The 288,358-nt window shown below is 37.8% G+C and overlaps 5 protein-coding genes and 3 long non-coding RNA genes across 12 annotated transcripts in view; 5 read left to right on the top strand and 3 right to left on the bottom strand.

The window, feature by feature from the left end:
* The window catches only part of sugct (succinyl-CoA:glutarate-CoA transferase), a 154,727-nt gene extending 48,047 nt beyond the window's left edge, over nt 1-106,680 (bottom strand). For both annotated transcript variants that reach the window (XM_065294740.2, XM_065294742.2), the window contains exons 1-12: nt 106,550-106,680; nt 105,999-106,050; nt 105,821-105,894; nt 105,399-105,484; nt 105,263-105,313; nt 104,898-105,018; nt 83,878-83,969; nt 82,699-82,842; nt 71,370-71,465; nt 50,230-50,301; nt 49,964-50,061; nt 49,008-49,110 (exon numbers count right to left, since the gene is read on the bottom strand). In XM_065294740.2, coding sequence (XP_065150812.2) covers nt 49,008-49,110; nt 49,964-50,061; nt 50,230-50,301; nt 71,370-71,465; nt 82,699-82,842; nt 83,878-83,969; nt 104,898-105,018; nt 105,263-105,313; nt 105,399-105,484; nt 105,821-105,894; nt 105,999-106,050; nt 106,550-106,667 — 1,107 coding nt within the window. In that variant the 5' untranslated portion in view covers nt 106,668-106,680. The remainder of the gene's footprint in view (nt 1-49,007; nt 49,111-49,963; nt 50,062-50,229; nt 50,302-71,369; nt 71,466-82,698; nt 82,843-83,877; nt 83,970-104,897; nt 105,019-105,262; nt 105,314-105,398; nt 105,485-105,820; nt 105,895-105,998; nt 106,051-106,549) is intronic.
* LOC141281403 (uncharacterized) lies at nt 21,070-22,486 on the top strand. Its single transcript, XR_012335687.1, has 2 exons — nt 21,070-21,859; nt 22,183-22,486. It is a non-coding gene; the product is annotated as an uncharacterized lncRNA (long non-coding RNA).
* Nucleotides 96,371-100,298, top strand: LOC141281379 (uncharacterized). Its single transcript, XR_012335673.1, has 4 exons — nt 96,371-96,558; nt 98,116-98,193; nt 99,048-99,125; nt 99,560-100,298. It is a non-coding gene; the product is annotated as an uncharacterized lncRNA (long non-coding RNA).
* A 1,067-nt stretch (nt 106,681-107,747) lies between the features above and the next one.
* gyg1b (glycogenin 1b) lies at nt 107,748-121,231 on the top strand. Of its 2 annotated transcripts, none has more exons than XM_065294739.2 (7): nt 107,748-107,904; nt 108,748-108,883; nt 110,047-110,221; nt 111,096-111,258; nt 115,943-116,069; nt 118,387-118,600; nt 118,936-121,231. In XM_065294739.2, exons 1-7 carry the CDS (start codon nt 107,898-107,900, stop codon nt 119,059-119,061), a joined length of 948 nt encoding a protein of 315 aa, XP_065150811.2. In that variant the 5' UTR covers nt 107,748-107,897; the 3' UTR covers nt 119,062-121,231. The 2 variants fall into 2 exon arrangements, with proteins under 2 accessions (XP_065150811.2, XP_065150810.2); XM_065294738.2 differs by having other exon boundaries at nt 118,933-121,231.
* Nucleotides 121,232-122,148: 917 nt separating this feature from the next.
* Nucleotides 122,149-127,862, top strand: bdh1 (3-hydroxybutyrate dehydrogenase, type 1). The gene is made up of 5 exons (XM_065294737.2): nt 122,149-122,409; nt 122,918-123,028; nt 123,293-123,428; nt 123,513-123,665; nt 125,387-127,862. Exons 1-5 carry the CDS (start codon nt 122,197-122,199, stop codon nt 125,851-125,853), a joined length of 1,080 nt encoding a protein of 359 aa, XP_065150809.2. The 5' UTR covers nt 122,149-122,196; the 3' UTR covers nt 125,854-127,862.
* Nucleotides 127,863-131,256: 3,394 nt separating this feature from the next.
* nck1b (NCK adaptor protein 1b) lies at nt 131,257-243,317 on the bottom strand. 3 transcript variants are annotated; one of them, XM_065294735.2, is made up of 5 exons: nt 243,144-243,317; nt 210,496-210,547; nt 196,205-196,448; nt 137,390-138,108; nt 131,257-135,318 (listed from the first exon to the last, which is right to left on the bottom strand). In XM_065294735.2, the coding sequence occupies exons 3-5, from the start codon at nt 196,428-196,430 to the stop codon at nt 135,118-135,120; spliced, it is 1,146 nt and encodes a 381-aa protein (XP_065150807.2). In that variant the 5' UTR covers nt 196,431-196,448; nt 210,496-210,547; nt 243,144-243,317; the 3' UTR covers nt 131,257-135,117. The 3 variants fall into 3 exon arrangements, with proteins under 3 accessions (XP_065150807.2, XP_065150806.2, XP_065150808.2); XM_065294734.2 differs by lacking the exon at nt 210,496-210,547; XM_065294736.2 differs by lacking the exons at nt 196,205-196,448; nt 210,496-210,547; nt 243,144-243,317 and adding an exon at nt 152,721-152,886.
* Nucleotides 243,318-251,470: 8,153 nt separating this feature from the next.
* Nucleotides 251,471-260,795, bottom strand: slc35g2b (solute carrier family 35 member G2b). Its single transcript, XM_065295013.2, has 2 exons — nt 260,535-260,795; nt 251,471-252,955 (listed from the first exon to the last, which is right to left on the bottom strand). The coding sequence occupies exon 2, from the start codon at nt 252,933-252,935 to the stop codon at nt 251,694-251,696; it is 1,242 nt and encodes a 413-aa protein (XP_065151085.1). The 5' UTR covers nt 252,936-252,955; nt 260,535-260,795; the 3' UTR covers nt 251,471-251,693.
* Nucleotides 254,474-258,361, top strand: LOC141281410 (uncharacterized). The gene is made up of 5 exons (XR_012335700.1): nt 254,474-255,176; nt 255,751-255,798; nt 256,460-256,527; nt 257,432-257,548; nt 258,217-258,361. It is a non-coding gene; the product is annotated as an uncharacterized lncRNA (long non-coding RNA).
* Nucleotides 260,796-288,358: the final 27,563 nt, after the last annotated feature.

Below are 288,358 nucleotides of genomic sequence, written 5' to 3'. Positions count from 1 at the left end.
CATTCAAGGGTGATATAGCACCACTATAGCACAAGATATGGTTCTACATAGCACAATATGGTTTGTGCTACACATGTACTACATAGGTGACGCAATGATGTGACATTAATTATTTTTTGTCTGTATGGTTCAATTAAATGTAAAAGTGTTAAAATTTAAAAATGAATTTGCAAATATTTTTTTCTTTTTTGAGGACCAAGTCAAAAATTTCTGGTTTGATTTCATTTTAAAAGAATATTTGGGGGATAATTGCAAAAATGTCAATGTGGTGTAAACAGTCTGTGTCAATTGGTGTAACTAGTATTTTTAAATGAAAATATAAATATTAATACATAAATATATTCATAAATGTATTCAATTCAATGTCAATGTGGTGTAACTGGTCTGTGTCAATTGGTGTAACTAGTATTTTTTTATGAAAATATAAATATTAATAAATAAATATATTCATAAATATATTAAAATTAAGGTCAATGTGGTGTAACCAGTCTGTGTCAATTGGCGTAACTAGTATTTTTTTATGAAAATATAAATATTAATAAATAAATATATTCATAAATATATTCAATTCAATGTCAATGTGGTGTAACTGGTCTGTGTCAATTGGTGTAACTAGTATTTTTTTATGAAAATATAAATATTAATAAATAAATATATTAATAAATATATTAAAATGAAGGTGAATGTGGTGTAACCAGTCTGTGTCAATTGGTGTAACTAGAATTTTTTTTATGAAAATATAAATATAAATAAATAAATATATTCATAAATATGTTCAATTCAAGGTCAACGTAGTGCAGCCGGTCTGTGTCAATTGGTGTAACTAGTATTTTTAAATGAAAATATAAATGTTCATAAATTAATAAATAAATATATTCATAAATATATTAAATTCAATGTCAATGTGGTGTAACCGATCTGTGTCAACTGGTGTAACTAGTATTTTTTTAAATGAAAATATAAATATTCATAAATTCATAAATAAATATATTTATAAATATATTAAATTCAATGTCAATGTGGTGTAACCACTGATCTATATAAATGACTGGATTGCGCATGACGTCACACTTGTGAAGCCACCGCGCCGCCATGTTGGTATACCCAAACATTCTATTAAATCAATGGACGTTATCAGATTTGAATGATAAAACATCACTTTACTCGTCTTCGTTTTTATATGTGAAGTTACCCTGTACATTATTACAACACAAACGTCCAAAGCATGTAAATAGTTATTTACTGAAAGTTGTACATTTTGTGTTTTAATCAGTTATTATACATTCATCTTTATTACAGATTCAGATCAGCAGACAGACCGCAGCATATTTAGTATTAATGACAATAAACGTGCTCTTTCTGAAATCTAAATAAATAATCATGCTTTGTACCGTATGTGCATGCAATAATTTGCTAGTTTTGTAATTATGTTATCTAAACTTTAAAGTTACCTAAACTTATTTAGAAAAATAACACTGACCGTCACAGTGTAGCTGAATGTCAAAAAAAAACTTTATTTATACCCGTGTCATTAACAAATACAACAGACACACTCACCTTAACGTTTTTTTATAAATCCATTATCCTGCCCGATAAAAACATAAACATTGCAAATAACACCAGAATTAACAAATAATTAACGTACACATATCCTAAAAATTAACCTTGTGTAACTGATACGCTGTAAAGGGGGTACATTTTGATCATGATTTTGAATGGTAGTCAATGACGCTCTCTGCCGGTTGGGTATACCAAGATGACGCCTCGAACTCTGCGCTGGCTTCACCTCACGCAGTCACGTCAAGCGTTCTATGTGCAATCCAGTCATTTATATAGATCAGTGGGTGTAACCGATCTGAGTCAACTTGTGTTACTAGTATTTTTAAATGAAAATTTAAATGTTCATAAATTAATAAATAAATATATTCATAAATATATTAAATTCAATGTCAATGTGGTGTAACTGATCTGTGTCAACTGGTGTAACTATTTTTTTTAATGAAAATATAAATATTCATACATTCATAAATAAATATATTCATAAATATATTAAATTCAATGTCAATGAGGTGTAACCGGTCTGTCTCAATTGGTGTAACTATTTTTTTTATGAAAATATAAATATTAATAAATAAATATATTCATAAATATATTCAAAAAATGTGGTATAAAATATAATCATCTAGTTTAGTGATTTTTTTATACATACATGTTTACATCATTTGTTAAACATTATATAGAAAACAGAGCTGTTTTCAGCATATGTCAGAATAAATATAACAAAAACGCATTAAAATTTACATTTAGAAATAACTAATAAAATATAATTTTAAAATATATTTTTTTTAAGATTACGCAACCCTGGAGAACCCACGGGGTCAATAAATGGGTTTTTGGATTTTCCTGGGTTCTCCAGGGTTAAATGCCATCAAGGTGGATAAAATACTTTATATTTCTCATTCTTTAACACAATTACAGTTACACCATTCGACAGGTCTTGTTTCTGGAGGCTTTGCAAATATGGCGGCACAGTGATGCGACTTCCTTTAAAGGGATAGTTCGGCCAAAAATGATATTAAACCCATGATTTACTCACCCCCAAGCTGTCTGAGTTGCATATGTCCATCGTTTTTCAGACAAACACATTTTTGGATATTTTAGAAAATGTTTTAGATCTTTCAGTCGATTAAATGTAACGTTACGGTGTCCACCCATAGTCCACGACCTTCAAGTCCAAAAAAAGTGCGTCCATCCTTCACAAATTAAATCCAAACGGCTCCAGGATGATAAACAAAGGTCTTCTGAGGGTAACCCGCGCGGTGTTGTTGTAGAAATATCCATATTTAAAACTTTATTAACGTAATTAACTACCTTCCGGTAGCGCCGCCATCTTAGTCCCGTCCGCATTCAGGATAAGAGTTTATGCAGCCTACGGAGGCTACTCTGCTGCTGCTCTGTGCCCCCGCCCTCCGAATTTGTCATACGTCACTAAGAAAAGTGCGTACACTACGCTAATACTCTCTCCTGAATACAGAGGAGTCTAAGATGGTGGCGCTACCGGAAGGTATTTATTGATTTTGGACTTGAAGGTCGTGGACTATGGGTGGACCCCGTAACATTACATTTAATCAACTGAAAATTTTCTAAAATATCCGAAAATGTGTTTGTCTAAAAACGATGGACATATGCAACTCAGACAGATTGGGGGTGAGTAAATCATGGGTTTAATATCATTTTTGGCCGAACTATCCCTTTAAAAGGACTATCAGAAAGCATCAGATCTGGTTGATCTGCTGTAAGTGTGCCAATCCAATGTAATCTGCAATGCAGATTAGAGTTGTGTTAGTAGTACTGACATGCAGCCAAGACTCATGTATCTCCAAAACCCTAAAATGTGTTTGTTTATGTTTGAGACAGTGAGTGAAAGAACAAAATGAGATAGAACACAGCGCACAGTAGGCGACAATCTGTGCAGCCTGTAATTATTTCAGAGAGGCTTTCAATCAAACATCCAATTAAATGCTGGGATTCTCGTTTCCAACTAGGACGTGTTCCAGGATCAGCATCTTTTTTTTGATACGAACAACATTCCCATTCAGAAATAGCTCTAACCCTAAAATGTTTAACCTTAACCCTAACTCTAAAATATGATTGGTTGATTGTGGTTCCAGGACAAACTAGGACAGGTCCTACTTGGCAAAATCAAGATAAGCACTATGCACCACCCATGTAAAATTCACCCATGGGCAACAGTGGAATGAAGCCTCATTCTACAAATGCCACACAGAAATGTCTAAAATATAAACGATATGGCCCAATGTTTAGTTTTTCTTATTATAATCCTCAATTCCAAGCTCTGGTATTTATTATTAACTTTAGTATGTGTTGACACCTAAAAGTCTGTTGTAGTTTCAAGAACAGCAAACGAAAAAGACAGGCGAGAAGGTAAAAAAAGGTAGGAGACGGTGTCTGTTCTTATTTAATGGGGAGAAGCCGTTGTGTCTCATTAAGAAGGAAGGAATATTATTTATGCTGACATTACGAGACAGTAGAAAGTTAAATATGGTGTACTTCATAACTTGACCCGGGAGTAAAGTATGTTCATAGTGTATGACACTTCGAGCAAGCAGTAAAAGCTAAATTTATGATAGAGTGTTGGAGGAGACAATAAAGGCCTGAATGAAAAACTTGCACTTAACATTATCGTAACTTTATTTATGGTTGTGAATGTTTCTCAAACCAGAACACATATTGTTTGTCCAAAGCCAAATCCGGTGGAACAAATCTACTCATGGTCAAATGTGTTAAACAGACCTGAGAGTACCATTCTCTTATTGGGAACAGAAAACATGTGGTTAAATTTACCAAGTTACTGCTATGAATAAAAAATGAGAGCAGAAGAAATATTTATAAAGTCGGTACACCAAAGCTCAAAAATACAAGAGGGCTTCAGGTCTGACAAAGAGTCTGTGTGCTTGATTCCATTATTAGGGCCCGAGCATGAGGAGCAGGCCAGAATGAGTGGGTGCAAAGCCCTATTGTTATAACAGTATATGGACTGCACACATTTCACCTTTTTGTAAAAAAATCAATTTTTCATTTCCTACATGCTAGAGATTAAGACATCAATATGAATTACCCAAGACATCCTTTCATCACTGCTGACTTTTCATAAAGTTCATATTTACCAAAAGCTATGAATTAGTTTAATTGTCATGTAGTGTAATGCCAAAAAAACTGTAACTATATAGTTGTAAGCTAATTGAGATGTGATTACTGTGATTAAGTACGTAAGAGACATGGCACAGTGGGTAGGGTATGTACTGTACTTTGACTCATATTGTACGAACTGTGCTCATTGGGACACAAGTTTAAATCCAATCCCATTCCCACCTCTATCTATTCTTTATTCTCTAATAATCCAAAGGAAAAGGGAAAAAATGCAATACAAATGACTGAAAGAGGATTATTGTACATTTTCATTTGATTATATTATTTGATTTACCAGGTTACAGTAATCAGACTTTACATGACACGGGGGCTGTTTACGTGTAAACGACGATGACATTTTGGGAAACGGTTTTCAAAGTGCAATTTTTTTGAAAACAACATATTGCCGTCTCTGTGTAAACAAAAAAACGCAAATCTGATACAACAGTGACAGTGTGCGCATGTGTCAATTCACTCTTTAGGCATGCAAGAGTATAACCAAAACAACAATAGCATGTTTGTACCAGACTGTAAAAAAAGATGGACGACGCCCGTTTGCTCTCTTCCATTGGTGAAAAGTGAAGCGGCCAGTGTCACGATACGACGCTGACATCCTGGGTCTTGAGTCTGCGCAGTAACAATTTCGGGACCAATCCTGCGCAGGAGTGAGCAGGAAGTAAAGCCGCAAAATCAAGGCCCCGCCCTCACTCTCGCAGAATGCTCATATCAGAGCTATCAATCATGATGTCACACCACCGTTTCTAAAGCATTAAATAACTAAAAACAAACTTATTTTAAAAACAAACATCAGCGTGATAAAAACTACAATAAATGACAGAAACCAGCTTCGGAAAAGATATTTGAAGAGTAATAAAATTGTTTAGTTGGTCTCAAATCCCATTGAATAACATAGGGGAGGCGGGGTTTATGACCTATACTGGGACCAGTCACTGGGGGGCAATCGAGACGTTATGGCTTCACTTTTCAGGGCTTGTGCGGCACACTTGGTTTGTACTAACAACAAAATACACTGCACTACAATACAAGACATAAAACTGACACAATACAAATGTGTACTGTTCAAGAAACTGCGTTTTTTAAAGCAATACTGCAGCCAAAATCAAATCTGAGATACTTATGCCCATCATCTTTCAGACGAACACTTTTGGAGTTATTTTAGTAAATCTTCTTGCTTTTCCAAGCTTTATAACAGTATATAACAGGGAAGAGGGAACAAGTCTGACTTTGAAGCCCAAAAAAGTATCCACACGCCTCTTTCGTGAATCTTCTGAGTTTGCACTTTTTGGGGGGTTTGAAGTCAGAAGTTGGTTTCTGATCCTTGTTTTCTACCATTATAAAGTTTGGAAGAGCAAGGATATTTACTAAAATAACTCCAAATGTGTTCGTCTGAAAGATGTTGGACATTTGTATCTTGGATTTCTTGAGGGTGAGTACATCATGCGGTAATTTTGATATTTGGCTGAAGTATCCCTTTAACACTTTTCCAACAAACTTTTCAAAATGTTGCCACTTTCCCAGATAGCAAAAAATATACGCAGGACTTCAGTTTGCCGCCAGCCCTAAGCTGTCGGCTATAGGTGCGTCCTGCTGGCGGGGATGAAACGTTTGCCGCCGAATACGTCACTCCCCTTTCTTGCGATTTGCCCGACTGCTTAATTTATGCAAAAGCGGCTGCCGCCGGCGGTCCGCTGTCAGACCTGTTTGCGATTACGCCCTTATGACGCTTACTGCCTCCAGAGCACCGCCGGTGGTCCGCCGACTCATTGCTATCTGGGTTATAGTCCAGGGTTACTGGGGAAAATCTGTTTGTGTCAGCATCTACTGGCTTTACACATTATTATATATGATATTTTCAGGAGTAATATTTATATATTACTTCTGAAAAGTGTGCACAATCATCTGCCAGAAGAAACATGTAGGCCGGACAGAGCGGACAGTTCCAATTCTCTAAACGAAACCTGTTTTCCCCTCACAATTATTCTTTTATAACCACATGAACCACCTCTCTGTGTAGAAGTGGGACAATCTTGCATTTCAAACAACATTGTGTGACAAGCCACGACATGCCACTTCCAAAAAAGAACAGACGTACCCAATCGAAAATCTAATATTCAAACAAAATTACTTCACTCGGGCTATAATCACTTGAGACATATTGTGTAACGTCAGCCTAGACAAGAAGTCTTGCCACCATTTCAATGAGGACACCTTAGGGTTGTAATATTGATACTTCTGTGAACAAATCCATATGCAAAATGTGATGTTTGAAGTTCTGATTTGATGTCAGATTACATTTCACTTTTCTACAAAAATGACAGTTCGGATGGGGTCACACAATGACTGCATTACATTTGCAACGATTCTGAAAAATGATGTTATGAGATGATAGAAGATATTAAGCTTTTAACATGTCCTTTTTGAGAACTGGTTTGTCAGGTTCAAGTCAGGCGGTGATGAAATATTTTTGCTGTAAATCCAGCAACCCAGACACTAACGTAGGCTCGCATACATACAGCATGCTGCACTTTGGAAAAGGTGGGAAAGTCTGTTTGAGAGGCTGGCGAAACGGCAAACCGTGGAGGTGAGCTAAGGACAGAGGTCTGACCCAGATACAGGGGAATGTCAAGCTTTCCTGCAGCTCCCCGACTGGTCACAGCTCAATAAATGTGCAGTCCACTGAAAACAACAGATGATGGTATACTGGTTGGTCCATTTTGTGTTACATGTACCAATAAATGTCCATACTGATACTATTGATCTATAGCAATCGGTTATGAGTGCTGAGCAGCAATACAGATATTAGCTCATACTATAGATGTGTTTTATCAAAAATACAGCATGCCTGTCAACGAATCAGCATCCCAAAACAAGCATTTAAACCACCAAGTATTTAGTAGATGCACCTTTGGCAGACACTCAAGTCTTGACTCTCTATAGGGATTGGTCTCTATCAGCTTTTCTACATCTGGTCACTGCAAATTTTCTGTTCAAACTTAGTCAGGTTTCAAGGAGATATACAGCCATTTTCAAGTCCAACCATACTCCAGGGGCCTCATTTATGGCGCTTTTCCATTGCATGGTACCCCACGGTTTGGTTTGGGTCAGGTCGGGTCACCTCACCTCACCTCACTTTGGCGTGCTTAGCTTTTCCATCGAGTTTAGTATCACTTCGCAGTGGGAGGGATTATAGGCGTGTCGTTATATTTGCGCTGCCTACTGCTGTGACATCATACAAGTGAGATCGCCGTTGTACATTCCCATACATTCATTTAACGTTATTTCTCAGGCCACCACAAAATTAAAATTGGTCACCACAAATAGATGTTTGCACATCGCGTTTATTACTATCTCTGTCTCACATGACAGTTTCTGTACAAACACTCGTGACGTACGCATCACGACTGTGCCACTACAAATTGCAAGTCTGGAAGAAAAACTGGTATGGTGTTCCTGATTCTCAACCTGTGGATGTTTTTTATCGCTAAAAGGGAGTTTGGGAACTTAAAGGTGCAGTGTGTAAATGTTTGCGGCATCTAGTGGTGAGATTGCGCATTGCAACCAACGGCTCAGTCCACTGCTCACCCCTCGCTTTTGAAACGCATAGAGAAGCTATATTAGCCACACCGGAGGGCTTAAGGGCTTCTGGCGGCACAAAATGGCAACTTCCATGTAAGGCAGGGGTGGAGAACCCTGGTCCTGGAGGGCCACTGTCCTGCAGAGTTTAGTTGCAACCCCAATTAACACACCTAAAAAATCTAATTAAAGTCTTCAGGATTACTTGGAAATTAAATTCAGGTGTGTTTGGTTAGGGCTGGAACTAAACTCTGCAGGACAGTGGCCATCGAGGACCCAGGGTTCCCCACTCCTGATGTAAGGGGACCCTCGGTGTGTGCAGATAAAAACATCTCATTCTAAGGTAACAAAAACATAACAGTTCATTATGAAAGGTCTTTATGCACCCCTGATCATATCGTTTTGTATAATATTTTGCATTTATGTCAAGAGATCCTTCTAAAAATTATACACTGCACCTTTAAAGCAAAGCACAGAAGACAACATGTTTGCCTGAGACAGCGCAAGCTAGCACGAAGGCAAAGCTAATCTTTTACATTATTGTGATGACGTTGGTAGTGACGATTCTCTCAGACCAATCAGTGATCTACAGTGTTTTCGTGTCACATTTTGGTATCAGCCCAGGTCGCTTGGAACACCCACCGAGGTGGTACAAAAAAAAGGTAGAGTACTACATACTGCACCCAGTGGAAAAGCTCCCAAAAGTAAGCTGACCCGACCCAAACCAAACCGTGGTGTACTATGCAATGGAAAAGTGCCATTATAAAGCATGAGTACGCACACTTTACGATCAATTCTGTGCGAATGCATGCTTTATAATGGCTCTTTTTCATTGCATAAATCGCAAAAATCCACAGCAAAGTCCATATTTATAAAAACGGTCATTGACGTAGAAAACTGCTGAGCACCACGTCAGGGCATGAGCAGACGTACGCACTTTTTCTTGCCTGATTGCTGCAGGTTTTTGGAACTATTAGCCATTCTTGCTGCTCGAAAACGGTTTAAACATTGACAGGTGCTCTTTTATTTGTCAATGACATTGATTAGGCATCGTTGAAAGGCGGAGATCTGCAACTGTCCAGCTGCAGACCATTTCAAGCATATTTTTTTAGATTTCACGTCTGAAAGTGAGGGGTACAAGCGTTTTCTATGCGTACATTCATTTTATGAATCACATCTGTGCGCTATTAAGAAAGTATTGTTAAAGGTGCAGTGTGTAATTTTAAGAAGGATCTCTTGACAGAAATGCTAAATAATATCCAAAACTAAATTATCAGGGGTGTATAATATATAGACCTTTCATAATGAACCGTTATGTGTTTATTGCCTTAGAATGAGACGTTTTTATCTACATACACAAAGGGTCGCCATTGTGTTTATATTTGTGTAGTCTGATTATGTTATTTATATCTTAAGTCAATGTTACGTTTTGTGACAGTACAATTTGCAGTAAATCTAAACAGAAGTAAACAAGCAGACCTCAGGACAAAGGGTGTGGATCTTGCACAAACCGAAAAGGAGCAGACACAGTAATGCTTGTAACTAATATGGGATATTATTGCTTTCACAAGAATAATCTTCCATTACAATTTTGATACTCAGTACAGTTACAGTACTAAAATGAATCACCCATTGTCTTTAGTCTTTCTCTTTGACCTTTCGGCATAAGGGTGTGTCCCGGAAGAATACAGCTACCAAAAAGGTTGATCAATTAATGATGCTTTAAAAGGACTGGATCTAGAGGTTTTCATTATTAGTTTCGTATTTTAGACAGTTTCATTGGACACAAACGTGTTGTCGCAGTTACGCGGCTAAACCGAAGTGAACTTTCAGGCTGTATTTTTTATCGGTCAGGCTAGTGGCTAAACTGATCTCAGAAACAAATAGCTTGCTGAATATAAAATGTTTGGATTGCTAAAGACGAGGGGAGGCGACGAGTAAGGATTACTGTTGTGTGGAGAGGTTTGGTAGCCAGGCAAGAATTCAAGGACCTTTATCTAACATATAGTAGTATAATAGTATAATAGTTGATATGCATTAGATTTAATACATCAAAATTATTAAATAATCTTTAAAATGTAAAAATATCATGAAAAAGTACTCTATTTTTTGTAGTTATATTCGGAAAAAAAGCAAACTTTTGTATATGCAATATTACTCAAATATTTCAAGACATTTTGTGTTTTAATTTTGATGACTTTAACATTCAGTTTCTCAAAAAATGTAAATATTTTATCAAACATCACTCAAATGATGATTTACAAACAGAAATTTTCAAGATCTTCAAACTATGTACCATTATGTGCGCAATACTTTGTTGGGTATTATTTTGCATGAATTACTGCTTCCATGCGGCGTGGCATCGAGGCATTATGAGGCGGCAAGCGCGAGTGATTTACATGTTAAGTCAATGCAAAGACGCGATAAGGCAACCTGTGGCATGAATGGCGCGGAACGCGCAGAAGCCACGAATGGCGTGGAGTTGAAAAATCAAAACTTCGGTGGATTTCCGCGCCGCGTTAACCAATCAGAACCTTGCTGTAGTAGTGACATAATAACAGGAAGCGAGCGGAGTATCATCAGATTCGCAGAAGTCCCTCCCATGTCCCAAATTTCTGCGTGAATGTCTCGAATGACTAGAATTTCACGCGCGGCTTTCACGTGCGAATGAAGCGAGTAAACTCAAATGTTCAAGCGTCCAACTACACACGAATAGGGCATTTTTTCCGCCTCTACCGCAGCTGGTGTTAATGCAGCATTAGGCCTGTGGCCCTGCTGATGGGTTATTAAAGGCCAAAATTGACTAGAAGGAAAAAGCGTGGTAGAAAAAGATGCACTAGCAAGCAGATGCGTTCCGCTAAAAGTTGCTACAAACTGCAAGGAAAACACTGGTATAGTGTTCCTCCACATGTGGATGTTTATAAAAGGGAGTTTGGGAACTTACAACAAAGCACAGATGACAACAGGTTTGCTCGAGACATTGCTGATCTTCCGTTTAGCAATGACGCTGGTAGTGACGATTCTCTCAGACCAATCAGTGATCTACACTGTATCACATCATGTTTTAGTATCAGCTCAGCTCGCTTGGAAGCCAAACCGAGGTAGTACTTAAAAAAGTACCCAGTGGAAAAGCCCTTAAAGTAAGCTGACCCGAACCAAACCATCAGGTACTATGCAATGGAAAAGTGCCAAGAGATGACTGCAGCCTTGGAAAGATTGTTAGGAAAAGCAGACTCAAGAACTTGGAAGAGAAGTGGACTGAAGCTGGAGTCAGTGCATCAAGAGACACCACACACAGACGTCTTAAGGAAATGGGCTACAACTGTCACCTTCATAGAACCAAGAAACAACGTCAGAAGCGTCTCAACTGGGCTAAGGAGAAAAAGAACTGAAGTGGTGCCCAGTGATCCAAAGTTTGAGAATTATATTCCAATTTTTTAAGAAACTGCTTTTTTTATTTTTTTGAGCTGTTAGTCTGAATCATCAAAATAAAAAAGGTCTTGAAATATAGTGTGCAAGGAATCTTGCATATACAAAAATTTGCTTCTCTGTGATATTTACTTTTCATTTATTTCCCTTGTTAAAATAAGAAATAAACTACTTTAAAATGACTCTGTTGTTATTGATTCTATGTGTAAGTCTACTGGAAGTTGCATTATGTCTACAAAAGCTGTTAGTTTATGAAGTTGCTCCTCAAACCATCACTTTTAAATACGTTTAATGAACATGGGACAATTGTCAGCCATTGGTGAGCCAAACAGACAGACTTGCCCCAAACTCATGCCACTCTTGTTAAATGTTGTTAAAGGATTAGTCCATTTTCTTAAAAAAAAAAAAAAAACATCCAGATAATTTACTCGGCACCATGTCATCCAAAATGTTGATGTTTTTCTTTGTTCAGTCGAGAAGAAATTATGTTTTTTTGAGGAAAACATTCCAGGATTTTTCTCCTTTTAATGGACTTTAATGGACCCCAACCCTTAACAGTTTTAATCCAGTTTAAAATTGCAAGTTCAAAGGACTCTAAATGATCTCAAACGAGGCATAAGGGTCTTATCTAGTGAAATAATTGTCATTTTTGCCAAGAAAAAGAAAAAATATGCACTTTTAAACCACAACTTCTGTCTATCTCCGGTCCTGTGAAGCGCCAGCGCGACCTCACATAATTGCGTAATAACGCCGAAAGGTCACGTGTTACGTATATGAAACGCACATTTGCGGACCATTTTAAACAATAAACTGACACAAAGACATTAATTAATATCATTCCTCATACATAAATGTAAAAACGGTCCTCTTTCTCCACACTTCTAAACACTAGTGCGTAGTTTCGATACGTCATCCGTGACCTCTTGATGTGATGACATATTACGTAAGGTCGTGCTGGCGCATCACAGGACCGGAGGAAGACGAGAAGTTGTGGTTTAAAAGTGCATATTTTTTATTTTTCTTGCCAAAAATGACAATTATTTTGCTAGATAAGACCCTTATGCCTCGTTTGAGATCATTTTGAGTCCTTTGAAACTGCAATTTAAACTGCATTAAAACTGTTAAGTGTTGGGGTCCATTAATTCCATTAAAATGAGAAAAATCCTGGAATTTTTATCTCAAAAAACATAATTTCTTCTCGACTAAACAAAGAAAGACATCAACATATTGGATGACATGGTGGTGAATAAATTATCTGGATTTTTTTAAGAAAATGGACTAATCCTTTTACAGTAGCTGGCTCGGTCAGGATGCTTTACTGAACATGTTTATTTAAATCCAGAGAGTCGTAGCTTTTTAGTAAATTAAACGACTAATATCCTCTTTTTAAAACAAATGACACATTTCATATTTAAAGAGATGAAAAATCTGTTATCATTTACTCACCCTCGTGTTGTTCTAAACCTGTATGAGTTTCTTTAATCTGTTTAACACAGAAGAGGATATTTTGATAAGTAATTGTAGCAACACAGTTGACGGTACCCTTCCACAATATTTGTTTTTGCTACTATAGTCAATGGGTACCATCAACTGTGTGCTTACCATCATTTATCAAAATATTTTCTGTTGTGTTTAACAGAATAAAGAAATTAATACAGGTTGAGAACAACAAGAGGGTGAGATGACAGAAATTTTATTTTTGGGTGAACTTTCCCTTTCAGATTTGCCAAATGAGGAATCTTATTGAACTCCAATGTTTCTAAAGCAAACCTGTGTTAAGAAATGGTTCGTTTATAATTTGAAAAAATTAAAAATCATCTCTTGAAATTAAAACGTAAAATTATTGGGTAACAATGAGCCACAAAAAGACTGCTGTAACAAAAGACACAAAACAGTAGCAGTGCCACACCTCTTACGGTAGCTTTGCTTTAGTTTATGGTCAGCTGAGGTAGATGAAAGTGTTTTGCTTTCTAAAGCCTCAACTATAGTTGTTTTTTACGCACAGTCGAATGCACAGTAAAGGTCTTCACAGGTCCACTAAGATCCGAAAACCTGAGGTCCCTGAGGTCCGATCGGGTCTTGGGTCTAAAAGTTTCACGTGTGACTCGGACACGGGCCGCGTATAATAATAGAGGCATTGGGTAATTTATGTGTTTTTGCCAAACAGACCCGCAGACCTGAACTCTCTCGCATGTGTGCGTCAGTGTCCGTTTCAAACCTTTCCTCTGTTTGCCAAGAGCGCTTGCGACATTGTGTGGCTGGCCGTAGATTAATTACCGGTTACCTTGGTGTCATCGTCAGATAATAAAGTAAAACAAATGGAGCACCTCGCCAAATTGGTTGCGAGACCAGCAAGGTTTCTTTCTGTCTGACTTCTGCGTGCGGGGCAACAGACTTGCACACACGTCAGTGCCGTTTACATTCGGGTTAAAAAAAATTGCAACCGGTTCGGGCCGGACTCGGGTCTAATTTTCTCTAGTTTTGTCTCAGGTCGGGTCGTTCTTAAAAAAAAAAATTATTTATGCACGTTCAGGTTAGGGTATAAAGCGATCCGGGTCATTTCGGGTTGGGTACATTTCTTTGGACCTGAGAAGACCTCTAATGGACAGCCTTGCAAAGCATCATTTCTTAGACTCTTGTGTGTGTGTGTATACATACGTTTGATGCATGCACATTGCAACAAACTGCATACTCCTGTAATGCAACTATTTGAATTTGCTTTGATTTGTCATTTTGAGTCACCTGCCATGGGTTTGTCATATTTGCGAAGGGCACAACAAAAGCTGACAAGTCCCTGGGCCAGAACAAGCAAGATTTGGGCCAGTTGATGGAATGGTCACTTGGCTAAATGAGCCAGTACCTTCATCTATGCCTTGTGCATATGTAGAGCTACTGCTGACCAAGCAGACAACAACTGGATGATCAGATAAAAGAGTAAGAACTACACTATGCACAATGAATTTACTTCGTTTAGTTTGATATCCTTAAAACGCAACTCTCATATCGACAAGTGCTAACAAAAACAAAGACACACAAAAAGCACATCCATCCAGCAGTAAATAAAATTGCTCATAAGCTTGTCCTGTATGTACTTAAACTTTGCTGTTGTCGTGACAGGAGAAAATTTGAACTCATACTTGTGTGGAAAAGGCCCTCTGGCTCCGACATTTTGTTTATGTTTGCATTCACAGTTCCCCTTCACTCCCTAAAACAGATTTTTTTGGGATCTCTGATGGTTCCCACTTCACTCCAGCAGGTTTCTAGTCTCAGACGGGAAGTCAAGGACTGCCTAAAGTACAGTTTGTTCACTGATATCTGAGGCATATATTGTGTAAAAACAGCAAGAGTTGGCTATATATCATGATTTGATTGTCAGTTCTGGTGGAAAAATTGTCAAAAAATGGTCCCAGACACTCACTTGGGCAGTAACCTTGTCAAAAAATACACATTTGCACTTAAATAGTTCATATTAGTACCTTAAATGTATATATTGGTATCAAATGTATACGCATCTATACCTAAATTGTACATATTAGGCCCTTTTTGACAGCCAGGGACCATTTTTTGGACACTGCTTGGTCAGGGGATTTACATGTTGGTCATACACTTTCATACTGGGTGATTGTTGGCCAGACAAAAACTACAAAATGGACTACAGTAGATAGTGCCTTGCCAAATGCCTCTGCTATGTCCTGAAGAAAAAACACCAGGAGCCATAAACAGATCTACAGATCATTACTTGGTTGGATGGTATTCAAATCAACAAATGAGCATTTTTCAACAATGCTTTTTAATTCAACATAAATATGGTATTGTATAATCCGCCTATTGACATTTACTAAGAGAAGATTTGGACTGAGTCACACACACATTTCTGCCATGTTCTCATGGGATAGGACTGGAACACAGGACAAGCTTTTAAGTGCCTGGAGCTTGTGTGAGATTCATCCATCAGACCACAAACATTTGGGAAGGGGCAGCGTGACGAAGTGCAGAGACAAGAAAAAAACATCAGACGTACATAAACCAGGAGGATGTTTAAAAATACCTGTGTTCTGATAATGGCTTTCTTAGTTAGCAAACCCAAACTGAAGAGCTAAAACTGGTACTGCTCTTTTAAAGTTTATAGTGAAGTTATGTTTTAGTAAAGCTTAATGAGGATGTGACTCAACTCCCCTCTTTTTATATTATTTGAACTTTAAAGTTCTCCATAATGTGTACCAATATGATCACAGCATTAAGTGCGTGTTTTGAGCCAGAAAGAAACGTCTAAATGACATCAATAAAACAAACAGAATCACAGTTTCAATATATCTGGTCACCCAAATAGCAACTATCTCTAAAGGCTGTTTAACAACGTTGCTTTTTTAATTCTGTACTTACATTACACAAACCCAACATACAATATTATATCAGTGGACCCACTTTATACTAGGTGTTTTTGACTAATCTGTACTTGCTTTTATGTACTTAAAGTTTTTAAATATGTTTTGATGTTTTTTGATTTCATACTGTATTTATAATTGAATAGGACGATGTGTTTTCTGAGATGACGTTTAATTTGTTTAATTTTGGGTACACATTAAAGGAGTAGTTCACCTAGAAATGAAAATTAGCTCATAATTTACTCACTTTGCCTTTCCAGGTGTACATTTAGTTATACTAAATTGTGGCCGTGTGTTTGAAGTTTTTTTTAAATGGTAGCAAGCATTTATTGGTTCTCCGAATGTTAGAACGATCACCGCTCATACTGCACATCAACATGGAGCAGGCATGCCACCATTCATTCAATACGTGTTCACAAGGGTGTCACGATTCTCAAAAAAAATTCACCAGTCTACAGTTAGGCAAACAATCTACAAATGGAGACGCTTTGGGACTGTTGTTACTCTACCAAGAAGTGGGCGCCCAGTCAAAATCACACCAAGAGCACAACGAAGACTCATCAATGAGGTAAAGAGCAACCTCGAATGACAGCTAAAGATTTGAAGCATCATTGGAACTTGCTAACATCTCTGTTCATGAGTCTACAATACGTTAACACTGAACAAGCAGGGTATCCACGGCAGGACACCACGAATGAAGTCACTGCTTTCTAAAAAGAACATTGCTGAACACGCCTGAAGTTTGCAAAAGAGCACACTGACACTCCAAAGCGGTATTGGCAAAATGTTTTGTGGACTGATGAAACTAAGATATTTGGAAAAACACACAGCACTACATCTGACGAAGAAAGGGCACGGCATATCACCATGAAAAAAATCATCCAAACTGTAAAGTATGGTGGAGGAAACATGATTTGGGCCTGCCTTGCTGCATCAGGGTCTGGCCAGCTTGCAATCATTGAGGGGAAGATGAATTCCCAACTATATCAGACAATTTTTCAGGATAATGTGAGAATGTCTGTACGACAGCTGAAACCGTGTAGAAGGTGGGTGATGCAACAGGACAACGAACCAAAACACAGCAGGAAGTCCACAACAGAATGGCTTCAGAAAAACAAAATTGGGTTTTGGAGTGGCCAAGTCAGAGCCCAGACCTCAACCCAATAGAGATGCTATGGATTGACTTGAAGAGTGCCGTACACTAGGGTCCCGCTTTTATGAAAAAATATTTTGCCCGCCCTGCAACACTGCATCTATTTTTACAACGCGCACCGCCACCCACTACTAGGCATTTGTAATGTAAATAAAAAGAGGCTTTATTTCAGCATAAAAGTGCTTGGAAACAGCCATTAGATTACATCGCCCTGTAAACTGGCAACAACATATGCGAATGAACCATAGAAACCACCTGGTCATTAATATAGAGAAAGGATAATGATAAACATTTTCAACATTTACAAAGCAGCGTTTGTATTATCTATTCACAAATTCCCTACCTTAATTTCTCCCGGAGATCGTCTTTCATCTTTTATTTCTCCGTTTGTTTTGTTGTTGTGGCTGGCAGTGGGAGCTTGGCCCTTCCATAACGTGATGCAAAAGGTTTGGGGATATCAAGGGCTCTATCTTACACCCGGCGCAATGCAGCGCAATGCGCGACGCAAGTGTCTTTTGCTAGTTTCCACCCTGCGCAATTATCATTTTCACGGTTAGCGCCACGTTGATTAAACAGCAAATGCATTTGCGCCCCCTTTTGCGCCCATGGGCGTTTTGGTCTGAAAACGAGGTGTGTTCAGGCGCATTGTTGGCGCGTTGCTATTTTGAGGCAACTAAAATAGACTACGCCATTGACCAACAAAAACCTGCTCTAAAGTCTAAAGTCAATGGCGCAATATGTTTTTTGTTATTTAAAGAGCGCATTAGTAATGTGTGCCTATAAACGGGACGACAACGTGGGTTTGCTTATCACATACATGAATGCGCAGCAACACAAAAATGCTTTTAAATATGAAAGATTAAAGGATTGAATGTAAAAGATTATTATTGAGTCTCTTGGACATAAATGAGGACTAATTATGAGACGTTAGAAGACAAAAAGAGCTGCTTCACCTGTAGCCTGGTAAGTAAATAAATGCTTTGCTTTAAACAAATGCATCTGTTTTAAAATGTTTTTTTTTTTTTAATGCTAACTCACGGATTTATTGTATATGATGACTCTGTGGATATGGTGAGATCAGAAACATTTTTAAGTAATGCTTAAAAAAACTGAAGCTGTCCAAGTGCTGAAATGTGCGGAGAGCCGTTTGTAAATTCTTTATCTCCTTTTTGTTACAAATAAAGTATTTTTAGAGTACAAACCTTTTCTTACATAATTGTAAATTATTTTTGGATGATATTGGATAGCCATACATTTAAAGCAATTAAAAGCCTACTTTTTTAATTCCATGACTAAAAGAAAACAGGTTTTAAAGGTTTTAATAAAAAATAACAATTTCAATAAAAGTGAAAAACAACACAATTATTTAACATTAATCCTAAACTGGGGATCTTCTTCCTCCGCTTAGTTTTTCAGTTTACAAAGTCCGTGATCTTAATAGGGATAAGACATAGTGTCATGATTTCGGTCTTATTGGCCGCTTTGTCTTTGTTTCACCATGTGTTGTGTTGTGTTTATGTTTTGACAGCTCCACACGTGCGCGCCTTCCACCTGGTGACCTCATTATCTCCGACTCTTCTCACCGGCGTCCCACACCTGATCCTTATTATTTGCCCATCCGGTTTGATTTAAATTCCCCTCGCTTCCTCTGTTCCTTGCAAGTTCGTCTTAGTGTGTTCCTGCCCGCTAGCTCTGTCTAGTTCTTGTCTAGTCTAGTTCTTGTTGTGTCTAAGTTTATTCTTAGATTATTTTCACCGTGCTCTCTGCTGCCTTTGCCCCGTTAGATTCCCCGCCCTGCTGGCTGTCTCTCCTTATTTGTGTGGCCTCCATCAAGTCTTCGGATTCTCTCGGTCAGAGTAACTCCTATCGTTATCTACACCTTTCGCTGTCCAGCCGCAGTGCGCTCATGTGCGCGTAATTCTGCTGAAGACGCTGACAGCCGCAGTGCGCTCTAGCGCGTAATTCTGCTTATCACCCAGACTGTTGCAGTGCGCTGTCCAGCGCGCGTGCTGCTGAAGACTCTGACCGCTTCTCTCTCTCTCTGTACCCCGCCAGGAACTCGTCTCTGTTGACGGACTGTGTGGTTGTCTTGCAGTCCGGCTGAGTTTTCCCACACCTGAGCCCGACGAGAGGATATCGTTGTGTTTCGCCTCTCCAGTGTTTCCAGTTCCCCGCACCTTTTTCACATGGACACAGTGTTTTCTCTTATACATTTTGCATTTTTATCTGAAGTCATTGAGTGTTTTTCTCGTATACATACCATCTGAAGACATTGAGTGTGATCTCCTATACATACCATTAAAACCCTCTGCTCTGGGATTCCGTGTTGTGTAGTTCCTAACAGGACGAACTTGCCAGAATGGATCCCGCGGAGGGTGAGGACTTTTCTGCCCGTATGTCGGACCTTTCCTCACGTTTGGACCAGCTCAGTGCCGATGCCACCCAACTCAGCCTGCCATCGCAGACGGAGCCTCATGTTACTGCCCCACCTCCATACGATGGTAATCCTACCTCCTGTCGGGCTTTTTTGACTCAATGCTCTTTGATTTTTGCCCTCCAGCCCCGCCGCTATTTCTTGGAGATCACCCGGGTTGCATTTGTGATCACCCTTCTGATTGGCAAGGCGCGCGAGTGGGCTACGGCCGTGTGGGACGCCCGCGATCCTTGCTGTCGGTCGTTTCAGAAGTTTCGCGAGGAGATGGAGCGCTTTTCGACCGTTCAGTGCGCGGGGACGCCGCTGCGGCTCGGTTGGCACATCTGGTTCAGGGAGGACACACAGTCACCGAGTACGCCATCGAGTTTAAGACCCTAGCGGCTGCCTGCCACTGGAATGAAGCGGCTCTCCGAGCGCAGTTTGTCGAGGGGTTGGCTGATGATCTCCAGGACGATTTAATTCTGCTGAAGACGCTGACAGCCGCAGTGCGCTCTAGCGCGTAATTCTGCTTATCACCCAGACTGTTGCAGTGCGCTGTCCAGCGCGCGTGCTGCTGAAGACTCTGACCGCTTCTCTCTCTCTCTCTGTACCCCGCCAGGAACTCGTCTCTGTTGACGGACTGTGTGGTTGTCTTGCAGTCCGGCTGAGTTTTCCCACACCTGAGCCCGACGAGAGGATATCGTTGTGTTTCGCCTCTCCAGTGTTTCCAGTTCCCCGCACCTTTTTCACATGGACACAGAGTGTTTTCTCTTATACATTTTGCATTTTTATCTGAAGTCATTGAGTGTTTTTCTCGTATACATACCATCTGAAGACATTGAGTGTGATCTCCTATACATACCATTAAAACCCTCTGCTCTGGGATTCCGTGTTGTGTAGTTCCTAACACATAGTGCCAGCGCAACTGGCTTTTAAAGGGGATGAGAGCTGAGACTCTCATTGGTTTATTTCACGTTACGTCCAAAATACTCCCATTACTCATTAAAAAAAGGGCCAACCCTTTTCGACCGTGCGCTCGGCGCACAAACCATTTTTCCCGTCGTTAAATTAGCAAAAGTGGATTCGGACACTTTAAAGAGCACCAATTATGCTAATAAATTAGCACGTTAGCACGTTATTGTAATATCCCATAGTACATACATGTTATTAAAACTTGAACTAATGCACTGTGAGTCTTATAAATTGCTTACATACCTCAACGATTTCTGCATGTCTGGAAAACGCTCGGTTTAGTTCCTGTATCCGCCTCCCAAAATGTCTAGTTTATTCGGATTGGTCAGATGACTACTCAACTGTTATTGGTCAACTGGGTTCGGTGTGTGTTTGAAAGGTTACGCCCCTGACTACGCGTGGATTTTCCAGTTCTGACTGAGAGTCACAGGCAACGTAAACAAGCGCTATATTTCTCTATAAACGATGGTGTCTGTACTGCCTTACCACTTCAAGCTCGATCCAGAGAGTTCAGACGGCGTTACGATATAAACGATCTCCGTCAATGAACGCGATTGGATTTAACTTTTTTAGGTGTCCTTAGCTCTGCCAGAATGCTAAACGAAGACGAAAATGTGTTGCAAAGACATCCAAAAGGTAATTATAACGTACTACATTACTTTGCAAACTATATGGAAACACCAAATGTAGCACATAGAAGGTTTTATTTGAAATGATTATAAAACTATTTCACTTATTAACATTATTTTACTATAGTAAACTTTATTATAAAAGACCGCTTACATACTATATTACTGTGCAAACTATATGGAAACACCAAATGTAGCACATAGAAAGTATTTGTTGAAATGATTATAAAACTATTTCACTTATTAACATTATTTTACTATTGTAAACTTTATTATAAAAGACTGTTACATACTATATTACTGTGCAAACTATATGGAAACACCAAATGTAGCACAAAGAAAGTATTAATTGAAATGAATGTTCTACATTATTTCACTATGGTAAAGTTTATTATGAAAAACTGCTTACTTATAAGTGCTATGTTTTTACTTATTAGGTTTTAAGGAGAATGTAACAGGTTCCAGGGCCTCTTACCTGCGTGATTCATCATCCAGGTTTTGCACAAATTGTCTAAATCCCTACACACAGAACATTTATTGTACCGACTATAAGCCTTTGAGGTGCAGGACTAGAGTAAGTTTTATTACATTTTTAAACCAATAACACTAAAGTATCATTATAGTAACAAAGTACCCAAAAGAACAAAAGATGCAACTTTAAAGAAAATATAATAGTCAGTCAAAAGTTTTTTTTATTTATTACAAATATATATTTAAATGTTAAACAATATACAAATAAACATACTTTAGTAACCATATTGTGCTCTTGTTTCAAAAATTGTTCAATTCATTTCTTACAGCTATCTATTCAGATAAATGGCATATCAAAGCTTTGTCAGCTGGTGCTATCTAAGACGACACTATAAGGTTATCATCCTGTCGTGTGTTGTTCTCCAGATACGCTTGGAGCTTCCTGATCAGATCGGTCACAATTTTGGCTTTCGACGACCCCTGCACTGAAGATGGCATGCAATCACGTCCTCCTTTGAAGGTCTCTCAAACTGTGATGCCAGATCCATTGGAATCGGGGTTTCCTTCAGCTTATCTTCAAATACCTCATCAAACACAAGCCTGATCACATCATCCACATAACTGTAGAAATATTGCAGTCAATAAATCTTTTGTTTTGATCATTTATTTCCCTGCTTCATACATTAAGTTTTTAATTATGAATGTATTTGAAATAAAACATTACTGCTTACGGTATGTCACTTGTGTGTTTTGGGAACATAGCCTTGTACTTTTCCTCTCCTGCTTTTTTTACGGCTTGGTGACATTGTAATGGATGGCTGCAAGGTACAAATACCTGTAAAATATAAACAAGCAATTAATTTATTGTAAAAGTAAATACTACTTTATTTAACACAGTTACTAAAATACTTAAATACCTGCACAGCATTCCAATAAATGAGAAAATCAATTTTTTTTGCTGCAAATCTGAAACCTCAGGCTACGGACGGCAAAGGCATCCACTGATGATGATGATGGAAACATTGTGAAACAATGCTACTGCCTGGGTTCCTATGATTATGCAGAGAAAAAAAACTTTGTCATCATCAGTTATACATTTAAGACTGGTAGTGGTTTCACTAGCTAAATACATCATATGTGTTAAACACCTTTGCTCCTCATATGCCAGTCTGACTCCTTGTACTGTGTGATGATGTGTAGAAGGATGTGTACAGCTGCGAATCTAAGATATAGACAAATAAAACAAACATGTATTCAGTCAAAAAGACATATTATAACAATAGAGTACCATGACTATAAATCGTTAGACTATTCATTAAAACGTAAATGTATTACATATTACATGGCCCAACATTAGCAACACACATTACGTGTTTACTTCGTTTCAAAATCTAAGAAAGCTTCAAGTAAATACAACAGTAAAATACATATAACTTTAAACAAATCATCTGTACTTAGAGTTTCTTGAGTTTGATCATGAGAACAAATTTTACCGGTAACAGTTTAGCTGGCATTTGTATTTGTATTTATCTTAGCAGCTTAGCAAGTTTGTAAACATGTCTAAACCAACATCGATAAAAAAAACGAAAGCCTGCATAATTCAACATACACGTGTGTAAATATGGTACGTTGTTTATGAAATACAGTATTACAACACAAAACAATTAGCTTGCAAGCTTAGCTCTACGCACATTATGTTAATCTCCGGTTACCGGTTACGTAATGTACAGTAAAAGGCAAATAATAAACATGAATACTTACAGTCTGTGATCCAGAAGTGCACAGTAATCCAACTTTCAAGAGGAGACGTCGCGCAAATCCAGCTTCGGTTCATGAGAAGCAGTTATTGTGAAAACTCCGTGAACAACTTCTGACTGGATTTTTCCGGAACCGTATTAAACATGATGTCCTCTGTGGAAGTCCATAAAGTGCTATTTTGCCCTCGCATCTAAAGAGACAGCGTCTACTCGAGAGATTTAATCACTTAAACAATGAAACAAGAGTTTGCAAACAGAGTCAAAGCAGGGACTCACAACCTCCGCCATTTTAGCTCTCTTCTGACTCGGCGCTCCCCACCCCACCCTCGTCTTTGAGGGCGTACCCAAGCAAAGCAGAGAGGGCTGAACTATGATAATGTTGGTCTTATCTACGTCACTAATCCCAGGAAGTAAACTGTTGCCTACAATCCGAGTGTTTTTTGTAGTCCTCGAACATTAGAGACGATAACTCGCGTCATCGTTTTCTTTGAGGTATGTACTTTTTGAATATCGTTAGCATGTACTAATGCACACTTACACACAAAAGGATGTTTAAAAACGTGTATCCCATAATAGGTGCTCTTTAAACAATGCGCTTAGATTGTTAAAATAGGACCCATTATGTTTGTCAATACCCTTGACTTAGATGAAGATCAGGTCACATTTTATGACAAATTTATGTAAAAACCATAAAATTCCAAAAAGGTACACATATTTATTCTTGCCACTGTATGAATTCCTTTATGTGATGATGGATGGGCTTCAAACACGCGGCGGTTATTCAGTATGCACTATTCAACTCTAAATGTGTTTGGATGAAGAGAGGTAGTCATATACAACTAGGATGGCATTAAGTTATGGAGCGAATTTTGTGCCAATATTTTACAAACAAATACAGCATTTTGCAAACAAACTCAATCTGTTTTACAAAGGGAAAACTTGACTCGCAAACAAACAGAAAACGCTTTGCAAATAATAAAGGCAATTTGAGAGAAAATGCAGATGTGTTACAAATATGTACTGTGTTTTGTAAATGTGACCATGATTTTTTCACAAATGTTACCATGATTTTTTCACAAATGTGACCATGATTTTCTCACAAATGGGACCATGATTTTCTCACAAATGGGACCATGATTTTCTCACAAATGGGACCATGATTTTCTCACAAATGGGACCATGATTTTCTCACAAATGGGACCATGATTTTCTCACAAATGGGACCATGCAATCCAGAACAGCAGATGGCGCTGTTTCAACTTTTTCAGTTGAAAAGCCCAGGGGAAAAGCCCTGAATTTTAACATACATATCACCCCTGACAGTGGCAGCAACTGAATAAAGACATTTCATTTGTCGGGCTTCATTCTGTTAATCTCACTGATTTTATTGTAAGTGTTAATAATAATAAATGTTTGTTAATAGTAAACAAATTCTGTGTGTCAAGACAATGAATTCAACTTACAATGCTTATCAAAAGATGCAGGATAATAAATGAAACTCTTTGGAGAAAGAGTGTGGTAGGGACATAATAAACCCAACATCGGCTGTCTGGACAGAGTGGCCAGTTCAAGCAACAGTAACCAACCAACCAGGATCATAGTCATTTGAGCACTCTGAACAAGATAAACTTCTACAAAATGTTAATCCTTTTAAAGTTGGTCTTATCTTGTCAGGCTAGGAGGACCAGTTTAAACCAGCTTCTTTCACAATAGCCAAGCTGGCAAAGCTTCCAGCCTAGTCAAGCTGGTTTGGGCTGGTGTGATCAGCCTGACCAGCTACAGTATAAAAGCAAAAATCCTTCTAATACTAGCTTAAGCTAAAACCAGGCTGGAACACCATCTTAACACTCTGGGGTCGGCTGCGGCGCGGGCGCCTCAAACTCTTTATTTTTTAATCACTCCCCAAAGAGACTTAGATAACTCTGCTGATTTTGGACATACAGATATGATTTATACATCATTTAAAACGTTAAAGTGTCTAGTTTTTTTCTGTCCACTCCCAATAAAAACAGAATGTTGTGCTTTTCGCAAAATTAAGAAAATAAACATGATGCGCGTTTTGTTCTCTCTCCCTAAGTGAAGTCCTTTCAGAAACACGTCAGAAAAATGAACTGTAACTTAACGAATACTTGTCATACAAACAAAAGATAAATGTCTACATAATGCTTCGAATGTCTGCTTTTAAATGATGTAAGTGAAATCGAAAACAAATATTGTAATTCGTTGTTAACTGTATTAGAAGAGAGAGATGTGCCGTCTTTCTTCTGTTGCTTCATTATCTATAATGAGCCACGCCCCGCTCCATTGAAGAGAAGAGCAGAGATCATCCATATTCATTAATCAACCCCACAGTCAATGGACATTCCGTCTCTGCAGCCATTCACTGCTGTGTTGAGTTTTAATCCGAGTGCTGGAAACATGACATCTACTTGTTTACTAGTGACTGTAACTAAAGTTATCTCCAGACGCGAGTGTGACTCGATCGACGTCCAGACGCACACACAAACACACAATGCCTCATATTTGAAGCGCTTTGTGGTATCATTATAAAAGATGCGATTGCACACACCACATAACTGTTTACTCGCGCCTAAATCTCCAGACAGACGCGAGTGTGTGTGCTTCGTCAGTGTGATAGGATCGATGTTCAAACTCACACACACACGATGCCTCATTTTTGATGCGCTTTGTGGTATTCTTAAGATGCAAGTGTGTGTGCTTCGTCTGTGTGACGCGATGTCCAAACTCACACACAAACATACGATGCCTCATATTTGACGCACTTTGTGGTGTTCTTATAAAAGATGCAAGTGTGTGTGCTTCGACGGTGTGACGCGATGTACAAATGCACACACAAAGACACGATGCCTCATTTGACGCGCTTTTTGGTATTCTTATAAAAGACGATTGCAAACATCACATCTACTTGGTTACTCTCGCCTAGTAAATAAAAGTTATCTCCATGCGCTTATGTTTTCTTTGTGCTTCCGTCAGACGTGATCAACGGCCAAACGCATACACAAACACACAATCATATTTGACGCACTTTGTATTAAGACGCATCTAAACACATCTAAAACCCAGTTTATTCGCGTATATCTCTGCACAGTAAGTTTATTTAATGCAGGATCATGCATGTGAAGGCATTTCTTTTGTCTTGCTTTCACAAACAAACACTTAACAATAATGGCATCTTCACATTCCTGCCTAAAGGCTCATTATGCAGCTCATTATGCAAGTGTATTGTTCTTCAGCAGTGTATTGTCAATCACAGATTATTCAAGAGCTTCCAGCCTCCTTGCATATTGCCTTCCTAACCAAAAAGTGACTTTGAAATTGTAAATCAATATATTGTGTTATGTGAAGGAGTAAGCAGAATGATTTTCACATCATTTTAAAGAAAAAACTCTAGACTACTAGATCCTGCTTTGAAAAGTTTTAGGAAAACATGTTTAGAATGAGTTTTGTGGACTTATATCAGTCACTTAAATTTTTTTCTTTTTCAAAAACCACGCATAAACATTTTTCTCTCAAAAATACAAACATGTACATACATGTTAATCATATAATATAGTAGCCCAGTTTGTGCTGAATGCAGTGTTATAAGACTTTTGCCATTATTATGTTTTTAAGCAACTAAAAAAAGCACAAATGTCAGTGCAGGTCAAAACTTCTCCAGGGCCCTAAAAACCCCTTAGACCCCAGAGGGTTAAACCAGTCAACCAGCATAGGCTGGTATTAGCTGTTATTTTTCTGCAGGGGATATAATAAATTTTATTTATAATGCACTTTCTAAAACTCAAAGCACCATAATATATGAGATTCTCAGGAACATACACATACAAAAGTAAACAAGTTAGTAATAATCATTTTGCAATAGTAAGCTATTTTAAAAGGATAAGTCTTTAAGGATCACTTAAAACAGTCCAGTGATGGTGAGTTTCTTATCACCAAAAGAAGAGAATTTAGAGAATCAGACGGGGTATAGGGATTGACAATTGCAAATGTATAGAATTCAGATGGAATTCAATGTCTTTACACACAGAATGTGTTTACTATTAACAGACATTAATTATTATCAACACTTTCAATAAATCCAGAGATTAACAACATGAACCACGAAAAATTAATTTAGTCTTCATTCAGTTGCTGGCACTGTCCGGGGTGATATGTAAGTTAAAATTCAGGGCTTTTCAGGGAGACTAGTTGAAAATGCCTAATAAGGTTGAAACAGCGCCATCTGCTGTTTTGGATTGCATGGTCACATTTGTGAGAAAATCATGGTCCCGTTTGTGAGAAAATCATGGTCCCATTTGTGAGAAAATCATGGTCCCATTTGTGAGAAAATCATGGTCACATTTGTGAGAAAATCATGGTCACATTTGTGAGAAAATCATGGTCCCATTTGTGAGAAAATCATGGTCACATTTGTGAAAAAATCCTGGTCATATTTACAAAACACAGTACATATTTGTAACACCTCTGCATTTTCTCTCAAATTGCCTTTATTATTTGCAAAGTTTTTTCTGTTAGTTTGCGAGTCAAGTTTTCCCTTTGCAAAGCAGATTGAGTTTGTTTGCAAAATGCCAAATTTGTTTGTAAAATTATGGCACAAAATTCGCTCCATATTAAGTTAACTAAATTATGGGGTAATTCTTATTTGTGGGTAAATTATTTCCTATACACAATTTCTGAAAATAGTTGAAACTACTGTTTCCAATATGAATAATCTGTTGTCACAAACTCATGGTTTGGGAATCGGAAACTCACATTAAATGGTCTGTGTTGCAGGTCAAAATACATCATTGCAAGCTCATTGAGTTTGATTGAGAATAATTGGCAAACAATGACCACACAGAGAGCAGTGTTCAAGACCTGGCTAGAGAACGACCAACATGCTGAACTGTGTTTCAACTCATAATGGCACAGAACAGGCAGAAAAAGCATGATGGGAAATCTCACTCCCATGGGTAACAGGAATCCTTCCTCGCTGTGGGAAAATCAACATTTGGTGAAATGTAAAGAATGCGGATGGGCTACCGGGACTATCGTGCCTTAGGGTGCCGGTTCGGTCCATACTTTGAAAAAAGCCTGAGCGGTGCCAAAATGCTTTCAGATACAGCTGTGGTTTTGCTTGAGATGCTTGGCATCACACAAATTCTTTGCTGTTTATAACAGCCTTATGTTTTCAAGGTGTTTACTCAAAAGGCTTTAATATCACTCATTCAGCTGAAGAGCATATTGGTAACTGATACAACAGATTCTCAAAATCTTCAAAGGGCTGCAGGGTAATCCACAAAAAAGGATGTTGTTTTACAGTGTATGAACACAAACTAAATAAACAAATGCCTACAATCTGTGATGATTTTGACATAACCGGTATTCAGAGCTAAGAGGACCTCTATAGACAGAAGAACAGATTACACCTGCACCACATTACAGCACTAAAAATACCAGCAGTCTCTCACAACTTAGAAATCAAAGACGATACATATAAACACAAAACAACCACATCAGAGGGTTTCTGTTTCTATTAATAATTGTAAATAACACAAATGAGACAGATTTTTCTAAATATAGGTAAAACGTCACAGCAATTTTGTATCACTATGCACAGAAAGACATAAATAGAGGGCGACTGGCAAAATCAACTCTTTGATCGTACACACATGCCGTGTAAAGTTTATAGAAAACGTTAGTGCTTTGACAGTCATATCCATGACAACCAAGCGAAACGTTTGGCAACACCGAGCTGAAACAAAGCATGAGGCGGCACAACAAATTTGCCAGTTTCATTCAACACACTTAAAAAAAGTTTCAAAGAGAGTTGTTGACAAATGCAAATGTATCCCAGGTGACTCGAGCAGGCATTGTGAAAACAACAAGCTATGGCATGGCAGCATCAAGTAAAGGTCATTCCAGGACAGTTCCCTGGAATAACCAAACTATTCACATCCCTCTTCATAGATGCGAATGTTTAAAACTATAGATAAGTGACTGTTCTCTGTTTTACAATAGTATATACTACAATAATCAGACTTATTCTAAACAAAAAAAATCAATGATTTGTGATCCAGTCAAACTTAGGTTATTTTTTGATTTACTGCTAGCTGCGTTTCCATTACGGATTTGCGCAAATCTTCATTATTGCGAAATGGCAGCGTTTCAATTAACCGCGGATATGCGACTGAAACTTCGTTTTTCTTCTCGCGTCTTTATAAACATCATGTCGACTGATGTTGGTAGGTTTACTAATATCACATCCACCGCACTAGGCATTATTTTTAACCAAAGAAGATGTAAGCGTATCCAAACATTAATGCTTAAAAAAGCTCCTTGTACTTAGCAGCGGCAGTGTACACTCACCTAAAGGATTATTAGGAACACCTGTTCAATTTCTCATTAATGCAATTATCTAATCAACCAATCACATGGCAGTTGCTTCAATGCATTTAGGGGTGTGGTCCTGGTCAAGACAATCTCCTGAACTCCAAACTGAATTTCAGAATGGGAAAGAAAAGTGATTTAAGCAATTTTGAGCATGGCATGGTTGTTGGTGCCAGACGGGCCGGTGTGAGTATTTCACAATCTGCTCAGTTACTGGGATTTTCACGCATATCCATTTCTAGGGTTTACAAAGAATGATGTGAAAGGGAAAAACATCCAGTATGCGGCAGTCCTGTGGGTGAAAATGCCTTGTTGATGCTAGGGGTCAGAGGAGAATGGGCCGACTGATTCAAGCTGATAGAAGAGCAACTAAAGTGAAATAACCACGCGTTACAACCGAGGTATGCAGTAAAGCATTTGTGAAGTCACAACACGCACAACCTTGAGGCAGATGGGCTACAACAGCAGAAGTCCCCACCGGATACCACTCATCTCCAATACAAATAGGAAAAAAGAGGCTACAATTTTCACAAGCTCATCATTTAGAAAGGTGTGATCTAATATTCGAACAACAGAATAAAATTAAGCATGTAAATGCGTTAATCGTAGTGTTTTCTCAAATCAGATCTAAAAAATACCTTGTGCACATGCGCTATGAAATTGTGCCTACAGTATGTCCAATTTCTATATTTATGTTTCATGCACTAATCCAACAATACTTATCATTAAATTGCAATAGCAAGACATTGGCATCACACATTATTATAGGAATTGCGGCATGCAGTGTGCTTTCTGCAGGGTGATTTCATAGCATTACATAAAGCAATGAAAAAGCGTCAAGCCATTCAAAAATTGTTTCCATTACACATATCTAAAAACTTCACACAACAACATTCCCCAACTTTGTACAGAGATGAAGCCCAAACTGGACAATACACCCTGTGCGCAGATGTTTAGAATATACAGTAGAGTGTACATGTAAACAAACATTTGATTGCAACATTCAGGGTAAATATACAAACTGTACTGTACTTTCAAATATGCATTTGTTTTTTAAGGAAGACAACAAAAGTTAAGTCTTCTACTCTGCTTTTCTTCATATGGAAAAATGTGTTTATGTTGAGTGCATCACGTAAAATATTGAATTCACACATAGCGGCCTTTTGAAGGCTTTTCATTTCTTACAGACTGTTGAGGTCTGCAGAAGCAGATGAACACAAACATTTCAGAAGATCTTACAGACTGACCAGTATTCTCATTTGGGGATTCATTAACCCGAGCTAATGCTCTGGGCATGTATCATGTGCGTCTGACACAAACTTATCCTCTACTCCTCACCTCTAGGGGTCATGTGTCCCCGAAGGGCAGGTAACAGGAAGGACACTTCATAAATCAGCCCCCCTTTTCTGACTGTCCTCTCCTTTACATCTTCACAAGCACAGGAGAACTGCCCCTTCATCACCTGCCTTCAACATCAGTCCTTCCCACACATCCCTTGGTTATTAGAAAAGTTTTTTGAACCAGGCCACAAGGATTTTTAAAATGAAATACTCCCAGGCTGGAAAAAAGATAAAGGCTATGTCTGACAGATGAGAAATGATGGCTTCTCAGGCTGTGTACTGCAGGTGAGCAACAAGGCACAACCGCAAAACATCTGTTTGCATGAAAGATACTTGCATGTGTCTTACCTCAACTTACTCTTACAGGTGCATGTTCCCTTTTGCCATCTATGACCAGTAAACGAATTATAATTGTTCCCTTGAGACAAGTCAGCAAATCTCTGAAAAAACATTCACCTATTCTGTTCCTATCTGATTAAATTTGAGCCTCCACCCGATCCACTGAGACCGACAGAACCTTTTAAAAACAACTGAAGACACACTTTTTCCGTATATACTTTCCACTGTTTAAAGCCCCACTGTGTAGTTTCTGAAAATGTACCGAATCGCCACTATGTAAAATAGCTATGCTTTCCTGTGAGATCAGGTTGTTTATTTAGGTACTACAAAAAAAGTTATTGATTTACTGGGAAACTGTGCAAGCGAGGCAGCTGCCTTGAAATCCGCAGCCAATAAGAGAACGAGAGGAAGGTGATGGTTTAATATCTCCACCTGTAGCTCATCATATGCAGACGTGCACAGCTGTGCTGATCTATACCATCATCGAGGACTAATAAAGTCCTTACATTCTTGAAGGCACGATGGGAAAAGTCGAAGCCTGAGGACATATCCAGAAAGCATCGAAAAATGCTGGAGGCACATCAAAAAGGGGCATAGTGAAATGACTTCCAGCTCACGAACACTCGTGAGGGCCAGACATTTATGGAACCGCGTAGAGATACAAAGTCTACTTCCAGAGCACAGTTTCACAGTTTCCTCTTCCCTTATCCTAATAGGATGGGAGGATGTTTAAGGGGCCATTTGGACATATAAATGTCCTCCCGCAAGACATGAGGCATAAATTATCTCGTATCACAGAGCTATCATAATATATCAAAATTGCTTTCAACTCATCTCTTAAACTTTAATACTTCCTCCTTTACCAGGCTAATACCTAAGATGGGATGCTACCTGTAAAGTGAGCCAATTTTGTACTTTATTATGCAACGGTTTCTGTAACATCTGCTTTACATTATAGGGTCACAGTGAGATTTTCTTATCTACAGATATTTAGTATGTTTGCAAGTCTTTTGCAAACTTGTCTGCACCTAGCTATTTACAGGGCGAATATAATTAAGCGCACAATACTTTAACACTGTGTGTCTTACTATATATACTTACACTCACCTAAAGGATTATTAGGAACACCTGTTCAATTTCTCATTAATGCAATTATCTAATCAACCAATTACATGGCAGTTGCTTCAATGCATTTAGGGGTGTGGTCCTGGTCAAGACAATCTCCTGAACTTGTTACATCCGAGGTATGCAGCAAAGCATTTGTGAAGCTACAACACGCACAACCTTGAGGCGGATGGGCTACAACAGCAGAAGACCCCACCGGTTACCACTCATCTCCACTACAAATAGGGAAAAAAGGCTACAATTTGCACGATCTCCCCAAAATTGGACAGTTGAAGACTGAAAAAATGTTGCCTGGTCTGATGAGTCTCGATTTCTGTTGAGACATTCAGATGGTAGAGTCAGAATTTGGCTTAAACAGAATGAGAACATGGATCCATCATGCCTTGTTACCACTGTGCAGGCTGGTGGTGTTTGTGTAATGGTGTGGGGGATGTTTTCTTGGCACACTTTAGGCCCCTTAGTGCCGATTGGGAATTGTTTAAATGCCACAGCCTACCTGAGCATTGTTTCTGACCATGTCCATTCCTTTATGACCACCATGTACCCATCCTCTGATGGCTGCTTCCAGCAGGATAATGCACCATGTCACAAAGCTCAAATCATTTCAAATTGGTTTCTTGAACATTTGACAATGAGTTCACTGTACTAAAATGGCCCCCACAGTCACCAGAACTCAACCCAATAGAGCATCTTTGGGATGTGGTGGAACGGGAGCTTCGTGCCCTGGATGTGCATCCCACAAATCTCCATCAACTGCAAGATGCTATCCTATTAATATGGGCCAACATTTCTAAAGAATGCTTTCAGCACCTTGTTGAATCAATGCAATGTAGAATTAAGGCAGTTCTGAAGGTGAAAGGGGTTCAAACACAGTATTAGTGTGGTGTTCCTAATAATCCTTTAGGTGAGTGTATATTTGAATCTGTCTGTGAAATCCAGGCTAAAGTCTTAATCTAGTTTTTAAGATTTAAAGTATCAAAGTTGATTTCAATCATTGATTTTACATTTATTTCAATAATTAACATGATCTTAGTCAATATTAAAAAAATCAAGGTAATGTCCTTTAAAGGCACTCTGTAAAATGCATTGCTGTTTTATTCCATTGATGCAAACTTTTAGGTAAAAGGTAAAAGTAGTCACGCCACCCTCACTGAAGTGATTCATCCATATGAATCATCACACAGATTTTCCTTTATGAAATCCTCATTTGCATTCTCTCGGAAAAAAAACATATTTGCTCTTTACACTGCCTAGCATTTTTGTTAGTGCCCTAACGCAGGCCAGATGTCCACTTGTACAATTCACTCTTATTTCAACCCATTCGGCTCAACAGATGTTTAGTTTAATTGAGTATGACCGCTGGGTGGATCCCATCGCAAAGTTCATGTTAAAAATGTGCCACAATCACGCTCTTTCTTTTAATTCAGTCAGCTCCTGGGAAGCTTAATCCTGGCGAAATAAAGCAAACAGTCAACTGGTTACAGTATAAGGTAGAGTGACTCAAAGACATGAACAGAGAGGGACAGGGTGGAGTATGTAGCTTGCTGCTGGAGCTTATGGCTTCAAATATCTCAGTGATTTCACCTAGGGATCAACAGGGTAAATGAGAGGAATGTAAACTTTTGCTTAAGTCTCCTGCATCTCAAATATGAGAAAAATACCCAGAAATTTCACAAATGTCTCCATTAAGAGTTAGGAAGAGATCTCAATTAATGATGAATGGTGTTGAAGATTTCTGTAAAACTTTACAATAAGGTTGCATTTGTTAACATTAGTAAATGCATTACTAACATGAACTAAGGAATAATCGACGATGCGCTATTGAATTATAAGAAAATAATGCACACCCAAGGTTATGCGGCACAACGCAAAGCAGAGTGCCATTACACTGTGGGTGTGCATTATTTTCAAATAATTCAAAGTACCGAAGTCAATTACTCCACTTATACCACTGTTTCCGCAAACATTGCTCTGGTACTTATTTTTATCTGTTGTGATCTTTGAACTATTTTCGCTGCTGAAACAACAAAAACAATCAACATTGCGTCTAAAATGTAAGTGACCAAATATTAATTACTCCTCATCGCCTTTATTGACCTCACTAAGGCGTTTGACCTTGTGAGCAGGAAGGGTCTGTTCCAGCTGATGCAGAAGATTGGTTGTCCCCCACAGTTGCTCAACATCATAGCTTCTTTTCATGATGACATGAAGGGGATAGTAAGTTGTGATGGCAAACCTTCTAAACCCTTCAACATCAAGAGTGGCGTCAAACAGGGATGTGTCCTTGCCCCAACCTTGTTTGGCATCTTCTTCTCCATGCTGTTAACATTTGCCTTTAGACACTCCACAGAAGGTGTTCATCTACACACCAGAAGTGACGGAAGGTTGTTCAATCTGGCCCGCCTGAAAGCCAAGACTAAAGTCCGCTCAGTACTGATTAGAGAGATGCTGTTTGCAGACGATGCAGCCCTGGTGGCGCACACTGAAGAAGAACTACAGCAGCTGCTCAGTCAATTTTCCCATGCCTGCAAAGAGTTTGGGCTCACGATCAGCATTAAAAAGACCAATGTCATGAGCCAAAACGTCCCTTCACCACCATCAATCAAAATTGACAACAATGTGCTGGAAAACACTGATAAGTTCACGTATTTGGGCTCCACCATCACCAATCACTTGTCGCTTGATAAAGAAATAGACATGCGTATTGCAAAAGCTGCTTTAATTTTGTCCAAACTCAGCAAGAAAGTGTGGGACAACAATAACATCTCATTGAATACCAAACTCAAAGTATACCAAGCATGCGTTCTCAACACATTGCTGTATAGCAGCGAAACCTGGACGACATATGCCATTCAGGAAAACCGCTTGGAAAGTTTCCATCTCCGCTGCCTGCGACGAATCCTTGGTATAACCTGGGAAGACAAGATCACAAACACATCTGTCCTGGAACAGACAAATTCCCACAGCATGCACACTTTGCTCACTCAACGGCGGCTCCGATGGATAGGTCATGTGCGCCGTATGAAGGATGGCCGTATTCCCAAGGATATACTATATGGTGAACTAGCAACAGGACACCGTCCTGTAGGCCGACCAGCACTGCGTTACAAGGATGTTTTCAAGCGTGATTTGAAAGCCACTGGTATAAACCCTGATACCTGGGAGTCACTTGCAGAAAAACGCAGTGCATGGAAAACCATAGTAAGTGATGGAATCCAAAGGGGAGAAATTAAGAGACTCCAGCAGTTGAAGGACAAAAGAAGTCGCAGGAAGGAGAGGAAATCAAGCCATGACTCCAACCTGCCATCCAGCTTTGTCTGCCTAAATTGTGGCAGAGACTGCTATGCACGAATAGGACTACTGAGCCACTCCAGATGTTGCCAACAACAAAAAAATAATTGACTGAAAATAAAGGCGCAGCCATTGTCTTTCGAGGCAGAAGGGGCCTACTATCAGATGAAAGAACAGACCCTCTTCTTTCAAAAAAAAAAAAAAAAAAACGTTTCATCCTACCTTCATTAGTTCTTTTGTAATCACCTCTCAAACATGGGTAGGTTTCTTCAAAAACACCCAATTTTGAGCAAAAAGCTGAGATAATTCCATTTTTGCGAAGGACTTTTGATAGAGATCAGATGCAGAGCGATCTTTAAAACATACATGGAGTTCTTTCTCTTTCACGTGAGGCGCTACTTCCGGGTTGTATAAGTTGCAGAATAGCGGTATTGCGGAAAGACGGAATATCTCGTCATTGGCGGGGAAGCGTTTTCTTTTAATTGACGAGATATCTCGTCAATGGCGGCGAAAGAGTTGAAAACTCCACATTTTTACCGCAGTATGTTTAACCCAATTTGTTAACTCACTTTGTGTTTGCTGCGCTTATTTGATTAACTAAGCGTTATTACATTATGCACTTTCGGTCGCCATTGAGACTAAAGGATGCAGAATCATTATCTTGTTTTGGTGATTGTTATTGGCATTTTAATCTAACGTTACTTGTCCCTGATAAGCGGACAAGCGTTGATGTCGAGCCCTGCGACGTGTTTTTAGGCTGCTTTAGTAGGCTAGGTCCAATCTTTACAACTCCTCCGTTGTATTGCGTATGTCAGTTCTTCCTCGATTTTTGTCCATTATCATAATTAATGATATTATGCATTGCAGTGAGGTTGATCTCATTTGTGCCCCCCCTGAAAAAATTAAATGTCGGTCCGTGAATTTGTGTCTGGCTCATTAGGTAAGTTATATATACATATAGATGCGCGCGTGCATGTTTCTCCGGCCTTACCCCACTTTGACGGCTTTCGGCCCCGACCTGCTTCATGCTACTGACAGAGTGGGGGGGGTAGAGTGTGGGTCGCATTATATTTATTTTTTCTAAATTAGGGTCGCTCCTAAAAAAGTTTGAAAACCACTGGTCTAAAGCAACGAATCATGCTGTGTATTGTTTAATATTGCATATTAAAGTTTTATTAAGTATTCTTCAATATTGCATATTAAAATTTTATTAATTATTTTTTAATATTGCATATATAAATAAAAAAAGATTTTAATATTAACTAATGTATGAGCAGTAAAATGTTTGTCTGGGCAAGTGCAAATGAAGAACACAGTATTATGTTTAATATATGCACTTCCAAAATATCAAGTTTAAAGAATACATCGACTGAGCACACAATATTTGCAGACAAAATTACAAAAAAGTCACAATTTGCAATAAGTTCATCTGATTTATATTCGCAGTATTATTTTAACACTGTTTAAGAACGCCTAATATGATAACATTTTTTAGCTTAAAGAACAACTACCTTATAGTGTCAATCACTACCATGGAGTTTGGAAGAAAAACCATGAGAAAATCAGAGACTTGGGAATCCCATTAAAATTTCCAACACTGCATCCGTGGAGTGACTTTAATTTCTTCTACCCTATTTCTTATTAGCTAATCCATCCAAGAGCAAAACCACCAACCACTGTACCAACAACCCATGGAAAATCATCTAATTCATATTCATGACAAAAAAGTAAACATAACGTATTCATTTGTCATTTAGCCATCCCTCCTCGTCTGTGGAGAAAAATCTCCCAGCCACACACAGAAACTCTAATGAGAAAACCAGCGGTTGTTTGAATGTGTTGCAAATCAGAGGATCTATTACCTTTCCGGATATCTGCACTATACAATGCCGTATCAAGATAACACGATGTGAAGGCCTTGCGAGGTTACCAAAAGTTTCAAATAGTTTTTCTCCCACCAGAAAACAGCAGTGAACTTCCATTCACCTGTTTCCGCCTCAGTCAGTGTAAATACCGCTTCCAAGAAGAGCAAAATAGCGAGTAAAGCATAAAGTTTATCATTCGCACCAGGATCCAAGCCATGTGCCAAACCAAACTGGTTACGATACACGGGTCATGCATTTTCACAAAAGCCAATGGCAAACATCCTCCCGATTTCAACCAGAAAAAACAACTTTGAGAGTACATAAACCTTCAATACTCATAAAGATTATCGTTATGGAGAAAATCCATGCAACACGCTAGTAGTAAGCACGGGGCGTCTGGAAAAAAGCTTGAGCTATCACACTTTAGGACTTTAAAGTATCCATTGAGCTGCCAATGCAAACTTAAGCAACTAAGCCAAGTGAATATGAAACCTTATTAAGTTTGACCAAGAAATCATACTTAAAACAATCCAAGCTTACTGGACAATCTCACATGACTGGACCAATTACAGCATCCACAGTGTTAGAGCTTAACAGCCGACTGCGAGGGCTTTGCAACCTGCAACAGTGCAGTCTGTAACATCTGTTTAAGCTCCACTGCTTGGCTGTCCACTCATTTGGGTGCATTCGAAAGTCCACGGGGCACAGAAACATCCCTTTACTTGTAAACACTCGCTGGAAAACTCTGCCGTGAGACAACACTGAAGTCGGTAATTATCTGTTATTGTGCACAGTTGGGTAACTCCAAAAACTCCACGTCCACTCAGGGAAACATCATAGGAAACTACGGATCATCGGACAATCCATCGAGACACGCGTAATATGTGTCTTCCATAATGTAGCATTCATTCCTAATGTAAAATTCGTTGAATATTTGTGGTTTACTGAATGTTGTATCTGGAAATGCAGAACGACGCATTGAAGAAGTTAAATGACACAGAACAGGAAGCTATTCACCAGGGATTAGCAATCACTTAGTTCTCCCGGTGAAGTCGGAAAAAGACCAACAGACGGTCTTAAAAAGGGATTTAAATAATGATAGCTTGATTTTGTATGTCACAACACACAACAGATCAAGTTGATCTGGACTTCAATATGAGTCTTTCTTGGATTCCCAGGAACAAACATAGGATTAAAAGGACACGGATCACATAAATAGGGTTTCATTTACACATACACACATCCAGGCTTGGATGCTTAAAAAGGAAGGGGTTCTTCTCCCATAATTCCTCTTCTTTTTTTTTTACTCCGTGAGAATACTTAGCGTTCAACCACGCTCACATCTGGGAGCCATTTTGTCCAATCCGACATCTGTGCCTGGCACCTGATACGAGAGGCATGATGCATTGGAAATTCAATATTAATATTAATATTAATATTTCATTGCGCTTAATCCAGATGTGTGGCATAACGGTGAAATGGGCGATAGCAACTGGACAACCACGTCAGTCCGACCGGCAAGAGCTCCAGACCAAAACATAACCTGGCTTTCACGGATGTAAATTGTGAAAATTGGGGATGAGCAACCTGATACCAGAAGCGTGCAAGGCGGAACACAAAGAAAAAAAGGAATGTACGTCAAGAAAACGTCACTGGAAATTGAATGAAATGATGGAAATGGAAATAAAATGATTTCTTTCCACTTGTTTGATCATAGAGATCCAGTGGAGGATGTCTGACAGATCCAAACATGACAAAACCTTTTGACCTACAGTTGGCGATGCTCAAAACCTACAGTATCTCACTGGTTCAATAAGCTACAGGTTACGTTATATAAATACAGCGCATAAAAAAACGCTTCAAAGAATTTACAGGCCATAAATTTTCAGCGATGCATGCCAGGATAATTGCTTTGACACTCAACACAAAAGAAGGAGGACTGGGTGGTATATTAGTTTCCATTGATGTAAAACATTGTTTATTTGTGTGACACAATCACTGTGTGGGAACTTTATAAGAGTGCTGAAGCGGTAAGCATTTAACATTTTAACAGCTGTTTATATTACATTAAAAAAACACAAGTCCCTGCCAAGGATTTGGGGGCTTAGCGTGACTTGCAGAGGTTATCGATGGTTCCCCAACAGAGATCTTGAATAATGATTGCTTTTAAAAAGGACACTTGATATTTCTGACTTCACAAGATGAAGATGTTTGTGCAACAGAAGGCAGGAAGAGCTTAACTTATGTACTGCTTCGACAGACCGAATACAGCTTTGAATGAAGGTCACTTGAATAATAGCGGTAGGTTTTGGTTTTTATCTCTTTTTATCTACAAAATTGTGTAGACAAACCCCTCTGATGTTCATCAGACAAACTGACCTCTGTGCTTGCCATAGCAGCCCAACATGAATTTCACCGTGTCTACCCTACCCATATTCCGTCTGCTTTTCTCATTTGTTTCGGCGTAGCGCCCCTCCTGGTCCACTAACTCCTTATATCACCCACTCCATCTTCTTCTAATACTAACCTCCCTGTCCTTATCCTCTACATCTGGTTTTCTGTCTTCTGCATGTGCAGCTGTCCCTTCTCTTGAATCATCTCTTTTGCTTGCGCTTCATGTCTGTCGACTAATTTCCTCCGTGCCCTTGCAGCTACTGCTGATTTCTCCAGTGAACGCTGGATGTTTTTGGTTTCATTGCTCGGTCAAAAGGAGCACTGGCTAGCAGATTTGTGTTGTCCTCTGACAGATATGATCTCCAGATGGATTCATCAGCATCGGTTGTCAAAGCCTCCAGAACAGAACTGTGTTTGGGGGGTTGCTTCAGCTGATAGATGCGGGCGTGATATATGACTTCAGACCAATGTCTAGACGCAAGCTTTATGATCCACAGTTTAGTTCAAGTCTACGTTTACAATGATAGATATTAAGGGTTAAACAAGACAATGAATTTAGTTTAGACAGGATGTTTAAAGGATTGTTTAACTCCATCCCCGCCAGCTTTTTTTAAGTTGTCAGTCATTTTTTATGATTTCACAAAAGTTTAATGTCTTCCAGAAAATGTCCTTCTTTAAAATATACAAACAGACAATATATCAAATGAAAGAACAGACTCTCTGCTTAAAAAAAAACCTTTCATCCTACCTTCATTTGTTCTTTTTTTATCACCTCTTAAAAAAGAGATAAGTGCGTTTAGAGATCAGATTCAGATTGATCCTCAAAACATACACTGAGTTTGAACTGTTTGGTGTGAGGGGTTGCATAAGTTGAGTAAAAGTGCCACCTGGTGGACAATAATGGAAATATGGATTGCCGGAAAAATCTATCATTGGCAGGCATGCCCGGGGTGTGTAATCAGGAGAACCGGGAGAATTCCCGGTGTGCCGCTTAACTTTTCGGATGCGGTTGAGTTTTTTTTTTACATTTGTCACGTTAGTGAGTCAATCTTCTCTTAAGTAACCCTACACACGGTCCGCATTCTGACAGCGTCTGCATGGGTTGTACCATCGCTCCCATAGAGTTGGTTGGGTCCATAATATCCCATCTTTTCAAAAACTTTTCTCAGGTAGGCTACTGCTGGTGCTTACCGATAGCTGGACCAGCCCTACCGTAACGTTACGCGTTAGGAAGGATGGGTGGGAGGAAGAGGCCAGGAGGAGCTGAAAAAGGCATTGGAGGAGGATGCTGCAAAATGTGCGAAGCTTAACGATTCATTTTCAAGAGCACAAACACAAGTGGCAACAGGTAAAGAGAGATAGGCCTATGATTAGCATTAGCAACGTAATTATCCGGCTGATACTGTTGTCAACCTATTCACAAGCAAAATATAAAATTAAAAACCTTTTGTTTATCACCCAATACTTAGCGAATCACAGACTTTGCACATATTATGTAATTTAATTTTGATAACAAAACTTAAGCTTGATCTGTATATGCAATAAAATTACTTTGTATTATTATTTTATTTTTATTACTAATTATTTTTTGTAGTGAATAAATGAATATTTAATTTTTATTTAACCTTTACATTATTGGTTGAACCATGGTGTTGTTAAAAACTATACACAATAGTAAGAGCTGAACTGTTGCTTCATTTATCCAATTTGGAAAAAGTGCTAATTTGGAATTACATCATGGAAAAAGTTGGCCGGTCTAGGGCCTGAAACTCCCGGGGCAAAAAGTGGCCTCACTCCGGCCCTGTTGGCAGGGAAGCATTTTCTCTTAACTGATGAGTTAACTCGTCAATAACTGAATGGTAAGTATAAATATCATTAAAAAAATAGATAAAGTTTATATAAATATACTTACTAGTCTTATAGTCTTACTTTTTGGTGAAGCATCGCATGATTACAGTTTAGTCGAGGTCAAGATATTTTTACTAAATAATGATTTATATTCCTGTTTGTATGTTTGTTTGTTTGTTGCTAAACCCTATAATTTGTATTTATATGTTTATGAAATTGTTTTATGACACTTTTTTTCCTTATTTAAAGCTTTTTAATAAAAAAACTATTCCAGCAATTAGCAATTACAGAGCGACGCAATCTCATTCATTTTAGTGGAAGCTTCTGGCAACTTCTGGTGACATGAGTGATAGTGACCATTTGCGACAGGAAGAGGGCTTGTTCATCTACACTTTAACAATACCTTGTTGCACTTAAATTTTTAAGTTTAATCAACTTGAAAATAACAATTAATTTGAACTTTCTTGACTAGTAAGGAGTTGCTACAGTATAAACAGGGTTCCCACACCTTAGTTAACTTCAAATTCAATTCACCTTACAAGGACTTTCCAGGTCCAATACCTCTTAAATTCAAGGACTAAATGTGGGGACACATTTCAAGTGAGAGCAAGGTTACATCGTGTTACCATTTAAGATACATTGTTACAGTTCCCTTTCGAGGGAACTCGTGCTGCGTCACTGCAGTGACACTTTGAAGACGCCTCCAGGGGTAAGTGCGTCTGAATGTGTATATCAAATTCAACCAATGGTGAGGCTTAACAAAAAAGACAGGGTGACGTGAGATTTGGCACCCACAAAGTTACTGAAAAACCCATTTCAACAAATGTATAAAATAAAACTTTTGTTCTTTTATTGTTTGATTGACATTGAGACAATATTTAGGAAAGTACAACTCTCAGAAAACGTACAAATAAATATCATGTTAGATCATATTTAATTAATATTTGAAGCTTTTGGATTGCTAGACGAAAATCTTAAATTCCACCAATATCAATTTTTTTTAACTTATTTTGCCTGTAGCTTAAAAAGAAGCAGTAAACATTCGGACTCATTTACACAGCACAAGTCACATTTTATGAATCATGTCATGGAAACTTAAATCATGGTCATAGGTGTTACAGTACTGTGTGATACAGTAAGATATGTTTGTTCTAATATGTCTTTAATGTACTGTATTTCTCCTGTAGAAGTAACACACGGTCAGCATATTTTATTGCTGCTATTTTGCAGATTGTTAGGCCTGCCAATTGTAAACTGCCTTTGATTATGTAATTATGAATGACTAATATGTTTTCACATTCTTTTGGTAGTAAAACCCTAAAAATAGCAAACCTCAAGTGGAAAGATGTTAAAATAGATTATCTCACTGTTTCAAATCAACTGTGAAAGACACGTGGACAAAAATGATGTCCGCTAATTCTCATCATATGATGTGTTAGAGAGAACAAAGTATCAGCAGGTTGATGGGATCTTTAAGCATGCACTCTTCATATTACATGTGGTGGGGATTAACAAAGTGTGTGTGTGTGTGTGCGCGCACGTGCGGGTGTATGAGAGACATAAAGGGGTAACTTCTGCATATTTGGTCCAAAATAAAATGGTTCAAATTCCATGAGTGTTCAATTACACGCTCTGGGGGTCTGAACATATGATGTGTTTCATGTTTCACGTTATTAGCTACTGATGTGGATCAAAGCATTGGAGTTTTGTTTTTACTAAAGAGTTAGAGGAGATAACAGATTTGTTTTAATGCATGGTGCCATACCATTTATTGTTACTTCAAAAAATTTATCATGTGTAATATTCATGCTATAATCCAGTGATGGGAGAGTAAATGTTTTCAAAATAGTGTACTGTACATTTTTCCAGAAACAAGTAACATTTTCCAGCAGCTGGGTAAGATCTACTTCTCCTCACATGTACTCAGCACTGAAAAGTCTGATTTGTTTAGTAAATTATTTACAGATTTAAAGTCACAATGAAATTTAAATTGAAAACAAATTCGTTTGGAATATTATGGTATTTTTTAGAATTCACTTAATTACTGTGAGCTCAATAATTATTATTATTTTTTAATTCATGTTTTAATTATTAAAAAATACAAATAAAAAAAACAAGCGGAAACATCAAAGTACCATGATTCAAAAGCAGACTCCTTTGTATTTCTCAATTCACTCTTGTGGTACTTGAATGGTTCTTGTGGTGAGGCATGAAGCCAAACACCCAAATAAAATGAAATTTTTTTAAAAACTTTTTCCCCGCCACTGATGAGCTATCTCGTCAATTAAGAAAAAACGCTTCCATGCCAATGACAAGTTTTTACGGCAATCCATATTTCTGCTATTTTGCACTAGGTGGCGCTCTTACACAACTTGAAGCATCCACTGATCCAAAAGCAGTTAATACTCTGTGGGTGGGTTGCACCAATAAGGATTAGGCCTAAATCTGGTTTAAATCAAAGCTTATTTAATAATTCTGTTGCACCAAACTTTAAACCTGTTTAAAAATAATCAGGGTTACATTTAAACTGTCATTTTGATAAAGGTTTAAATTTTACAGTAAACCTAGAATATCTTTAATCCTGTTGCTCCATCACTTTAAACTCTGTTTTAAATCTCAGTGAGGGATTAACTTTAAACTTGCATATGAGGAGGTTTAAATATCAAAATATTAAATGTCTGGCTAAATCATTAGAAACACATACCGCGAGTGTGGTGGCACTATTCAAAGATGCGTTTTTATAACGTCTCAAGTCTCGACTTTTGGTGGCTCAAAAAGATTATTGACAGCACCGGTGACAGCTACCGATCACACGCGCTCCAGACAGACGAAGGACAGTGAATGAACGGACACACGGTGGAGCTTCATGACAAATGCGTCAACACATCTTGTTCATTATATCACAATATTTCTTGATCTGTTAATTGTTTTAAAAGATTGTCAAATGTTTTTATTTGAATCAGACCTTTAGATTAGCCTACCGGTGTATGTAGGTGATTTATAATAAAAAAATTACATTACCTTTGCTTAAAGATAAACTGTTTATTTCCTTTTTGAATGACAACATCAACATTGTTGCTGTTTAATTACACCGGAAATTCACCATGGCAGACAAAATAAATCGCAGATGAAGGTTTTAATACAGTTAAAAGTTTTAATCTAAAATTTGTTAATCCGTGTTTAAATTTAAGTGGTGCAACAAAACTTGAATTAAAATTAAACTGAGATCAACAAACCCTAGATTAGCTCTAAACTCTGCTTAATTTAATCCTTGTTGGTGCAAACCACCCTGTCTATGTTTATCGTAACCTCGGTTCCCTGAGAAACGGGAACGAGACATTGCTTCAGTAGCTGACGCTATGGGACCTCCCCATAGCGTCAGCTACTGACGCAATGTCGAGAGACCGTTCTCGAAAGGGAACTGATAAAATGTAAAAATAGCAATCAGTTGTGTTAAAATGCAATATAATGTGACAGATCAAAGAGTAGAAGTGAAACATATTTCAGGTGCCAACACTTAAACGCAAACACGTGATGAAGTCACATATATGCTAATAGGCGTGTGACGTCATCACCGCCACAAGTCTCTCAAAATCCTATGGGAAACACTGAAAAGTCCTTTACAAAAATGCAATTATCTCAGATTTTATTGAGCATTTTTGAAGAAACCTACCCATATTTGAGAGGTGACAAAAAAGAGAACAAATGAAGGTAGAATGAAACTTTCTTGTTTGAAAGCAGATTCATTGATCATTCATAGAAAGTCCGTTTCATTTGATATATTGTATATTTACATATTTAAAAAAGAAAATTTTCTGGAAAGCATATTATTATTATTGAAAATAATAAAAAAATTGGCGCTGGCAACTTAAAAAAAAAAAAAAGGCAAAGTTATTGCAAAGGGATTTGAAAAAAAAATCTTTAGCCTGTACTTTTTTAAAGGGTCCATGGCATGAATATCTGACTTTTTCCATGTTTAAGTGCTATGATTGGGTCCCCGGGGCTTCTATCAACCTAGAAAATGTGAAAAAGATCAACCCAGTAACTTAGTTTTGGTAAACCATTTAGGGATGTTAACCGATGACCGTTTGACCGATGGTTGACCGTATCAACGTTAACCGGTCAAAGTTGTCGGTTGTCGGTTAAAAAAAGGGATTTGTAAATTAGGCTATTATAGACAGTGGACTAAACCCTACTACAGTTAGTCATCTCTTTCTTTCCAAGATCTTTTTGTGTGAAGTGAACAAATCCCTCACACTCAGTTTTTCATAACTGGTCTGTGTGTACTTTATAAACCAATAAAAAAACATTTGGCGCGAGGTCACTGCGTTTGGTTTCGCATGCTCACAAGGTTTGCGAAAAGTAAATGCTACAGGCTATTTTTTGATAAATTCCTTTATTCGAATAGTAAATAAAATACAGCAATAAAATAATTAAAATGAAAGTCTCTCCTGGTTGTGTTCCAAATTATTAACATTTATGTCTTTTAGGCTAACAGTAAAGTGCAGAGTAAGTTTTGTTTCTGTAAATCCTCAGCCATGATTTTTATCACTTTATTAAGTTTTGCTTTGTAGAAAGCATTTCTTTAAAGTGAATTTCGTTTTGTATAAATTTTATCTTAATTTTAATAAATGTTTCATCAACCAAATGCATGTATTTAATAAATAAAAATCAAATATAGCAGAGTATATAATTACCGGTCCGTGCATGAAGGCGCCGGCACTGCGCGTTCACTTGCATTGCATTGTTAATTAGAACGCACCTCATCATAAATAAATAAAACTCAGCGTAGGCCTATATGCCTCATACATTAGCATTAAATATCTTTGCTGCATTTGTTCTAGAACAAACACAGTGCGAGACCTGCTTTGGCCGGTGCGTCTTTTACACATTCTGAAGGTGCTCGTTTAATCCATTGGTTTTATCGTGTTGCAGTCTATTAGGCAACATTCCGCATAAGATGGGTTTAGATTTGGAAATACATTACATCTATATTTCAGTGGTAACAGAAAAGGTGATGATGATCATCCTATGTCTTTATTATTACTACCCCAAACTAAAGCGCAGTCTCTTCTGAGCTGTCATTTTCTTAAATGAGCCGCGGCAATTTTCAAATGAGCTTCACAAACGCCTTTATTTTCAAGCTCAACGCGATCACCTAGTACCTAAACTATTTCGAAACTAAGCACGGCGCTGTTTGCGGGACTCATGTTTCGCGCTGTAGGGGATTTAAAAAGTATTGTGAGGTCTGTTTGTGTGTGTGAGCCGGAGGCAGAGCGCAGAGAGATGCGAGTTGCGAAATTGCAGGCGCGGCTCGAAATGGCTGTTATTTTAAATAGCATAGCATATTTTAAACTAATAGGCCTATCGGTTAACCGGTTTCAAACGGCTAATGAGGCTCGGTGGCTGGTCAAGAAAATGTTTCGTTTTCGCCATCCCTAAAACCATTCTCTACAAGCATGTGAAAAATAGATTGTTGAAATTTGGCTCTCCTTAAGATGTCATAAGGAGCTCTTATTCTAATAATACTGCCCCTTAATCTGCACTATCCAACCACAACACAGCCATTTAGTGCAGAGAGAGAGAGAGAGAAAATAATTCACAGCACAATTGAGTTTCAATTTCAACAAACTACCATAATTGTGATCAGTGTTTGCACTTCATTCGCTCATTTGCATTTTAAAGGACACACCCTGCACATTATTTGCACACACCTACAAAGTGGCAATTTTAACATGCTATAATAAATTATCTATATGGTATTTTCAGCTAAAACTTCACATGTGTGCTCGGGGGAAACCAAAGATTTATTTGACATCTTAAAAAAGTCTTGTGACATGGCCCCTTTAAAGTTCTGTAAGTATTGTTATGCGCTAAAAGGCGGAATACAAATATTTTATTCCATTATATTAATATACATTATATCACAGTTTTAGGTTATCTTTCAATGTTTTTAAATGTAACGTCCCACATTGTCCCACACAAACTTACGGCTTTTCCCTTATTTGGTTTGTTGGGTGATGATCACCCTTTTAATGCTGCAACCTTTATCAACATTTATTCGTTGAAAAACTCATAAGTCAGTTTCCCAGACAGGGTTTAGAATAATCTTGGACTAGGCCTAAGTTATATTAACTCTTTCACTGCCATTGACGAGATATCTCGTCAATTAAGAGAAAACGCTTCCCCGCCAATGACGAGATTTTCCGTCTTTCCGCAATACCGCTATTATCCACCAGGTGGCGCACTTCCGCAACTTATACAACCCGGAAGTAGCACCTCACGTGAAAGACAAAGAACTCCGTGTATGTTTTAAAGATCGCTCTGCATCTGATCTCTATCAAAAGTCCTTCGCAAAAATGGAATTATCTCAGCTTTTTGCTCAAAATTGGGTGTTTTTGAAGAAACCTACCCATGTTTGAGAGGTGATTACAAGAGAACTAATGAAGGTAGGATGAAACGTTTTTTTTTTGTTTGTTTGAAAGCAGAGGGTCTGTTCTTTCATCTGATATATTGTTTGTTTATATATTTAAAAAGGAACAATTTCTGTAAGGCATTAAACTTTTGTGAAAATCATGAAAAATGCTGGCGCTGGCTGGCAACTTTAAAAAAAAAATGCTGGCAGGAAAGAGTTAAGACATTTAGGTTGTTTTTACAAACAAACCTTTTAAAAAAACTATACCGGTGTGCATCTTTAGACAAAGAATATGTTTTTAAAATGAAGGCAGCTCAAACATGTATTTTATCTGGGACTAGGATAAGCCCTGTCTGGGAAACTGACACTTTTGAGCTAAATTCACTTATTATTATGTTATGTATCTCAATGTAGTTAGCTATTTTTTAGTATCTTGTAAGTTAACTACTACTTTAAAACATTCCTCATCCTGACGTGACTTTATACTAACCTGTGTATTGCTGAACACCTGCTGAATGTTGTTGATAGGCCCACAGGGGATGCCTGTCCCTTCGAAGCGTCTTAGCCATTCCCCGGTCGTCTCATCCATGAACCTGAGGCAGGACAGAAGCTTGAATAATGGTTCGGAAAGGGACAAAAAAAGAGGAGCAGGGACACGATAAAACAAAGTCATATGTGGCCACATCCTCTCCATGTCCCTTCAGGACAAAAGCCCTTATTGAAATTCATACATACCCAAAAACCACCAACACCCACTGAAACATTTTACTTATTATGTCCACTGTGATTAAAGTTCATCTAGGCTTCTTTTCAAGTAAAATTGTAAACATATCAAGTTTCTTATATTAACATACTCTTAACACACAATGTTTTGACCTTTGGCGGCTGATGCCAATTCACCCAGAATGGTTTATTTGATTTTTGTGCATGGCAAACCCATTTGATGGGAGAACGGATTGCGGCTTCCTAAGCAAATGTTTTACTATGTCTATAGTCATTAATTTGGCTTTTCATTTTGTAATGTGTATTTGTGAGTAAAATGAGAAAACCAATGAAATAAAACACAGCGTGACATTAGTAGGGTGTGCCATATCAGAATGGAGCCTTAATGTGACTACAAAGCATCTCCATGTATCCCTACAGTAATGGCTTTCATTTAGCTATGATTGCTGTAACTTTTATTAAATGCAAGTTTACTAGCATTAAAGTATCAGTTACTATTCCCAAATATTAACATACATTAGCTATATATAAGCAAGATTTTAGGAAAAACTCTACAAATACTCTAGCCATTTGTCTGGTTAACACTAAACAGAGCCACCTGTGACATCAGCCATAAATAAAAGTCATTTTAGATTATGGGTTATGAGGACAAACAATATGATCGAATAAACAGGTGAATAATGCAGAATAAGAGCAGGCACAGATTTTCGGTGTTTGACTCACCTCTCACATAAAATCTGCAGCAGCTCTTTGCGATGTTTAACTCTTAATGAGTTGCTTTTGTATTTCGGGCTGTCCGCCAGGCTGTTCAAGCTCAGGACCTTGGCAAACAGATGCATGATACATGACATAACTGTTAGGAAATGTGAGGTCTTTCCATCAGTCAAAACAAATGTAAAATATGGCCGTTTTTGAAATGTACAAATAAAGCTTGGCTAGATTTATTAACATGCGTTATGTTGTGCCTGCAATAAAAGTTCTCTGCTTACTTTGCACACTTTCATAAATTGTTGGTCATTAGCCGCTGCCACCATCAAGTATCCATCTTTGGTCCTGAAACCCTGCAAACACAGTGATTTAATATATAATAAATATACAGACTCCTCTCAAAGCTAAACTGTGTAAGTAATAAAGAAAACATACACCAACTGCTAGAAGAAACAGAGTGACTATTAAATATAACTGCACAATATTACAATATTACATCTAAATCTGCATCAGGGTTCTCCCATTTAAAAGGACAGTTCACCCCAAATTGAACCATCTATGCTTTTTAAACCTTCTTTGATCTCCAAAGCAAATTTAGAAATTAGAAGTTATATAAAGCCTATTTATATGTCCATGATCTCTACAGTATGTCACAGAAGTGAGTACACCCCTCACATTTCAGCAAATATTTTAGTATATCTTCTCAAGGGACAATACTATAGAAATGAAATTTGGATATATTTTAGGGTAGTCAACATGCTCCTTTTATAGCAGTATAGATTTGCGGTCCTCTGAAAATAACTTAATTGTAAAAATTGCTGGCAACAGAAGTCAGTACACCCTTAGTGAAAATAGATGTATATCCTTAAACCATGCAAAACCACATGTCCTATTCATCATCTTCATGCATAATTACATTGTAACCCCAACCCTAACCCTATTGTATTGATTTAATCATTATTATTCTATGGTCTGTTTGAATTCTTGATTCTGATTGGTTGGAAGGCCTGAAATATAATCGTTTAATGCACAGATACCAGTCAGTTTGATCCCTCAAACACTAGTAACTATCACACATTTTAAAATATAATTTTAAATGCACCTCCGCATCGGGTGCTTTTCACCTCTGCGTCGTGCATTTAATTATTTCCCCACCATTGACGAGTTAATTCATCAGTTAAGAGAAACACTTCCCTGCCAATGACGATGTTTTACGGCAATCCGTATTTCCAGGCATTTACACCAGACGCGGAAGAGGCGTCAAGCTCAAGAGATGGCGCGTTCCACGTGAAGTAAGCGTTGCCACGTTAAAAAATCTAAACTTGGGTACATTTTCTCGCAGCGTTAACCAATCAAGAGCTTGATCTAGAAGTGAAGTGATTAGGGGAGGTAGAAAAACAAAAAAACAACGGAGGATAATCATCATCGCTACACGAGACATCTTCGTACTTTTACAGGAATTGTTTGGAAGAAAGTGAGTGAGGAGGTCGAACAATCTGGTAAGCTTACTCAATTTGAGCTATGTAAGCTCCTCCCATGAAGCGAATTTACGCATGAATGTCTCAAATGACTAGAATTTCACACGTGAATAAAGGGAGTACTCAAAATGTTCAAGCGCCCAACTACGTGCGAATAGGGTGTTTTTGCCGCCTCTTCCACATCTGGTACGAACACACAATTACCCAACTTATAAGACCCGAAAGAATCCCCTAAGGGCAAACAGTTCAAACCCCGTGTATGTTTTGAAAGCAGTTCAGTTCTGTTCTTTCATTTGATATATTGTATGTTTATATATTTAAAAAAAATATATATATTGAAAATCATAAAAAATACTGGCGCTGGCTACTTAAAAAAAAAAAAACGTTGGTGGGGAAAGAGTTAAAATCCTTAAATGCACGCCAAGCTCATGGTTTCCCGCAGCACATTTTAGTTTGGGTGGCCCGCCTAAGCTGGGAAACCCTACCGCCTTAACTAGTTAATTGCCGTCAATTGCATCTCAGAGAATAGCCCGTACGCGCTTCACACCGCAAGCGGGCACGCATGCTACACGACCGAAATGAGAAAGACGTGGTCCGGACCATCACTGTCTGGAGGATAACTAGCCAGTCGATAAAACATCTCAGAGAATAGCACGGATGCGTTTCACACCGCGAGCGTGCACGTGCGCCACACAGTCAAAATGAGATGTGGTCTGTCATGGAGGATAGCCAGTTGATAAAACACGTATACGTGAGAACTGTAAGTGGACTTATGTTTTGGGTTTATTTAAGCCTGTTATTGTATTAGTCTATAGTTCTTGCTAATTTAAAGTAAGTTAGCTGGTGATTTTGTTGTTTGAACAACCTGCTAGCTAGGTTTCACGTGCCTGTTGGTTAGATTAAATTGTTGAGCGCTCTTGCTCACGTTATTCATGTGCATTATTTACATGCTACAGTATTACACTCATTTAAGATAATGTCATTAATAGTTACATAATTTTTAAAATTTTTGGGCTATCTATCATCGTTTGGCAGACGTTCTACAACATCTGCTTTAGTGTTTGTTTATTAACCCTTTAGTTTCACGTCATCACGCAGCTATTCCTGTTAGAGGTAAAAACATTTAATTCATTAATAATCTAGTATGTGTTCATTTTCTGTCAAAGTTTCTTCAAAATTAAGTTTTAAATAAAAATACTTGAATTTTCATCATGATGCATACATACTTTGATGACCACGTCCATCGGCCCCGCCCACCTGCCCAACCCTACCACCTTAACTCTTTCCCCGCCATTGACGAGATATCTCGTCAATTTAGAGAAAACGCTTCCCCGCCAATGACAATACTTTCCGTCTTTCCGCAATACCGCTATTATCCACCAGGTGGCGCCCTTCCGCAACTCTTTAAAACTGGAAGTATTGCCCTATGGCAAGCGGCTGCATGTCCGTGTCTGTTTTAAAGATCGCTCTGAATGAAAAGTCCGTCACAAAAATGGAATTATCTCTGCTTTTTGCTCAAAATGTGGTGTTTTTGCAGAAACCTACCCATATACAAAAGCTGATTGCAAAAGATCCACTGAAGGTAGGATGAAACAGTTTTTTTTGTTTGAAAGCAGATGGTCTGTAACACATTTTCTGTGGGAAACCCTGAAGCTGTTGATTATTCCTTACATAGTCAGTACTTAAAACTTAAATGTATAATTACACAGTAACAAAACTACATATAAAAAAGTGTAACCAATTTATTTATTATTTTACCATGTACAATACTCTATATTATGTATCATTTTTATGTACAGGTTAGTAATTACAGAAAGAGTGAGTAAATGATGGCAGAAAATTTGTGTCATGTGTGACAAATGATGCTACTCTACAGAAGTCTTCATCAAATATTGATGGTGTACTTTTTCCAATATAAGCGATTTAAAGGAAATCTTTCTAAAATAAAATCCAGGCCCACAATTAATCTGACCCACACATTTTTCAGGTTGATCCCTACTTTGAGGGATATATATAAGGCTTAACCATCTATTCCTCTGAAACCCACTTTAGGCAGAACGCCTGCTGGTAAAAGTCACATGAAAGTAGCCAAACCAAGACTGTTAGCATCACACAACTTTCACTGTGAATTCATTCTTGTTTAGGTTCAAACATCACAGAGGTAGATCAAAAACGAATCCACAACAAACACACATAATACGACAGGAAACGGTCACAGACCAAAAACCGAGAAGCACCTCTGGGACTATCTTCCAATGCCAGTAAAGCCAATCAAACTGCTCACTTTGTCAAACAAAATAATTCCCTACATCTTGAGAAAGAAAAATCCATGCAGACAGACCCGGAGTTCACCTAACGTGACAATCCCAGATGCGATCCATCAGCGTTCATTGGGCAATCTGCGTGAGTAAATCAAGACACTGCTAATTGTCTTTTGGCCACAACAGCACACCTCAGAACAAAGCATGTATTCATTGCTGTATTTTCTCTTAGCACAAGCTCTTTGGTCCATGTGTTTATTTTGGTGCCCCCCTGGCGGTACAATAGGGTTGAATGAGAAACAAAGTGCGCAGACCACAGTTAATGAGACAGTGTTTTGACAAAATGTAGCCCATCAGATTAAATGATTTGAAATGAATAAATCAAGCGCGGGCCAAGAGGTCACATGCCAAGGGACAGAGTCCAGGAAGCAGCGGGAAAGCGAACACACACAGCAAACACGTACACACACAAATACACTCAAGAGTGTAGGTTCAGTTTTGACCCGCCACCGGGATGTTTCCAAACTTGTGTAAAGAACCCTGGGGTTTGATCGCTCGACGGCACTTGTGTTTGCAAAGATCCCGATGCTGATGAACCTCACATAATAATTTTGTTGTGCATGGCTGCACGCAGGGCCCAGAATTAACTCTCGAAAACGCCAATTGCGACTTGGCCCTGGCGAACGAACTAAAATGGCTGTTGCACACAATGTCCAAAATTGACACTCACTAGGAGCCAATTTTGGGTAAACGACTTTTGCAAGCAAATAACTGGCCATTGGCCAGTAATAGGAACAGAAACATAAAATGTGGATTAAACTGAATGAAAGCATGAACTTCACCTTGCTTAGTAGAAAATATCTGACTGGATGACACCTAAAGGTGCAATGTAGGACTTTTAGAAGGATCTCTTGAAAGAAATGCAATATAATATACATTTCTACAGTAGCCCTAAAGGACAAACTGTTCTACAGAGTGCATTTCATCCCAGGGCTATAGACTGCTACCAAATGGTCGCATTTTGCCACCAAAATTTGAGAGTGTGCCACTAAATTTTATATCTAGTCGCACATGTGTGACCAGTAAATTTGACCTTTTTTGTGATGTGACACTGAATTTAAAACAGCACATTGTTCTTTCTGCATCTATCATCAAAGTATTTATTAGTAATAGAGTGTATTACTTAGTAGAAGTAGGTGAATATTTGGTTAGCATGTTGATTTACGGTGTGTGCCCCTAAATTTTCTCGTTGCGCCCCTAAAATTTTCAGTTGGGGGCCACTGTGCTCCTAGTGAGAAAAGTTAGTCTGGAGCCCTGCATCCCTACGTTGTCTCAAACGACGACATGGCAGCTTTGGCATGGCATGTTTGTCCCATGGTGGCTACTGTAGCTTCTCTATGTTTTTCGAAATTGAGGGGTGAGCTGTGGACTGAGCCATTGGTTGCATTTCGTAATCTCACGGCTAGATGCCGCTGAAAACCCGACACTGGACCTTTAAACGATCTGCAAATATTTTATGATAGTTTTTACAAACATCGAATTTGAAAAAGTTTGAAACGTTCAAAGGATAATGATGGCAAGTGAGTCATACTGATTTTGATCTGTTATATTCAGGGCTTTAAGTTGGAGGTGACTTTCATTAAAAAAGGCTCACAGTTTCCTGCATGACACGCTCATAATAAGCATGCATTATGTTACATTTACATTTATTTGACAGACACTTTTGTCCAAGTACTTTTAAGATGATGTGGACATTTTTCATCAGCGTGTGTGTTCGCTGGTGATCTTTTGTGCTGCTAATGCAATGCTCTACCAACTGAGCTACAGTAACACTAATGCATAACCACCTTGTTTTAAAGCTACATACAGAGATGTTTGATTTCCACTGAAGTTACATTACCAAACTTAATTATCAACTGATAACAAATGATACTACACCTGCTACTTATGGCAGATGTATACATATACACTCACCTAAAGGATTATTAGGAACACCATACTAATACTGTGTTTGACCCTCTTTCACCTTCAGAACTGCCTTAATTCTACATGGCATTGATTTAACAAGGTGTTGAAAGCATTCTTTAGAAATGTTGGTCCATATTGATAGGATATCATCTTGTTCCAAAACATCCCAAAGATGCCCTATTGGGTTGAGATCTGGTGACTGTGGGGGCCATTTTAGTACAGTGAACTCAATGTCATGTTCAAGAAACTAATATGAAATGATTCGAGCTTTGTGACATGGTGCATTATCCTGCTGGAAGTAGCCATCAGAAGATGGGTATATGGTGGTCATAAAGGGATGGACATGGTCAGAAACAATGCTCAGGAAGGCTGTGGCATTTAAACGTTACCCAATTGGCACTAAGGGGCCTAAAGTGTGCCAAAAAAACATCCCCCACACCATTACCCCACCAGCCTGCACAGTGGTAACAAGGCATGATGGATCCATGTTCTCATTCTGTTTATGCCAAATTCTGACTCTACCATCTGAATGTCTCAACAGAAATCGAGACTCATCAGACCAGGAAACATTTTTCCAGTCTTCAACCGTCCAATTTTGGTGAGCTTGTGCAAATTGTAGCTTCTTTTTTCTATTTGTAGTGAAGATGAGTGGTACCCGGTGGGATCTTCTGCTGTTGTAGCCCATCCGCCAATGGTTGTGCGTGTTGTGGCTTCACAAATGCTTTGCTGCATACCTCGGTTGTAACGAGTGGTTATTTCAGTCAAAGTTACTCTTCTATCAGCTTGAATCAGTCGGCCCATTCTCCTCTGACCTCTAGCATCAAAAAGGCATTTTCACCCACAGGACTGCCGCATTCTTGCACCTCTTTTCTGAGAATACAGGACCAGTTTAAGGTAAATTTGATAATTTACAGTATATATTTTGATGTTCAATTTCCACAATTCTGAATTGTTCTTTAATGGTTGTTGTAACTTTTGAGCATTTTAATTTTCAAAACATAGAGAAAAAAAACAATAAAAGCATTTACAAGAGTCTATAAGTACTCAGAGTCATTGAGTTCACACTAAAATACAGGGTTTAAAGTATTGTAGGAACACAGTGTTCACCTTGTTTGGGGAGAGTATTGTAGCTTATAAAGGCATGCAATTATCCAACATGTTATTTTAATGTAAATTTTTATTAATGTAATGTTAATACTATATTATTAGAAAAAAATCAATTATATATTTTTTTCATAATCTTGTACAGTAGGGGTGAGAAGGGCACAAACTAACGCAGGGTGAATTTTAACACAGCTTTTTTACATATTTATACACGGCCGAGCAATCTGTGCTTTTGTTCTTTTCTCTTACTGTCAGAAGATGATCTCCTGTAAATTTGTGAAAAGTTTTGATGTGTTTTCATTAAAATATTGAACAAAGATATTGAGTGTTTTGAGGCATTTAAGTAAATTTCTTCATCATATGTTTTTTTCGATTTCTGAGTTGGGTGTGTAAGTCACCAAATCCAACCTTATATTATTTTTATCACCGTCTTGTTACCGAAAACATAACACCATTTCGAAACATGTCAGCAACTCCTAGCTGGGATTGAAAACATTTATACACAGCGGGGTTAGTTGTCACACAGTCTTATAATGAAGCCTCCGGTATACATTTATTAAAATAAAACCAACGTAAATACTATTCATCAAAATGATAACTGGTAATACAATATCAGGCGAAATAACTCACAATTATCAGTTTTTGTCTTAATTGTGCAGCCCTTTTAAAAATAGCTATTTATATGCATTGATGCAAAATACAAGGATGGTTAGATGAAGGATCATGGATGGATGAATGTGTTGATATCTATCTATTATAGGCAGATATTTAAACAATATCTACCTTTAGTATATAGACAGAAATTTATTGAATTATTTCTGTTTAAACAAAATTTTCTAGCAGGTGTTGCAACAAACTCTTTGTTTACCACCTACTGGGTAAGTTGTAACGTTTGCCCTCCTATGACTTTCAGTGTAATTGTACCATAACGGTAGTTCCCACAAACAAAGTTGAAGTGTTTGTGGCAGAGATGTGCATTATTAAATTATTAATCTAACTTAAATATTTTTTGAATAATAAAGCCAAAGCCAAAAAGCGTTACTTGTGCCCCGCTCTCCCCTACTTCCAGAAAAATGTATTCTGTGTTAATATGGGGCACAGAACCAATTTGGTGCGACTTCTAAACGTTCCCAAATATATCCTCACATAAGAAATAACAATTAGCAGACCCTAATTGGGCCCAAATCTGAAAGTAACCTAATCAGTCAACATTCATTTTCAGTTTGGATTAAGTGCTGGCAAAGACCTGCAGAATTCGGGTGACCCTGGGGAAACAAAGACATGAAGAAAGTTCTCACGGAAAACAAAGCTCCCTATGGTTTATCCGCCACATTATTCATCATAATTTATTATATAAATAACCTGTGAGTTCGGACACGACATCCCAACCGAGTGTTGCAGGCAGGCCAAATGCCAGAATTATAAGATAAAGCAGCCGAAACAAGTCGTTTGTTAATCGAAAAGCACATATTCACAGATCAGATAGGCTTGGTTTGGGAATGTATTGCCTCTGAGTAAATAAACACGGCGAAAAATAAATAATTTAGAAAGACGTAAACCATTTCCAGGACTTCAATGAAACACAGCCGCATTTTTTTATCATTCGGGCAAAAGGGTGTCTTTTATTAAAGCTGTGCTTGAACTCGGTAATGGTTTAAGGCTTTGGCTGAACCCCACGTCCATGCGGTTTTCCTGACTGTTTCTCAAGACCGTTCTCGTTTTTCATACTATCCTACGTTTAACTAATGAAGGTTATCATGCAGCTCTCAAAACACTATATTAAACAAAGATAAAACACTTTTATCTTAATTCTAAACACCTAAGATCATCAGTTCTCACCTTTACTCCAATTCACAACCACTGTTGTGACAGGAGGCGTCATATTTAAGCGATTAGATAGGGAATATTTCATTAAGTTTTGGTCTCTGTGTTGGATAAGTGGTTGAGGTAATAATTTTAAGAGTTAAAGGTCTAGTGATTTGACATACAGCGTGGCATGTAACACTATGGATAGCTTTGTTTGGTCTGGCCAGCTTTCTTGGACAATGCAGAGATATCAGAAGTAACACCGCTAGAGCGAGTTTTTTGGCAAGCGTCTGTCCGCAGAGAGTCTCTCGGCTAGACTAATGCAACACAGCCCCACTGTGGCTGAGAGATAGTGTGCTTTGAATCAATATCTGATCTGTTTTTCAAGAGTGAGGAAATGGCACACATTTCAATGATGATTCCCTGCAAGCATTTCAGGACAATGCAAACTCAAAATGCTAATTTTTTTACATTGTCCCACTTTAAATTGACAGTCACTTTAGTTTACATAAAATCATCCTACGTAATGTAAAGAAATATAACCTTGATATCTTAAATATTTACTGAGTAAGGTTTAAAATTAATGTAAAATCAAACTGTAATGCTCCTATTCTCTGAATTAGATTATGAGAATGGGACGGGGTCACATATATGGGTCATTCTACAGAAAAGTTGGAATTCGGGTGATGGAAATCTGCTTAAATGAACTTCTTTCAACATACCTAAAACTTCTTTAATAGCATTAATTAACTTGACAAATCTATGAATCCGCATAACAGGGAGCTTAATCTATTTTAAACTTTTTAATACATTTAAATAAGAATCCATGAGTCATTTATTTGTCATTGGTGTTACCTGTGATTTAAACAACATCAATTGTTGATACTAAATATTTTTTCTCATTACAGCTTGTGTATTTAGTTAAAGGTTGATTAGAGGAATGATAACAGCAAGAAAAATTATTGATTATTAATATTTGTTTAATTAAATTCTTAATCTTTACCCAGCATTGTATGAAATTATTTCATTCTCAGTTTGACTTTTTTCTTTAAAACCAACAAAAACAAAATTATTCAACCAAAAAGGCTTTGATGCAAAGACTGAAATATCAACAATGTCTTACATCCCATATCAACAACAAAATATTACTAGAAAGTACAAGAAAATACATTCATAACACCAAAACTTGGTTTAACACCAATGACACAATGTAACACCAATGACACAATTAGAATATAATAATAGATAATGAATATGATAAAACTTATAAACTTTCATAACATTTTCCATCTTGTTTTGTTTTTATGCTTTTATGTTTGTCAGCTAAAGGAAGTACTCATTAGAGAATTAACACACCAATGATGGCAACACCAATGACGGTAACACCAATGACAATTTACAGAAAAAAAACTAATATTTTAACAAAATGGCTGCCATTAGCCATGTGCTATTTCATCAGAGATGTAACAATCACATACTTACAGTATTCAGTATAATGTAGTTTTATGTAAATATCTAAACACTCCCAGCTATAAAAAAAAAAGAGTAATACTAATGACATCCAAAAAATCTTATATCAAAATTCTTAGATATATCATGATGATTTTAGACAAATAAGGTAAGACATCTCAAAAACCTTTTGCCTTCCTCCACTGCACATCTTTCACTAACCTCTTGACCCATGAAAAACTTCAAAGAGCTGATGCATTGTTTCAAAATAAAAGTGCTTTGGGTAGGGTAACACCAATGACATAAATTGTTGGACAAATATTTATTTGATATTATTCATATTAATAGTGTATTTTTACCATTTCAGTGTTGTAGTAAATTCATACAGGGTTAAAGGTAAATGTAAATTAGATGTTTTATAAAAAAACATGGTTTTAAATAATAAGTACACAGTTCAACTTCCATGTATGATCAAAGGGACAGGGCAATTTTCAGGACCAGACATTTTAAAAAAAGAAAAAAAAAGAAAAAAAGAACATTAATTAAATAAACTCTCTCATCATTTTAAGGACAGTCTATATTTATTAAATATATATCATTATGAGATTATTGGGTCAAATTAAATGATTAAGGGGTCTGCAAAAGTAAGGGACAAGCATTTCCACCTTTTTTGTAGAATGACCCATATACCTGCCTTTGGTTGCTAAGGTGTTACTCTCTGGTTTTTGCTATGGATGGTTGCTAGGTCATAATACTGTAGGTAAATGCTCGCTAACTCAACACTAATTTGTTTTATTTGTGTGCAATACAAAAGCACAAATTTTGTCTCATATGCACGTTGTACAAAAATCCAAAAGTCCCTAGCGGGAGTCATAAAACGTTTTTGAAATTTATGAACTTTCATTGAGATCACGGTGACACTGGTTAGAGGTTTCCTCAAGCCTGATTTATCCATTTCCGCAGTGAACCAAATCATAGTACAGAGCTCTGGTTAACCAGCATGCTGTTTCTTTATTCTGTGGACACAGGCCATCTGTGCAAAACACAAAACATCTCATCCTTAACCCAAACCACAGCTTGCTTTATACCCCAGACAGGGATGCAAGGAAGCAACAGCGGGTAAATACATGTACAACATGTGACGCTGTCAGTCCACATAAATGATTGCTTTAAGATTTCTAAGATACGTTTTTCTAGATTTTGTGTGGGTCTCACTCTGCACCTTATATATGGCTTGGATCTCTCTTTCAGTACTATTGAAAAAGAATAGCCCATTTCCATTAAACAGTGCCAGGTGGGTTACACACCTACATTTAATACACTGTCAGAAAATACAGCAAAAAAGCTGTAATTGGTAAGGTACCCTTTAAAAATGTCTTACCATTTAAGAGCAGATATGTACCTATGGAGGTACCAGAATGTACCTTTAGCACTTTTCACATAGAGATTACGGAAAATACACCGAAAATGTGATCGTTTAATTTTTATTTCATTCACACTGTCAATGATTTTCCGGAATTTGTGCGTGCATTCACACACATACCGTAAAGGTCCGGTAAAGACCTACTATTTTTCCACTAATTATCCATGGTTTCTCGACTGCATTTTTGTTTATGACAAGATCATAAGGAGCGCGTGAAGTGCTAATCTGCCAGGCTGGTGAATGATCTCAGCTTCAGTGCGGATAGTGATGAGCTCCCTGATCTCTGCTTCAGTCCAATTTGCCGAGCTGAACCATAACTTCTTGTTGCGTTGGCACGCCCCATACGGCTTTATTTCTACCTCTAGTTCACACAGAATGCCTTTCGTGAATGTTATGGCAATGTTACTAGGTCCACTTTATGGGAGCGATCCCAGAATATTTACGGGACGCGTTTGCGTTCTCACAGAATCCTCTTTGCCAATTTTACGGAATTTTTTCTGTGAAAGTGCTGTGCGAATGAGGTTTTTGAGGTGCTAATATGCACCCTTTAGGTACAAAGGTGTACTTTCTGAAAGGGAATGATGGTTTATCCCTCACCAAAGGAATTGATGGTTTGAAATAAAACTAACCCTTTGTGTGAAGTAAATTATGGAATAATTCTGCAAGTTGTTACTACAGAATAAACCCCCGAAATTGTGATCAGGATCCGTCACGAAGCGAAGGGTCTTGTATCACATTGAAGAGGCTTATTTTCGCAGGATCACTGGAGCATAAAGTCATTCAGAGGCATCCAAACTTTTGACAAGTAGTGTATTTAAGCCAACCTACGTACAGTATTAGCGGCTGCCTTTAAAAAAGAAATCATCCGTGAGATGTACTGTATTGCATAAATGTCTTTGCGGATGAATTACCTTTAGTTCCAGATCTCAAACCCATCTGATTCATCTTAACAAATGCCCAAAATATATGAAAATATAATACAAAAATGAATTTCCTTTCTCTGAGGTTTTGTTTGATGGCAAAACAGATCAGATCGCCCTCAGAGGACAACAGTATAATACAAAAACAGGACCTAATCTGAGAATTGTGCCGTCCCACCACTAAACAATTCAGCCCAGCACACCACAGACTGAGGGAATTACATGTGTCTCTGCTGTAACTGTGTCAAACCCATTCAAGCTTAAGGGTCTTTTGTTTTGTTTTACTGGAAATAACAAGGTCCAGGTAAAAAAGAGCAGTCATTGAACCCAACAAACACACGAGCCATATTAGAGAGACCATTAGAAATAGTGGAATCAGATGCTTTTAGGATTGAGTATGTATTTTCATTTCCCTAATACTGTACAGACACAACTGTTATCAGTTTAGCACTTATTGATAGTGATTTTATCGTAGGGCTTATGACCACCAAACGCTTTCAACTCTCATTTCCTTTCCTCGAAATAGCGGGATCAAATATCATCCCTTTAAAACCAAATAAAATGGTCATTTATATCTATCTACCCTCTTTGCATTGAAGCGGCATCTATGAAATAAGTGTGCACGTAAGCAGACTCGAATGCATTGAGTTGATGCCGTCTGTGCGCATTAACTTCACTGTATCTCCAGATGGGAGTCAGTTTGACCTCACAACATACTTGCACTTAACCTCGCGGTGAGTTGATGAGTCAAGTCAGGTAAAGAGACCGGCACACGCAGGTCAGTGAGGACTTATGAAACAAATCTGCACTTAATAATAAATATTTCTGCCTGATAGGGGTCTTGAGGTACTAATGAGAGTTGGCATGTAGCCTAGACACTGAGGTACCAGGTTTGTTGGGGCGAAACTCAATATCCTGAATGAAACAGATGCCACAAAAAGCTCAGATCTGTTGAGGAAAAGGCAAATCAAATTTTGGGTGGGAGTTTTGAACAAACCTGTGAACAAAATTATAAAACTTTTGGTGTCTAAGCAATCACTTTTACATTTAAATGAATGCATTGTTCAGGCGCTTTTATACGAAGCGATAAATATGCTTAATTCTTTTGTTTTATAAGGGGATATTTCACAAGACTTTTTTAAAATGTAAAATAAATCTTTGGTGTCCCCAGAGTATGTATGTGAAGTTCTAGCTCAAAATACCATATAGATAGTTTACTAATGTGCCATTTTGGGTGTGTCCTTTTAAATGCAAATGAGCTGGTCTCTGCACTAAATGGCAGTGCTGTGGTTGGATAGTGCAGATTAAGGGGCGGTATTATCCCCTTCTGACATCACAATGGGAGCCAAATTGACCTATTTTTTCACATCCTTGCAGACAATGGTTTACCAAAACTAAGTTCCTGGGTTGATATTTTACACATTTTCTAGGTTGATAGAAGCACCGGGGACCCCATAATAGCACTTAAACATGGAAAAAGTCCCCTTTTCCCAAAGTGTTACACAACATGAAACTGTTTTTGCACTGATGTCAGAAATCTTATTCCTTTATTATGAATAATATGATTTGCGGCCATGCAGTATAATTAGGATTTTTACAGAATTGAGCATGCCTAAATTAAGTCATCTACCCCAGAGTCCTGCTCGTACCCGCAAAGTTCAGCACCAGATCCAACCCGTCACCTGTGATAATATGAAAATTAAATGCACACCCGCACAGACTAGGGGTGTAACTGTACGCAAAAATCACGGTTCGGTGTGTACCTCGGTTTTGAAGCCACAGTTTGGTTCCGTTTCGGTACAGTAAGGGAAAAATGCAAATATTAAACTGCAGGTTGTTTATTACTATAAACTATTTTTAACAATTTGTTTACACTTTTTTAAACACTTTTATTAAAATATTATAAATAAAATATATATAAAATAAAAAAGAATAATAAATAAAATACTGCTGCAAAGTTCTCCACTAAATAACATACTTTTTTACATTATTTTATAACAGTACTGTAGGTAACTCTTTTCTTAACCTTCTCTTAAACTTTTTCTACTAAAACCTTGCACTAAACTTATGCTTAACCTTAAACTTAAACTTATTCTCTGCATGTAAACACACTCATTGTGACATTGAGTGCGTTTACATGCACAGTCTTACGCCGATTATGCTTAATAAACTGATAACACGTGGGGTCATGTAAACGCGTAAATCGGTTTTCTTTAATCGGGGAAAGCCCATAAACGGCGTAAGCAAAAACCGATCGGCACAGGTAGTTTTTTGCTCATTACGCCGATTTCGTGTGGCATGTAAACACCTTAACCGGCTTTCTCACGGTTTTGTCCATGTGCGCATGTCTCTGCGTATGAAAGATAAACGTCACACGCGGAAGTAAGCGCAAAGTAATGCATAAAAGTCTCCGCTCGACAAAAGCAGTTGGCAGAGAAACTGTTAAAATAGAAGCTCATGTTACATTTACAGGTTCTGCAGAAACGATGAGAGATACAACAGTACAGCTTAAGACAGATATGCCGTTGACTTTTTGATCGACTATTATGTACTATAGGTGGTGACGTCACTGCCACGAGAAAACTGATAATTCTCCAAGTACCATGTAAACGCAGTTGTCTGCATAGTCGGTTTATTGATTTGCATGTAAACGCATGAAAACAGTTTTCTATAATAAGCAGATTTTTGATAGTTATCCGCTTATTCTGTGCATGTAAACGCACTCATTGATATGATTGACGTGAGCTGCAGATAAAAAATCTGATCACGCATTCCTTATTTTCGCTGTCACAGCAAGTGTGTCTCATGATTGCATAGCAACGAAAAACGTGCAACGTCTCACGCACTTTTGAAAGAACAAAACAGCGCGTTGACACACGTTTAACAAGCACTTTTAGAAACGACACGTAAGCGGCCCCGTAAACGTTTACATCAATAATCAAACGAATATACAACTAAGTAAATAAAAATCTTTCTGGGGCGGAATTATGTTTGACAGAAGATTGCGCTGAACGCAGACTTCCGTCACTTAATATGTTCGTGTGGAAACGCACACAACATATTATGTTCCACCTATGTTCGGCATACAAAAGATTGCAATCAGCCATTTGGTGCACACCCCTAGCCTAGACCTGTAAATATTTGGCCCATTACCCGACCCGTACCTGCATACGCATAAATCACACACGCTTAAATCATTCCGATCTCGTACCTCTCTCAACATCACAATAGCGTCATGAATGGGCTAATGAAACAGGCTAAAGTGCACTTTGTTTTGTGCCATTCAAGTAGCCAACCATCGGCACCTAAATAGGCTATGGAACCTGATAACTATACACAAATAGACCTATTAATGAAAAAAGTCATGAAAAAATACAACCTAACTACACAACCCCTGCTGTGCACCTAAGTCTCGTCTTGAAATGCTTTCTAAGATTCTGGGTCCTATTTTAACGATCTGAAACGCAAGTGCGAAGCGCAAAGCGCAAGTGAGTTTGTGGGCGGATCTTGGGCGCTGTTGCTATTTTCCCGACGGGAGAAATAACTCTTGCGCCGGGCGCAAATCAATAAGGGGTTGGTCTGAAGTAGGTTCATTATTCATAGGTTTGGTTTGGGCGTAACGTCAAATAAACCAATCAGAACGCTATACTACATTCCCTTTAAACGCAAGGGCGCAAGTTCCATGGCGGGTTGCTATTATTATGACAGATTTACCAGGTGTACGCCAGGAGCGGTTCACAGCCGAGGAGACCGACGTTCTTGTAAGAGCAGTCAAAGACAGAGAAGTTGTTTTGTATGGGGATGGGAGAAACCGCCCAAATCAGCGTAGGTTAAACAGGCATGAGAGCCCTTATTGATTTGCGCCCGGCGCAAGAGTTATTTCTCCCGCCGGGAAAATAGCAACAGCGCCCAAGATCCGCCCACAAACTCACTTGCGCGTTGCGCTTCGCACTTGCGTTTCAGATAGTTGAATGAACAACGCGCAACGCGCCACTGACTTTAAACTTTTTTTTTCTGGTCAGTGGCGCAATTGTTTTTTGAAACTGCAAAATAGCATCAGGGATGGTTTGCGCCGCAACACGCCTCCTTTTTTGCACTGAACCGCCCAGGGAGCGCAAGTTCATTCCCTAGTTTGCCGACGTGCGTCTGTGGAGGGAAAAACCCGCTGTGCGCCGGTGCAAAATACGAATGATACATGCGTCACTGACAAAGTCAATTGCGCTGGGTGCAAGATAGGGCCTAAGATGTTCACAGCTTCGGGCTATCAACAGCAAAACTTTATGCAACTCCTGCAACGTCAGCTCCAACTAGGCTACAAGAAGCATCTACAAGGGTCGCACACTGTCGCAGTGGTGGTGACGTGATGGGAAAATGTCATATGTTGTGTGTAATTTAGACATACAAATATTGCACATATTTTCATTTGCGCTACTACTTGCCTGCACGGAGTTAATTATCCGCCGCATCCCTGCCCGTGAATTTTAGGAATGTCACAATCCACCCGTTTAGACACTTTTAGCGGGTACCCGACCTGTTGCAGGAGTCTGATCTACCTACATACTTTAGAGTAAATTGATATAAAAATTCTTATTTTACAAAAAACTTTGTGCTCCAGAACTTATATATTTATTTATTAAATTGATAATGCAGTTTTGGACCCGCCAATATCAATAACAGGCATAAAAACCATTCTGTGGACACTCCCCTGCTAGAAACGGCATTACAACATGCTAAAAACCATTTAGAGTACCTTAGCAACCATCCACAACACCGTGACAATGACTTCTGCACATGCAAGAACCACTCACATTTTTTTTTACAAAATGTAAAAATCAAGCTGACAACATGAAATTTATGTTGTGCTTATTACGTTCGGAAACACCGGTGCGGTCATTCGTTGACATTCTCCCAACGCAGTAAATCCATCTCCACTTGAAAACATGTCCGTGTTACACAATGTTACACAATGTTAACAACTTTATTGTACTGCGAGCAACCGACAGGCCAAACATTCGACAAATATGGGAGCAATTAGGAGTTCCTTCAAGACCAATGAGGTAATTAAAACAAGATAGACCCTATTCACCGTAAATCCTGCAGTTCACCACATACCTTCACAGACTTCCCCTTGTTTCACTTCTCCCAAACATTCTTATAGCACTCAGGACAGAAACGAGTGCAGGGAGTATTACCCAAACCTCTTTAGCTTTAACTATGGTAGCTATGGAAGACCCCGTGCAGCAGCCAAGGCATTGTTAAGGAATCAGATATCATCTGTCAAATTGGTAAAACAGTAGGAGGATGAATACTGAGCAGTAGTCAACAGTGCCTTTAGGACATTCTTAGGAAAGTGAATGTTCTCAGTGTCCTGCTGTGGAGGAAACTACACCCCAGATGTTCAGGACGCTCCTCTGGTTGCCCCTCGTCAATAAAAGTGAGAACAATCAAAAGGAGGACATTGAACGTCATACTGTGCACATCTGCTGGCCAGAGCTGAAAACAACTGCAGTAGCTTCTCAAGTGTTTTTCTGTTTCATACATACTACTGTATATATAAAGTGATATGAAGGTCTGCTGTGTGGCCTTGAGACAGGGTCCAGAGAGAAATGCCTGAAACCTAGGCCATAACTCTTTGAAACTTAAGTAAAAAAATGAAGTATATCAAGTTTTTTACAACATGTTTAGATGTTTTTGACTTTTTATTGCTACGAGAGATGAATCTAGACGGTTGTAACACAGCGCACAAAAAAAAACAGCTCAAGGAAAACCTTTTTTTAAAGACAATAATGTATAAGACGCATCTCTTTTTACACATTTATGCCTAAAGGGTGCATTTTATTACCTCGAAGGTACCTATTGGTGTACCAAATGTATACATATCTTTACCTAAATGGTGCTTTTCCATTGCATAGTACCCCACGGTTTGGTTTGGGTCAGGTCGGGTCAGCTCACCTCAATTTGGCTTTGTTAGCTTTTCCATTGAGTTTAGTATCACTTCGCAGTGGGAGGGATTATAGGTGTGTCGTTATATTTGCGCTTCCTACTGCTGTGACATCATACAAGTGAGAGCGACGTTGTGCATTCCCATACATTTATTTATTTCTCAGTCCGCCACAAAATTAAAATTGACCACCACAAATAGATGTTTGCACATCGCGTTTATCACTACCTCTGTCTCACATGACAGTTTCTGTACAAACACCCGTGGCGTCAGTCGACGGCGCTCCACTGAGCCTGATTTAAGTTGCATTAAAGCATATATGCAGACGTGCATGTCGCCAATGTGCCGCCACAGTCTGGAAAAAAAACAGTTATGGTGTTTCTGATTCCCAACCTGTGGAAGTGGATGTTTCAAAAGGGAGTTTGGGAACTTATAGTAGAGCACAGATGACAACATGTTTACTCGAGACAGCGCAGGCTAGCATGAAGGTAAAGCTAATATTTTACATTATTACACGGCTCTCTGGAATGCTTGATTCTGATTGGTCAGTTGAGACATTTGCAGGTTCGTTCTTTTCGAATAATAACCGCTCCAAAATAATAACGCATAGCCGGACTACTTCCACGAGTAAAATCGCTCCGCGCCAATAAAGATCAATAAAGATTACTGTCTGTTTGGCGCCATCTTGTGACAAACACTCGACAACCACGACAAGACACAGAGAGCTTACTGAGACTGAACTTGACAAAATAGAGCATGACAGCTACGAAGCCAACACACACAAAAATACAGAATGGGCATTAAAACTTCTCAAAGACTGGTTAAAGAGAAAAAAATGGAGACAGACAAGTATGAAGCAGAGGATCTTAATAAGGTATTACGATCATTTTATGCATCTGTGCAAAGTTTCGCGGAAGGATAAAAATGTTAATTTAAAACAAATATGTCAATAAAATGTTTCAAATTCATATTCATGTCCAGTTTTTTTTCTTATGTGGCAAGTAGCCGTGTAATAAGCGGGATAATGTAGAGGCAGCCGGTAGTTATTGGGAAATAAGCCCCGACAGTGTGATCAGGACCCGACGCGAAGCTTATAGCGATGATGCTGGTAGTGACGATTCTCTCAGACCAATCAGTGATCTACAGTGTTTTCGCGTCACCCTTTGGTATCAGCTCTGGTCGCTTGGAACCCCAACTGAGGTGGTACTAAAAAAAGATTGGGTACTACGTACTGCACCGAGTGGAAAAGCCCCCCAAAGGAAAGTTGACCTGACCCAAACCGTGGGGTACTATGCAATGGAAAAGCGCCATAAATGGTACATATTGGGACCTTTTTAAAGGGTATAGCTTTTGTACCTTTCATTCTGACCATGCACAATGCACCTCAATCGATGTACTCCAGCAAAATCATCTCTATGTCTAAAATATTATGAACAGCAGATGTATTATCCATCCATGGCCCATCCTGAGGTAGAGTCTCCAACTCTAGTTACCTCATTTGGATCCAGTTTCTTATAAAAACAACCTATAAAGGAATGACACCCACCCCTATGCCTCAATAAGGACTTCAAAGCCATGGATTATCATAGAAAACTGTCAATATTACAAATATAATACACTTAATATCACCTCTCATTGCTTTAATATAAACATTAAATTGCTACTGTAAACACTATCATTTATAACAACTTTATTTTCTAACATAAATATAAATTTTTTGTAAAGTGGCTTTGAAACAAAATGCACTGTGAAAAGTGCTATACAAATAAATTAAAATTATAAGGTATATATTGCACATCTATGGCCCAGTTAAACAAACGTTTGAATGGTCTAGTCACCTTTTCAAAACATTATGCATATTCACTGCATTAAAAGTATGACTGAACACAGGCAAAAACAAACAGGAATTGACTTTTTGACCAAGCTTTAAATGGAAAGTTCACAAAAAAAAAATACAATTTTGTCATCATTTTCTCAGCCTCAAGTTGTTCCGATCTGTAGAAATTGGATTTGAAATTTCGGAATAATGTTGAACAAAGAAAGTCTCAAGCAGATCTGGGGCACCATTGACTTCCATAGTAGGAATACATAATACTATGAAAGTGAATGGTTCCGCTGATCTGTTTGGTTATTTACATTTTTCAAAATATCTTTATTTGTGTTCAGCTAAATCAGAAATGTATACAGGCTTAAAAACAACGTGAGGGTAAATAAATGATCCCTGAATTTTCATTTTTTTTGGTAAACTACCCCTATAACTATAGCTACGGCAGTAAGACTTTCTTTGTTCACCATTATTTCCAAAACATCTGTGTCACGAGCAAAAAACCTTTGTGTGGATATTATTTGGATGTAGTGTCTTGGTTACGGTAAAAAAAATAACCATTATTCTTCACTTTGCCAGACTGGGTTGTAAATTGTCTGTCAAGGTCTATATGTCTCTTACACACACAAACATACACCTTTATTTCATGTGAATACTTGAAGACCAATAAAGCGTGAAGATCTGGATTAGACAGATGATCTAATCTTTCTGTCTACAATGTAAAATAAATCTAATAAATTATAAAAAGCACAGCATGCAATGTCAAAAAAGGCTGAAGTACGACACAAAGTTTGGTGGATGTGTCTTCAGATCTTCAGTGAATTTTTTTATGGCACATCTGGGATATTTAGCAGTATTGGGAAAACCATTAATTTGATTAATTCAAAAATACATACACTCCGGGATAATGCTAGGCTATTTTCAACCTATAAAAAGTCCAAAAAGGGTCAAGGTTAGCCGTTGGGTTAAATTAATCTAGAAAATGTATATATTTTACCCAACAATTGGTTAAAACAACTCAGTTTTATGGGTTGAAACAACCCAGCATAGGTTAAATTACAACCCAATGGGCTTGTCCCTATTTGACCTAACGCTGGGTTGAAATAACCTGGCATTTTAGCAAACTGAGAAGAACAGATTGAGGGTTTTTGCTGAGTTTGGTAAAAGTAGCTTGAAATATAAAGGAGATACAGCTGAAATAAGTCTAACCTGTTTTTAAAACTAAACGATGAAAGGTCATAGGTACCTGATAAGGGACAATGCTCCCATGGGCCGTTCCCCATCGTCTGGCCTCTTTTCCAGCGTTGAGGTAGTTGGCAGCAATGTGAGTGAGACAAGCAACCTGAAGATCAGATAAAGACATAAAATGAGGAGAGAGGCAGAAAGAAAATCAAGTTTTAAATCTTAAGATCTGTCTGTAAGCTCATTACATCCTGCTGTTTAGTGAGCGCAGGGAACTCTTACACGGCTGACACAGCAGTTCATGTTGCCTGCCGTAAAACAAACACCCACTGCGATCAACTGCAAGGTTTTTTTTTCTTATTCTTATTTACATATCACATGATTCTCATCACAGAAACAAGCAAGGCAATGACAACACGCATTATTAAGGTCATGGAGTCACGTGCTGTACATTCTGCAAGGTTCCTGTCTTTCCTAAGATTCCATAAAGAAATGAAATTATAATTTTTTTGCCGTTTAAAAAAGTGTGTTTTCATTGCCTATATATGAAAACTTCGTAAGAACAACTTTCACCAACTAAATTTTGACTTCAGGAGATACTCCGCGAGAGATGCTGTGCGCTTTATTGCCAAGTCCTCTGCCTGTTTGCAGGCTTCAGATTTAGGGTTAAACTGTTCCAGCAAGTTCATTTTTTCTGTGGGTTAAAGATGAAAGGATTTCATTTACTAGTTTTTGGAATTTGGGCCATGAATAGTGGCAGAATTTAGAACATGGGCTGATAAAGGTCTTCAAATTCAAGAAAAATTTACTATTCCATCTACAGATATGTATAGGTACTTCCATAAGACATTACATCACAAGTCATAAAGAGAAAGACCTGCTCATTAAAGAACCAAACAAAATAGAAGAATACTTTATTAATATTACAGAAAAACAATTTCCAATATGTGTCTCATTTATATAAAAGGCTGATAACTAATATTATACAAAACACAGGAGATGTTAAAGAAAAATGGGAATTGGAACTAAATACTATAATTGAAGATGATATCTGGGAAGAATTATGGAAGGGATGCCATAAGGGTATTAATAGTCAATTATGAAAAGAATTTGACTGGAAAGTAAAAATTAGATATTTCAACACATCTCATATGATCTCTACATTTGTGAAAGAAACATCGGTGGCATTGTGTTGGAGAAAATGTGGTAAAATAGGAGATCATACACACATTTTTTGGCATTGCCCAAAAATTCAAGAATTTTGGAAATGTGTTAAAAAAGAAATCAACAAGATACTAGAGGTAGAGATACCTTTAGATCCAGTGGTATGTTTGTTGGGAGCATTGTCCAAAAAAAATTATAAAAAAGAAGAGAGATATGTACTGTGAATATTGTTATTGATAGCAACAAATGATAACAGTGCATTGGAAAGAAGAACAGTCTGGTTCAACGGACTCAGAGACAGAAACAAGTCTATATAATGGAAAAAATGACTGCATGTCTACAAATGAAGATGGATATATTTTTGCAAAGATGGAAAAGTATTTCTCTGTATTTAGACATGTAAATAAGATGGGCCATAAAAGTGTATGGAAAATTATTGCAACATAAATGCAATTAGCTACTGTTACCTAAAAATGTCCTCTGCAAAGAAACTGTACTGATGGCAGTTTTTATTTTATTTTCATTTCTTTTATTTCTTTTTATTATTATTATTAATATTATTTGTGTTAATTATTTACTTTGCTTCTTTACTTAATTTTTACTCTCCCTCTGTTTGAATGTTGGGATAGGGGATGTTCTTCAAAAAGTTCAATCAAAAATAAAATTAAAAAAATATATATTAACATTTCTAAGATTTATTACTTTTGTGGACTACAAATGCAAGTTGATGTTATACTGAGAACCAAGGCTTTGAACCGGTTCACGGAAAGAAAACCAGAAATAATTTTGCAATGCAACCAAAAACTTTCAAAAAAGATATGTTCTGGAACAGAAACGTTTATTTAAAATAATGGTTACCGGTTAATACTGTTTTTTTTTTAGTTCTTTGAGAAGATTTCTGTGCAATATGACTCGGTGAAGTTCAAGAAATTTGAAGCTTGCCAGCAGCAAGTAGCCTATACTCAAGCCCAAGTCTCTAATGCTCAATCATAAGAGGGAAATATTGTAGGCTACCAAGTATCTCAAGATGTTTGTTTTTTAATACTAATTAGTGGTGTAACGGATCCCAGTTGATCCGTGATCCGTACAGATCACGACGCACAGTTCAGCTCGCATGCGATTCGTGGATTAATACGCTTATTTAGTGTGAAAGTTGATCATTTGCACATATTTCAAAAGTTTGCACATGTTAACACTTAAGTGATTTTAAACAGTTTAACCACAAAGAGGTGCTAAAGTGTGCAATTTGCTGTACGCACAGACGCACATGCGGTTGAATGTGTCCGGTCAAAATCAAACGTGATTATCCCTATGCCCTTCAAAGATCAGAACTCTTGATGTATAAACTTAAAGGAATAGTCTACTCATTTTCAATATTAAAATATGTTATTACCTTAACTAAGAAGAGTTGATACATCCCTCTATCATCTTAGTGCGTGCACGTAAGTGCTGGAGCGCGCTGCGACACTTCGATAGCATTTAGCTTAGCCCCATTCATTCAATGGTACCACTCAGAGATAAAGTTAGAAGTGACCAAACACATCAACTTTTTTCCCATTTAAGACGAGTAGTTATACGAGCAAGTTTGATGGTACAAAATAAAACGTAGCGGTTTTCTAAGCGGATTTAAAAGAGGAACTATATTGTATGGCGGAACAGCACTTTTGGGAGTGCTTCGACTCGGCGCAGTAACACTCTCCCTCTCCCATTACGAGAGTGAGAAGGGGAGCGGATTTTTCAGGCGATATTTATATGTCCCACAGCTGACATGGAACGTTATTAACCGGTTCGGGAACTTAATTGTTTTTGTTCAGGAACGTCGATTTTAGTGTTGAACCGGAAAACGGAAATGTTAAAATACTGTTTCTGTTCGGAACGAACCAACTGGGAAACAAATCTGGTTCAAAGCCCTGCTGGGAACGCATGGCAAAGATAATTTACAAACATGAGACCGGATGGACTTATGACTTACACACAATTTTTAAACAAAGGTATGTTTTCCTGTTTAGATTTTTCATGTTCATTCTATACGCACTGTTGGCCATGATGAAGTTTAATGATTCATTGCGCCGCCCACCACGGTCCTGCGAAGTTAGATCAGAAATGTCTTATCTGCAAGTGTTAATTTTTTACAAAACAGAGTAACGCGAGTAACAAACTGTTTTAAATTTCAGTAATTGTAACTGTGTTACTTGATTTAAAATCTTTGTAAATTTAGTATCTTTAAAATACTTTGTTACATTCTGGTTATCCCTAAAAGTAATGGAATTACAGTAACGCGTAACTTCGTTACTCCCATCACTGCAAGACACTAACTTAACACTAAACTCTGAATATACATGAGATTAAGCGAGTATCTGGCAAACGTGAGCGTCAACGGGCTAAATACGTTTTGACGCGATTCCCATCGAACGCCCTCGAAAAGAAATCACCGGCCGCCACTGAGAGAATGCAAAAAACTAGATGAGCATTATGTGTGTCATTTGCTTGCTTTATCTTTAGTTTTTCTTCTTGTGCACTGGTTGGCTAAGCCAAACAGCCAATCAGAATAATCCGACTCCCAGACAATGCTTAAAACATGCACGACAGACGACCGACGGCTTGGTGTGTACCTAACTTAGCAGTTAAATTGTATGGATTACTTTTTGTGCGCTTAGTAGCCCCTGGACACTATTCACTTTTAATGTATAGAAATGAGAAGCATGAATATTTTTCTGAATAAAGATAGTATTGGAGTAAAGCTTTAAGGTTATCCTGGGACACTACCCATTTTTGCATCTGGATTGAGTAGTTTTTCTGTGCCCTCTGTGCTTTTTATTATTGCATAGGCACTATAAATTTGCTGAAGGGTTAGATTACGGTGACCACAAGACAATCAGTAAAGAATGTTTGGTAAAAGGGGGGCAGGCAGTGAAAGGGAACTCATTTATCCCTGCCAGCTTAGGGTCTACCGCAGTAACCGTGACCCGTCTTCTCTTCAGTCCACAGATAAAACATATGCATTCGATACATTCCTAGAAGCCCCTCTAAAAATGATGTACAACAGGACAGCAGCAAACCATTGAGGAAATACTGCACAAGACCCGACGCAGCCATCCGTCAAAGCCTGCGCTACTTCTTTTCAAATGGGAAGCAATTAAAAACTTATGAGGAATTAGAAAAAATAAGGAGGAATTTATTTAAACCACAACAGACAACCACAAACAATCGCATTATTTTGAAAACCACATCCTTTCAAACCGGTGTCATTCAGAGGACAAACGCTCTGACTTGTTAGGTTTTGCGGTATCATGTCGGAAATAAGACTTGAACATATTACGGACACAGCAATACATTTCTTGGATCTTTTGAATGATCTGTCCAGAAATCTAAAGGGAAACGATGACCGAGTTATAATGCTTCTTTTTTCAAAGCTAACGCAGGATAACGGATTTAACTCGGATGCCTAAAATAAGTCCTGGTAAATGACACAGAAACCTCTATTCAGATTGCAAAGTTTATACAGAGTCCAAAAACTGAGAACTGCCACGAAGGCAGGCATCCTCCCAACACAGGCCATTCCCAAAGGTAGCCAAAAACCTCATGTTGACTCCTAAATAACACTGCTTGTATTTTTCACAATCATCACATAATGGACACGAGCATCGGATATGAATCACAATTGATAAAGCAGGGTTCCCACACATTAGTTAACTTCAAATTCAATGACCTTTCAAGGACTTTCCAGGTCCAATACCCTCAAATTCAAGGACTGAATGTGGGGAAACATTTCAAGTGAGAGCAAGGTTACATTGTGTTACCTTTAAGATACATTGTTACAGTTCCCTTTCGAGGGAACTTGCGCTGCGTCACTGCTGTGACACTTTGGGGACGCCTCCAGGGGTAAGTGCGTCTGAATGTGTATATCAAATTCAACCAATGGTGAGGCTTAACGACAAAGACAGGGTGACGCGGGAGCCAGGAAGCACATCTATATCTGAAATATTGCCAGAGACGGCGTTACAGGGACGCAGGAAGTAGGGCAAGGGAGACGCAGCGTCTCGTCTCGTTCCCTTCTCAGCTCAGAGAACAACAGTTACATACGTAACCCGAGACGTTTTCATGTGTCAAACACAACTATGCAAAAATGCATTTTGGTATGAATCAACATTCGCATACAGAAGATATAAGCATTTAAAGTGAACAGTTTAGCACGTGTGCTTAAAAAGTCTAGAATTTTTACGATATTATCCTACACTACACAGGGAATGGATTTTTTTTTTTTGAAAACTTCATGCATAAAATAGATTCAAGCACTTTCAATGACCTGTATCTATGTACACTCACCTAAAGGATTATTAGGAACACCTGTTCATTTTCTCATTAATGTAATTATCTAATCAACCAATCACACGGCAGTTGCTTCAATGCATTTAGGGGTGTGGTCCTGGTCAAGACAATCTCCTGAACTCCAAACTGAATGCCAGAATGGGAAAGAAAGGTGATTTAAGCAATCTTGAGCGTAGCATGGTTGTTGGTGTCAGACGGCCGGTCTGAGTATTTCACAATCTGCTCAGTTACTGGGATTTTCACGCACATCCAGTATGCGGCAGTCCTGTGGGCGAAAATGTCTTTTTGATGCTAGAGATCAGAGGAGAATGGGCCGACTGATTCAACTGATAGAAGAGCAACTTTGACTGAAATAAGCACTCGTTACAACCGAGGTATGCAGCAAAGCATTTGAGAAGCCACAACACACACAACCTTGAGGCGGTAGGCTACAACAGCAAAAGACCCCACTGGGAACCACTCATCTCCACAACAAATAGGAAAAAGAGGCTACAATTTGCACAAAATTGGACAGTTGAAGACTGGAAAAATGTTGCCTGGTCTGATGAGTCTCAATTTCTGTTGAGACATTTAGATGGTAGAGTCAGAATTTGGTGTAAACAGAATGAGAACATGTATCCATCATGCCTTGTTACCACTGTGCAGGCTGGTGGTGGTGGTGTAATGGTGTGGTGTTTTCTTTGCACACTTAGTGCCAATTGGGCATCGTTTAAATGCCACAGCCTACCTGAGCATTGTTTCTGACCATGTCCGTCCATTTATGACCACAATGTACCCATCCTCTGATGGCTTCTTCCAGCAGGATAATGCATCATATCACAAAGCTCAAATCATTTCAAATTGGTTTCATGAACATGACAATGAGTTCACTGTACTAAAATGGCCCACACAGTCACCAGATCTTAACCCAATAGAGCATCTTTGGGATGTGGTGGAACGGGAGCTTCGTGCCCTGGATTTCCATCCCACAAATCTCCATCAATTGCAAGATGCTATCTTATCAATATGGGCCAACATTTCTAAAAAAAATGCTTTCAGTACCTTATTGAATCAATGCCATGTAGAATTAAAGCAGTTCTGAAGGTGAAAGAGGGTCAAACACAGTGTTAGTATGGTCTTTCTAATAATCCTTTAGGTGAGTGTATGTATATTTTCAAAAACTTCCCAGGGCCTTGAATGTTTCCCCCCAGATTCACAAACTTTCAAGGATTCCAAGGACCCGTGGGGAACCTGTAAAGTTCTTAGTGAGTCAACATAGTTTCAAATGCAAAATTATGTTGTACTGCAAAACTTTGTCCCGTTGAAATAAACAGTATTTCCAAAGTACCTCAGCTTCAATAACTCTTAACAGTTATTGGTATAAGCTTCCCCCCATTCTGTGCCAAATAAAAATATAAGAATTGAATAAGCAATGTATTGCTCACAAAACAATTTTGTGTCATGTGCAGATATTCACCAGCACTTCGCTGAATCAACCGCAGCTGAGGTTTTAGGTAGTTACTATAGCAAAAACTATGAAATGTTAAAAACATCATAAGTGATACTGCAGATGAAGCTTAAGAGACATTTGTGTACGTTTCATTCTCAGCCTTGTAGGTTGCATTAAACACACATATGGATGGTAATTATAAAGCAGTAAGGAACAAGAACAGGCCATAAAACATTCACCAAGAAAACCAATCTCATTGATTTATTCACGGCGATGTCTGTTGTATCTCAAGATGTCAGCGGACAGCCACACATGCTCAGGAACATGCAAACTTAGCAGCCTTTCACACTCCATTTAGTTACACTTTTGACATCTCCTTCAACAGCTTGTGGAGCGGCACGGATGTTGACTTCCGATGTGGGGTTGCTATTTACATCGCTTGTATTGACGCTTTGTCCAGACAGAGTGGGTGGCTGGTAGGTAGGCTGCCGTACAAGCAACGTGAGCGGGGTTTTTTATGTCGGTCAAAAGAAAATGTTATTCATGATGACATCACAGAGGGACATTTGTAAATGGTGTACCATTTTCTCATGCAAGGACAGGTATTAAAATGTCTTAAAGTCTTGATTTGTTCATGAAGTACACAGTGGCGTGCAGGACAGCCTACTGCTACTTATAATACACATAATACATATGAATTAGCCTTTACCCTTTAGTCCAGCCTAATGCCCATTAAACCACACGAAGATTACATGTGACAGGAACAAATTGAGCTCGATTGAGTCACCTCTTGCATAAAGTGAAAAATTTGACATTTGGATGACTTATTTCCTTTAAGTTGAATGTGACGACATGAATTTGAAACTTTACTTTAAAACTACTTTTTTATCGTTGAGGTGAAAAAATGTAAGACATGAAAATCCTGCTAAACATTAAACATGCACTGGGATCAAATATGAAGACAAAACTATCCTGTGTTTGAGGCAAGTTAAACATCGCATGCTGAAGTCTAGTAGCTATGACGTTTGGCTTATATTGTTATGGACAGATTACTAATTTATACTGTGAAATAAAAGGTTCATGTTTTCTCATGAGTAGTGAATGGGTCAAATTAAACTGGCTTCCAGGGACGGCATTCGTTCAATCCAAATAAACGAAGCAAGAGCAGTCTGGTTTAATTTAAAATGTTCATTTTGTTTATTGGACGGGAGACAATAAAAACAAATGTCTTTAAATGTGAAGGAGGTAGACTTCTAAAACTAAAGATTTCATCATATTGACTAAATTAAGACTCAAATGGAGTCAACTGTCAGTTTTAGTAAACTTGCTTACTGTTTTAAAAGTTTAAAAATTACATGTTGATGTCTTTCTTTCCTCAGTCGAAAATAAATTACGGTTTTAAGGAAAACATTTCATGATTTTTCTCTATATAGTCTATACACCTAAATTGTGTATAACAGTTGAAGGTCCAAATTGCTGAGGACTAACTGTGGAATCACACCAGCCCCTTGAACATTTTGAGTTTACTCGCTTCATTTGCACGTGAAAGCCGTGCGTAAAATTCTAGTCATCGAGACATTCACGCGGAAATTTGTGTTATGGGAGGTGCTTCTGTGACTCTGGTCGCTTCCTGTAATCACTTCACTACTAGAGCAAGCTCCTGATTGGTTAACGCGGCGCGTTTTTCCGCCAAAGTTCAAATTTTTCAACTCGCGCATTTCCCGCGGCAACACTCAATTCGCGTCTATCGCGCTGCCCTACACGCCTAATTTGTGCCGCGAGACCTCCTTATGCACGTCAACGCGTCTTCACATTGAGTTAACATTGAAAATCACTTGTACTTGACGCATTTACCGTGGCTGGTGTGAATGCAGCATAAGGGTCTTATGTAGAAACGATTGACCATTTTCTTAAAAAAGTATATAAAGTAGATATATCGGCCAGTAAATGGTATGGGTCAATAAAAGCAATTTTACAGACAATCGGCTATAGTTTAAAAACATCCAAATGTCATGCCCAATATATCCTGTCAATCAAAAGAAATCAGGAAAATGCAATGAATTTGCGCTCTGTGTATAGAAAATTTAAAGAAACATCACTAGTTTACAGGTATAGCGGAAGATTTTCTTTCTCATCTCAGTTGTCAATCATTCTGATGATATGTTGACGTAAGGCCGTCGTACGTGCTCGACCCTAGGTTCACTTTCTACGCATGCGCACTTTCAGGTGTATATGTGTGGTGGGCTATGGTTTCAGCCATTCTTTGAAGCTCGCATTCTCAACCTTATTTTTTTCAAAATGTCTGAGGGTCTCAAGAGAAAAAGTGTTTACGATTTGTATGACAAGAAGAGAAAGTCCTTTGAAGAAAGAAACAAGACCAGAGTGTTTTGGGGAGAATATTTCACACAAATCACTGCTAGTAAAAGTTGATGTAAGCTATGATTAGCGCTGCTAGCCCTGGCACAAGTCACCAACCGCGCAGACACGGTAAACATCTCAATGTATGAGCCATGCCGGCAGCAACTTATAAACAGAGCGAAGAGAAGAACTAAGCTCATGCATGCTCTCTCTCTTGTGCAAACATTAATAAGCATTCCCTCCCGGAAGCATGTAGAGTGTTGCGCGTGTGCATTTAAAAAAAAAAGTAATTGTTAAAAAAATTGGGGCAAATTTTCCGCCATACCTTTAATGAGCAATAGTAATGGCAATATGAATAAATAACATTCAGAGTTCATGCAAGTTAATATAATCACCAAACTATCTGCATCAACATTTGTATCGTCAGATAATCTGAATGTCTGAATAGCCGGCTATTGAAAATTTTATATCGGTACACACATTTTTAAATCAGTACATCAATCAATATATATATACTGTATATAATTTTTTATTAAAGACTGATCATTTTGGGTGAACTATTCCTTTAATGAGGGCCATTAAAAAAATTTTTTTTAAGCTTTAAAAATGGTTTGACTTGCTGGACTTGCTGCATGGACAGCGGCGTAGAGTTTGCCCAGAACAAAATCATACTTACCCACACTAACTGCAGGGCTTGACATTAACTTTTTGAGGAACTTGTCCTGTGGACAAGTACATTTGTGTTTCACTTCATGTGTCCATGCACAAAAGTCACTTGTCCGGGTAAAGATTTATAATATAATTAATTTCTTGTGTTTTGCTAATCAGTGGCGGAGCAAGGGATTTTTCATAGGGGTGGCCAGGCAGGGGCCAGCAGTAACCCTGGGGTGGCACATAAAATCTCTATCATCCAACTTTAAAATACTTTTATGTATTATAGGTGCATTAATCACAATGATGTATAACAGGCAATTGCTACAGTACTTGTACATACAAATGAATTGAGATTAACATACAATTTATAGTCATAATTGAACCTCAAGTTTTTTTTTTACTATTTAATCAAATAAGACTTTTAAAATTTACTTTGAAACCAGAATGCATATCTCCCATTGCTGAAAAAACTATAGAGACCAGAAAATCACGTGAATTTTATAGGCCACTGAAATTTATTTTACTAAGATTCATTTGGCTACTCTTTCTGAAGGATGCTATATCTGCTGCCTTTCTCTTCATTTTTCCCACATTTCACTGATTGTCTGACATTAAAACACTAAAGCAAAACATTAAAACATTACCATGTTTTTAAAAACGTATTAGGGTAAATGTATCTAGATTATCTGTTATATATAAAATCAATCTTAATCCTAGCATTTATGCTGTAATGTTTGTGTGGGATTTTTTTATTGTACAGTGACGAACTCTGTCAGATTCAAATCGGCTGTCACACGGCGCACACACACGTAGGCGCGCTGAAAGAGAAATTCTCATTATAAAACAGATTCTTAAACAAGATTTTAAGCCCATTATGTGTTTTTACCAAACTTTAGAAGAGAAAAAATACGGACTGCGGTTGAAGTGTCTGTCATTTATATTCACGCCGGAGCATGAAGAAACCTCACTCTCCACTCCATGCCGTCCCGCCCCTCCGTGTTCGGCGATCAGGTTTCATGCGCGCGCAGCTTGTTTAGTAACAATAACAGCAAGGTGTTAACGTGTGTGTGTGTGTGTGTGTGTGTGTGTGTGTGTCGGCGCGCTGCACTCTCTGTTCAATATTCCGTTCGGTGTTTGCTCTGCGTGTTCTGCTCTGTCGTTAACGGCACATAATGTTAAGTAACATTGTTTGAAATTTAACTTGTCCAGTCGGACAACTAATTTTCTCTTACACTTGTCCTTCAAAAAATCCACTTGTCCCAGACAAGCGGACAAGCCTTAATGTCGAGCCCTGAACTGAATGCTTTATTATTTAATCCAATTGATACAGTTGATGAAAGTGATCCTGACTGAACTAAACTATGTATACTGTTATACTGTATATAGAAATAGTTTGTGACCGTTTGATCCTATGATGCAAAACGTTTTTTATGTGTGGGTGACAGGGCACGATGCTTACCTGTGAGGACAGCAGATTGCAGTCTATATGAAGGCCTTGTCCTGTTTTCTGTCTCTGGAGCAAAGCAGCCATGATGGCTCCCTGAGTGTACAAACCAGTAGCCAGATCTGTCATAGCCACACCCGGCCTGACCGGTTCTCCATCCTTAAATCAGAAAATGTTGTAAGAGGAGATAATGCATATAAAATACAAGTCTAAAATACAAGTAACAGTAAAGGTGAAGCATGTCATTTAAAAATATTTCTCTAATCATCTTAATATGCACAGTAAGCCAATTGTAAGCTGATTTCAATATGGGCTCTATGCACACAGTTGCATGGTGTATTTCTGGAAATATCTTTTTTTGTGTATCTGGTAATATCTTTTTTCAATTTTAAGATAAGATGTTCAAATAACACGCTATTTGGTTTAATCATTTGTAAATATAATGTTATTTAAAATACATATTTTCATTTCTTGTTTTATATTAAACTGTACCTGTCAAAATGATTTGCAGCATCCGGGTTAACGTGTTATTAGCTTTGAGCGGTTGTTATCTGGGACTAACAAACAGGCAAATGTCTGGCCAATCAGAAGCATTTCAACGAGCCGTGTAATAAAATAGGTTAGTTGTACTGTATTGTATCCCATAATGCCTCCAAACAGTTACCTTAATGTGTCATTTATAGCTTTACAAATCTTTTTTTTTTTTATTCCTGTGTTGATATATTTACTATTGACAGAGGATGTTTGGTACAAAACATATCAGTGCTCATAATTTTTTTTTTATGGCCAATAGCCCTTATTTTAGACCTTACGTGTTATTGATAGTCAGAAATATTCATTTTATTAAAAATATTTTAAAAAATTATTATAATAATATTTAAATAAAGCACATTTGAATTGGTCAATCATATCTATGATATGTACGTATTTTCCATATGATTTTATTTGTGTGGCAACTGCAGTTTTGTTTTATTATTTTGACACTGTCTATTAGTATCCCTAAAGCTTTCATTGGGTGGATCAGAACTGCTCTGGTGTCCTTATGTGGCCTTGATCCTGGCAGGACTATCTGTTTGTACAAGTAATAGCAGACAGGGGAACCATTCGGAAAATTATTTTATTGCAGCAAATCTGTTTGGTGATGTTACTAAATGACACACTTCACCTTTAAACACACCGGATCATTGGCCTCACCTCCGGACCGGTAATGTGCATCATACCAGACATTGCAGACGCAATGGAGTCATAGCCGGGCTTGTGCGATTCAGGTCCTGTCTGTCCATATCCTATACAAATTAACACACATTGTTATTGATTATGAGTGTGAATACTTATCAAACACAAATGTGCATACAGTTCGCAGTTTAGTGTAACACGATCATGAGAGGGCTACGATCCTCTGCACGCTTCTGTGTGGCCGACACGGATTGATTTGGACCCGTGCGCGCCTGTAAGAAATCCCTACAGCTGGGAACAGACGTCAAGCGTCAGGGTGGGCAAAGATCCGATTGCATTTCTATTATCATCCTAGCAGTCCAGATTAATTCAGTTCTAAGAAGTCCACTGGATCTCTAAGACTCGGACTCTTTGGAGGTAAACATCTATGGCTGTGTTTATTTGCCTGGCAGTGATTACAGTGGCTTAAGGAAAATCTGTCATGCCCTGGTAAGTAAATAGCAATCTTCTAGATAAAGTTTGTATAATAAGTATCACAAAGCATCACTACATTGAAAAATCCCTGACCCTTTGTATTAAACATTTGTGCTACGGTCATGAAAGACACATCATATAATGAACAATTGGATGCTTTTATAGACCTGTTTAACCTGTAAATTTAAACTTTAAAAATTTTAATAAAAATTTAATAGACTTAAATAGAAAAATATTTTTTATTTCTTGTGACTTGCAGGTGAGCTCTTTAACTCTTTCACCGCCATTGACGAGTTAAATGAGAAAACGCTGCCAATGACGAGTATTTCCGGCTTTCCGCAATACCGCTATTATCCACATTTCCTTTTCCGCAACTTATGCACCCCGGAAGTAAAGCCTCATGTCTAACTGTGCATTCAGACCGCCACCGGCGAGAGCGTCAAAGTGGCCGGAAGTCATTCATTTTCAAGGAGAGCCGGCGGCGAGCTCCTGCGAGCAGCGGTGCGTCATGTACAGCGTGAGCGTCGATGAGTGTTGAAATCAGCTCAACTTTATGGTAATGAGATACGACGCGGTTCGGCAGCAACCAATCGGAAGGCGGAAATGTTGGGCGGCAGCCAATCGGAAGGCGGAAACCTCCGCCTGAGAGGAGTTCAGAGAATGCATTCGAGCGTCTGAGCGTCCGCTAAACCTTTTCTTTAGCGTCGTTAGCAGAATGCTAGAGCTTTTATTGACGCTCTCGCCGGTGGCGGTGTGAATGCACAGTAAAGCTGTATTTACACCAACCGCGTCAGAGGCTTGAAGCGAGAGTGATTTTAATGTTAAGTCAATGTGAAGATGCGTTGACGCGCGTCTGGAGGTCCCGGGGCACGGATAAGGCATTTGGCGCGACGCAGAAGACGCGTTTCCACCTCATTTGCGCGTCTAGTTCGCGCGAAAGGGCGCAAATTGAGCGTTGTGCGTGGTACACACGAATGGTGCTTTTTGTGCATTTTGCGGTTCACGCGAATTTGCGGCTGACGCCAGAGTTAAAAAATTTGAACTTTGGCGGAATTTCGCGGCGCGTTAATAGGGTGGCCATTCGTTCCAGTTCCGCCGGACACCTCCCAAACATGTTTTCGGGGTGCGTTCTCCGGAAGTCGCGTTGCTCGACTGCATACGTCATCGAGGTTCTCACATTTCAGTTAAAATACATTAAGAAAATTAAGATTTATTTATTTTAAGGCATACAGTAATTGTAGTTTCATTTTTACCTTGAAATGTAACAGCTGCTTTTCTAAAATTGAACCCGAAATATTAAACCTTGATGACGTATGCGGTCGACCAACGCGACTTCCGGAGAACGGACCCGAAAACATGTTCAGGACGTGTCCGGCCGAACTGGCACGAATGACCACCCTACGCGTTAACCAATCAGGAGCCTGCTTGCTGCTGTGGCGGCAGCCCCGCCCGGAGTCACTTATTCAACTAACGCTTGATATTGTCCGTAAGCAGTCACCCGGAGCTATACGACACAAGTTCTTATTTCTATAAAGACAGGAATAAAAAGGACCTCGCTTGGAAGAGTGTCAATGAGGACATTGGGCAACCTGGTAAGTTGTAAATACACATTTCACTTTTGACTCAGGTGACGTTTATCGACCTGCACCGTTTATTTTCCCCCTATAGTAAGGTTACCAAATACAAACCGGTAACTCTCTCGCTAATGCACGATCAACATCAGCCATCTTGCAAACAGACAACCGCATAGCACTTGCCCCTCCCACATGAAGCGGATTTTGCCTATGATGGGCGTCAAATGCTTGCTTTTTCCGCGAGTCTAATTTCGCTCTACACGCGCAAATGCATTCAAACTGTTCAAGCGGCAAACTAGGCGCGGTAAACACGATTTTGACACCAAAATTTTGCTCAAAATTTTGTGTTTTTAAAGAAACCTACCAATATTTGAGAGGTGATTACAAGAGAACTAATGAAGGTATGATGATGTTTGTTTGTTTGAAAGCAGAGGGTCTGTTTTTTTAATTTGATATATTGTATGTTTATATATTTAAAGAAGAACATTTTCTGGAAGGCATTTAACTTTTGTGAAAATCATAAAAAAATGCTAGTGTTGGCTGGCAACTTTTAAAAAAAATGCTGGCAGTGAAAGAGTTAAAGCCGAACACCCTAGTCATAACCTTGCAATGTCCTAGATACCACCCAGAGCAACTTAACCATTGGATAGCAGTGTCTTGAAATCATTCAGTATGCCTAGCAACTATACAGTGATACCCTGACAGCCTCACACTGTAAATGCATTGATGTCAATTAACATTTCAAGACCCTTGTGACATCAAACACCTGTAACATAATTTTTTACGTAAACTCAACTATATAATTGGTCATATCAAATATATAGATTTGTACTTTACCCATCAGTGGGTACCATCAATTGTGTGGTTAACATCATTTATCAAATTATCTTCTGTTTAACAGAATCCCAGATCTGCTCATCAAACATTTCCCAGGCTTCTCCACTGCCACTTTAGTGACACAGTGTAAAAGGAATCCGATGCCAAACCTCAGCACATTTAGGTGTGTGGGGTCCATCTAATGAAGTACACATGCTGAAAATAGCTGGCGCTCTCAGACGCCATTTAATCTGCTTTAATTTGCTGTAAAGAAATTAAACCCCAATAATAAAAACGAAGCATGGCGCTCTAACGCTTCTGTGGAACGGGGAAGACCACGGAGACCTTAAACATCTCCAGAGGAGGAATGGGAGACTGGAGTCTGTGGTTCTTGATCTTCAAACTCACGTACTAACCTTAGCCTGTTAACTAGACTAGACAGTGCGTGTCTTGCCCGAAAACACTCATTCCATATCTGCACGGACCATAACAGACATGATGTACTCTTGATAATTACAGTTTAAAAATCAAAACCACCTTTAAATATGGCATTGGAAAAATACAACCAATACACAGATCTGAGAGGTATTACGGTGGATTTGTTAGTACAGTATATACAGGGGTGACCAAGAGAGGCCAAAAAACACAATCTACTAACTAAACAAGCACTTTAGATGAGGTAAACCGATAAGGGAATCAAGCACGGTGTGTACCAGACGTTCCAATCAAAGCATTATGTTCTACTGGGTCATCCAAAAATCCAGCTGTCTCAGAATTACGACAGTCGGCCAAGAGATGTGTAATTGCGGCATTTTTTATAATTTTTTTGACACGAGGAAGAACATTTCATGCATATAACAAGCACACTTAATACTTCAACCCTCGAGGAATGAAAGAAAACTTGAATAACCTTTTAGAAAAATCGAACGCTCCCAAAGCCAAATTTCGATCATCATTGCACCCGCCACAGCAAATCCCCTGATCCCGCAAGAGTTTCCTCAAAACACTGATGTCAACATTTGATTCATCTCCCATGTGTGGGACTCCATGTTTTTGGAGCAAAATGCAAATTATGTCTCGTATCTAAAACGTTTTAGCCTGCCAAGTCATGGCTTCAAGCCTCCGCAGGGACCGGCAGGAGCAATCACAATGTATACGTTAGGCAGCACTGTTTCCTGACTCAGTTGAGCCAAATTACAAAATGGGTCACTCCCAAATTGCTACTGGATCACAACTGTGTCAGGACTGACGCAATAAACCAAAGCAAGTCGATAAATCAACTGTCAGCATGGCCATTACAAATAAATTAAGCACGACTGCAGAACTACTACGGCATATGATGTGACGTACAAACCAGGCATTAATGAATAGCTTCCTTACTCCTGATTGCGGTATTCAATTAATCACAGTTCATGTGGTGGCGCAGGAGACTTGTAATGATATTTTCCTAAGACTAAGATTTAAAGGCTGGCTGCATTTAACAAGAGAGCCGCAAAAGACTTCCAGTGCGAATTTCCAATGTAACTAAAACAAAGTTATTGCAAGAATATTAACGAGGCATTTTGATCAACTGTTGCACATAGAGCCTAAAAAAATGCCTGGATAAAAGAAAGAAAACATTATTTTTATTCTATATGAAGTATAAGTACTAGGGCTGTCAAACGATTAAAATATTTAATTTAGATAAATTGCATGATTTCATGAGTTAACTCGCGATTAATCGCAAATTAATCTCAAATTTTTATCTGTACTTAATTTACCTACATTTAACATTTTTCATGTTTTTAATGCTCTTATTAACATGGATTTGGACAAATATATATTCTATATGCAAATGAATGTCTACAACAGCCTGTTTACATTTTCAACAGAACCAACAGCCATAGTTTTATATATGATTTTCCCTTTAGAAGACCTTGTTCTTTCTCCATTTCTGTTTGCTGCTGAATCATTTTTGACCTGTGCTGGCAAATTGAGTTGGGATGAGCAAATTTTCAAAAATCAGTTAATTATATTTTAACATTCTCCATTAAAAAACTTGAAAACAATGCATGATTTGTTGGAATCTGATAAAACATGACAGAACTACTCCTGTTTACCAAGGCAAAAACAAAATCATTATATGCTAAATATATGTTTTTCTTTTATTGTTTAACAGTTAACCAAACATTCACTTCAGATATAACAGATTATACCTGCGTGAATTCTTGTCAAAAAAGTTATTTTTAAAACTGTAATTTTGTGTAGATGTCTATATTTATCGGGGTTGCGCATTCGCGTGTTTGTGAGCGCTTCAGACTTAGGCATCAGGAAGATCGCTTTTGAGTCTTGTCACTCTTAAAGGATAATTCCGGTATTTAACACTTTGAGTCTCATTTCTGGTTTGTTTTGGATGAACTACAGTGATGGGCACTGAAATTTTGACAATGGGTCGTGTCTTGACTTTTTGACTCGTTTAGAAGCGTCTCTTGACTGCTTCAGAATGGAAGTCAATGGCCATGCACAAACATGTCATTTAAACAACACTTAACGTTCATTTTCAAAACTGTGCTACTCACCGATTGTTGCGTGGTGTTCGTTGATGATTTAAAACAAGTTGTGTAGCGAAATACAGTTTCTGTTGTGTTTTATTTGGCATTTTGTAAAATTCCATTGACTTCTCTTGGAAGACTCATTGCTCGCTGATATATCACTCCGCCGCCGAGAAACAGAAAAGTGGTCTGTTTACATGTGGTTGTAGTTTTTTCGCTCGGTTTCTTTCAGAAGAAATTTTTCCCATATTTGTAGGGCTGGACCAGAATATTCGAATATTCGTTCCGTGGGTTGACATTCGATTTTCAGTTTTGAGATTCGAATATATATTTAAATATTTTACAGCGTTAATGCAGAGCTTTTGCCAAGCAGGAAGTGCGCTTCGCGCTCCCACACTATAGGTGGCGCAGAGAGACCAACATCCATAGCCAACAGCCACCAAACGCCACCAATGGAAGAGATCGCCTCGAACGGAAAGCGCGCTTCCTGCTTTGGCATTCACGCTAATAGTGTTGTAAATAACGTTCCGTTTCTTGCAAAAACTGATTGATTTGCTTCACAAGACCTCAATATGTCACACGGAGTTATGGGGGATTACTGTTGTATTGGATATATATGCTTTAGCTCTTAAAGTGTACGGATCGGTTGACTTGCATGACGGAGCACTGGGGTTTCTGCAAAATATCTTCTTTATTGTTCTGCTGATGAAAAAAACATATTGGATGGTGTAAGTGTTATAAATAAACTTGATTTGGAAAGTATGCTACCGTTTTATTACAGTTTGTTGAACTTCGTTCATTTATTTTCCTTGTTTTATTTAAATAGCCTACCCTTTACATTGTCAGTAATTACTGTGCTGCTTATTTCTGATACGGGAATGTTTGTTTGTTAGAAAAATGTTAGGCTACCTTATTAAAAGTATTGCTCTTGTGCTTTGTTTCACTAATGCTGTTCTCGCAGGACGCGTGACAGGCACACCGAGTGTGCTAACGCTTCAGACTCAAATATAGAGCGGAAGTATATATGCGGTTGTGAGGTATCTGAAAAAAATAGTTCCACTATAGCAAATAACACGGATTGAAATCATACATTGCGCCAATATATTTGTTTTTAATCATCAACGAACACCATGAACCACTCGGTGAGTAGTACAGTTTTAAAAATGAACGTTAAGTGTTGTTTTAATGACATGTTTGTGCATGGCCATTGACTTCCATTCTGAAGCAGTCAAGAGACCCTTCTAAACGAGTCAAAAAGATGACCCATTGTCAAAATTTCTGTGTCCATCACTGTAGTTCATCCAAAACAAACCAGAAATGAGACTCAAAGTGTTTAAAACAGGAATTATCCTTTAAAAACTCTTTTAACATCAATCAGGTCCCAAACTTTATCTCTCTTAATAACTTTTTTAACATCAAGCAAGTCCTGCAGTCTATTTTCTGTCATTTCTGCATGCTTTAAAAACAAAACCAATACGAGCAAATGAATAAAGACGCATCTTTGCTCTTCACCTCTCAGGAAACGTACAGATAAAGATCATTTTAGATGTTTTATGACCATTTAGAGCATTGGATTCGCTAGACGAGAGCTTAATGTTTTTATTTTTATGAAAACCTCAGACTCATCTAGACAGTGCGAGTCACTTGCTGCATCTCAATTCATCCAGCTGTGGGCTAGACCAAGGGTCAAACAGAAATTGCGTGTTGCGTTAATCGTGTTAATAAAATTAGTGGCTTTAAAATGAATTTGCGTTAAGGCGTTAATTTTGACAGCCCTAATAATTACATTAGTGATGTAGGTACTAGGTACTGGTACTGAAACTTGAAAAACTGTTCTGTTCACCTTAGAAGGTCAAAAGAGTTTAACAAATTTGACTGTCTTTTACAGCAAAATCCTCTTAGAGCATGCAAGGCTTTTGGTAAAACCTTCCCTTCTAAAAAAATTATTTCACAAGAGACAGTTGCAAAATCACTAAAGATGCAAGATGAGTCTGGGATTGACATTGCAAATGATAAAAGTCAGAATGTAAAAATGGTAAATGGACTGCATTTATATAGCGCTTTTTAACAGACCAATGGCCATCCAAAGCACTTTACAATTTGCCTCACATTCACTCATTCACTCACACATTCTTACACTGACGGCAGTGTCAGCCATGCAAGGCGCATCCAGCTCGTCGGGAGCAACTGGTGTTAGGTGTCTTGCTCAAGGAGACCTCGACACTTGGTCAGGTGGAGCCGGGGATTGAACCACCAACCTTCCGGTTTGTAGACAACCTACATGAACCACTGAGCCACTGCCACCCCCCGTGAACCACAAATTAGGGGGTGCTCTGATCCAAATGATTGACACATTCGGTTGTATTCGGGTCCAAGTACTCACAAGGAACACAAGTTTAAAAGTGATCAACGGTTGTCTGATGCAGGATTAAGGGGATTTGAAGTGGAAGTATTTGATGAACATATAATACGTAAAACAATTCAGTCAATAGGCTCTGCAATGTTGTGGTATCCTGCAAAATTTCACTCAAACTGTATACAGTTCCGAAATGGCAGATACATACACATCATAGACTGTAAAAAATATGGAAGTAGTGTCCGTGACATTATCCGTAGGTTTGTAAAAAGCTTTTTTGAAGCCCAAAGCAGGAGGAGCCTGCCGTTGCCATCTTGGCAGCGCATTTTTGCAATACGTGGGTAGACCTGAGGTGCCTGGTTTGGTGAAAACAGAAACCACGCCCCCTTGCTCGCCAGTAGTGACAGAAGTGGCTATTCAACTGTCACTCAAGTGGTCACGCCCTAAATTATGCAGAACTTTAAAGGGGACTGAGAATGAAAAAACATTTTTACCTTGTCTTTGTTGAATAATGGTAGTCTACCCGCATTCACGAACATGCAAAAAGTGCTAGACATGCTAAACATCTCAGTCTCATAGAAATTCCTCTTTTAGAAATGTCAGCCAGAAAACGGCCCAATCTGAAAAACTGATGCTTATGACATCACAGGCATCTCACTGCCCCTCCACTTTAAAATAATTGGCTACATTTTTTGATGGCAGCAAAGTCAGCCAATCAGTAATGAGATTGAAAGTTAAGCCAGTAGGTGGAGCCAAATAGGTGCAAAACCACTTGTTTAAAACCCCCCACCCTAATAGAGCTATCTGAGAGAGGTTTTTAGTAAGCTTCTAAGGCAGGGGTTCTCAAAGTTTACATTCAAAGGTCCAAATCTAAATTCCCATAATTGTCATAGGTCCGGAAAAACTTTATGTAAATCATTTGTTTATATAAAAAAAATCAACACAAATCGTTTGGGAAAAAAATAAGTGTATTTTGCATTTTAAGTAAATAAAAAAAAAATAAACACAAGAAATATGCCAAAAGTAACCAGGTGCAAAATACATACCTAATTAGAGAAATCGCACAGTTTGTTCTCCATCATATGCATAAACCATGGCAAAAAAAGTGTGGTTGGTAGGCTGAGACCCTGACCAAAATTAGGGGTGCACCTATATATTGGCTGATGATGCTTGCTTCTCAATGAGTTATGGTGAAATGCCGCTACATCCAAAAGCCAGGGGGCGCTCTCGGGCAGAAACTTAATATGCGCTGCAGACGAAGAACCAGACACACGGAGCTCCAGGAAATGTCTTAAGGATATATTTATATTACTGTTCTTCAAACCTTTTCAGGTATTTTCATGATAATAAAGAATATGAATAAGATTATGTTTGACGAGTGTTGCTTTTTTAAATGCATGTTTTAAACGACTCAAACCGACAGTGATTGGTAAGGACTGATCAAAAGCCGTAGAATATGAAGTAGCTGTGCATAATATCTGGGTGTGATGGCTACAGCGTCAAACAGGACATTTTTAAATAACTTGTTTTATTTTCGGACCAGGAATACTCTAAAATCTAAAAAAAAAAAAAAACGAATGGTTTACACGTAAAATAGCAAATGCACACATTTAATCAATAATGTAGAAATTAATGCACTTGTAATATGAAGTGGACGCGGGTCCGGATCAAGTTGCCGTCGGGTCCGGATCCGGACCGGAGTCCGGACTTTGAGAACCCCTGTTCTAAGGTATTACAGACCCCAACAAAAAAAAATTGTCTACATGTCACATCACAGAACAAGGATAAATACCCCGTTCAATCATTCTATGTCACCTTTAAGGCTTAATATAATTTAAACGGATCAGGAAAAAACAATTCACTGCCCCCACAGTTAAAATTAGCTATATAGACCAAAGACACTTTTTTTAGCAGACTGTAAAAACATTTATTTCTGCTGTAAAGTTAGGCATTTTAACATGGGGGGGGTCTATGGGATTGACTCTCTTTTGGAGCCAGTCTATAACAGCAAGTCGATGAATTTCAGTTTAAGTCACTTCCTTGTTGGCTTCGCAACATTTCATGGGATTTGGGCCATAGCTGTATCTTATCTAGTCAGAACCTCACACCAGAGACCATAAGGTTGTCCCTTGATACACATAAATGGAGCGGTCGATTGTGACATTTATGTATATTTGTCTATGAGATCTATGGGTCCCCACCTTGTGTAATAGCATATATTAATTTTGATTCACTAAATAATAAAAAAATCTCATAATATTAACAGTATTCTATAAATTATGATTTTATTTGAGCCTTTTAATCTTTAAAAGTAATGGGAAAATCCATCTGTATCCTATTCATGGAAACTGGCTCTTATGCATGCTAAAATCCGACAACCACATTTTCAAGTCGGGTCAGATCAAGTTCACACTGCTGTCCTCAGTTGCAAACCATGAGCAAAAAGCAAAGATGAAAAGTATCCGTTTTGTCATGCAGACAACCCTTCAGTTTGATAAATGTGATCTACATACCATGGGAAAACTACTCAACAGTACATCTCTCAATTTAATACAAAAGGATTGGGAGCAGTTCGGAAATAATGGCCTCCAGAATCACTTCTAAGGAACTTATGGACCACAAAAATGACCATTAAGTCATTTCCTCTATTTTATAACTACACTGTATCATCCTAAAAACAAAACCGATGACTACAGGTACTGGAAAATCTAAACAGTCAGCAAAATGCACAAGAGCACAATTATGCAAAAAATACTTTTTGGGCAGAAAAATCAAAGGCCACTTGTTAAAACTAAAAATTCCAGACTCATTTTACACTTAGGGAAAAGCGGGAGATCTTTCCAGAAGAGGAATATTCAACAACACAGGATGAACATAGTAAATCATCCCAATTTAACTGTCCACCATCCACAATTTCATGAAGTCTTGTGGGTTACATCTCCAGATCTTTATAAGCAGTGTGAGACATGGGAATTTGGCTGTGATTTGTATTGTTACAGACAGCTGCTGACAAAAAATCTTCAGTCATTGTGTGCATTTCATTGCTAACCACAAGAGATGTCACTGTAGTGCTGACACAAGATTGTATAAAATGTTAAAATCCCCCTGTGGTGAAAATCACAATTTTGTTGTTGTTTATATGTCTATGTGGTGTTTTAAAAAATAAGATTTAAGACAAACCATGTAAAAATTCATCATTTAACAGCACTGCTGAGTATTTTTACATAAAACTGGAGTTTTTCAAAGACAGTCTTATTCCTACGGTTTAAAATCGCCTTGGTTTCCTATATCACAAATATGTAACCAATCACATCATCACAGTTGAACGAGTGGATTAGTAGTATATAGAGCTATAGATATTATGGATGGATGCTGCATCGGCACTAAAATGATTGCAGCACTGCTGCTTCAGCTTTGCTTCTGTGATGTTCACACATGCAGTATGCTTTAACCTGTTACATATATATATCTACGGTCCAATGTAGTGCAAAAAAGTGGAAGCGGTACATATTTGCATATTCATAACCATGGTCCAAGCTGTGTGATTGAGTAGAGGAGGGGACTAATTTGCATATTCATAAATTCGTGTGTACTAAATAAGGCAATGGTGTAGAGATATATCCAAGCTGTTTTGAAGCATGAAGAAATGACTGTCACAGGAAAAAAACTCTTACATATGCCACCATGATACTCACAGTGTGTTTGAAGTGATAAAATTATCGACTACTGGGGCTTTAAGCACTGCCAACAAGGGAGACCTCTACATGAGACATGAGACTAGATGGTTCCCACACCTTTGTTAACTTCAAATTCAAGGACCTTTCAAGGACTTTCCAGGGCCAATACCCTCAAATTCAAGTGAGAGCAAGGTTACATTGTGTTACCATTAAAGATACATTGTTACAGTTCCCTTTCGAGGGAACTTGCGCTGCGTCACTGCGGTGACACTTTGGGACGCCTCCAAGGGTAAGTGCGTCTGAATGTATATATCAAATTCAACCAATGGTGAGGCTTAACGACAAAGACAGGGTGACGTGGGAGCCAGGAAGTATATCGCTATCTAAAATATGCCAAAGACAGCGTTACAGGGATGTAGGAAGTATGGCATGGGAGACGCAGCGCCTCGTTCCCTTCTCATGGAACAACAGTTACATACGTAACCCGAGATGTTTTCATTTGTCAAAAACAACTATGCAAAAAAGCATTTCGGTATGAATAAACATTTGCATACAGTAGATATGAACATTTAAAAGGAACATTATAAAACGGCTCGTTCTGGTTCTTCATTCTGATTGGTTGAAACGCGTTCTAAGCCGTGATAAAATACCCCGGTAAACCCACGTTTCAGACCACATCACAAGTATCACTGCGCCACTGTTGCTGGGTACTGATTTATGAAAATAAACACACCAGTGAAATTCTATAGACTTGACAAAGGTTTACTTGAGATTTTTCCTCTAATGTTTGAGATCTGACTGGGTGAGGATTAAACTCCCTTAACTCATCATCTCTCATTTCTGCTTCCCTTTCCCTGCTTTGCACAAAACATTTCTGATGTCCATCTACAGGAGTCAATAGTGATCGAGTCAAAATAAGATTATCATATTATTTAGGAACTTACTTTAGTTTTGTCATGTTTTCATACACTCTAAAAACTCCTGGGTTATTTCTTCAACCCATATTCTGGGTTATTTGTGTTGGGTTAAAATTATGGGTTCTTTTTTCAGAGAGTAACCATTTTCTGGGTTATAGGGCTAATATTTTGACCCAATTCCTGGGTTGTTTGGGTTTCTGGGTTATTTTTCAAAGGTTAACCCATGTTCTGGGTTAACGCCCCGCCCCCCGCTGTTCTGGAATTTTCTCACAACAGTCGATTGAAATAACTGTCACCGGAGTTCGCGGCGCGCTCGATCCGTTTTGGCCTGGGCTTCTTCGTTGTGTATTCAAGGTAAGCAAGTATTTTAAGTGTCAATGTAACGTAAACTTTCTGTGTCCATGTCCCCGTTGCTTAGCTCATTGTTATAATACCGGTAAAAATACGATAAGTAGGGCAGCTATGACTTCGTGCAACGTTAAGGGGGTTAAGGGGGAACACCGGACGGGGAACACCGGACGAGAAGCGCCGCGCCGTATATAAGACCACTCGAGGTATCCCGCACTTTCTCAGATTATGTCCAGCAATATTGTTATGTTTAAGGACATTATGGAATTAAGATATATCAGTATGTTATGATTGTACTGTATAATTAAATACAATCGTTGCTGAGTCTGCAGTCTGAACACTTTACCTCAGAGCGTCCGTAAACTGAATGAATTTAGGATATCACCTGAAAATCCAATATCAACCAATTTTCATGAAAGTAGCTAATTTCTGTAAATGAATGTAAAATTTAATGTACATTACAGCACATGGTGAAGTCTGTATATACATAAACGACGAATTTGAGACAAATAAGTGTAAATTTAAAACTATGTACATTAGTGATGTTACGTTTGAAGCGAGGCTTCGGAGCTTGTGTCGAGCAAAAGTGGGCGTGTCAGATGAAGCTTTGATTCGAAGCTTGTGTTGTTAACGTTGAAATCACGTGACCAATGACAAACGAAGCTTCACTTTCTGCTCAGTCACGTGCGCGCTTCGCTTTGCGTGTCAGAAGGTTCGAACTCTAGAGGTTTTTTATGAGTTATTTGCCTTATTCACATTTTGGTCCCACATACTATTGTATATATAGTATTGTATTTACTTATACTTGTGTGCGCGTGTGTTATTATGTGCGTGTGAACATTATTCTGTACAATACAGTATTGAATCATGTGAATGTTAACTCAAACTGGAATTTATTGCCACCCTTTAATGAGTAAATACATTTATTATATTGACCATTCACACACATGTTGTCTAAGCTTTATTTGTACACATAATATTAATATTCATCTGAATTTCATCAGCTTGTTGCTTCACTGACGGAGCTTTTTCCAGAAGCAAGTGCTATATGTTTTATTAACCAAAAGATGGCGCTGTTTTCGACACCCTCGTTGAGGCTTCGAATCATGGTTCGAAACAGTAAGGGAAGTATCGGTGCTTGATTCGATGCTTCATTTACCCATCACTAATGTACATGGCGCTCGGCGCCGCAGACAGACGCAAAATGGCGCCGCCGGTACACACACATACTGTACCCTGTGTCTCTTCGTTCCCTAGCTCCCGAGGTCGTGACTCAGTTTATCATGTACACAGGTTCGGGCACTGGTAAGGACTTTAGCTCACTTGACATTGGGACACTGTTCACTTATTATCCTGTGATGTGGCTGCTTAAGCGTGTTGTGATCACTCACAGCTGTTACTCATCAACAACCGGCAAAACCAACCGTTGCGTTGCTTTGAGTTATGTTTACCAGCTGCACCATGCTTATAATATTATACAGTGCTCTACTGGCTGAAGTAGTGAGATTTAAAGAAGCAGGTTAAGTCTTCAAATTGTTGCTAACCTCTATATGTTTTCTCCAGGTCTTTTTAAATGGACAGCTTTGTCACTGACAAGTTAACTGAGTGGCGGCTGTTTGAGCTGACAGAGACATTTTTGAGGTGAGCTTTTTACTCTTATTGCCCTCATATCATCTCTCTATACCTAAACATTTTTCTTTAAAGGAAAACTACACCGTTTTTCAATATTTTACTATGTTTTTACATCAACTTAGACAAAATAATACATCAAAGTCTTTTTAATGCGTGCAGTACATCGTGTACAGCATGTCGTGAATGTGTTAGCATTTCGTCTAGCCCCATTCATTCCTTAGGATCCAAACAGGAATGAATTTAGAAGCAACAAAACACTTCCATGTTTTCCCTATTTAAAGACTGTTACATGAGTATTTACACGAGTAAGTATGGTGGCACAAAATAAGAGGTGACGATATTTTAAGCGGATTAAAAAATGAGAACTATATTGTATGGCGGAAGAGCACTTAGTTTGCAGCACTTTGACCTCTGGTGCAGTAACATCACTCCTGTGAACTCTCTCATCTTTTTCAAAATCAGTGTGATGAGTGATGATGTTACTGCACCAGAGGTCAAAGTGCTGCAAACTAAGTGATCTTCCGCCATACAATATAGTTCTCATTTTTATCAGCTTAAAAAATTATTTAGTGCCACTAGATTTACTCGTGTAACTACTCATGTAACAGTCTTTAAATAGGGAACACATGGAAGTGCTTGGTGGCTTCTAAATTCACCCCTGTTTGGATCCTAAGGAATGAATGGGGCTAGACTAAATGCATTAATAACGCGCTGTACAAAGATGAACTGCATGCATAGAAAAAAGGATGTATTATTTCGTCTAAGTTAAGGTAAGAACATAGTAAAATATTGAAATACTTTTTCTTTAATAGGGCTTAAAGGGATAGTTCACCCAAAAATGAAAATTCTGTCATCATTTACAGGCCATCTACAGGGTTGAGAAGAAGACTATCCGGCATTCCACTGAAGAGTCCCTGACAGCGTTCATACACCAAATGTCTGTAAGTACAATGGACCAGTTTTTCAGCACCACTCTGAGAGAGAATATTCTTAATTCTATAACTATACTGTTCATGTGAAAGAAGGCTATACAAGGGAAATGTTTCATGTGGAAGCTAAAGGGTGAATCCTGGTTTAAAAAAACAACTTCAAGGTTCCTCGCAGTTGTATTTCAGTTTTGGGCGATGCCATCTAAGGTAGCAATCTGACTAAAAAGTTAAGTTAAAGATGTTAAGTTTTATTACTCAGTGGTTCTCAACCCACATTTTCTTGTACCCACTCAAAATGAAGACACCAATTAAGAACCACAGCTCATTTGGCTTCCTTGTACAGTTAGTATCAGCATTATAACACAAACTGGTAGTCTATTATCTTGCTTACAATTTACGTTCTACACAATATTCACTTTATATCTTTCTGTCTCTGTCTGTTTTAGGTTGGAACAAATATGGTGGAATACAGTGGCGGCTCGTGACTGCTCATCAGAGGATGCGCTAATTCAAAATAAGTGTTCAGATTGTCACATGTGTGGTTCCCTTTTCCAAAATATGTGTCCTGCGTGTCGAGAGATCCTGTGTGCATCACGTGTTTTGTCAAAATAAGTGCCTGCTGCACACGCGTCAAAACCGTTTATGATAAAAGAGACGCTCATGTTTCTAAAATACACGCCAGACACTTCCTTAACAGTAAACTCCTATTATGCATGAGATTATGCGAGTATCTGGCAAACGCGAGCATCTGTTTTATCATAAACCCTTTAAACGCGTCTGCAGCAGGAACTTATTTTGACATGACACGTGATGCACACAGGATCTCTCGATGGGCAGAACACATATTTTAAAATTACAAACCACACACATGACAAGCTACATACATGTTGTGATGAACTTTGCATCGAGCGTCCTCAAATAAAGAAGTCACCGGCCAGCACTGGTGGAATACCTTCAGCAATCGAAGCCGTTCCCCTCTGGGAGATCTCAAGCTGCACACAACCAATGTTTGAAGACTTAAAGCCTCAAGTTCAATCCAATTATTGAATGTTGTCAAATGTTTGAGAGTTGTTTATTATTCTATTTTTCCTTTCTAATGTTATTACAGTGTGACCTAAAATAAATAGGTCCAAGTGTGCATTTTTATATAGAATTTAATTGAATCCAATAAAAATTTAAAACTGCTTGAAGTGTGTAAGTGTCTGAATTTTTCTTTTCTGAAATAAGGCATAGTTACACAATTTAGGTTATCTTTGACCTTTGGTTAAAAAGGATCTACTAATTTCTGGGTTTTTCCACCCAGATATTGGGGTTGTTCTTTTGACCCAGAAGTTGGGTTATATTAACTACAATTTTGGGTTATTTTAACCCAGAAGTTGAGTCAGGTATTTAACCCAGAAGTTGGGTCAAAAAGAATAACCCATTTTTCTGGGTTGAAATAACCCAGAAATTAGTTGGTCCCTTTTTAACCCAGGAGTTGGGTCAAAAATAACCCATTATGGGTTGTTTTTGACCCAGGAGTTTTTAGTGTGTAATATATCTCAATCGCGTGGCATCACCTTGACTTTTGTATAAAGCTGCGCACGAGCAGCTGAACGGACAGAAGCGCGCGTCTCGACATGCTTTGGTACGTGTACGCGTCCGTGCGATTGATTAAGATTCCCGTCGAGTGATATGAAAACAAAATGCTGCCAGACGTTGGACTTAAAAGATGACGGGGCATTATCTATATCAGTTTCTGTTTCTACCGAAGTCATGTTTGCTGACCTTCAGTTCAAGCTGCGAATGATTCAAGCGATGTCTGTGTGACTGCGGTGAAGCACAGGTGACGCTGGCGCAGAGTAGATCACGTGTTGACCGGTCAACGAATAAAATTAAAAGAACGTCATCGTATAAATATCCCCATCATGCACGATGCAACATCGTGGCATTTTTTTTTTTTTTTTGGTATCGCGAAGTATCGTACTGCGAAGTATCGTTACATCCCTATTGTTGAGTCATTTCGTCAATAAAGAGAAAACCTTCTCTGGGTTGTTTTTGTCTTAAATTGATATTTCCGCTATTATCCACTAGATGGCAATCTTACCCAACTTAAACACTGACGCATTCACTCGACACAACAGCATTGTGGTGGATTTAGCGTGACGTGTAAGTTTTGATGGCTCTGAATCTGATCTCTTACAAAAGTTCTTCACAAAAATGGAATTATCTCCGCTTTTAGCTGAAAATTTAAGAAGTGATAACTGATAAGAGAACAAATGAAGGTAGGATGAAACGTTTTTTTTTGTTGTTGTTGTTGTTTGAAAGCGGATGGTCTGTTCTTTCATTTGATATTTTATGTTTATTTAAATAAGATCATTTTTCTGCAAGTCATTAAATCAAACTGGGTGGCAACTTAAAAAAAAACAATGACGAGGAAAGAGTTAAGCATGCTTCCAAGCACATTTGATCATCACTTCAACAGTTGCACGATATAAATGTTAATGTATATTTTAGATGAATGTTGATTTATAAAAATAAACCCCACAGTCTTAAATCATATTTTCATTGTGTCTTTGCTGCGTCTGTGTTGGTTGTACTCCGCTTCGCATCATGCCTAACAACGCCCCTTAGCTGTTATAAAATGCACTGGTAACCCACTGCTTCTTGGGGCTTATTGCTTTAGTTTAGCACGTGTGCTTAAAAAGTCTAGATTTTTTATGATATTATCCTACACTACACGGAATAATATGGATATTTTTTTTCCGGAACACTTCTTGCATAAAATAGATTCAAGCACTTTTGATGACCTGTATCTACTGTATCTATATATATTTTTAAAAACTTCTCAGGACCTTGAATTTTTCCCCCAGATTGTGCTAAATTTAAGAGAAATTATTAGCGATTGTTTTGGTGTGGATTGAATTCATAATTTAACTTGCACTTTAAGTTTTCATTTAAAAACACCGAAAAGGAATCTGAACAGTTGCTAACCATTATTAAATCCAGATGCAAGAGTTTCACCAAAACTCAGTAAAAAATATTTTATTGCACACTGGCCCAGGTTTATGACAACAGCATCGCTTTTCTAATAAATACGAGCACTACAAGACATCTTGAAGAGTGTAAGATAAATGATTGTCTAAGATGATCCAGAATTTTCCACAATCAAAGCGAATCTTGTAAGCATGTGTGACTTATGAGGGCCTGACACATGATACCAATCACCATTGCAGCAAGTGTGGTGACGATGCCCATGGGCTTCAGATTAGTGTTGCTACAGAAAGATTTTCAAATTAAGAGTTGCTTCCTTTATGAGTGTGATTAAAAACAATCACAGTAAAGTGAAATTGACCTTTTCATAGGGAACATGCAACTGAAAACAAGCATTTATGGGTTACAAGCAGGACCACCACAGATATGTCTACAGTTTACGAAAGAAAGTTTCTCACCCTGATGGTAAATATTATATATACCGTATTATCCATAATATAAGAAGGTTTTCTTTCACGGAAATGTCTTTCTATAAACAAACTGTAGGTGGCGACAAATACACATAAACAAGTTCACCTGGATTGAAGCAACCTGAGTAATTAAAGTCGAAATTTTAATAGGCTTTGTGTTTTTTTACAATGAGATGGACAGCCTTAGCTAACTGTTATTAAATTCAGTAAATGTATTTAAGAATATGGAGAACCAAACTGTTCCTCTTTGACTTATGAAAAGCATTTTCTTCATAACTGACAAAGGTCTTTAAAAAGCATTTTTCCAAAAGGTACAAAAGGGTGGGGGGGTTGTCTTATAATGAGGGTCGTCTTGTATTCAGGACAATAAGTTAAGTGTCACCGAAGCTCTATATGACCTCCAGGAAAAACAAGTATGACGTTGGGCGCTTTTTCACTCAGAACCTTCCAGTTAAAGCGTTTGCCGCGTGAGGCGGCCAATACGCGAGGCGACTGCCATAAATGCGTTCTGTGTGATCGCCCCCTTAGTAACTCCAATTAAAAGCGTCTGCCAAATGCATACATTTCCTGTAAATAATTCATTACAGGGAACTACACTAACCTTTTCCACTGGTGGCACTTGCGCTACCAACTTTTTCAGTTACTGGCGCAAAATATGATTTGGTCGCACATATTTTTTTCAAGTTATATTAAGGCGCTCTGGATAATAATGAACAATAATGAAACTGTATTGCATACAGATATGCTTTTTATTTTACTTGCCATCTTTTAAACCACATGCCGCCTTGTTTTCTTAAACGTTGCAGTGTTTCCCACAGATCTGAAATTTACTTGGTGGTGGTAGCCGGTGAAAAGGGCAATTATTACCCACTGACAAATAATGGTCTACTATACATGTGACGTAGAACTAATAATGTGTGACACAACACAATACTTTGATTCATTGAAAATTAATATTAATTTCACATTATATTTCATTAATCTAACCACCCCAAACTTTCTTTGCCATTAACAAAGCTGACACTGTTTGTCAAAGCACCACGAAAACACTTACTGTTTTTGCACTGATATATGAAGCAATTAGACCCCTTTTATCAAACTCAATATAATACAATACTATGTATAGTATATTAATAGACAGTGCAGGTCTATAGATTATAAATGTGACTGATGTTATAATGGTTATAATTTCTATTAGAAAGGCACTTTTACTGCTTCTGCTCTATCTTTCTATTTCTCTCTTGCCGATTTAAAAAGCTTAATCCACTCATTATTTCAGATTTAAAAGTCTACTTGCTGTCCCGTTGACAGACTTTACATTGCTTTGCTCGTTCAGTGCAATTGGCTTGACATTAGCATTGCTTTTTGCTACAATCTCTGTCCAAACTTAATATGGATATGGTTTTAGAAAATATATGGTTAATTAATAATAAGATCATTAAAAAAATGTGAGAAAGAAAAAGCAGCGCGTGGTCGTAACAAGAACCATCGCCATAGAAACCGGAGGCACGCTGAAACTGCACTCGAGCTTTAGCGCGGTAGCGCTCATGGCCGTTTTCCGATCGACTCGGGTTATAAACACAACATTAATCCGACTTGGGACCCAAAGTAAAGACCATTTAAAATATAAACCCGGCACCATACGAGTCCCGCGTCCTCAGTGAAGAAAGACCTCTGCTCAAGTTCAGAAACAAGGAAGACACTGCGCTTGCGTCGCGTCCCACCCAATTCATTGAGAAACAGCTGAGCACGCAAACGCACACTGATAGGGAGAGACACGACGTGCTTTCACGCAAAATGAAGCCAACGTGTTGATGGCTCAGAGCACGTTATAAAACGTATTCTTAAGATCCACATTTCTGTTTTAATAAATGCTCATAGTAAATCATAGCATATTGTCTAAAACATTAGGTAGCACATTTGCGACCCATTAAAAATGAGGGTCGCAACGGCAGTTCAAAAGGTCGCATATGCGACCATTTTGGTCGCAGTGTAGCTCCCTGCATTATAAGACTTTAGCCTGGATGTCAGACAAGGACACATACTTACAATTATAACAACTTTACTGTTATATAAACTAGGTTATCAATGCAAAGGTCGCTGTCAACATGCTAGGGCATTGTGGATGGTTGCCAGGGCTTTTCTGTTGCTAAGTTGTTCTAATTGGTTGTTAGCTATGCTGATGCTAGGATGTATATTGCCCGCAAGTCAAAAATTCTACACCTACCTTTCTTCACAAGATCTCCGTAGTACAAAATGTGTAATATGTGAGAATAAGGGCTTTAAAAGTTCCCTATCTCAAACTATAAGCAACTGAAGTCTTAAATAGCAGATGCGACACCTGAGATAGAGCAATAGATGAGCTGAGGGGCCACTTCACTCAACTCCTCATACCCAAGACCCATCTCATTCAGTTTCCCAGGCAAGTAATTCTCCACCAGAACATCACAGACTTTGGCAAGCTAACAAAAGAGACAGTGAAGTGTAAGAGACAGTGTGTATAAGCCAAAAAAATATCATTTACATTTATGTTTTAATACAAAGACACTTATGGTAGATGAATAGGTATACAGTTTATCAACACTACTTTCCCTGGAAATTAAACCCAGGGCATTGGCTTTTTTCTACCAGTGTCATGGGATTGTATATTAAAAAAACAAATGTTATGTAATATATCCAAGAAAAACAAACTGAGTCAAGGTGTACCTCTGTTACAAGCTTGGTCCCGTTTGGATCTTTAAGATTAACAGCAATGCTCTGCAGGAAACATATCATAAATAAGAGATTTAGGGATTTATGTTAGGTTATTAAAACTGTACAGAAAGATATATTTATTTACTACCTTTTTATTTCTGTTGACACTCAGAAAATAGGCACTCTCTTCACCCACAAACGGAGGTCCCCATGCTCTTGTGTCATCTCCTGAGCCTACGTTATCATGGAGTACAAAAGACAAACATGCTAGACTTAAAACAAATCATAAGTTGGAAATGTGTGGCATTTAATGTGATAAATGGTATTGCGATGCAGACATTTAACATGAAAATAGCAGTACCCAACTCAAAATATTTGCTTTATAGACACGTTTGGTCAAACAATTTAATATGCTTGCAATTATACAGCAAGGCTCAAGCGTGTTAGGAGGAGCTAATGGATTGGGATGTCAAAATAAGAACTCTATCCCAACAGCTTTAAAGGTATGAAGTCATAAACCAAAGACTTTTGAAAAACATAATATTATTATTAATATTAATACTGACTTACCTGGTCGTTCAACTTTGATCACCTCTGCTCCCAAATCTCCTAATATCATAGTGGCAAAAGGTCCTGCCAGTACTCTGCACATAGTAATGTTATTTGTCAAGATGGATGAATGTAGTTACTAAACTTTATATCGCTTGTGTCAAATAATATAAACATAAAATGAATGTGCAGGTCATACCTTGTCAGATCTAAGACTCTGACGCCATCTAGTGGTCTTACCTGACCTTTACCTGGATAAATAGAGAAATAAGTGAATATGAATGAGTTAATAAAGGAATAAATATACTGTAAATCCAAGATAACGTTAGATCAGATATACGTATGTATGTAGGTATCTTTGAATGGGTGAATAGAAAGATAGATCTGTTTATAATTTAAAATATATATATTTTATACTAATTTATAGTACATAATATCATATCCTATTTTTGTGCATCTGGTAGACTCTTTATAAACAGTTACTTACAGTGTATTCTACATATACAGTACGTTATTACCGGCGTGTGTACGCACGGATTTTTAGACCCACAATGCGTTGCGTATGCATTCCACGGAGGTGTTTATACTATTTCTTCTAAATAAATAAATAAAATAATAAAAAACTTAAACACGACCACTAAAATTGGTTTGTAAGCACTACATGACCAGAGTTTAATCTGCGCACGTGTGTGCTTCTTCTTTAAACAGTTCACAGAATTACATTCGGTTTGAATGCAGGTTGACAACTACCTTGCAGTTCGGCAGTGAATGGTCTTCTTATATTCACATTCTTGGTCTTAATGGGCTGTAGAAACGTTGACGTTCTGGTTAACTGAGGTAAAACTCTTATGACAGCGTTCCCCGACATCTTTTCAAGCGCAACGTCAAAGCGCAAAGTCCCGCCTCCACACATTAGCTAGGTTCATACTAAACGCAGACTGATTTGTGCATGACATCATAGTACCGCGAGAGCGATTCGAAAATGTTCTTTTGAATCCCTCTCGCGGTACTGTGTGATGTCATGAGATTAACTGTATGCGCAGCGCTGCATATTTTCGAACAGACCTATTTATAATAAATCTCGTTTGACATCAGTGACCATTATTAAATGTTCTCGAGTCAGCACTGAATCGGTTAGACATAAATTTCCAGCCTTTCTTCAGACATTGGACTCACATTATTCATTAACGGTTGGTTGAGCTGCAGTCTGCACGCACGCGCAGTGAACCCCCGCTCCAAACTGCTCATAATTCCAATTCCGCTGTAGTGAATGTTTTATTCTTTTTTTAGTAGTAATTGACAAATATATTTTACCTATTTTTATCTATACCATGTTTAACATTCTACATGAAACTGGGTTTTGATAATTTCTGGATTGCTCATTCTCTGTGGTGCATTTACCTTTTCTTTTATTTATTGTTTGTTTTCATAGTCTGATAAACTTTAAAAAAAATTGAACTAATAATAATAAACTATTTAAATTCGATAAACTTTTGTCAAGTACAGGACCCAGATTGAATTTTATCGTTGTGTTAATGTACGCACTATCAATCTCTGACCAGCAGGTGTCACAATAAATATAAAAATCTGCATCTTTTTAGTGTGCGTGCACTGATATTCCCATGACCATCTGACAACTTGCTCCTGGTTATTTGTTCCAATTGCTTCACATATCTTCTTTATAAAATTCATTATAGTTGTATGACATTTGGTCAAAAAAAGTGTTAACCAGTCTTAGCCAACTCCAATATATAATATATAGCTATTCGACATCAATAAATCACTGCATGTAGATTAGAAAAGATTAACTAATATTAAAATGTGATAACAGACGTTCCTGTTTATACTTTAAATAATTTTTTACCTATATCATATTAGTCAACAACGCAGTTACATGTATAGGACCACGCCCACACATGGATGTACCAATGGTGGGCGTGTCCGCATAGCACATTCTGGTCACGTGACTCGCAGCGTAGTTAGTCCACGATGATATAAAAAAGATCACAGTTTATTTCATAGTCTCTTTAATTTAAGGCAAGCTGCTATCCTTGGGGAGTTCGAGCTACAAGGTAGCTTTGACTCACAAATATCAATCATGACAGGTATGTGACAGATATATGCTGTGTATGTTTGAACTGCTCAAGTTTAGATTGAATGTTTTTAGGAACTCGAAATATTACGCAGGAGCACCTGTGAACAGCTGAAAGATATGATTGCTACATGAGCTGTATACAGATGCTCATACAGAGATGACAGATTTTCGGGTTATTTTTTTTAGTCAAGATATCAGAGCTGCGGATATTGCATTTATCATATTCATATTTTACATGGCTCTGGGTATGCAGTTTGTGTAATATTGGTTTGTATTGAAATGCATGACTTGTGAATATCAAATCTGTTTGCGATGCATATTTCTTGGCAGACTTGTTATGTAGCCTATGCGAAAAATGCATGTCGCGTCTCTGCAGTAGTAGCAGAGCAGTAGCAGCACGCGTCGTTTAGCGCATCCAAACTTCTGTCATAAAGTCACTCAAAGCTTTAGTATGTAAATGTTTATACAGTTAAATGTATTTACTCGCTGTTAAAACTCTATAAACAGGCTTAAGATGATATACTGTACTGTCTGGTTAATGCATATAATTTTTGTACAACGTATTGTACTACGCATTAATGCTGATGACAGGGACTGTAATGCTGCATCAGGGGGTGTATATTTTGTCGCACTAATGTGACCTTCTCAACGCTTGTTTATATTATTTATTTGCAGAACCAAGAAACTTTAGTTCCTGCTTCTGCCTGTACACGATTTTCATTACTGTACATCCCTATAATATGCCTGCTTAATACAGAAAATATGAATTAACCAAAAACAGTACAATGCGATGAAAAAAATAAATGTTATGTAAATGTTATGATGTTTTATAACTCCTCCATTTCTTTCACAGAACAGGCATTTGTCACCTTGGCCACAAATGATAGCTATGCAAAGGGAGCCATGGTGCTTGGGACCTCCCTAAAGATCCACAAGACTTCAAATAAACTGGTGGTGCTCATTGGACGGCATGTGTCAGATCAGTCCAGGTAGAAAAATACATGCTGTTTAACACATACAGTATGTGTTTATATGTGCTGAACATTCTTTCTTCTGAACTTTTATTTATTGTGTAGTAATTTACTTAAAGGTGCAGTGTGTAATTTTTAGAAGGATCTCTTGACAGAAATGCAAAATAATATACAAAACTATATTATCAGGGGTGTATAAAGACCTTTTTATAATGAACTGTTATGTTTTCATTACCTTAAAATGAGACGTTTTTATCTTCATACACAGAGAGGGTCCCGTTACGTGGAAGTCGCCATTTTGTGCCGCCATGTTTCTACAGAAGCCCTTAACGGACAAACTTTTTTTACTAAGTTGTCTCCGTCAATTACATGTTTTTCCAGTGGTGGGTACCATAGCTTCTTTATGCGTTTCAAAACGAGGGGTGAGCAGTGGACTGAGCTATTGGTTGCAATTCGCAACCTCACCACTGGATGCCGCTAAAATGTACACACTGCAGCTTTAATTTCATGTTCTGTAAAACAAAGTAGATGTCTAGCAAAATGTTTGAAGTGTTTGTTTTCAAGAGTACCATAAAAAATGAATTAATTATTTTGAAGGGGACATTTCACAAGACTCTTTTAAGATGTCAAATAAATCTTTGGTTTCCCAGAGTATGTATGTGAAGTTTTAGCTCAAAATACCCCATAGATAATTTATTATAGCATGTTTAAATTGCCACTTTGTAGGTGCGAGCACAAATGTGCCGTTTTTGGGTGTGTCCTTTTAAATGCAAATGTGCTGATCTCTGCACTAAATGGCACTGCTATGGTTGGATAGTGCAGATTAAGGGGCGGTATTATCCCTTTCTGACATCACATGGGGAGCCAAATTTCAATTACCTATTTTTTCACATGTTTGCAGAGAATGGTTTACCAAAACTAAGTTACTGGGTTGATCTTTTTCACATTTTCTAGGTTGATAGAAGCACTGGGGACCCAATTATAGCACTTAAACATGGACAAAGTCTGATTTTTATGATAAGTCCCCTCTAATAAGTCCTTTAATGTGTCATCTCAACGTTATTGTGCATTTTAGCACATGTAAATAGTGTATGTTTGCTTGCAATGCAGTAAGAAAGGGGACAAAATCGATTTAGGGTGGGTTATTAAAAATAATGTTTTTTTTTTTTAAATCTCTTTAGATCTGTGCTTCAAGAGATCTACGATGAGGTGAGGCTGGTGGATGTGATGGACAGTGGTGACACAGCACATTTGGTCATGATGAAGAGACCTGAGCTTGGTGTCACATTTACCAAACTGCACTGCTGGACACTAACACACTACTCTAAATGTGTCTTTATGGATGCAGACACATTGGTGAGTATTATTCCCATAAATCAATTATGGTTATTTATTCCACACCGATGGGTTTGTGAAGACATGCTTTGTGAAGACAGGCATAAACATTTTTACAGTGTGGTTTGTCTAAATGGTTTATGTCATTTAAATTACACAACCTCCCCTTCAGTGCAAAACACAGTGCTTTTACTATTATGTTTAACTGGGCTTGCATTTGTTCCCTCAGCTTAGATCTCCATGATGTGTCAGTGAAACACGTTGTTCAAAGAGAAAATGCATGTACATGCAACATGATTTCCTGCATCAGAAATCGATTGAATGATGAAAACTGGACATTTCACACCCGAATTAACCTGAATAGTCTTTTAGTTTGTGGGTTATGTGGGCTATAGTGACCTAGGAAACATTAAAGGGCCCATATTATGCCTATTTTTACAAGATGTAATATAAGTCTCAGGTGTGCCTAGAATGTGTCTGTGAAGTTTCAGCTCAAAATACCACACAGATCATTTGTTAAATGTCCAAAACGCCCCTATTTGGGTGGAAGCAAAAAAGCGCTGTTTTCGTGTGTGTACCTTTAAATGCAAATGAGCTACAGCTCCTCACTCACTTACCAACAGGCAACAGACAGTGAGCACTTTAGGTTAAAAATAGATCTGATTCCTGTAAATATAGTCTGAGACAATAGTATCTTTAGCCACATTAGTGCTGCAATGTGCTAACAAACACATTCAGATAACCTTTTGGGTAAAATTAACCAGTTTTTGGTCAAGCACCCATTTGCGTGCTTTTGTTTTGTTTTCTTTTTTCTTAAAGTACAATTCCCACTAATATGGTGATGCTGTAGCAGTCCAGAGTTGAGGTTGCTATCATTTGCTCTGATGTACTATAGGTGGTATCAAACATAGATGAGCTGTTTGACAGAGAGGAGCTGTCTGCAGCCCCCGATCCAGGATGGCCGGATTGTTTTAATTCTGGTGTGTTCGTGTTTCGCCCGTCTAATGAAACCTACGACAAACTTCTTCAGTACTGCACAGAGCACGGCAGCTTTGATGGTGAGTAAAACCCCATCATTCATTTATCTGTATTGGAGGTCTTACTTTAAAGGTCCACTGTGTAGATTTTTAATGGCATCTAGTGATGAATTGCAATCAACAGCTCAGCTCACCCCTCTCTTTTAAAAATAAATAGTGAAGCTATGGTAGCCGTCACAGAACAAACGCATCGTCGTCTGAGACAATGTAGGGACGAAATGCTTTCTGTAGAGCCGTTTGTAGAAAACATGACGGCTACTTCCATGTAAGGGGACCTGTGGTGTATGTAGATATAAACGGCTCATTCTAAGGTAATAAAAACAATACAGTTCATTATGTATGGTCTTTATACACCACTGATAATATAGTTATGTATATTATAGGGATGCACCGATAGGATTTTTTTGGGCCGATACCGATTTAAACAGACAACTTCTGGCCGATACTGATGCCGATACCGATATTAACCACTTGTATACAATACTATACAGCTGGTCTATAAGCTAGTTTATTTCTGCATCAAATTATTTTTACTGAACATGGATTGGATCTAATAAACATTCAACTGACCAACATAATAAGAGAGGCACAAATTAAGCAAAAACTAATATAATAAGACAGCGTGACAACCTTAAAAGGTGGTTTTTGCTATTCAGCATTTATTTTATTAACAACATTAACTCATTTTTTTTTTAACATATAATGGATTTCTTTATGCAGTTAATTAATAAACAATCGGTATCAGCCTTTCCTGTGCTATTGCCGATATGCCGATGGTTTCAAATTCATCAAAAATCGGCCGATAAATATCGGCGGCCGATACATCGGTGCATCACTAGTATATTATATTGCATTTCTGTCAAGAGATCCTTTTAAAGGTTTCACAGTGCACCTTTAAATGGGAGCAAATGAATTTCAGAGTAGTGCGCATTAAATGAATGCTCTGGGCATATTGTTGATCATCATGGACATTTAAGCCAGTTATTAAAAACAAGCCAGCAAGCATAGTTTGCTAAATTTTTTGGTAAAAGTACAAAATGTCCATTGAGGAATAAAGCTCGACTCCAAACACTGTAAATAATTGATTATTATCCCATCTGCAAATGAAATGGTCTCAGTTTTTGGTTGCCCAGCTGCACTTATTTATGTTTGGGAGTTTGTCTTTTTTTATGAGTTTGTCATATTTTAAGACACAAGTAAAGCATGATGTACACTGTGATCTGCATATTATTTTTGGGGCTTCTGTTCCAGCATTTCCAGCCATTAGTTTGGTAAAGGTCATTTCTACATATGGCAGTGTTTTCTGATGGGAATACTCTGGAGAAAAGTAACATGTCACAACAAGTCGGATAGCCTGGAATAAAAATGCTTTCAGAAATATGTGCAGCACTTCCTGAAAAGAAACATGCCATTTGTTTAGATAATTTGTAAAGTAAAAAAATAAAAAATATGGCTAGCTGTAGCAAATAATTAAAACTAGCTTTTACAATTATCCCTATATTTATACAATCTTGTTTTAGAAAGCTGGTTTAAAGCAACTTGCATACAGTTCCATCTGACAAATCTTTGTAAATACCTACACACCCAATACTTTGACATGTGTTTATCTTACACATAATTAATGTGTTTATCATAATTAAGCTGTCTCTACTCATTTACATAACTAAATTATCTCAAGCGAATATAAAGCAAGAGGAATTTGGCCTAGGGCTGGCGCGGCAAACAAAAACCCATTCAAGGCAACCATTTTTCTTTAATTCCTGCAGCCACTTCTTGGCATAATTGCATGTTATGCAACTTTTATGGGTTTAGTAACGAATAAAGCATGCACTAATCCTTATTACAACTTATTTGATAAGAAGACAGATAATTGTTCACACATGCCGGTTAGTATAGGTGACTGAAAGGAAAGTTTGCCAAGATTTTTGGCAAATGTTTTTGGCCTGTTTTTACCTCAGCAAGACAGTGGACTCATTCTTATGGATCTTGCTGTGAGTTTGAACATGACCAATGAGAAACCAATTACAGTAGATTGTTGGTTTGTTAGGGTGAACTCTACTTCAAGAAGCTCTTCAAAACACTGTACCAAAAAAAAGGCTGTAATGGTCTCCCAGCTTGGTATTAGCTGGGTGTAGCAAGAGGCTGAAAGACCAGCTTGACCAGCTTTGCCAAGCTGGGAGTTCCAGCTAAAACCAGCTACCAGTTTATGCTGGTCTTAGCTGGATATTTTAGTAGGGTTAAGGCCTTTTTAAAAATTACCATCCCAGTGACAACTTTTCTATTATAGCTTTGGTCACTTTAAAGGAGCTGATGGTTTGGGTTGTGATAATTAGGCTTTGCAGCATTTGCATGGTTTAAAAGAAGAGTCTTGTCAGCTGCGACCAATGAGAGATTTTGTTTATTTTTGGCTTCCACGTTGGCTTTTGAAATAACACTTGATATCTTTGCAACATCTTCTGGTCCGTTTCCCATTGGTACATTAATGCTGTAATGGTGTGCTAATTTGTACTAATTGCTTTATTTTTAGCAAGGTTTGTTTATAGCCACAACATGGATGAAATGAACTTGTCTTGACTTACTGTAATCTTATGGCATCTCCTGCTCAAATACATCTGTACGAAACTTAGGAAAGAAGAACATAAGAATCTGGATTTTTACATATTTTTGAACTAAATGCTAGTGGTGCTTGTCTATGTCAATTCCACCACTTCAATGGAAAGGGTGTTTTGGGTATTTTTGGGGTAAATGCAGTTGCTAGGAAGTTCTGGGTATGTTGCTACTGGTCAGAAGACCATAATCTTTCAATTAAAAGTATCAAAGTCCTATTTCCTAAAAATAGTCATGTCAAAACTCTCTTTTCCTCATCCTTACCAATGAGATTTGATCTTTTACGGCAATAGTACAAACCTTGTCAGCTAACATGCCAAAGTTTAAAGGGATAGTTCACCAAGAAATGAAAATTCTGTCGCCATTCCCTTTACCTCTGGTTGTATACCTGTATGAGTTTTTTAAAGATATTTTGATAAATGGTAACATCACAGTTTTCCCGACTATGGAAGTCAATGGGTACTGTTAACTGTGTACTTACAATCATTTATCAAGTTCTTCTTATTAATCTTTAATAATATTAATATTAATTATTATAATCTATTAAGATCTAACATGAACTACAACTAAACAATACTTCTATTAGTATTAATGTTAATTTCAACATTTACATAACAATACATTTGTAGCATCAAAGCTTTTGTGTTAACAATAATGCACAATAAGCATTGCGTTAGCAACACAGAGATCATGGGTTTAATACTGAGTGATCATGTAAACTGCAAAAAAAGATTTTCAATCTTGTTTTCAGTAAAAATATCAAACATTTCTTAAATTAAGATGCTTTTTTTGATGAGTAAAACTACCCAAGAAAAGAAGTCTAGTTTTTAGACCAAAAATATCAAATTTAAGTGATTTTGTGCATAAAACAACCAAAAAATTTGCCAATGGGGTAATACATTTTTCTTGAATTTAGTGTTTAAGAAAAATGTTCAAGATTTTTTTTGCTTACCCCATTGGCTGCTTTTTTTGCCTGTTTTATGCACAAAATCACTTAAATTTAATATTTTTGGTCTAAAAACTAGACTTCTTTTCTTGGTTCGTTTTGCTCATCAAGAAAAGGCATCTTAATTTAAGAATTTTTAGATATTTTTACTGAAAACAAGACAAAAATACTAAGACATTTTTTTCTTGAAAATCATTTTTTGCAGTGTATAGGTCAAATGCATCTGCAAAATGCATAAATGTAACTAACTTGAACAAACATCAAAGAAGTGTATTGTAAGTAGTTTATGAATATTAACAATGGTTAATAAATGCTGGAAAAATATATAGCTCATTACTAATACAAATAAATATAATGAATGGGATCTAACAGGGTACATGTACATGTACCTGCGTAGTGCTTTCAGGCCTGAATGTGAGCAATAGAGATGTTTTATATATCAGACAGCCATGAATACACAATAACTTGAGTTTAAATCGGCCAAATCACTTCCAGCTTTGCAGGCCATTAAGTCGACAGTTTTTCAAAGACAAAGCATATCTGTGTTCACTCGCACAAGCAATTTGGTGTGGGCATCTTTCCATTCACCCGGTTATTGCAGTCCTGACGTCCAGCGGGCATCTCACGGTCCTGTTCTCATCCACTGCCAATGTCAACCATCAATAAACCCTCTGCATTCCTGCACGGTTCTGCTCATCCTCTCAAAATGAACAACTAAAGGCCACAGCAATGTTTGTTGAGCCGCTTGAACAAAGGAAGACCCTGAGGAGAAATCCGAAACCTAGAATTTTATCAGCAGTTTATTCCAGGCATCTTGGTTGATCTGTTTAAATTCTTGTGGGTTTGAAACCCCATATGAGTTGGATGATGACAGGATTTTAGGTAAACTATCCCTTTAATAGATAAATCATACACACATTGTTTATGGCAGTCATACAGTAATAAATCTACAGACTGATAACAGATGTGTTCAAGTACCCACATCCATATCCATACTGTATCTGCATAATATTACTCCTACACTCAATGCTTGCTATATAGCTGGATATTATATAGATGATTAAATAAAGGCTGGTTAAACAGAGGATGGGATTTTCTTTGGAAAACCGTTATCACCTTTAACCGCATAATTAAAGGTTATTTTTCCAACAGGAGGAGACCAGGGAGTTTTAAACGGCTTCTTCAGTGACTGGTCAACAGCTGACATCACCAAACATCTTCCATTCATCTATAATATGAGCAGCATAGCAATATACACCTATCTTCCAGCATTTAAACAGTAAGTGATACTCCTATGCACTGCTTAGCACTTCACAAATGACTCCTGCTGGTAACGTCATCGCTCCAGACTATATTGATGTTGCCATCTGGTGACTGTCAAGACTAGACAGTAAGAAGATCCTCGAGCGCGTCATATGAAGACTGTACATATACATATGATATTAGGTAACAGTCATGTTATGTAGATGTTAAGCTGCATTAACACGGGAATTTCGCAATGCCAAATTTCTATACAGATCCCAGGGCAGCAACCAGAAATGATATCAAATATTAAAGTGTTGTTTTTATTCACACATCAATCATAGATTCCAACGTAGTTGCACCACTATGGTTGCTTTTGATGTTACTGTACAAAATGCTGTAGGTTTTCCTCCACCTGAAAAGTGCTGTGACGTATCCATTATCTGTTGGTCACACGCCTTCACATGAGACAAATTTGTAGAGGATGGTAAAGAGCATAAGGGTGGGATCTCTGGAGAACTGATTCAATGGCTTAAAATAGAGCCTTACTCCCACATTCATATTGCATATAGGGAAATTTACTTTTTTACATGTATTTCTACAACACTGGTTGAGTTTTAAACGTTTTTTAGGAGTTTTACAGATTGAGTGAATAGAGTGAATAGTGGAAAGCAGGTCAATACTAACTAGCTTTTGGCACAGTGGGTAGTAGGGGAGAGTGGATACAACCTAATGCTTTTTGGTTTTGGCTCAATCATTCAAAAAAATTTGAGTTTGATTAATTATATTTTTACAGAAGCAACACACACATCTCTGCTACAAATAAACATTTGAAGTTTGTTTTTAGTACTTACCATTCTTGGACAATTACACCAAACGTGACAGAAGTGCAAACGTTACAACTTACCCCATTGGTGGGGTTAATTGAAACAGGCAGGTGGTTAGTTGTAACACTTGATAAAAATGACGCTTGCAGGCAAATATTTCAATACTATTTTGACTATATACTTGAAGTGGATATTGTTTATATATTTGCCTATAATAGACACTGTATTCATTCATCCAGCCCTTTTCTAACAATAGCTCAATTATTAATGGGTACAAATGTCTAAATGTGTGAGAAAAGCAGTGCAAATATGATAAAACATTTTTTTATATGTGACCCAGTTTGTAATAACATACTACAGTTTCAAAATCAAATTCTGAGATAATAAGCATTAAAGTCTGATTTTATTCATTCATTTTATCATGATTTCAATCTTTGACGTGACCTTATTCAATCAATATTAAAGATATGAACAAAAATAAATTTGACACACGATTTTTGATAAGAGAGGCACATTTATTTTGTTGGCATCCAGCAATAATTCATGTGTAGCCTATTTAAAACAACAGCAAGAATTACGCTAACATTAGCGGTTTTCATATCGTAAGTGCTGAGGGGTTCGTTGTAACACAGCGTTACAATTAACCCCGCTGGGTCAAAAATATTTTCAAGCCCACCAAAAACGTTGCTAAGAGCTGCAGACATATTTCAAAACCATGCTATGTTTTAGTCAACAAGACACTGATTAATATGACATAGCATTGGATTTGGTATCTTACACACCCAACTTATAAACCAAAAAAACATATGATGAAAAAATTTACTTACATGCCACCAAAACACTCGTTCTTCAATAACTCTCTGGAAAAACATTATACATTGCCAATAATTTGCGGGAGATCGTGTTTTGGCAGCGTGAAAAAATACTGGAAAAACAAAACGATCAACCTTGTGCAATAATGTAAACAGTCCGTGTTACAACTAACCCCATGTTAGTTTTTTCCACGGGCACCCCACTGTTGCCTCACAGCAAAAAGGTCCCTGGTTTGAGCCCCGGCTAGGTCAGGTGGCCTTTCGATGTAAAGATTGCATGTCCTACCTGTGTCAGAGTACTTCAGTTTTCTCCCACAGGCCAAATTGCTTCTCCCCTAACTTGTGTATGGATTAGCCGGGTCTCGCCATATATATAGCCATATATGCTGGAATGGTGTGAATAATAAATAAATACATAAAGTATAGTCGTCTCTGGAGTTGATTTTAGCAGGAGGAACTGGCAACATACTTTAAGCCAATGGAAAGCAAATCCATTTGTCTAAGGACTCAAGCTTGGAAAACATGACACATATTTTTAGGCTTTAAAGAAAGACGGTATTGTGTAGTAACCTACCCAGGGCCCACCCTTGAATCCAATTGAGAATCTACAGTATGATGTCTGACACTCACCATCAAATCCCCAAGAGACTCAAGGCTATTTGGTGCTAAAGGAATGCAGAAATCCCTGCTGAATAAAGTCTCATTGTGTTTTTAGATATGGTGCAAATGCAAAAGTGGTCCACTTCCTAGGGCGGATGAAGCCGTGGAGTTACACGTATGACCCCGAGCAGAGGAGAGTGAGAGGGGATGTTCATGAGGCGACCTCTCACCCCAGCTTTCTCCTGGAGTGGTGGCATCTGTACAGTAGGGAAGTGGTGCCCATGTTGCTCAGAGAGTATGGAGACTTGCCCTTTAACTCCGGCTGTGAAGTAAGACCTTAAATCTGACACATTACTATACGGTGTATTAAACTTTGCACAATATAAGTTGTGCGTGAAAGATGAATTTCCATATGTATGCTTGGTTGCATCCCAATTCCCATAGCTTATACTGTGCACAATACAGTATGTACTTTAGTAAATTATTTATTAATTACATTTATTTACTTTGTTGGCCTTAATTAAGTATTAATAAAGTCGTATCGTTTTTGTTTTTTTTAGTTCATACACATGCAAATTGGGATGGAGGTTTCTTTGTCAGTTTATATGGGACTTTTAAACTGTAAATTATTTTCTTGTTTTTTTTATCAATTTGTTGTCAGCAGGAGGATCCTCTGCCCCCTTTGACCTCAGCAGAGCGCAGGAAGAGGTGGGAACAAGGTCAGGCCGACTACATGGGAAACGACTCTTTTGACAACATTCAGATAAAGCTTGATGCTTTCCTTAAATAAAAAGGATTCAGTGAGGGGATAAAAAATCGCAAATTCTCAACATGCAGTTTTTGCAGAGTAACAAGTTTAGATACAGTTTACTGTTACTATTGTTTGGGAAGCAAATGAGCTATGCAATGCTGTTACACTTGTGATATGTTAAATCATTTCACTCTTTCTTTTTTATACACTTGCAAGAACTAAAGCCTTTCCATGCAAAATCTGCATAACACTTTCTTGAGCTTAAAAAAGTGAAAATGTTTAGGTCACTTGATTGAATTAAAAACTATATTAAAAGCTTTTGTTATGACAACATTTTGTTATGAATGTATGTGAAGAAAACAGAATTGTGCCAACATCAAATTCTTACATTGCAAAACAAAATTGTGACCCTGGACCACAAAATCAGTCATAAGTCACATGGGTATATTTGTAGCAATACCCAACAATTTTCTTCTAAAAATATATAAACATACAAATACCAAATGAAAGAACAGGCCCCTTTGCTTTCAAACTAACAATACACAAACTAAATGGGAAAAAAGTTTCATCCTATCTATATTTTTTTCTCTGCTTATAAAAAAGATGGGTATTTTTCTTTAAAAAAATATATATATATATTTTTTAAGCAAAAAATGTGAAATAATGGCATTTTTTAAAGGAATTTTGTTAGAGATTAGATTCAGAATGATTATCAAAACATACACACACTGTAAAAAATACTTTGCTGCCTTAAAGTTTTTTGTTAAATCAACTCAGATTTACAAGTCATGTCAACAGAGATAAGTTGTCACAACTTATAAAATATAGTTGAGAAAAGGCAACTTAATTTTATAAAGGAACTCACCTCTAGTCAAGATAAATAATAGTAAGTTGAAATGACTTGAAAATCCGAGTTGATTCAACAAAAAAAAATACAGTGCAGAGTTTAAAATTAGTAAATAACGTTTTGGCATCAGTTTTTTCATAAATTTGGTCATTTATATTGGATAATTGCGGTATTGCAGATAAAAAATCATCAGGAACACATTTTTTTAATGCAAATGTTTTCTCTTAATTGACGAGATAATTTGTCAATGGTGGGGGAAGAGTTAAATTAAGATCATGTTAGGATAATCCTTGCATCAATATATCAAACTTTTATTTATCATCAATAATGTGTTACTAAGCACTTAATTTGGACAATCTTAAAGGTGATTTTCTCAATATTTAAGTTTTTTTGCAACCTCAGATTCAAATAGTTGTATCTCGGCCACATTTTGTCGTGTCCTAACAAACAAAACACTAATGGAAAGCTTATTCGGTTTTCAGATGATGTAAATCTCAATTTAAAAAATTGACCCTTATGACTGGTTTTGTGGTCCAGGGTCACATTTATGGTTATTTTTTTATAAAGCACTTGGGCCTAATCATAAAAGAAAAGGAATATATACAAATCCATTCAATACTGTTAAGAAGCATCTCAGTGTGAGACCTTAAGAAGCTGCATGATTCTAAGGGTGACTATTGAAGATGCCAAAATAGTTTTAATTTTGGATTTTGTAGTCACAGTTCTCCAAGTAAAGTGTTATTCCAATGTTAGTGAGTAAACTATTAAACATACAAAGAATGACCCTAAACATTTGATAAGTAGTGTAGTTTTAGGGTAACCCATCTACCAGCTTTTACTTGACATGATGATCCTTATAAGCACTTACTGATAGCACATATGTTTATCAACTTCAAGCTTGTTTTATGTAAAGCACACCCTGAGAAGCTACTTTAAAAGGCGCTGTATAAAAATTATTATTATTATCATCAAGTGATCAACTTGAAACTTGATCAAAGCTCAAATTGCTTTAAATAGTGCAATTTAAACTCATTTTTTTTTTTCATATTGCCTGTATTTTAAAATGTGTTTACTTTATATCAAAAAGTCAATATCTTTTAGACAGTTTCTGTAAATTGTCATATGGTTTCACTTTTTCAAGGTTTGATGTTAAATGTTACATTCTTTGTCGGGATTTTCGTACTGTCCTGTTCTGATGTTGATCTTGTTCTCTCGTTTACAGATGTTACTGTGTTATCCATTGTGCATGTTTGCACTTTTTAATTTGCCTTTTCACTTTTTTATTTGTATTTTCTCCATTTCAGTTACATCCATTGTTACAGGGCATCAGTGTCCTGCAAAAATAATATATAATAAACTTCAAATCATTCGGGTCTCATTTATTCGCCATGCTCTTATTAAATATGATCTAGTATACAATAAAAATGCAGCATTAAGTTAAAAACAACTTGGTTTTGCAAGTCAATTCAACCTACTATTTTAAGTTTTTCGTTTGTGAAAAGTTGGCATAACTTATAAAATCAACTTGAAAACTTAATTTTTTAACATAAAAATATATGTTGATTTGACAAAAATACTTTTTAAAGTGTAATAATGCATACCATATAGTAGTGCGTTCTGAGTTATCTTAATTAGGATTGCAATAAACACGTACTGTTACTTTATTTTATCACTGTTTGAAAAACATTTGATACCTGAAATGTATCAAATCAAATGCACGACTCCACCAAGTGGGTTCTGATGGAACTGCAGCCCAGCGTTCATGAGCCCCATTCACTTCTGTAGTCGGATAAAAGAATACTATGGAAGTTAATAGGGCTCATGACGGTTTGGTTGCAAACATTGCTCAAAATATCTTTCTTTGTGTTCATCATTCAATTTATACAGGTTTGTAACAACATAAGAGTGCGTAAATGATGACAGAATTTTCATTTTTGGGTGAACTATCCCTTAAGATGCTTTGAAAATAAAACTTGGATAAAAATGCAGTGCACATGTAGTAAACTGTACATTTTTGTGTGTATATGATGTTTCATAGAATATTGTAACATTATATAATTATTACGAGATTATTTTTTTAAATGGACACACACACAAACATATTTTTGTCAAATTATATATATTTTTTAATATTATGATTATTTACAAAGTTATTATTCTATGAAGCATGATATATCGTAGCTAAATTTCTTAATATTAAATATTATAATTATCGTATTTATATCGGTAGCATCCCCTTACTACAGGCGATCATTTGCATCTTGCATAATTCATGAGCTAAGACCCCATAGCCCCGCCCCCGTGCGATTTGTCAACATTTGTTCAAGATGGCTGCGCTGGCGGTGATGAGAGGAGCGCTCCTCGTCGGGTTCTCGGTGTTTCTGACGCTCGTGCTGGGTTTCGGCCTGCCGTCCGTGCTCAACCTCTTCGCGCGATGCTGCGGCTTCCCGGAGGCGAGCGTCACTGAGTGCATCGTGCTCGTGTACGCGCTGTTCGTTCTGTATGTAGCCATACCGCGGCTGCCCAGAGGAACTGTAAAGGTAAAGTACAGTGTGCGCGAGCGCACATGAATACAAACTTCATAAAGCAGCTTTTCAGACGATGCCATCTACACAAACGCTTAGATTGTAATATAGTAGTGTCAGATACAGGCATGCAGGATGAAATTCACGTGTGGCATTTTTACAGTACAATAGTTTGCATTTAACATTTATAGAAAATGTAATGCGTTTATGTGATGAACTCTTATGATGAGTAATACATGAGTTTCTGTTTGTTTTCTTTATAAATGAAACGAATTTTCTCGGAAATCATTGAAAATCCCAAATATAGTAATTTTAAATTTCCAAATGTTTTTTAAAGTCATGAAGAAGAAAATGTTTTATAATTAAACTATAATTTACTGTAGCCTCATTGGGAGTGCTTAGTGTTAGCAATGCAATGGTCATTTGGTTTGATCCCAAGGGAACACACATGATAATATTGCATACATTTGTAAATGAAACGTAGCAAAATAAATCATTCAATGTGATGCCGTTGCCATTGCAGGTTGATGGGAAGGCTGTGCTCATTACTGGCTGTGACAGTGGATTTGGACATGCGTTGGCTAAGCACTTGCATCAGCTTGGTTTTACTGTGTTTGCCGGTTGTCTTTCAAAGGTAATGGCTCAACTATTCTTGCAATGTGCAACAGGTTTTAGCTTCTCTTTTACCTCAACTGTTGAATGGAGAAATGTATTTCACAAGATTCTTGCAGATCATTCTTACATTTGTGTGTCATCATTCCTTCAACTCCCTTTTTCTTCAAAATTATGGGTTAAAATTCCCTGACACATTTACACTGTACTTTATACCACTCATTCCTAATGCTGCTAACTAATAAGTGTGCTTAAACAAGTGTGTAATGTATTTGTGTCTCATGAGGATGGAGAAGGTGCAAAAGTTCTGGAAAATCTTCATTCGGAAAAGTTAAAGGTTGTACAGCTGGATGTTTGCAATGAGGAGCAGGTGTCCCAGGCCGTCGAGTTTGTGAAAGCCAACCTGGAAGACCCAGAGAAAGGTGGTGATTAATTTATCTTTTTTCCTCATATTGCATAGTGTGAACTTTTTAACTTGTGAGTCTTTCTGATCTCATGTTGTGCAGGCTTGTGGGCTATTGTGAACAATGCTGGGATCTCAACCTTTGGTGAAGTGGAGTTCACAACCATGGACACATACAAGCAGGTTGCAGAGGTTAATCTATGGGGAATGATCGGCGTAACCAAAGCCTTTCTGCCTTTTATACGCAGGGCTAAAGGTAAAATGTGTAAAGGGGACATATCATGAAAATCAGACTTTTTCCATGTTTAAATGCTATAATTGGGTCCTCAGTGCTTCTATCAACCTAGATGTGAAATGTGAAAAATATCAACCTAGTAAAGTAGTTTTGGTAAACCATTCTCTGCAAGCATGTGAAAAAAATAGATAATTGAAATTTGGCTCCCCTTGCTCACACCTATAAAGTGGCAATTTTAACATAAAAGTTATAATAAATTATCTATATGCTATTTTGAGCTAAAGCTTCACATACGTACTCTGGGGCACCAAAGATTTATTTTACATTTAAGAGTCTTGTGAAATGCCCCCTTTAAAGGGACTTTGCTGATAAATGTTTATGTTCCAACCTTCACTAAGCAGTGTTTTCCCAATCATTTTCCACCTGTTGTTAGCCTGTAGTTAAAGGAATAGTCTACTCATTTTCAATATTAAAATATGTTATTACCTTAACTAAGAACTGTTGAATCATCCCTCTATCATCTGTGTGTGTGCACGTAAGCGCTGGAGCGCGCTGCGACGCTACGATAGCATTTAGCTTAGCCCCATTCATTCAATGCTGCCATTTAGAGATAAAGTTAGAAGTGACCAAACACATCAACGTTTTTCCTATTTAAGACGAGTAGTTATACGAGCAAGTTTGGTGGTACAAAATAAAACGTAGCGCTTTTCTAAGCGGATTTAAAAGAGTAACTATATTTTATGGCGTAATAGCACTTTTGGGAGTACTTCGACTTGCCGCAGTAACACCCTCCCTCTCCCATTATGAGAGTGAGAAGGGGAGCGGACTTTTCAGGCGAGTTGAAGTACTCACAAAAGTGCTATTACGCCATAAAATATAGTTCCTCTTTTAAATCCGCTTAGAAAAGCGCTACGTTTTATTTTGTACCACCAAACTTGCTCGTATAACTACTCGTCTTAAATAGGAAAAACGTTGATGTGTTTGGTCACTTCTAACTTTATCTCTAAATGGCAGCATTGAATGAATGGGGCTAAGCTAAATGCTATCGTAGCGTCGCAGCGCGCTCCAGCGCTTACGTGCACACACACAGATGATAGAGGGATGATTCAACAGTTCTTAGTTAAGGTAATAACATATTTTAATATTGAAAATGAGTAGACTATTCCTTTAACAACGATAGACTTTAGTCAGGTTTTTTTACTTTAGTGTGGAGTCATGTTTGTGCTATTGGTGTCTAGACTGAAGGTTTTTCCACTGCTTTTTCTGGACAAAGCCCGCCCACAAGGCTGTTTGACCGACGTGTCAAACAACCAATCACAGTTTGTTTCGTCTAGCGTCACGTTTTGGCACTTACCGGCTGGCAACAAGTCAGTTATTAAAATAACCAGATGCAACCGAATAGCATCTAAATAAACAACATTACTCACCATAGAACAACGTTGTGCACTTTATCAACTGCCACACAAATGAGACGCTCCCGGTAAACATCTGATTTAAGCATATCTCTCTACTTTTTAACAAGCAATTCAGGAGAACTGAACTTTTTGAGTCCACTAACTGCCTCAAGCAAAACTCTTGGACGTCTTTCAGAGAGTCTATGCCGCGAACTTTGCATATTTTTGAGAATCCAATGTTTAGCTGATCCCACAGAAGCTCATTTTTACACAATTTTATGGTAATCTACCATTAATTGGTGAAAAATATACTTTTAGTTATAACACTGTACACTTCTTTGATCACAGGACGTGTGGTGAACGTGGCCAGCATGTACGGCAGAATGGGAAACGCTCTCCGATCCCCTTACTGTGTTTCCAAATATGGCGTGGAGGCTTTTTCTGACTGTCTCAGGTACGAAATGAAGACCTGGGGTGTCAAAGTGTCTGTCATTGAACCGGGAAACTTTATCGTGGCTACCGGCATCCTTACGCGCGATATAGTAACGTCAACGGCAGAGAAGCTATGGAAGGAGGCGCCCCCCGGTGTTCAGGAGGATTATGGGAAGGCTCACTTTGACCAGCACATGGCTCTCATGCGTTCCTACTGCAACAGCGGGCAGCGAGAAATAGAGCCGGTATTGGATGACATCACGGATGCAATCACATCGAAGCGGCCGTATTCACGCTACAATCCTATGGAAGCGCACTGGTGGATCCGCATGCAAGTAATGACCCATCTTCCGGGAGCCATTTCAGACTTAATCTACTTCTAATGTATGCTCTCATCACATCAATATTATATGCCTTACATTTAAAGGGACAGTAAGTAGGATTTACCCCCATCTAGTGGTGAAATTGTATTTTGCATTCAAACGAACAGTGCTCTAGCGCCTCGCCTTTCCAAATGCGTGTTGCAACTATGGTTGCCGTTATGTAATCACTGATCTCCTTTTCCGTTGCAGCTGGTTCACGTGTTCTGAATGAAAACACATTGGTAGGCTAGTGCTTTTTGTCCCTCTCTGCTATTATAGTTTATCAATAAAGCGGGATGACATGGATGCCTCGTTGGACTTACCTGTTCAGTGTTACTAAAGAGAAGAAATTCTAAGCTTACAAGCTTAAGTCAGATCACTGGCAGAGGTCACTTGACACCAATGAGAACATATTTATGAATAAAGACATTGATTTTGATTAATAAAACACTTAAAATCCTACTTACAGTCCCTTTAATTTACTTAATCAGTATTCAGTTCTGATTTAGGTTTAGGAAGAATCACACGGAGCTTAAAGAAATATTCTGGGTTTGGTACAACAGCATTTGTGGCTTGCTGTCAATCACCACAGTGTAAAAATTGATTCCTTGTTGCACTTGAATGTTTAATTTTAAACTTGAATTAATAATTCATTTCAACTTTTTGGCTAGTTACAAGTTGCTATAAATTATTAAAATAAAGTTGTAATAACTTAAGCCCATTCAATTTTTTATGTTTTATTTATACCAACTCTTCACTAGTCAAGAAAGTTGAAAAGTTGTTTAAACTCAAAATGTTAAAAGTGTAACAAGGATTTTTTAACAGTGCACTGATAATAAAATTACTAAAATGCACTCAGTCAGGCAGGCAAAGAATGCTAGTTGGACTAAAAATGAAGTTTGTATTATTTGTATTTTTGAAAAAGTATGAAGTTTGTATTTTTGAGCAGTTTAATTATTTTGTAAAAGTAAACTCTAGTAACCAGTAGCTATATAAAATTTTTTTTTTGTTTTTATTTAGATTTGTACATGCAATGTCTTATGTGTCTATGGATGGCTGCGCAACAAGTTTACCCTTGGGTACTAATAAAAATACCTACCCAGTTATACACCGTAAAAAAATGCAGCATGAAGTTAAAAAAACTTGCTTTTGCAAGTCAATTCAACCTACTATTATAAGTTTTGGCTTGTGATGAGTTGACATAACATTATAAAATCAAGTTGAAATTGTTTAACTTTTTAATTTGTATTAAATTTTAATTTGTTAAGTTAAAGTAACATAAACAATAATTTTAAAAGGAACAGTATGTAAGAAATGTATATCAATTAATCATAAAATGGCCCTGATATGTAATTAGACATGAAGAAATTATTTTAATTTCAAATACTTATATCACTGACAACAGTGGTCTGGCCAGGATATTGTCATTTAAAAAGTGGAGTTGCAGCCCTCAACTGATGTTTATGTTGTCATTTTGTGTATTGGCCGCCAGTTGTGTGATTGCAGTACCAGTTTTAGCCACAAGTTTTGTGATTGCAATATTAGTTTTTGCCACAATCCTACATACTGTTCCTTTAAGTCTAGTTTTTAGACAAAAAATATAAAATTTAAGAGGATTTGTGCATAAAAAAATTATTTGTTAAGTTAAAGTAACATAAAAAATATGTTTATTTGACAAAAATGCTGCCTATTATTTTTTACAGTGTGCCTGCCTACATTTTGTGTTAATTTTCACAAAGATCAAAATGATCCTGTGTTGCACTGGACAGCAGGCCACATGTGTTGCTTGTCTATTTTTTTAAAAACTGCTGGGTTATTAATCAACCCAGCGTTGGGTTGTAATTTAACTTATGTTGGGTTGTGTTAACCCATTGTTGTTATCCTGGTTTAACCCAACAACTAGATGTGTCCCCTTTTGACCCAAAACTGGTTTGAAAATAACCTTGCATTTTTTTAAAAGTATGCTTAAAGGAACAGTCCATTTTCTTAAAAGAAAAATCCAGATAATTTACTCACCACCATGTCATCCAAAATGTTGATGTCTTTCTTTGTTCAGTCGAGAAGAAATTATGTTTTTTGAGGAAAACATTGCAGGATTTTTCTCATTTTAATGGACTTTAATGGACCCCAACATTTAATACTTAACTCAACACTTAACAGTTTTTTTCAACGGAGTTTCAAAAGACTCTAAATGATCCCAAACGAGGCATAAGGGTCTTATCTAGTGAAACGATTGTCATTTTTGACAATAAAAAATATGCTCTTTTAAAGCACAACTTTTCGTCTAGGTCCGGTCCAGCATGACCTAACCTAAATGCGTAGTGATGTAGGGAGGTCACGTGTTACATATATAAAATGCACATTTGCGGACCATTGTAAACAATAAACTGACACAAAAGCCGTTTCTCAATATGCGTTCTTGTCTGTTCTTGTGGACTTGTGAAACGTCATCAGTCGCGGCCACAGTACTCTTCCAATTCAAAGATCGCATTAAGCCCAAGTTCACATAAAATCCCCAGATGTGTTCTTGATCCACCCATTTTATCGAGGATGCATCAGAGGAGACTTGTGTGGACTTATGACAGTGAAGTTTCCCAGAATGCATTTTACGTCAGGAGTTCGTTCTTCCGAGTCTGAACTTGCAAGTTCGAACTACGAAGGACACAAGTCCGAGTTTGGCGTACTTGGTATTGAGAAACAGTCAAAGACATTAATTAGTATCAGTTGACATACAACAACGTAGGAACGGTCCTCTTACAACACACTTGTAAACACTGGGGCGGAGTTTCGCGTTCGTCCTCTGTGACCTCTTGACGTCATGACGTATTGTGTGGGGTCACGCTGACGCATCACGACCGGATCTAGACAGAAGTTGTGGTTTAAAAGTGCATATTTTTATTTTTATTGTCAAAAATGACAATCGTTTCGCTAGATAAGACCCTTATGCCTCGTTTGGGATCGTTTAGAGTCCTTTGAAACTTTGTTGAAAAAAACTGTTAAGTGTTGAGTTGAGTATTAAATGTTGGGCTCTATTAAAGTCCATTAAAATGAGAAAAATCCTGCAATGTTTTCCTCAAAAAACATAATTTCTTCTCGACTGAACAAAGAAAGACATCAACATTTTGGATGACATGTTGCGGAGTAAATTATCTGGATTTTTTTAATTAAGAAAATTGACTAATCCTTTAATCTGTATTTACTGAGAATATTTCAAACATTTGCACTTTGATTCAATTTTATTTATCATATTTTAGTTCAATTAATAGTTAAACATTTTCAGAGTATTTACAAAGTATTTTATTTTGATGTAGTCATGTGGATATTCCCATTAAGAAATGTGAATAACCAGCAGGCTAAAGCCAGAAATAGTGAAAAGCACAGTTAGAAGAAAGCCTTCGTTGACATTAAAATCCTCAGTGGTTCAGTATGAACTGGGAAGACCAATGAGAAAAAGGAGGAAGCCTGTGGTTCCTTCACTGCTTTATGATGAGAAATTTAAGTGATTAAGATTTTGACAGGGTGAGCATACTTTCCCTTATGTATTGTATACAGCTTTTCAGAATATTTCAACATATTATAAGGAAACATGCATGCAAAGGCTGCATCCCAATTCACATACTTTTAATATGCTTAAAATGTATGTATTTTTTTTTTGGTCATGCCACATAACAAGACGCTGCAGTTCTGATATTATGGCGGAGAGAAAGTACATGTTGTATCTTCTTCGAGTTTGTAGGGTAGCATTAGCATCTAGCTAACATGCACCTCAAAACCATCTCAATATTGGGATATGTGAGATATGGGATGCTCCACTTCTTATTCAATTTAGTGTGAATAACATGAAAATTGGGATGCAGCCAAATAAATGCATAAAGAGTCTGCATGTTGTTCATCCTCTTATGTTGGCCAGTAGAGGGAGCAGTTGATCTACTGTAGGACCTGTGGCAGTTACCCTCTTAAAGGGATAGTTCACCTAAAAATGAAACTTCTGTCATCATTTACTCTCCCTCGTGTTGTTACAAACCTGTATTCATTTCTTTGTTCTGATGAACACAAGAGAAGATATTTTAAGGAATGTTTTACTTACAGACAAAATATTCTTCGTGTTCATCAGAACAAAGAAATTAATACAGGTTTGTAACAACATGAAAATACGGTCATCATTTATTATCATCTCAAGTGTTATGGACCAGATATATAATAGTATTAGCAAATAGGATACTGTCATCAAACTATAAATAGATTACCATCAGTGTTTGCTTGGCTTTTTTGCTTGATATCCTGTCTATTTAAAATAGTAAACTGCATGACATTCTGTAAGACTAAAGAAACCCTTTAGCACTAAAATTTGTTCATGTTCTTTCATCATGTTTTGTTTTCATCATTTCAGGGATGTCCCCTGGCTTCAGTTGAGAAATCTTGGGTAGTATGTTCTGTATTAAAGGGAACAATATAGACATGCGTCATTGTTTTGTCGTAATGATCACATGGCATCCATATGTTCCCTCTCAGGTCCTTTCTCTTCTTAAATCACAGACAAGTTTGAAAGTTTTCAATTGTTTTTGAAACTTTTAAGTTATTAGTGTGAAGTTCATTTCAGATTTGACATTTCCTCATTGTACTGTGAATTAAAGACTTTCAGTGTAATCTCTGGAAATCTGTTATGGCACTGCCAGTTTGTTCTGCGTGGCATGAAAAAGATGTCAACATTGATTTACGTAGTTGTATTTCTTTGTACAGCCTAATAAACCCGTTACATCTGAGGAAGAGTTTCATTTCCATGGTGACGATGATGAATCTATAGTCATTTGTTCCAGACTCAAAAAAAATGTAATTTATATATGCTCAACTTACATTTTTCTTAAATTCATACATGGAAAAAGTTAAGAATATTTTGTATTATTAAGAAACTACTTTTTTTAGGGTTGTTTTTCACAGTTAACAGTTCAACTTACCATAAAATACAAATATTAAATAAAAAAATATATATATTTTAAAATCAGTAAAATAACTAAAAGCCTTCCTTCTGATAAAATAAATAGCCATAAGTAAGTTAATATTTAAGAAGTTCTTAAAGTGATTCAGTGGTGAAAATAAAAATGACACCATGATTATTTTACCTTCAAGCCATCCAAGACATGCATATCAGTTATCTTTCAGATGAACACAATTTGAGTTATTTTAGTAAATGTCTTTGCTCTTCCAAGCTTTATAACAGTAAAAACAGGGTCCATGACTTTCAAACCCTAAACAGTGCATCCATCCTTCACCGTATGAAGTAATCCATATGGTTCCAGGAGGTTAATAATGGCATTCTGAGGGTAATCGATGCAATTTTGTTTGAAAAATATCAACTACAGTTTTATTTTTTAATAAATGCTTACTTATACGCTGGATGTCTAGAATAAAACATTCAAAAGACACTCAGACTCTGGATCTTTATTTCAGTCTCGCCTAGAAATTAAACTTCTGTTACACAATCCTGATGAAAATTAGGTTTTGGGTCTTCAAGTCTGTTTAAAACCACATATACGGTATCCATCGACATATAAATATTCATGATGTAGACAGCAAGATAGTGATTTGGTCACACACACAACAATAACCTCTTGCTAGTTAAGCATAAACCATAGACTTATTGCAGACTCGAAATAAACTACCAAATAAGCTGACAGGTTCAAAATCGCCACCGCAACTATATGGAGGACCAAACTTGAACTAATTACAAATAAATAAATGTAAAAGGAATAAATGACCTGACTAAACAAATACAAATCATAGTGCTGAATCTTATATTTCTTACTAATAAGTTTATTTTTGTATTATTTAAAATATTTTAATGCTTTCATTTATTTTTCACCACACACATTTATTTCCTTATGAAAATAGTTTAAAATCCATTTTTCCATATTTATGCTTTTTTATATTTCTGTACTTTTGTTTGCAACAAGGAAATCTTTGTGCACCTCCAGCTCATCATTGGTTGAGAGCTCATGTATAGAAACATCATATCTAAGTAAACCATAGTCAGAAAGTTGAAAATAGTAGTATTATGTGCTTCTTCACCTCATCATCATCATCAAGTCTGGAAGCATTAATGTCATCAGAATGTAGTTTGATGACACAACTGCATGATCTGGCTGCTTTTCACAACCGATGGCTGCTATGAAGAACGAAACCATCAAAAAAAAAGCATGATTATTTAGTCAGTACAAAAGAGATATATTTAAAAATAAATAAGCGTAGAATAAAAGGAAAACTTTGAATATAATCATTAAAGTCAAGACTAAACTAAATTAATAGTTGTTTTTTATTTGTTTAACCAAGCAATTTATTTATTTCTATTTTTACATGTATTTTTAATTATTGCAGGTTTGGTCCTCCATACAACTGAATCCACTGCAGACACTAATAGCTGTATTTTTTATTTTTACATTTATTTTTTTAATTATTGCAGGTTTGGTCCTCCATACAACTGAATCCACTGCAGACACTAATAGGTGTATTTATTTATTTTTTCATTTATTTTTTTAATTTTTGCAGGTTTGGTCCTCCATACAACTGAATCCACTGCAGACACTAATAGGTGTATTTATTTATTTTTAAATTATTTCAGGTTTGGTCCTCCATACAACTGAATCCACTGCAGACTCTAATATGTGTATTTATTTATTTTTTCTATTTTTACATTTATGTTTTAATTATTGCAGGTTTGGTCCTCCATACAACTGAATCCACTGCAGACACTAATAGGTGTATTTATTTATTTTTAAATTATTGCAGGTTTGGTCCTCCATACAACTGAATCCACTGCAGACTCTAATATGTGTATTTATTTATTTTTTCTATTTTTACATTTATTTTTTAATTATTGCAGGTTTGGTCCTCCATACAACTGAATCCACTGCAGACTCTAATATGTGTATTTATTTATTTTTTCTATTTTTACATTTATTTTTTAATTATTGCAGGTTTGGTCCTCCATACAACTGAATCCACTGCAGACTCTAATATGTGTATTTATTTATTTTTTCTATTTTTACATTTATTTTTTTAATTATTGCAGGTTTGGTCCTCCATACAACTGAATCCACTGCACACACTAATGGGTAACTGTGATGTTTGCTAGAAAAGTTGACCTTAGTTAGAATAAACACCATATGTTTTACTTATAATAATAATAATAATAAATGTTTTATTTTTATAACTCCAGTTTCTAAAATTCTTTTTTGGTACAAAGTTACAAAACAGTATGACCCATTGAACAGACTGTATTTATTTGTGTTGAATTTATTATGGCTATACAACCGTGACTAAGGTCCATTTGGTAAGGTCACTTTAGTCAATAGACAAGTTTAAGCGTATGATGATCAGTTCCCCAACAGGAGGTTTGCATGAAGAGTACATGGTCCTTTTACATCAGTCACATATCAGGGATGTGTTACGCACATGCAAAGCAATACTCAAAAAAAAAAATGTGTGTCTTAAAAAAAGCATAGAGGAACACCAAAGCTTTGGTTCCAGCGACTGAGATGAAGGCACGATAAAAACAAACTACGTGGTCGGACTATCATGCTGAACCAGCGGCATTCAACGACAAATTGGTCTTAATGAGACCGCAAGGAAAACACTTCCCCTATCTTTAGTTGTTAGTGTTAAAGGCCATATGCCCAGATGCTAATATGGATACGTTGCATGGTATACAAAATTATATACGAGTTTAGTTTAGTACTGTGTTTGGTCAAGACCAAGAAGGTAAAATCTGGATCCTCAAGCAAAACTAGTTACAATTCCACAGATGCTCCACATCTCTGAAGTCCACTCCAACCATAACATTTACCATACTATACTCCGGGAGCTTCAGCAATCTTTCCACACACTCCCTTAAAAATCCCCATACTTCAAGTCGTACCCCAGTCCGACTCCAAAACAGCTGGAGAAGCGATCACGGTCATAGTGATGAGAAAAGCTCAGTCCAGGGAATAAGAAAGAAACTTCCATGTTGTTCCAAATTCAAACCGAGACGTTCAAACATCCTTATCTGCACAATTTGACATATAAAGGCCAGATCCTCAGTGACACATCTCTCAGCACCTTCAGCCATTTATCAACCCGATGGAAAACATAAGGAAGCATCTCTGTGGATTTCGATCGCAAAGCGAGGTTGGTTCTTCCTTCAGCGAACAATGCTCCGTTCATGATGTATGATTACATTTCATTGACCTTCAAAGCTACAACACGTGTCCGTTCATCCGACTGACAATCCTATTGTCAACCAAATGAGTATCAAGCGAAGCAGAAAAGCCGAACATCATTCACCCCACGTCAAACAAATGTACGAGCAAAGATAACGAAAACCGCACACCTGTGAAGCCGACTACATCATTGCCTCGATCAGAAAAGACAGCTTTATGGGTTCAATACTGACTCAGAGAAAAGCACTACTGTGGTTCATCTTCGGGCAAAAAAAAAGATGATGCACAACTCTTGCACATGCTCCCAGGTTCATTCAAATACAAGAAACAGCAATCACAGCTTAGCCTTTTGACATGGTAAAGATGGTATAGTACTGTATAAACACAAGATACCTCATAAATATAGGACTTGTTGACAACAGTACAAACAGCAATGTTTTGCACCAATTTCGATTGTCAGGGAAGTTGAACTTATGTCATTTTTACCCCTCATAAAGTCATGGCCTAAATTAAGGCTTACATTGGCAATAACTGAATCATTTTGCAGTTGAAATCACAAGACTTAAACTTGAATCGGATGAATCACTATTATTCGAAATATTGCGACAAATCCTCATAATAAGCAAGTTTTGGTCACTCACTTTTATTGTTTGAGCATTTGGCAGAAATATCGATTCCTAATAAATATAGCAAATGACGTTAAATTCACTTTGTGTTGTTCAGGCAATGCAGGCAGACACAGACAGTGTTGTACAGCCTTCTGCCTCCATTTCAACTTTACCAGCAGAAACGTAAAAGACAAAAAAAATTCGTTTTCAAAAACAACCAATGTAAAGAATATACATGTGTATATATTATCAAAAAAATACCTAGTTTGTCATTCCTAATACACGTTGACATCAAAATCCATTGCATGACCTATGATCTAAACATACTGTATTTTGATACTTGGGCGTTTCCCACAATGAAATTCCGAGCGAATAAACGGGAGTCCATTGTCCGTCTGTACCTCCCTTTAATGGAATGCTTGATATTCCCAATCTGTCTGTCTGGAAATGTAGTCTTTGTTAACTGGGTTCTCCTACTGGGATCAGGAGGCGGCGAGAGCCTTGACCAGGTAGAGTTTGTCACCCTGTTCGCTGGTGAAGATGGGCGCTTTTTTGTAGTGTTCCACCAGCTCCTCCATTGTGTTGAACTTGCGTTGTCCGATGCAGTACAGATTGTCCTTTAGTTGGACTTTGAAATGCTTGTTTTTGGACGGAGCTTTCAGCGATATTGAAAAGTCATTGGGCTAGAAGAAATTGTAGAGAGAGAAACAAAAACTGTGTTAATACAGATTCCTTATCTGGTTGTGGGCTACTGGTTACGAAAAAGAATCAGTGACTAAGAAACAAAGGATTAACATTGGCATATGTTGCGTCATAACACGACTACACTGCAAAAAATGACTTTCTTACTTAGTATTCTTCTCTTGTTTTCAGTAGAAATATCTAAAAATTCTTAAATTAAGATTCATTTTCTTGATGAGCAAATTGACCTAAGAAAATAACTCTAGTTTTTAGACAAAACATATCAAATATAAGTGAATTTGTGCTTTAAACAAGCAAAAAATATTTTTTTTCTTGAATATACTTGATACAAGAAAAATTCAGCAAAAAATGTCTTATACCATTGGCAGATTTTTTTTGCTTGTTTTAAGCACAAATTCACTTAAAGTTTATATTTTTTTTGTCTAAAAACTAGACCTATTTTCTTAAGTCATTTGCTCATCAAGAAAATGCATCTTGATTTAAGGATTTTTAGATATTTCTACTAGAAACAAGACAAAAAGACATTTTTTGAAGTATATGCTTCTGAAAATGCTGTACTTTGCAAAAATGACTCTTACTTAGTATTTGTGTCTTTTTTCAGTAAAAAAAATCTAAAAATATCTACAAATTCTTAAATTAAGGTTCTTGATGAGCAAAATGACTCTATAAGTATAGTTTTAGACCAAAAATATAAGCATAAAATAAATTATTGCTTAAAACAAGCCAAAAAAATCTGCCTATGCACTGCAAAAAATAATTTAAGAAAAAACATTTTTTTTTGCTTGTTTTATGCACAAAATCACTTACATTTGATATTTTTGGTCTAGAAACTAGACTTATTTTCTTGGGTCGTTTTGCTCATCCAGAAAAAGCATCTTCATTTAAGAAGTTTTAGATATTTTTACCGAAAACAAGAGAAAAATACTAAGGTTTTTTTTAAATCTTTCTTTCTTAAAATGTTTGTCTTGTTTTCAGTAGAAATATCTAAAAATTCTTAAATTAAGATGCTTTTTCTTGATGAGCAAAATGACCTAAGAAATAAGTCTAGTTTATAAACAAAAAATATAAAAATGTAAGAAAATTTAAGCTTAAAACAAGCAAAAATATCTGCCAATGGGGTGAAAAAAGTTTTTAAATTTAAGCAAAATTTTCTCACCCCATTGGCAGATAATTTTGCTTGTTTTAAGCACAAATTCATTTAAATTTTATTTAATTTTTTGTCTAAAAACTAGATATATTTTCTTTCTTGCAGTCTATGCTTCCGAAAATGCAAAAATTACTTTCTTACTTAGTATTTTTGTCTTGTTTTCAGTAAAAATATCTAAAAATTCTTAAATTAAGATGTATTTTCTTGATGAGCAAAACGACCTAGAAAAATAAGTCTAGTTTTAGACCAAAATATAAGCTTAAAATAAATTGGTGCTTAAAACAAGCAAAAAAATCTGACAATGCGCTGCAAAAAAATTATTTTCAACAAAAATATTCTTAGTTATTTTTGTCTTGCTTTCAGTAAAAATATCTACAAATTCTTGGAAGATTTTTTTGCTTGTTTTATGCACAAAATCACTTAAAATTGAAATTTTGGTCTAAAAACTAGACTTTTTTGGGGTCGTTTTGCTCATCAAGAAAAAGCATCATAATTTAAGAATTTTCAGATAATTTTACTGAAAACCAGACAAAAATACTAAGATCCTTCTTATTCCATTGGCAGATTTGTTTTTTGCTTGGTTTTAAACACAAATTTGCTTAAATTTAATATTTTTTGTTTAAAAACTAAACTCATTTTCCTAGGTTATTTTGCTCATCAAGAAAATACATCTTAATTTAAGAATTTTTAGATCTTTTTACTGAAAACAAGAAAAAAATACTAAGTTAGAAAATCATTTTTTGCAGTGTAGGTTTTGAAACAGTGCTCTTGCATAAGCCTCGGCAAAGTAAAATAGAGAACTATGATGGTGACTACACAGCTGTCTAGTTAAAAATAAAGCACCCATTTCAAAATTTTTACACTTGGGGCTTTTCCAAATTATTCAAGACTAGTTTTTCACTTACAGAAGACTCGCTATCCCGGATGAGAAAGTCTCCCTCTACGCCTCTCTGGTTAAGTGCCACCTCCGCCTGATGACGCGTCACCTTTCCGTAGTACCACTGCTTGCCAGCGAATCGTCCGCTGGAGGAAGGCTCAATGTAGTCACAGTCAGGCGTGGGCGGCCCGGCCGTGCTGGCCGAGTTGTGCGACTCCTGCAGCACAGTGACGTAGTTTTTTGGCACGAGTCCCATCTGACCGTCGGCTTTGCGACACTTCCACCACTCCGGGTCGTTTTCCGGCTTCTCCACAACATCCATAACCTCTCCCTTCTCGAAGTTCAGCTCCTCGTCGTTGCCCGAGCTGAACGGGTAGAGTGCCTGTACCGTGTGCAGCACCCGATTGCCGTTCGCACTGTGAACGACGGCGGATAACTTCTCCGACAGCCCGGCAGAGTCGTTGCACGCCGATCCGTCGGCATCCTCCGTCACGTAATTGGATGGGAACCAACCTGACCGGCCGTTGTAGCTCCCCCTCCACCAACCATCGCTGCACTTTTCCATGACTATGACCCTCGTCCCCTTAACCAGTGACAGCTCGTCTTCCCGCTCGGCATTGTAGCTGAATTTGACAAGCGCAGGGAGGTTCAGGTCATACAGACGTTCGCCGTTGTCCTGGTAGAAGTCAGAGTCGGCATTAGAGGCTGTGTCACGCATGCCTGCTTTCCGTTTCACCTTACCGATTCCTGCAAAAAAAAAAGTACTGTTAGGAGTTTGATCGTACATACCAAGCGTGCCGCTTAAGCCCTGAAAAGTGAAGCCAAAACGTCTCGATCGCCCCCCCAGTGACTGGTCCCAGTATAGGTCATAAACCCCGCCTCCCCCATGTTATTCAATGGGACTTGAGACCAACTAAAAAAATGAATTACACTTCAGTTATCTTTTTTCCGAAGCTGGTTTCTGTCATTTACTGTAGTTTTTATCACGCTGATGTTAATTCAAATGTTTGTTTTTAAAATAAGTTTGTGTTTAGTTAGTTATTTAATAATATAAAAACTGTGGCGTCACGTCATGATTGACAGCTGTGATATCGTGTGATATGCGCATTCTACGAGAGCGAGGGCGGGGTTTTGATTTCACGGCTTCACTTCCTGCTCACTACTGCGCATGACTGGTCCCGAAATCACTACTGCGCAGACTCAAGACTCAAGATGTCAGCGCCATATCGGGACCCTGGCGGCTTCACTTTTCACCAATGGAAGAGAGCGAACAGGCGTCGTCCATCTTTTTTTACAGTCTATCGTACATACAAGTAGTCAAATTACATTTATTTGAAGCAACTTGGGTCATTTTGAACTTAAGTACAACATGAGCAACAGAGACCACCAATGACGTGACCATCCTGAGCAGTTCAACTCGAGAAGAGTCCATCTGATTTTCCAACAATATCTTCATTGCACTGCATTCTGGGATTGTCTTATCTATCAAGGATACATGCTTTACTGCATAAGAATTTGTTTTTATAAGCTACTGAATAAGTAAAATATTTTAAAATGATTGAAATATCACAGATGTGCATATCACAACATGCATATTGCAAAGGTTTCCAAAAAATGAATGATTTTAATACTTTATAAGGTTAATATGTATAGTCAAAATTTTAACAAGGAGACTGGCAAACGGATGTTAGTACTTGTGTGTGGTCAGATGTGTGGAAGATAATAAGCGATTCAGAAATTGTGAAACATATTTTTGTTTTATATTTTCATTTCTGAAAATTTTTAAGTTCAAACTAGGGGTATGCGATAAACCGGTAGTAGGGCTGTCACAATGATTAAATAATTGTCTCCATCGCAAATGTTTGACCTCATCGCAATGATTTCAGATCACAAAAAAAATCAAAGCCATAGCCATTCAATACAGTGGAAAAACAGCATTTAAAGAAATGCTGCAAAACTTTGAACTGCCAGTTAAAACATACATTTCAAAAACAGCAATTCCGAATTTAGGGAAGTGAAAGATGCTATTCCTAAGCTAAGATGCTATTTTTTTTTTGCACCCACTACAGACATGTGGTCCAGTAGCCTCCTAATATGACCTTAGTAGGATAATGTGTGAAAATAATTTCATGAACAAACAAAAACTAATTATGAGAATTAAATGTTGAAGCAATAAAACAGACAAATAATCAATAATCGGCAAAGCCCCAAACAGGCAATTAATCGTCATAATCCTCACAATTTATTAGACAATTAACCGTCAGCCAAATTTCATAATCATGATAGCCCTAACCGGTAGACATGATTAACCGGAAGAAAATTGTTGGACTATCGTCTCTATCGAGGTTACGCACCCACGTCACGCTCCTGTGCGTGTGGTAAAGAAAACGTTTCTTTAAAACGTTTGTACACGTATTTAAGCACAGCAGTTTTAAAACAAGTTATTTTAAGCCATAGAAACACAAACAACAGATCTAAATGCGTGCACTGTTTCTGTCCGTGATAAGCGCGCAAGTTGCGTATCAGCTGTTCATTAAGCTCGTGAGCATTTTTGCCGCTTTATTGGTAGGGCTGTGACGATTCACCGCGTTCCCCATTAAAAAGACCTGCCTGAAATCGATTCTGAATCGCAAGGCTCTGATTCTGTGTTTCATGCACAGCTTGTGCGTGTACTATGGCTCTGTGATCAGTAGGAAGTCCTTATCAATCTAAAATCACTATGAGTTTGAGTCGTTTATAATGTGAATTTAAAAAAGCAACACGTCAAACACAATCATTCAAAATACTTTTATTATCATGAAAATACCTGAAACAATCTGAAGAACAGCGATATAAATATTCCTTTATACATTTCCTGGGATAGCATTTGTAATGCTACTTCTTCTGTGGCACAAATGGCGTTTCTAAACGAGAGCGCCCCCTGGCTTTTGGATGTGGCGGCATTTCACTGTAATTCAAACTCATTCATTGAGAAAACGCGCATTTGCACGATTAATCGTCACAGCCCTATTTATTGGCCTTAAATACGTATATGCGCCAAAATTCCCGTCTTTGCAAGTATCATCATAAATACAACCATTTAAGAGAAATTGAACAGCTACAAAGAGAAAACGCATGTGTAACAGTATATTAGATCCAGACTTTGGTCTTAAAGGGGAAGTTACCTAATTTTGCTCCTCTCTGTCACTCATATTTATGAAACAGCATAAAGAGAAAATCTCTCACTGCTCTTGACCAAGTCACTTTTCTACCTTAAATAAATAAATGAATTATAAATGAATTATACACATATATACATGCATACACACACACATACATAATGATTTATTATCATTCATTCATCACTGCCCGTTTATCTTTGTTGATCTTGAGTTTTGTTTGTTTTTATCTTCTTTTAATGCGTGTATAAGGTTTTTGTGAGAATGGTATTAAAGCTTTTATTAACAGAAAAACCTTATAAAAAATACATATCGTTATCATGATATAAAATGAATCCTAAAACATTATCACATTGCATATCATATACAACAGTGAGCAAAAGTGATGTCCGAGGGGGGAAATTTGTACTATATTTGCTTTTATTGTCTCCTTGGGTTGGTTTAAACCAGGGGTTTTCAAACTATTTTTGTCAGCCGAACCCCTTTGATCTAAAATTGCATAGAAAACCAAAAGTTCCCAGGCTGTAGACTGACTACAATTTGATCTGTTATAAATATTTCTTGATCCTCTTTTGTGGTAATATTTTGTAGTCATTGTCCAAACTGCACGTGTTGTGGGTAATTTTTTGCCAAGCCTCTTTAACTTCTTTTCAAAGCTGAACTTCGGTTTATACTCCATTGCAACATTTTTAATGCATCAATAAAATATTCAAACAAAGGGTGAAAAAAATCAAGTGTTCGAAGCGGGAAATCATTTTTGGTCACTAACGTATCACATTACTTGGCAAGTTATTGTATTTTTCTTCAATATCTTTCAATATTTTTCTCATTACACTCTTGTGGAAATCATCTGTTAAACCAAAGCGCATTGTAGTTTGATACAGGCACCAACAAGCAGGGCAAGAGTGAATGGTAAACCTGTCCAAACACATGTTACAGAGAGCAGTATCACTTACAGTAGCTAAAACAACTTCCCGGCTGCCTGTGCCCAAATCATCGATCCAGTTTTAAACCCGACCAATCTGAGCTAACTAATCACATTCTCGCCATTCTTTACCACTTACAGATCACATGACAAGCCATGTGCATTTTCAACTTCCTCCTTTGGTATGGGGATGATTCAATTATTTCCATGTGATCAAGCATGCAACAGAACAGTAAAGTGAGAGCAATAATATAATAGTGATGCAGGCCAATTCCCTTTAAATCAAAGTCAAACATTTATTTTTGTTAAATAAAGCTGTCATCAGTTTGTAAAATTTGAGAACACGATCACATTTATGTGATTCATAAACGTCTGAATCATAAGAAACTTATCTCAAAGATAATAAATTCTTCTTTTACGATCAATAATGAAAACATCTGACAGACATCCCACAATGCACTGGAATGATCACCACACCCGTCATCCTCCTCCACAGGGAGGCCATGAGTGAGGGCGTGTTTGGGTGGATTCACAGAAGCTGCTGAGGATCACGCCCTGTCCGACCGTGTCAGGTCAAGCCAAGTGGGCCATGCCGGAGGATTACAGGGGAATATTTTACCCTGAGGCATTTTACCATGTCGGCCGGTCTGGCAAGGGATTGTGAATAGTGTTACCATGAAAAAATGTCCACTTGGCAGTGTGTAACGGGACAAATACGAAACCCCAAACACAGATAAACTCTTCCTTTGTGCAAAACGCACAGAAAAGTATTGCTGAGATATATTATGATATTATGAACAATATTATAGATATCAAGGTTTGTTCTTTACATTACGTAGGATGATTTAAGTATATTGTAGGGTTGCAAAACGATTAATCGCGACTAATTGTTTGCGAAATAAAAGTTTTTGTTTTCATCATATATGTGTGTACTGTGTATAATAAGTATGTATATATAAATACACACACATGCATGAATAATTTTTAAGAAAAAAATCTTTTGAAGTATTTATAATTATATACAATATAAATTATATATTATTATAAAAATGTATATACACATGTAAATATAGTCGCGATTAATCGTTTTGAACCCTAGTATATTGCGGTTTTTTATCTTATATTATTATTATTATTATTATTATATACACATTTAAATATTTCTTAAATGTATACTTGCATCTGAGTGTATAAATAAAATCGTGAATATAGTCGCAATTAATGTTTGCAGCCCTAGTATATTGTGGTTTATTATCTTACATATTTGTATTATTATCATCATTATTATTATTATTATATACACACACACACACATAAATATTTCTTAAATGTATACTTGCGCCTGAGTGTATAAATAAATATTCGAGAATATAGTTGCGATTAATTGTTTTGGAGCCCTACTATATTGTGGTTTATTATCTTATCTTATTATTATTATTATTATTATTATTATATACACACATGTAAATATTTCTTATATACTTGCATCTGAGTGTATAAATAAATATTCGCGAATATAGTCGTGATTAATCGTTTCGCAGCCCTAGTATATTGCGGTTTATTATCTTATATTATTATTATTATTATTATTATTATAATAATATACACATTTACATTTTTCTTAAATGTATACTTGCATCTGAGTGTACAAACGTACATAAATATATTTATATTTGCGAATATAGTTGCGATTAATCGTTTTGCAGCCCTAGTATATTGAGGTTTATTATCTTATATTATTATTTTATAATAACATGTCATATCCAATTTGTATCAAATAACAAAAAGGTAACAATGAAATAGTTTGTGTTTATGGTCAATATGATTTAACAGTGTTAGCGACAGAAAACAAACCCTGACAACTGAGATGCCTTCCGAAATCACTCTCTTTGAGGAAATTACCTAGTTTACTTTAGGCTTGCTGTGAGGTTAAAGGTTAACTAAGTGAAAGCATAAAGCCCTTTATGCTCCGAGCGAGATGCTTATCGAAGCTCAAGACCGGTGGAATTAACTCTGAGCTTTCAGTTGCCTTCAACTATCTGCTTTGCATTACAAATACAAAAATTCCTAAATTTGCCTATGGCTAAACCTCTGCCAGATTATGGGACACAGACATTTGCATGGTCAACGTGATCAGGAAGCAAACGTGAGGTGTATAGCAATAGTAACTAGAGCGTGTCATGCCCTATGTGTGGACATGTTAGTGCCTGTGCCTGTCAACCTTTTGACAACAGGAGTGCAACAAATTCAAAGACATTTCTGAAAGAAAATAAATATTTGAATGGGGTTAAAGCATGTCAAACTGAGTTTAAAAACTGGGTGAAACAGAGCAAAACTACAAAGAGCTTTCCAAAATGTGATTCCTTATCCTTATACATAGTCAAATGTATAAAATACACTATTATGAGATGTGTGAACATGCAGACTGTGGTTGTTTTTGTGCACGTGACCTGTCTGGTGTTACTTCACGAGACAGGGAAGGTGAAATCCCAGCAAGTCACTGGATTAGTGAGTCCACATGGTCTCGACTCAAAAAAGTAAAACTGAAATGGAGAATTAACTCATCACACGACATTTTCAGTTCTTCGCTTTGACAAACAAACCACATTTACATGCACACAAACAAGTTATATCATACATGGTGAGAGTTTAGGTTGCTGGTGGCTGCTGAAGTGTTTTGGACAGTTGACTATTTGCTTATATATATATATATATATATATATATATATATATATATATATATATATATATATATATATATATATATATATAATATCATTTATTATTTATTTAATTTTATTTATTTATATTTTTATTTATATTTATTTATAGATAGATAGGTAGGCATTTTAACACAACTGAAAGCTATTTTTACATATTATCTGTTCTGTTGTCAGAAACAAAACGAGTAGACTAAAGTAGTGAGTAAACATGACCCAGGAACTCCTCTCGTTTAATCCAACCAGCTGTTCCTTTAACTGCTGCTAAAATCCTGATTTATAAACGCGACATTGTCTGACAAAATCACGCTGAGCACTCGCAACGCGCAATGTTGATAAGAGTATTAAAAACTTGTGTTAAATTAAGGTAAATTTAGAACAGATAAAAATGTGCAATTAAGTTGTGATTAATCGCGAGTTAACTCATGACAATCATGCGATTAATCTTGATTAAATATTTTAATCGATTGACAGCCCTAGATGAAATGCATCTCAAATTGTCACGAGACATGCAAGAACCAATTAGATTTGAAGTTATTTACGTGCCGCCATATTTGACGTTTTTACATTAGCATTGTGATTAGGGATGGGCACGAGTACTCGATTGCTCGAGTACTCGAACGTAGCATCGATGATCGATCATGAAAACGATGATCATGTGGGTTTATTTATTTATTTATTATGGATATGGCGGTATTTGTATGTCTGGTTAGCATTACAAGCGCATCTGATAGTAAAGACTGGGTCTGGATATGCGTGTTTGACGTCGTGTTACCATCAAAAGTTCAATGGGTTATCATCTCATATTTAAAGATCAAATATCAAGAGATACCAGAGAGCCATAGGAGCATTAAATCTTGACTGAGGTAAGAGGACGACACGACACAGCTAATCGTTAAAATGATAGCAAAAGACTTAAAGGTGGTTTATGTTATGAAGCTTGTGCTTTGACTGGACGTGTTTAAAAGCACGCTGTTTACGATGCACATCCACAAAGGGAGTTAAACTTTCTGTACATAACTTAGTTGAAAACTTTAGTTGAAGTCTTGCATTTTATGCAGATAGATGCATGTTGTACATTTATGTTGTATAAAGGCTTAATATTATGCAGAGTGCATCATGTAGAAAGTGCTTTGGTTTGTTTATTAACTTAACCCTTTAGTTTCACTTCATCACGCAGCTATTCCTGTAAGGGGTATCTTTTAAAAACATTTTATCCATTAATAGTCTAGTATGTGTTCATTGTTCTCTCATAGTTTCTTCAAAATTAAAATTTATTTGAGTGTTAAATAAAAATATTTTCATTTTCACCATGACGTGCCCCTTTGATTGCCCCACCCCCAGTTAATCGAGTACTCGTTCTTCAGACCTATGGATTAATCAAAATGAAAAAATGACACAAATGCACATCCTTAATTGTGATGTGTTTGTTTTGCTTTTACTCCGGGATGGCACTAGGATGAGTACATTATGAAAAATATTAATATTTGGTTGAAACATTACTTCAATCCTGCAAAATGTGCTGTAGTCGGCTGCTGATAGGACAAAACGCATAAAGCAGTGTTTCCTGAATGGAACGTGTTCAAAGCACGCATCAGGAAGGAAGCTGTATGCTTTGTATAACTCAGAAGCATCTTTATGTCATAAAGCAATGTGTATATAATTACCTCTCGAATATTATTGTAAAAGCTCAATTATGTTTTACTAAAATCTGGCATTAACAGTTAATACGCTAACCGTACAACAACCATTTAGACCTCTGCAGAGACAAACCTATCCGAAGTCTCTCCTTCATCCGCTCAATGAATTTCACTTCCCCTCCATTTTACAATCTTTCCCCTGAGTGAAACATGAGCTAACTCGGATTAGTCGTTTCCTCTGGTCTGTTCATCCTATTGTTTTTAGATATAGGAACCACATCGTGAAAAAATAGGGATGAAGAAAGGTTTAAAAAGTACTTTGGTCATACCATGATATAGTGGCGGTCTCACGACAAAACCATGATTTTTATTTGCGCAGACTCAGATTAATGAGTTCATTTGGCATAATAAAACAATCCAGGCAATTTATTGGTAAAGATACTGGTCCATGTGATGACTACGTAATTAAAACATGATCTTATGGGGCGTTATCAAAATACAATGTCCAAAAATCATTGTAATACCATTGTATATCTTAAAAATCATCTGTAAAATTGGTAGACAGCTAACATACAGCTGCCAGCAAACCACCTTCAAGAACGAAAGCAGGGTAGAGATATCAAGCCAAATCCAATGCTTGACAACAAACACGCTTTGGGTTTATAAAAACAATATAGAAAGGTATGAAGGGCAAAAAGAAAAGAAAATCACTTCATTTCCAATCTGGTATGCTGGGCTCAGAGCGGAGTGGAAAACAAGAGATTCTTTCAACTCGAGAAAGACGAGACATCAAAAGATCTCTAGCAGAAGCAACTGTAAACCACAGACCTTTCTTTAAATGCACGAGACTTACTGTCTGTGTGACATAACACACGCTCGCTTGATGTACAAATACAACAAGAACGATCTTGTCGAAGATGCCTTAAAATCAAAAAACCTTAAACTATAGAAACTGAAAAGTATGTATATGCAGAATAGACATATTTCACCTCAAAAATCTAAAAAGTCCTTAATGAAAAACAGTTTTTCAATATTTTACCATGTTTTTACATCAACTTAGACAAATATCTTATTTCAATGCGTGCACAGCGCTTCTTGAATGTGTTAGCATTTAGCCTAGCCACATTCATTCCTTTGGATCCAAACAGGGATGAATTTAGAAGCCACAAAACACTTTCATCTTTTCTCTATTTAAAGACCGTTACATGAGTAGTTACATGAGTAAGTATGGAGGCACAAAATAAAACGTGGCGATTTTTAAGCGGATAAAAATGAGAACTATATTGTATGGCGGAAGAGCGCTTAGTTTGCAGCACTTCCACCTCATCATCATCACTCCTGACTACTCCGCCTCTCGCTCAAACTTCTGGCAATATTACCTCGCGTCAATGTTTAGCCGCTTAAAAAAATCGTCACGTTTTTATTTTGTGCCACCATACTTACTCGTGTAACTACTCATGTAACAGTCTTTAAATAGGGAAAACATGGAAGTGTTTGATGGATTCTAAATCCATCCCTGTTTGGATCCTAAGGAATGAATGGGGCTAGGCTAAATGCTAACACATTCCCGACGCACTGTACAAAAAAATCAAGTGTACGCATTGAAATAAGATGGGTATGTATTCATTCGTCTAAGTTGAGGTAAAAAATGTTGGAAAACGCTGGTGTTTTCCTTTAATTTATATAGCAAAATATATATCGAACTTACCGAATTACCACAAAATGTTTTGAAATAACGTATGCAATGATTTGCAATAACATATGTTGATTTCGATGACGAACCTTTTTTATGACGATAACGTGACGCTGACTAGCTAAAAATGTCTCTAAGGTGACGAAAACATGACGCGACGCTTCAAGTTTTCGTTGATGAAACGAGACGGAACAAAAATTATTATATAATTGACGTTCACAATGCATGTCATTCTGCCTTTTTTGGTGAAATCTGTCTGTTTTCAGCAATGCTGCCACTTCCCTATGCTTGTTTTGGGTACGCCCACCACCCAGCACTGCCATGCCGTGCACGCGCACTAGATTTCACACAACAACAACACACCTGCGACTGTGGCGAGTTTTTAAGGACCATGGCGGTGACGTCAATAAACGGAAACGATGAGATGATTTACGGACATACTTTCAGTATAATCCATCCAAATGAAAAACAGAAGGCATATTGACGACAGACCACAAACTAGGTGGGAAGAATGCCACCAACCTCTAGCGGCACCTGAAGGCTCATCACGCTGATATTTTTTAAAGGTAACTAACAAGTCACGCTGTTAACATATATACATTCAATTTTACTCGACAATCGGCTTGTGACACATTTCACGGTAAGCTTAAGGTTTTACATGCATCTACTTTTCAAACCTAAGCCTATTTCCAAAACTTTTTAACCTAAATTAATTTGTTAAAGACTACTTTTTTTACTAAAATTGACTTAAACTTGACTAAAACCTTTTTGTGTTTTCGTCGACTAAAACTTGACTAAAACTATCAAGTTTATAAGTGACTAAAATGTGACTAAAACTAAAAAGCATTTTCGTCCAAAAGACTAAGACTAAAACTAAAAGGGCTGCCAAAAACAACACTGTTATGTTGGTTATATAATTTTAAGTAAAAAAAGCATCATATCGCAATTTTAACATATCGAACTACATTTTTATATTTTACATATAATATTAAGCAAGTTCTCATTTTCAAAACGTATTATCATTATTACAATACAAAAAACGTCCATTACTGTGATACAACAAAAAATTAGTTTTTTTTTAATTAATACAAATTAAATAAAACTATTACTACCACACTGTTTAAATTGTAAGGTTTTCCTGTAGTTTAATCAGTGGAGAATAACTTTAGCAGTGCAAACATCATGGGTTCGATCAGACACGCTGATGAAAATGTATGTACGCAAGTCGCTCTGATAAAATAAAGATAAAATCTGCCAAATGTATAAACAAAAATGTGTACATTTGCATTGCATCGCAATAAAGTAATGAGAACAACATGTGGAACAGCTATTTCCTGAGATTCACTCATTGTTGCAGCTCATTTCGCTTGTAGTCTGACAGCATTTGCTGGTAAAAATAGCCTCAGTCACACATCTGTGCTTGTTTGGCTCAAGTAAAGCTGTCAAGAGCTCTTCACACAGCCATATGGGGGTCACGGTCCATCCACGTATACAGAGCGATCAGTAACAGCCTTCCAGAAAGCATCTATCACATCCTGTGTCAACTTCTGTGTGGATGAGAGGAAACCGTAAAACAGGCACACAAGACTATCTGGAACTGTGTTTATGCCAATCCTCAAACAAAGCAAAGAGTTATCTTGCGGTGATTTCTAAAGAGGAAGACTTTACGAGGATATGAAAAAAATAAATGGCGAAGTGGGAAGTGGAGAAAAACAGACGGATGGGCTGACGCTGCAGTGAATCAACAATCCCGGTTTCCTCACTTCCTCCCTCACAGGCTCCAAAGATCTGGGGAGAAATCTGTTTAAAATTAGAGCACTTCCGCTACGAGTGCACGCTGAACGACAGGAAGAGAGAGAGAAAGGGGGACTGGAGTAAAAAAGTGAGAGAGAGAGAGAGAGGATGCAAAAACTCTTAGGATCTATCTGGATAAGTTTCGTATGGTTTTGATCTTGATTGAATTGAAGAAAAATTATGAAACCTCATGACATTTCAAAATATCTGATATAGATACACTGATAGTCACACCACTGGGTTGATTTTATAATTGCAAAGTAGGTACTCATTGTTATGGATCAAGATAACAATATAATATTTTCTGTATCTGAAAATCATGATTTCCTGTTGCCCAAATTAGTCAGTGTCAATTCTGTTACTGGTAAACTCTGTTACTGAAATAGAGTTCACAGAAAATATATTGTTATAGCCTATAACATCTTTTGATCCATGACAATGAGTCATGAAATTATTAAAAAATATATCTATTTATAAAAGAGCAGAAATAATAAAGACTTTGGCATCAAATGCACCTGACATTATAATACCCTTACTATTTCAAGATGCAAAAGTATAAAAAACTAAAAAAAGTATCAGTATGACTTCCAAGACAAAGTACATGTTTTCTAAAGCCATGCAATCTTTTTTTTTTGGGGGGGGGGGCATTTTGACTCTATTTGATATATAGTAATGTAATGAGAGGACAGGATGGAGTGAGGGGTATGAGAACAGCCTTGAACCAGGATTTGAAAGTGTGTTTAGCCTCTATTTTGGAGCACTGCCCACTACGCCATCGGCTACAACCAATGCAACAGTTTTGTGGAAATAAACAGCCCAAAACTAGTTTGTTATTTGCTGAAAATCTTACCAATATTTCTTTCAAATATTATTTGCACTTGATTTATTTAAATATGCCACGCTTTGAATAGTTATGTGACGCTGAAGAACCAATGCCGTTGGCCTTTCTGAAACCTGGGGCAATGCATTTTTACATGGCATATTTAAATATACATGAATGAGTTTTAAAGGATTAGTCAATTTTCTTAAAAAGATATTCCAGATAATATCCTCACCACCATGTCATCCAAAATGTTGATGTCTTTCTTTGTTCAGTCGAGAAGAAATTATGTTTTTTGAGGAAAACATTCCAGGATTTTTCTCATTTTAATGGACTTTAATGGACCCCAACACTTAACAGTTTTAATGCAGTTTAAAATTGCAGTTTCAAAGGACTCTAAACGATCCCAAACGAGGCACAAGGGTCTTATCTAGCGAAACGATTGTCATTTTTGACAATAAAAATATGCACTTTTAAACCACAACTTCTCATCTATCTCCGGTCCTGTGACGTGCCAGCGCAACCTCACGTAATTGCGTAATGCCGTGGAAAGGTCACGTGTTACATATATGAAATGCACATTTGTGGACCATTTTAAACAATAAACTGACACAAAGACATTAATTAGTATCATTCAACATACAACAACGTCGGAACGGTCCTCTTTCTCCACACTTGTAAACACTGGAGCATAGTTTCGCATACGTCCTCCGTGACCTCTTGACGTGATGACGTATTGCGTGAGTTCGCGCTGGCTCGTCACAGGACCGGAGGAAGACGAGAAGTTGTGGTTCAAAAGTGCATTTTTTTTTCTTGTCAAAAATGACTTGATTGAGATTGGTTAGAGTCCTTTGAAACTGCAATTTTAAACTGCATTTAAACTGTTAAGTGTTGGGGTCCATTAAAGTCCATTAAAATGAGAAAAACCCTGCAATGTTTTCCTCAAAAAACATAATTTCTTCTCGACTGAACAAAGAAAGACATCAACATTTTGGATGACATGGTGGTGAGTAAATTATCTGGATTTTTTTAAGAAAATGGACTAATCCTTTAATAACAACGGCAGTAAACAAAATCAATGACTAATCAGTTCAATTTTAGCCTGACTTCAGAAGCTACAAAAAGTGCATATGTTGTATATGACATTATGATATATTATATATAATATTCAGGGTTCCCACCCTAAGCCAAATTCCTTGACTTTTCCATGACTTTCACTGACTAAAAAGCAGAATTTTCATGATCCATGTCTGAGATCCTGTAAGCCTGATAATGTGCAGTACACTAAGTTAAAATAAATGTGTGAAATGAATAAAAAATGTGGCTGTTTAAATTTTAGTCTTACTTGAAATCAGAAAAGGCTTGGACCCGGAAATGGCATTCCTTACAAGAGAACATTTTAATAATCAAATCCCTAATATTCCTTGACTTGGACAAAAAGAATATAAATTTCCCTGACTTTCAATAACTGGAATATACCTTTTACCTTTTTATTACATCGACAAGCAGTTTGTCAATCCACACAAAAAAATTGCATCACTATACAACAATAAACAGCCAATCAGAAGATAACTTAAGATGTTTAACAGCTGAATTTCGAACCAGTGAGAATTAGAGGTGGGTGGAGCTATGCAGCAAAAACAGAAGAGATCGACAAACTTTTCAGTCACAAACGCTTTGCAAATTTATCAAAACATTTCCTGTATATTGCATTTAAGTAAGCAAATCATACGTATATTTGAATCAACATGCTGACAGATGTTTTATATTTCATCAATGAAGTGACCACTACAAACATATAAACGGTCATTACTGTAAAGCTACACAATGAGGCACGTCCGGGCCTTTGAAAACATGACAGCATATAAGAGAACCATCGGCTGTGGAAAGTAATATATTCATTCCTCCAGAAGCTCTCCCAGAAGAGATATGAGTTTCATCAATCATCTCAGCCAGTAAAGATGACACAATGCTTTCAGTGTTTCACAAGAGGACTGACGTTACCCAATTTCTGCCCACTAACGTGAAGAAACCCCCACGACAGCAGACCCCTAACACTCGAACTACAGGAAAACAACATGGATCTGTGAGCTTCAAAAGATGAAAGCTCTTAAAGGAGGATTGTGCCGGGCAAGAAAATTCCAGTCGGGTGTAACAGGAGAGTTTATGTGCACAAGAAATAGTAGAAGTCTTTACACTGCGTTGATTGCTGTGTGTGTGTTTGTGTTTGTGTGTGTGTGTGTGTGTGTGTGTGTCTGTGTGAAGTACAATTACAGGCTTTTCAGAGCTCTGCCCGCCCAGCTGCTCCACTAACAGACAGTGGGAAAAAAAGACTTTCCAAGCCAAGTTTCAAGAATTTCCAAACCGAGTTTAGTATTTCCTTATTTGTTTTTAAACTAAATGAGCGAATAGATAAAGTTTCCAAACCTTTGTAGGAAAAAGAGCAAAGACCATGTGTTTGTGTGGATGTGGGGTGGGGGTTAGTAACAAAAAGCCTTTCAAACCTTCCTAATCCCACAACCAACAACTCTGAGACACAACTTTTATCAAAAACTACACTTTTCTGATAACAGAGAGGCAAAAATGGGAAGAAAAGTACGTAAACTCACGAAAGAAATGTTTGAAGAGGTTAGCCATATCCATTTTGGGCTCTCCCGGCAACTCGGCACTTCCCTTAGCAGCTGTGCAGCTATTCCATGTGAACACCCAGCCGCGAGTCAACTGCTCACTGTCTGCACAACAATCAAGCTGCCTGACCATGTGACCAGTTTGAGCCAATCAGAATTGATCACTCCTTTAGTATGAATAACCCCCCCTCGGCCACCCATTTACACATAGCTTACCCATGGCGCCTATGGTGACTAAGTAGGCAACCCTTACTGCCAATATCTCCCTTCTTAGCATGTTTTCATTGACAACAACATGGTTACAATGACAAATAATGTAGTATCATGGCATTACTACATTTTTTGGATATTTACCATTGTAGTATCATGTTATCCTTTGGACTATTATAGAATATTTTAAAGCATTGAACATATTTTAAATACATTATTAGCTATTAACATCTGAAACCATCACGATTTTATGTTACCACAGTACAGTTCTTCTTTATGTGCTACAACAGCAGGCACGTAAATGTCAATAAGGAAGCCACATACCTCAGACGTGCTTAAACTGAAATGGTGGTACATTATTTAAAGGAATACTTCCCCTTAGTGTCTGAATTTTCAATTTTGGGTAAATGATTTCTTTAACATGAAATATGAATTGCATTATCTTGTTTATTACATGGCTATTTACCTCACAAGTAAGGTAAGGAACATTTAATATTGATTTGAAATAATGTATTTGCTCACAAATGCAGACCTTCCACATAGAAAAAATTGGGGTTTTAAGATAAGACAAAACATTTAAATGACACAAACAGATGTGGTGTAATAATTTGTAAATAAATAAAAAAAAGTGTGTAATATTAAACTGTACCTGTCTGATTTGCAGCATCCGGGTTACAATTTGTTATTGTGTTATTGGAATATTGTGGCTGGCCAATCAGAATCAAGCATTTTAGAGTGCCATGTAATAAATACTTATTAGCGAAAACAGTTTCTGATCAAACAAAAATAGGGCTGTCTATATATATATATATATATATATATATATATATATATATATATATAGGCGGTTTCATCGGACGCACGTGATACACGTCTGGATCCGAACCTTACTTCCGGTTTCATTTTTTTAATGGTCTGACTAGTTACTAAACTGATCTCTTGAACGAATGCCTCGTCGAAAATAACATATGTTTTGGTTTCCTAGGTAATCTATGTGTTGTTTTTTTGCTTGTTATATAAATAAACTATGTTTAAAGAACTTTGTTTTTATTTATTCTTAACGGAGTTTACCGGAAGTTACGTGCGGACCGCGACAGCCGCTTGTTTATGTTGTTTCTGCTGAAACGGTCTATATATAATTCAAATTTCAATAATTTATCTAGTTAACATTAACTCTTTCCCTGCCATCCGCAAAACAGATCGCACTTCCGCAAATTATAAAACCCGGAAGTATCACCCTAGGGCAAACAGCAGTATGTCCGTCTAAGTTTTGAGGATTCCTCTGCATCCGATCTCTATTAGGGCTGGGACAACACGTCGTCATAATCGACGACGTCGAAGCTAAAAATACGTCGACGCAAAATATGCGCGTCGATTCGTCAGACCCAAAAAGGCGGCGCCGTAGAATAGTAGCAACGCGAGTGACTTCAGTCCAGGGCGGTTTCACACAGCAAGTGTGAGCAGTACGTGCGGCGCGTGTTTTTTTCAGCGCCCATGTTAACAAGCATGCACCCTGCCGCATGAGCAGCGCGAGCTCGCGGCTCTGTAGCAACAGTGCTGCAATCGTTTCTCATCGGTTCTGCTGCGCTGCTCACGCTTAATTAAAGTGAAAGTGCTTTGTTTATCGAAAAAATAATCGCTAGATTAATCGTTAAAAAAATAATCATTTATCCCAGCCCTAATCTCGATCAAAAGTCATTTACAAAAACACAATTATCTCAGCTTCTTACTCAAAATTTTGTGTTTTTGAAGAAACATACCCATATTTGGGAGGTGATAAAGGGAGAACTGATGAAGATATGATGAAACCTTTTGTTTGTTTGTTTGAAAGCAAAGGGTCTGTTCTTTCATTTAATATATTGTATGTTTATCTATTTAAAGAAGAGCATTTTCTGCGAGGCATTAAACTTTTGTGAAAATCAAATAAATGCTGGCGGGGAAAGAGTTAACCGCTTTCCCACTTTTGATGGGTTATCTTGTGAATTAAAGGGCTCGTTATAGTCGTGCGTAGGTCCTACGGCGTAGCAGCGACGGCGTAGGCTCCGCGTCGGTTTTCATTTATACCTTTGTCCTTTACAAAAATGCAGTTATCTCAGCTTTTTGTATAAAATTTGGTAATTTTGAAAGAGACCTACCCATATTTGAAAGGTGATAAAAGTAGCGAGTCTGTTCTTTCATTTGATATATTGTATGTTTATATATGTGTTTTCTTCAGAAAATTTTCTGGAAGGCATTAAACTTTTGTAAAAATCATAAAAAAATGCTGCCGCTGTCTGAAAGAGAGTTAATAAAAAATATATTATTTATACCTTAAGTACATGAACCAAATCATCCTATTTTCACTGTCAAACAGACAAAGTTTTGACAGTGCAACACAGCTACACTGTAAACCCAAACAGTATAACTAACTTAAAAATGGAAAGTACCTGGTACTCAAAATGTGCCAAAAAGTTTATCTAACTATTATTTTTGAGTTCATTCAACATCTATCATAGATTTAAGTTAACAGTAAATATTTTTTTTTAGTTTTTACAACTACACTAAAGTTAAAGAGTTTAGGGAACTTGAAAAATAGATTCAACCATAAATATAGCTGCAAGCAGCAATGGTGGGCCCTCGCACGTTTGTTTACCGCTACACGGTGCCTCCGAGAAAACAATGCACGGTGGGCAAGTGCATCAAGTGGGTAAATATCATGCTGCTACTGACCCATTTAGGTACTGTAGGTAAAAGAAACCCCACATTTTAGACAAACGGGGGCGCTACTGAGCCACTAAATAGACCTTTAACTGACGTTTTTGTCAACACTTAACAGCCGAAAAATCTGATGTGTGTGCCAAATTTGAAGTCTATCTAAGCACACCAAGAGTCTTAAATATGCCTGAAATAAAAGAAAAGTTTCACGCGTTGCCATGGGAACAGCGTTTGAGATGTCCAAAATTCCTTCGCAATTTATCATCTACAATGTCTCAGCATCATGTTGACCACTTTTGGTGTCAATCGCATGAAAATCCTAGGAGGAGTATTTAAAAGTTCACCACATGCAACTGTCAAGAAATCCACCTTTTGTGACTGCCACACTTCCTGGTGCCTGTTGGTGGCGCTATACCCGAGACTCAAAATAGGCACATCGATGCGATCGGAATCCTTGGCCGAACATACACACTACGTTTCATCCCAATAAGACATTTTTTGCTTTAGATATTAGACACTTCCTGTTTCATTAAATTCGCCATAAATTTGTCGCCTCGTCATGGCAACACCGTTTGAGATATCAAAAATCCCTTCGCAATTTAGCAAGTCCAATGTCTCAGCATCATGTTCACCACGTTTGGTGTCAATCGTATGAGTTACCTAGGAGTAGTATTTAAAAGTTCATGACTGACACACTTCCTGGCGCCTGGTGGTGGCGCTATACCCGGGAGTCACAATAGGCACATGGATGCGATCGGAATCTTCAGACGAACAAACACCCCGCATGGCATCACAATAAGACATTTTTTACCTTAGATATTAAACACTTCCTGTTTCTCTGATTTCGCCACAACTTTGTCGCCTCGCCATGGCAGAACTGTTCGAGATATCAAAAATCCCTTCGCAATTTAGCAAGTACAATGTCTCGACATCATGATCACCACGTTTGGTGTCATTCGCATGAATCCCCTAGGAGGAGTATTTAAAAGTTCAAAGCATGCATTTTTTAAACAATCCAAAATAGCCGACTTCCTATTGGGCGGAGCTTAAATGTTAGAGGGCGAAAGTTGTTCGGGTCGATGAGATCTATATGCGTACCAACTCCCGTACATGTGGGTACATGTTTGTCCGATCTGTGCATCAATGTTTTTTTTTGCATTACAGGGGGCGCTACAGAGCCCCTGTGCCACGCACGTGTTCCAGCCTTTGGTTTTCTGCGATGACGGACGACTCTGAAGTCTGTGCCAAATTTCAAGAGTTTTCGAGTATGTTAAGGCACCCAAAATGTCCAAAAGTGTTGAAAAAAAAATAAAAAAATATAGCTGCAAGCAGCGATGGCGGGCCCTCGCACGTTTGTTTACCGCTACCCGGTGCCTCCGAGAAAACGATGCACGGTGGGCATGTGCATCAAGTTGGTATATATCAGTGTACTATTTCATGTTGCTATTGACCCATTTAGGTACAGTAGGTTAAAAAAAAAACCAATTTTTAAGCAAACGGGGGCGCTAGTCAGTCACTAAATAGACACGCCTTTATCTGACGTTTTTGTCAACACTTAACAGCCGACAAATCAGATGTGTGTGCCAAATTTAAACTTAATCTACGCTGCCAAGAGCCTGAAATATGCCTGAAATAAAAGTAAGTTTGACGCGTTGCCATGGGAACAGCGTTCGATGTGTCAAAAATTCCTTTGCAATTTAACATCTTCAATGTCTCAGCATCATGTTGACAACTTCTGGAGTCAATTGCATGAAAATCCTAGAAGGAGTATTTAAAAGAGCATCGCATGGAACTGTAAGGCTTAAATATGCCTTTAAAATGAAAGTAAAGTTTGACAGGTTGCCATGGGAACAGCGTTCGAGATATCAAAAATCCCTTCGCAATTTATCATCTACAATGTCTCTGCATCATGTTGACCACTTCTTGTGTCAATCGCATGAAAATCCTAGAAGGAGTATTTAAAAGAACATTGCATGGAACTGTCAAAAAAATCCAGCTTTGTGACTGACACACTTCCTGGCGCCTGGTGGTGGCGCTATACCCGGGAGTCACAATAGGCACATCGATGCGATCGGAATCTTCAGACGAACAAACACCCCGCATGGCATCACAATAAGATATTTTTTGCCTTAGATATTAGACACTTCCTGTTTCTCTGATTTCGCCATAAATTTGTCAGCTCGCCTTGGCAGAACCGTTCGAGATATCAAAAATCCCTTCGCAATTTATCATCTACTATGTCTCGGCATTATGTTGACCACTTTTGGTGTCAATTGCATGATTATTCTAGAAGGAGTATTTAAAAGAACATCGGCATCAACTGAAAAGCTTAAATATGCCTTTAAAATGAAAGTAAAGTTTGACGCATTGCCATGGGAACAGCGTTTGAGATATCAAAAATCCCTTCACAATTCATCATCTACAATGTCTCAGCATTATGTTGACCACTTCTGGAGTCAATCACATTATTTCCTCAGGAGGAGTATTTAAAAGTTTACCACACGCAGATGTAAGGTTTAAATATGCCTTCAAAATGAAAGTAAAGTTTGACAGGTTGCCATGGGAACAGTGTTTGAGATATCAAAAATCCCTTCACAATTTATCATCTACAATGTCTTGGCATCATGTTGACCAATTCTCGTGTCAATCGCATGAAAATCCTAGGAGGAGTATTTAAAAGAACATCGCATGGAACTGTCAAAAAATCCAGCTTTATGACTGACACACTTCCTGGCGCCTGGTGGTGGCGCTATACCCGGGAGTCACAATAGGCACATTGATGCGATCGGAATCTTCAGACGAACAAACACCCCGCGTGTCATCACAATAAGAAATTTTTTGCCTTAGATATTAGACACTTCCTGTTTCTCTGAATTCGCCATAAATTTGTCGCCTCGCCATGGCAACACCGTTCGAGATATCAAAAATCCCTTCGCAATTTAGCAAGTCCAATGTCTCGACATCATGTTCACCACGTTTGGTGTCAATCGCATGCATCCTCTAGGAGGAGTATTTAAAAGTTCAATGCATGCATTTTTTAAACAATCCAAAATAGCCGACTTCCTGTTGGGCGGAGCTTAAATGTTAGAGGGCGAAAGTTGTTCGGGTCGATGAGATCTATATGCGCACCAACTCTCGTACATGTGCATACATTTTTGCCCGATCTGTGACCAAATGTTTGTTTTTGCATTACAGGGGGCACTACAGAGCTCCCTTACCACGCCCGAATTACAGCCTTTGCCGGGTCCTAATGGCCGACGACTCTGACATCTCTGCCAATTTTCAAGAGTTTTTGAGTATGTTAAGGCCCCCAAATTGCCCTGAAACTTAAAAAAAAAAAAATAAATAAATAAATCCGAGCAAAAACAATAGGGCTTCGCACCTTTCGGTGCAGGCCATTCTGGCCTACTCCTCGGTGCTCGAGCCCTAATTAGGGCTCGAGCACCGAGGAGCAGGCCAGAATGGCCTGCACCGTAGGTGCGAAGCCCTATTGTTTTTGCTCGGATTTATTATTAGGGCTCGAGCACCGAGGAGCAGGCCAGAATGGCCTGCACCGTAGGTGCGAAGCCCTATTGTTTTTGCTCGGATTATTATTAGGGCTCGAGCACCGAGGAGCAGGCCAGAATGGCCTGCACCGTAGGTGCGAAGCCCTATTGTTTTTGCTCGGATTTATTAGGGCTCGAGCACCGAGGAGCAGGCCAGAATGGCCTGCACCGTAGGTGCGAAGCCCTATTGTTTTTGCTCGGATTATTAGGGCCCGAGCACCGAGGAGCAGGCCAGAATGGCCTGCACCGAAAGGTGCGAAGCCCTATTGTTTTTGCTCGGATTTATTATTTTTTTATTTTTTTTTATTTTTTTTTTACGTTTCGGGGCAATTTGGGGGCCTTAACATACTCAAAAACTCTTGAAAATTGGCAGAGATGTCAGAGTCGTCGGCCATTAGGACCCGGCAAAGGCTGGAACTTGGGCGTGGCACGGGGGTTCTGTAGCGCCCCCTGTAATGCAAAAACAAACATTGTTGCGCAGATCGGGCAAACATGTACGCACATGTACGAGAATTGGTACGCATATAGATCTCATCGACCCGAACAACTTTCACCCTCTAACATTTTAGCTCCGCCCAACAGGAAGTCGGCTATTTTGGATTGTTTAAAAAATGCATGCGTTGAACTTTTAAATACTCCTCCTAGAGGATGCATGCGATTGACACCAAACGTGGTGAACATGATGTCGAGACATTGGACTTGTTAAATTGCGAAGGGATTTTTGATATCTCGAACGGTGTTGCCATGGCGAGGCGACAAATTTATGGCGACATCAGAGAAACAGGAAGTGTCTAATATCAAAGGCAAAAAATGTCTTATTGTGATGACACGCGGTGTGTTTGTTCGTCTGAAGATTCCGATCGCATCGATGTGCCTATTGTGACTCCCGGGTATAGCGCCACCACCAGGCGCCAGGAAGTGTGTCAGTCACAAAGGTGGATTTTTTTTTACAGTTCCATGCGATGTTCTTTTAAATACTCCTCCTACAATGTTTATGCGATTGACACCAAAAGTGGTCAACATGATGCCAAGACATAGTAGATGATAAATTGCGAAGGGATTTTTGATATCTCGAACGCTGTTCCCATGGCAACCTGTCAAACTTTACTTTCATTTTTAAGGCATATTTAAACCTTACAGCTGCATACGGTAAACTTTTAAATACTCCTCCTGGGGAAATAATGTGATTGACTCCAGAAGTGGTCAACATAATGCTGAGACATTGTAGATGATAAATTGCGAAGGGATTTTTGATATCTCAAACGCTGTTCCCATGGCAACGCGTCAGATTTTACTTTCATTTTAAAGGCATATTTAAGCCTTTCAGTTGACGCCAATGTTCTTTTAAATACTCCTTCTAGAATATTCATGCGATTGATGCCAGAAGTGGTCAACATGATGCCGAGACATTGTAGATGATAAATTGCGAAGGGATTTTTGATATCTCAAACGCTGTTCCCATGGCAACCTGTCAAACTTTACTTTCATTTTGAAGGCATATTTAAACCTTACATCTGCGTGTGGTAAACTTTTAAATACTCCTCCTGGGGAAATAATGTGATTGACTCCAGAAGTGGTCAACATGATGCCGAGACATTGTAGATGATGAATTGTGAAGGGATTTTTGATATCTCAAACGCTGTTCCCATGGCAATGCGTCAAACTTTACTTTCATTTTAAAGGCATATTTAAGCCTTTCAGTTGACGCCAATGTTCTTTTAAATACTCCTTCTAGAATATTCATGCGATTGATGCCAGAAGTGGTCAACATAATGCCGAGACATTGTAGATGATAAATTGCGAAGGGATTTTTGATATCTCGAACGGTTCTGCCAAGGCGAGCTGACAAATTTATGGCGAAATCAGAGAAACAGGAAGTGTCTAATATCTAAGGCAAAAAATATCTTATTGTGATGCCATGCGGGGTGTTTGTTCGTCTGAAGATTCCGATCGCATCGATGTGCCTATTGTGACTCCCGGGTATAGCGCCACCACCAGGCGCCAGGAAGTGTGTCAGTCACAAAGCTGGATTTTTTTGACAGTTCCATGCAATGTTCTTTTAAATACTCCTTCTAGGATTTTCATGCGATTGACACAAGAAGTGGTCAACATGATGCAGAGACATTGTAGATGATAAATTGCGAAGGGATTTTTGATATCTCGAACGCTGTTCCCATTGCAACCTGTCAAACTTTACTTTCATTTTAAAGGCTTATTTAAGCCTTACAGTTCCATGTGATGCTCTTTTAAATACTTCTCCTAGGATTTTCATGCAATTGACTCCAGAAGTTGTCAACATGATGCTGAGACATTGTAGATGATAAATTGCGAAGGGATTTTTGATATCTCAAACGTTGTTCCCATGGCAACGCGTCAAACTTTGCTTTCATTTTCCAGCATATTTAAGGCTGACAGTTACATGCTGTGAACTTTTGAATACTCCTCGTATGGGATTCATGCGATTGACACCAGAAGTGGTCAACATGATGCTGAGACATTGAAGATGTTAAATTGCAAAGGAATTTTTGACACATCGAACGCTGTTCCCATGGCAACGCGTCAAACTTACTTTTATTTCAGGCATATTTCAGGCTCTTGGCAGCGTAGATTAAGTTTAAATTTGGCACACACATCTGATTTGTCGGCTGTTAAGTGTTAACAAAAACGTCAGATAAAGGCGTGTCTATTTAGTGACTGACTAGCGCCCCCGTTTGTCTAAAATATGGGGTTTCTTTAACCTACTGTACCTAAATGGGTCAGTAGCAACATGAAATAGTACACTGATATATACCCACTTGATGCACATGCCCACCGTGCATCGTTTTGTCGGAGGCACCGGGTAGCGGTAAACAAACGTGCGAGGGCCCGCCATCGCTGCTTGCAGCTATATTTATTTTTATTATTATTTTTTTTTTTATTTTTTTTAACACTTTTGGACTTTTTGGGTGCCTTAACATACTCGAAAACTCTTGAAAATTGGCACAGACGTCAGAGTCGTCCGTCATCGCAGAAATCCAAAGGCTGGAACACGGGCGTGGCACGGGGGCTCTGTAGCGCCCCCTGTAATGCAAAAACAAACATTGGGGCACAGATTCGACAAAAATTTACGCACATATACGGGAGTTGGTACGCATATAGATCTCATCGACCCAAACAACTTTCGCCCTCTAACATTTAAGCTCCGCCCAACAGGAAGTCGGCTATTTTGGATTGTTTAAAAAATGCATGCGTTGAACTTTTAAATACTCCTCCTAGAGGATGCATGCGATTGACACCAAACGTGGTGAACATGATGTCGAGACATTGGACTTGCTAAATTGCGAAGGGATTTTTGATATCTCGAACGGTTCTGCCATGGCGAGCCGACAAATTTATGGCGAAATCAGAGAAACAGGAAGTGTCTAATATCTAAGGCAAAAAATGTCTTATTGTGATGACACGCGGGGTGTTTGTTCGTCTGAAGATTCCGATCGCATCGATGTGCCTATTGTGACTCCCGGGTATAGCGCCACCACCAGGCGCCAGGAAGTGTGTCAGTCACAAAGGTGGATTTTTTTGACAGTTCCAACCGATGTTCTTTTAAATACTCCTTCTAGAATATTCATGCGATTGACACCAAAAGCGGTCAACATGATGCCGAGACATTGTAGATGATAAATTGCGAAGGGATTTTTGATATCTCGAACGCTGTTCCCATGGCAACCTGTCAAACTTTACTTTCATTTTTAAGGCATATTTAAACCTTACAGCTGCATGCGGTAAACTTTTAAATACTCCTCCTGGGGAAATAATGTGATTGACTCCAGAAGTGGTCAACATAATGCTGAGACATTGTAGATGATAAATTGCGAAGGGATTTTTGATATCTCAAACGCTGTTCCCATGGCAACGCGTCAGATTTTACTTTCATTTTAAAGGCTTATTTAAGCCTTTAAGTTGACGCCGATGTTCTTTTAAATACTCCTTCTAGAATATTCATGCAATTGACACCAAAAGTGGTCACCATGATGCTGAGGCATAGTAGATGATAAATTACAAAGGGATTTTTGATATCTCGAACGCTGTTCCCATGGCAACGCCGCAAACTTTACTTTTATTTCAGGCATATTTAAGGCTCTTGACGTGCTTAGATTAACCTTAAAGTTGGCACACACATCAGAGTTGTCGGCTTTTAAGTGTGCACAAAAAGATCAGACATAGGCGTGTCTCTTAAGTGGCTCACTAGTGCCCCCGTTTGTCTAAAATGTGGGGTTTCTTTTACCTACAGTCCCCAAATGGGTCAGTAACAACATTAAATAGCCCACTGATATTTACCCACTTGATGCCCTTGCCCACCGTGCATCGTTTTCTCGGACGCACCGTGTAGCGGTAAAAAAACGTGCGAGGGCCCGCCATTGCTGCTTGCAGCTATATTTTTATTTATTTTTTTTTTAACACTTTTGGACTTTTTGGGGGCCTTAACATACTCGAAAACTCTAGAAAATTGGCACAGACGTCAGAGTCGTCCGTCATCGCAGAAATCCAAAGGCTGGAACACGGGCGTGGCACAGGGGCTCTGTAGCGCCCCCTGTAATGCAAAAAAAAACATTGATGCACAGATCGGGCAAAAATGTACGCACATGTACGAGACTTGGTACGCTTATATATCTCATCGACCCGAACAACTTTCGCCCTCTAACATTTAAGCTCCGCCCAACAGGAAGTCGGCTATTTTGGATTGTTTAAAAAATGCATGCGTTGAACTTTTATATACTCCTCCCAGGGGATTCATGCGATTGACACCAAACGTGGTGAACATGATGTCGAGACATTGGACTTGCTAAATTACGAAGGGATTTTTGATATCTCGAACGGTTCTGCCATGGCGAGGCGACAAAGTTGTGGCGAAATCAGAGAAACAGGAAGTGTCTAATATCTAGGGCAAAAAATGTCTTATTGTGATGACACGCGGGGTGTTTGTTCGTCTGAAGATTCCGATCGCATCGATGTGCCTATTGTGACTCCCGGGTATAGCGCCACCACAAGGCGCCAGGAAGTGTGTCAGTCACAAAGGTGGATTTTCTTTGACAGTTCCATGCGATGTTCTTTTAAATACTCCTTCTAGGATTTTTATGAGATTGACACCAGAAGTGGTCAACATGATGCCGAGACATTGTAGATGATAAATTGCGAAGGGATTTTTGATATCTCAAACGCTGTTCCCATGGCAACGCGTCAAACTTTACTTTCATTTTAAAGGCTTATTTAAGCCTTTAAGTTGACGCCGATGTTCTTTTAAATACTCCTTCTAGAATATTCATGAGATTGACACCAGAAGTGGTCAACATGATGTCGAGACATTGTAGATGATAAATTGCGAAGGGATTTTTGATATGTCAAACGCTGTTCCCATGGCAACGCGTCAAACTTTTTACTTTCATTTTAAAGGCTTATTTTAGCCTGACAGTCGCATGCAATGTTCTTTTAAATACTCCTTCTAGGGAAATAATGCGATTCACACCAGAAGTTGTCAACATGATGCTGAGACATTGTAGATGATAAATTGCGAAGGGATTTTTGATATCTCGAACGCTGTTCCCATGGCAACCTGTCAAACTTTACTTTCATTTTAAAGGCATATTTAAGCCTTTCAGTTGACGCCGATGTTCTTTTAAATACTCCTTCTAGAATAATCATGCAATTGACACCAAAATTGGTCACCATGATGCTGAGGCATAGTAGATGATAAATTGTGAAGGGATTTTTGATATCTCGAAAGCTGTTCCCATGGCAACGCCCCAAACTTTACTTTTATTTCAGGCATATTTAGGGCTCTTGGCCTGCTTAGATTAACCTTAAAGTTGGCACACACATCAGAGTTGTCAGCTGTTAAGTGTGCACAAACAGGTCACACATAGGCGTGTCTCTTAAGTGGCTCACTAGTGCCCCCGTTTGTCTAAAATGTGGGTTTTTTTTTACCTACAGTCCCCAAATGGGTCAGTAACAACATTAAATAGCCCATTGATATTTACCCACTTGATGCCCTTGCCCACCGTGCATCGTTTTCTCGGACGCACCGTGTAGCGGTAAAAAAACGTGCAAGGGCCCGCCATTGCTGCTTGCAGCTATATTTTTTATTTTTTTTTTTATTTATTTTTTTTTTTTTTTTAACACTTTTGGACTTTTTGGGGGCCTTAACATACTCGAAAACTCTTGAAAATTGGCACAGACGTCAGAGTCGTCCGTCATCGCAGAAATCCAAAGGCTGGAACACGGGCGTGGCACGGGGGCTCTATAGCGCCCCCTGTAATGCAAAAAAAAACATTGATGCACAGATCGGGCAAAAATTTACGCACATGTACGAGAGTTGGTACGCATATAGATCTCATCGACCCGAACAACTTTCGCCCTCTAACATTTAAGCTCCGCCCAACAGGAAGTCAGCTATTTTGGATTGTTTAAAAAATGCATTCGTTGAACTTTTAAATACTCCTCCTAGTGGATTCATGGGATTGACACCAAACGTGGTGATCATGATGTCGAGACATTGTACTTGCTAAATTGCGAAGGGATTTTTGATATCTCGAACGGTTCTGCCATGGCGAGGCGACGAATTTATGGCGAATTTAGAGAAACAGGAAGTGTCTAATTTCTAAGGCAAAAAATATCTTATTGTGATGCCATGCAGGGTGTTTGTTCGTCTGAAGATTCCGATCGCATCGATGTGCCTATTGTGACTCCCGGGTATAGCGCCACCACCAGGCGCCAGGAAGTGTATCAGTCACAAAGCTGGATTTTTTTACAATTCCATGCTATGTTCTTTTAAATACTCCTTCTAGAAAAATCATGCAATTGACACCAAAAGTGGTGAACATGAAGCCGAGAGATTGTAGATGATAAATTGCGAAGGGATTTTTGATATCTCAAACGCTGTTCCCATGGCAACGCGTCAAAGTTTACTTTCATTTTAAAGGCATATTTAAGCCTTTCAGTTGACGCCGATGTTCCTTTAAATACTCCTTCTAGGATATTCAGGCAATTGACACCAAAAGTGGTCAACATGATGCCGAGACATTGTAGATGATAAATTGCAAAGGGATTTTTGATATCTCAAACGCTGTTCCCATGGCAACGCGTCAAACTTTACTTTCATTTTAAAGGCTTATTTAAGCCTTTAAGTTGACGCCGATGTTCTTTTAAATACTCCTTCTAGGATATTCATGCGATTAACACCAGAAGTGGTCAACATGATGGCGAGACATTGTAGATGATAAATTGCGAAGGGATTTTTGATATCTCGAACGCTATTCCCATGGCAACGTGTCAAACTTTACTTTCATTTTAAAGGCATATTTAAGCCTTACAGTTGCATGCAGTGAACTTTTATATACTCCTTCTAGAATAATCATGCAATTGACACCAAAAGTGGTCAACATGAAGCCGAGATATTGTAGATGATAAATTGCGAAGGGATTCTTGATTTTTCAAACGCTGTTCCCATGACAACCTGTCAAACTTTACTTTCATTTTTAAGGCATATTTAAACCTTACAGCTGCATGCGGTAAATTTTTAAATACTCCTCCTGAGGAAATAATGTGATTGACTCCAGAAGTGGTAAACACAATGCTGAGACATTGTAGTTGATAAATTGCGAAGGGATTTTTGATATCTCAAACGCTGTTCCCATGGCAACGCGTCAGATTTTACTTTCATTTTAAAGGCATATTTAAGCCTTTCAGTTGACGCCGATGTTCCTTTAAATACTCCTTCTAGGATATTCATGCGATTGACACCAAAAGGGGTCAACATGATGCCGAGACATTGTAGATGATAAATTGCGAAGGGATTTCTGATATCTCAAACACTGTTCCCATGGCAACGCGTCAAACTTTACTTTCATTTTAAAGGCATTTTTAAGCCTTTCAGTTGATGCCGATGTTCCTTTAAATACTCCTTCTAGAATATTCATGCGATTAACACCAGAAGGGGTCAACATGATGGCGAGACATTGTAGATGATAAATTGCGAAGGGATTTTTGATATCTCGAACGCTGTTCCCATGGCAACCCCCCAAACTTTACATTTATTTCAGGCATATTTAGGACTCTTGGCGTGCTTAGATTAACCTAAAAGTCGGCACAAACATCAGAGTTGTCGGCTGTTCAGAGTGGACAAATAGGTCAGACAAAGGCGTGTCTCTTTAGTGGCTCACTAGCGCCCCCGTTTGTCTAAAATGTGGGGTTTTTCTTTTACCTACAGTCCCCAAATGGCTCAGTAACAACATTAAATAGCCCACTGATGTTTACCCACTTGATGCCCTTGCCCGCCGTGCATCGTTTTCTCGGACGCATCGTGTAGCGGTAAAAAAACGTGCGAGGGCCCGCCATTGCTGCTTGCAGCTATATTTAGGGCCCGAGCACCGAGGAGCAGGCCAGAATGGCCTGCACCGAATGGTGCGAAGCCCTATTGTTTTTGCTCGGATTATTATTTTTTTATTTTTTTTATTTTTTTTTTTATTTTTTTTAACAGTTTTGGGCACTTTGGGTGCCTTAACATACTCGAAAACTCTTGAAATTTGGCACAGACGTCAGAGTCGTCTGTCATTGCGAACGGGCAAAGGCTGGAACACGGGCGTGGCAAAGGGGCTCTGTAGCACCCCCTGTAATGCAACAGAAAACATTGGTGCACAGATCGGACAAACATGTACCCACATGTACGGGAGTTGGTACGCATATAGAACTCATCGACCCGAACAACTTTCACCCTCTAACATTTAAGCTCCGCCCAACAGGAAGTCGGCTATTTTGGATTGTTTAAAAAATGCATGCGGTGAACTTTTAAATACTCCTCCTAGGGGATTCATGCGAATGACACCAAATGTGGTGATCATGATGTCGAGACATTGTACTTGTTAAATTGCGAAGGGATTTTTGATATCTCGAACGGTTCTGCCATGGTGAGGCGACAAATTTATGGCGAAATCAGAGAAACAGGAAGTGTCTAATATCTAAGGCAAAAAATGTCTTATTGTGATGCCATACGGGGTGTTTGTTCGTCTGAAGATTCCGATCGCATCGATGTGCCTATTGTGACTCCCGGGTATAGCGCCACCACCAGGCGCCAGGAAGTGTTTCAATCACAATGGTGAATTTTTTTAACAGTTCCATCCGATGTTCTTTTAAATACTCCTTCTAGGATATTCATGCGATTGACACAAGAAGTGGTCAACATGATGCCGAGACATTGTAGATGATAAATTGCGAAGGGATTTTTGATATCTCAAACGCTGTTCCCATGGCAACCTGTCAAAGTTTACTTTCATTTTAAAGGCATATTTAAGCCTTTCAGTTGACGCCGATGTTCCATTAAATACTCCATCTAGGATATTCATGCGATTGACACCAAAAGTGGTCAACATGATGCGGAGACATTGTAGATGATAAATTGCAAAGGGATTTTTGATATCTCGAATGCTGTTCCCATGGCAATGCCGCAAACTTTACTTTAATTTCAGGCATATTTAAGGCTCTTGACGTGCTTAGGTTAACCTAAAAGTTGGCACACACATCAGAGTTCTCGGCTGTTAAGTGTGCACAAATAGGTCAGACAAAGGCGTGTCTCTTAAGTGGCTCACTAGCGCCCCTGTTTGTCTAAAATGTGAGGTTTCTTTTAGCTACAGTCCCCAAATGGCTCAGTAACAACATTAAATAGCCCACTGATATTTACCCACTTGATGCCCTTGCCCACCGTGCATCGTTTTCTCGGACGCCCCGTTTAGCGGTAAAAAAAACGTGCGAGGGCCCGCCATTGCTGCTTGCAGCTATATTTATTTTTATTATTATTATTATTTTTTTTTTTTTTATTTTTTTTAACACTTTTGGACTTTTTGGGGGCCTTAACATACTCGAAAACTCTTGAAAATTGGCACAGACGTCAGAGTCGTCCGTCATCGCAGAAATCCAAAGGCTGGAACACGGGCGTGGCACAGGGGCTCTGTAGCGCCCCCTGTAATGCAAAAAAAAACATTGATGCACAGATCGGGCAAAAATGTACGCACATGTACGAGACTTGGTACGCTTATAGATCTCATCGACCCGAACAACTTTCGCCCTCTAACATTTAAGCTCCGCCCAACAGGAAGTTGGCTATTTTGGATTGTTTAAAAAATGCATGCGTTGAACTTTTATATACTCCTCCCAGGGGATTCATGCGATTGACACCAAACGTGGTGAACATGATGTCGAGACATTGGACTTGCTAAATTGCGAAGGGATTTTTGATATCTCGAACGGTTCTGCCATGGCGAGGCGACAAAGTTGTGGCGAAATCAGAGAAACAGGAAGTGTCTAATATCTAGGGCAAAAAATATCTTATTGTGATGACACGCGGGGTGTTTGTTCGTCTGAAGATTCCGATCGCATCGATGTGCCTATTGTGAATCTCGGGTATAGCGCCACCACCAGGCGCCAGGAAGTGTGTCAGTCACAAAGCTGGATTTTTTTGACAGTTCCATGCAATGTTCTTTTAAATACTCCTTCTAGGATTTTCATGAGATTGACACCAGAAGTGGTCAACATGATGCCGAGACATTGTAGATGATAAATTGCGAAGGGATTTTTGATATCTCAAACGCTGTTCCCATGGCAACGCGTCAAACTTTACTTTCATTTTAAAGGCATATAAGCCTTTCTGTTGCATGCAGGAAACTTTTAAATACTCCTTCTAGGATTTTCATGAGATTGACACCAGAAGTGGTCAACATGATGCCGAGACATTGTAGATGATAAATTGCGAAGGGATTTTTGATATCTCAAACGCTGTTCCCATGGCAACGCGTCAAACTTTACTTTCATTTTAAAGGCTTATTTAAGCCTTTAAGTTGACGCCGATGTTCTTTTAAATACTCCTTCTAGAATATTCATGAGATTGACACCAGAAGTGGTCAACATGATGTCGAGACATAGTAGATGATAAATTGCGAAGGGATTTTTGATATCTCGAACGCTGTTCCCATGGCAACGCGCCAAACTTTACTTTCATTTTAAAGGCTTATTTAAGCCTTTCAGTTGAAGCCGATATTCTTTTAAATACTCCTTCTAGAATATTAATGAGATTGACACCAAAAGCGGTCAACATGATGCCGAGACATTGTAGATGATAAATTGCGAAGGGATTTTTGATATCTCAAACGCTGTTCCCATGGCAACGCGTCAAACTTTACTTTCATTTTAAAGGCTTATTTAAGCCTTTAAGTTGACGCCGATGTTCTTTTAAATACTCCTTCTAGAATATTCATGAGATTGACACCAGAAGTGGTCAACATGATGTCGAGACATAGTAGATGATAAATTGCGAAGGGATTTTTGATATCTCGAACGCTGTTCCCATGGCAACGCGCCAAACTTTACTTTCATTTTAAAGGCTTATTTAAGCCTTTAAGTTGACGCCGATGTTCTTTTAAATACTCCTTCTAGAATATTCATGAGATTGACACCAGAAGTGGTCAACATGATGTCGAGACATAGTAGATGATAAATTGCGAAGGGATTTTTGATATCTCAAACGCTGTTCCCATGGCAACGCCCCAAACTTTACATTTATTTCAGGCATATTTAGGACTCTTGGCGTGCTTAGATTAACCTAAAAGTCGGCACACACATCAGAGTTGTTGGCTGTTCAGAGTGGAAAAATATGTCAGACAAAGGCGTGTCTCTTTAGTGGCTCACTAGCGCCCCCGTTTGTCTAAAATGTGGGGTTTTTCTTTTACCTACAGTCCCCAAATGGCTCAGTAACAACATTAAATAGCCCACTGATGTTTACCCACTTGATGCCCTTGCCCGCCGTGCATCGTTTTCTCGGACGCATCGTGTAGCGGTAAAAAAACGTGCGAGGGCCCGCCATTGCTGCTTGCAGCTATATTTAGGGCTCGAGCACCGAGGAGCAGGCCAGAATGGCCTGCACCGTAGGTGCGAAGCCCTATTGTTTTTGCTCGGATTTATTATTTTTATTATTATTTTTTTTTTTTTTTTTTTTTTTTTTTTAACACTTTTGGACTTTTTGGGGGCCTTAACATACTCGAAAACTCTTGAAAATTGGCACAGACGTCAGAGTCGTCCGTCATCGCAGAAATCCAAAGGCTGGAACACGGGCGTGGCACAGGGGCTCTGTAGCGCCCCCTGTAATGCAAAAAAAAACATTGATGCACAGATCGGGCAAAAATGTACGCACATGTACGAGACTTGGTACGCTTATAGATCTCATCGACCCGAACAACTTTCGCCCTCTAACATTTAAGCTCCGCCCAACAGGAAGTCGGCTATTTTGGATTGTTTAAAAAATGCATGCGTTGAACTTTTATATACTCCTCCCAGGGGATTCATGCGATTGACACCAAACGTGGTGAACATGATGTCGAGACATTGGACTTGCTAAATTGCGAAGGGATTTTTGATATCTCGAACGGTTCTGCCATGGCGAGGCGACAAAGTTGTGGCGAAATCAGAGAAACAGGAAGTGTCTAATATCTAGGGCAAAAAATGTCTTATTGTGATGACACGCGGGGTGTTTGTTCGTCTGAAGATTCTGATCGCATCGATGTGCCTATTGTGACTCTCGGGTATAGCGCCACCACCAGGCGCCAGGAAGTGTGTCAGTCACAAAGCTGGATTTTTTTGACAGTTCCATGCAATGTTCTTTTAAATACTCCTTCTAGGATTTTCATGAGATTGACACCAGAAGTGGTCAACATGATGCCGAGACATTGTAGATGATAATTTGCGAAGGGATTTTTGATATCTCAAACGCTGTTCCCATGGCAACGCGTCAAACTTTACTTTCATTTTAAAGGCATATAAGCCTTTCTGTTGCATGCAGGAAACTTTTAAATACTCCTTCTAGAATATTCATGAGATTGACACCAGAAGTGGTCAACATGATGTCGAGACATTGTAGATGATAAATTGCGAAGGGATTTTTGATATCTCAAACGCTGTTCCCATGGCAACGCGTCAAACTTTACTTTCATTTTAAAGGCTTATTTAAGCCTTTAAGTTGACGCCGATGTTCTTTTAAATACTCCTTCTAGAATATTCATGAGATTGACACCAGAAGTGGTCAACATGATGTCGAGACATTGTAGATGATAAATTGCGAAGGGATTTTTGATATCTCGAACGCTGTTCCCATGGCAACGCGCCAAACTTTACTTTCATTTTAAAGGCTTATTTAAGCCTTTCAGTTGACGCCGATATTCTTTTAAATACTCCTTCTAGAATATTAATGAGATTGACACCAAAAGCGGTCAACATGATGCCGAGACATAGTAGATGATAAATTGCGAAGGGATTTTTGATATCTCAAACGCTGTTCCCATGGCAACGTGTCAAACTTTGCTTTCATTTTCCAGCATATTTAAGGCTGACAGTTACATGCTGTGAACCTTTAAATACTCCTCGTATGGGATTCATGCGATTGACACCAAAAGTGGTCAACATGATGCAGAGACATTGTAGATGATAACTGGTGAAGGAATTTTTGACATCTTGAACGCTGTTCCCATGGCAACGCGTTAAACTTTACTTTAATTTCAGGCATGTTTAAGGCTCTTGATGTGCTTAAAGTTGGCACACACATCAGAGTTTTCGGCTGTTAAGTGTTGATAAAAAGGTCAGATAAAGGCGTGTCTATTTAGTCAGTGACTAGCGCCCCCGTTTGTCTAAAATATGGGGTTTCTTTTACCTACTGTACCTAAATGGGTCAGTAGCAACATGAAATAGTCCACTGATATTTACCCACTTGATGCCCTTGCCCACCGTGCATCGTTTTCTCGGATGCACCGTGTAGCGGTAACTAAAACGTGCGAGGGCCCGCCATCGCTGCTTGCAGCTATATTTAGGGCTCGAGCACCGAGGAGCAGGCCAGAATGGCCTGCACCGTAGGTGCGAAGCCCTATTGTTTTTGCTCGGATTTATTATTTTTATTATTATTTTTTTTATTTTTTTTATTTTTTTTAACACTTTTGGATTTTTTGGGGGCCTTAACATACTCGAAAACTCTTGAAAATTGGCACAGACGTCAGAGTCGTCCGTCATCGCAGAAATCCAAAGGCTGGAACACGGGCGTGGCACAGGGGCTCTGTAGCGCCCCCTGTAATGCAAAAAAAAACATTGATGCACAGATCGGGCAAAAATGTACGCACATGTACGAGACTTGGTACGCTTATAGATCTCATCGACCCGAACAACTTTCGCCCTCTAACATTTAAGCTCCGCCCAACAGGAAGTCGGCTATTTTGGATTGTTTAAAAAATGCATGCGTTGAACTTTTATATACTCCTCCCAGGGGATTCATGCGATTGACACCAAACGTGGTGAACATGATGTCGAGACATTGGACTTGCTAAATTGCAAAGGGATTTTTGATATCTCGAACGGTTCTGCCATGGCGAGGCGACAAAGTTGTGGCGAAATCAGAGAAACAGGAAGTGTCTAATATCTAGGGCAAAAAATGTCTTATTGTGATGACACGCGGGGTGTTTGTTCGTCTGAAGATTCTGATCGCATCGATGTGCCTATTGTGACTCCCGGGTATAGCGCCACCACCAGGCGCCAGGAAGTGTGTCAGTCACAAAGCTGGATTTTTTTGACAGTTCCATGCAATGTTCTTTTAAATACTCCTTCTAGGATTTTCATGAGATTGACACCAGAAGTGGTCAACATGATGCCGAGACATTGTAGATGATAAATTGCGAAGGGATTTTTGATATCTCAAACGGTGTTCCCATGGCAACGCGTCAAACTTTACTTTAATTTTAAAGGCATATTTAAGCCTTTCTGTTGCATGCAGGAAACTTTTAAATACTCCTTCTAGGATTTTCATGAGATTGACACCAGAAGTGGTCAACATGATGCCGAGACATTGTAGATGATACATTGCGAAGAGATTTTTGATATCTCGAACGCTGTTCCCATGGCAACGCGCCAAACTTTACTTTCATTTTAAAGGCTTATTTAAGCCTTTCAGTTGACGCCGATATTCTTTTAAATACTCCTTCTAGAATATTAATGAGATTGACACCAAAAGCGGTCAACATGATGCCGAGACATAGTAGATGATAAATTGCGAAGGGATTTTTGATATCTCGAACGCTGTTCCCATGGCAATGCCCCAAACTTTACATTTATTTCAGGCATATTTAGGACTCTTGGCGTGCTTAGATTAACCTAAAAGTCGGCACAAACATCAGAGTTGTTGGCTGTTCAGAGTGGACAAATAGGTCAGACAAAGGCGTGTCTCTTTAGTGGCTCACTAGCGCCCCCGTTTGTCTAAAATGTGGGGTTTTTCTTTTACCTACAGTCCCCAAATGGCTCAGTAACAACATTAAATAGCCCACTGATGTTTACCCACTTGATGCCCTTGCCCGCCGTGCATCGTTTTCTCGGACGCATCGTGTAGCGGTAAAAAAACGTGCGAGGGCCCGCCATTGCTGCTTGCAGCTATATTTATTTTTAGGGCCCGAGCACCGAGGAGCAGGCCAGAATGGCCTGCACCGTAGGTGCGAAGCCCTATTGTTTTTGCTCGGATTATTATTTTTATTATTTTTATTTTTTTTTTTTTTTTTTTTTTTTTTTTTTAACACTTTTGGACTTTTTGGGAGCCTTAACATACTCGAAAACTCTTGAAATTTGACACAGACGTCAGAGTCGCTCCTCATCGCAGAAATCCAAAGGCTGGAACACGGGCGTGGCACGGGGGCTCTATAGCGCCCCCTGTAATGCAAGAAAAAACATTGATGCACAGATCGGGCAAAAATGTACGCACATGTATGAGAGTTGGTACGCATATAGATCTCATCGACCCGAACAACTTTCGCCCTCTAACATTTAAGCTCCGCCCAACAGGAAGTCCGCTATTTTGGATTGTTTAAAAAATGCATTTGTTTAACTTTTAAATACTCCTCCTAGTGGATTCATGGGATTGACACCAAACGTGGTGAACATGATGTCGAGACATTGTACTTGTTAAATTGCGAAGGGATTTTTGATATCTCGAACGGTTCTGCCATGGCGAGGCGACGAATTTATGGCGAATTCAGAGAAACAGGAAGTGTCTAATATCTAAGGCAAAAAATATCTTATTGTGATGCCATGCGGAGGGTTTGTTCGTCTGAAGATTCCGATCGCATCGTTGTGCCTATTGTGACTCCCGGATATAGCGCCACCACCAGGCGCCAGGAAGTGTGTCAGTCACAAAGCTGGATTTTTTTTGACAGTTCCATGCTATGTTCTTTTAAATACTCCTTCTAGAAAAATCATGCAATTGACACCAAAAGTGGTCAACATGATGCCGAGACATTGTAGATGATAAATTGCGAAGGGATTTTTGATATCTCAAACGCTGTTCCCATGGCAACGCGTCAAACTTTACTTTCATTTTAAAGGCTTATTTAAGCCTTTAAGTTGACGCCGATGTTCTTTTAAATACTCCTTCTAGAATATTCATGCGATTGACTCCAGAAGTGGTGTACATGATGTCGAGACATTGTAGATGATAAATTGCGAAGGGATTTTTGATATCTCGAACGCTGTTCCCATGACAACGCGTCAAATTTTACTTTCATTTTAAAGGCATATTTAAGCCTTTCAGTTGACGCCGATGTTCTTTTAAATACTCCTTCTAGAATAATCATGCAATTGACACCAAAAGTGGTCAACATGATGCCGAGACATTGTAGATGATAAATTGTGAAGGGATTTTTGATATCTTGAACGCTGGTCCCATGGCAACGCCACAAACTTTACTTTTATTTCAGGCATATTTAGGACTCTTGGCGTGCTTAGATTAACCTAAAAGTCGGCACACACATCAGAATTGTCGGCTGTTCAGAGTGGACAAATAGGTCAGGCAAAGGCGTGTCTCTTTAGTGGCTCACTAGCGCCCGCATTTGTCTAAAATGTGGGGTTTTTCTTTTACCTACAGTCCCCAAATGGCTCAGTAACAACATTAAATAGCCCACTTATGTTTACCCACTTGATGCCCTTGCCCACCGGGCATCGTTTTCTCGGACGCCTCGTGTAGCGGTAAAAAAACGTGCGAGGGCCCGCCATTGCTGCTTGCAGCTATATTTTTTTTTTATTTTTTTTTTTTTTTTATTTTTTTTTTTTTTAACACTTTTGGACTTTTTGGGGGCCTTAACATACTCGAAAACTCTTGAAAATTGGCACAGACGTCAGAGTCGTCCGTCATCGCAGAAATCCAAAGGCTGGAACACGGGCGTGGCACAGGGGCTCTGTAGCGCCCCCTGTAATGCAAAAAAAAACATTGATGCACAGATCGGGCAAAAATGTACGCACATGTACGAGACTTGGTACGCTTATAGATCTCATCGACCCGAACAACTTTCGCCCTCTAACATTTAAGCTCCGCCCAACAGGAAGTCGGCTATTTTGGACTGTTTAAAAAATGCATGCGTTGAACTTTTAAATACTCCTCCTAGGGGATTCGTGCGAATGACACCAAATGTGGTGATCATGATGTCGAGACATTGTACTTGCTAAATTGCGAAGGGATTTTTGATATCTCGAACGGTTCTGCCATGGCGAGGCGACAAAGTTGTGGCGAAATCAGAGAAACAGGAAGTGTTTAATATCTAAGGTAAAAAATGTCTTATTGTGATGCCATGCGGGGTGTTTGTTCGTCTGAAGATTCCGATCGCATCGATGTGCCTATTGTGACTCCCGGGTATAGCGCCACCACCAGGCGCCAGGAAGTGTGTCAGTCATGAACTTTTAAATACTTCTCCTAGGGAATTCATACGATTGACACCAAACGTGGTGAACATGATGCTGAGACATTGGACTTGCTAAATTGCGAAGGGATTTTTGATATCTCAAACGGTGTTGCCATGACGAGGCGACAAATTTATGGCGAATTCAATGAAACAGGAAGTGTCTAATATCTAAAGCAAAAAATGTCTTATTGGGATGAAACGCAGTGTGTATGTTCGGCCAAGGATTCCGATCGCATCGATGTGCCTATTTTGAGTCTCGGGTATAGCGCCACCAACAGGCACCAGGAAGTGTGGCAGTCACAAAAGGTGGATTTCTTGACAGTTGCATATGGTGAACTTTTAAATACTCCTCCTAGGATTTTCATGCGATTGACACCAAAAGCGGTCAACACGATGCAGAGACATTGTAGATGATAAATTGCGAAGGGATTTTTGATATCTCGAACGCTGTTCCCATGGCAACACGTCAAACTTTACTTTCATTTTCAGGCATATTTAAGCTCTTTACGTGCACTTTGGGTGCCTTAACATGCTCGAAAACAACGGAAATTTGGCACAGATGTCAAAGTCACGTGCCACTAGGCTCATGCAAAGGCTGGAATATGGGCGTGGCAAGGGAGCTCTGTAGCGCCCCCTGTAATGCAAAAAAATAACATTGATGCACAGATCGGGCAAAAATGTACGCACATGTACGGGAGTTGGTACGCATATAGATCTCATCGACCCGAACAACTTTCGCACTTTAAGATTTAAGCTCCGCCCAACAGGAAGTCGGCTATTTTGGATTGTTTAAAAAATGAATGCGTTGAACTTTTAAATACTCCTCCTAGTGGATTCATGGGATTGACACCAAACGTGGTGAAAATGATGTCGAGACATTGGACTTGCTAAATTGCGAAGGGATTTTTGATATCTCGAACGGTTCTGCCATGGCGAGCCGACAAATTTATGGCGACATCAGAGAAACAGGAAGTGTCTAATATCTAAGGCAAAAAATATCTTATTGTGATGCCATGCGGGGTGTTTGTTCGTCTGAAGATTCCGATCGCATCGATGTGCCTATTGTGACTCCCGGGTATAGCGCCACCACCAGGCGCCAGGAAGTGTGTCAGTCACAAAGCTGGATTTTTTTGACAGTTCCATGCGATGTTCTTTTAAATACTCCTTCTAGGATTTTCATGCGATTGACACAAGAAGTGGTCAACATGATGCCAAGACATTGTAGGTGATAAATTGCGAAGGGATTTTTGATATCTCGAACGCTGTTTCCATGGCAACCTGTCAAACTTTACTTTCATTTTAAAGGCATATTTAAGCCTTACAGTTCCATGCGATGCTCTTTTATATACTCCTTCTAGGATTTTCATGCGATTGACTCCAGAAGTTGTCAACATGATGCTGAGACATTGTAGATGATAAATTGTGAAGGGATATTTGATATCTCAAACGTTGTTCCCATGGCAACGAGTCAAACTTTGCTTTCATTTTCCAGCATATTTAAGGCTGACATTTACATGCTGTGAACTTTTGAATACTCCTCGTATGGGATTCATGCGATTGACACCAGAAGTGGTCAACATGATGCCGAGACATTGTAGATGATAAATTGCGAAGGGATTTTTGATATCTCGAACGCTGTTCCCATGGCAACGCGTCAAACTTTACTTTCATTTTAAAGGCATTTTTAAGCCTTACAGTTCCATGCGATGCTCTTTTATATACTCCTTCTAGGATTTTCATGCGATTGACTCCAGAAGTTGTCAACATGATGCTGAGACATTGTAGATGATAAATTGTGAAGGGATATTTGATATCTCAAACGTTGTTCCCATGGCAACGAGTCAAACTTTGCTTTCATTTTCCAGCATATTTAAGGCTGACATTTACATGCTGTGAACTTTTGAATACTCCTCGTATGGGATTCATGCGATTGACACCAGAAGTGGTCAACATGATGCCGAGACATTGTAGATGATAAATTGCGAAGGGATTTTTGATATCTCGAACGCTGTTCCCATGGCAACGCGTCAAACTTTACTTTCATTTTAAAGGCATTTTTAAGCCTTTCAGTTGACGCCAATGTTCCTTTAAATACTCCTTCTAGAATAATCATGCGATTGACACCAAAAGTGGTCACCATGATGCAGAGACATTGTAGATGATAAATTGCGAAGGGATTTTTGATATCTCAAACGCTGTTTTCATGGCAACGCGTCAAAGTTTACTTTCATTTTAAAGGCACATTTAAGCCTTTCAGTTGACGCCGATGTTCCTTTAAATACTCCTTCTAGGATATTCATGCGATTGACACCAAAAGTGGTCAACATGATGCTGAGGCATAGTAGATGATAAATTGCGAAGGGATTTTTGATATCAAACGCTGTTCCCATGGCAACGCGTCAAAGTTTACTTTCATTTTAAAGGCATATTTAAGCCTTTCAGTTGACGCCGATGTTCCTTTAAATACTCCTTCTAATATATTCATGCGATTGACACCAAAAGTGGTCAACATGATGCTGAGGCATAGTAGATGATAAATTGCGAAGGGATTTTTGATATCAAACGCTGTTCCCATGGCAACGCGTCAAAGTTTACTTTCATTTTAAAGGCATATTTAAGCCTTTCAGTTGACGCCGATGTTCCTTTAAATACTCCTTCTAATATATTCATGCGATTGACACCAAAAGTGGTCAACATGATGCTGAGGCATAGTAGATGATAAATTGCGAAGGGATTTTTGATATCAAACGCTGTTCCCATGGCAACGCGTCAAAGTTTACTTTCATTTTAAAGGCATATTTAAGCCTTTCAGTTGACGCCGATGTTCCTTTAAATACTCCTTCTAATATATTCATGCGATTGACACCAAAGTGGTCAACATGATGCTGAGGCATAGTAGATGATAAATTGCGAAGGGATTTTTGATATCTCAAACGCTGTTCCCATGGCAACGCGTCAAAGTTTTCTTTTATTTCAGGCATATTAAAGGCTCTTGGTGTGCTTAGATTGACTTCAAATTTGGCACACACATCAGATTTGTCGGCTGTTAAGTGTGCACTGAAAGGTCAGATAAAGGCGTGTCTCTTAAGTGGCTCACTAGTGCCCCCGCTTGTCTAAAATGTGGGGTTTCTTTTAGCTACAGTCCCCAAATAGCTCAGTAACAACATTAAATAGTCCACTGATATTTACCCACTAGATGCCCTTGCCCACCGTGCATCGTTTTCTCGGACGCATCGTGTAGCGGTAAAAAAACGTGCGAGGGCCCGCCATTGCTGCTTGCAGCTATATTTAGGGCCCGAGCACCGAGGAGCAGGCCAGAATGGCCTGCACCGTAGGTGCGAAGCCCTATTGTTTTTGCTCGGATTATTATTTTTATTATTTTTTTTTTTTTTTTTTTTTTTTTTTTTTTTTAACACTTTTGGACTTTTTGGGTGCCTTAACATACTCGAAAACTCTTGAAAATTGGCACAGACGTCAGAGTCGTCCGTCATCGCAGAAATCCAAAGGCTGGAACACGGGCGTGGCACGGGGGCTCTATAGCGCCCCCTGTAATGCAAAAAAAAACATTGATGCACAGATCGGGCAAAAATGTACGCACATGTACGAGAGTTGGTACGCATATAGATCTCATCGACCCGAACAACTTTCGCCCTCTAACATTTAAGCTCCGCCCAACAGGAAGTCGGCTATTTTGGTTTGTTTAAAAAATGCATGCATTGAACTTTTAAATACTTCTCCTAGTGGATTCATGGGATTGACACCAAACGTGGTGATCATGATGCCGAGACATTGTACTTGCTAAATTGCGAAGGGATTTTTGATATCTCGAACGGTTCTGCCATGGCGAGGCGACGAATTTATGGCGAATTCAGAGAAACAGGAAGTGTCTAATATCTAAGGCAAAAAATATCCTATTGTGATGCCATGTGGGGTGTTTGTTCGTCTGAAGATTCCGATCGCATCGATGTGCCTATTGTGACTCCCGGGTATAGCGCCACCACCAGGCGCCAGGAAGTCTGTCACTCACAAAGGTGGATTTTTTTTGACAGTTCCATGCGATGTTCTTTTAAATACTCCTCCTAGAATGTTTATGCGATTCACACCAAAAGTGGTCAACATGATGCCAAGACAATGTAGATGATAAATTGCGAAGGGATTTTTGATATCTCGAACGCTGTTCCCATGACAACCTGTCAAACTTTACTTTAATTTTTAAGGCATATTTAAGCCTTACAGTTGACGCCGATGTTCTTTTAAATACTCCTTCTAGAATATTCATGAGATTGACACCAGAAGTGGTCAACATGATGCCGAGACATAGTAGATGATAAATTGCGAAGGGATTTTTGATATCTCGAACGCTGTTCCCATGGCAACGCGTCAAAATTTACTTTCATTTTAAAGGCTTATTTAAGCCTTTCAGTTGACGCCGATGTTCTTTTAAATACTCCTTCTAGAATATTAATGAGATTGACACCAAAAGCGGTCAACATGATGCCGAGACATAGTAGATGATAAATTGCGAAGGGATTTTTGATATCTCGAACGCTGTTCCCATGGCAACGGCCCAAACTTACATTTATTTCAGGCATATTAAGGACTCTTGGCGTGCTTAGATTAACCTAAAAGTCGGCACACACATCAGAGTTGTCGGCTGTTAAGTGTGCACAAACAGGTCACACATAGGCGTGTCTCTTAAGTGGCTCACTAGCGCCCCCGTTTGTCTAAAATGTGGGGTTTCTTTTACCTACAGTCCCGAAATGGCTCACTAACAACATTAAATAGCCCACTGATATTTACCCACTTGATGCCCTTGCCCACCGTGCATCGTTTTCTCGGACGCACCGTGTAGCGGTAAAAAAACGTGCGAGGGCCCGCCATTGCTGCTTGCAGCTATATTTATTATTATTTTTTTTTTTTTTTTTATTTTTTTTTTTTTTAACACTTTTGGACTTTTTGGGGGCCTTAACATACTCGAAAACTCTTGAAAATTGGCACAGACGTCAGAGTCGTCCGTCATCGCAGAAATCCAAAGGCTGGAACACGGGCGTGGCACGGGGGCTCTATAGCGCCCCCTGTAATGCAAAAAAAAACTTTGATGCACAGATCGGACAAAAATGAGCGCACATGTACGAGAATTGGTACGCATATAGATCTCATCGACCCGAACAACTTTCGCCCTCTAACATTTAAGCTCCGCCCAACAGGAAGTCGGCTATTTTGGATTGTTTAAACAATGCAAGCGTTGAACTTTTAAATACTCCTCCTAGTGGATGCATGCGATTGACACCAAACGTGGTGAACATGATGTCGAGACATTGGACTTGCTAAATTGCGAAGGGATTTTTGATATCTCGAACGGTGTTGCCATGGCGAGGCGACAAATTTATGGCGACATCAGAGAAACAGGAAGTGTCTAATATCAAAGGCAAAAAATGTCTTATTGTGATGACACGCGGTGTGTTTGTTCGTCTGAAGATTCCGATCGCATCGATGTGCCTATTGTGACTCCCGGGTATAGCGCCACCACCAGGCGCCAGGAAGTGTGTCAGTCACGAAGGTGGATTTTTTTTGACAGTTCCATGCGATGTTCTTTTAAATACTCCTCCTACAATGTTTATGCGATTGACACCAAAAGTGGTCAACATGATGCCAAGACATTGTAGATGATAAATTGCGAAGGGATTTTTGATATCTCGAACGCTGTTCCCATGGCAACCTGTCAAACTTTACTTTCATTTTAAAGGCATATTTAAACCTTACAGCTGCATGTGGTAAACTTTTAAATACTCCTCCTGGGGAAATAATGTGATTGACTCCAGAAGTGGTCAACATAATGCTGAGACATTGTAGATGATAAATTGTGAAGGGATTTTTGATATCTTAAACGCTGTTCCCATGGCAACGCGTCAAACTTTACTTTCATTTTAAAGGCTTATTTAAGCCTTTAAATTCACGCCGATGTTCTTTTAAATACTCCTTCTAGAATATTCATGCGATTGACACCAGAAGTGGTCAACATGATGCGGAGACATAGTAGATGATAAATTGCGAAGGGATTTTTGATATCTCAAACGCTGTTCCCATGGCAACGCGTCAAACTTTACTTTCATTTTAAAGGCTTATTTAAGCCTTTAAGTTGACGCCGATGTTCTTTTAAATACTCCTTCTAGAATATTCATGAGATTGACACCAGAAGTGGTCAACATGATGTCGAGACATTGTAGATGATAAATTGCGAAGGGATTTTTGATATCTCGAACGCTGTTCCCATGACAACGCGTCAAATTTTACTTTCATTTTAAAGGTTTAATTAAGCCTTTAAGTTCACGCCGATGTTCTTTTAAATACTCCTTCTAGAATATTCATGAGATTGACACCAGAAGTGGTCAACATGATGTCGAGACATTGTAGATGATAAATTGCGAAGGGATTTTTGATATCTCGAACGCTGTTCCCATGACAACGCGTCAAATTTTACTTTCATTTTAAAGGTTTAATTAAGCCTTTAAGTTCACGCCGATGTTCTTTTAAATACTCCTTCTAGAATATTCATGCGATTGACACCAGAAGTGGTCAAAATGATGCCGAGACATTGTAGATGATAAATTGTGAAGGGATTTTTGATATCTCGAACGCTGTTTCCATGGCAACGCGTCAAACTTTACTTTCATTTTAAAGGCTTATTTAAGCCTTTAAGTTCACGCCGATGTTCTTTTAAATACTCCTTCTAGAATATTCATGCGATTGACACCAGAAGTGGTCAACATGATGCCGAGACATTGTAGATGATAAATTGTGAACGGATTTTTGATATCTTGAACGCTGTTCCCATGGCAACGCCACAAACTTTACTTTTATTTCAGGCATATTTAGGACTCTTGGCGTGCTTAGATTAACCTAAACGTTGGCACACACATCAGAGTTGTCGGCTGTTCAGAGTGGACAAATAGGTCAGGCAAAGGCGTGTCTCTTTAGTGGCTCACTAGCGCCCCCATTTGTCTAAAATGTGGGGTTTTTCTTTTACCTACAGTCCCCAAATGGCTCAGTAACAACATTAAATAGCCCACTGATGTTTACCCACTTGATGCCCTTGCCCACCGGGCATCGTTTTCTCGGACGCATCGTGTAGCGGTAAAAAAACGTGCGAGGGCCCGCCATTGCTGCTTGCAGCTATATTTTTTATTATTATTTTTTTTATTTTTATTTTTTTTAACACTTTTGGACTTTTTGGGGGCCTTAACATACTCGAAAACTCTTGAAAATTGGCACAGACGTCAGAGTCGTCCGTCATCGCAGAAATCCAAAGGCTGGAACACGGGCGTGGCACGGGGGCTCTGTAGCGCCCCCTGTAATGCAAAAAAAAACATTGATGCACAGATCGGGCAAAAATGTGCGCACATGTACGAGAGTTGGTACGCATATAGATCTCATCGACCCGAACAACTTTCGCCCTCTAACATTTAAGCTCCGCCCAACAGGAAGTCGGCTATTTTGGATTGTTTAAAAAATGCATGCGTTGAACTTTTAAATACTCCTCCTAGTGGATTCATGGTATTGACACCAAACGTGGTGATCATGATGCCGAGACATTGGACTTGCTAAATTGCGAAGGGATTTTTGATATCTCGAACGGTTCTGCCATGGCGAGGTGACGAATTTATGGCGAACTCAGAGAAACAGGAAGTGTCTAATATCTAAGGCAAAAAATATCTTATTGTGATGCCATGCGGGGTGTTTGTTCGTCTGAAGATTCCGATCGCATCGATGTGCCTATTGTGACTCCCGGGTATAGCGCCACCACCAGGCGCCAGGAAGTGCGTCAGTCACAAAGCTGGATTTTTTTTGACGTTCCATGCTATGTTCTTTTAAATACTCCTTCTAGAAAAATCATGCAATTGACACCAAAAGTGGTCAACATGAAGCTGAGAGATTGTAGATGATAAATTGCGAAGGGATTTTTGATATCTCAAACGCTGTTCCCATGGCAACGCGTCAAACTTTACTTTCATTTTAAAGGCATTTTTAAGCCTTTCAGTTGATGCCGATGTTCCTTTAAATACTCCTTCTAGGATATTCATGCGATTAACACCAAAAGTGGTCAACATGATGCTGAGGCATAGTAGATGATAAATTGCGAAGGGATTTTTGATATCTCAAACGCTGTTCCCATGGCAACGTGTCAAACTTTACTTTCATTTTAAAGGCATATTTAAGCCTTACAGTTGCATGCAGTGAACTTTTATATACTACTCCTAGAATAATCATGCAATTGACACCAAAAGTGGTCAACATGAAGCCGAGATATTGTAGATGATAAATTGCGAAGGGATTTTTGATATCTCAAACGCTGTTCCCATGGCAACGTGTCAAAGTTTACTTTCATTTTAAAGGTATATTTAAGCCTTTCAGTTGACGCCGATGTTCCTTTAAATACTCCTTCTAGGATATTCATCCGATTAACACCAGAAGTGGTCAACATGATGCCGAGACATTGTAGATGATAAATTGCGAAGGGATTTTTGATATCTCGAACGCTGTTCCCATGGCAACGCCGCAAACTTTACTTTTATTTCAGGCATATTTAAGTCTTTGGCATGCTTAGATTAACCTTAAAGTTGGCACACACATCAGAGTTGTCGGCTTTTAAGTGTGCACAAACAGGTCAGACATAGGCGTGTTTCTTAAGTGGCTCACTAGCGCCCCTGTTTGTCTAAAATGTGGGATTTCTTTTACCTACAGTCCCCAAATGGCTCAGTAACAACATTAAATAGCCCACTGATATTTACCCACTTGATGCCCTTGCCCACCGTGCATCGTTTTCTCGGACGCACCGTGTAGCGGTAAAAAAACGTGCGAGGGCCCGCCATTGCTGCTTGCAGCTATATTTTTTATTATTATTTTTTTATTTTTTATTTTTTTTAACACTTTTGGACTTTTTGGGGGCCTTAACATACTCGAAAACTCTTGAAATTTGGCACAGACGTCAGAGTCGTCCGTCATCGCAGAAATCCAAAGGCTGGAACATGGGCGTGGCACGGGGGCTCTATAGCGCCCCCTGTAATGCAAAAAAAAACATTGATGCACAGATCGGGCAAAAATGTACGCACATGTACGAGAATTGGTACGCTTATAGATCTCATCGACCCGAACAACTTTCGCCCTCTAACATTTAAGCTCCGCCCAACAGGAAGTCGGCTATTTTGGACTGTTTAAAAAATGCATGCTTTGAACTTTTAAATACTCCTCCTAGGGGATTCGTGCGAATGACACCAAATGTGGTGATCATGATGTCGAGACATTGTACTTGCTAAATTGCGAAGGGATTTTCGATATCTTGAACGGTTCTGCCATGGCGAGGCGACAAAGTTGTGGCGAAATCAGAGAAACAGGAAGTGTTTAATATCTAAGGTAAAAAATGTCTTATTGTGATGCCATGCGGGGTGTTTGTTCGTCTGAAGATTACGATCGCATCCATGTGCCTATTGTGACTCCCGGGTATAGCGCCACCACCAGGCACCAGGAAGTGTGTCAGTCATGAACTTTTAAATACTTCTCCTAGGGAATTCATACGATTGACACCAAACGTGGTGAACATGATGCTGAGACATTGGACTTGCTAAATTGCGAAGGGATTTTTGATATCTCAAACGGTGTTGCCATGACGAAGCGACAAATTTATGGCGAATTCAATGAACCAGGAAGTGTCTAATATCTAAAGCAAAAAATGTCTTATTGGGATGAAACGCAGTGTGTATGTTCGGCCAAGGATTCTGATCGCATCGATGTGCCTATTTTGAGTCTCGGGTATAGCGCCACCAACAGGCACCAGGAAGTGTGGCAGTCACAAAAGGTGGATTTATTGACAGTTGCATATGGTGAACTTTTAAATACTCCTCCTAGGATTTTCATGCGATTGACACCAAAAGCGGTCAACACGATGCTGAGACATTGTAGATGATAAATTGCGAAGGGATTTTTGATATCTCGAACGCTGTTCCCATGGCAACACGTCAAACTTTACTTTCATTTTCAGGCATATTTAAGCTCTTGGCGTGCACTTTGGGTGCCTTAACATGCTCGAAAACAACGGAAATTTGGCACAGATGTCAAAGTCACGTGCCACTAGGCTCATGCAAAGGCTGGAATATGGGCGTGGCAAGGGAGCTCTGTAGCGCCCCCTGTAATGCAAAAAAATAACATTGATGCACAGATCGGGCAAAAATGTACGCACATGTACGGGAGTTGGTACGCATATAGATCTCATCGACCCGAACAACTTTCGCACTCTAAGATTTAAGCTCCACCCAACAGGAAGTCGGCTATTTTGGATTGTTTAAAAAATGAATGCGTTGAACTTTTAAATACTCCTCCTAGTGGATTCATGGGATTGACACCAAACGTGGTGAACATGATGTCGAGACATTTGACTTGCTAAATTGCGAAGGGATTTTTGATATCTCGAACGGTTCTGCCATGGCGAGGCGACAAATTTATGGCGAAATCAGAGAAACAGGAAGTGTCTAATATCTAAGGCAAAAAAATTCTTATTGCGATGTCAAGCGGGGTGTTTGTTCGCCTGAAGGTTCCGATCGCATCGATGTGCCTATTGTGAGTCTCGGGTATAGCGTCACCACGAGGCGCCAGGAAGTTGTCAGTCACAAAGGTGGATTTTTTTGACAGTTCCATGCAATGTTCTTTTAAATACTCCTTCTAGGATATTCATGCGATTGACACCAAAAGTGGTCAACATGATGTTGAGACATTGTAGATGATAAATTGCGTAGGGATTTTTGATATCTCGAACGTTGTTCCCATGGCAACGCGTCAAACTTTACTTTCATTTTAAAGGCATATTTAAGCCTTTCTGTTGCATGCAGGAAACTTTTGAATACTCATTCTAGGATTTTCATGAGATTGACACCAGAAGTGGTCAACATGATGCCAAGACATTGTAGATGATAAATTACGAAGGGATTTTTGATATCTCGAACGCTGTTCCCATGGCAACGCGTCAAACTTTACTTTCATTTTAAAGGCATATTTAAGCCTTTCAGTTGACGCCGATGTTCTTTTAAATACTCCTTCTAGAATATTCATGAGATTGACACCAGAAGTGGTCAACATGATGCCGAGACATTGTAGATGATAAATTGCGAAGGGATTTTTGATATCTCAAACGCTGTTCCCATGACAACGCGTCAAATTTTACTTTCATTTTTAAGGTTTATTTAAGCCTTTCAGTTGACGCCGATGTTCTTTTAAATACTCCTTCTAGAATATTAATGAGATTGACACCAAAAGCGGTCAACATGATGCCGAGACATAGTAGATGATAAATTGCGAAGGGATTTTTGATATCTCGAACGCTGTTCCCATGGCAACGCCCCAAACTTTACATTTATTTCAGGCATATTTAGGACTCTTGGCGTGCTTAGATTAACCTAAAAGTCGGCACAAACATCAGAGTTGTCGGCTGTTCAGAGTGGACAAATAGGTCAGACATAGGCGTGTCTCTTTAGTGGCTCACTAGCGCCCCCGTTTGTCTAAAATGTGGGGTTTTTCTTTTACCTACAGTCCCCAAATGGCTCCGTAACAACATTAAATAGCCCACTGATGTTTACCCACTTGATGCCCTTGCCCGCCGTGCATCGTTTTCTCGGACGCATCGTGTAGCGGTAAAAAAACGTGCGAGGGCCCGCCATTGCTGCTTGCAGCTATATTTTTTATTATTATTATTTTTTTTTTTTTTTTTTTTTTTTTTAACACTTTTGGACTTTTTGGGGGCCCTAACATACTCGAAAACTCTTGAAAATTGGCACAGACGTCAGAGTCGTCCGTCATCGCAGAAATCCAAAGGCTGGAACACGGGCGTGGCACAGGGGCTCTGTAGCGCCCCCTGTAATGCAAAAAAAAACATTGATGCACAGATCGGGCAAAAATGTACGCACATGTACGAGACTTGGTACGCTTATAGATCTCATCGACCCGAACAACTTTCGCCCTCTAACATTTAAGCTCCGCCCAACAGGAAGTCGGCTATTTTGGATTGTTTAAAAAATGCATGCGTTGAACTTTTATATACTCCTCCCAGGGGATTCATGCGATTGACACCAAACGTGGTGAACATGATGTCGAGACATTGGACTTGCTAAATTGCGAAGGGATTTTTGATATCTCGAACGGTTCTGCCATGGCGAGGCGACAAAGTTGTGGCGAAATCAGAGAAACAGGAAGTGTCTAATATCTAGGGCAAAAAATGTCTTATTGTGATGACACGCGGGGTGTTTGTTCGTCTGAAGATTCTGATCGCATCGATGTGCCTATTGTGACTCTCGGGTATAGCGCCACCACCAGGCGCCAGGAAGTGTGTCAGTCACAAAGCTGGATTTTTTTGACAGTTCCATGCAATGTTCTTTTAAATACTCCTTCTAGGATTTTCATGAGATTGACACCAGAAGTGGTCAACATGATGCCGAGACATTGTAGATGATAAATTGCGAAGGGATTTTTGATATCTCAAACGCTGTTCCCATGGCAACGCGTCAAACTTTACTTTCATTTTAAAGGCATATAAGCCTTTCTGTTGCATGCAGGAAACTTTTAAATACTCCTTCTAGAATATTCATGAGATTGACACCAGAAGTGGTCAACATGATGCCGAGACATTGTAGATGATAAATTGCGAAGGGATTTTTGATATCTCAAACGCTGTTCCCATGGCAACGCGTCAAACTTTACTTTCATTTTAAAGGCTTATTGAAGCCTTTCAGTTGACGCCGATATTCTTTTAAATACTCCTTCTAGAATATTAATGAGATTGACACCAAAAGCGGTCAACATGATGCCGAGACATAGTAGATGATAAATTGCGAAGGGATTTTTGATATCTCAAACGCTGTTCCCATGGCAACGCCCCAAACTTTACATTTATTTCAGGCATATTTAGGACTCTTGGCGTGCTTAGATTAACCTAAAAGTCGGTACAAACATCAGAGTTGTCGGCTGTTCAGAGTGGACAAATAGGTCAGACAAAGGCGTGTCTCTTTAGTGGCTCACTAGCGCCCCCGTTTGTCTAAAATGTGGGGTTTTTCTTTTACCTACAGTCCCCAAATGGCTCAGTAACAACATTAAATAGCCCACTGATGTTTACCCACTTGATGCCCTTGCCCGCCGTGCATCGTTTTCTCGGACGCATCGTGTAGCGGTAAAAAAACGTGCGAGGGCCCGCCATTGCTGCTTGCAGCTATATTTAAATATTTTAATGTCAAACGCCCTCTAGTGGCGGATTACACAAAAAAGTGACATCATCGTTGAACGGGCACTCATACATGTTTCAAGTGGATTAATTTGCTCTTGGATGCAAACAATTACAAACTTTTGGTGGTTGTGATGAGTTCAATTTGCCAGGTAAACGAACAAAGAGTCTGGCACTGCAAATTTACTTCAGTTTAAAGTTAAATCAACACGATTGGTTGAGGAGCGTCTAGTTCCCAGCATGCTTTGCATGAGCCCGCAATACGACAGCATTTTTGGAAATTAAGTGATATTTTATGTGGTTTTTAATAAAGAAAAAGACTCAGTAACGTTAAACATTTATTTATCTTGGAGATTTAGAAGAGTTTGCCATTTTTTCTTTTTGTGCTTACTATTGTTTAGAAGTATTAACTATATCCAAAGCAACTGAACAACAAGAAGTATAACAAAAAACTCTGATTTTTATGCATTTTCTGTTTCTGTTTTATGCAATGATTGAAAATCATTGCCTGTGCTTGGCTGTAAGTCAATAATGTGTTGCTTTATCATATAAACAATACCTATGTGAAAGTAGGCACTGAGCTCAGTCTAAACACCCTTTCACTGGTACTAAATTTTCATGAGTCACATGATATGTTTCTGTGATTTGAGAACAAAAATGAAATAGTAGTTGTTAACTTAAATATTTTGAGTACTCTGAACTTGTCGGGTTTTACATTGTACTTTTAAGTTATTAAAGTTAAGTATTTGAGTACAGGAAACTTATAAAAAAACAAGGCAATCAGTTGCCACAAAATATTTAAGTAACATTACTACTACAATTGAAGTTACGTAAAGAATATCATTTAATTTATATGAGACTTATACTAAGTTTAGATGAATACATTTTTTTATTTGAATTGAAGTTTTTAGTACTCAAAACTTAAAAAAAGGCAACTGATTGCAGCTATTTTCTTGAGTTAGTAGAACTTATCCGGGTTTACAGTGTAAGAAAACTTTTGTAAATACACAAACTGTCCTAAATAATAAGTTATAGCCTATTGTTACATAATTATAATAGTTATATTAACTATATCCAAAGCAACTGAACAACAAGAAGTATAACAAAAAACTCTGATTTTTATGCATTTTCTGTTTTATGCAATGATTGAAAATTATGTAACCCATCTTTTGCGTTTATATTCATTTCATTCCTTGATCTCTGTGGTCCCCTTTCTTGAATTATGAACAGGGTACTGCTCAGTATTTGCTAAGTTTCTTTCTTTCTTCTCAGTATTTGCTAAGTATCTTCATCTGATAACTTTCATATCACTTTTTGTAGCTGTGTTGCAACTGGAAAAATTTCACTTGTTGCGTGTTTTAGGTGATGTTTAGATGTTTCGTATCTCAGCTAAAGTTTCTCATTTCTCTTTCTGTATGCTGAGAGCAGAGACGCACAACTCCGTTGAACCATCACAGAAAAGCTAAGATTATACTAACTTGAAGATTACAGAGAACATGTTGCTTGCATACATCAAACAGAAATAAGCCTGTATTTATTAGCCAAAACCTTTGCTTTAAGAAATTAATCAGGACTCTTGAGGAAAATCTGAAATGAATCTAAATCAGATTGAGTTTAGTCACACATGCGGAAAAACTCACAGAATCAATTCCATGAAAACCCAGCCAAGTCAAAGATTAAAATGAATGTGAAATCATTGACTGAAATCACACTTTGATGCTCCTAATAGAATTAGATTACGAGACTTTTGAATTTCACAGGCAGAATTACACTTTTAGCATGTAACAAATGCTGGTAAAATGCTAAAATGACCAGACTAATGTGCAGTAAAACTGACACATGCATTTAATTCCTACTGACAGCTGCGAGTGGCATTTTCCGAGTGACTGTGCTCAGAGATCCTGGAGTTCCTCAGGAGTTTAAAGCATGTGGTCTAGTCTGAACATGAACATGATGAGCTAATCTTTCAAATCTTCTCTGTTTCTATCTTTCTTATCTCCTGACACAACCACTCACATTCCAGTCACAAAGACTTCCTTTAATGAACATCTGAGATCCTCAAAGTGAATTAACACTCTTGATTTAATCTTTCCTCGTTTTGTCCCTTCTGGAGCATTTTTCGGAATGTCACAATTCAAAATATTTCTATTCTAATATACATATTCATACAAAAATGTATGCAAACATTTGAGCAATATAATCAGAATTAAATGTTATTATTTTCCTAAAAAAATTATGCTGTAATTGTGTAAAAGAGGGTTTTTACATGTCCCCCAGTAGATAAAATAATAATAATTGAAATTGACCATCCTTTTAAAATGTACATACTCTTGTTTTTTATTTTATGGTGTTTCCTTTTTGAGCATCAGTAAATGTTTGTATCTTGTTTAACAGTTGTATGCACACAAAAAAAACAGTGTTGGGAAAAACGTGACAAACCCAATTTAACCTAGGTTGTTTCAATCCAAAATACTGAGTTTGTCCCCTTTTATCCAACACTGCATGGGTTGAAATAAATCCAGCATTTTTTAGAGTGTGAGTCTCAATTATCTTCAGTATAAAAAAGATGAATCTCAATATCATGAAGTCATCTGTTGAAAAGGGATCAAATATGCAGAAGAAGATGCTGGAAAACCAAAGAATTTGCTGAATCTGAAATATTTTTCTGTAGACCAGTGGACATTTTAATGTCTCCCATCAAACGAAAGACAGTTTCAACAACAATCATAAAATATTAAAAGCTGATTGTCCAAATAACATGTAGCATAAGAATCTTTCAACTGTATATATATACAGGGGTGCACATACATTTTTTGTCCTGGTTTTCAAAGGAGCACCTGGAGATGTTGCTTGGTACTCACACTATTCATAGTGCCGACATCGTACATGCTGTCAACATCATTACACTGTTAAAAAATACTTTGCTGCCTTAAAATTTTTTGTTGAATCAACTCGAATTTACAAGTCATTTCAACTTACTATTATTTATCTTGAGTAGAGATGAGTTGTTATAACTACAGGTGAGTTGTTATAACTTATAAATTTAAGTTGACTTTTCTAAACTATATAAGTTGTGACAACTAATTTCTGTTGACATGACTTGTAAATCTGAGTTGATTTAACAAAATATTTTAAGGCAGCAAAGTTTTTTTACAGTGTAATCTCCTGACTACTCTCTTCGCCATATCACTTTGGTTTAAACATGGTAGACGATGATGTATATAAAATAAAATATGCCTGGTTATTGTTTTAACTAGGAATGCACCGAATCCAGATTTTATGGGTTCGGCCGAATCTTAAACAGTGGATTTGGTATTCGGCCGAACCCAAAAAATCTGGATTCGATGCATCCCTAGTTAATACAATAACCAGGCATATATTATTTTATATACCATGTTTAAACCGAAGACTGAATCCTACTCGCATGCTTATTCCATTAACACCGTAAAACACATTAATGAAGTAAACAACGCCCACAACAGTGTATTTTTCATTTTATTTAATGTTAACTGGTGCGTCCGCGAAATGTGAACCGCCCCTAAGGCTCACCGAAAGAAAAAGCTTATCTCCACGTCAGCACCCGATGTGTGTAATCAACGGCCATGTGACATTGACCAGCGTAGCGCAAGCCTAGGGTTCGTTTCGGTGAAAAAAAAAATTAGGGATGCACCGATACTGGTATCGGGTATCGGCCTCGATACCACATTTTCTAAAGTACTCGTACTCGTTAAAAGTCCCCCGATACCTGGAATCGATACCACGGTCTGAGAAATGTCTATGTTTGAGCGGCGTGTAAGGGGTTAATGCCTCGTGTTGTCCAAAGAGGCAGAGTTTACAACAAACTGGAAAACTAGTCCTTTGTTTTTTTTTTTGTTAAATTATATGACTTAAGCTGTTACCTGTAAATTTAAATCATGTTTTTTTATTAAGTACTCGGTATCAGCAAGAACTGAAATGCAAGTACTCGTACTCCAAAAAAAGTGGTATCTGTGCATCCCTAAAAAAAAATCTAGGATTCCGAATCCTGGATTCGGTGCATCCCTAGTTTTAACACATGTAACCTTTATAAATGTCTGCCAACTTAAACATTTCAAAAATTGTTAAAGACAAGTAAATGGTCAGAGAAAATCTGATTATGAGCAATAGCAAAAATAAATGTCCGTCTGTCCTAGACCCTGACCATAAACATCTCTCTTTATGCTTAAACAGAGAAAGTAGACGCAAAAGCAACCTTTTTGAATTGTGTCCTGCTTTAGAAATGGCCACTGTGGCCACTCTTTGGATATTAATCCTCTGGACTGATCGGTGCGTGAAAGTTTGATAATGTATTCTGTTGTTGATTTTTGCTTTTCCTTGCACATTCAAATTAAATAAAATGTATGAATTGTTTATACCGAGTCACAGACAACCATCAACTGTATTTCTTTATTGAATAACAATTAAATATTAAAATCTTATAATTTAACGGTTAATGTTCGGTTAAGCTGTGGTTGTCATTAGGGAAAATTAACTAAAATAAACATCCCTAGTTTTAAATAGCCGTTACAATTTTAACTTCAACGTATTATCACAGTAAGCCTACAGTTTTCTAATGTTCTTCTTTTTCATATTTCCTTATATATTATACTTCTGATTGATAAAATGCAACATAATTATTTAGATTTTTTTTAACTTATATATTTTTTACGCATAAAATATATCAAATACAATATTAGGACGAATAATATTATTTTACAGACTGACATATTCCTCCATCTCTTTCTCTAGGGTCAATTTAACAAGTGACATTCTGGAAACTACATCTAAAGTATCGCGAAGGGTCTGCATAATGAAAATAATATGCTTCTTTCTGATTTTAAGCTCAAATATGATTCATGCATCTTAACAGATTTTGCTAAATTAATTTCCTTTAATTAACATCACTTGCATATCAAACAAAGCAGACTTAACGAATGCAATGCCAAAAAACCAAAACAATATACTAAAAAATAAAGACGGTTGGTTTTAGTCGAAACAATTACCTTACCGCCTTTAGTATCAATCAGTGCACGCCAAAAATCCATGTTACTCATACACAACCCGTGTATAAATCAAAGTACAGCCATTTAACATACCTGAGAAACAATGCTCTGAAGTTTTGTTAAACTGTAGCTAGCACGCAGTCGGACATAAACCCTTTCACACGCAGGTAGCGCTGGCTTGATAACTGCAGTACTGTATCATCATGTGCATCTATGCACGAACCATGACTGTGGTCAAAGCAAGACTTCTCAGGAAATGACTAACATGCTGCCCTAGATACTGAACCGCATAGATTACCCAATTAGAAACAAATATATTTGAAACGATTTAAAATAGAGAAGTGAATTTGCATATGTTCTCATAAACAATTTTGCTTCTTCCAGAAAGTATTTAAAAGTAGCTTAAATAATAAATTAAAACTTGCAAAAAGCACGCAACAGCTTTGTGGAAGAAACACATGCACATTTAACATTATCTTTAGATTATATTAACACTATATCTTTACACATTTCAAAACTACTTGGAGATGCAAAGCATGTTCAAAGAGATCAAGGACCAATGTCATTTCAATTTTCGTCTACTTCCTCCTTTACCATATAAGGTGCAGAGTTTTCTGCGCTGTACCACTGTATACAACCAGCAAGATATCACACTTATAAATGTGTCAGGATTAGGACAATAATTCGGTGAATATTTTATCTTTTATGAACACAAAGCTATCTTTGAATATATATGGCCTGCTCTTCTGAGTTGGACTTATGTGGTAGCCCTCATTCTACAAATATTCCCATGTTGCATTCACACACCACATTTGGAGTCCCACATCAACCCTACCCCCCAACCAGTTTATAACAACCTTTATGCATCTTTCGTGAAACAATACAGGTTTTTAAATAGGAATTTAAGCCCTTTCATTGTATGTCAATATGTGTGCTTGGTTCATTCTTGAGTAAAAAATTGTGACGTTACCTAAAGTGTCTTTGAGGTTCTTGACAATCGAGGCTTTCCTGGCACTGTTCTTTCTTTCTACGTAGTTGGACGGCACAAAGCCCGTCTTGTTGGTAGCGTTACGGACCCGCCACCACGACTTGGAGTCATCTAAAAGCCAGAGACGTTCGTTCTTCTTAATGTCCAGCTCTTGGTCCTGCTGGGCCATGTAATCAAACTTGGCGATGACAATCACCTCTTCCGTCATCTTGGATTGATTTCGACACTGCGGATGACAATAATTTATTTTAAGTTACGTAGTGGAAAAAGCTTTCCTTTAGCAAATTTAAAAACAGATTTTGACATCTTGAAGAAATGAAAGGTCTTTCCGATGTCCAATTCCGTGGTCAAAGTGGTAACCCATTTTGACATGTGCACATGATTCTGATGTTAAACCGTGTAACTCAGCCTGACGCAATGAATCTAAAATGACAAATTTGAATTCTGCAACTGAAATATCAAATAAAAAGTCATAGATAAGAAAATGCCACTTGATGTTGAGGGCATAGAACAAGGTTCCTTAATTAGTTTTCACCACAAGCCAAATTTTGCCAACAATACAAACCCAAGGGCCACTGACCACAGTGTTTGCTCTGCTATTCTTATTGTTGCTTTTGATGCTGGAAAAATTGCGTGGATTTCCATGCAAGCCAACTGTTCCTGCTCATCTTCACACTGGATCTACATTTAATAGTGTTTTCAATGGGTCAAGAAACTCACAGTTTGGATCATATAATGTTTGCCCAGTTACAGACTGGATAATTTTTAGATCAGGAAAATATGGGCTACTGGCGCTTTAAGACCAAGTTCTGCACAGAGCCCCATGGCCTAATGTCACAAATCCAATTTTTTACAGATTATGTTCACTTCAATTTCAATACCCATGGAAAGAATTGCATACTTGAACATAATTACTAAGGCTGTCAATCTATTAAAATATTTCTTCTAGATTAAATCGCATGATTGTCATACTATAAACATGTGATCTGTTCTAAATTTACCTTAATTTAACACTTTACAAGTTTTTAAAATTCTAATCAACATGTGTGGACAAATATAGATGCTTTACGCAAATGTATATTTACATTTTGGACAGAACCATCAGCTATTGTTTTGTACATGAATTTTCCTTTCAGAAGACCTTCTTTTTCTCTATTGTTGTTAGCTGATACATCATTGGGACCCCTGCTGGCAAATTGAGTCGGAAAAAATAGCAAATGTATATATGACTTATAGGGCTGGGCGGTATGACGGTATATTCCGTTACCATGCAAATAAGTGGGCGTGGCTAACTCTGCCCTCACGCATGTTAGTGTGACGGAGAAATATGTTAAACAATTCACTCATAAAAAAATGAACGAGTTATTTCAGTAATTTTTATAATAACTGCCAGTGAATCCACCACGGGTCTCGCAGCGAGACTCTCGATCGCTCGCTCGCTCTACCTCTCTGTGCTCATGCAGCAGCCGGCCAGTCTCTCGCGTGCAGAGGTTTCTCTAGGCATGCGCAAGGAGCTGCGACGCCAAATAAAGAGTTCTTCTCGCACATAATGCTAATAGTTGTAAAGTTTTCTCAATTTGAAGCAAGCTAAGACAAAACTCCCGTTTATATCAGTGACACGTGCGCCGCTGGAGTGATGTAGTTTGACGCGCCATTTGCTTATACAAACATATTTGATCGGAAATACGAGAAAGAGATGTAAATGTTAAGGTCTAATAGAAAGTAAAGGGTGTCAAGACCTTAAAACAAACTTAATGATCATCATATCATATCATAGCACCTGTCATATTTATAATATCTAGAGCATCTTCTCTCATATACAGGTATTTATCCTGTCTGTAGGTTTTTGCATATATTTATACCGGTTTATTTTACATATATTTAATGTATGCATAAATACAAAATACAATGAAGGCATACCATAGCTTCAACAGTCTATAAAATTAATAACTCAATTAAAAACAAGCTTCTGTCTAATCAAGACTTAATCTGGTGTTATCTTCTGGGCATTTTCACTTTAACATTATTAACTTTAAATTGCTCATATTTTAAAACTGCGGTGAAGATTTGGTTAAAAGCTATAGTGAGTGGCAAATTTCTGTAAATTTTTATAATAAAAAACAATATAAACTGAAAAACATGTATACCGTGAAATATACCGTTCCGTGAAATAAAATGACTCATTCTGTGGAATAGATTTTTGGTGATTCCGCCCACCCCTAATGAGTTGTATATATTTTGACATTTTCTATTAAAAAACTTCAAAACAATGCATGATTTGTTGAAATCTGAAAAAACATGACGGAGCTACACTTGTTTGAAGTTGACAGAGTCAGCAAAGTTAATTTTGAGAAAAATCCAAAATTACCACATCCATACCTTAAAATCCCTGGTAAAACCAAAAGACAAAGACAAAGTCAAAAATGATATCAATGTGTTACTTTTCTTTTATTGTTTGACATTGTGACAGACAGTTTTAAGACCTACCGTATAATGAAAGGATCTAATGTGTTAACACAACAGTTAACTCTTTCCCCACCACTGACAGGTTAACTCATCAATTAAGAGAAAACGCTTCCCTGCCAATGACAAGTTATTCTGGCAATCTGTAATACTGCTATTATCCACCAGCTTACCAGAGTTATAAAACCTGAAAGTATTCCCTAAGGGGTAGGGATGCTCCGATCGATCGGGCACCAATCGGTATCGGCTGATAATGGCATTTAATGACTTGATCGGTGCTCACTAAATCTGCCGATCTCATAAATCAATCTTTCTGTTTACTTTTGTCATCAAAAGGATCCTGAATTTGGCTGCAATTAGATACATTTTTTTGTAGTGCGAGCATTTTTACAACCCGTTGCTCATATGCGCTGTGCAGATTTGTATTTCTCTCTCTGCCTTAACAGAGATATGCATATTTTTTATGAGGACGCGCTCTGGTTAACAGCGAGATATTAAATATCTCTTTGCAGAAGAAATATTTGTTTGTGCTTATTTATCAGAGTCTCTATGAGGCTGATTACACTTGGCATTAACATGCGTGTTCGTCGATCGGATCACAAGTGGACGACGTTAATGCCAGGTGTAAACGATGTTCAAAACGTTTTGAATGCATCCACTTTCGACCACTTTCAACCACATTCAGAGGTAGTCGAAACCACTTTCGATTGGATCGCTTTGGAGTTGCGGAACGCATATGTGGTTGAATGTGTTCGAACAGCCACACGCGACCGCCTTCTCTCCGCCCATTTATCTAATCTGAGGTATTAAAAACAAGTTTTACGTCTTTTTTTTACTTCTGGCGTGAACATACGGTGAACAGCGCTATTTTTAGCCTTTCATTGATAAAACTACTGCGGGTGTTCTCCGTAGTTTCGTTTTGAAAGCGTGAAAGTTGCGCGATCCTATTTCATCAATTGCAATGAAAATTCAGAGAAAGCTCTAACATAAAAATGTACAAAACACTGTCCGGCACGTTTACTTGCTAAACAAGCAACGGACTCCGACATAATATTAGTTTGCGTTCTTTTTATCACAATATCTGAGCTTTGCGATATTTCCTGTCACAAAATTTCCTGATCTGTTAATTGTTTTAAAATATTGTCAAATGTTTTTATTTGAATCAGACCTTTAGATTAGCCTACCGGTGTATGTAGGTGATTTATAATACAAAAATTACATTACCTTTGCTTGCATAAACTGTTTATTCCCTTTTTGAATGTTTAACTCTTTCACCGCCAGCGTTTTTAAAAAAAAGTTGCCAGCCAGCGCCAGCATTTTTCATGATTTTCACCAAAGTTTAATGCCTTCCAGAAAATGTTCTTCTTTAAATATATAAACATACAATATACCAAATGAAAGAACAGACCCTCTGCTTTCAAACAAAAAAAAACGTTTCATCCTACCTTTAGTGGTTCTTTTGCAATCAGCTTTTGAATATGGGTAGGTTTTTGCAAAAACACCATATTTTGAGCAAAAAGCAGAGATAATTCCATTTTTATGACGGACTTTTCATAGAGATCCCATTGAGAACGATCTTTAAAACAGACACGGACATGCAGCAGTATGGCATAGGGCAATACTTCCGGGTTTAAAAAGTTGCGGAAGGGCGCCACCTGGTGGATAATAGCGGTATTGCGGAAAGACGGAATATCTCGTCATTGGCGGGGAAGCGTTTTCTCTTAATTGACGAGATATCTCGTCAATGGCGGGGAAAGAGTTAATTACACCGGAAAATTCAACATGGCGGACAAAATAAATTGCAGATGAAGGGTTTAATACAGTTTAAAGTTTTAATCTAAGATTTGTAAAACTGTGTTTAAATTTAAGTGGTGCAACACAACTCGAATTAAAATTAAACTGAGATCAACAAACCCTAGATTAGCTCTAAACTCTGCTTAATTTAATCATTGTTGGTGCAACCCACCCTAAATGATTTAATTACATAAAAATATCAAAACGACGAAAGACTGTGTCGCGGTGGGCAAGTGATCTAACCGGTGAGAGGCTGAAGCACCGGTAATCACCGTTTCACCGACTATCGCGGCAAGCCTAGCGTGAGAAAGATCTATTTTGAGTCTTGTTGTTTTTAATAACTCTTTTAACATCAATCAGGTGCCAAACTTTATCTCTTAATCATTATTTTACCATCAAGCAAGTCCTGCACACTATTTTCTAATTCCTTCATGTTGTAAATTGAAACCAAAATGTCAGACGTGCAAGGAGATGGACACGCATCCTTTGTGTACACCTCTCAGAAAAAGTACAAATAAAAGATCTTTTTAGATGCTTAAATGACTAGAACATTGGATACGCTAGACGAGAGCTTAATGTTCTTATTTTTATAAAAACCTCCAATTCATTTAGACAACACAGGGTCACATTACTATCTAAGGCTGCAACTCAACTGATCAAACTATGGGCTAGGCAAAGGGTAATGTTGCGTTAATCACACGTTAATAAAATGAGTTCATTAAAATGAATTTGCATTAACACAATATTAACCTGTCAATTGTGATAGCCCTAATAATTACCCAACCAAATCTGTAAGAGAATGCATGAGCATTAAAATATATTTTTCCTCCCTAAGACAGCCGACAGGTATGGCAGAGATTCATTTTGCTAGTCCGACTAGAAGGCATAATAGTCCCGGGCTAGCAATTTTGCAAGCTTTAAATTACAATTTTGCATTGTTGCTAAGCAGCTTTAAGATCGCACATATGGAAACACAGAATATTATGAAATACAGTATAAAGACGGTATTATTGGCATTATTGACCAGCTTGGACAACCTCATTATATTCATAGTACTAAGCATTAGGGATGTGCATCTCCATTACTGAGTCCAATGCAATACTCATCTTGATGCATAGCCTACAATGCGATACATTAAAGATAGATATGAGCAGCTACTGATGCAATACAATGCGATTCACCCCTTTACGCTGCAATGCGGTCCAATGCAATTAAAAATATGATGATATGCAATTTTAACATGGTACACGTGTTAAAACAACACATTTTGTGTCTAGTTAAACACAACACATTTAATTTGTTGTCCCTAACTAGACACATCTTTGTGTTATTATAACAGATTTTGTGTTGTTTAAACACATCTTGTGTCGTCATTTTATTTATTTTACCACAAAATCAACACACAATGACACATACACTGTGGTAAAATAACACATAATGTGTTAAATTGAATAACACAAAACAATGTGCAAAAAATTAACACATCCTTTCTTAGAGTGTACAGATAGTTCCACACATTGGATTTACACATCGGCGTCTGAAACATTATAAGACCACTTTAAGACTAATGATAGTGGACCCGTGCATTTGTGTGTTTATTGGTCAGAGTGCCATCAGACAAATCCATTCCACTAGTTAGAAATGCCCTAATAAATTAAACTCTGTTCAGCATTTTAGCTACAGCCTTGACTTTCCTCCTGCTGCTTCCTCAAATCCATTCCACTTAACTCATTTAGAGTCCATATCATTTAAACTCCATTTTGCATTTTTATGCCATATCTGACTTTCATGACACGCCTCAGTTTTCGTAGTGTTGCAGGACGTAGCAACATCTTAAAGAGGAGACAGCAATCTTAAAATATTGGTCATTTTCTAAATAATAAAAGTATATTGCATCTACTAATGATTATACATACATAAATCTGTTTTTACCAATGCAATATCTTAAAAACTGTGCATCACGATGCAAATGCTAATTTGATCCAATGCACATTTTTAAACCGATGCATCGCATAATTAACTTTTTATGCCAATGCAGCGATTGAATCAGGGAATCGTCCCATCCCTAAGCATGTATCAAAAATGTACAATAATGATACCAAGTGTAAAAAATTTTAGATTGTAATTGTATACTGATTTACCGACCTTAAGGGCTCAAGACAACAAACCTGGCTGTCAGATTGAATTAACATCTTTGTTTACCTTTTCCTATTCGGGCCAAAACATGGTTGTCCTACTTTCCAAATATCTCTGGACTCTTGTTTTACTACCTCTGGCTCTATGCATACAATGATGACGAAAATTGAGATTTACATTGTATTTGACAATAGTATTAGGAGTGGGCCGTAACTATGGAAAAAACTGTGCATCACAATCTAAACATCCGAGTACATCCCTAATCCCACATTGAAATTTCCATTTCTTTTTAAGATCTGTCCGCTGTACTTCAAATGTGAGTTGTGAATCATACTACACCACATAGCCAAAGAAATAGGCTGTACCTAGGGGTGTGCATGATATATATTGTATGCGATAATATCTTAATTCTGATTGTATCGTAATCGCTGTGCAAAATCATATTATTAAATAAGTTGCTTGCTTTTCAGAAAACAACATTCAGTGGCCACATATTTACTGTGTGCATGAGCATTGATGAAAGTGTGATGTAACAGCACATTGGATTGCAGTGTATGTGTTTGTACAAATTATTCGTATTCATTTTTAATACTTTCTCCTATTGAATTCTAGAATCGGCCGTGTAGCTTTTGTAATAAATAGATTATAAATGCACAGCATGTGTGAAACAGGCCTTAAAGTGTGAAAATGACAGCGTTTACAAGTCCAGTAACTCATGATGTATATGACTTCCTTTCTTCAGTTAAACAAAAATATATATATATACACTAAAATGTTATCACATTGCTGTCTTATATGGGGCTTAACATGATAAAAGCTCCTAAAGGCACATACATCCATCATTAAAGCAATCAAGTGGGTTATAATATGTCTTCAAGTAAAACGATACGTTTCTGAGAGAAAACATACAATTTAGTCATCAATACATCTCACATTCATAGCAATATACAGTTTAGCCTGGTAAGTTAAATACAGCCTGCCATTTGGATCATGTTTGTGTTTTTTGAAGCCTCACCATGTTGACCCCCATATGAAGATAACATGATGGCATTTAAATATTAATAGTTATAAATGGTTTGTGTTCAACAAAAAAAGGAAGATAGATCTGAGATGGCATGAATAAATTTTGAGAATATTTTTCGCACAGCGAAAAAGTTTGAAAACCACACTGCAAAAAATGATTTTCAATAAAAAAAATTCTTAGTATATGGTCTTGTTTTCAGTAAAAATATAAAAAAATTCTTAAATTAACCCTCTGGGGTCTAAGGGGTTTTTAAGGCCCTGGGGAAGTTTTGACATGCACTGACATTTGTGCTTTTTTCAGTTGCTTAAAAACATATTAATGGCAAAAGTCTCATAACACTGCGTTCAGCACAAACTGGGCTACAATATTATATAATCAACATGTATGTACATGTTTTTATTTTTGAGAGAAAAATTTTTATGCGTGGTTTTTGAAAAAGCAAAATATTTAAGTCACTGATATAAGTCCACAAAACTCATTCTAAACATGTTTTCCCAAGACTTTTTTAAACAGTAGGGGTGTGCAAAAAATCGATTCACATTTGAATCGCGATTCAAGCTTTGCCGATTCTGAATCGATTCATAGAATTCCAAAAATCGATTCATACTTTTTTTGTAATGCCGTTTTACTATTGTCCTGAAATGAGTTTATCTCAGTATTCCCATAGATGACGCTGCGTCATATTCACTCTGACGCCTGCACACTCTTGTCACATGTCTTTCCCACACATTGGCCCTCATTTATCAAAAGTGCGTACACCAAAATTCCAGCGTACACCTGGCGTACACCCAAAACCCCGGTGACTTTGAGATTTATCAATATGGACGTTGGCGTACGGCACGCTCAAATCCTACGCCTGCTAAGGAGGTGGTGTACGCACATTTTGAGTTAGTGCAGAAATGCGCAAACACTTCCTAACACCACAAAACGCACTGACAAACTAAAATATATGATATATTATGACCCACTGTAAAAAAAACATAATAATTACAAACTTCAGTGTTTATTTTTATGCAACATGGACTTCAATGTTTAATTTGAGAAACTTTACCAAAGCATTTGATTTGTATGCATATGTATTCCTTCAGTTGAGAGCCTGGGCGCTTTACCTGACGTTTCAGGGCAAAGCATGTGAGCGGAGCGGAGCGGAGCCTTGAGCGGTGCGGTAATATTACCATCAAAGCGCCTTTCTAAAAAGTCAGCTCGCTCAGCACCGCTCGTTGAACCCAGAACGCCCTTTGATAATTTGCTAGTTCGAGAATCTGTAAAAACGTCTAGCAATAAGTTGTGGAGTTCAAGCCTTATACATAAATGTAAAGTAAAAATCAAAGTTAAGATTGGACAGGAAGAAAACATTAAAAGGAAGTGCGGAGAGACTGTAAAAGTTAGCAAATATTCATCCTGGAATCTGAAGCGGCACATTGCAAGAAAGCACAAGGATGTGCTACGAAAACATGGTAATAATGCATCAAAAGGTAAGCTAGTTACATACCATTCGATGATAAATAAATAGCTACACATGAATAGGTAAAGTAAAATGTTTGTGTTGAATGGAGCCATAAATCCGATCATGATGACATGCGGACAAAATCATGGCCACAAACTATCTTTTATGCTACATTATGGACACTTCTTTTTCTTATTTAGTCTAAAGTATGGCCATAAATATAAAATTCGTTCCCAATATTCAACAGTTTGTTCCTTGGGATTAATTATTATAATATTTCGTCATTACTATTACAATTATTATTACTTCAAATTATGAATTAGCCTAGTAAAACATGTGGATGTCTTGGAAACAAATTGTTAATTTGAATTATATCCGGAGCTCCGTATGAAACTGGATCTTAGCTAACAAACAACTGTATGTAAATACAGAAAAACACACTATAAAAGTTACTACATCATTTTAAAATATTATTTTAAAAAAACTTAACCGAACCATTAAGCAGACATATAATTTAGATGTAGGCAACAGTAAATAATAATAATAATAATAATAATAATAATAAATAATTATTATTCTAAATATCAATTAAGCGTCATTAATAATAAAAATAATAATACAAATATTACAAAATGTCATGCAATTATTAATGTGTCTTTAATCCCGCTCTTTAAACTCCCAAATAAAACAATTTTGTTTCTTTTCACTTCCCCGGTTTGTCTTCTTTGCCGTCTTCCATGTGTCAATGTCGTAAAATCAGGGCGTGGGGGAGGTGAAGACTTGAATTTATATGGGCATGTTATTCTTATGACGATCGTTTTCGGCCGCGGCATTTATGAAGGGCAGATATTGCGTACACCTGAATATCAACGGTACGCACAGTTTCATAAATCAGGCGGTGAGAGGAGTGTAAGCATAATCTTACGCCAACATATACGCCCGTTTCTACGCAAGTATGATAAATGAGGGCCAACGACTTTACTTGGGTGCTGTGCCTAGTTATATTAACAAGTGCCCAAGTATTTCTGGCGTCAAATTTTGTCTTTTTTGTTTTTCTGTGATGATGACACTCTTTAATAATGACATTTTGTGTGCGACATCATGAGCTCGGTGTCCGTTCACGTGCTCTCTGTTTCGCAATGAATTGGGATGCGACGCGAACAAGCTTGTGTCACATTGTATCCTTCATGTTTCTGATCTTGAGCAGAGTTTTACCATTAGAGAACTTCACGGAGCACCCGCGGACCGTATGATTCCGGGTTTGTATTTGAAATGGTCAGTCAGGTCCGGGTCAGTCAAAGTTAAATTACTTCGGTCCCGAGTCTGATTAGTGAGTAAAACCCGAGTCGATCGGAGAATGACCGTGAGCGCTAGCGTGCTAAAGCTCGCGTACAGTTTCAGCGTGCCGACGGTTTCTATGGCGATAAAAACTGGCTCTTTTCTAACATTATTAATAAACCATATCTTTCCCAAAATCTATTGCACTGAAAGAGCAAAGCTCAAGCTGACTTAAGATTTACAAAACTCAAAGCTGTAATGTAAAGTCCCCTGTCACTGGGACAGCAAGTAGACTTTTGAATCTGAAATAATGAGTGGATTTAGCTTTTTTTAATTGGCAAGAGAGAAATAGAGGGGCACTTTCCTTGCTTCTGCTCTATCTAATAGACATAATAACCATTATAACACCAGTCACATTTATAATCTATAGACCTGCACTGTCTATCATTCATATACTATATTATTGTATTTAATAGAGTTTGATAAAAGGGGTCATCTAATTGCTTCATATCAGTTTTTATTTTTGCATAAAGACATAAAGTAATATAAAACTACATTTAATTGTTGGGTTTCTTTTTAAAAAAAAATTGTATATCTCCTACAATCAGTCACATAGGAAGAAGTAAACTACATTTACATACTGTGAATTGTTTTTTAAAATCAAGAATCGTTTTTGAATCGAAAATCGATTTTGAATCGAATCTTGAGCCTAAAAATCGGAATCGGATCGAATCGTGAAATTTTCTGAATCGTGCACCCCTATTAAACAGGATCTAGTAGTCTAGAGTTTTTCTTCAAAATTATGTGAAAATCATTTGGCCTACTCATTCACATTAAACAATATATTGATTTACAATTTCTAAGACACTTTTGCTTGGGAAAGACCGTATGCGTGGAGGCGGGAAAGCTCCTGAATAATCAGTGATTGACAGCTGAGAAACAAAAGAGTTGAATAATGAGCCACATAATGAGCCTTGTAGGAATGTTCAACAGGAATGTAACTTTCTCTGTAGTAAAACCATGATAAGGTTTACTTTTCAATATAATGTAAATACACACACACACACACACATTATATATATCTCTATTGAAATATTTTCTATTAATTTCAAAAATATAAGTTGCCTTTTAAAAACATAGTAGCCTAATCATGGTAAAGATACTGTTTGGCCATCTTAACATGAACACACTTCAACCCAGGGTTAGTGTTTGGTTGGCCAGCGAGAGGTTTACTTTTGTGCAGTAAAAAGCTCAAAAGAACAACTGCCTATCGTTGTCTGGACTCTTATTTGTGTTTTTGTAATCATTATAGTAGAAACACAACAAGGGACACGCGTGATAAACTTATCAATGTTTGTTTACAGCCGCCGCCATTACCTCACATGTTGATCATGAAAGCAGTGAATGTATGCACATGCGAGTGATCCTGTGTATAATAAACTTGCTGTGCGGAGATATGCGCTTAGATGCAACTAAATAAGGATTGTACTGTTTGCAATCGCGTATTTTATAAGAATACCAAAAAGCGAGTCGAGTTTCCTGACTCGCGTGTTTGTGTATGTGCGTTCCCGTCGCGTCAACTGTTTGACGGAAGACAAAGAAAACACTCGCGTCTGGAGTTACTGACACACATACACAAGTAAATAAGGATTTAGATGTCATGTTTGGTGCAATCGGATGGAAATACAAGGAATGGAGAGACTGGATTGTGGATTGCATATCCATTGACTGCAGGAGGCACGAGTCATGCATATGGATGTTTCTGCTCGTTCACTTCAATGGCGCGGGGGTGTGGCGATCTCATCTCATTACAGATAATGAGGTAACTGGAGAAATACGGTACTTCTCCTCCTTCTCATACAGTTTACACCGAATGACAATATCTGTTTTCGAACCCACTTACATCATTTAAAAGTAGACATTCCAAGCATTATGTAGACATTTATCTTTTGTTTGTTTCTATGACAAGTATTCGTTAAGTTAGAGTTAATTTTTCTGACGTGTTTCTGAAAGGACTTCACTGAGAGAGAGAGAACAAAACGCGCATCATGTTTATTTTCTTAATTTTGCGAAAAGCACAACATTCTGTTTTTATTGGGAGTGGACAGAAAAAAACTAGACACTTTAACGTTTTAAATTATGTATAAATCATATCTGTATGTCAATAATCGGCAGAGTGTTAAGATGCTTTTTCATGATAAGCAAAACGACCCAAAAAAATGAGTCTAGTTTTTAGACCAAAAATATCAAATTTAAGTGATTTTGTGCATAAAACAAGTAAAAAAATCTGCCATTGGGGTAAACAAAAAAGTCTTGAACACTAAATTCAAGAAAAATTCAAGAAAAATGTGTTTACCCCATTGACAGATTTTTTTTGCTTGTTTTATGCACAAAATCACTTACATTTGATATTTTTGGTCTAAAAACTAGACTTATTTTCTTGAATCGTTTTGCTCATCAAGAAAAAGCATCTTAATTTAAGATAATATATTTTTACTGATAACAAAACAAAATACTGATAATTTTTTTCTTGAAAATCATTTTTTTGCAGTGCACTGTCCCAAGTACCTGCTCAGAACATTAACCACTTAGCAACACCCTAGCAACCATCCAGAAAACCACTGACAATTAGGGATGGGTATCGTTAAGGTTTTAACGGTATTACTACTCTTACCGGTACTGCTTAACGGTCCGGTGCTTTAACGGTATTCTTATCGGTACTTTGGCCAATGTTAACATTTGATCACGAACCTATGTTCACATGATTAAGTTAATTATGTGTCTGCATTTCATTATTACAAATTAATTTCTGGATATCATTTCTAAATATTATACATATATTTATTAATGCACCAGCGTGAAAGCTGCAGAAAAAATACTCTAAATAGGATATTTAGGCTAAATAAATGTTTACATGCTGATTTTTCTTTATTTGGGATTTTAAAAAGAAGTAGAAAATATGTTGAATGCATAACGTTCAGCATTTCTCCCAAAAGAAATCAACAGAATTTCAACGTAAGGTAAGCAAACCAATTAGGGAGATTGTACATTTATTTTAAATGACGTGAACATTTTTTTGATTTTAGCATACATGCCTGACGTTGATGCGGCAACCACCAGAGATGATGGTTGAATTTTGCAGGATGCGACCTTCTAAGGACGTATTTTAAGACCCATTGCGTCACAGCAGCGCTTATGTTGCGTTTTTCTAAGGTTGATTAATTTTATATACTGTTGAATAGTTTAATCTACATCAACGTGTCATATTTTCTAAAATAAATGAATATTTTTCTGATTCCATATTTATTTAAATAAGTCAGAAACGTCTCCGCTGTCTCCTGCTGACAGGCGCGGTGGGCGCGTGCAACAGGTGACGCAAATTATAGGTCCTCCGAGGGTTAGACTGTCTCATTTCAGTTCTCTTCGCGGACTTCTGAGGCTGCCACCTTGAAAGACAGAGTGCTCCCCTTTTAAGGTTGTATGCTTAGAAGGTCGCAGCCCTTGAATTGGGACACAGCTTCTTTCTGCACGTAATACACTTTTGAAAGATGCTTTGACAGATGTGTTTCCGCCCTTACATGCAAACATCTTGTTGCACTTACCTGTATGACAACGAGCGTTGTCTGCATCAACTCTAGTGAAGGATAACCACACTTTTGAATGTTTTGCTCTATCCGCCATCGTCACTCTTTGTATTAAGCGGTAGTTTTCGTGCTGTTATGCGTGTGCGTGCGCCGCGCTCGTTGTTGTGGTTGTGTTTGACAGACAGCCAGCCTCCGCGGCGCGCATGAGAGATCTCGCAGATCTCACAGACAAACGTCTTAATGGCAAATTAGAAATATTTGGTGAGATAAAATGTGCACGAAAACATTATTAAGCAAGAAAACATAGTACATTTATTTATTTATTTTCTCCAGGACCGATAGCAGAACCGATAGCGTCAGATCTTACTGATACTACGGTCTTTCATAATTTAGCCCCGGGGCCAGTTTAATACCGGGTTTCGGTACCCATCCCTACTGACAATTATATGTCTTAAATTTCAAAGTTTCTCCTAACATTTTTCCTTGTCAGGTTGCTACATAAAAAAATATGTTCAGCACATATAAAGCAGTTGCATCAAATGCTTACCTGTGCTGCATCAAAGCTGTGGAAATCTAAGTTGAGATGCCCTAAGGTAGACCTTAAAAAGAAACAAAGACATCTATTAGATATAAAGTGAGAAAAAATGGAAACAAACCAAAACGTCTATTGGGAGAAACAACGAAATGAATCTCCTGCCTGAATGGTCTGGCATGAAACACAGCTGATGGTGATGTTGGTCACGCCCTCAAATACACAGAGAATCTGCCACCGTTTACCCGTCAAAGATGATAATTTCTCCAGAGATTGTGTGTCATTTGACTAAATAAATAATGGATGAACATGACCATTGTTTTAGGCCTTCACGAAAAGTTTAGAGTCAAATGATCTCTGCACAGTCAAAGCGAGAGATCATTTCCTCTAGAATGATAGCCAGCGATTGTCTATTGTCCAAACACCAGGAAGATAGCGGGGGGAAAGCCAGATCCAGAAGTAGTGCGCAAACAGTGAAAGCAGGACATGCCAATGCAACTGAACTGCATCATACCGGATACTCCAAAAATTCAGAGTCGTACAATCATGAAATTCCTATGCAGACATGATAATGACATTATTTAAAGAGCCTGTACATCAGTGCAAACAATAAAGCACATATCTGATTCTGCATTAATGTTTATAAATACTATGCCTTGCAGTCTACTAGTGGTTGACCAATAATGTTAAGCGATATGCCCCATTTTGAGATTGTCATATTGTCAGCCTGTGAGATGCGTATTACAAGTTTAGGTGCTAGAAGGAGTCCATGCCGAGCTCGTGCTCGGACGAGCAAGAGTCTAAGATGCGCGCATTACAAGTCCAGGTGCGTGCAAGAAGGAATCAGCGCACGTTACAAGCTTTCTAGTGCAAAAAGTGAAGCCCACAAACCCTCTTATGCGAGGAAAAGCAAGGTAATGTGAAATTATGATGATGATAATAATAATAACAACTATCGGCAACTATCATCATGAAAGCCCGCTACTGGCCATATGTCTGACGATCGTCGATACACGATAGTATCGTCTATCAGCACAACCCTATCAACCAATACGGGATATTGCCATGTGAATACCAATGTTTAAAAAGCACGGTGGTTGATATAATACAGATATCAAATCCATTTAAATAAAGCAAATGGAAAACACATACAATTGACCCCTCACTAAGCCACGCCCAAAAACCGCCACAGGTCAAACGTGGTTTAGTAACCGTAACTAGGTGCAGGAGGTCTGTCAAGCTTTCGAGCGAGGGAAACATGCCAAAGCGTTGTGCGTATGTATTGTGTAAATCTGATACCCGGTATCCTAAAAGTTTGGACGGGGTGGTGGAATTTTCCCAAAACCCAAGAGGAGAAATGCCAGAAGTGAATCAAGCAGTATGGAAGGCCTCAATAACAACTAAATGTCGACAGGATAATAACAAAAACACCTACGTTTGCTTAATATTAGCTAGCTAGCTAACTCAGCCCATCATTGCTTGGAAATAATAATGGTTATTTATTCATAATGCATATTTGAACGTAAAATAAGATGATTAAAGGCAAGACAGAGGCTGACTGACATACTTTGAAAAAAGTTAATAGTTATATTTAAGTTATAGGATTTAGCTTCAATTTTGATACAATTATTTTCGAAAATCGGTTGCATATTATGTGGTGGATATATCTCTTGAATGCATACTGCAGTCCATTTTTTTCTTGCTCTCTCAGATATTTCACCTGTTGGCCAAAAATGACTAATTATCTTCTTGGGAACGTCTGAGACCAATGCATAAATACTAGGGATGGGTAGGGCTGTGACGGTCATTATATAACCGTGAGACCGACGGTTATAGTTGAACACCGTCATTAGAACTCTATAACCGGCAAAACCGTGTTATTAAAATATTTAAAAAAAAATTTATCATAAAGAATTTTTAAATACGATTTAAAACAATTGTTAACAGTCTGTGTTATACGCCCCACCATGTTCTCACGCAGTGAAAAATACAGAGCGGAGCAGACACTGACAACGCGCTGACATACAGGACAGACCAGGTTACTTTTCGGTTACTTTTGAGATTAAACGTATTAAACAAAGTCTCACCTTTCAAATCATCTCTTCCTTCTAGTTAATTTATAGCATCAAATAAACATGAATGACCATAAGAAGGAATGTTGTTTTAACCGCGGAAAGGCGTCAGTACACTCCTCTTTTCAAGTTCAAATCCTCCCATGCTAATCTAACTCTCCTGAAAGCAGATTCACTGCTTGTCTTGCTGTTAATTTTAAATAAACGTAGAGTAAGTAGCTAATCAGTGTCTTGTTTATTCAAACGCCGGTTTACTTCGCAAGTGTGAGCACTGAAGAGCGCGTACTGTATGTGGAGAGCGTTTGCCGCGCGTGGCCATTGTCGGCTGCGTTTGCTGCGCATACTGTGCAGTTTAATAACAGTATAAAAATCTCAAGTTCATATTACTTTACTTTACATGCATTTATGAGCAAAACCTCTTCAAGACGCTTTTTAACCCACATTCTGGTCCATGTAATGACAGATATAGACACAATTAAATCTGTTTCTCTGAAGATTATCAAAATATGAGAGAGGATTCATTTATGCTGAGCAGAGAGTGACAGCGCAGTCTTCTGTCAACAGTGTGTTTTTAAATATTTCATTGCTTTCTGTTAAATTGCTTAAAGTCATTACTGTTTAAAATACACTTGGAATCACATTCATGATTTTATGGTAAAATGACACTTTCGCGTCAATCCACAAGCATTTAAACGAGCAAAACGCCCCCCACAGACGGTTATGTTATGAACCGTCACATTTGACTCGCGTCATAACCGTCATCACCAATTCTGAAACCGGCACACCCCTAGGGATGGGCATTCAATTAAATTATTTTAGTCGATTGTCAGAAGAATTAACGATCGACTATCGATTAATAATTAATATTTTTATAATAAAAAATAATTATTTAACTTTTATAATTCAAAAATGTTGAATACAAAAATACAGCGTGTTTTCCTCCATGAGACCTTTATTACAAGATCAACTTGTGGCAAACAGTTAAACTACATTTAGTTAGACAAACGGAACATATATGCGCTTGAATATGCGGTGCTCTAAAGCAGCGGAACCTGCAGCTGTGAGCCGCATTCTTAAACAGAGACCTCATTTGGCCCAAAAAATCATGACCTCTTCATGATTATTTTTTGGAAATCAAAACGGAAGGTCACAGATAACGGAGTATGGTGTCAAATATTGCACCCTGGTGGTAAAATGTTGAATTGCTGCCACACAGTGAAATTCATTGAATTGCTTCAAGACACACGCTACGCTAGGCAACGCAACCTGCATTAGATAAAAAAGTATTCGATTAATCAATAACAAATTAACGTCATCGACTAAATTCTTAACGATCAATTATCGATCATCGATTAATCATGCCCATCCCTAATAAATACTGTAATAGACTTTTGCCAGATCGTACAAAAACGTGCAAATGAGACTTTATGAATTTATACGAATTAGCCAAAATACTTACGAACTGCCATGAGATAGTGTTTTTCAACATTTTACTTGAACATTTATAAGAACACCTGAAGTGTTTTTTAAATAATCTGACAATGACTTTTACGACCAAAAAGTGTTCCCGTTTTGGTTTGTTAACTAGCCTGCGAAGCAAACTACGTTCAGTTGTCCGATGTGAAATTAGGAATTTTAACTCGCTAGAAGCTTCACTAATTAGATGAATGAATGCAGGGAGGCAAAGTTAACAACGGTGTCCAGAGACAGACAGTGAGACACTCCCTAAATCTATCAGACAAAGCCAACAGACTGTCAACTCCCACTGCATAGCTGGAGCTCACAGCCAGGGAACACAACAAGAGGGCCAATCGTACACCACACACTAATCTAGATCACTACTACACACAAATCTTTTCATCACTACTTTTGCTCATCAGACATGCTTTTTTCTGTCATCTATCCACCTAAAAAAAAACATTTTAACACTTTAGTAGTTGGTGTGTTGAAAGCTCACCATGCTAGCTCTAGTATGTTCAGAAAAGCAAACTATTATTCATGCTATTATTTCTGTGCACAGTAAAAAATTTGGTTGTCCAATATCTGTAAAGATTTGAAAACTACACTACATTGAGCAAAACACTATAAGATTATGCTTTAGACTTTAGACATCACTTCCACATACTGTACATTTTTATCGCTTCGGATTTCCCTGCCTTCATGAAACGCTTGTCCCCGATTGGCCAGCTAACCAGTACAAGTACAATGCATCAATTACTGATGCATAATATGTACTCTTAAACTCTATTCAGACGCTAACTGTTTCTCATGGGAATGTCTGTAAAATATATTTGCATGCCTTCTGGGTTCGGATGGAGATAAGTTTGCGGAGGATAGGTGAGTTTATAATTCGTAACACACATGTGGTTAATTGCATGATCATTCACATGACCCGGATATATGGTTTATCTGTAATATGTATAATTGAATAAATTTTAAAATTGTATTTAGCACTTGTTGCTGCTAATAGACATTTTATAGGTTTTCGTGGTTTTATTTATATCAGCTCCCACAGCGATGATGAAACTTCTCATAATTTCAGTGCATGCGAAGTAAGCCCCTTCACTGATACAAAATAAATGCTTTCGGTGCGCTAAACGGATGTGCATTGATCGGAAACCAATTAAGTTACCACACGACCTTGACGTTTGTCAAAAACAGTAGGCAATTCGTCTGGTTATTTTTATGCTGGTTGTAGGAGAAAAATACAGACATTCTGAATTGGGACGGTAATAAAATCTCGGACTTCCCCCTGAAAATTATAAACATATCTTACATCCCCATGAGAAACAATTACCATCCTAATAGAGCTTTAGATCTAAAAAAAAAAAAAAATGGATGTGATACATAAACATACCTTAATACATAAATGCCTTACATATGCAAAAGATTCAGCACTGCAGTCTATTGCGGCTTTCCCATAGGATGTGGTGTGTGGTGTGCGCTGCGCTATGAAACCCATTCATTTCAATGGCTTGCGCCACGCGAGGGCGGTTTTTTGTTGCGCCGAGCAAAGCGCGAGCGGTCAAAGTTCAAAATAGTTTAACTTTTGTGCTGTGCTCTGTGACGATTACCTGCGCGGCCAATAGAAACGGGGTATCCAAACAAGCAAAATGGACAAAAGCTTATACTCTGAATTCTCAGAGCTTTATAATACAAGTTTATGATCCTACAGAGACATCGGAAAGAAAGCCGTGTCATGGAAACACGTAGCAATTCAAGTTGGCATGTCAGGTGTGTGTTTTAAGTCAAGTAGCTTGTTGTAGGTAGGCAGCTTAAAGTGACGTGAAATGGAGACGGCAACATCAGTCTCTGTATTCCTCATCAACTATTTAATGCAAATATAAACACTGTAGTAATTTATTGAAAACCCCGCCTACATTGGTCTGGGAATCAGTGCATAAATCGCTTGGCTGCGCGTAACGCATTGGCGAGCGCAGCAGACACTGTCTTATGTGAAAGCCGCATATCAGGCCTGTTTACAACGTTACGGTTATGCCAAGTTGTAGTCAGTATCTTACAACCAAGACAGCTTTCCTTTACTCATTTACACAAATTTAGAAAGAAAGGCAGCCTGCATTTACCACTGCAGAAGACAAGCAGAATACCACATTACAGTCCCAGTTGAATACATAATACCCAGTGTTTCCCATTGACTTTACTTGAGCAAGTATATCTGGCATCAAATTTTGTCTTTTCTCTTCTTCCATAATAATGACAATTTTTGATTTATCTTAAACAAAAGTGGTCAACTTTCTATTTCTCTCTTACGGATTAAAAAAGCTTAATCCACTCATTATTTCAGATCTAAAAGTCTACTTGCTGTGACGGTGACAAGTGACTTTACATTACAGCTTTGCATTTTTATATTCTGAGTCAGCTTGAGCTTTGCTCGCTCAGTGCAATGCTTGAAATTAGCAATTGCTTTTTTCTACCATATCTGTGCAAACTTTTTAGAAAAGATATGGTTTATTAATAATACGATTATAAAAATGGGAGAAAGAAAATGTGATCGCCATAGAAACCGGAGGCACGCTTGAAACTTCACTCGAGCTTTAGCGCGGTAGCGCTCGCGGACATTCTCTGATCGACTCGGGATCGACAAAGCTTTACTGGGGCACAGGCCCCCCATTTTTAGCTGACTTTTTTGAAATAGAGGGCTGTAGTCAAAACCGGCCGTTCGTTGTAGGCTTTTAAAAAGGAATTCTATTGAAGAAAATATATCACCTGGCAGTGAACTTTGAGCTTTATCATTTTACAGGTATTATTTATGCTATTCTAGCAACATTACACACTAACTAGGGTTTAAAAAATGGTATCAGGAAGAACGTGACCTTTAAGAAACCAGTCATTTAATGACTGCTAAATAATCTCAGTCATAGTTACTGCTAACTTATGTAAGTTAGTGTTCTAGAGTTAAATATTAGTAAACTAAAAATACAGAACAGTATAACACATACATCTGTTGATTTTCTCAGCAACAATGCAATCCTATAGACTTGACAAAAGGCTTTCGTTAGGATTTTTCCTCTAATGTTTGAGACCTGACAGTTACTTCTCGTCATGTTTTCATAATTACTCACTCACTTGGCGTCCCCATGCAGTTGCGCGCGGGGATGAACGCAAAGATGCGCGTGGACATGGATACATGCGTGCATGTGTTAGTGCGACTGCTTTGTTGCTTTACAAGCGTAAATTGGGTAACTAGATTGCATATAGATCTGTTTTTGCCGCTATTATCTTTGTAAAGGAATACACTAGTTAACTGCTAAAATTTAAACTTGAGATTTATAACTGGGCACAAGATTTACACTGGAGCACATGCCCCATTAAAGGGGTCTGGCGACACCCCTGTCTGTAGTCTATCCTCCCTGCTCTGCACGTTCGTTCTCCTTCTTCCTTTTGTTTTCCAGTGGACGCGCTCAGTTCATTTCCATGGTTTCTCGTGCTGGTTTCACTGCAAACTGCGCACAGCCAATTGCCATATGAAACATCATCACGTAGCATTACGGCACAGTGTTCATGGGAAATGTAGGAAGTACTGCCTTCCAAAAAAAAAGCTCCTTTTTAAATATATAAACATACAATATAAGAAAAAAGAACAGACCCTCTGCTTTCAAACAAAAAAATCTGTTTCATCCTACCTTCATGTGTTCTGTTTTTATCATCGCTCAAATATGTGTAGGTTTCATCAAAAACACCAAATTTTGAGCAAAAAGCTGAGATAATTCCATTTTTGTGAAGGACTTTTGATCGAGATCAGATGCAGAGCGATCTTTAAAACATACACGGATATACAGCTGTTTGCTCTAGGGCAATACTTTTATAAGTTGCTGAATAGTAGATAGATGATAATAGTGGTATTCGTCAATGGTGGGGAAAGAGTTAATTTAGAACCCTGGTCACGTGTCTTTACAGGATCTTTACGTCATCTGTGTGAATGCATGTAAAGATTTTGGAAAATCATTGTCAGTGTGAATGAACCAAAAATCAAACAATCCCGGACAAATCCCGAATGCATTTTCCGCGTATTTTCCGTAATGTCTGTGTGAAATGGCTTTATGGGGATAACAACTGACTCGTGTTTTGAAAGTCATGATCACGCGCTGCACTTTCTTTCCCATTTGTATAATAATAACAACAACAATATTAATAAACCGTCTTTTATATATAAAATGTTTGCTCAGAGATGATAGCAAATAACCGATGATAGCAAATAACCGATGCTAATGCCAAGCCCATTGCAGTGAACGAGCAATTATAGTTCAAACTAGCAAACAGTTCTTATGTAAGATGACTCAAGACATAAAAAACCCCGCAAAGCTGTAATGCATTTCACTCATCGTCCTGAAAGTAAGTAGCAGGGTTTCCCACAGCACTTTTCAGTTCGGGCAGCCCACCTAAGCTGGGATACCCTACCACCTTAACTAGGTTGTCCAAAAAAAAAATTAGCTCCACAAAAGGCCATCAAGTGCATCTCGGAGAATAGCGTGGACGCGCTTTACACCGCGAGCGGGCACGCGCCACATGGCCGAAATGAGAGAAGGACATGGTCCGTCGCTGTCTGGAGGATAACTAGACTGTTGATAAAACATTTAATTAATTAATAATCTAGTATGTGTTCATTTTCTTTCATAGTTTCTTTAAAATTGAGTTTTATTTGAGTGTTTTAATTAAAAATATTTTCATCATGACGCGTAAGCCCCGCCACTTTGATTGCCACGCCCCCGGCCCTCCCACCTGCACAACACTACCACCTTAACTAACAAATTTTCTGCGGGAAGCCCTGAAGTAGACTTTGAATCTGAAATAATGAGTCGATTAAGCTAGGAATAGAAATAGAAGCACTTTTACTGTTTCTACATTAACCCATCACATTTAAAATGTCTAGATCCATGTGTAATCTATAGACCAAAATTGTCTATCATCAATATACTATACATATTGTATAGGGTTTCATAGTCTTTCTACACCGCTCACAATGTTAATAAATCCCTTCAAAAGGGGTCATCTTTACAAGTATTGCTTCATATATCAGTGATAAAACAGTACAGTGCAGTCAGCTTTATTCATGCTAAAGAGAAGGCACATTTTTTTCAAGGAGATTGTGGGGTGTGACATGAATATAAAATGTTCAATTAATCAAAGTATTGGGTTATGATCAAACATTACTAATTGTTGTCACACGTATCTTAGACCATTTTTTTGTCGGTGGGTTCTTATCGGCTACCACCCACAAGTATATTTCAGATCTGTGGGAAACACTGAATACACATACGCAGAAGATTACTTGAAACCTCAGAAAGAAATGCACTTTACAAAGCTCTACACAACATCACACCTGTGCTGTAGTCTATCTACGAGAGCTAAAATGAGCTGAAAATGACATCTGTCATTCAGCCCCAAATTCTGTTGCCCCAGAAACCCCTTCACTTTGACATTGGAGCTGGAGTAGAAAGTGCAAACACAAGATACAGATGCATTCCTCACAATTTTATTCTCATTTTTTCAACATGTATCAGACTTGCAGCCCTAAAAACTCATCACTCAGAAAACAAGACTTATAAACACTGGCATACCAAAAATACCCTGGGTGTGATAGTCATGAGATCAAGCATGACAAAGTAAAACAAAAAGGCTTGAAGATTTTTTTGTAATCTGAAAATGAAAGTGTTACATCTTTACCAAACAGTAGCTTCCTCAGTCTCAAGTTTACCAGTCCCTTTCACACATACAGTCTTTACTGGTAGTTTACTGGTAAATTGCAGTTAACAGGTAATGTATGAACAAAAACTTTCTGGTGCCAATTTACCAGCAAAAGGTTGTAAGGTTACCAGTAATTTACCGGTATGCGCTTGTGTGAACAAAAAATATAGATTACCAGCATTTAGAACGAACGCCGTGCTGACAGCTTCGGGCCAATCATAACGTTTTGATACAGGTGACGCGTTTTTTATGGACGTTTCCACACACAGTTGAGAAAACCTGAAGTTAACATCAACATTACTTCACCAAAGTTGTTTAAGCTTACCATCTATTTGCCGAATTGACGATGTCCTTAGTGAAGCCTAATGTGCAAACAGTACTGTTGTTTAAGATGCAGTTTCCGTTTGATGTCACCTAATGCAATGTTGTTTGGTCACAAGTAACTAAGCGACCGTCAGCGTTTGCCACACATGTGAAAACAACAAAATACGGACCGTGGATATGAAGTCATTACCCATCATTGTTTACAAATACAACACTGAGCTCACGGTGTGGCACAGGTAACTTCAGAGTTTGCCGGTATTTTATACTGATGTGTGAATGATGTCTTAATGGTAAAAAGACGGAACGTCACTGCGTTTGTGAACAGCACATTTTTGTATTTACTGGTAAATTCATTCTGGTAAATTCATAGTAATTTACCAAAATTACTGTTTGAAAGAGGCTATTATCTGAAGGGTTATTTTGAATTCATGATATAAGGTGTGCTGGGATAACATGGATAAAACTTTTAAAGAGCACCTATAATCCGATTCATGATTTTACATTTCCTTTGGTGTGCAAGTGTTAGTACATGTTAATGAAGATTTTTTCATTTGGTGCATCACTAGGTTAGCTCGGTTTTTCTGGATTAGAATTGTCTCGTATTGATAAGGTATTAAAGACGATATTAACTCCTGTTTGGAGCTGATTCTCTGGTAAGGAGCATCACTTTCCACCAGACACTACAGGTATTCGACCAATCACAATGCTCTGGATATTTGACTAATTTTAGCACACTGCGCTTTTCAAAACGATGAGCTTTGTAAAAATTGATTACAGTAGCAGAGTCAGCTCAATATTTTAGGTGCATATATATTTTTAAGTTAACTGCATGGCTCCTTTAAAGATACAATATGTATAACCCACCCCTAGATGGCGCCAGATCAAAACAATAACACTGACGAAGATTAATGACGCTCTGAAGCAGTGTGGAATGATGGGATTTGTTGTCTTTAACTCAACCCCTGATGGCCATCAATCAGGTAAAGTAATCAAGTTTTGTAAATGTTGCGTTTGATGACATCATTTTATTTCATTATGTAAGGTTTCATGTAATGTTCAAAACGAAATTTTTAGATATAGATATAACAGTATTAGTCCAATTCGATGCTGTGTTAACACAGCACAGAATATAGTGTTCATATTACCAAAACAAGCGAGTAGCCCTATAAATGAATATAAAAAAAACAGACGAAACAGCCTTCATTAGTTTTTCTCACTGTTGGTGTTTTTGACAGAGCGCTCTGAACCAGTAGTTGCTGGTGGGGTCCAGATTTAGGCATCTGCCTGAGTCAAGTTTGTATTTTTATACATTTTATTTATCAGAACTTTAATATATTTTGATGTTCCTCTGTTCTGTTGTGACAATAAAAGAAACAAGTTTCTTTTTAAAATGCATTATCATAGTTAAAACTCATAAATAACTACAAATAACTAATGTTAGGGAAATCTGTTAATGTTTTGTTATGCGTTTCTGGAAAAAAAATATCGGCCGATATATCGGATTTTAAAACCAACAAACATTTGTATCGGTATCGGCCTTCAAAATCCTTTATCGGTCGGGCTCTAGTTTTTACATCAGTAAAGGCGGTAACAAAGGGTAACGTGGATATTAACGTCATTGACAGGCGACTGCACTGCCCCGTGTCACTGTTTAAAATGGCAATTTTCTCCCGATTTACAAGTAGCTGAAAACATTAGAAAAATTGATAGTAATCAGCTGGACAAAATATAACACTGACCCAGTGGTTTTTGGGTATTTAACTGCAAATATCTTACAAATTGCACCTTTAAATAACTGATGGTATAAAATGGTGTTCTAACAAAGCCACAGCGATGTCATAAGAAATGCAAACTAAAGCAAGGTTGGAAAACTAAACAAATCTGAAGTTTGTGGTCTTAATTCTCTCTCATTAAAATCTGGGCCATATTCTAACCAATCGTCAAGCAGGTGTGACTCAATACTGTACACAAAGTTCAGTACAGTAGACCGGATGAAAAGGACATTGATTCACACATGCATATTGTCACGCACAGAACAGCTTTGATCACAAGTGAACCATCTTACAAGCTCAACAAATCTAAGGGGCTAATCACACCAAACGCGGCACCAAAGTGCGGCACGGCTTTTTATTACTAGGCAACCACGGACGCAGCTGTCCTGTCAGTCAAATATTGAACCGTGAACGTTCTTTTGCTGTTAACTGTCATATAAGCAGACACTTTAAAAAGAGGTCGCTTGCTCTGACCTTGATCAAACGTGAGAGGTGCACAAACACGCAGGAGACCATGAGTGAGTGATCCAAACAACTGTAAACCTCCATCACCACAACCCCTTATTCGATTGGACAATGGAAAGACGCGAATGCCGTCGGGTGCTTTTCCACTCTCAGCTCTCCTTCAAAAGCGCGTGCTGCTGACGGCGGCAAAAACCACCAGGCGTTCGCCGTGCATAAACAGTGCGCATACGCTCACTTTCCATAGAATCTCATTCAAAAAGGCGCCTGCAACTGGCATAAACCGGGTGTGCCTCATGAGCCTTAAAAAGTGAAGCCTCTGGCTCTTTGATTGCCCCCTGGTGGCTGGCTGCAGTACAAGTCATAAACCCCGCCCTCTCCATTCAAACGAATGGGACTCTGCTCTAAATAAAAAAATATTTACACTTCCAATAAAAGTTTCCGAAAGATGGTTTTGGTCCTTTCAAGTAGTTGTTATCACGCTGATATATGTTCAAGTCTTCATTATTGTGGTAAGTTTCATTTTAGCTTGTAATTTGATGCAATAGAAACCGGGCGTGACGTTATGATTGGCGTGGTTGATTGGTTGCGCGGGCGATTGGGCGGACGTTTGATACCGCAGCTCTGCCTCTGGCTCCACGGACGATTCCTTCTGCGCATGCCTTGGCTCCAAACTGACGTTTTTACGTAACATGGCGGTGACCGTGGTCGGACATTTTTGGCTTCAATTCATTACAATGGTGGGATGCGACGTCGCGTCGTCCATCTTTTTTTACAGTCTATGGCATAAACGCTGGTCATTGTAAGGTTTTGAAACGATGCCCATCACAGAATGCTCTGCAGCAATCATATAAAAGATCTTGAGCAAAATATTTCATGCAACATGTTTTTCAGCTTCAGTCTATGTAGAGAATTGCAAATCAATTACTTATGGCATTATTTCAGTTAGGCAGCAGCCTATGTAGACCACGAGGCAGCTCAATAGGTTTTAGAAAACCGTCATGGTTTCACAAACGTGCATACAACACAAATATAACAAGCTATACCACTGCGACCAAAGTGAGATTTGTGGGTGCCACAATTCCTCTTCTTAAGGGTGAGAATAATAAAAAAAGTAGTTTGCAAAGTAAAAGCACCTGATCCCACCTTATCTGTAGAATCCAAGCTCCTTAGCAAGGGTTCCTAGTCTGGGCATGGCAAACAATCCAGTAACATTCTCTCTTCTTCAAACTGAATAGCCTTAACCGCCGATTGGTTAACAGGTAATCCTGCTCTTAAACTTCTATGTGTTCACCACTCCCCTGGAAATGTGTTACTACTAACCGCTGCAATCAAGGGAAGAGCGGTAAGAGCGCTTGCTGCAGTGCAAACCAAAACAAATGAGATCTACTACAGCTGCCTCAGTAGCGCTGCAACCATTGCCGCAATAAAGCTACATCTGACACACATTGCTGCAGACTAAAAGTGCACAATTTCCTCACCGTATTGTCTGAGGTGAGAGGGTGATGAAGTCGCTTACCACTTCCTCTGTGTTTTTTCTGCAACGTTTCAGTCTGCCACCAGGGCCTGACAACACTTCAATGATAGCTTGATGAGCGACAGACAGCCGAAGGCGCCCACCCTGAAGATCAGAGGGCTTGGGAAGCTTTAAGGTGCCCTCAAAGAACGTGATGATCCTGAGGGGCGGCAGAAGAGTGATGGATGATAAATGAAAGACGGCAGAATTAATGATGGTTAAATTACCGTGTGACACCACAACCAACTGTGTGCCTCGTCTGTTTTATGGATATGGATGAAAAAATTTAAAAATACGAGTCATTTCCTAGCTACTCAAAACATTGAGCAGGAAATAATTCAGAAAAAATTGCTGGATCATCGTGTCGACTGAAATAGCACTCGTTATTGTTATTTTCTAGGACGCTCTGGTCTGTAAATATGGTTTGGGTTTAAACTTCAATCGAACTGTGTTGATTTGTTTTCACAATGTCATCTGTTAGTAAGACTGAAAGACATATAAAATCATTGAAATATCCCAAATGTGCATGTTGCAACATGCTTAAATGCAGATTTTAATATTCAAAAAGTTATCAACAAGGAAAGTTTTGTGTAGATGCAGGTAGCACAGACACTGGTGAGACACAAAGAGACTGATTCTTTCTTTTCCCAGAACGAATGTAGATATATTATTTTCTTTATAAATTATTTTCTATTATGATTTTAAAAAATTACAAATTTTAAGCATTTTCATATTGCATAACAAATATTGCATTATTATTAAGTTATGGCGTATTGCATTTTTCTTTAGGATCATGGGGCCCTCTCTGCCAGCTCTCTGCCATTTCAACAGAATTCAGGTATCATTTATGCCCACAGTACAAAAAACACATTGTGGATATCCTAAATAAAAGCCTTCTGTGAAATTGTGGCAAAATAAAAAAATACATAAAACTTAAAAAAAATGTATGTCTTAAATAACATCTCTTAACAAACAAATATTTGATTTTATTAGCTTAAATATTCTAATATTATATTACAAAAAATGGCCATCCCTAGTGATGATCAACAAATAAAATTAGAGATGCACCGTTTGACCGGAATTGGCCAATTTTACACCTGATCAGATGGACTGGTAATTGGCTGATCAGTTTCACAACACTCCGATTCCAAGTCTGTCTTTGTTGCCAGTTGAGCAAGCAATAACGTCACAGCCGTGATCCGTTTTTCATAATCCAAACCCAAACCGCCTGTGCAGTCCGCCCGTGCCTGTTGATTTCTGCTCTGCATCCGCAAATGACACATTGATATTATTCCACAAGTTCACTTGTCTGTGTGCAGGACTCTGCTTAGGGGTGCGTTTCCCGAACAATGCCAAACTCGCTGAACCACCATTTGATGCACAGTTGGGAGAAACTAACCAGCTAGTCCCGAAAACATATTTTTTCACACATTCACACATTAATTTTGTCACACATTCGTCGTTTGAACCATGATGGCTCAACAATATAGTTGATGATGTAAAGTAGGGGGTGGAGTACTAATTAATCTTTTCAGATCAACTTGTGAAGATAATTGCAGTAAATTAAGCACAACCCTACTATGAGCTTTAAGACCCTGGGGAATCCCTGGGATGAGTGACGTAGAAGGAAACTTGCGAATGAATGAAATATTTTGAAATGAAACAACAGAGAACTAAAACACCTGACAACAAAAGCAATCTTTAGATGCAAATACAGATTACGACACAAAATACTGAATTCTGACAACATCATCCATTTTTACGCATTTAACTGAAGGAAGGAAGTTATATATGGAGGACCACAAGAGACATGCAAAATGTAATAAAGAACTTCAATTTTTAATAACTACCTGGACAATAAAAATAGCAATTAATAGATTTGTTTAAAAATTCATTAATTAATCTATAAATAAATAGACAAAGTTACAAAAAAAATCATTATGTAACATTTTATTAGGCAATAAAAAATGAGATTATAAAAATAACATAGAAATTAAATATTAATCCATTAATAAATAATTCAAATTAATGTAACAATTTATAAAAACAGCATAAAATACTCAATAAGTTCATCATTTTAAATTGCATTTATAAATTCTTAATTAAATAATGGAATTTCAAATTGTATTTCAAAAAGCGATTTAAAAAGAGAAATAAATAACTGGATTTATAAATTGAATTACAAATACAGGTTTAAATTAGGCATTTAAAAGGGCATTTCCGTTTGACTTTTCTGTTTTCATTTCCCCGTTGGTTCTCCTTATTCTTTTCGCTATTGGATTTGCTTTTCGTTTTAGCCTCTCTATTTAGCTTTTCCGTGACTCTTTGGGTCCTCATCTGAGATCTATAAATTTGTGCATGACGTACAATCAGAGCCAATCAGCGAGCTTGTTACATCCTCCTGGCCATAGCTAATTTGCATTTCTCATTTGACCATTTGCAAGGACCCAAAGAGTCACGGAAAAGCTAAATAGAGAGGCTAAAACGAAAAGAAAATCCAATAGCGAAAAGAATAAGGAGAATCATTGGGAAAATGAAAACAGAAAAGTCAAACGGAAATGCCCTTTTAAATGCCTAATTTAAACCTGTATTTGTAATTCAATTTATAAATCCAGTTATTTATTTCTCTTTTTAAATCGCTTTTTAAAATACATTTTGAAATTCCATTATTTAATTAAGAATTTATAAATGCAATTTAAAATGATGAACTTATTGAGTATTTTATGTTGTTTTTATAAATTGTTATATTAATTTGAATTATTTATTAATGGATTAATATTTCATTTCTACGTTATTTTTATAATCTCACTTTTTATTGCCTAATAAAATCTTACATAATGATTTTTTTTATAACTTTGTCTATTTATTTATAGATTAATTAATGAATTTTTAAACAAATCTATTAATTGCTATTTTTATTGTCCAGGTAGTTATTAAATATTGAAGTTTTTTATTACATTTTGCATGACTCTTGTGGTCCTCCATAGTTATATACATCTGGGATGGCATAAGGTAGTGGTAATTCGGATCGCAGTTGATCCGTGATCCGTACGGATAACGACCCACGGTTCGGCTCGCATGTCATTCGCGGATTTATACGCAAATTTAAATAGGGAAAGTTTATCATTTGTAAGGGTTTATAAAGGTTTGCAAATGTTAACATTCAAGTGATTTTAAACAGTTTAACTGGAAAAAGGCGCTAAAGAGTTTACTTTACGCACAAACGCACGTGCGATTGAATGCATTAGGTCCAGCTCGAGTTCAACGTGATCATCCTTCAAACATCAGAACTCTTGATATGTAAACTTCAAAGAGTTGCCCTACTCTCTCTCATATTGTAGTGTATTCAAATACATTTGGCTAATAGAGCAATGAAAAACAACGCAATTACGTTTTTATGTGGGAGACTGTTTATGCTACGTCGTTTGTAATTTGCCCTCTGTCCGTGTGTGTGCACGTGTTTAAGGGGACTCAGTAGTGCACACACATAGAGAGATGCAGTCTGTGCATATTTGGTCTTAAAGAGACAGTGAGCTCAACTGACCTACTGTCATGAACGTGCCCAACCCCCACTCCCAAATCCTTCTTGTCGTTTTTGGCTGGAACACTTTGTTATGTTTCATGGTGGTAGGTTTGACCACTTTGTTTTTGTTGCAGTTTGTGGAGCCTTCCCTGTCTACAGAGACCGTGTTTTTTACAGTGTGTTCAGAGAACAGGCTAGCAGATAGTGAGGAGATGTTGACTGTATGAAACAAAAAATGTTATGGCCTAAAACGCGTAAATTCGCTTAGAGCACCTTTAATATACTAGAAATGGAAAGTTAATTCAAAAAGGCACATTGCATTACTGAAAATGGCCAATGTAGCAGACCATTAAAGCATTCCATATACAAACAAAAAAACTGCATTAGGTGCACGGTATAAATATTATAAAAGTAGAATTGTAATTGTTTGCTAGTGTGCCATTCCAAACACAACCTTGCGTTCTGATTTTTGGCTATTATCCTATTTTCCATCTAACTCGCACAGCGTTTACAACCACTCAAGAGATATGAGAGCTCAAGTTTAAAACCAATCCATCATCTTTAAAGAAGACCATCATCTGAGCCTGGTTTCACATATCCCATACTCCATCAATGAGGATGACTATATCACATCAGCACAGCTGAACACACAAAACTTAATCATTCAAAGTCATTTAAGCGACACTAATGTTGATATGCAATTTAGAGGAGAAATCCAGGCCTGTTGATTTAGGAAGAGAAGGGGAATGACGTGCGCTTACGTAAGTGTGTGAAACGGGATGGCCACACGTCCTCTGAAACAGAAGACTGCAGTTTATTAAGCCTTATATATGGCTCAGAGTTGAGACGGAGTGAGTCATAGAAGAAAAACAGTTGTCTTTTGAAACCGATTTTAACATCTTTTGGCTAAAATCAAAGTCAGATTGCCTCAGGTTTCATTATAAAAGCTTCCTTTGACATTTTCCATCCCAAAAGCACATGTGACTATACTTATGATCGCACTTATGAACTATGAGACCTCTGCTGGCTTTAAATATTTATTACAATATATTTTTATATCTGGAAGCTGAATGCCAATAAAAGCATTAACAAATAACAAAAATAAATGTGCTGGCAGCTTTTACATATCTCAGTGTGGAGTCATTTTAAGATTCAATGTAGTATACCACGTGGTAACGGAATTGTCATAATTTAACCAACCATTTCCCAGCAAAGACTAATAAAATGTGCTGTTTAACCTATAAATTCTGGCTGTTTAACCACAGAGCCATCTGTTAAATATCTGCTTCCCATCTCTTAAACATTATTTCAGCCCAACAAGATTAAAATTAGTTTGGTACATACTGCATCTGCGTATAAAAGGGGTGTGAAATGTTTTAAGCTCGTCCACTTTCAACCACATTTAGAGGTAGTCGAAAAAGCATTTAAAGCATCTTAAAACTCTAACCAAAATTTAGTTAGTTGTGTTGCACATCATAGAAGACAATGTTAGCATCTGTTAATTTTAACATTAGAAGTAGGGCCTAGGACAACAAGTCGACTTAATCGACAATGTCGACGCAAAATATGCGCGACAATTCGTCAGACCCAAAATGGCGCCACCGTAGAGTAGTAGCAACACGAGTGGCTCCAGCCCACGCCATTTTCACACCGCAATCGTGAGCAGTGCGTAAGTGACTCGTGTTTTTTTTCAGCGCCCATGTTAACAAGTATGCACAACGCACGCATGAGCAGCGCGAGCTTGCGGCGCTGTAGAAGCAGTGCTGCAATTGTTTCTGCATCGCGTCTATTTTTGCTGCACTGCTCACGCTCAATTAAAGTGAAAGTGCTTTGTTTATGGTTTAAATGCTCGTGGATTGACGCGACAAAGTGTAATTTTACCATAAAATCATGAATGTGATGCCAAGTGTGTTTAAACATGAGCAATTTAACAGAAAGCAATGAAATATGTAAAAACACACTGTTACTCACTGTCACTGCGCTTTCATTCACTCTCTGTCCATTAGTAAATGAGTCCTCATCTATCTTAACAAATTTAAGAGAAAGAGATTTAATAATGTATGTGCTTCTTAAGTCTATAATTGTGTTTATATCTGTCATTACACGGACTAGAACAGCACAAAAACAATTTGGATTCAACAAATCGATTATAAAAAATACACTGACCATCAAAAGGCACATTGAAGAGGTTTTGCTCAAAAATGCATGTAAAAAAAGTAATGTGAACTTGAGAAAGAAGAAATAGCTTGACAAATTAACCCACAAACGAAGAAGAAACAGCCACTTGTTGTGAATGATTTGAGAAGACCAGCAATGATGGAAGTAAATAAACAGCGACTTTTGTTGCAGTTTGAGTTAAATCACTCCTCAACTTGGCTCATCTTTGTTCTCACCGTCGCAAACGGAAATACCTATGATGCAGTTTTTTTCCCCTGACGGGAGGGGTTCTGGTGGACCAATCACAGCGCTTGTGGTCCGCGTAGAACTGCCGTGCTGTAAAAAATTTGTGCTACGCACTAGGGCTGAACGATACATCGAATTTTCATCGTCATCGCGATATGAACTCACGCGATGAACACATCGCAACAGACAGCCTTGACGCGATGAATGAAGGGGAAACGGTAAGCGCATGTAATAAACGTTTGACCTATCACGTTTAGTCCTGAAGACATGCCCTGCGTCCCAAACCGCATACTTCCATACTATATAGTAGGCAAAAAGCACTACTTCTCGTACTTTTTGCATACTATATAGTATGGAAGTAGGCAGTTTGGGACGCACAGATGGTTTGCACGTTCATGCTATTAGGCCAATCAGGGGAACCCCCAAGTCAGCTACGCTCAGATTGATTTGTGAGGTGTCAGTTGCGACGCTGTGCCTGTTATCAAAAAACGATGGCGGAGAAAGGAGAGAAGAGTGAGGAAAATGTGCAGGTCGCGGTTTCTGTTTGCGTCATCACAACATTTCGGCCGTATTGTTTCGATGATAAAAGTCTTTCCGGTGGCCGAATATTCGGTGCATCCCTACTCACCATCAGCTATAAATTTGCAGGGGAAAGCTACAGGGAGGCTTGTAGGGCTGTCACTTTTGAGAAAAATCAAATTCGAACGGATTTCGAATATCATGCAATTTATCCGAATATATTCGAATATCTGGGCACTCCCCCCCCCCTCCCCCGGCGCGCATCAAAACCCACCGTAATGGAGATTCAATCTAGGGCTGCACGATTACAGGAAAAATGATGATCACGATTGTTTTGCTCAAACTTTTGATCACGATTAAACATACGATCATTCTTTTAGTGAAGAACTTCTATTTACTTCAGTATTTTTATTACACTTTACAGCCATGTATATAATATTATATACATTTATAGACCTATATTATAAAATATTTAATTGTTTTGTAATATCCACAGCTCCCATTCTCTTAGATCTTTTTAACACATTTAAAATAATTCTGCAAAATTCCGCATAGATTTTGCCAAAGAAATCCGCAGAAATAACAAAAATAACTCCTTACACAGATTCCTTACAGCTGTACTACTATTGCAGCAATTAAATCAGTTCAGTTTTAACTGTCAAAATTATAAAATATCTTTTATTTATTTTAGAGCCTTTTTTATTTGTTAAATTAAGGTTTTTGATACTGACCAAGCGGTTAGCGGCCGACAGCTAACGTCATGTTGACGACTTGTTTGATCAAATGAGCCTCTCAAATCAACAATTCACTTGCCTACAATAACATCTATATAATATATATATTTTCAGCATATAACAATGTTAGTTTAAATGTTTATTATCAACACACTATTTTTTAAAAAGCGGAGGGGGGCTGCTTTGTTGATCGCAGTCGCGGCGGGGTGCAGAAAAATAATGAATCAAAACAAAACGAAATAAACATGAAACGAAATAAACATGCAGGTTGCTTTACCTTACACATTCGCTATGCATCAATTAAAATTCAAGGCTTTACACCGCATTTTTCACATGACTACCGAAAGAAGTCTTTTATAGATTATGCATAGTATTTAAGGTTTTTATTCAGTTCTCCATATTCCCTGTTGCACTGAAGGTCCTGCTGCTGGCGGAGACGCTAAATACCGTTGCAACAGGTGCATTTCTAAATGTGCGTAGTGGACTCGTGCGATAGGTTAAACGTCTTTCTTTTACAATTTATCAATGTCTCAACGTTTCTTTTAATTAAATTATTATATATAAAGGTGGAGAAGCCTAAAAAAATCCAGAGGCCTGGCCGCATACCAACTGTGATGTTAAAAATGGTCCGAAACCCGACCCAATGGGCGTAAAAAGGCTGAAATGCAGGGCTGTAATATATATTTATATCAAATTAGAATTAAACTAAAATAAAACATTTTTGAATAAAAAAATCGCTATGATATGCCTTTTTATGTGGCAATATATTTTTTTTAAACCCCTTGCTGCTCACGGTGCTTATTGGACACATATCCTTAGCTAACTTACATGATACTCGATCCGTTATTGTTGTCTGTGTCGTGGATGGTCGGGGATTTTTTATGGTTGCGGCTTGTGTCTTCAGCTTTTGAAACTCTTGATATTTCACGTTTGGACGGAACAGGAGCACAGTTTGCACAAGACTCGTGACTTACCTTATCATCACTTTCCTCAAATCCGAAATATCCAAACAATGGAGTAGGCCTATATGACCCTTTTTGGGAATTAAACATACATATTTCTGCACTTTCTTCTTGTTGCTCTGCCATTATGTTCGAATGACTGTAAATCTCGTGATGCTAATGTATTTCTACCTAAACACAGACTGCACTTGAAAAGAAACACTCCGTTTACTCTGACTCCGCCCATAACAAACACTTTGCTTGATTCTAGACGTGTGTTTTGTGCTTGGTCTTTGCACATTAATCGCGACGATTGTCATTAATTAATCGTGGGGCACGCATATCGTTATCATGATAAAAATACGATTAATCGTGCAGCCCTAATTCAATCACTAAATTATTAACAGTGACAGTCATAAACTGAAACTGGGCTGTTTGGATTACCTTTTTACTTAATGTTTGAAACAGCAGGTTATTAACTTATGAATACAAAACTTGACTCAGAAGTCTACAAAAAAATGATTCAGAACAGTTACAGACAATAATGTGACAACCTGGACAGCATCAGGAGTAGGAGCCCAAACGGAATTCGCGCCCGCAGATTTCGGCAGAAAACTCCGCGGAATTCTGCGGATTTAATGCCCGTCATTGACAAGCACACATATCCCGCGCTTGAGCGTGTTTGTGAGAAGTAATCTCATTGACAACAAGCACACATACATACATAGCCTATCCTGCGCGTTTGTGAGCCGTCAGTGACAAGTACATTAACCCTGCGCGTGCTGTTTGCTTGCCCGTTTTCAATGATAGAGAGCACAAACCCTTTGATACTTGAGATGAAATTAAACTTACCGGTAAGTTAAGCAGATCTCACTTGACTCTGTCGTCTATGTGACGCGCGACAGTCAGCACATGATCATTTAAAATCCGTTTACAAGCCAAATGCTGTTGTTGTTTAATATAAAGTTTACATTGCGTTGTAAAAATGATGAAATTATCTTCATACATGCTATTTTCATAATGCGAACGTATTAACGCAAGTTTTTTATTCTGCTATAATGTTTAACACTATGACAAAATGTCATTTTATATACAAACTATAATTCTATCTTGACATGCACATTAGGTTCATGTTGGTCCAATTTGATTCCCTCTCTTGCGCACAGTTGCCGTCGTCGGTCTCACTCTCAGCCTCCTTCCTATTACGAGGTGTTACTGTAAAAAATGCGCTACACATGGCATTTTAAAAACCGGATGGTTTATTTATAGTTCGAATACGGATATTTCACGTCATGTTCGAATGCATATTCGAACATCGAATAAAAAGTGACAGCCCTAGAGGCTTGTCCTGAGGCACCATGTCCTGACTGAGGACTTTATCTTCAAACACGCTATTATTTCAACTATAACAGTTTTACTTGACATTTGTTGAAATGGCCTTGTACACACTGCAAACCTTCTGGAGTGACAAACGCATTTAATTGCGGGAGTGAATCCCTAAATGTTCGTTTCATGTCTGTACAGAAGACTCACTCCTGAAAATGTGATGACTGACACAGAGATAACCATAGCAACGTTATGCCGTCACACGTGATTATCAATCACAGCTTTCACCAAATTATTTAACAGTGTTGTTTTGTAATAAACCTCTTGGCGTTGGGTGTTGAACACATTTGTGAGGCTGTTCCACAGCGCTTGCAGTGTTGCCAGGTTATCGTCTTTTTTTGTACTTGCATAGCGTTTTAGCGCTTAACCGTTTATGGATTTTGTCTCATGAAGCGATCAAGTTTTTGGTTTTATTAAATCTTTGAGGTAAAGCATTTGTATTTAATTCTGTTTATTATTGGATTTCCATTGTTCGCTGTTTTTTTTTTCGTGCAAGATCTGGCAACAAGTCAGCAAATGCTCGTGCCCCTGTCATTTTCTGCACCGTTCATATAGAAGACTTTTTCCCCATTTAGGCATTTATTTTTTAAGAAAAAAACCTGCCATGTACATGCTGACGTTTAAATACTTTATTAACTAGTTGTTCAGTTCGGTTATGTACACACTATGCAGATGGATGCACATTTGGGGTCGTGAGGTAAATGTTCATCTAGTTCAGAAAAACATGCGAGTAAATCAGATTTTCATATAAACACAAATCAGCAATGTTGTGAGAAATCGAGTGTACTTTATGACCCAGGAGTAAGCTGCAACTGCTCATTTTGTGAGTGAAAGTTGCATGAGTTTACTCGGTCCTTTGCTCTGAGAAAGCCTCTTACATATACAAACGTTATGCAGGATGTTCACACTGTTAACATCTTTCTTGATACTATTCACAAATGCAAAATCCAGATTGTAAATCACATTGTATCCTGCAATTTTGGAAGAGTTTATACCATCTTAGTTCATCATAACATGCAACCGATGTATCGACTGACTGTGGGGCAGGCAAAAAAAAAAAAACTCAATTTCATGTTACAGTACAATACTCTGTATATACACACACGTCCCAAATTTTTGTACACCTGTGACCAACAGTCGCCATGACAGAAAGATAAAACATTTATCATGTAAACAGGGATTTAGCAGAACAACATGCCTTTAAATATCTCTACCACATCACACCAATCAAACCACGACCCCAACTCAAGGTGCTGCAAACGTTTCTATACAGTAACAGTTCAGCTGCATTATCATTGTATACAAAGCAATCCTAAACCTGCTAATTTGTTTTTATGTTAAACAACTGACTGACAGGTTTATAAAAAATGCGTCATGGAAAATTACCCATATCCTGTATAAAGCTGCATTCATTGCGCAGTGAAAATATCTGCCAATATGTAAACCACACAGATAGCAAACCCGGACAGCAAGTGCATCTGAAAAGATAACTGGATCTCTTTATCTTAATTATTTCTTTTTTAATTTCCGTTAGCAGTCCCGTGAGCTCTGGCACAATGACAAGAGGGGCACAATGCAGTAAATACTTTGGCAAAACAATCTATATTTCATCACATAAGAGCTTTTTTTGAGAAAGGTGTAAGTGTAAGAGACACTACACACATACAACACCTGTTTCTCTGCTGGCCTATTTACAGATTCAGGTCAAATATTTCAGTTTCACGGTCTCTGCTGATCAAACACACAGGTGTTTAAAGGTAAGGTGTGTCACTGCAAGCGTGCCATTGCACGTGCCCAGGAAACACATGTTAGCTTTAAAAATGAAGTGGGTTCTTTTTGAATGTTTAAGGACCCTCTTTAGGTTTAATCAATGATGAGCAATTGATTTATAGCTGAACACATGCTTCCATACTGTATAGTATGCAAAAATCAGCGTGCAAAATGAGTAATATGAGCGAAACCTCGATATGCAAAAACAGTATGTGAGAAATACCCTGATTACCTACTGGTTTTGCTGAGATTTTTCAGTATTCATCAGATGGACACATTTCAATCCCATGAGGCCACACAGGCTTAAGGAGCTGCTAAATTCAAGTGGAAACCTTGAAAATACTGGACGTATAAAGACACACGTATAAAGTGTATTGAGTTTTGGTAATACATCAGAATTTTTCCCAGCAGGATACCGGATGAGACAATATCGTCTATATCAGTTTGGTCTAATATGACATTTCTTCTCAGTTTATGTGTGGCATTGATTATATTTCTAACGATACGATCAGCATCAATCCATATCAATGTATCGTCATTACACTCCCACAAATAAGCAAGTTAAGAATCGATTCTGAATCAAATCATGGGGGTCCAAACGTTTCCCACCGCTGCATAGGTCAGAAGTAAGCTTTTCAACCTGCTCGCATGTTGTGAAAAACCTAACATGGCAACATTGAGTGCGTTTACATGCACAGAATAAGCGGATAACTAACAAAAATCTGCTTATTATAGAAAACTGTTTTCATGCGTTTACATGCAAATCAATAAGCCGGCTATGCAGTCAACTGCGTTTACATGGGACTTGGAGAATTATCAGGTTTCTCGCAGGCAGTGACGTCACCACCTATAGTACATAATAGTCCATCAAAAAGCCGACGGCATATCTGTCTTAAGCTGTACTGTTGTATCTCTCATCGTGTCTGCAGAACCTGTAAATGTAACATGAGCTTCTATTTTAACAGCTTCTCTGCCAACTGCTTTAGTCGAGCGGAGACTTTTATGCGTTACTTTGCGCTTACTTCCGCGTGTGACGTTTATAGCATGAGACATGCGCACATGGACAAAACCGTGAGAAAGCGGGTTAAGGTGTTTACATGCCATGCGAAATCGGCGTAATGAGCAAAAAACTACCTGTGCCGATCGGTTTTTGCATACGCTGTTTATGGGCTTTCCCCGATTAAAGAAAACCGCTTTACGTGTTTACATGACCCCACGTGTTATCAGTTTATTAAGCATAATCGGCGTAAGACTGTGCATGTAAACGCACTCATTGGCTCAACAGGTTTGAGCTTGAATGGGAATATTTATTTGTTTTCTACCAAAAGTGACAGCACAGGAGCAGATTACACACTTCAATTTCAAAGTCAACATAAAAAAGCATTTACAATAGGGCTGGGCAAAAAAAATATACACTAGTCAACATTTGAAGTGGATCAAAACCTTTCCAAAAAGTTGTCTTAAAACCAATACCCAGTACCCGTTCTTGTCTTAGGACAACTTAGATGAATGTTTTTGATCCACTTCAAATGTTGACTACTATATTTTTCGATTAATCTGGGGTTTTTACGTGGTCGATTCAAAATCGATTATCAAAAGGCTACGAAGATTAACGTTAATCTAATTCCTAGTTTTCTCCACTAGACTGTTCTGACTTTTTTCAGCATACATTTTTCATCTTGCATCAATTGTATTTAACATCATTGTATGCAGTTTAAAATTAGAGATGGTTTCTGTTTTAATGTACCCAAGTGTACCTAAAATAAAAGAGTTTAATATAGGTTTGAGGCTCTTAATGCCTTTTTATTAATTACCCTTGTAAATTTATGTATGTTCTTTTTTTATTAATATAGTATTTTTATTAAATCTATATTCATTGAGTTGAATCGAGAACCGAGTATTAAAAAATAATCGTAATCAAATCGAGAATTGTAATCGAATCGATCTGATAGCTTGTGAATTGAAATCGAAACGATCTGGAACATCTGAATCGATACCCAGCCCTAATTTACAACCCATTTTCTTTAGATAATGCAATGCATTTTCAGACAAAACCATTGGGTCTATTATACTAGCACAAGAGAAAAACTTAACAGTAAGCATGCAAACTTGTTTTTAGGGCTAGGCAAAAAAATAGATTTTTTGATTAATTGTTTTTTTTTAATGTGGTCGATTCAAAATCGATTCTCAAAGAGCAGAATCGATATTTTTCTTTCATATTTATTTCTGCAAACATAGAACGTAAGATTAACGTTAATCTAATTACTAGTCTTCTTCACTAGATGTCACCCTCTTTTTTGCCTTGCGCGATGTTACCAAGAAGGGAGAGGCAAGCCTGTCATTCATTCATTCAGTGCTTAAAATGGCAGTTTCAGGTGCTTCATTGACGTTGATGCTTGAATCGAGTATAAATACCGACCCGAGAACTGGAATCGAAAATTGAATCGAAAATCGAATCGATTTGATAGCTTGCAAATCGGAATCGAATCGATACCCACCCCTACTTGTTTTTAGGGCTGGGTATCGATTCAGATTTTCCAGATCGATTCGATTTCGATTCACAAGGTACCAAATCGATTCGATTTCGATTCTCGATTCAATTTTCGATTCTGGCTCTCGGACCAGTTTTTATACTCTATTCAACTCAATGAATATAGATTTAATACAAATACTATATTAATAAAAAGAACAGTGAACAGCAGGTTACAAGTGGGTAATTAATAAAATCAACGAAGCACCTGAAACCGCCATTTTAAGCACTGAATGAATGAATGACAGGCTTGCCTCTTGCTCCTTGATAACATGCGCTAGGCAAAAAAGAGGGTGACATCTAGTGAAGACGACTAGTAATTTGATTAATGTTAATCTTTCGTTCAATGTTTGCAGAAATAAATATGAAAGAAAAAAAATCGATTCTGCTCTCTGAGAATCGATTCTGAATCGACCACGTTTTAAAAAACGATTAATCGAAAAATCGAATCAGCCCTACTTGTTTTAAATGTCTACTTTCTTGAAACACAGACAACACTCACTAGTTTAGTCCAGTAGGGCTTGTCTTGATTTCATGTTGACTTTCAGCCATCTGAGATGAACTTAAGTGACACTGTTAATCTGGCCCTATAAAGAAGACTGAAACTAGATACTAAAAAAAAGGAAATGGCACAAACAACTCTTTCTATCTTGGTTTAAACAACCCACAAGAAGACTATAAAATGCTTACCATATTAATTTGTAACTACAGAAGTGAAAATTGCATCTTAACCATAAACACATTTTCTATTACCACTTTTATCTCCCTCATATTCCTCTGATGAATAATACTCAAAATAAATGAACTCTTATCTGGTAAAAATGTGCCAGTTTCCAAGCAGCTTATGATGTGTGCACTATGATGTGTACAGTACGGTCAGAGCTCTGCTATTGGTCGACTTTACGAGTGTCTGACGAGTTTTTATACTTTCTCCCTAGTGACTTCACTGCGTTTGCTTGAGTAAGCCCATGTAAAACCACTTAACCAAACATCATTAATGAAAATGGAGAACAGAAACATGTGTTGAGTAACTAAAGGTAGATTTGAGTATTGCAACACGACCCTCTGATACACACTAGCACACTTTTAAGTTTCTGAGACTATGTTTTTGAAAAAACTTAATTTGTGCATGCAAACACAGATGTGAATGCTTGGCAAACACTGCATATATTTAACACATGGGGGCGACAGATTTATCTTCAGACATTATGTGACTAATGCCATGTAACACTAAACTTGAAAAATGCATTTTTGCAAGTTTCCTAAACTCTTTAACTTTAGTGTAGTTTCAAAAATTAAAAAAAAATTTTACTGTTAACTTAAATCAAAGATAGATGTTGAATGAACTCAAAAATAATAGTTAGCTTAACTTTTTGGCACATTTTAAAGTACCAGGTATTTTCATTATAAGTTAGTTTTCTATACCAAGAAAGTGACAAGATGAAAACCACTATTTTCTGTTACAAACTTTCACATAGCATCTTTAGGTTATAATAACATTAAAAATTAAAATCCATCATTTGATTTTCAAAGATTTATTATAAAACTGATTATTTTTTTCCACAAAATTCAATAAAGTTTTTTTTTCAAAATGCAATTAATCTATTGAATCAATATATAAATGTGCATTGATCTTTGGCATGTTATATTCATTTAGTTGACTAGTTAAGAACACTGTCATTGCTGAACTTTTTTTGACAGCGATCAGCTGTAAAATGTTTTGGTCCTGCTCGATTTTCATTGACTTAAAGTAAAATAATGCAAAGTTTTCATAAGATCCCCTGTGGTCAATGTGTTAGCATGAAAGAAGCTTGATGCTGTCAGGAGAACAAGCAACAGCCTTTTTTTCCGTCTCATGAGTGCCTCTCGCGTAAGATTTTGATGGCTTACGTTTCTTTCCCGGTCACAGAAAACCACCACGTTTATCAATGCCATTAAAAGTATTATTTTGTTTTTGTTTGTTTGTTGATCAAGAAGTACAAAGTAGATGAAGAAAACTAGAATTCTGTGTGTATTCAACGCGCCACCATTAAAGTTTACAATGCGTGGAATGGAGCGCTGTGATTTGTTGAGCGGATTTATTGCATTCTGCAGAGAAGGTGGACTGGCATTTAGCGCATTTTGGGGAATAAAGGGAGAAAAGATGACAGAATAACACAGCAGATATTGGATTTTGCATAAACTTAAGAATTTACTTTTTAATACTGACCTGATACAATACTGATTTTGGCGGTAAGCCGGTAACTATTTTTTTTTTTTTAATGACGTTTATCGCATTGTGGAACCAAAACTCTTCATATACTAGATTAAGAAAGGCTTCCAAATTCATGTGCTATACGCATCAGACAGTTAGGGTACTGTATGAAGCAAGGTGTCAAAAGCATGCGGCCCCCAAAGGCGTCTAATCCGGGCTGCATGATGATCTATTAATAAATATTAAATACATATTTTAAAAACACTTTCAGACAGGACGCAGCAGTTGCATGTGTCTAAATAGGAGAGATGCGAAAAGCGTCAAAATGTGTACATCCAACCCTCAGCCTAAAATGAGTTTGACACCCTTGCTCTGGAGGGTTGTTTATGTAGTAAGCTATAAGTCACTGGTTTAGCTAAGCTAACAAGAACTGATGATATGTCATGAAACTAGTCTGCCTCAGAGATAAAACTGAGCAACAGGGTTTAGCAGCGCAAAAGGTCATGGGTTCAATCAGGAAACACACACACACAGTAAAATGTAGCTTGAATGCACTTTTGATAAAAGCGTCCGGCAACTGCAAAATATAAATGCGGGCTAATGCAGGTAAATTGCCCACTTCGAAAGGTACTTTCCATTATGTTCAATTCTGTTCTAATGCATTTCTAAATGCAGCAATGCATGCAATAAAACGTATGAGTATGATTTATCCTTTACAGTTTAACACGTTTTTCTAGCACGTTCATGATTATTATTTCAACACTAAAGGAAACAAATTGAATGGGCAAAAGTTCTAACATCTCCACTAACAAAAACTGTATTTTTTATAAGTACCACAATACCATGTATACCGCAGTATTTAAATATAGTTATCAATCGGTACCACAGAATATAATAAGAGTCCAGGAAACCCATATTTCAGCCCAAGTACAGTGCCAGCAAACTTAAAAGCCCTTAAAAGGCCCAGAAACGTAATACTGCAGTTGCTTTTGGCACAGTGAAAGAGAGACACGTGTGGCAAATCAATGCCACGTCACTGCAGGCGACTGAACAGCAGGTGCTACTCTGAAAGCAGGGGGTCACGATGCTTGAATGAGACTGCTGTGCTTACAGAGCCACGTCTGAGGATAAGAACCAGCTCCCCGCAGATCACAGATACACCAATTTCTGCCAATCCCACTCATGGGGCGACTCACTTCTGGAGGAAATGACAAAATATAAATAGCTGCTTTCACCAGATCCCCCAACCCTTTCTCCTTGATCCGGGCCCCTCAGCTCCGTAGGACCCGGGGCCTCAGACAAAATGCCTCTCAGTCATTCATTTGCGTTCGCTCTCTAGCTCTTTTCCTTATTTAACTTAATGAGAGGTTGCGGAGAGACCTGTCAGTGTGACAATAATTACAGAAACTGCACTATTTGCCAGCTGCCCCAGGCCCAAAACATTCGTGCACGCGCGCATACAACTGAGGTCATGGAAAAACAAAAAACGTAAAGCTCTTTGGCTACTTTATGAACGGCCAGGCATCAGACAGTGAATACCGGTTACTTTAATAAGAAGACGGTGGACAATCAAATAACAGTAGTTACGACCGCACATCCCTGTAATTCAGATAATGTACGGGCCTTACCCTAACACCATGCCACCAGATAAACACAAAACACATCAATGCACAGCATAAAAAAGGAGTTCAATCGCAGAACACATCAGGTGTGCATGGATCGTGTGTGTGTGTGCTAAAAATATGCACCAGGCATATGACTGACCTTTAACATTGAAATTTGGTTGAAATAACGTTGGTTGTTTGTTTAACGTTGATACAACGTTGATACAATGTTGAAACAACGGTGATACAACGTTGAAACAACGGTGAATAGTAAACGGTTGAAAAAGGTTAATAAAATGCTTAAAAATCAACGTTGAAATTTGGTTGAAATAACGTCAGTTTTTTGTTCAACGTTGATACAACGTTGAAACAACAGTGAATAGTAAACGGTTGAAAAAGGTTAATAAAATGCTTAAAAATCAACGTTGAAATTTGGTTGAAATAACGTCGGTTGTTTGTTCAACGTTGATAAAACGTTGAAACAATAACGTTTATGAATCAGCCAGGTTAGGGAGGAACCGGCGTACTATAATTTGACAGGAGGTGATGTGTGCAGATTTTTGCAGGGCAATGCACCGCACCCCACAAAGTGCAAACAAAGACACTTACTTAACATCCTGTTACAAACAAAATTACTAAATTATTAAATAGAAGTCACTGCCAAAAATACCGTGTTGTTGCCAGTGCATTGCATTGCTATGTGATTGCTAAGGTGTACAGAGCAGTTTTTAACTTGGTTGCTACGCGGTTGCTAAGGTGTTCAGTGTGCCTGCTAAATTTTTGCTTATTGACCCAAGTCAATATAGCCTTTAGTCCCATAATATTCTGGTGTCTAGATTGTGACTCGGTCCCTTGTTTGAAGTCAATGGGATTTATTTTAGTGTGAGAAGAAGAGTTGCAAGTAAATAATTGTGTTGTGCTAGCAATTAAAAGAAACTGTAAATGAAAGTACGGTATACAATGCCAACACTTTGATGTTTGTAGTCTTGCGTGTTTGCCGAGAAACTGAGGCTTCATCTCAACATTCTGATCGAAACTCACAGCTCAATGTGAAAGCACTAACAAAGATTTAGAAACAAATACATTCAATAAAAATAAATCATATCTGATCAGTGAATTGTGTAGGAGAGCAATTTGTGAATAACATGTTGTCTTGATAACTGTGTGTGATAAATAAACATCAAATAAAAAACAATGAAGCTTCAATCAAATGCCAATTAGAAAAGACCATTTGAAGAGATGTTAGAAGAAAAACTATAATAAAATCCAATGGACATTTCTTTACAAATATTTAAACAAAGCCAAAGTGTAAATCCAACTCATAATCAAATACTTAAAATGCAAGACTTAATATTAAACGTATTTAAACCAAAGCATTTCATAAATAAATACGATCTATATTGTCTATCATGTATATATATATGAGGTAATGTTTGTCCTACAATCACAGCAGAGTTACGTTAGGCCTGATCACAATCTTTACACAAACCCCATTACTACAACAACAAAGACAATTGCATTTATTAATCCATGACACACTTCTAAAATCGTTTCATTCGTTAAATTATGTGATGACTTTGATAACACCACAATCATCATCACATTATTTAAAGCAGTTAACCCATCTGATCCATTGCTTTAGCTGTGTACGCTACAACAATCAAACATCAAACTCTTAAAATCTCTGAGAAATGCGTTTCATCTTACCCTTGAATGTTCCGATCTGCAGCTTTGTCTCCTGTTGTTCAGTTGTGTATAAAGCACACATTCGATGACGAGAAGTAAACAGATTGCATACGTTTTTTTTCTCCGCTACATATTCGCTATGTTTCAAGGGAAGGGCTTTCCAATGCATCCAGCAGCAGCAGCGTGAGAACTGCGCCTCTACCTATCTCACTACTGCCACATCTAACCTGCTATTAAAAGGCGGGGCTAATACCGTTTTCCCAGTTACGCATTGGTTACCCAAGAGCAATCTTGTTTATCATTGGTGCATTGTCACGTCCATGAAGTATATAGACTGCGGTCAACACAAACGCCGATACAGTACGTGCTTTAATTTAATGGACAGTGTGGAGTTTCGGGTCAAGTTATATATTTATTGAAATATACTTTATAAATTAAACTTCAATTTGTTAAAAATAAAAATTGTACGTGATTACAATATATTAATCAATTAAACATACTGGATTAATAACATTGGTAATGTTTGGAAAAGGTATAGATATTTAATATAAATAATAAATGGTTTTAAGTATATTTATTACATAATACATACAAATACTAATATAAAAAGGATATTAAAAAATAATATCCTTAAAGAAAGTTTATAATATTTTTTTTAAAGGGGCCATGGTTCAAGACTTTTTTAAGATGTCAAATAAATATTTGGTGTCCCCAGAGAACATATGTAAAGTTTTAGCTCAAAATACCAAAGAAATAATTTATTATAGCATGTTTAAATTGCCACTTTGTAGGTGTGTGCAAAAATGTGCCGTTTTGGGTGTGTCCTTTAAAATGCAAATGAGCTGATGAAATTCAAACACTGATCGCAATGATGGTGGTTTGTTGCAATTACTCAATTGTGCTTTTTTCTGCACTACACTTTTCGGCAGTGCTGTGGTTGGATAGTGCAGATTAAGGGGTGGTATTATTATAATAAGAGCTCCTTATGACATCATAAGGAGAGCCAAATTTTAACAACCTATTTTTTCATGTGCTTGTAGAGAATGTTATACCAAAACTAAGTTACTGGGTTGATCTTTTCCACATTTTCTAGGTTGATAGAAGCACTGGGGACCCAATCATGGCACTTAAACATGGAAAAAGTCAGATTTTCATGCCATGGCCCCTGAATCATCTATATTTTCTAGTCTATATTTTTATCAAATGCTATAAATGTTATATCAAACCTTTAAAGTTTACTGGCTTGAGATAATTACCTGTTGCATAACTAAAATAGCCAATCTTGTCTGCATTAATGTTTTTTTAACCTGGCAATATAGACCTAAATAGCTTCTATGATTATAAAGTTATATTCTTTGACAAAAATTAAAGATATCCTTTTTCTTAGGACACTATTTAGATGACTGCAATTACATTTCCTGGCAATGTTAACCCCTTTAAACAAAAGCTCAGATTTCCTATCTCCATCGTGCTGGATCATGCTGGGAAAACACATGATCATCAGGTTCATTTCAGTTCAAGTACATCCTGTCATTGCATAATACTCATACATTTCATATTCATATTATATAATTTCATATAACTTGTTATGCTGGTTATAGACTTTGTAATGAAAATGTTTGTATTGACTACGTTAAAAATGCAAAATAGAAGCATTTCCAATTTCCTATATGTAAAATAAAATTGAATAACATGATGTGCTTTGTGCATAATGATAATAATATCTTCTGAATCTGTTTTGGCCTTAGACTATCAGGAGAGAGTGACTATCTGACCACATTCAAAGTTCCTCACACATGACTGATAGAGCCATTAGAGGAGTGCATAACATACGGCAGGATGCAATCTGTTTCCTGTACCAACAGATGGACTTCACTGTACATCTCCCATCCCACCCCAGCCTTCTCCTGTCCTTAATCTCAGAACCCCAAGAGCCCTGCAGCTTCACAATTTCATGCTCATGAATAAAAGTGAGAAGAGAGCTGAGATATGGTCAATTTTTCATTATACAGTACTGTTCATTTAATCAGATAGGCTCAGTCATATGTGAATTCATAAAGAGGGCAACACATGGGTGAAATAGCAAGAACATTTCATATTGAGAAGGAAACAAATCTAATAGTTATAGAGCAGTAGACGGGTTTTGTACCTTTGTAGCACCTTTTGTGAAATGGACCTATACTTAAAAAATAAAACTATGGCATTGTATAGCACCTTTATTTTTAAAAATGTACTGTTTGTAGCATTTCTTAGCAATAATTTTCTTCTTTCTCTCAACTCCTTTTTTAAACCTAAAAGCTAATGACACCTGATAACAGGTGCCTAACCCAAACCTGTTAGCTTTTTTCAGCTACTGTTTTCTGATGGAAAGCATGTGGCATTTTTTTACAGGATCTGGAATAAGTGGATGTTATGCCTACATTGCTTCATAAGGCTTTGGAAATAGCAGAGGTGGAAGTAACGAATTACAACTACTCACGTTACTGTAATTAAGTAGTTTTTTCGTGTACTTGTACTTTTATGAGTACATTTTTAAGTCTGTAATTTTCCTTGTACTTAAGTACAAATTAAGGTAAGTAATGTACTTCACTACTTTGAAAATCACATTCGTTACTAAGTACTTGTAGAATTTGAATTAAATTAATATTCAAATCTTTGACAGCATTTGGATATCCAATAGAAATTATTGATCGTGGGCGGGCCAATAAAAACCCTTGTATTTGGACAGGTGTTGTGTCGAAGTCTGTTCCCCCTATGTTCCCCCTATTTTTCCCTTCAGTGTAGTGTTTTTATGGCGTTTTTATCACGTTATAGGTTTTATTATTTATATATTTAAAGTTTTAATGGCTACTGACTGAGATGTATATGTGCATTTCTGTAATGTATCTGTATTGTTCTTAATGGTAAGTCAATTATTTTTACAGTATGAATCATATTATATGTATATTTATTTATGTATGCAAACATTACATTTTTAAAACAACCAGTAAAGGAAAAAAAGAAAAAGACAGGCTATATTTTAAAAGAAATACCCTAATAGAAAACTGTCAAATGTATGAAATATTTAATAAATTGTATTATAAAATACATGATATTATGCCTTTTTAGTATAACCAATTCAAATCTTTAATCTTTCTAAATGTAACGTGATGAAAACGCTATAAAAGCACTACACTAAAGGGAAACATAGGGGGAACTGAGTTCGACACAACACCGGGAAAAAAGCCCGGTCTCTGGCGAGGTATTCAATCGATCCTCGCGCGTCCTTCACTGTGACGTTGTATAGTGTTTTAATGTCAAAGAACTTTGGCGTTATGGACGCTGAATTAATTAAAAATTCCGAAGAAATACCGGATGATGAGTGCCCATGTCGCACCTGGGAGTTGTTCACAAACAGAGGAAGGAAAGGAGACAGCGTGCAAATGTAATGCAAACTTTGTTTGCCATCTGCAGTGATTTCGGCTTAATACTTCAGCCTCTAATCTCAAAAAGCACATTATGGTAAGAAGACTTATAACCATATTTATGTGATCGTTTTTGTTTTTAATGTTGGGTAGACCTCACGATAATGTGACTGAAAACATCACTTGAAACATGAGCTTCAGTTACCTAGGTCACTGACGAGCACATAGACCGTAAAAAAAGATTTAGCATTGTAAAATGGCGCTCAAAGTTAAATTTCATGTCATTGTCAACATATTATTCATATTGAATCAGTGTTTTAAGCTTATAATAATAAACAGTCTAATAAGGACTCTTTTATCAAATTCGTCTGTTGCCGCGTCCCACTGGCGTAGCAGTGTAACTGCACTGACAGCCTGTCTAAATTACACACATGTCAGTGCTAAATGCTGATAACTTTTGAAATATTAGTAGGGTACTTTTTCAAAGCTTTCTTGTCCAATAATATTTTTTAACTCTTTTACCCGCCATTGACGAGTTGTCTTGTCAATTAAGAAAAAAACATTTGCCTAAAAAACGTGTTTCTGAAGAATTTATGTTAATGTGCAATACCGCGATTGTCCACTAGATAGCGGACTTACCCAATTTATGGATAAACTGAAGCCAAAACGTTATTTACTAATTTTATGTTTGATATTCGTTCTGAATATGATCTCTAACTAAATTCATTCACAAAAATGCAATTGTTTCAGCTTTTTGCTAAAAAAAAAAAAAAATGTGTATTTGTAAAGAAAAATACCAATATTTAAGAGTTTATAAGCAGGGAAAAAAATAGGATGAAACGGTTTTTACACTTTTTTTATTGTTTGTTTGAAAGTAGAGTGTCTGTTCTTTCATTTGATATATTTGTATGTTTATATATTTTTAGAAGAAAATTTTCCTGGAAGGCATTTGGTAAGACTTTTGTGAAAATCATAAAAAATGCTGGCGGGCAACTTTTCGAAAAATGGCTGGCGGGGAATGAGTTAATGTAAAAAAATCTGTTTTTAAATAAAATAACCCAACAAGCTTATTTATGGTGCATCATAATTCATTAATAATAATAACATTAGACCATTTTTATAACTTGATAAAAATTATATGAAGAAACAATATGAAATAATAATAATAATAATAATAGGTGCTGTTAAAATCATTTAACATTCTTTAAACAGACAAAATTCCTGTACTATGTGTTTATTCGTATAAGACACAAATTGCCTGTTTTTAATCCATTCATATTTCTGATTTCATTCAATGAATTTAATGTTTATTCAATAAATATCACCGGCTAAAAAGTAATTTGTACTTGAGTAGTTTTTAAGAGGGGTACTTTGTACTTTTACTTAAGTACATTTTTAACACCAGTACTTTTACTTGTAATTGAGTATTATTTTAGCAACTACTTGTACTTGTACTTGAGTACAAATTTTCAGTACTCTTTCCACCTCTGGGAAATAGTGTACAAGTCAAATAGAAAACATGTGCAATCGTATAAAAAATAGTTGCATTAAGATTAATCAAATCCTTTTAATTTTTTTGTTCAAAATAGAAAGCAGTTGCAATAGATTATATCTTGGAACAACCCGAGGGTGAATGAATATTGCATTTTAATTGGCGAACTCTTTCTTCTATTTCTTTGTCTCCAAGGCTTCTAAGTGCCTCCTTGTGGAAAATCTCTTGTGCTTGCCATTTAAAAGATTTATTACAAAAATATCTCCAAGCTCGGCCAAATAGTGTTTCCATCATGACTATAGGTTTCATATCCCCGAGGGACACAATGATTAAATAGATCTTACCTATATCACCGTTATGATAGGTTTAGAAAAATAATGAAATGAAATTTTTAAACAAGCAGAAGTAAACATTAGGAGCAAAGCAGCTGATGTTATTTGCAGCGAGATCCTGCCAAAGACCATTAAGATGATGAATTTTATATTTTTAGTTGGTTATTTTAAAGGGGACATTTCACAAGACTTTTTTAAAAATAAATCTGTAGTGTCCCCAGAGTACATGTGTGAAGTTTAAGCTCAAAATAACATCTAGGTAATTTATTATAGCATGTAAAAATTGCCACTTTGTAGATGCAAGCAAAAATGTGCCAATTTGGGCTTTCATTTTAAATGCAAATGAGCTGATCTCTGCACTTAATGGCAGTGCTGTGGTTGGATAGGCAGATTAAGGGGCAGTATTATCCCCTTCTGACATCACAAGGGGAGCCAAATTTCAATGACCTATTTGTTCACATGCTTGCAGAAAACGGTTTACCAAAACTAACTTACTGGGTTGATCTTTTACACATTTTCTAGGTTGATACAAGCACTGGGGAACCAATTAAAGCACCATTTATAACATATTTTAAAGGTATGTTCCCTTAAATGCCTGTATGATAGCTCAGAAAGGAGAGCTATATCAGGAGGCAAATGGTATCATGACATGCCTTATTCAAAACAGCATTTCTGATCCAACTCCCCTACACTACACACTCACATGCAAAATAATATGATTATTTATGCTTTGCATCCTTAATATCTTTATTATTAATAAATGTAAAAGTAAGAGCACTCAAAGGCATGCTTTATTGAGAATGCAGTCACGACTTAAGGGGGTTGAAGGTTTTTCTCTGTGATTTGTGTGTAGCACAGTCTTACCCACCTCACTGCTAAAATATAAATGCATTATATGAATTTTTTAAAGATTTAAAAAAAAGTTTCAGGGAGCTTGTTTCATCATTGACTCAAATATCACTTGTAAGTATAGTATAAATTGCCATGACTGAATCAGGATTCACATTTTTCAAGACGCCTAAGATATAGAAATATGGATTAATCGAAATACATACGTCTATATTCTCTGTCAAAATACTGTAAATATCCCAGCTGTCACTTGGACAAAAATAAAAACAAGCTGATGGATCGAATGTTCATGGTGGTCTGGTTGTCCACCACATGATGGTGCTGTTTCTGGGAGGAATGATGGCGAAAGACATGTATGCGCACATTTTAGAGATGACATAGCAGACCCCTTAGTACAGTGGTCACCAACCCTGTTCCTGGAGATCTACTTTTCTGCAGAGTTCACATCCAACCCAAATTATACACACATGAATCTGATAATCAAGCTTTTCGTTACCAAAAAATAGAGGCAGGTGTGCTGAAGCATGGATCTAAAGTATGCAGAAATGTAGATCTCCAGAAACAGGGTTGGTGACCACTGCCTCAGAAGAACAAATCTAATCAATACCCCTTAGGACCAAAGGGAGCCTCCTTGTAGTAAGGACCACCAATACAGACAACACTTGGACAGTACCCTTTAAAAAGGTGATTTGTTACCAATATGTACCTTTGAGATACTAATATATGACAATTGGGATATTTTTATCATTTTGTCTGACAGTGTATAAATACAGGCTGATGGATTAAATTTAAAAAATGGTGGTGATCCCTCGTCACATGATGGTGCTGTTGCTGGGAGGAATGATGGCGAAAGACGTGTACATGCACAGTTTTGAGGTGATGTAAACCCCCTTAGTGTAACTGATACCCCTTGTAGTAAAGGACCACCAATATGGACAACACTTGGAGTCCTAATGGGGGTCCCTATAGTGCATGGGCATTTAGAATTATCCTACAACCCCCCCAAGCCCCCCCACCCCCAGTGACGCCCCTGGTTACAGCTATGTATACATTTGGTCCAATTACTGTATGTACCTTTGAGATACTAATATGAATCCTTTAGGTCCAAAGCTGTATTTTTTAAAGGGACACTCCACTATTTTTGAAAATATACTAATTTTCAGGCTCCCCTAGAGTGAAACATTTGATTTTTACAGTTTTGGAATCCATTCAGCCGATCTCTGTGTCTGGCACTAGCACTTTTAGCATAGCTTAGCATAATCTATTGAATCTGATTAGACCATTAACATCGCATTTAAACATAACCAGAGAGTTTCGATATTTTTCCTATTTAAAACTTGACTCTTCTGTAGTTACATCGGTTACTAATACAGACAGAAAATTAAGTTGTGATTTTCTAGGCCGATATGGCTAAGAACTATACTCTCATTCTGGCGTAACAATCAAGGACTTTGTTGCCGTAACATGGCTACAGGAGGTGCAATGATATTTTGCAGTGCCCGAAAATAGTTCCCTGCTATTGAAAGTTACCAAGGGGACTATTTTCAGGCGCTGCGTAATATCATTGCGCCTCCTGCAGCCATGTTACAAAAAAAATTGAAACTCTTTGGTTATATTTTAGCGCGATGCTAATGGTCTAATCAGATTTAATGGATTATGCTAAGCTATGCTAACAGTGGTACCACCAGACCCGAAGATCGACTGAATGGATTCCAAAAAGGTACAAATCAAATGTTTAACTCTAGAGGAGCTGGGAAAAGAGCTTATTTTAAACAAAAGTGGAGTGTCCCTTTAAAAGGATACCGCCCCTGTCACAGCTGGGATAGATATTTTGACCATTTTTTCCTGACAGTGTATAAATACAGACTGATGGATCAAATCTTGGGCTGTGCCCTTCAAATGGGTCATCATTAGTCTGTTCTGAAATGTAATGAAGCAATAACAAAGCACCTGCTCAACTGTGTTATGAGCAAAATAAATAGGCTCATCATGTCAGCATTGAATTTTGGCACAAATCAATTACTTAAGCTAGTCAAACTGGGCAGGTGCTAGCACGGGCATGATGTGTGACATACCCTCATCCTCGACATTAATGATCACTAAACAAGATAAACAGGCAACATGAACAATAAGAATAAACATGGGTGTGGCCTAATAAGCAACATATAATAATGCAACTATATATAAATGAAAGCGAATCTGGTCAGTATGATTTATTGCATCGTATTCTTGCATCAGTGGCACCAGAAAAATCAATGCTAACAGAGGGGGCACTATAGATCACTGTTTTTTATTTTCACACATCAACAGTTAGCAAAGACATTACACCAATGGCACTCCTCCAAAGACACGAGTGAAAATAAATGTCAAGATCCAGACATTCATTGATTGCACATTTGTAAGAGAAGGGGGCTGGTAAACACTGCACACACACACACACGCACACACATATACAAACCCCCTCATGCACACGAGTACACACACTTCGACATGCTCATTTGATTGGCGAGTCCAGGATCTCCTGGTAATCCTGTCGAATGGCCCTGCCCACCCGGTACAGCTTGAGACCCGTCAGAACGAACACACTGAGCATGATGATCAGAGCCCCGAAGACATCATACATGGATGGGATCATTCGCAACACGATGAGCTGAAGAAGCATGGCTACCACAATTTCCAGATGTTGCACGGTGCTAACAAGCGCAGGGTGAAACTTGTTAAGGGCATAGTAGACGCCCAAAAACGCCACGGTGGAGCAGATGCATATTCCGATGAGATAGCCCCACGTCTCGCCATCCAATGGGATGATGGGTTCTTGCATGATAAACATGGTCGACGCTCCCCACACGGTGCCCGTCCAGCCAAATGTGAAGAGCGCAGTCCACATGCTGACTCGCTCCTTGATGGCCCTGTATACTATCATGGACAGAGCCGCGGTGAGCCCTGCCATCACAGTCATGGTGTACCCGAAGGCTTCTTTCCAGAAACCCAGAGGGGACTTCTCTTCGTTGGCGATGTTGGGGATCATGACCAGGCACAGGCCAAAAAGACTACCTACAACAGTCACTACATCCGTGTAACCGAGACGTTCGTCTAGGAGCAGAAAGGCCAGAATGGCGCTGAAAACCGTGGTGGTCGCCCGCCACATGATGGTGCCGTTGCTGGGAGGAACGATGGCGAAGGACGTATACGCGCACGTTATCGAGATGACGTTGCAAACCCCATAGAAGAACAAGCGTAAACGATAGCCCTTGGGCCCAAAGGGAGCTTCCTTGTAGTAAAGGACCACCAATACGGACAACATTTGAATCACAGAGCGGATGAAGATGAGCTCTAATGATGGCACTTTAGAGCGATCGGCCGCTAGGCGTGTGATGAGGGCCACACAGCCGTGAGCGATGGCCGCCCCGAAAAGGGCACCCCAGGTGACACGCGAGGCCAGAACCGAGGCCTCCCCAAAGCTGGCGAGCTGTCCGCCAACTCCTTTGTCTTTCTGCTCGGGCCTGGGAAGGGAATCTATAGTGCCGAATGAAGTCCTGCTGTGGCCGCTCTCTGACACCAGTCTCTTACTGGGGTTATTGTCCATGAACGCACTGAAGTCCTCAAAAGACGGGGCGTCGTCATATCCCTCATCGCCCGGCTGGGGAAAATGTGTGGCGTATTTCACCGTTACTGTGTTTGGATGAATTTTAACCCTCTTTTTTGAACCATACTGCCTTGTAGGGGATGGATCCATTTTCTTCACCTATAGAAGAACTGTAAAAGATGAACATTACAGGATTAACTGATGTTGTAAAGACACAAAAATATATAAGACAGTGGTTCCCAACCTGGGGGATCATATTATCCAAACCAAACCATGCCCCAGCACATTTGTTCCCTCACCCTACTCCTTCAGAAGCACATATTCACACAGTACTTTTATCGATCCGAGTCCGGGCACGCTTTCGTCATTAGGATGCGATTGTTTTGAAAAAAAAAGCAGGAAGTAAAAGCGATCTCTTAACACTGGAACCCATCGTAATGTTAAGTCTGTGTTTTTTATTCATCGTTTGGTGCGCAATGACACACAGCCCTCTCACATGTCATCATATTGCTTAGTTGATACAGCTTAGACATTCACGTAACCCTGCTGCATGCATCAGAAGGCTTTTACGCAGGCAGATGAAGGTGAGTGGTCAAGCAATTGAAGTCTCTCCCTTTAAATCGCGCTCTGGCGTGATTGCGCTCACACTATAGCCTCCTGCGCCTGAGCCCAAGTAAACTGCACTCCAGCCCGCCTCTGCAAGCCGGCCAGGGTGGGATTAACCAAAGCTCGCCCGAGCACGGTACAGAGCGATCACACTAGTCAAACGAACCATGCTCCGGGGCAAGGCCAAAAAAAGTAGGCGTTTGACCCCCAAAGCCTGGTTTGTTTGACTAGTGTGATCGCTCTGTTCCGCGCCCGGGCGCGGATTGGTTAATCATGCCGCGGCCGGGTTGCAGAGGTGGGCCGGAGTGCGGTTCACTTGGGCTCAGGCGCGGAAGGCTGTGGTGTGAGCGCAATCGCACCTGAGCGCGATTCAAAAGGTGAAGATGTCAGTTGCGCGACCACTCACCTTCATCTGCCTCCATAAAAACCTTTCGATGTGCGCAGCGGGGTTACGTGAATGTCCGAGCTGCACACGTGACAGATCAACTAAGCAATATGATGACATGTGAGAGGGCTCTCTGTCATCGTGCACCAAATGGCTCCGAATAAAAAACACAGACTCAACATTACGGTGGGTTCCAGTGTTAAGAGAGCGCTTTACTTCCTGCTTTTTTTTCAAAACAATCGCATCCTAATGAAGAAAGTGCGCCCGGGCTCGGATCGATAAAAGTACAGTGTGAGCGCGTGCATCTGGGGGAGTAGAGAGGGGTGACAATCACGCTGGGGCATGGTTTGGTTTGGATAATGTCAGTGCGCCCTTAAACTTGCTCTGGCAAGATTAGCGATCACACTGCGCTTCCTGCGCCTGAGCCCAAGTGAACCGCGCTCCACCCCACCTCTGCAAGCCAGCCAGGGTGCGATTAACCAAACTGCGCCCGGGCACGGTACAGGGTGATCACACTAGTCAAACGAACCAGGCTCGGTTTGGTTTGGATATTGTGAGTGCGCCCTTCTGGGTAGGGTATACAGCTAAGGCCAAATCTCGCAAGATGTGGGGAAAGGATTAGGTTTGGGGATAGGATTAGAATAAAGCGGAGCTGGCTAGATATGATACACTGTAAAAAATTACCGTTAATTTACGGCCTAATTTTACGGTAGTGAACTGTTTTATAAATTTACAGTTTCTTGCCGTAAATGGTTGCATGAGTGGTGAGCGTGGGGGAGGAACTGCACTGAAATTACTGAGTGGTATGTGTTGGCCACTTATTAATATGCATTTTCTGTCTGGACTTGTATTATAAAGACTGAATAATTTTGAAACGTCATCAGTAGATGGCCAAGTACTGTTCCAATTCAAAGTTAACTTCTAGCAAAGAACAGTTAAAATCCTATATGTGTTCCAGTACAGTAAACGTTTGTTTTGGACTGCATAACTCCTTTAATATAACCATAAATAATGTCATAAAAGGTCTGTTCATTCAATAAACCGGGCAAAATCTGTATGAACGTATACGTAGAAATAATATTGAGGACACACTGCACGATAATGAAACCTTTAGTTTGATTAAAAGTCGATTAATATTTCTGTTTTTATTTTTTATTAAATAAATATTCTATGTTGGCTCTAAACAGGCAACTTTCTTTCTTGGAAGCAGCACTGGAAGAAGCACTTTACTTTCATCTTTTATATCTTTATTTACTTTTATTATGTTATTATTGGCGGAGGCGCGTAAGGCGCGTGTCCGTATACCGAATGCTTTGATCACGTGATTATTCAAACCAGGAGACGCGCAATCTGGATTAACCGCTGTTCTCCTCAGACGAGTGTTTCGGTGGTATTATGAGGTAAGTTTCTTTACATTCGTGGTTACTTTACTGAAATTAGTTCACAGTGATGTTTATTCAGTTGTCAGTATATTTCGATATGTCTAATATAATAAACCTTGATGTTGACCGTTGGTTCGTGTCGTTCGAGCGCTGAGTGGGGTGAGCTGAGCTCGGCGCAGCTGTGAGCTAATGGAGGTCTTTTATTTGTCTTTATATCTTCTATAAAAATGTGTTATGCTTGTTCTTAAAAGTATTTAACATAGTTAAGTTAATTATAACGCAAGTTTTCTCCAAGTATTGCAATGTGGGCTTAGTTCAGCTCCCGCCTAGATTGACTGAGCTCGTGAGCTTACGTTAGTGGAGATCTTTTAACTTATTTGTTTTTTTTATATATCTTTTATAAAAATGTGTTGTGCTTGTTGTTAAATGTATTTGACATTGTTAGTTAATTATAACGCAGGTATTGCAATATGGGATTTGTTCAACAGGTCCCTCTTATGAAAAACAACGTTATCGTTTTACAGTAAACTTAAACGAGCTAAAGGCCATTCTGAATTAATAACTGTCGTATATTTATGGTTACTTCTTTCAGATCCCTTTCTTGGTGTGTCTTGATGTTTTATATTGGCTAAAGACAAGAGTAAGTATTACTTGGTTTATATTTGCACAGCCACCAGAACCAAACACAAGTCAAGTGCTCAAAAGTGAAATAGCATGTTGGTCTTTATAATGCAATGGATAAATGAAATCGCAATAACTAATGAAATAGTCAGACCTCACTTTGACTTGATGTACAGTTTGAGCGAAGTCAGAACACAGCTCATTCACACAAATCAAATCACTTTCAAACTTAAAGGGATAGTTCACCCAAAAATAAACATTATGTTATCATTTACTCAGACTCATGTTGTTCAAAACCTGTATGAGTTTCTTTACTCCATTGAACACAAAAGAAGATAATTTGATAAATGATGAAGCGCACAGTAGATTGTACCCATTGACTTCTATAGTAGGAATAAATACTATGGAAGTCAATGGGTACAGTCTACTGTGTGCTTACCATCATTTATCAAAATATCTTTTTTGTGTTCAACAAAATAAAGAAACTCAAACAGGCTTTGAGGCTGTGTAAATGATAACAAAATGTTTATTTTTGGGTAAACTATCCCTTTAAGTTTGAAAGGATGAGTACATTTCATGTATTCTCAGCACTCTAATAAAATGGCATTTTGAGAAGCTTGATAAATATGGACGCAGGTGTCTAACTTGATATTAACTTTAGTTTTTACCTTTCCTAACAGTATGTCTGCAAATGCTGGTTCCATGTCACATTGCTTATTCGAGACTAGATCTACAAATAACACTGCAGGTGAGTCGTCATCATCATGAGAAAACATCATGCTCACTGCGATGTTTAATAGCGGGTTGCGAGGTGCATACCACCACTAACTGTATTGGAAACCCCATATAGTGTATATGTGCCCTCATACAGTAGGTGGCAACCCGCTATTAAACATTAGATGAATAAGAAGGTAATGTGAATGCGCGTATTGCTCTGGGGATAGTGTTGTATTATGGCACTTTTCCATTGCATAGTACTCCACGGTTTAGTTTAGTTTGGGTCGGGTCATCTCACTTTGGTGTGGTTAGCTTTTCCATCGAGTTTAGTAACACTTCGGAGTGGGAGGGATTATAGGCGTCTCGTTATATTTGCGCTGCCTAGTGCTGTGACATCATACAAGTGAGAGTGTCGCTGTACATTCCCATACATTTATTTATTTTTCAGTCCACCACAAAATTAAAATTGGCCACCACAAATAGATGTTTGCACATCGCGATTATCACTACCTATGTCTCACATGACAGTTTCTGTATAAACACCCGACCCGTGGCGTCAGTCGAATGCGCTGCGCTGAGCCTCATTGAAGTTGCATTTAAGCATATAATGCTGACTTGCTCGTGTTTTCGCGTCACGTTTGGTATCAGCTCGGGTTGCTTGGAACCCCAACCGAGGTGGTACGAAAAAAGTATCGGGTACTACGCACTGCACCCAGTGGAAAAGCTCCCAAAAGTAAGCTGACCCGACCCAAACTAAACCAAACCGTGGGGTACTATGCAATGGAAAAGTGCCATTTGAGGTTAAAAAAATTATATAAATACTGTTCGGTTATTCACACAAACCAATTTTTTATTTCTTAGTATATTAATGTGTTGTCATAAGCCACATGGTTTAATTTGGATTTGTCTGTGCATGTTTTTTTTTTCTATATCAGATTTTGTTACCATCAACTTGCATTATACAACTGACAGACTGAAACGGTTGGACTCAAAAATCTACATTTGTGTTCCACTGGAGAAACAAAGTCACCTACATCTTGGATGGCCTGGGGGTAAGCTGATAAACATAAAAAATTTTTTTTAAGATGAACTATAGCTTTAACTTCGAGCCGATGCTAGAGTTATTTAAGTAAATGTCCAGGGATCAGGGAACATTTTCTGACTTTTAACCCCAAAAAAGTGCATTCATCCTTCACAGAGGTAATCCACACGGCTCCAATAGGTTAATAAAGGTCTTCTGGGGTAATGGTTGTGATTGTGTAAGAAATATATTTTAAACTTTATAAACTGTATTAACTAGCTTCCGGTAACGGCACCATCTTGGACTCACATGATTCACACGAGTTTTAACGTAGTGAGCACTCGTTGACATGGGTATGTTGTGCAGTTACTCTTGAGTCCAAGATGGCATCATTACCGGAATCACTTAGGGTGTACTCACTTTTGCACACTTTGTAAACAAACCGTTCATGAGCCCCACTCACTTCCATAGTAGGAAACAAGAATACTATGGAAGTGAATGGGGCTCATGAACGGTTTGTCTACAAACATTTCTCAAAATATATTCCTTCATGTTCATCGGAACAAAAATATTTAATCAGGTTTGTAACAACATGAGCGTGAGTAAATGATGAGAGACACACTATTACTGCCACGTGTAGTGTTAAATTTACTTTTAGCACACTGCTTACAAAGTTTTTTTTTTATGTTTATCTTTCAGACTACCTGACCTGTTCCTGTTAAGAGCTAGTCACTCTTTGTGGAATGTTCCTGGCCCATTTTTCCCAAGTTTTTACAAAAGTTTTTTCAATGACCTCAAAATTGATGTGTAAAAATTATAATAAACTTGAATTTGTTTAAATATGTCTATAGACTGGGTTATTTTTGCACAAACCTATTTGGTAATTTTATGGTTCCTCATCTTATCTTTGCCATTCTATTATTTAATTACAAAGCAGCAATTTAGAATACGGTAATTAAACAGTAGGATTACAGTATGCAGCTGGAAACCCTGCTGCCAGTATTTTACCGTAAATTTAAAGAACAACCGTAATTTAGAATACGGTAATGAAACCATAGGATTACGGTACACAGCTAAAACAGGCTTGCGGTATTTTACTATTAATTTACAGAACAGCCGTAATTTAGAATACGGTAATGAAACCGTAAAATTACGGTTCACTGCTGGAACCCCAGCTGCCAGTACTTTACCGTAAAATTACGGCGAAATTTTTTACAGTGTACAGCTACTGTACAGCCTAAATCCTGTAAAATTTTTAGTTTAGGGTTAGACTTGAGGGTAGGATTAGGATGAAAACAGCTCTCATCCGGTGAGATTTCATGAGATGTTGGCTGTAGCCTTTCTAGCCACAACCAGGAAAATGGGATCTGATATGCTTTGTGGTCAAATAAAGATATATAAAATGTTCCACAATTAATTTTACATAAACAATATTTTTAAAGGTCATGATATGTCCCTGGGTTATAAGGAAGCAGGATAGGAACCCCTGTACTACATGAAACTTATACTTTACAATATGGCATTGCATTTTCATGACTTGCACACATTCAATTTTGCTGTTTTATAAAGGAATGGTTGACTCCAGAATTGCAAATTTCATAATTTACTAATGAATGCTATTTCTTGTTATTTTTTTCTCAGTAAACACAAAATAAGCAGAATCTCAGAGATGCTTTTCCACAAAAGATTCACTATTTACTTTTCTGTTATAGAAACGTCCATTCTTCCTAACATGCTTTTGCATACAATGTCATATGAGTTAATTGTAATGGACATAATGACAATATTCATATTTTTGGGTTTTACGGTCAACCTTAAACGCTGTTGTAAATGTGGGTTGTATTTATCAGTGAGCATATTTATAACTGTGTCAACTTAATCTTGCATGAGTGTCTCACTTAAATGCAGATGAAACTCTTACATAATTCATAACTCACTGCTTCAGTGGTCTCCTTTTTCACCACTGTGCTCCATGTCTATGTCTCTATTTCTCTCTCTGTGTCTCTCTCTGTCTCTCTCTCTTTCTCTCTCTCTCTCTCTCTCTCTCTCTCTCTCTCTTCTCTCTCTCTCTCTCTCTCTCCCTCTCAGCCCCATGTGTAAAGCAATTTCTATATTTAAGTGCTGTAGCGCCTGCTCAAATAAGCAGAGTTTGATTCAGTATGATGTGTAAGAAATTATGTAACATGAGAGGAAATCAAAGCGCAATACATTAATTTACTTTCAATTCAAAATATTGCTTAACTTGCATAACAAATCATGTATTTTCCTTATATTTTGATAGGCTATCGTATATATCAAAATCTGATCTGATTTTCACCTTATGTGAGCAAATATAAATCACCATTCACCACTAACCAACAGCCCCACCAGGGGGCAACAATATCGTCCTGATGAGCGTCTACCTATTATCATCTAATCAGATAACTAGAAAAAAATGTCATATTGTATGACAGAGCTTCTCTGAATTATATTGGCATATTGTCCCCATGGCACACCTTTATGCAGGAGACAGGAGAAACCTTGTTAGGAGAAAGATGAGATTGTATTGGTGGTCTGAACCACTACAACCTGAAATCTCTGATCTTTTGTAACACCAAAAACAGATCACTTATTATTGATTATGCGCCTATTATTATTTAAAAGCAATAAAGATGTGCTATATTTGGATTGCACAAAGGCGTGCATTCCTTATCACGAATAGAAATATGCTTTTCTAGTCAATTATTGCATTTGCAAACCATGCGTTTTTGTCTTTTTGTGTTGCATTTCTTCGTATGCTATTTCACGCAGTTTCACAAATTTTGAAATGTGCATTTGCCTGCTTACGCATCCGTTGCAAATCCATTTTTATAAGCAAAATAGATTCTGTATTATTTTCACATTTAAAAATACTGTTACGCAGTCGACGCAGCAGCAAAACGCGTCGTTAATGTGATTCTCATCTAAATATCACAAGCGTAAATCGCGCCTACATATACTGCACATGAAATGAATCAAAGCAAGCCGTTTCAACTTACCACGCTTTGTCAAATGCAGGATCCGGCGGTCTTTATAGCTCTTAAAAATAAAACATTAGTGTTTTAGTTAATTTAGTTCAAGATATGGAGAATTGCGCTTGCCATGTCTCCATCCTCTGCTTCATGGACGCGCTGGAACTCTCCAAGGTGCGCGCATTATCCACGCGATGCTCCGCGCACTCTCGACGCTCGTGTTTCTGCTGGGGTGCAAGACACAGCCAAATTTCTCCTAGACAAACCCACTTATTTCCTTTACGACACAGAGGGTGGGGTGGACCTTGTGAATATTGCATAAAAAAAGATCATATGCGCATACGTACACTGAATTGATCTCGATAGAAATGGTCATGATGCTGTCAATTACTTGTAAGATTAGCTGGGGCAAAAAACTATTGATAGAAATTAATTAGGTAATGAATAAAAGGCATACTTAATAAAAGTCATCAATTATATTCATTAGAGAATGGGGCACGTACGCTTACAAAAATGTCCCTTAAAGACCATCCATTTAAATGAATCATTATTTGTAATCAATCAATCAATCAATCAATCAATCAATCAATCAATCAATCAAATCAATCAATCAATCAATAAACCATGATTAATTTTCTAAATGGGTTAGCTAAAACTATTACGGTATATTCAGTGGTAACTTAGCTGTAATATTTTTTATGTCACTTCAACTTAAAGGGGACATTTCTCAATACTTTTTAAGATGTCAAATAAATCTTTGGTGTCCCAAGAGTGCGTATGTGAAGTTTTAGCTCAAAATACCATATAGATAATTTATTATATCTTGTTAAAATTGACACTTTGTAGGTGTGAGCAAAAATGTGCCATTTTGGGTCTCTCCTTTAAAATGCAAATGAGCTGATCTCTGTACTAAATGACATTATTGTGGTTGGATCATGCAGATTCAGGACCGGTATTATCCCCTTCTGACATCACAAGGGGAGCAAAATTTACAATTACCTATTTTCAATAATAGCATTCAGACATGGAAAAAGTCAGATTTTCATGATATGTTCCCTTTAACAAATTAAGTCTAACAGTTTCAGCTTGTTTTTCTAAGTTTTGTCAACTTATTACAAGTCCAAACTTACAAAAATATGTTGAATTGACTTGCATAATTAAGTTTTTTAACCGTCATGTTGCATTTTTTTATACAGTGATCTCTTTAAAAAATAAATTATGGTTTTGCAACCATACAGTTTATTGTATGTACAGTACAACAATAATAGGTCTTTATAACTTGCAATGTAAGCCGTAAATAAACTTCATTTATTATGACTCAACTTGTATACTTAAATGTTCTGGTTTCTTGGTATGAACTCAATATTTGGCTTGACAGCTTGAATTTTGTGTCAGTAGCCCACTTAAAAATCCCCTTACTGAAAAAATGCTGATGTGTCAAATACTTACTTTCCCCGCTGTTTATAAAAGGGACCACTGCTCCTTCTCTATAGACCAAGTGATCATTAGACTGGAAACATTTAAAATACTTTAAAGCCCAGCAACTTTCTCAGGAGCAAAAAAAGTTAAATTTTAAAGGTGGTTTGTTCAAAATCCACTAACACTTGTATTGAATTACAACTTTCTTTCTCCATCTCTCTAGAAGTCCAGCTAGGTGAGAGGTATTATGAATCACAGACAGATAGAGACAGATATATGAGGCCTAAATTAGACTGGTTGATGTGAACTATCCATCTCTTATGGGACACAAACTCCTACTGCTGTCTGCTTGCCTAGACACAACAGTGAGTTGCATTGCTAAATCTAGTGGGATGTATTTCATAAGTCCAGTGATTTCATATCACTCACAACACAAAGCCTCTGTACTCAGCATTTCCATCTTTATTTATTTTCATTGCTGTCCCAATCCAATTGACTGGAGTGATGAATCACAGTCATTTATTGAACAACACTGATTTGTTTGTCAGTAGGTGCAGGTTGCCTCCATCTGGGTCATACACCTTCACTCACTTTAATGTTAGGTGTGTTTGTGGAATAAAACTTTTGTTATGAATGTTTCAACTACAGTGATAATCATACATTATGTAAGCATGCATGTAATCACCATGGAAAAAGTGGGCCGGTCTTGGGCCTAAAACTTCCATCCGAAAAGTGGCCCCACTTCGGCCCTGTAGATGGTTACACACGAGTTAGTATGGTGGCACAAAATAAACTTGGTGATTTTTTCCACCTTGGAAAATACGTAAAAAATGCCACAAGATCGAGTTGTAAATGTAATGGAAAACTGGTTAATATTTGTACAAATAATTTGCTCATCTAAATAATAAATTAATATAAAATTATTTTGTACATACACTTTTATTATTTACTGGCGGGCATAGATTGCTAATTTTTGTGTAACGTAATCTGAGTACTTTTTGAATACATTTAGAATACTTATAGGATAATATTTTATTTATTATTTTGACACACATTAAATTATATGAAGATAAGCATTGTTCTTGGTCAATAGAATACACAAATAAAACTTTACACCTGCATCTGTGGATCAGTCGTCTCATAAAAGCTTTTTTCTGAAAAAATTCTGAGTATAACGGGAAAAATAGGAAAGTAATATGTAACGTAATATGTAACAATAAAAAAGTAATTGTACGAGTATTTTAAAATGTAATGTAATTAAACTACAAGTACTTGATTTTTTAAATGACGTAATCCAGATTACATGTAATCCTTTACCTAGCTCTGCTTCTCAGTAGACCTATGTCCAATATTGGATGTCTGTGTGAGCCAAGAGACAAACAGAAAAGAAGATAAGGATAAGACAAGGAACATAATCCCATTATTTCACAGGGATCATGTCGCCATGGTGTTGAGAAGCAAGCTCTTATGTTTTTCTTATGGGCTCTTATGTTGGACTTATATCATATTATACACAAGAAAACAGAGATTAGGAAAGCAAATTTCAACTGAAGAGTGACTCAGATCATTTCCGCAGAAATGTGTAGACGTCAGTAAACAGAAAAACCAAATGCTTTTGGCATTCAGCACAACCAGCATTTTTCATTTAAAAGGATTTATTTCTGATGATGGAACAAACATTGACAAACAAAAGAAAGGAGCATTTATTTCCTCTATGTCTTAAGGCTGAGATGTCTATCTGTAAATCTTCAGCATCACTATATGCTGTCCGTAGCCTACATCTAATAACAAGTCTCAAAGATCAATGTGTCGTGCGTCAGAAGCTCTTTGACATCACATAATAGAAGGATGTGATCTTACACATCCAACTTCAATTACCATCTTCATATACAATTACCTTGTACATCATCTAGAATTGTTAGCTGTCCCCTATCTTTCTTTCTTTTCCTTCTATTTTCCCGCTTTTCTTCATTTCTGTCTCATCTCATGTGTTTTATTGTGGACTGATATTGACTGATTCAAAATGGACACCTATGCGTTTATTGATTTATCTGAAGTGAGGCACTTCAGCCGCTCTGTACAAACATCTACAAAACCTTACTGTGATGTTGTGGTAAACGATCAATTTAAAATAAGCATTTTTTCAATAGCTTGACCTTTTCATGTAATCTCACCTAGAATCAGCTTGGTTCGCAGATGTGTATGAGTGTGCATTATATAGTCAATTTAAAATAAAATATGAATTTATATGAATAAGTTGTAAGGCAGTAATGGTGTGTAGAGAAAAACACTATCTCATATCTTTAATGAGAAGGAATATAAATTACTGTAACAAAACAACGCTTGCAAATCAATTTTGGGATGTTGTGAGTGGCATTGTGTTGTTTTAAGGTTTACTGAGTGATGTCTTGGTCCCGTGCTTGCCCAAGTCAAAATAACCCATCCTTTTTATCACCACAATGTTGTTTTTCCTGAATCTCTCGGGTATCTCAAATTCTACCCAGTTCCTTTAAAAACCTCCTCACAACAAGGTTTTGAGGTATCATTCATGTTTGTGGCACATGGCTGTGCAGGCAGAGTTTTTTCCTCTATCCTCTAGCACAGTGATGGATGCCTTAGCAAACACCATTTATAACATCTACACTATATAACAAGCACAGATATAACATTTAGTCTTGGATACATTATATAGAAATAGCAATAAGCTGTATATTTGGTTTGGTTGTTTTTCACAGCAAGTTTTTTCTTCAGGTTTGTTACAACTGTAGTCTCATGTATGTGTTTGCTTGTTTAAAATGGTTAAAAGAAATTCAATTGAAGCTCCACTTTTTTAATACTAAACTAATTTATTTTAAATCAAACACCTTGTGTTTTTACTATTTCGCACTAAGTCGCACATTGCTACAGCTTTTCGTATATATGGCTGTTAATGGTACCATTTAATTTCTTGTCAGCTTCATTAAAAATGCAACACTTAATTTCTGGAGAAAATATTACAGTGTTAATTTCCTTTCGTACTGTGACATCAGTCAACCCGCATGGTTTAAAGCACATTTTTATCAACCTTAAGTAGATTTAAAACATGTATATCTATGCTGAAGCAATAAATGTATATGCCAAATGTGTGAACATACTTTGAGGTTTAATGGAAGAAAACTTGCTGTTTTTTACTTCAAAATTCGCACTGCAGTAAAAGCTGGTTGTCTTTTTGATGTTTGGATCTGTCTGAAGTGAGAGATTTAAAATGGAGGAGATTTTCTCATTTTCAGTGACTGGTTGAAGGCAGATTTCAGGAACCTCGAGGTTATTTGCTCTTGAGTGGAGGATGGTTGTCACTTCCTTCTTTCATTTGTAAAATGATAGACAGATGGTAATTTCAGTGAGCCTAATTATGGGCAAAGCACTGGAAATTCCTACATTTGACGGTAAAATGTAAGGAAATTGCAAGGATTATTTATTCAATGTACTTTGTAATTCAATTTACCTTGACATACCGTTCCCATATGGCAATATTTTGTTATATTTAAATTTAAATATAACAAAAAATGACCAAAACTATAAATATTTTGAAATATGTTTACAAAAATAAATTTTTTACCAATATGCCATTTTTTATATATAATTTTTATTATATTTTAAAGAATTTATATTCACATCAAATTGGAAGAAAAACTTTGTATGTTGCAAATATAAAAAAGGTTAAAATTAAATACATTTTTAACTGCAAAAACATACTTATAATTTTATATTTTATATATGCTTATGTTTTTTATACTTTATACATTTTATATAAACTTTACTTTGGCCAGGAAAATATATTTTTTATTATAAAATTACACTTTTTTCTTGTATGATGTATGATACATTAAATTTATTTAATTAAGCTTTACTTTCTATTAATTTATTTAGCAGGCTTATGCAGAATTCAGAATTGAATTGAGAATGACTCCTGAACTCCAATTCAATTCTTGAATTTCAATTTAATTTAAATTGATGTCAAAACAGGATCTAGAATTACAATTCGAATTTGAATTAAAGGAAGCAGAACTGCAATTCAGTAGAAATTCAAGTCAGTGGTGTAGTCTAGATTTTTGTAGTGAGTATACTGTGATTTTTCCCTCTCACCCTTATGCTTACTCGTCCTAGCGCGACACCTCATAAGCACCACCACACTCACAGATGCATACAGTATAGATATTCATGTAACTAAGAGCATTCTGAAAGTGTACTCATAACACATAAACTGAACGTGTTATCAACATGTCAGTTTATTATAAGAAAAAAGACTCTAACAGCCAATGGGTTTACAGCTGGGGAAACTGGACTGATTTTTAGACTGGTTTAGTGTTAATCAACATCTAACTCAGGGACAAAAGTTATTTAACTGTTAATTAAAATTAAATAAATCTTCAATCTGTGGCTAACACATGAATTAAATGAGAAAAAATATAAAATTCTTTCAATAGCTATTATCTGACAACTATTGATAACATTACCATGTGTAATTTAATGGTGTAAATGTTTTTAATGAATACACATTTAAGATGACCATGAATTAACTCTAATTTGCATAGTCATTGATATAAAAGCTTATTTTTGCATATAATATAAGCATTGTCTAAAAATGAAAATAGGCTTATACATAATTATTATTACAAGACCATCATGTAGCCTAATATTAGACACCCAAACCAAACAGAAGTTTAAGATCATATACATCTTGAACGTAGATATATAAATGAACACAGAGAAGGGAAGTTTAACACTGTGAAGCACAAGCAAACATGCAGAGGAACTGAAGGCAGCTAAAAACCATCAGGGTATAATCACGGGCTTATTTTATTGCATTTGGAGCCTTACCTCCAGATGAAGTAATAAACTGGACTGATGATGTAAATGTTGTACTCACATGTGCGTTGTAGGCTCTATGGATTTTATGTTGCAGCACTGCTTCACTCGTTCACTTCTCAGTGTCGCGTGAGCAGCTACACTGGTTCGACTTCATTTGGCGCTAAGCAGACCTCTTGGTGATGTCAAAGTACCGCGAGAGCGAGTCAAAGCAGATTTCTCCATGTGATAACTGGAGTCTCTCTCGCGGTACTTTGCTGTCACTCGCCAGTCTGCTCCCCAGTCACTTTCGCGTCACTATAGTAATCTGATTTCATAGAAATTCATACGCCGATCGGATCGCGCAGTTCGGCAGGAAGTATATAGCCTAATATTTATTTCAACCCGCTAAAGTAGCAAGTGTAGCATGCTAATGGTCAAAGCTTCACATCTATATTATGACTAAACTTTAAAAATGTCACAAAACCATGCTGTTACGCATCCTCGCGCTATTTTTAGTGGGTATACGGAAATCCTTGACAATTTCTAGTGGGTATACAGCGTATACCTGCGTATCACGTAGACTACACCACTGACATAAGTGAAGTGTTAAAAATGAAGCTTTCAGTCAGATATGATTGCATTACATATTCTATAAATTATATTAGGTTGAACTACTTGTACATATTACATTATCATATTACCAAAGTATCATATGTTATTATTATTAGCATGCTAACTTGTGCTTATGCTAATTAGTATGATATAAAAATGTTTTATATAAAATAACAGAATTGTGTTATTCAGACTACACTACAATGAGTTATTCAAACTACCCTAAATTGAGTTATTCAGACTACAATAAATTGAGTTGAGGCAACTAATTAAGTATTGCCATTTACTTTAAATTGAGTTGGACTAACTCAATATATTTTTTAGGGATGCACCGATACCACTTTTTTGGAATATGAGTACGAGTACTTGCATTTCAGTACTTGCCGATACCGATACCGAGTACTTAATAAAAAACATGATTTAAATTTACAGGTAACAGCTTTAGTCATATAATTTAACAAAAAAACAAGGGACTAGTTTTCCAGTTTGTTGTAAACTCTGCCTCTTTGGACAACACAAGAGGCATTAACCCCTTACACGACGCTCAAACATAGACATTTCTCAGACCGTGGTATCGATCCCTGGTATCGGGGGACTTTTAACGAGTACGAGTACTTTAGAAAATGTGGTATCGAGGCCGATACCCGATACCAGTATCGGTATCGGTGCATCCCTAATATTTTTATTGTGTAAAGCAGTTTTTTATGAGTTAGGGGTACACATTCATATTGGATGAAAATTCTGCCCACAATTTTATTGAGTTAATCCAATGAATATTTTTTTTTGAGTGTGAATGTATGTGAGATTCTTCCTGTTGTGTGACTGTGGAATTTCTTTGAACTGCCATGAATTTAATTCCACTTCCTGTCATTCCAATTCAAATTCAACTTCCTGTAGGGCGGAGGCCAATTCTGAAATTCTGAATTGTGCACAAGCCTGATATTTAGCATATATTTAAAGCATATTTTTGTCAAGAGAAATCCTTATACCTTTTGGATTATGCTTTACATATATATATATATATATATATATATATATATATATATATATATATATATATATATATATATATATATATAAGTTATTACTTTGAGCAACAACATAAATGATTATTAAACAGGGAGTTTTTGGATACAACTCTTAATAATTTTCTATCATTTTAATGAGCAATTACACAAAATCAATTCTTGGCAAATTAAAATCAATTCTTGGCAGCTAATTGTTAACTAGACATTTATTCAACAGAAGATGCAAATATCAGATGACATTTTTATTAAAAACAGAAACTAATCCCAAGATTGCACATATTATTTCAATCTGTAGACCTCTGTAATCTGAATTCACTTCAATGTTATGCTCTCCGTCTGAGATAACAAATGTTTCTCTGGTTTTGTAACCGTATTGCAGAACATTCCCAGATGCCCATGGTGAGCTAATGAGCTGAGCTCTCCTCACACTTGCTGCTCATGATGTTATCAGGATCTCTGAGAGACACAATAATTGTACTGGGGTAACAATAACTGCAGAAATACAAAGTTGAACTGTGACAGAGGATAGCAATTATATGTTCATTACCTGGAACACACGCAGCCATAATGTCTTCTTTGTGACCTTAAAGGGGACATCATTATGAAAATCGGACTTTTTCCAAGTACTATAATGAGTCCTCAGTACTTCTATCAACCTAGAAAATGTGAAAAAGATCAACCCAGTATAGCTTTGGTAAACCATTCTCAGCAAGCATGTGAAATTATAGGTCTTTGAAATTTGGCTCCCCTTGTGATGTCAGAAGGGGATAATACCGCCCCTTAATCTGCACTATGCAAACACTGCACTGTCATTTAGTACAGAGATCAGCTCATTTGTATTTTAAAGGACACACACAAAGTGGCAATTTTTAGATGCTATAATAAATCATCTATATAAAATATACATTTTGTTACTAAAACTTCACATATGTACTCTGGGAACACCAAAGATTTGAAACAAACCAAATATTGATGAAGAAAATGACAAATGTAAAAGACCAGAGGTGACTAATTGGTTATTATTTTTTGCTATAGTCATAACTGGAAAATGTATATTTTGTATACAATATTCTCTACACATGGATTGATATAATTACTATATGAACTTTTTGGCTGGGCCAATCTGATTAATCATAATATTTTCTATGTGAGTTATTAAAAGACTCTATGGGCTCCTTGTACAGTCATTAATCTCTATAAGGTTTTAGGATCAATCTCTATTAACCTCTATTACGAGCGCATGGGAAGAGCCATGAAATGATGATACTGGAGATCTGTTGTCATAGAGTCTCTGTCTAGTATTTCAAAATCATCATTTATTCATCTGAGCTATTTGCGTAACAAATGTTAAAGATTTCCCCTAACCTATAAGAACGTAGGGAAGGAAGCCTCAAATGATGCACTTCCCCTTTAATTAAAATGCTATCTAAAGCTCATTCCATTGCAGGACCAAATCTGTGTGTTGGAATTAGCTGCTGTTTTTATGGCTTCATTTCTTTTGGGTTAATCTTTGCAAGGCAGGATGGACCCAGTCGATTTCAATTGTGCTTTCCATTTCTGCAGCCTCTATCTGTGGCCTTTGCAGGCAGGTGTGATGAAACAAAATTTACAGCCAAAGCCTTTGAGTTGGCCGAGCAAAGGGGTGTACTTAAAACCAAAAAGCTCCATTTCTCAAATCGAATTCTAATGCTGCGTTCAGACCAGCCGCATTAGAGGCGTCAAGCGCGAGTGATTTCAAGTTAGGTCAATGTAAAGATGCGTTGACGTGCGTCTGGAGGTCTCACAGAACCAATGAGGCGTTTAGCGCGGTAGATGTGATTCTGCATCATTTGCGTGTGAAATTTGTTTCCGCGGCAAATGCGCAAGTTGAAAAATTTTAACTTTGGCGGAATAACGCGCCGCGTTAACCAATCAGGAGCTTGCTCTAGAAGTGACTTGATTACTGTAACGTGTTCCCTGTGTCCCTGTGTTTTGTGATACTTGTGTTTTGATTTATATCATGTCTCTGTGTACCTGTGTTTACTTGTGTGCATGTATACCGTTGTTCCCATTTGTATCTCTCTGTGTTAATTAGTGTCTCCGCCCCCTTGTTTGTTACCATGGATATTCATTGTGATCATGCTTCTCCCCTTGTGTGTTGTCCTAGTTACTCATTGTTTCTGCCCTGTCATTGGTCATTGTCTTGCATTTATACCCTGCCTGTTCATTCTTGTTTTGTCGTTCGTTGTTAGATGTCGCCAGTCCCTTGTGTGTTCCCTAGCTCTTGTTTTTGCCTATTTACCCGTATATTTTGGAATAAACTGCATTTGGATCCGCATCTTGCCTCATCCTGTCTTACCTGGTTTCACCCGTGACAATTACAGAAAGCGAGCGGAGTCGCAGAAGCCTCTCCCAGTACGCGAATCTCCGCCTGACTGTGAGTTTACACCAGACGCGAGTTCAACAATTTGCGCGAGTAGATTACATACAAAGTCAATGCAAAGACACGATCAGACGCGTCCTCGCGTGAGGCGATGCGAATGATGCTATATGGGTGGCGCGTTTACCGCAAAAAAACGTGCTATTCAACTCAAGCGAAAAATTCGCATATGCACGAAGTTAAAGGAATAGTCTACCCTTTTGCCATATTAAACTATGTTATTACCTCAACTTAGACAAATTAATGCATATCTATCTTTTTTCAATGCGTGCACTGTACAGCGCATTGTGAATGTGTTAGCATTTAGCCTAGCCCCATTCATTCCTATGGTACCAAACAGGGAAGCCACCAAACACTTCCGTGTTTTCCCTATTTAAAGACTGTTACATGAGGAGTTATACCAGTAAGTATGGTGCCACAAAATAAAACTTTTTTTTTGGTACCATAGGAATGAATGGGGCTAGGCTAAATGCTAACACTTTCACAATGCGCTCTACAGTGCACGCATTGAAAAAAGATAGGTATGTATTAATTTGTCTAGGTTGAGGTAATAACATAGTATAATATGGCAAAAGGGTAGACTATTCCTTTAAATCCTGCGAGTAATCTACAGCGAGTAATGTGATGCCCCGCATTTGGTGTGTACGTAGCATGAATGTCTCGATTACTAGAATTTCGCTCGCAGCTTTCAGGTGTGAATGAAGCGAGTAAACTCAAAATGTTCAAGTGGCAAACTATACGCGGTAGACGCAAATTTGATGCCTCAAACGTGGCTGGTGTGAACCCATAGCAGCGACTGAGCGTTCCCACCTTTGCCGAGGTCATCTGAGGACAGTCACAATGTCACAATTTTACGCTGTGGTTAATTCATATGAATTTGGGTGACCTCATCTGTATGTTTTACGATCTGCTTTGTATGAATTAGACTGACTGATCGGAGTGCACGGCTTTCATTGTTAGCCAGGAAATTAAAGTGCATGGTCAGGGTTGCCAGGTCTGCGTAAAAAACCCAGGCCAAATGCAAATCAAAACTAGCCTATAAATAGCCCAATGATCTTATATATCAAATGCCTAGACTCAAAATATGCCATTTCCATACCTAAAAAACACATTTACATTCACTTTTACACAACACCCAACATTTCTTCTTAAAGATCAATGTAAATAAATTAGTCTGATTTCATAAATAAGATCATCATGCCTTAAGGTGGACAGCAGATCCTTCCAGGACCTTCAACCCACAGACGAATAAACAACCTGCAGCAACCGTTTAAAGGTAAATGTCGGATTTGGCAACACTGTAAATAGTTCATACTTAAGGACTTGTGACTAAGAGATATGCATATGCACTTTAATGCAGTCTTACATTTTTTAGACGGCTACCGGCCCTGTTTACCCCTAACACGAATAGCATTGCAAACATCTCAAGAGACATCTTATGTTTATTTTATGTGCACACCATTTGCTTTGTCTTCGATATGGGTATGAAAGGAAAAGTGTATTTAAAGAAACAGAGCATTTTGAAGGAATATACTGAGTTAGTTAAGCTATACAATATTTAATGAATCAGTGACTTACTGTCGATTAGGCAATTTGTGTATCTAATGCTTTTAAAACTATCATGTGAAAGTGAAGTGTACTGTATAAATCGAAAAAGCTCTTATTGACACGAATCATTACTGTTACTATAACAGGAGCTTATTAGAAAGTGCTGGTGAAATGATTGCTTTATGAGCTGAATAAACACTTGACTGAACTCTATTAACTCAGTAAAGTCCTATGAGGATTTCAGACCAACGCTGATTCATAACAAATGTGATACTCTAATTCTAAAATTAAACCCAGTCCATCCACCCACATCTCTCACATCTGATCAGCAAACCACATACTGTCTATGCTCTTTCCCAAAGTAGACTACTATAATCTCGTTTTATATGGGAATCTCTGGAGATGAATTCTAATGTGCAATATAAACCAGTGAGAGTCTCATCTCCCATCCCATTTAAAAGCCAGTTGCACTTACAAATATGCAAATTTTCCATCTCCCCTAGAGTTAAAATTAGATTTTTATCATTTTGGAATCCATTTAACCGATGGATGAACACAAATGAAAATATTTTGAGGAATGTTTGTGGAATAGGGTTTGCAAACATTCCTCAAAATATCTTCTATCTTCCCACTGATTTTCCTTTTTCCATGCAGCTACAGTAATTTAACTGTGTCTTTTTGATCTGAGAAATGATTGAATGAGATCTGAAGGCTCTGAGAATGCTTTAATATTTTATCATAATGACTCAGTTCATTAGACCTACAGTCTCTCCTCTTCTATTGGAGTCGTATCATAGGAAAGATGAACCGGCATGTTAATCATGCTCTATTGTCAGTCACATCTATTCAATATGGAAAATATGTGCTCCAACTTTAACAGGATCAAAGTCACACATCTCTCAATGTCAAAACGCTACCCACACAGCTGGCATCTGGGCATACAGATGGCACAATGATGGGATGAGAGACAGAGGCTGTTGACTCAGCATTTGACTGATACGTTTACTTTTAATCTTGTTTCAAATATTTTAAACTCTGTACATTCCTGATAAAGAAGTCACATTATGGGAATACAATGAGTTGCAAAAGTTAAGTTAACTTTAAATTACCACATTATAGTATATCCTCTATTAAGCTACCACAGTAAGTTGTAAAATCTCAGAAATAAAGGTACAGAAACTGAAAAGTACATAAAAGTACATCTTTATACCCCTGCATATCAGTACCTCAGAGGTAAATATTGGTGCCTCCATCCCTGCCTCAAAGGTGCATATCTGTTCCTAAAGTGTACATATTAGGACCTTTAAAAGGCAACGTCCCATTGACAGATTTTGTACCTTATTTGTACCTTTAGTGTTGTGTAGCGTTGCTGCCATAAATTGGTGTTTGCTTGCAGGATAAAATGGAAAATAAATTTGCAATGCTCTTCAAACCTCACTGAGCAGCGGCATTAAAAGAGCTGTCCTCCCGAATTATTCACTCGTTTTATCTAAGCACCAGTCAGCGGATTTGACTGTCTGAGTTCAGGATACCTCAGCACAAAATTTTTATGACATATAGTGCAGTTTTACTTTTTATTCATGAGATCTCCTCATACAGTATGTCAAAGCACATATTGTCACATTTGATGCACTTTTTGAAAACATTGTCACTGGGACAGTAGCTTTAAAAAAAGCCCTAATGTACCATTTAGGTATAGCCTACAGATATGCATACGTTTGGTACCAATATGTACCTCTGAGGTACTAATATATGAACCACGCAATGGTGTACTTGTTGAAAGCCAGAGACTGTTTATTGACCATTTTTCTGGTTTACTTCATATTTTGTGCTTTATACATAGATAAAAAAATCAGGAATCGATGTCATCTGAGCTTGTTTGATTGCAAATGTCTGCTCTGAGACAAATGATGAATTGATCTTCAGCTTCCGGGAGTGATGAATTAATAACAGTAGGGATTGTGTACAGTTACACGTCCACACTATTAAGGCATAAGCAGGTGAATACTGTACATACACTGTAAAAAAATCCGTAGAAATTACAATGGTATTGCAGCTGGGTTGCCGGTAATTTACCGTAGATTTATATTATGTTATTTAATGGCAAGAGTTTGTTTGTTTAAAGTTAAATACATTTTTAATATTAACAAGTCTTTATCTTTACAGAATAAAACTTTACAATAACAGCCTCATGCAAAGCATTCTGGGAACCAGAAATCATCAACCTTTTTCTGTTTTTTGCTTCAGATTTTGTTTCCCAGAATGTTTTGCTTGATGCTGTTGTTTTAGTTTTACTCTGTAGAGACAAAGACTTGTAAATGTTAAATGTTCATTCAACTTTGAACAAAATGTTGCCAGTAAATAACATAAATTTAAATCTACGGTAAATTACCGGCAACCCAGCTGCAATTTCTACGGATTTTTTTTACACTGTACATATCAGTTTCACAAACTGACAAGCAGTAAATGTACTATTGAGATAAATGCTGAATTTAATTGAAACTCTAAAGCCACACTTCCAACTCAATGTTGAGGTCAATCTTTCAAAGACATTGGTTAATTCGTTTGGCTGTTTGGCGTTATGTTATGAAGTTCTATTTCATTAGAAAGTGAATTAGTGTCATTCATACACATAGACAATGTCTTTCATTTAGAAATACATTTAAAAATGACATGGACCTGATTCCACAATCGCTTTTTTGCTGCTTTATATTATGTTGACAATGTGTCAAAAATGTGCACTAAGCCAAAATGTGCACTAGCTGACACAAACAACTTTAAAACCCTTGATAAACGCAGTCTTTCTTAAAAATATACAGACTCAGGTAGTTGGCTATAAACAGCTGTAAATTTAAGATACCACTCCAGTTTTGCCTTCATCATTTTTAGATGTATTGTGACTATTTCAGTCGAATGTCTGTTAAATGCCAACCTCAGGAGTGATGTAACTTCACCCAAAAGCCATGTAAATGAATAAGAGCATGCACAGTTACATGAATGAGTACGTTTACATGCACAGAATAAGCGGATAACTATCAAAAATCTGCTTATTACAGAAAACTGTTTTCATGCGTTTACATGCAAATCAATGAAGAATTATCAGTTTTCTCGCAGGCAGTGACGTCACCACCTATAGTACATAATAGTCGTTCAAAAAGCCGACGGCATATCTGTCTTAAGCTGTACTGTTGTATCTCTCATCGTGTCTGCAGAACCAGTAAATGTAACATGAGCTTCTATTTTAACAGTTTCTCTGCCAACTGCTTTTGTCGAGCGGAGACTTTTACTGTATGCGTTACTTTGCGCTTACTTCCGCGTGTGACGTTTATCTTTCATACTCGGAGACATGCGCACATGGACAAAACCGTGAGAAAGCCGGTTAAGGTGTTTACATGCCACGCGAAATCGGCGTAATGAGCAAAAAACTACCTGCGGCGATCGGTTTTTGCTTACGCCGTTTATGAGCTTTCCCCGATTAAAGAAAACCGCTTTACGTGTTTACATGACCCCACGTGTTATCAGTTTATTAAGCATAATCGGCGTAAGACTGTGCATGTAAACGCAGTCAATGATGTGATTAAAAATCAGGGTTATTCTTAGTGGTGACTTCTTCCGAGGGGTGCGAATTGGGTTTGGAGTGTCATGTGAACAATGAACATGTCACGCTTCAAAAGGGTTTAGGATAAAAGAGAAGCTCATGTTCACGAAATACGCGCAAGACACTAATTTAACCCTAAACTCTGATTACTCATGAGATTAAGTGAGTGTGTGGCAACACAAACGTCTCTTTTATCATAAACCCATTCAAAGCGTCTGCAGCAGGCTCATATTTTGACAAGACGCATGATGCACATGGTTCACATGACGCGCAGAACACATATTTTGCCATGACAAGCCACATACATGACAGACTACATATGTACATTTGCGCATTTTTATTTCACAGTTTCACATTTCTGCATCAGATCAGGATATGGACGTTTGTTTGGTGAATGTTTCCAGGCAAGAAGAGGTATTTGCGTGTTTATTGTACTGTACAGAAGTGTTTCGGCTTACTAGCACAAGTGCTGAGCCAGCGCGTCTGTGGAGTATACATATTGTGCAGTGAACCCGTTTGTGTGCAGCATACGGCATTTTCTTCTTTGGGAATATACATGTTTGGCCAAGCAGTGGGGTGGCAGTGGCTCAGTGGTTCATGTAGGTTGTCTACAAACCGGAAGGTTGGTGTTTCAATCCCTGGCTCCACCTGACCAAGTGTCGAGGTGTCATTGAGCAAGACACCTAACCCCAGCTGCTACCGACGAGCTGGATGGCGCCTTGCATGGCTGACACCGTCGTCGGTGTGTGAATGTAAGGCTAATTGTAAAGCGCTTTGGATGGCCATAGGTCTGTAAAAAGCGCTATATAAATGCAGTACATTTACCAAGCACTCTCAAAAATAAATCAGAAACTGAATAAAGCTTGCTCCCAACATATTTTAGAATCGTAAACTGGAAGCGACAGCCAAAGCCTGCAGGTATAAACAGACGTCTGACTATAAAGTGAATGTTTCTATTTTCTTTGTTTTATGGCATTTATGTACACAATAGCATCTGAGCGGTGTTCCAATTAATGGGAGTGGCTTGCAGAGCTGTGCATTGTGGGAGTTGTAGTTTTCCATACACTGTAAAAATAAAAAGTTGACTTAACTTAAATTTTCAAGGCAACTTGCTGCACAGCTTTTTTGAGTTTACTCAACTCTTGGATGATGTAGTTCACCTAACTCAATTTACTGAGTAATGTCAACTTACACCAAAAAGTTGAACCAACTTAAACTGATAAGTTAATCAGCTAATTTCTATATTTACTCAACTAGTGAATAAGTTGGGTAAAGAGTAATTTAGTATATCAAAATTTAACTAATCTACATGTTTTGGACTGTGGGAGTGTACACAGAAAGGTCTCATAAACAAAGTCTTTGTCTGACTTAAACCAGAGACCTTTTTGCTGTGAGGCAACAATGATGCGCGCTAACTCATTGTGCTGCCCTCTACACTGAACACACACTTCTCAATCATGGTAACAATGAACAAACATAATTCTTTAAAAATTACTCTAAATACAACATATAACTAACATTAACAACATAACAACATAAATAAATCCAGCAAATATTAAAACAGTCATCTTTTTAGTAAATATTAACCAAAGAAGTGAACATGTCGCAATGCATGCTGGGAACCATTCCGACCATTGTTTTTCTTTAAATTGCTTGTTCAGATTACTTAGTTTGGCAAGTTGGGTGAACGAATTGGACAAAAACTTTTACATCTAAGTCCAGTCAACAAAATAATATTTGTTAGCTGAATGATTATGCTCTTTTCATTCAGTGAACACAAAATAATCAACTGACGCCCTTCAACAAAGAAATCTTTGTTCAAGTTACTTAATGTTCTTTGTTGAATGAACATTTTAAAGTTGGATTTTTGACAGTGTACAAATGTGCCCTAAAGTCACATTCTGTCTTTTCTCGGTCAAAAAGGCACAAAATTCTAAATTTATGTTACATTTCGACTACAAATATGACCCACTTTCAATAAAGATTAATGTTTCTATCAATGAAATTTCGCTTTAAGCTAATCCCTGTCTGGGAAACCACCCCATAAACTTGAATTAGCTCAAGTTATTTCAGCTATCTAAATTCAAGTTGATTAAACTTTAAAATTAAAGTGCAACAAGATATTTTTACATTGTGATATATACACTCACTGTAAACAATCGTATATGTCTAACAGTGCCCTATACTGTAAATTATGTAATAAATGATGAAAGCAATACCTTGTGTTTGTGATTCACAAGATCCTTCAGTTGTCATGGGCCAATGAGGTTTTGCATCACCATGTTTGATTAGGGCATCATGGTGGGGCTCAGGGTAAAGAATTATTTTCATAAACAATCTCAGCATTTCATATATTATCTTTGTTGTACAATGAGCTCAGCTCGCATAATATTTCTATCCAACTGATGTTGTGTTTTCATTTTGGCTCAACGTCGTCTTTTGCTTCTGTATCGCAGTATTATTGAGCCAGTCCTTACTTATGGTGCCATTTGTTTAAATGCTTACAGTTATCAACATTTATCGGATAGTGTCTCGACATTCACGTTGCAAAAGGCACAAAAAAAACGTAAATTATTTTAAACATCCACTTTAAAAATATTTTATTCTTCTGAGTCGGCAAGGTACCATCCAAAATGTAGAGAAATGCAATTCAAGTCCTGTTTAGTGAACATTTTCAGTAGAAAGGAGAGAGCCAACAACAACACTAAACAAAGTGGGTTATAAATACATAGAGCATAAAAACATACATTTTGAATAAAAGTGTACTATAAGCTAAACAGATGGTTTAACAAGTGAAAAAAAGGTTGTGCAACAACCAAATTTAGGCAAATTTTTCAACACATTCTTTATCACTAGGAAAAAGCAAGAAAAGATGTCATCTTCTTAAATATACGGCTCATAATGTAGATACCATTTAATCACTTATTTGATCTTTCTAGCTTGTATCTTAGGGAATGGGATTGCCCTTAGCAATTTTAGTGCAAGAAAAACAAGCTCTCATCTGAGTCATAATGTGAGATTACAGCTGTTACACTGCATCGGGTGAGCTCAGCGTGTAGTCTCATATGAGAAATAAAAGAAAGAAAATTAAACAGATGGAAATTGGGGATGGAGAAATGAAAATAAAGAATCTGTCTAAGGCATAGTGGCCCACAACTAAACTAAACTGATCGAATTTCTGATATTTCAAGAGTTGGTTATTGACCATTACAAATAAGACCACCTACAATATGGTTCACTAAAGCTTTACGGATTTGTAAATGTCTGGACACTGAATTGAATACTTTTTTACAGTAATTATTTTTGTTATTTCCTCCCCAGGTAACTATGAAGTGCCTATTAAAATAGTTTTTCCCAAGGCAGCGCTGCAGCACACACAACCCCAGCTCACTAACACCTATTAAAATCCCTCTTCACTCCCACTAATAGGACTACACTACACCACACTAATAGGAATTGACATACAGTTAAACCACAGAGATATATGCTTGGTCTAGTTGCATGACATTACAGTTTTTCTCAGTTCAAAATGTGTTTTCGCAGAAAAGCCTGTAACTTCATCTCTCAAAAGTAAATAATTTGCGTCAGTAAACGTGTCAGTGCCATCAACATGACAAGTCCTTGTGTCTTTGTTCATAAACAAAACAGTCAAAATGTTTAGACATGTTGTCAGTATAACAAGGGTACACAATAATATGCTTCAGTTTATTTGAGAAATATGGCTACAGTTTTGATAATGATGATGGTAAATAATGAACATGGCAGCACTTCTTCAGTTTCAGCAGAATGAAGTTACTCATTAGTGTACACCTATGTGAGACAGAATTTACCTTTACACCTTTACTTTTACATTACACACCTTGGGATATTGAAAATGTTGGAAACATTTGGACAAATTATACATATTACATTTACGGGGGGGGGGGGGGGGGGGAGATACGTATTTGACACATCATCATTTTTATCAGTAAGGGGATTCCTTAGTGAGCTATTGACACAACATTTTCACCAGTTGTAGCCATCAAGCCATATATTGAATTCATACAAAGAAATCAAAATATTTAAGTATACAAGTTGAGTCATAATAAATAAAGTGTCGCAATGCAGCTTTACAATAGAACACAATGCGGAACACACATAAAATAAAATAAATATAGTTTTAGTATTATACTAATACCAGTTTGTAAGCCAGCACTGGTGTCATCTGATGTTCTTGCAAAAGCCGGTGTCATCCTTTCATTTGTGCTGGGTCATCTGCCAGGATCCTGACTGGAGCTTGCATAATTGCTAGTTACTGTAAGCATAAGAAAAGCACATACAGATCATAAGCGTAGCTGCTGTTCATAGCTGTTTAGGTAGAGAATAATTATCAGTAAGTTATTTATAACTTAATGCCAAGTTACAGGATGCAAGTGTGTGTGTGTTAGGCCGAAAAAATGTCTTTAGTCTAGATTTAAACTGAAAGAGTGTCTGAGCCCCGAACAGTGTCAGGAAGTAGTGTTGTTTTTGGCAGCCTGTTTTCATTTTAGTTTTAGTCTAGTCTTTGTGTCAAGCTGTCATTTTAGTTTTTATTAGTTTTAGTCACGTCATACTCTTTTTAGTCTAGTCAAGTTTTAGTCGACTAAAATTCTTGCCATTTTAGTCTTATTTTAGTCAGACTTATCCATTACTATTTTAGTCTAGTTTTAGTCGACGAAAACTGATGACATTTTAGTCTAGTTTTAGTCAGTGAAATTGTATTTAGTCTCTTTTTAGTAATGCAAATCTATTTAACCCATATAGTATAATGACCTAATAGTATTATAGACAAAACAATATTTTCTTTTAGCCAAACCCATTTCAAACAAAAGTTATATTATTGTTACCTTATAGACCCAAGAATACATCCATTCCAGACATGGAAGATGCTCTGATTTGAATAGATATTTATTTTACTATCCTCTGAGTGAGTGACTTGATTGTTCGTAAGAGTCTACATAAAAGTCTACATAATCAAAACAAAAGTAGTCTAAGCAAACACTCACACACACACACACACACACACACACACACACACACACACACACACACACACACACACACACACAAGGTCAAATGGGTCACACACAACTATAGTATGTGTGAGAATAGAAATATGCTATTGTTAACATTTATAATTGTATTTTGACAGCAGCACAAACTACAATCATACATATGTAATTATATATTATTATAGTTTATATTTCTGCATCTGTACGTTACCACCAGTGTACCTAATGGACTTTGGCTTAATCTAATGTGACAAAGCTGATCTTAAATGTCAGTATAAATCCAAGCAATGGTATGTATGGTTATGTTCTCAACAGTACAGGTGTTTGATTGATTTAATACTCAAGTATTCAGCGAAGTATGTTTTGTTTATTTAAATAATAAATAAGTGTAGTTATTAAGCATATACAAAACAACGAATGTCTTTAGCATAGATATATTTACAATGTTTCAAAACGCAACGCAGCACAATGTCATTTAAACAACTGTTACATGATATAAATTTGTACATTGTTATACTGGTGGTGTCAGCAATCAAAGCTATAGATTTTAACAGGCTTGTTGAACTGACCTGAAAGTGATGCACGGGATTTATTTTGGACTTTTCTTTTACATTTGGAGCCAGAATGCTGCATCTTCCCGGTCGGAATCGCCGCGCGGCTACAGCGTTTCTCATGTTTTGGAAGCGTTTTGTTAGCCTGGCTCCGCCCTCCTACGTGCTTCCGCTTAATTTTCATTTCCCTTCAGCAGTACGTCTGGGATTTCTCTATAGAGTTTCGTTTTCTCCTGCAAAAATCTGCAGGACCAATCAGCGAACAGATGGGGGTGGCTAAGAACGATGACGTTGAGGTTGCGCGTCAGTTTGAGTTGTAGTTCAGTAATGGCAGCGGAGAAAGACGTAAGAAAAGCTTTTCGGGCCGTTGTTGCAAAACTGCCGAATATACAGAAGTTAAAGCCGGAGCAAGAACCAGGTTTGCTAACTTTTGTTTGTCTGATTATTCTGACTTGTTGTTTCCGTCCGGTTTCGGTGCATGATATACGTCACAACCTCACGTTAGCGATTGGCTTTGGCAGATCCTGAGTACTCTGGGCAGATCCAATAGTTTTAAACTTCAACAATGGACCCTCCTTAACGGAAGTAACGCTTTCCAATGGAGCGTGGCCAGACTCTCTGTACAAATGAAATGAATGTACGAGAGTCTGGTTATACCAGGCTAGCGTTTTGTGCAGCATTTAGTGGAAATGTGTTTATCTTCAACAGCGACTGCCATGAAGAGTCCGTAAAAGGGAGAGGATCTTAGGTGCCAACTCCGCTTCACCTCTGTAACCGCCCCCATTTCTCCGCTTTCCGCATGTCTCGCGGTTGCCGCGTACACTGTTTGAAATGCCCATTAACGTGCAAATGGAGGCGTATGACATCAAAGGATCGCGAGAGCAGACTGCTCCGCATGCTTTCTACTCACTCTCGCGGTACTTTCATGTTTTGATTGATCTACGCAGCGCCAACAACACACGTGATCACCTGCAGTCAGGTGGTGGGGGCGCGGAGATGCTGAGATGGGTAAAAGACGAAATAACGTTATAACATTTCGTCTCGTCTCGTTTTGGTCAACGAAAATGAAGAGACATTTTAGCTTAGTTTTTATTTTGTAAACCACTTTTAGTCTCGTTTTTATTCGTCAACAATATTGCATTATACATTTTATTATAGTCATCGTCACATGACCAGCATTTTCGTTACGTCTCGTCTCGTTTTCGTCACGTGAAAAAGGTTAGTTGACGACTATATTTCGTCATACTTTTCGTTGACGAAAGCAACACTATCAGGAAGGCTGTTTCACAGTTTAGGTGCCAGGTGGGGAACAAGCTCCCCCTCCTTTGGTGGATTTTGCTATAGGAACTACTAGAATAGTAGTTACTGCATAAATGTACCAAACCATTTGCAGTTTGTCCAAAACAAGGAGAATTTGCTTTAATGTTGTGCACAACTGACTCGATGATGTGTGAGTTGAAGAAAGTGTTTTAAAAAATGTATTTTCTGATCTGAGAAATGCTCTTAAGCGACTAAGAAAAGCTGTATTTACAAGATGAAGCTAGCTAGGGATGCTCTGTTTTTCTCTCCAAGGTCTTTCCCACTACAAAGAGACATAATTAAATTATGAGGCTCTTAGAAGCTCTTCATTATCTGGCCACTTATTGCAATGTCTGAAATAACATAAAAAATGAATTTTCTCATTTTCTCTTGGTCTCGTTTTGTGGTTGGAATAGAATAGACATAGACATAGACAAGAATAGAATAGAAAAGAATGGAATAGAATGGAATAAAATGGGATGGAATAGAATAAAATATAACTGAATGGAATGGAATACAATGAAATGGAATAGAATAACATGGAATGGAATAGAATAGAATAGAAGAATAGAATAAAATGGAATGGAATGGAATGGAATAGAATAGAATAGAATAGAATGAACATCATTACAAACACACAAAATGATTGTAATTACAAAAACACATCCAGAGAACAGTTCATATGTACAGATATTGTCCAGTTCGTGCAGCTATTTTCCAGTTAGTTAGGCAATATATTACACAAGGAATTGGTATTAAAATATGTGACTTCATAGCTTAACAACTGCAACAATTCAAATCACCCTAGCAACCACATAGCAATGGAAAAAATTGTTTTTAATTCTTGTTGTTTAATGTCTTATATGTTTTTAACCAGAAGAATCAAATGAAAAAGAACAAATTAACCAACCGCAGAGCTTTCATCTATAAATACAACGGTGAAGTGCAGAAATGACATCTCATAATTACACGCAATTACATTGCAATCACGCAGCAATCATGCCCTCCTGTCCAATCATAATTGAGCTTTACGCTTCAACAGCCTGCAGCAGATGAACAAACAGAAGCGGGGTTAATCAGTCCTTTTCAGACAGGTGAACTGAACTAACCCTTCAGACTTGATAAACAAGATATGGGGCTATGACTCATGCGTCTCAAATTAGCCAATGGGAACGTGGAGAGCTATGATGCAGAGGGTCATCACATCAAGGGGGGCAGCAGCGACAGCTGGCGAAACTAAAGGCAAAACTGTATACATGTCTGCGGGTCACACTATCAACATAAGATGCCAACCTGGTAGTGTCCTAACCTTCATGCCTGTAGTCTGCTGGGATTTGATCTGGGCAGATAAAGACTCTGAATGAGCAATAATGCAGCAGAGAGAAACACAAAAATGGGGCTTGGAGATGTTGACACATACACAGGTTTTGTAGCCTATTTTAAGCAGCATTGGAAGATATCTGCAGTAGTGCGAGGAAATCCTATTTCTGTGCAAGGTTTGGGGATTAAACACTGACAGTTGTCACACTGAGAGATTTTATAGCCTATCTCTCTTTTTCTCAGATTCAAGCCAGATTCATATGCGTAAAGCCTGGAGTTTTTAGTAGTGACTGCATGTCACTATACACTTTTCAGAACATTTACATTATGAGACTGTATGAAACATTTATTTAATGTTTCCACAATGGTATCAGGAAGTGCTTTGATAAAAAGCTTTTTTCTACATATGTCATATGTTACCTTTTCCAAAATATGTGTCCTGCGTGTGGAGAGATCCTGTGTGCATCACGGGTTTTGTCAAAATAAGTGCCTGCTGCACAAGCCTCAAAACCGTTTGTGATAAAAGAGGCGCTCACGTTCCCTAAATACACGCAAGACACTCCATTAACAGTAAACTCTGATCACGCTAAGATTATGCCAGTATCTGGCAAACGCGAGCGTCTCTTTTCAAGTTCAAGGCAGCAGGCACTTATTTTGGCATGACATGTGATGCACACACGATCTCTCAAAGCGCAGAACACACTAGAGCCGTTTCTCTCTCTTCTTGGCCCTGTCCCAAATGGCGCACTTCATGTGGACTTTCGATCTCGTGGCCTTAAATTGCGCGTGCTCGCTTAGTCTACGAGTCCGTAGGGTGTCCCATCTGTTATTTTTACGCTTTGAAGTGTGCTCATCAGCGCCTCCTTTGTCCCCTTGATGCGGTCTTCAGCGAAGCCCGCACTGCAGCAGGCTTCGCGCACTTTACCAACCCAGAAGTCCTTGCGAAAGAGCAATCAGACCAATCAGACGATGGAAGGGAGGAGTTCACACTGACCGGCAACTTTTCTACCTATTTCCGGTGTGACGCTCGAGTCTGTCCCAAAATACGACTCCGGTGCACCCACGTGGACTCGCATCAAGGGTCCCTAAAGTCTGGACTACATGATGTCATCAAAGTGTGGACTCTGAGGAGGACCACAAGTCCGGATGTGCAATTTGGGACAGGGCCCTTGTCAGTACTTGTGTTCTTGTGGACTTGTGAAACGTCATCAGCCGCGGCCCAAGTACTGTTCCAATTCAAAGTTCGCATCAAGCCCAAGTTCACATAAAATCCCCGGATGTGTTCTTGATCCGCCCATTTTATCGAGGATGCATCAGAGGAGACTTGTGTGGACTTATGACAGCGAAGTTTCCCAGAATGCATTTCGCGTCAGGAGTTCGTTCTTCCGAGTCTAAACTTGCAAGTTCGAACTACGAAGGACACAAGTCTGAGTTTGGCGTACTTGGTATTGAGAAACGGCTTAGGTGTGTTCGACTTCATGCGGCGCTGCACAGACCGATCGGCGGCTGACTTGAAGCAGTGCATTCCAGTTAGTATTTTTTGTCCGACTTCAGCTGGTGCTGCAGGCACGTGACTGTGTCATGTGGTTTTTAAGTACCGCGAGAGCGTTTCGAGAGTAGCCGGCTAGCTCAGCCAGTGCAGCCTCTCCAGAGCAGCTGCACGGAGTTGTGATGACGACACAGCTTTACGTGATTGGTCGACTCACTGATGACAACGATCACGTGCGTTTCAAGTTTAATCCAACCTTCAGTTCCACTAATAAACATTATAAATTCATGTTTTAAAACGGGGAAAACACGTTATTATGTATAAATATGTTATATTGTGTCGTGTAATAAAATAAAAATGAAAATAACAAACTCTATTGGTATTTTAATAATATAGGCTTGTTTCCCGTTATTTTCGGGGTATACAGTATAAGCAGCAATTAAAATATTCGATATAAAATGTTTCTGGTTGCAACTTTTTATTAAAAGGTTTGTTTTTATCAAAATCAGAATCTAATTCACTTCATTCGCGATTAATAACAAGGAAACAAGGCGCACACGTCACTACGGCAAGCAGCAGGTGTCCGGCTTGACGGCTCCGTCTTCAGTTCCTCCCTCGACTGCAAGCGGCAAACCTCGCCGATCGGTCTGAGCAGCGCCGGATGATCTCGAACACACCTACTTAAAAACCCCATGACAACAACATCGGCTTTGGCTGGATGTAACTGATCGGCGAGATTAGCCGCGTGCAGGCGGCGAGGAGCTGAAAACGGAGATGTAAAGTCGGACGCACTGTGGTTCCCGTAGTTTGCGGCATTTACGTCAAGCATAGCTGATCACGTGTCGTTTGATTGCTTAATCGCATAAAACATGATTTGTAAGATGTAAACTACATAAAAAGTGAATTATACTGTTATTATTATTTAACTGTTATAAAAATACAAATTTGTGAGCATTTGTGGAGTTGAGGGCATGAAAATAAACACGAAATACACGTGATTGTCATGTGGTGAATCCGACCAATGGTGAAACAGCTGTGTCGTCATTACAGCCCGTGCAGCTCCTCTTCGCGAACTGCGCTGGCTAACTCAGGCGGCTGATCTCGAACCGCTCTCGCAGTACTTAAAAACCATATGACACAGTCACGTGCCTGCAGCGCCAGCTTAAGTCGGACAAAATTACTAACCAGAATGCACTGCTTCAAGTCAGCCACCGATCAGTCTGCGCAGCGCCGCATGAAGTCGAACACACCTATTGAAATGACGAACCACACACATGACAAGCTACATACATGTTGTGACAAACTTCGCATTGTGCACTTCAAAAAAAGAAGTCACCAGCCGTCACTGCTTTATACATACCTTTGACTTTATCATCTTGTAGTTTGTTTTTTGTGATGCCAATGCATTTTATGACTTGTAAAAAATGTTGTAACCAGTTAACCTGACAGTATTAGAACATTAATGCCAAAGCCACCCTGCAGCAACTACATTGAGAATGCAAGACACACTTGCATCGTGTTATGAATCTCGCTCTGACATATCTCCTACTACACAGTGATCGTGATATTGATTTTACATAGCTAGGAGCATGTGTGTTTATGTACTCCCAATGACTGTGCTTTGAGCCTTAAGGGTTGTAAAAAACTGCCAGCACCATTAATAATTCGGTGCTATTTTGCAGCAGGTGTTGAATGCAGCGCTAACTCTGTGACTGTGATGAACAACATCTCAGATTTCATCTACATGCGTGACTGTGAAAACACTGAAAATTCATATACCACTGAAAAGTTGAAGCATGTGCCCAGGTTGAATTTAGACCTGATACGTGTTGCTAAGCAATATTCGTCGGGAAGATTTGATCTGTCAATCAGCCAAGACTAAAAAAGACATCCTCTGCTTTGAATAGTTGCGACCACTTCATTTTTTACAATTCTTTTATGTGTTCTCCCAAACAGAGCACTGCCGCTGGAGTTGTGGATGCTGGTGGAGATGAAAGCACACGAGAATGCATGAGAAAAGATGAAAGGGTTGTTGAGGCTGAGATTGAGCACTACAGAAACAAAAGACCAAACCACAGAGGCGCGATAGCACCATTACGTGGGTCACAAGCCACATGACACTGTGCGGTCTGCTGCAGATCTGTGTAACACATTGGAGAGAGCTTCTCATCCTCTGGGCAGACCGAATCTGTTATGGGGGCATTGGTCTTGTCGAGAAGGCTCTTGTTAAGGAGCTGACTGTCTCTCTGGAGGCCTACAAGATCAAATTAAAGCAGCGTGGAAGCCCAGATTTACTAATGGATCTAAAAAGATCAATGCTGATGTACTGGAGCAAGTGAGCATTACATCACTGCATTAGCATACGCTAGCAGAGAGCATTTATAGCCTTATAATGTATTGCTCATTATGTACATCTACATTTATGGGTGACCCTGCCTATGAAATCCAGGCTAAAGTCTCATAATGTAATAATGAGGTTAGGAGCATTAAATTTTGATTTTAATGACCTCACTCAGTCAATATTAAAGATATCAAGGTTATATTTTCACAGAATGTACATTATGTAGGATGATTTTATGAAGAGAACAGTCTCACATATCTTTTTACAGGCTGTGTCGCATATCTGATATTTATCTGGTATTATAAACAATAGCCAACATTTAAAAATAAATATTTAAATTGATTCAATGAATGACTTATTAGAAATG

This window comes from Paramisgurnus dabryanus, chromosome 22 (genome assembly GCF_030506205.2).
Source record: "Paramisgurnus dabryanus chromosome 22, PD_genome_1.1, whole genome shotgun sequence".
Taxonomy (NCBI): Eukaryota; Metazoa; Chordata; class Actinopteri; order Cypriniformes; family Cobitidae; genus Paramisgurnus; species Paramisgurnus dabryanus.
The sequence above is the reverse complement of the archived record's forward strand: the minus strand, read 5'-3'. Positions and strand labels throughout refer to the sequence as shown.

Bases quoted from the DNA above. Each gene is read 5' to 3' on its own strand.
- gyg1b (XM_065294738.2), top strand. The intron at 110,222-111,095 runs GTGAGTATTATT...GATGTACTATAG, and splicing joins TTATGGATGCAGACACATTG to GTGGTATCAAACATAGATGA. The intron at 111,259-115,942 runs GTGAGTAAAACC...TTTTTCCAACAG, and splicing joins AGAGCACGGCAGCTTTGATG to GAGGAGACCAGGGAGTTTTA.
- bdh1 (XM_065294737.2), top strand. From the start codon at position 122,197: ATGGCTGCGCTGGCGGTGATGAGAGGAGCGCTCCTCGTCGGGTTCTCG. The intron at 122,410-122,917 runs GTAAAGTACAGT...TTGCCATTGCAG, and splicing joins TGCCCAGAGGAACTGTAAAG to GTTGATGGGAAGGCTGTGCT. The intron at 123,666-125,386 runs GTAAAATGTGTA...CTTTGATCACAG, and splicing joins TTTTATACGCAGGGCTAAAG to GACGTGTGGTGAACGTGGCC.
- nck1b (XM_065294735.2), bottom strand. From the start codon at position 196,430: ATGACGGAAGAGGTGATTGTCATCGCCAAGTTTGATTACATGGCCCAG. The intron at 138,109-196,204 runs GTAACGTCACAA...TTTTTTTTGCAG, and splicing joins GAACCTCAAAGACACTTTAG to GAATCGGTAAGGTGAAACGG. The intron at 135,319-137,389 runs GTAAGTGAAAAA...AATTTCTTCTAG, and splicing joins TCCGGGATAGCGAGTCTTCT to CCCAATGACTTTTCAATATC.
- slc35g2b (XM_065295013.2), bottom strand. From the start codon at position 252,935: ATGGATCCATCCCCTACAAGGCAGTATGGTTCAAAAAAGAGGGTTAAA.